This window comes from Myotis yumanensis, unplaced genomic scaffold (assembly GCF_028538775.1).
Source record: "Myotis yumanensis isolate MYYU_CA2020_CCGP unplaced genomic scaffold, mMyoYum1.0.hap1 SCAF_7, whole genome shotgun sequence".
NCBI classification, from domain to species: domain Eukaryota; kingdom Metazoa; phylum Chordata; class Mammalia; order Chiroptera; family Vespertilionidae; genus Myotis; species Myotis yumanensis.
In genome coordinates, this window is record NW_027223758.1 from 38,696,991 (window position 1) to 38,927,704 (window position 230,714).

Sequence of the window (230,714 nt, forward strand, 5' to 3'; positions counted from 1 at the left end):
CATGCCTATACAAGTCTTTGTGTGGACATGTTTTCATTACTCTAGGATAAACACATAAGATGGGGTTACTGGGCAGTATGTAAGTTTAACTTTATGGGAAACTTCCAAGTTGTTTGACAAAGGGTCGGTATCATTTTGCATTCCCGTCTGCAATAAGAGTTCTAGTTGAGGAGCAGGATTTTTAAAGCATAAACTCGGTGCCGCCTTGACCGGAGGTGACTGTAAAACACTTCAGAATGTGCACGGAGCTGTGCAACGTCAGGAACGGTAACGTGGCTCCGTGAGGTCACAGACTCTAAGTGTCCTGTTTACTCCTGCGTCCCCAATGCCTAGCACAGGCCTTGGCTCACTGCACACACTCAATAAATGAATCGATGAATAAAGATCTGTCTCTGACAAACAGGAACAGCTTATCAGGCTTGAGTCAAAGTTTGGACCTACTGCATTTTAGTTAACCAAAGGAAGTTTTTTTGAGCTCTGTTTTCTCCTTTCCTAAATGTCACAAGACTCTTGTTTGAAACGAGTTGGCATTTCTACCCCATTACTATGAGGTCAACTATCCCTTCAGCCTGGCTTCTCTCTCCAGCTCAAGATGGCCACTCTACCTCCCAGCACCGGATCTGCATTTCAGCGAGCAGAAAGGAGAAGAAGGGCGAGAAGGGCCACACCCTCTCTTTAAGGATCTGTGCTTGAAGTTGAAGATCATTTCTGCTTATCTATCATGGGCCAGAGCTTAGTCACTGTAGCTGCAAGGGAGACAGGAAAATGTGGCTTTTATTCTGACCGGCTGTATTACTAGATACGTATCGGGGTTCTTTTACTTAGTCTTAGATGAAGGGGAGGAGAGATATTGGATCACTTCTAATAGGCCGTACAGTTAGCCTGTTTTGTCTTAAACTCTAGGCACTTTGAGCTCAATATACTATATTGTTTGGAAAACATGGTTATTCCTCAACTCCAGGGAGAACCTTTCAATTCACTACCCGGCCAAAAGCCATTGTCTCCCTCAGCGCCACCCATCAGCCACCCTACCCAGCCCCTCCCTCAGGGCTGTCTGCTCCAGCTACTGGCGTGGGGAGCAGCTGAAGGACGATGCATGCACAGAAGAGGGAGTTTATGTTGGGCTCTGCAGACCAGCCCACACTGCTGACCTCCCTGGGATCGAGTGGCTGCCTTCTGGGTCATCTACTGAGGAAGATCTGGTGGGCCCTGTGGCTGAGCTGGTGCAAAGAGCTGGGTTCACTCAGCTGCCCTTCCCACCATCCATCAGGCTTGGGCTCCAGGAAACTTAGCAGGGGATGGGCATGTCCGAGAGCTGTGTGTCCAATATAGTAGCCACTAGCCACATGTGTGTATTTAAATTTAAATTAATAACATAAATAAATATTTACTTCCCCATCTGTATTAGCCACATTTCAAGTGCTCAGTAGACACCTGTGGCTGGTGGCTACTATATGAATGGTGCCGATACAGAACATGTCCATCACTGAAGGAAGTTGTATTGGACAGCACTGCCCCAGAGGAAAGACATCTCAGTCGTATTAATGGAGGCAGAGGCAGAGTACAAGAAAGAGGCTGTGCCAGGCAGAGCCTGGCTGGGCTACCAGAGTCCACGGGCTCCAGGGGGAAACTAATGAGAGGGGAAGAGGTTCAGACAAGGGCAACCGGGGTGGAGAGGGGGCTGGAAACACATCTGTGTCTTGTGTAAAGGATGTTGACCATGGGTTCCTCCAGATGCAATGCTGGGACAAAGATGTAAGGGCAAGCAGATTACTTGAGAGGGAATTGGGGAAGTGAGACAGGGAAAGTGTTCGTGGTCAGGCAAGTGAGCACTGTGAACCCTGGGCTCCAGCCTACCATGGATCTCTGGGAGCCAGTGTAGAGCAGCAGCTCAGTCATTCAGCCAGAGGGTGGGGGGAGCTGGGGTTTTTATACACCGGCATTCATCAGTCATTGGCTGAGGGCTGCTTCCAGGGTACTAGTTTTGCCAGGACGTCTGGCCTGCCAAATATGGAGACAGAGGCCTTCTGTACTTGTAAAAAGTCCTCAGGCCAAGAGATGCAAACATGAGGCAGCTGGAAGTTGGCTGGAGCACATTGAGGTGGTAAGACCTGAAGGATATGGGCTGGGCACCCACCACTGTCTGCTACAAAAGAGTAAGCCCAACATTCTTCCCGTCCACCTGCACCCCCCCCCCCCCCACCGCCGGCCTCATCTCTCACATACACACACACCACACACACACACACCACACACCACACACACACACCACACACAACACACACACACACACACACACACACACACACACCCCTTACATACCTCTTACACTGGCTTCTTCCTTCTCCTTAGACCCACCCTGCCCCCTCCCATCACAGGACCTTTGCATATACTGTTCTGTGTGTCTGGAATACTCATACTCTTTCCCGTCCATTTTTAACTAGTTAAGTCCTACTTATTCTTTAAATCTTGGCTCAAACATTCCTTCCTGTAGGTACTCTTCTCTGAGGGACACCATAGCCCCACCCAAGGACAAGATCAAGTCCTGTTGCATGAAGTCCCAGCTTCCTGTCCTATAAGTGTGTCATTATATGTTTGTGAGGTTAGTTAATTAACACTGTCTTCCCCATGAGACTGAGGAAGTGACCTTGCTTGTCTTGTTCACAGCGACACATAGTAGGTCTATAAGAAATGCATGTTTAAGTGAATGAATGAATAAATGAATGAATTTCAGTCAGATTGTCTAAGACTCCCAGTAGCCAGAGAGGGAATTTACCAGCAAAAGACCCCAGGAGGAGGAGGCTAATTAGCAATTCATTAGGATCTATTTTCACGTCTGTAGTCAATGCTAATCACTTGTTTGTTTAAAACAGGAAGTTCTGCTCTCATTAAATTCATTAGTAAATGAAAATGTTTCTCAGGAAAGTCTGGCCTCCCACACTGGAGTGTAAATTCAAGGGCTCCACCCCCTCTTTTGTAGAGACTTGCCAGAAGTCAGCAAGTACTCACAAGCTGAGAATAGCCTGGCCTAGGACCCAGACCTCCCTCAAAGCAGGATCTTAGGAACCTGCCTCTTCAGCTCTCTGAGCTCCGTTTCTGTCCCTGTGAAATGGGCACAATCTTCCATTTCATGGCTAGTTGTGAAGGTGGCCGCCTGCACAGCACACACCTTTGGGACATTGAATAGACCAGCCTCCCTCCCTGAAGCTTCACCTTTTCTTCAGTCGCCTTGCCGACTGTCCCCACCTCCCACTGATGTGAGAAACACCCTGAACCTACTGTATGAGCCTCTGCACGGGCTGTTCCCTCTGCCCAGAGGAACCCTTCCCTCCCTGTGTAATGAGCAGACATTGCAAAGCTAGCTTGGATGGGTTCTCCTGCATGAAGCCTTAGTGTCCTCTCATTTCAGCCCCATCATTTTCATGGTGATCACCAACCCTGCATCTAGCACTTTACTAGTCTAATTCGCACCCTGCTCTCAGGGAGATACTATTTCTATTCCCATTTCACCACATCTCAGAGCGATGAAGAGACTTGCCTATAGCAGCAGGGGTAGGGTTCACACCCTGGCTGTCGTCTCCAAAGGCTGTGCTCCTAACTGCTGATCCAGACCTCCTTCTGATACAGTCTTTATCGCGGCCTTTCTCAGGATGACTTGCCTTGGCTAGCTCTCCTCTGAGCTGGGCTCCTAGGAGGCAGCATTTACGTCTTTTTGTCTCTGGGCCTGGCACATGGAAAGCCAGGTTGAAGTTTCCAACCTGCATATTTTAGATTCTGTGGTCCAAGCTCTAATGTAACTGGTCATGTGACTCATCATATGCTGATGAGCAGCCTCAGGTTCGAATTCTAACTTTGCCTCTTTACCTGATGCCTCAGGGCCCATCAATGGATAGCTCAGCCATCCTAATGAGAGGAAAGTGCAAACCATAGCTCTGTCCAAGGTGCTGAAGATGCAAATATGCATTTGACCCCTCCGTGGGGGGAAAAAGCTGTAAGGCCCAGACAGCTGTGGTGGGGGCTGAACAGAGGGCACTTAGTAGGATCCCTGAATTCTGCCTTTGAGGCTCAGATGAGCTAGGGCATGAGTGGCAAATCACCTGCCTGCATGCGTACTGAGGCCATGGGGTGGCCGCCTGCATAGCACACAACCCAACCCATGAAGGGCATCCTCTTTGCTTATCTGGATTAAGTAATTAGGGCTCCCCTCCCCCCATCCCTAGTTCTCTAGAGAAATGCAAAGCACAGGTGAGAGGACCAGATGATGTTAGGCTCCTAACATCAAAATGTGTTTACCATAGAATTTTAGACTCACAAGTGCTTTTATTTAACAATAAACAATTTTGTAAGTTACACAAGTATATGGCTAAAAATAAGTATAATGGGTATTATGTGAAAAGACTTCTCATCACTGGTCCCGTTACTCTTCCTAGAGGCTGCCACTTGGTCGTTCTTTAAGAGACATTCCACACACAATGTGCCCCTGCTCCCCATAAATAGTAGCATTGTTCTGCTTGCTACCATTTCTTTAATAATATATATGCACAGAGAGCTAGCTCTTTCTTTTTAAAGGTTACATGGCACACTACACGTTAGTAAGGCACTTAATTAGCCAGGCCTGTCTGGATGGACCTTTCGGCTGTTTTCAATCTTTTATTAATGCAAACAATGCTTCAATGAACATTTTGTTCATCGTCTTTGCACATGGACAAGGGAATTCCTAAAAGCAGGATTCCTAAAAGCAGGTGTGTGCACTGTAAATTCTGAGAGCCATTGCTGTTTTATTCATTTTGTTATATGGACGTAACATACAGAGTGGGGCAAAAGTAGGTTTATAGTTGTAAGTACTCGAAACATAGTTTATTCTTGTATTATTTATTTTTGTACTAGAGGCCCGGCGCACAAAATTTGTGTGTGGGTACGGTCAGTAGGCCTGGCCTGCAATCAGGGCCATTTTCCCCAGCTGCCCGCAGCCAGCCCCATCCCCCGCCCCCAACCCCCTCACCCCCCGGTTCCCCGTTTGCCATCAGGTTATCGGTGCCTGACGGCCGGGGGAAGGGACCGAGAGGTCAGCTGTTCCCACCCGCTTGCCAGCTCTGCCCCCGCCGCGGATGGCCATCAGGCGATCGGACCCTGCCAGCCGGAGAAAGGGACCAAGAGGTGGTCAGTGCGCCTCATAGTGACTGGTCCAGCGGTCGTTCTGCTGTCAGGGTCAATTTGCATATTACCCTTTTATTATATAGAATAGAGGCCTGGTGAATGGGTGGGGGGTCCCCGCTGGGGGTGGGGCCAGCCTGGGTGAGGGACCGCTGGCAGTTTGCAGGCTGGGCTACGCCCCTGGCTTTGTCAGAAGGACCTCTGGTCTGTCTGGTCTAATTAGCATATTATCCTTTTATTAGTATAGATTATTTTCCAAACAAACAACTGTAAACCTACTTTTGCCCCACCCTGTAGCTCATTTAACCAGACCATCCTTCCTCACTCCCAACACCTTCTGCAGCTTTCTTTTAAATTCCATATTTACTTTTAGGAAATAGTCAACAGTAACATTTATGACTGCTGATGTCCATTCTTCAGCAGAGAATTTCTGAGTTGGGAGGTGGGACGGTGTGGGGAGGGCTTCAGTCTCATCTGGGTGCGTGTCTAAGTCCTATGATGAGGTTATTTCCTACCGTTTGCTTCCAGTCTCTCGAGGTATTAATGCACAGACTGGGCACTCAATATTTGTGAGTTTCTGTATAAAACAATGTTGCGGTGAACTGCCCATGCGTGTGATCTTAGCGCATGCGCGAGTATTAAATTCTTAGAGGCAGACTTGCTGGTGGGAAGGCTTGCACATTTAAATTTGATAGTTACTGCCAACTGACCTCTAAGGACCTTGTACCGACTTACACACCCATTTCCCCACATATTTGCCAACACTATAATTCAATCAGATGTTTAAGGGGGTGGAACGTGCTGGGAGACTATTTGTTCAAACCCGTCCCCTAGCAGACAGGGAAACGGGCTGAGGAGGGGGAGGAAGTGCCCAAGGTCATGTGTGAGCCGAGGGGCAGTTTGATTGCCACACCTGGCTTCCCCGGCCTCTTCCAGGGAACTGAGCAGTGTCCTGAGTGAGATGTGTGAGCGCTGGGCGGGTCCATAAGGGGAGACAGGATGCGAAGGTGGGATGAAGGGGAGGTGGGGTACCCTGAGGTCTGTCTACTCTGCACCTCTGCCTTGGGGAATGCAACCTGTTTCATTTCTTTTTTTAAAAAAATATATTTGTATTGATTTCAGAGAAAAAGGGAGAGGGAGAGATAGAAACATCAATGATGACAGAGAATCACTGATCGCCTGCCTCCTGCATGCACCCTACTGGGGATCGAGCCCACAACCCAGGCATGTGCCCTTGACCAGAATCGAACCTGGGACCCTTCAGTCCACAGGCCCATGCTCTATCCACTGAGCCAAACTGGCTAGGGCAACATGTTTCATTTCAAGAAGAAAAACTTCTGACTCTTCTCCATTACTGGCCCCCTCCCCCACCCCCTCCAACATCCTTTCCCTTGGAAACGGCCTCAGAGATTCTGAAAGGTCCTTCCTTTCCTTCCGTCTGAGCCTGCCTGTGTGGGAGGAGGCTGAGGACGTGAGGGTACTGATTGAGAGAGCAGGTTGAGACCCAGGAGCTGTTGTGCAAGAAGAATGGCAAATTATATAAGGAAGGAAACAGGAATGGGGCGGCGGAGGCAGCCATTCATCAGTGCTTTTTAACCCTTTCCGGCTGCGAAAGCAGATGGCCCCCGAGGCTGCCCTGAGAGACATTTTCATAAATGGTTTATGCTGAAGGCTTTGAAGGGAGGACACACTGCTCCCTCCTGCCCTTTGCAGACAGGCTTTGTACTCTGGGTAAAACTGTCGGAAAAGGTAGAACAGCTCCTAATCTAGGAGATGATTCCTGTGGGAAATCAGGCTGCTTCTCAGGCGTAATTTGAAAAGCTGCTGCCTCCAAACTTCAGTGGTGGCGGGGAGCGGGGGGCGCAGAGAGAAGAATGCCATTTATAAAGCAATCAACGCTTCGACAGAGTCAGCCATCACTCAGAATTATTTTCTGAAATTTGGCCTCTATTCCTCGCTCAGGAGGAGAGGCAGTATGGGCACTTTGCTTCCAATCAAGTCCGTCCCAGGCTGGGGTACGTCACACAAAGGCAGAGGCCCCCCGCGCTGCGCACCGCCTGCTGGAGCTGCGAAAAATTATTTCCAGGGCCTCTCCACTCTCCGCCTCGAGCCGGAGGAAGCCTCATCAGAGGTTCCATTCATCTCACTTCTTACTTTTAAACTTTAAAGAACATATTTATGTGCCTCAAGTTGCCCATGAACCACGGCATGTCAAACAGTTTGGGGTTGATGGAAGAGGTACATTTTCTCGTCCTGGGACTTTCGGAAACACATTTCCATCGCCAGTCTCTCTCCCTTCCAATTTCTCCGGTATGCAGTCACAAGATGAATATTCTTAAAACACGGCTTTCAGTACTTGACTCATCTGCTCAAGAACCTTCCAAGGCCACGCCCTGGTCTCTTCAGGCCGGGACCCCCAGACGGGCAGTTGAGGCCCCCTGTGAATGTGGCCTCTAACCTCTAACACACACCCTCCCAGTCTGCCAGGCCACCTCCCCTGTCTTACCCCATAAATTTCGGGGGGTGGGTGGATGCCTGTCATGTTTGCCCCTCCCTACCCTGCATCTCTGTTCCCGGTAACCAAACGCAGCGCTACCTCTTGGGGGAAGCCACTCCCCCCCAGCTCTTTCTCCGTATGGTTTGGGTGAGCTGACCTGCCCACCTGCCCCCAGGCCAGCCTATGAGAATGCTCTAGATCAGGGGTCCCCCAAAACTAAGGCCAAAAATGCCATCCTGCCCTTAGGCTAGAAAGAATTTTTCTTTTTTAAAATGTTGGAAAAAAATCAAAGAACATGCCAGACAGACCCTCTGGCCTGCAAAGCCTAAAATATTCACCAGCTGGCCGTCTCCAGAGAAAGTGTGCCGGCAGCGCACAAGGCTTGGTGCAGGGCGGGCAGAGAACCAGCCGAGCTGCGGAGAGCGGGTCCTGGGACCTGAGCTGGAGCTGTCCGAGGGACGTGCACACCCTCCTCGGTTGTTAACAGAAAGAATAGAAGCCTGGAACCAGGGTGGCCATCTCTGACACTCACGGAGGCAGGCTGGGAGAGGAGACAGCCAATTCTGGGGAAAGCAGAATCAAAAGACGGAGACGGCTGTGGGACCTGGAGGCTGTGGGGCCTTTTGGTTATGAGGCCAAGACATTTCTTTTTGCTCAAGCCAGTTTGAGTTGGGTCTCCAGTCAGTTGCAACTGAAGCAGTTATGATGAGCACAGGTACTGGCAGGTATGCCCGGGGGGCCTCTGGGCATGCTATTTTCCGCGTCTAGAATACCCTATGGCCTATACCTTCTCTGCCTACCGAAGTCTGTTTGTGCTACCACGATCTCACCTCCTCCTCTGCTGTGCTCCCCCCGCCCCCTTAGTTTCTGGGTAGTTTTGAGACTTAACCATCCACTTCCACAGCTGTAACTGTCTGGAGGCGTGTGCATTGCATCCCCAACAAAGCCATGAGCAGTGGGATCGGAGGGAGGAAGAAATACACGTGATCAGAGCCCCAGGCCCTTTGCTAGAGACTCTATAGACACCACCACGGGATTCTTCCTGAGGCAGCCACCCCAAGGGGCAGAGGCAGCAACTCCTCTTAAGAGATGGAAAGTGAAGTAAAGGGAGTCAGTCGCCCAAGGTCACACCATCAGAAGTCAACTCCAGTTGGATGAATTCTAGCTCACCTTCCACCACAGGGGCCTCCTGAGGACCACACCCAGCCCTTCACAGGACGCCTGTACCAGCTCCACTTCCCTGGATCCTCCAGATTCACTGCCTGCGGGTCAGACCTCAAACACCCCAACCCGAAATTCAAGGCCCTTCAGTACCTCTCAATCCCTCACCTATTAACCCTCCTCCAGCCAAACCAAGGCTCGAAAACCTGAGTGAAGGAGAACCCCTCACCGCACCAGCAGGCTTTAACAGGGGGAAGCGACCACTTTGCGAGGCCTCCGTTAATGAGGACGGCGCTGCATCAGCTGGACAGGTTTGAAATTAAAGTTGCCTGAATATAATAACCGGAGAGGCACTCTAATTAGGTTTTTTTAATCAAGTGCAACAATCTGCCTGCAGGAGTCCAAATGTGACTCAGGATGTCTTAACTCTGAGGAAGAGATGGGTTTCTGGAACGGCACGCAAACCCTCCCACGCGGATTCTCTCCTGGAGAGCTTCCTGGCCCAGTGCCACCGAGGCACAGGACGCGTGTGCACGTCCCCTGCCTCTCGGTGCACGCCCGCCGCCACACCCAGGCGCCTGGGATGGCAGCTGCTTTAATCCCACGGGAGCGAAGGCGCCCCCTCTGACCCATCTGCGCATCTGTGAGGATCTAGCGACTGAATTAGCGATCACTGTGGCCCGGGGGAACGAGGAACAATGCTGAGGATCTCTTTACAGTCTCCTCAATTAGAGGGCATTTTTCCCTCTTCCAAAGGAAAACACATCCCAGGATTTTGAAACTGGAAGAATGGTTCTCTCTCTTTCAGGGGTTCTTAACTCGGGGTCCCTGCGGGGTCATTCATGAAGTCTCTGGAATTGTGCATAGGGTTTTGTGAGGTCAGCTAAGCGGACCCAGGAGATGAGGAGATGGTGTGTGACTGCAGCCTCGGGGGATGCGGTGCCCTTCTGGGAGTGACACAAGATGAGGAGGAACGTTTCTGTGGAGTGGGTCCTCACATTTCACCAGCTTCCTGGAGGGGCCCAGAATCCCAAAAGATTAATCGCTCTCCCTCGGGCTCAGTTCCTCTTTGCAGGAGGGAGAAGTGAGATGCAAAGAGAGGGAGGGTCCCCCAGACCAGAAGCCTGGCTGCTGCCCCCTGGACCCAAGCTGGACATCCCACTGCCCTAGAAGGAAATGAGGCGGTCTCTCTGGGACTGGCTGGGGATCCTTGCTCCAGTATGTCCCTATGCCAACCCCTTTCTGGGTGTTTAGGGCTTGGGGATGACCCAAGTTACTGGGGAGGTCAGTTAGGCGGTTCCCCACATGCATCTGGTGAGGAAGCATTTATCACCCTGGGACCCTTCGGCACATGTGTGTGCGTGACCTATGTGTTTCAAGTCACCCAGGGTTTTTTACACAAACTCCCTCAAGGTTACGGCTGGTGGATGAAGGGAAGGTTCCCTTACAGAAGCACTCCCTAAAAGCAAGCTGTGGTGGGCGGACTGTGCAATCCCTAAAGAATTCGGGGACCCAGGCGAGGATCACCACGGGCTGCTAATGTCACAGGAAGAGGTCAGACATCATACGCCACCTGATGGAAGTGAATCACACCACCTATGAGGGAGAGGTGCCAAAAAGCAAAAGCAAAAAGCCCAAACCTGATCCGCCCGCTGCTGTGCTTCCCTCGCAGGAAATACAGGTGCAGGGGGAGCCTGTGCCGTGCCCCCTACAGGATGCAACAGTAAACCCAGACTGTGGGGATGCTGGGGCTGGAGGACCCCGTTTCCTCACCATCAAACCTCCAAGGAAAGGAAGAGGTGGAGGGGAATCTATGAATGAAGAGCAGTGCATTAAGGGACATTTTAATAACAGCAACGTACATACCTTATGTGGATCCTGATTCCCTCACACTGGGGAATGGAACACTGGATACAATATTAAAGGACCACTGTTAACTTTGGTAGGTGTGATAATGCTATGTGATTACATGTTTAAGAAAAGGCTTGGATACGACATCTGGGATTGGCTTGAAAATAATCCAGGGGCCGGTGGGGTGGGAGGTAAATGGGCAGGGAGCGATGAAGCGAGGCTGGCCACAGGGGCAGCTGCGTTATGGGTACCTGGGGCATCAGTATACTAGTATCCACAATCGAAGGTTAAAATAATTAACCTCCTACTTAAAATAAAATAAAAAAGTCACCCTAACCAGTTTGGCTCAGTGGATAGAGTGTCTGCCTGGGGACTCAAGGGTCCCAGGTTCGATTCTGGTCAAGGGCATGTACCTTGGTTGCGGGCATATCCCCAGTAGGGGGTGTGCGGGAGGCAGCTGATCGATGTTTCTCTCTCATCGATGTTTCTAACTCTCTATCCCTCTCCCTTCCTCTCTGTAAAAAAAAAAAAAAAAATCAATAAAATATATTTAAAAAAAAAGTCATGAGCGTTTGCTTTTGGGGAGGAAAACCAGACGACTGGGGAATGGGAGATGACTTTTCACTGTCCCATTCTGTGCTGCTTGGATTTTTATGCCATGGCTCTGGATTATCCAGTCAACATTCACCCATTTTTTAAAAAGCACCCAATTTAAATAGAAAACTTCAAAGTGAGCTCTTGATCATACTTTTCATCCAACAAGTGTCTTTACTTCATTTTCTTCCAAAGAACAGGTGAGGTGCAGTGAGTTAGTTCCATCTCATTATTCGAGGTGAGGATGTGTGTCTGTGACACGGGGCTGTGTTCTGAAGACCCCTGGTGAGTGATCCCTCCTCGTGGTCCTCAGACACTCAGAGGACACACAACTCGGGATGCAGTGCAGGCCTCTGCCCACGTGTCTGTCAGCTTCCCGATGTGTGTCTGTGTGTGTGGAGGGGAGGAGGGCGGTCTGTGAGGCAGCTGGGGTCTTGGACAGAGTAAGCTAAGGAGTTAAGCCCTTACAAGCTGCCAGACAATGTCATCTGAAAACAGCAGGTATGAAATATAAATAACAGTCAGCTACTTTCGTTCAATCCAATTTCTAAGCAGTTGTGTGATCGATCAATTTATAAATCGATCGGCTGTCTAATCCACCTTGCTGACTTCTCTGCGGCTGCCATGGCCTCCGGCCAGGGTGGGGTCACCCCATCGCAGGCAGGGGGCGCTCACTGCAGCTCCCGCAGCAGGAGGAGCACGTTGGCCGTGTAAGGGTTCTGCTGCCCCGTGGCCCCCCGAAGCTGCACAGGGTGGAGGGCAGGATGGGGGGGTATGAGCTGCTCAGGGCAGTAAAGTTCGTTCAGGAGGAACCAGGTGCAGTCCGGGTCGACCTTCATCAAGTGGAAGAAAACCCTGTGGAGAGAGGGACAGCAGTGAGGGGGATGGTGGCTGGGGCACAGGGAGGGAACCTGCTGGTGTTCCACCAAGAGGTGACTTCCTGGCTATTTGAGAAAAAACTGATAAAGCAGCAAATCACCTGAATAGCAGGACAAACCACCTCATTCATAAGACAGGGCCACATGGATGGTCTCAAAGTCTAACAGAAACAGAGGTAAAGAGTTTCCTATCCCTTGACATACAGAAGAAAAGTAATTAGTCTGAGCAGAACAATATTGACATCAAACAAGATCTTGGCAAAGAAATTGGTTAAGTTCTGACACGCAAAGCAAGACTTCTCAGAAGGAAGAAAATGGACAGGTCCACTCTCACGCCAGGCTCTGCTCGCTCACAGGACCAGCCCCAGGGCGGGGCTCCCAGTCCTGCCTGGGGAGCCTGGGCAAGCCCTCAGCTTCCGAGTCTGCAGGCCCTCACTCCGGCCCCCAGCTCACTGCTGAGCACTGTAGCTGGCCCTTTCTGACCTCGGAGAGCCATGGATTCTTGGTGGGCTGGACATGCCTGTAGGGATCAGATCTTCTCCTAGGACAGGACCGCTGAGCCCTGTCCCATGACCTCTGGCAGAGGCAGGGCACTGGTGTCCCACGAACACACAGAGAGAGCTGAAAAGCCTGGACCAGGTTACACCAGAGGCCCACCAGGTCTGAAAAGGTGTCACAACTCCTTTCTCCTACCTGTTCATATCCCATTCAGTCATGTGCCCAGGGCCACTGCACTGGGCAGTCCAATGTAGACCTCACCCACTTCAGTGATCCAGGGTCTGGCTTTTCCACCCCAGGAAGGATGTGCCCTTCCCTAGCTGGGCAGCTCTCTCGGCCACCTGCCCCTCAGCTCACACTTCACCTGCTCAGAGAGGTCGGCTTCCCGGACCATTGTGTCTGGGTGGTCACCCCTTATCTGTTTACTGTTTTACAGGACACCCTCCCAGCACTTATCAAGTGCTCGTCTATGGGCCATCTCCCTTCTTCACAATGGGGGCAGGGAGCATGTCTGCTTGGCTCACTCTGCGCCCCAGACACCTGGTGAACGCCACCAGCACTGCCTGAACAGGTCCTCACGGTGACTGAGGACTTCCTGGCTTGCACCCCAATGACTGAAGGTGCCGTCTGTCTCTGGAACGTTTCCGCTCTATACGAGGACGTAAAGGAGAGGCCACTGCGCAGCACCAAGGAAGGACGAGAGAGCTTTAGCAGCCGTAGACACCACTAGCCAAGTGGCTGTGGAAGATTATTCACCTTGTCTCGGTCTCAGTTTCCTCATGTCTAAGAATGGGGCTGCATTTCCCTCAGGGCTCTGCAGAGGCCCAGGCCACAGAGCACAGCTCCAGCCCACACAGGGCCTCAAGGTGGCCCTTCTCTACCGAGGGATGGAGTGGATGGGGTCTATCTGATGGATCCTTTTCATTCTTAGCCACCATTCCTAGGAACCTCTCCCTTACAGCTGGGCATCAAATAGGAGTTTAAATGCGTGCTAAATGGAGCTAAATTCTGGTTTTTAATTAGGTTAATCTGAAAAGCCTGTGCACTTTTGCTTTCTTCCTAGGGTTTAATATTCATATGCTAAGGAGGCAAAGGAGACAGGTGGAGGGGGGACTCTGAAAATGTTCTGGCCTGTTTTGTGCCTAAACAATCTAAGTTTTCTTTACTTAGGATAATCTTGCGTTTGTAACCTCAGCAGTAGAAGCTGGAGAAGTGATTAGAATATTCCAATTCATCGTTTCCACTTCACTGCAGAAAGGAGATGGGGCCTGTGCGGAAGACAATTTTTGTTTAAAAACAAGTATCTCTGATAATTCGAGTGGCAAGGGAAATTATGAAAAAACGCACCAAAAATGGGAAGCAGATTTCTATTTACACGTGACACAGTTGACAGTTTTCCCTGGTGCCAAAGACTGTTAGAATGCAAATGGTTTCACTTGATTTTTTTCCCCTTCCAAGGACTGGAACAATCTCTCACGCTGCAGCACAGCACGCTCGCAGCTCCAAGGAATATTTTGATCTGGGCAACACCCAGCAAAGTGTCACCACAGCTCAGTTCAGTCACAGCTCTGCTCCGACTTACACGGCACGGAAACGCTGCAATGTTCATTTTCCGAGTCCTTTTAAACGTGCTAAATGCGAATGTCGTCTTCACTGGCAGGAAAGGAAAAGCCACTCTCTTTGCCCGGTGAGATCTCTAAATAAAATGTTAACTGGGAGGCAAAGCAAAAATGTGTACAAAGTTCACCTTTTTATTAAGCAAGAGCCAAACTCTTGGAAGAATGATTTTGGGTCTCATTTCTTAGAGCTTAAAGGCGTAGAGTCTGCAGAGTGACAGGCAGCAACGAGGTTCCTTCTCCCACCTCTGGGGCTCAGAGCAAATTATTTTGCCTCCATAAACCTGTTTCTTCCTCTTTCTCTGACGGAAGACGATCGCACCCGCCCCACCCTTCTCACGGGTTTGTTCAAAGGCTCTAAGGAGATGAGGTGCAGGAAAACACTTTGAAGTGTATAATGAAAACACTGTTCCTTCCAGCGAAAGGGTGCGTGTGCCTCAGGAATAATTATCACTACCAACCCCAGCTCACTGCCATGCCATGGAAACTTTCTCAGACACTCGGAAAAGGGCAAAACATCTGTCTTTTGTTTCACTCATAACATTCTTCACACTGACTTGGTGGGGGTCCTAATTCTCAGCCAAGTGGGTTATAATTTTGCCTTCAATTTTAAGGAAGAAATGAATGCAATATTCTCTGTCGTCTGCAGGCCTGAGGTCAGGAGCAAAGGCCATGCTATGTAACCAGGCCTGGTTGCATAGCTGTGCTCTTGCTTGGCAAAAGGTATGCAACCCGCTGAACTCTAAACACTGACAAATTCTGAACCTGGATTCTCGTTCATTTTAAGCTCCTGGGAGCTGAGCCTGGGACCCAGGAGATCTTGTCTGAGTGCTCATGGCCCAGCCTTGCTCCAAACTCTGCTACCACTTGGTCCTGGGCCCAGTCCCTGCCCATCCTGGGCCCCCTGGAGAGTGGAGAGCAGAAAGCTGAAGACCTCAAAAGCCCTTTTTGCATAATCAACAGCCAGAAGACAAAGACAGGACCTCTGCTTTGAACTGATTGCAGCAACTGCCAGGAAAATGTTCCCCATCCATCTTGAGATACGGCGGAGATGGCTGCTGAACATGCCAAATGGCCAGCTCCATCTTTGTTTCAATCCCAAAGAGAAACACTTTTAAAAAATATATATGTATACGATCTAACTTCTGAACAAAAATTCCTTTCTCTTTCCCCCGGGCCCAAATCAGTGGCTCCGGGGAGCACAGTTATCAAGAGATTATCTGGTCCCCAGAGTTTGGGGAGGCGCTCAGCTGTGCCTCGTGCCCCCCAGTGTCCTGAGGCGAGTGATTATCTCTCAATAACCTGTAGGGCCGTGTAGCTTAAATGATAACTTGACTTTAAAAAATTTAGAACTCGCTGTTAGGCAGTTTCTAAGCAACCTCTGTTTCCATGGCAAAGAAGCCTGGTGTTTATACTGATTTTTCACTTAAAATGCGGTTTTATTGAATTTCACTTCATGCAGGCAGCCATTTCCCTGCATTTCAGCCCTATCTGCAGCTGACGGCTCTCCGTAAGTACCTAATAAACTCTAGACGCCAAACCAACAGAAGCAGCTCATTCCCGTATGATCAATATCAGGGTGCTCGGGATGTCAAAGCTAGGGGTGAGGTGGCCTGGGGCGGTAGGAAATGTGCTACCCGGATCTGGTCGGCTGAGTTTGGGTCCCATCTCCTCATGGTTTACCAAGTGTGTCCTGGCACCGGTGTCCGGCCCAGGCACTGTGCCAGGCATGTGTGATACGAAGATGGGTGGATGGACAAAAAGACTCTGGCCTCAGGCTTCCTGACTGCGAGGGAGGGCAGGCTAATCACAGAGGCCCCGGTGCGATGTGGAGAGGGCCATGCTGGCAGTCACACGTGGGCTGCAGCCAGGATGGAGGGGAACGGGCAAGTTTCTTTCTTCTCTGTAAAGAGCGGGGAGCATCAGATGAGTTCTAAGGCCGCCCGAGCTCCAACAGTCCACAGCATGGGCGCTGGATCACAGGCCCTTCCCCCCAAATGTGGCCAAACCAAAAAAGAAACTCCTCTGTTGCAGATGCAAATAGCACAGAGCGTGTCCTCACCATCTCAGTCTAGACAACATCTGCTCACAGGGAGCTCTAGAAAGCCACCAGCCAATCAAGGCCCCATAAGCTACATAAACTGTAACCGAAATTCAGAGCTTCCAGCTCTCCTGGGTGACAGGCTATTCTTTCTCTGTCAATTACTTGCTTGAGGGATCTGCTGCTTCTTGTCTCTCTCTGGATGTATAAAATGCTCCCATGAGCAGCCTGTGTAAATGCCAGTGGTAAAGAACCTGGGGCTTTGTGATCTGTTTGTTTATTTATTTATTAATTTAGGGCTTCTAAAGCAGTTCTTCGGGGGCGTCTCCTTAGGAACATGATACAGGCTGTCTCTACATGGGTGTGACTAAATGCAATCGGAAAATCAACTCACTTGTTGGAAAGCAAGCAGATTCACAAAGTTTCAGCTTTGGTGTTATTCCCTCTCTGGCAGAACGGCCTCCACCTCTGGCCATTTCTTGTCCTGTGACTCCATACATGATGCTACACATGAGGCTGCGTGCTTCCTTTTAAACAAACGGATGCTCAGGGTGTCGACATGTCCTAGCCAGCGAGCAGTGGGCCAATATTTCCATACTCAGTAATTTACTCTAGTGGGTCTTGGTTCATTGGTTAACCAGTATTTCAAGCCTGTCCTTTCTTGCTATCCAATTTAGCTATCTTCCCCTGAATGGAGGTCTTTTTTTGTTTCTAAATGCTGAAAATAGAGGATTATGACTTGAAGCAACAATTTACTCTCTAAATAAATATGTACTGCCAGTTACCTTTCCAGCTATATATTCTCGTTAGATTTAACTATATCCTGTTTGAGACCATTCATCTATCAATCAAATTCTAACACACATACTCATAGAGAGACTGATATTAAAAATATTTAAGTGCAAGGGGGACAGGATTTAAAAGCATAAACACCAGTAGAAGCTTATGATGCTAATCGTGCCCCTAAAGAACCACAAGACAAAGTATCATAAATGCAGTGGAATGACTCCTCTGCTCTGTGCATATTTAAAAAGATACGGCACTGAGAGGACCAATCTGTCACAGGCAACTCAAAAATAAAAAGAACCTAGAAGGGTTTTAAATCCCACTGGGGCAGGATTTAAAAGCAGACCCTTCCATCTGGCCAGCTCTCCTGCCCCCAGGCCTCCCGCAGGCCTAGATCCCACAACGACCACAATGCTGCTAGGCATAGATTTCTCAAAGTGGCCCTGTGCCAAGCACAGAGGCCGCTGGCTTGGGTCTTGGCCCCGGCTGGCTGCACTCTCAGGCCACATGCAGAGTTTCCTGCTCCTCCCTGGAAGATTCGTACCCTTGAAGATAAAGACATCTCCGTAGCAGCCTACCTACTTGCCCCCCTTCCCCCTGAACTGCTTCCCTGGAACCCACGCTCTGGCACTAAGCCAGCGGCCTCCGCTGATGGCTGTCGTAAGAAACAGCTCTAGGAAATGTATTGTATTTACTGCAAGGGTGTTAGGGATATTAGTCACAACAACACTCAGTGCTGCTCTAAGACGACCTAGGGAGAAATTTTCTTAGGGTTCAGTACCAAGGAGAGCTATGCTTCTTTCTGAAAAGCTTTCTCTTCTTATTCCAGTAATGACCAGAACTGCACAACAGACGCAGTTCCCTCTTTGCTCTGTCTGGTAGGAAGCTCAGAGCCACACTGAAGGCTCATGTCTACTAAGGGGCACAGAGCTCCAAGCCTGCATTTTCTATATGAACCTCAACCCTGATTCCACCCTCTTTTCCTTTTAAGAAATTTGTTCACTTCCTATTTTTCTTGTTGCATACACTTAATTTGTAAGATGTCGTAGGTTTCTTTGGGAATAAGGAGGAAGTTTAAGTAATGATAACTACTACTTATTGACTTTTCACTCTGTGCTGATGTTTTGCTAAAGAATAATCTATATGCCTTTACCGAATCCTTGTAGTAACTGTATGAGGTGGATAATAATGTGCTTATTCTAGTTTTGTCGATGAGGAAACTGACTTTGAGAAGTAAATTAACTTGCCCAAGGTTACACTGGGCAATTGGGCAGCAAGGTGAGATCAACTCCAACTTGGTATTCATCTTTGAAATCTTTCCACTCTCAACACAGTACCTGGTTCACCTCCCAAAAGCTTTTAAATAAACACACATGTCATGAGACAATCGAGGCCATTTTCCTGACTGCTTTACTAGATCCTGAGATCATCACATTCACTCTCAGGTGTTCAGGACAGACTGCAGGCCCTGCAGTGATGACATGGCTACCCGTGGTCTGCCACACCATGTGCTACCCGAAGTCCACCTTGTGCAGGTGGTCCAGCTACCAGGAGCACCAAGAACACCCTTGTTCTTGACCCAGCACGGTACGCACATGCATATGCACATGCACACGCACATGCACAGCCCAGGTCTGCCTTTCCCACTGGGTGGTGAAACGGTCAGCCCTGGCAGACTATCAATCACATGGCAACGCCGAGGAAGCAGGGAAAGGGTGGGTAGCATCCGATTTAAGTAGCACAGAGGTCCCTGCCTTCAGATCTGAAACCCAGCAACCCGCTTTGTTTGTCATCTGCATGGCAGATGTCTCTTATCTCTGACACCAGGAAATCATGCCTATATATGCAGAGCGAACAGCTTCAGATCTGAGTGTATTTTTAGAACAATGAGCCTGGAAAAGAAAAGCAGCAATGCCTGTCAAAAGATGGATAATGGGAAAGCTAACTACTTGGGTCTGGATTTTTCAACTATTAATCAAATGTCGAAAGGAAAAATATTAGGAGAGCCCGCATTTCCATGTTGGGTGCAATCCAAGGAGAAGCGGCCCTGCAGTCCAAGCTCAGACACACTGCCCACACCATTGACGGGGATGAGCTGCTAATTTCAAGCTCAGCTGAACTAACGGATCACCTCTGTGGCTCCTGATCCGTTCAAATATAATAGGCCCAGGTGTGCGTAGAGAGAGGCACTGGGGCTCTGACAGGGATGAAATGAACGAGCCTGTGCCAGTCTGTTCGTCCCGAGTTTGAAGGCACCGGCTGGTTCTTTGATGGGCTGAATCCTACTGCTAGAAAGAAAGTGGGGAAGTCAGTCAGTAAATGAACCTTCAAATCTGGTCCAGATTTCTCAAAAAATGGGCGGTAGGGAGAGGCGGCACAATTAACATGAAAAAGATCATTCCGAGTCGAAAACTGGTTCCGATTTCAGTCAAGATGAAGCAACAAAAAATAGCATGACCAAGTGTATGTGCCTGTGTGTATATACATCATCCATCTTATATTTGGAAAATTTATAGATATATTTCCCACATAGGTGTGTATACACACATAAATATATGCCTGAAACATAAGCACCGTAGGGCAGGGCCGCCTCTCTCTTGCTCCCTGCCATTTTCAGTGCCTAGAACAGTGCCTGACACAGCAACAACTCAGCTAATCAGGAGAATGAATGAATGCTGGGTGGACTCCCTCCCATATTCATGCAATTCATCTCCACAGTGACTCTAGGAGAAAGGTTACCACCACCCCAAGTTTACAGAGGAAGGAAATGAGGGGAAAGGCAACTAAGTCATTTGCTCAAGGTCACAGAGCCAGTAAGATTTGGACTGAGGTTTCTCCACCTCCAAGCCTGGTGCCCTTTGCCCTCATATACAATGGCCAGGCAGAGGATGCTCGGAGGGCACCCCTACTACCCTGCACAACCAGGTGATCAGCTGGTCACTACTTGCTAGCACCTTGCATCCCCACTGGTAGAGATGGGATTGGGGTGAAGACTAAGTGGCATAAAAGCATTGTTCCTTCATCATGAGTCTTGTTGGGCACGAACTTTATCTTTTAAAAATAGGTACTGCCCTGTTTATTCCTTATAGCCCTGAGGTGGACGACTCATTCAGTGGTTCTCAACCTTCTGGCCCTTTAAATACAGTTCCTCATGTTGTGACCCAACCATAAAATTATTTTCGTTGCTACTTCATAACTGTAATGTTGCTACTGTTATGAATCGTAATGTAAATATCTGATATGCAGGATGGTCTTAGGCAACCCCTGTGAAAGGGTCGTTCGACCGCCAAAGGGGTCTCGACCCACAAGTTGAGAACCGCTGCATTAGATGATTTAAGACCCCACTGCAGAAGACAGGGAGCCTCAGAGGCTGCTCAGAGAAGCCCAGGGAGTATGGTTTTAACGGAGCTGAATTGAACCAGGCTGAGAGCATGTACTGGCTTGAAGGAAAAACACAGAAATCTGGGGTATGTGCTCGCATCTCAAATTCCTTTCATGTTTGGGAAGGAAACGCTCTATGGCCAGAAAGGCACTGCACTGTGGAGGCCCACTGCATGCTGGGAGATAACTCAGAGGCTTCCGGGGCCACTTGGGAATTTAAATCAGCTAAGTTAGCCTATGCCCAGGTTGAGAAGGTGGCGTGACTGATATGACCTGTTATTCTGCAATCCAATGCTTACCCTCAGGGACGCTGCCTTATTTACAGCTTGTGGTATGCTGACCCCTCCTCCCCACCCCAAGCATGATTTCCTCATTTGTCATCCATTGAAGTTATTTAACTAGATGTACTTTGGGGGAGCTGGTATTTTTCTTGCACAGCCAGTTAACAGTGACACCTGGTGGTAACAGACAGCAAGGCTATACCCTGCCCTCTATCCCCTTCCCTCTCCCAAGTTGCAAGATTTATGTCCCTCCTCACAAGGCACATTCGCTAGATAAAAGCATTAAACTGGAATGGCATCTCCGTTCTTAGCATTTACAGCCTTGGTTATATCAACCACCCCCTGATCAATTTCCATTTCTAGAATTTACAGCCTGGTGTAAAAGCCTGCCACAAAGGCTATATTTAATATGACAAATTAAAAAAGCAAACACAGGCTTGGTCATTCTTTGGAGCCCGGAAAAGCAAACAGAAGGAAGGAAAAACCCAAGTGTAATGCACACAAAGAGGAATTTTTATGGAGCTGCCGAGTTTGCCGCCATTCCCACTCCAAGGAGGCTGCTCCTCAGAGGTCCCGACAGTCCCACGCAGACCCACCTCCTTTCAGAGCAGCCGCCCCTCACAGGTTCTTCACCAGCCCTGCCAGACAGACACAGCGGCTACTTCCAAAGCAAGCAGGTCATCTGCCCGGTGCAGAAACTCACTGCCCCTGAGGGAGCGGGCTTCTGACAGCTCTGGCTACACTGGTTCTGAGCACTGAGCGGAGATTGGTTTGCACCCTCTGGCTACAGGGCTCCCCACTGGGCCCTGGCACCCAGCACAACAGCCTTCTCTTCTCCCATGAGTGGGCGGGGGCGTCACTGACGGCTGTGTGGGGAGGCGAGGGGGAAGCAGGGGGCCGGGAAGGCGTCTGCAGTCATTCAGGTAAGAGATGAGGGTGGCCTGGCCTGACCTGGAGGCTGGGAGGTAAAGAGAAGCCGACAGTTTGAAAGGAGATTCTGTAAGTTCGGTAGACAGGCTTCCACTTCTGAACGGATGTGGGGTGTGAAGGAAAGAAGAATAAGGACAAAGAATGGATGATGGTGTGGCCATTTGCCGACCTTGTTCATCAATCCCTGTAGCTAGGGCTGTTTCAGTGCTAATCGGCCCGCCCACCTCCCTCACCACATGGTAATGAGCTCACAAAGCAACCAGGCTTCCCATTGTCTCAGGCTTCCTCTCCCTTTAGAGAGCTTATTAATTTTTGAATCAGGATGCCAAATCAGCTCCGGATCGAGGCCACACTGATGTTTTCTCCCGACTTCAAAATAAGGGTGCAGATGATGTATTTGTGAAGCAATCAACCCTGCACTTCCTCCCTGCCCAGCACGGCCAGAGGGAGGTCATCTGACTCAACCCCGAAAAGAATGAGCGCCAAGGAGCAAACAAAGGCTCTGCACTGAAGTGGTCTGGCTGCATTCCCCTCCTCCCAGGCACCTTGAACACCAGCTCCAGATGCAGCCAAGGCCCAATTCTGGGTTGAACTGGTTTTCATGGCAAAAAGGAAAACGGAAAGATAATGAATTGCGAATATTAGTTTGTTTGATGGGTCTAGCATGGATGGGTGTAGAAAAAGGAGAATGGGACAGGGGCTGTGAAAATCAGATCTTTGTAACTCTTGGTTGTAACAGGCACACAAAAGCATTTACTCCGTTATCTTCTTGAACTGTACTCTAAATCATAGCACGTCAGCGTCAGGGACACTGCCCAGGGGAGGACCATTTTCACCCTAAGTCGGTTCTTTAAGGAATAGAATGACTGGGGATGAGAAGCTGGCTAGGATGCACCCCGTGCTGGAGAAAGCATGACTGATGCTGGCCCTAGGGGATGTGATGGGAAAGAGACAGAAAGAAAAAAGGGAACTGGAGAAATCATGAGCAAAAAATTGCAAAGGACAATAAATCAATTCAAAAAGGTATTTCCATCACTCCCAGGGAGTGCAAGGTTTGTAAGGGAGCAAATAGGCTTTCCTATTTCACAGTCAGAGCAGCCTTCAGCCCCTCGGGGACCAAGACTACTCCTACCCCACCCAGGAAGACCAGGGACAGGATTCCAGAAGCTCTGGGAGTGGGAGGGGCAGTTTCTTTGCCCCAGCATATGGAGCTGCAGGGGCAGTGTGCCAGGCCACACAGCCAGCTTTTGCCCCAGCAGCTGGCATCCCGGGGATGGCAGTCCCAGGGCGCAGGCTGCTCCCAGCTGAGAGGAAAGCTGGAAAAAGGGGGCCAGAGTGCATTTTGGATCCCAAGTCTGGGGAACGCTGCTGTGCTCAGAGTTTTAGCTTTTGAGAAAAACCCTTTAGGACTCCAGGAACCAGATATAGCTTCCTCCATCAGAGGTGGCACAGCTATTCTCAAGGAAGCAAAACATTTGGAAATGAGAATCACGCAATTTCAGAGTTGGGAAAGGCCCTTTAAGCCATTAACCCAGCGGCTCTTAACATGTCTTGGTTCACAGACTCCAACGGTATGGACACCATCTAGAGCAGTGGTTCTCAACCTTGGCTGCACATTAGAATCACCTGGGAATCTTTTTAAAATCCTGGTTTCTGGGCCTCATCCTCCGGAAATTCTGTTTCTTTGTTACTAATGTTGTGGCCCCACCCCATAACAAAGAAATAGAATTTCCGGAGGATGCGGCTCAGAAATCAGGATTTTAAAAAGATTCCCAGTGATTCTAATGTGCAGCCAAAGTTGAGAACCACTGATCTAGAGAAAGACTGGTACGTGTCCGCTTGCACACACCCAATTTTGCATATAATTTGTGAGGATTTATATGACACCTGATGCCCATTAAGATGCGCCCTGGAGTCAAATTATGCCAGATCAGTAACCCATCCTTTCACTTTGTAGATGAGGGAGCTGAGGCCCAGAGAGGTGCCAGGGTCACCTGATCACAGACAAGCAGGCCTAGAAGCAGAGCTCCCTCCAGCCAGGAGAGCTCTGCCCCTCCAGCTCACCATCTTTCTGCTCTCCACCCTGCGGGATTGGTGCTGACGATGCAGCAGAGGTAAAGGTTACTTGCAGAGAGGAATGCGTCTAGTAAAAATACCATCTCTAGAGGTGGCACAGCTGAAGAAATCACCTTCACCTACAAGCAGACAGAAGAGGAAAGCGCAGAGATGCCTCCACTCTGCTTGCCATTAGCAAATCATATATAATTTAGGACAAACGTAAAGAGATGCGGATGATCAAGCAGACGTACCTCCTGGCAGCCTCTTGTAATTTCACGGGCTGTTTGGCGCTGAGGTAAATCAGGCAGGCATCAGCCACTTTATTCAGGTCACCCTCACCTGCAGAGAGGAAAAACAAAACAAGTGCTGGCCCTCGGACTTCATTTGGGACAAGCAGTAACCAACTGCTGTCTGGGGAAACTGGGAAAGCGGGGCAAGAGGACATGGGCTCTTTACCTCACAAACGAAAAACAACATCAGAGTAAGTGGATAAATGAGGTCAAAATGAGATCGAAGCATGTACACATGAAGGGAGAGGAGGGGAGCATGGCCAAGTGGACAGTGCAAGGGTAGGTGTGGGACAGAATGCAGTGTGTCCAGGTGAGACTGGCTGGTACCTACCTAGGTCTAGTCTCTCGCAGAGTGGGCCCAGGCCTTGCAAAACGGCCAGCTGCAACTTGAAGGCCAGTGTGTGGGCGTAAACTGGTCCAGCCCTGGCACTGACAGGAGCCTGGACGACTAAGGAGCCAGCCAGCTTTGGTAGGACATCTTTGCAGAACCGGCTTCGGAGAAAATCACCACACTTGCCTCCCAGGGTACGCAAAACCTGCAGAAACAGCCCCCAAGCTGGTGTCTGAACATCGCCAGGGCAGCAAGAGAGCTAAAGAGTGCTCTCTCAATTTCATCTAGGTCTATGCTTGGGGGGAAGGAATTACTGCTGTTAATTCCTTGCCCATGGTTTGTGATTCTGACAGTTACGAATTCAGAGGTCTCTGCTCCCAAGGTATGGCTGCTTCTATTCATAAATACAGATTACACAGAGAGTATTTTATAGGAATCTTGGGTTGGATGAATATGATTAATCCCTTGATTTTCCTCCCTCTTTTGTTAAAAAAAGAAAAAGAAAAAAGAAAAAAGAAGGCAGTTACCATACATCATCCCTTGAATCTTCCTAACATCCTTGGAGAAAAGACTTGTGTCTTTAACTGTAACTGGCTGAACAAACACAAACATCGAGGCTGGCTGCTGCCATGTGTGGGCATCAGGAGGGCAGTGGCTGGCTGAGGGTCCTCTGGCGAGTAAGGTCAGAGTCCCAGAGGTCAGAGCTGAGCTGGAGTTCCTTCTGTTCCACAGCACAATCTCTTATGTACATCACCCTCATTCCATCTTTCACAACAGGCAGTTTCTCTGCATGTCTCATTTTAAACTTTCCCTAGCAGAACATATTGAAACGTTTTGCCCTGCTGCACAAGACTGAGTATACAGGATAACGGGAATTTCTTTAAAAATTGGTAAGCAAGGCATAACCAGCACAGAGAGTGTTTGTCGACTTTGCAGAGAATAAGGCGCTATTTCAGGTCCCTCGGCTGGGCTGCACAAGGCCTGACAGACCTCGGGTGTCATCGGCATTTCTGGCAGTGGAAAAGCAGCCGCTGTTACAGCTCACAGGTCTTTATGTTTTTTCATTTTTCTACCCTTGCTGTCATTTCAGATAACCTATTAATTTTCATAAGGAAAGCAGCACACCTGAATCAGATTTAGCAAGCTCTCCCCGCCCCTTGCTTTCTCTTGCTCTCTCTCTCTCTACACACACACACACATACACGTCATTTTGTGTTTTATTTTTGAAAAAAATATTAGCAATTTTATATGTTTTAAATGTAGGCTTGTGTTTTGATCTGGCATATGCTAAAGCATCTTACAGAAAACCAAATTACCTTTGCCAAGTATCTTAGTTGTGCTCCTGGCTTCATTTTTATATCCCTCGTCTTGCTCACCAACCTCTAATTTATATTACCTTGCCATGGTAAATGTATCTCTGTAGGTTGCCGTAAGTGCTTTTTAGAACAAGAAAGAATATACATAAATCAGCTAAAATACGTGAGCTAATACAAGTCAAACTAAGTCAGGGAGAACAATACCTTACATATATGTAGGGCTTTAAATTTTTCAAAGCATTTCACCCAGCAGCCCCATTTTATCCTTGACAATAGCACTATGAGGAAGACGGGACAGGTGTTCCTAAGCCCAACCTGAAAATGGGTGGTCACTGGCTTTGCCAAAGTCACTCGGCTGGCAGAGGATGCCCATTACTAGAACTAGATCCCTTCACCTTGACTCTTGTGCAGTGCAAAGAACATGGGCGTGAACTCAAAGGTTTGGGTTCTAGCACTTACTAGCTGTGTGATCTTGAGAAAATGTCTTAGCTTCTCTGAGCTTGTTTCCTCCTCTGTCAAACATGGGGATGATAATATCTACATTACAAGGTTGTTATAAGGAGATGAGCTCATGTATGGGGAAGTACCAAGCACACTCTATGACACACAGTAGGTGCTCAATAAATATTGGTGGCCCTATCATCCACTAGTTCCTCCTGCTTCAAATTCAGAAGGAAACTGACTTTTATTTTCTCCTTTGTGCTTTTCTGGTTTCTTTATGCTTTCTTCCAGGGATATTACACTGCAATCAGATACAAAGAGAACAAATCCCAAAAGACACTAGTGAGCTCTGTGCTTACTCCCCTCTGTCCCCACGGCAATAGGGGGCCACCAGGGTAGTACCTTGAAGGCTCTGAGCACTGCCAGCGGGTCATCGTTTGTGAGTCGGCGTACGAGCGGGGGCCAGGCCCGGTGAGCCAAAGGGAGGAGCTGGTTCCGGTGGGACTGCAGAATGACCACACACAGATCCAGCACATCCAGGACCTGGAAGGAAAGAGGGCATGGCTTCAGGAGGGAGCACAGGCTTGAAACCAGGGCGATCAAGTCCCCATTTTAAAAGAAAAACATTTAGAACTCATTAATTGGATAAATATTTACTGCGTCCTAATAATATGCCAAGCATGGCTAGGTACTGGGTGGGGACACTCAGGGACAAAATACGTATGCCTTCGTGGGGCCTTGGTCCACTGCAGAAAGATAACGCCCAAGTAAAGGGTGATCACCAACTGCGACAAGTGTGAGGAACAAACTCGTAAAAGGAGACACACAGGATGAGTAGCAGTTAGTCATGTGCACAGAGTGCACCAGTGTTCCTAGAACCGGAAATAGTGACGAGGGAGACCCTGAGGTGGGGGAGCTTGCGGTGCGTAGGAGCTGAGGCAGCGCAGGGTGGAGCACAAGAGGACGGGTAAGATGGGGATGGATAACCTATTAATGACAAAGGTGTCATGTTAAGAATTTTTCATTTTGTACTAAGGGCAGTGGGGAGCCATCAGAATGCCTTAAGCAGGAAAGTGGCATGATACAATTCATGTTTTAAAAAGGTCATTCTGGCTGCTGGGTTGAGAAGGGACTTGAAGTGGGAGAGAGAAGTAAGGAGGCCCGTGAGGAACCATGGCACATGTCACAAGGGGTGGAAAGTGAGGTGGCCATGTAATTGTGGCTGCAAACTTATCTGTTTTGGAGATGAATGGTTTAAACTGCTGGAAGAGCTGATACTGGGGAGATGAAGAGAGGGATCGAAGAGCTGTTTGGGTTCAGACTTAGCAACTGAAGAGATGCAAGTGCTGCTTAATGAGACAGGAACAGTGGAGGAGTGAAATCGAGAGGTGAGGTGCGATCAAGGTCTGTTATTCCTAATGGAGAGGTCAAGCAGGCAGCGGAGATACAGTCAATCTTAGAAGAAAGGTTTGGGGGAGCCTGGATGTAAATCGCATTTTTCACCTTCCTGATCTCTCCTCTCTCCCAGCTCACTGAAAGCAGGTGGTTGGCTTCAGTCCCATGGGAGTGGTCAGCCCACAGGGCGGGGCTGCCTCCACAGAGCGGGTGAGGGCGCATGTCTGAGTCAGAAAGACAGAGGGAAGCCTGTCAACTTAATGTTAAGCAGTAAACCTTGTATTAAATGCCTACTGTGTGCTGGTTACACTGAGACTGGAACAGAAACAAAGAACAAAAGAGGCTCTGGAATAGGAGAAACCTCAGTCCACAGCGGAGAGCAGAGCACACAGTGGAAAAGGCGTTGGTATCACTGACTGGCTTTGAACTTGAGTTCTGTTATTAACTGGGCAAGTTATGTCATATACTTCATTGATTCAAAGACACATTTTCCTCCTCTGCCTGGAATGTTCTTCTCTCTGCCTTTGCCCCTTTACATGGTTGGCTCCTTTTCAAACTTTTAAGTCTCAGTTTAAATATTACCACCTTCCTGACAACCTGGCCTAAATCCGAATATACGGTCTGCCTTACTCAACAGGGTTTGGTAGAGCAGGTTCCCAATACATGTTTACTAGACGGGCGAATTACTGTTTTCTATCATAGAACCTGCTTATTACCTTCACAGCATTTCCTCAACCTCTAAGTGTGTGTCTGTGTATCGCCTCTTTCCCCACAAGAGGCAGGAAATTCCATGAAGACAGGGACCATATGTGCTTCACTTCCTTCTATACATCCCCTGCCTGACCTGTCGCAGTCCTCAATAAGCACTCAGTGAATAAATGAGTGAATGAGTGTGTATGTCATAGAGGATGCTGTTTTGTATTTATAATCAATAACCTAGTGAGGTAGGCACCACCACCTCCATTTTACAGATGAAGAAGTTGAAAAAGGTGAATTAATTATTCAAGGTCACATGGCTAGTAAGAGGCAGAGGCAGGATTTGAACTCAGGTCTGTAGTCCTGACTCCAGTGTTGATGCTCTGAGTAACTATGGTGTGTACACAACTGCTACAATGTCTCCCGGAAGGGGAAGATGGCTGGATCAAGCAGCGGACACTGGAAAAGCGCCTCCTGAACAGAACAACAGATGCATGCTAGGTAGTGCCTCTGGGAAGACTCCACAAATTCCACAAAACGCGGAGGCCGAGGTTTGAGAGAATCTGTGGAGCAGGGTTTCCCAGCCCACACCCCTGCGCAGGGCAATGTGCTCTCATCACTCCCAGTAATTCATCGAGGCAGCTGCTTCTCACTCCTGCTGTGGGTGGGGAGGAGTGGGCCAGGCTGTGTTGTTTTCCTTTAGATATTGAGATCTTCCCTCAAATGACTCTGAAAGCTCTGTCCCCAGTGCCCACCCCTCTGCACCCCACTGTGCTGTTGTTGGAGTCACAACCGCACAGTTTAAGTCCTTGCTGACGCGATGCTGCTTTGGAAGCTGCCAGCAAAGGAAGATGTAAGATTAAGAACAGCGCTGGTGTTTTTCCTGGGATGAAAATAGAAACAGAATAGAGATAAGGGCTAGTGTCAGGCTTGGAAGAATGACCATTACTTTAAAGTTCTGAAACCTACATCTTTCATGAAGTCAGCTCAGAAAATGACATCTTTTCCAAAGCATATGCCTTTCTTCCCCTTGGAAATTCAACAACTCTCCAAAACTTTGTGGTTTTTAATTCCACAAAGGGGACTCAGCTCCTTTTGGCATCTGAGCCAATACAGAAAGCTAAGAATGTCATCCCACAGATACATTCCTCTTGATGGCTTCTCTTGGCCACCACACATGGACCAGGAGATAAGGGCAGCTACTTGCTCATCCCTATAGTCGCTGCCAACCACACCATGCTTTAGTGAATGCAGGAAAGGGCTGCACACTGACCTTCAAGCGGATTTTCAGGTTTTTATTTGACAACAAGTGGATGCAGCGCTCCATCACGTCTGTGGCTATTTGGATCTGCAATGGCAGCGGGGGCTCCACGTGGGGACCGGTGTCATTCTCGTCCACTTTGGGAGGGTCTGACTGCTCCTCTGGAAAAAGACAGTATTTTTATGAGCAATGCCCAACTTAACTTGATCTCCCAACCTCAGATCAGGAACAGGACTTAGGAGGGAAAATGTCTAGAAACTGATCCTAATTTAAATCCCAAATTTAAACCATGTTAAATTTGGGTCAAGATATGAGTTAAGATATTCACCAAAGCATTAACTGTAACAGCTAAAAACGGGGGGAATACTCCATGTCCACGGAGGGAGGATGGCTTTATAAATCCTGGGACAGCCAGAGAATAACATGTTATGAAGGCCCTAAAATTTGTGTTTACCAAGGGCTTTAAAGACAAGGGAAAGTGCTTATAAAATAACATTGTGTTAAAAAGAGAAAAGCAGGATACAAAATTGCACACATTGTGAGCACTGTTATAGAAATTTTTATATAAAGTTGGAAGTACAACAAAATATGAACAGAGATGGGTCATGAGATAATAGATGAGCTTTTTCCCCCCCTATACCTCTGGTCTTCTCTAAATTTCCATGAGTAAATATTTACAGTAAAAACCTAAGAGAGCAAGGCTCTGATATGGAGCCCCTAGGCTGCACCATTCCCTGGGTGGCCTTTGGTCCTTTCCTCTTGGCTCATCCTTTGACCAAAGTGGGTATATGTCTGTCTTCGCCACCAGCCTTTAATATCCTTTGATCTTCTCAACAAAAAGACTCAAGAGCTTCCTGAAAACCAGGTCAAAATCCCTACCCTGAAAAAGTTTCCTGTTTACTTACAGCCTCCAGCCAACCCCCCTCTGCCCCCCACCCCATGACCAGCTGTGCTCATCTCCATTAAGCTGAGCATGGCTCCCTTAACTTTTCCCCATTTCAGTTTCCTCTACTGGAAAACAGAATCGTACAGTAGAGGCCACACCTGTCTCTAACAGATGCTGAAGAGATCAATGAAAATGCATCTGTACAATGCATGGAGTTCTTGGAGAAAGGGACCTCAGAAACACACGGTGCTTTTATTGTGGTTAAAACAAAAAACACATGTCAAACAGCACTAAGCCAAACATTCTTCACAATGCCAAGTGTGTGGTGTGTCCTTGATGAATGATAATTATAAGGACGATAAGGCTGTGCTTTTCTTCCCAGAGTAGGCTTTGTTGTTTGAAATTCACCGATTGCAGAATGTTACTGGAGGGATGCGAATGTTTCTGTTACTGGAAGGAAGGTTTGATTCATTCAGTGTATTCCTAGTGAACATCAACTAGACCCAGAAGATCCTAATCGTAAAAGAATGGATTCACTGACACTGCTAGGATTTAAAAGAAGAACGGCAAATCCAAATTACGAGGGATCAAGCTGCCTCCCCTTCTTCAGGTTTGAGCGAGGGGTGCAGTTCAGGAAAAGAAGGATTGGGTTGGCTCAAGAAACAAAACTGAGAAGAAAAACTGATAGATTTCTGATTAGAAAACTCTGTCCTTGGGGAAGCCAATGACTCAGCTCTGCATAAATCATTACTTGGGCCCTGTGATGCTGTCCTGTTATTTAGTAGGAATTTGTTGCTGGCTTCAGTTCATCAGAGCCTCAGAGTAGAAATCGCAAAAAAAAGAAAGAAATCTGCTTGATTCCACCCTAACAAACTATTTGGGACTCAGTTCGATTTAGGATAGTTCTGAGACCACCAAGCTCATTATAACTTGGCATTTTATAGTTGCAGAGGAGATTCTAATAATTTATTAATCCTTTTGTGACCTGAAGCTCCAGATTGGGCTTGTGAATAAAACAACAGGCCAGAGCTTCAGCTAGCCTAAACTCCCTTCTTTATCATATAAATTGGTAAGAAAAACATTGAACCTTCCTCCCACCAATAAATAAACGGACAAGCATATAAATAGACAATTTATAAGTAAAAAAAAAGAAATTGTCAGGAAAGAAGTACAGAGAAAGATGTTCAACCTTTCCACTAATCAGAGAATGCAAAGTAAAATAACAAGAACCATTTTAATTTAGCAAGAAGTAAAACTGGTGCTAGCCAATGTTGGCAAGGTTGTGGTGAAACCGGTATTAATACTGCAACTGCTGAAGGGAAGGTGTAAATTGATACAACCTTTCTGGAAGGCAATTTGGCAAGCATAAAATAATGTTCATATCCTTGACCCAGAAATCCAACTTCTGGGATTTACCAAGAAATTTGCAAAAAGAAGGAAAAGGTCACATGCACAGAATCATCCGCTGTAGCTCTATTTATTAGAGTGAAAAGCTAGAAGCAACCTAAACTTCCCACAGGGAAATGGATACTTAGTAGCAGCTATTAAAACATTAATTATTAAGACTCTACAGCAACATGGAGAGTTCCTTATTATAAAACTAAATGCAAAAAGGGCATACTGCATTTAAACAGGCTGCAACCACATAAAAATAGGTTTGCAACAAAAAAGAATGGAAAAAGATTACACAAAAAGTGAGAAAGCCTACGTTAGCATGGTGGCGTTAGGAGTGATATTTTTTTCTTCCAAACCTTCTATAATGACCTTTCATTGTTTTCACAATAATCTGCTTCAAACAGAAAAATAACGGCTGAGCCCAAATAAATTATACTTACCTTCCTCATCAAACTCTGAGACATTTCCATCTGCCACATCCTTTTCCTTGAGGTAGTTCAGCAAAAACTGTTCAATATCTTCGGCTGTGGTGATGTTCTCAAGTCTGTCCTGAAGAGCTGTTGATCTTTGGCTCAAATGACTTCCCTCCTCCCCTATACTTTGCTCTTGGAGTTGCCCAAGATCACTTGTGTCTGGGAACCACTGGGCTGTAAATAAAGTGTTAGAATGATCACCTTGGTCATTGACAATAGTCATTAATACTTATAAGGAGAATTAGAGGCCCGGTGCATGAATTCGTGCATGGGTGGGGTCCAGCCGGCCCATCCTGATTGGGGCCGATGGGGCTGGAGGGAGGGGATGCAGGAGGTTGGCCAGTCGGCCCTGCCCCCAGGTCGAACTCTCAGTTGAGGGGACAATTTGCATATTAGCCTTTTATTATATAGGATAAGCTTTTTGCCATGGTCTGCATGATTCAGGCCCTACCTGTCTCTCTAACCTCATCTTCTAACCACTCCCAGTTGCTGTACCATCTTCCAGTTCTCCAATGTGCCAGGTGTTTTCCTGTCTTAGGACTTTTGAATATACTGTTCTTGCTGTCTGGAATATTTCGCTCCCATGCCAACTCACTTTTCATGTTTCGATACAAATATAACTTGGCCACAAACGCCATCCCTTGACCCCCACAATCTAACTTAGGTCCCTTCTATGTTGTCTTATGTAGCACCATGTTCTTTGCTTTCATATCAATTCATCATGATTTATAATTATATTTATTTGTGTGTACTGTTTAGTATCTGAATCTCCCATTAGACTCTATGACCCATTGATCACCACTGGAAATCCAACGTGCCCAGCATAGAATGGGTACTCGAAAATATATGCTGAATGAATAAATACACTAGATTGGTGAACATGTACAAGTGACACAATTCTGAGTACAGGAGACACCACTCATTAGCAAAAGACAGGCTCTATGGAGCCTTGAGAATGAATACAGGCTCACATCTGTATTTCTGACATAAAATGCTTCCAAAGGCTGCCATTTCTTTCTACAGCTTTTCCTTCTTCAGTGATGCTTCCATACTTCTGATGTGTCATCAGAGAATAAGCGTTAAACATCACTGAAGCAGTGATTTTCAAACTGTGCTCTGTATACATATCTCTGGGTCACAACAGGGAGGTCAAGAGATAGCAGGCTAGCCAGGGTGGGCCCAGGGTTTCTAGCCCTTCTTTAACCAGAGCAACTCAAATTTCAACCCTGGGGCTTCATTTCAAAAAGGCTCTTAATACTTACTAGTAAAGAGTGAAAGAACAACTAAGAAAAGCCTTTAGCCTGAATTTTCACTCTCCTTGTGCAGGCAGCAGGGAAGAAGTCTCCGATAACCTTTAGCACTTGCTAATCTCCTCTCCATCAAGGAGCATCTGCACAGAGCAGAGCAACAGCAGGTGGAGGTGCCAGTTCAGGCAACTGGGAGGAGCAGAGAGCAAATGCTGGAGATGAGAGCCTTCGATCTGGAGGTTCCTATATGCAGGGGCCAATCACGACATTTCTTCAGTGCCTCATCCCCAGACACAAATCAGGCCCATGATGTACCCTAAGGGACTGCATTCCCAACGAGTTAGGCCCCAGCATTCACAATGCGAAAAGCAGACCGGTTATGAAGATTATTTCCTCGATTTAAGTCTAGTGCCGACATTAAAAAGTCTTTGCTCACAAATGGCTTTTCAACACATGAAATGAAACTCAACCTCACTCTTAATGCAAATTGAACTATAATAAGGTGCTATTTTTCTCCTATTAGATTAGCAAAGATCAAAAAGCTGGGTAATACATAGTGTGGGTGAGGGCGTGGCAAAATTGGCACTCATACATCGCTGATGGGAGTTTAAATTGGCAGGAACTCTTTGGAGAGCAATTTGATACTCTATTCAAAATTTAAATGTAATACTCTAAGCCAGCATTTGTCTTAGGAAGCTTACCCTACTGATATACTTAGCCGTGTTCAAAAATGACCTATGAAGATATTCATTGCAGCATTTTTTTGTGGTGGCAAAAGATTGGAAACAACCAAAATGTACAACAAAAAAGAATGCTTAAATAATGGTGCAGCCATACAGCAGAATATTATGCAACCGTCAAAACAATGTGGCAGCTCTGCACGTACAGATGTGGCAAATCTCCAAGTGCTGAGGCATGTGACGTGGATGCTTTCACAGCCTTGTTTTGTTATGAATAAATAATCAGCCAACCACCAGTTGGTGCTTAGGAGTAGTTTAACTGATGACGGCTCTTGCCCTCCCTGTGGTACCTAATGCTTTTTAGTTGATGCTTATAAAACACTGTGTTTATGGTAACTCAGTTTCCTAAAAAATGTCCTTGTTTCTTTTAGGACCTTTTGGAAGTTCCTTGAGACCACACTTCCTCTCCCATATTAAAAGTTCCTTGCGACCACACTTCCACTCCCATCTGTTAGACAACTGGATGACAACACAGAAATGCCAGCATCTAGTGCTACTCTGATGTGTGTGTGACTGATCAATTCCACCTCAGTACTGCTTACTGTTCAGAATGCAAGTGTACTCTGGGTTATCTCAAAAGTTTCAGAAAAGCTAGCCCCAATTGTGCTTCTTTTCCTAAGATGCTCTCAAGTCAACCTTACCTACACTGATTTTCCTCTCTGCAATGGAGACCCCCTCCTCCTCTAGTTCCATTAAAAAAAAGAAATTGCTATACAGAATTCCTCCCGGAGATGACCAAAGACATTAGTACTCCAAGGCAATTCCATTTTCAAGGTCCAAATTGAGATAGCTCCTGAGAGGATAGATTTAATAAGTCTTTTCTTAATATATTTTTTAAATCTCAAATTAATATGTAGTAGAGTTCCCCAAAGTACTAACGGGTGAAGTCTGAAGTGTATTTGGACCATGGAAGTCAGCCACAGTCTACAATGTACAAGCAGTTGGCTAGTCTTTGTAGTTTCCAGGAGGGCAGGGACTAGGTTCTTCTTGGTCACTACTGATAGCCCAGGGACTAGTCCAGTACACAGGCTTTCTTGTGGATGCAAAATAAAATCTCAACTCCTTCCCTTGGTCTACAAGGCCCTACAGGATTTGTCCTTGCCCACCTTTCTAATTTCACCTTGTCTCAGTCTCTCCACCATGACCTCTTTTAGTCTCCAAAGATTCCAAACCCTTTCTTCTTTCCAGGCCTTTCCACCTGCTGTTCCCTTTGCCTGAATATTCTTAAAAACCATAAAAAACATGTACTGGTGGGTCCTTCTCAGTCTTCAGGTCTCAGCTTTAGTGTCACTTCCTCAGAGAGGCCCTCTTTGAACACTTACTTTTATCCAAAGAGCATATATCTACGTAAAGTAGCCCGTCCCTGTTTCTCTCTTGTATTAAGTTGTCTGTTTCTTCACAGGGCTTATAAGATTTTTAAACGAGTTTAGTGATTTGTTTACTTGTTTATCATCTCTCCTGAAGTAGGAGGAAAGCTCCACGAGTTTATTCATCTTGTTCACTGCTGTATCCTGATTACTTAGCACAGTGCCTGACATATGGCAGGCATTCCTCATTGAATGAATGAATAAAAGAACATTTACACTACATATGAATGTTCATGAATGAATGAATGAACATTGGAAATGGTATTAGCTGTAGGCCAGAGGGCTGTCCTTATTTCCCTCACCTTCTGGGAGAAACTTTCTTACATGGTCTTGGCTTTCTCAGCTGATGAGGTCAGTGACCTTTCCATCTACTTTGGAGGCTATTAGCAGTACTGAATTAAGCACTGGAGCCATGCTCTTTGGATAAAAGGGACTCAGGTATATAGCTCATTTTTTAAAAAATTTGTTTCTCATTCAAAGATGGACTATTCAGTTGAGGGATTCTTTTTTTCATATAATCCAAACACTTTACCATTTTAATGATGGCTAACACCTCTGGTAGACAATCAACAGGATCAAAGGGAAGGAGAGAATCTCAAACCACCTCGTACAATTAAAATGTCAAAAGAAAGTTTCTAGACCTCCTCTGTCCAATATGGCAGTCACTAGCTACATGTGGCTATTGCATAGATACTGCTCATTCTTAAGTATTGCTAGGAGCAGCTTGGTATATTGAAAAGAAAAAAAAATCGCAAATCCTGACTTTTCTCATTATTAACTGTGTGACCCTGGCTAAGTAGGATCTCACTGAGCTTTGCTCTTATCTGCAAAACAAAAATAATATTTACATTTAGTCTGCAGGGTTCATGTCCCTGGCACAGAGCAGGAGCTCAATAGAAGGTAGAGATTATTAAAAGTATGTGACCCTAACATGTGAAACTGGGCAAATTCAAATAATACTCAAATAATGTCCTCCACAGCATAACCACAAAGAAAACAATAAGGTTAAGCAAATAAGGATTCCAGTCCCCCCCTCCCCCTCACCAAAAAAACAGCATTAAAAAGGGCTCTCGCCCTGACCAGTTTGGCTCAGTAGATAGAGCGTCAGCCTGCGGACTGAAGGGTCCCAGGTTCGATTCTGGTTAAGGGCACCAAAAAAAAGGGGGGGGGGGCTCTCAATGTACCTAATGCTGCCAGCAAGGCGTGCAGAACACTGACAAAGGACGTAGCCCTCTTATCATAAAATTGGTCCAGGGTAGCCAAGACATCTTGAACCACATCTGCCACCAAAGGAAGCAGGCTAGCATCAGAGTTCCTCAGCATGACTTCCAAGACCTTTGGGGTATGGGGGTGCAGAGACAGATGGCGCAGATTCAAAGAGATCCCATTCACCAAATAGTCTGAATTTTGGTTGATCAGTTGCTGGAGGGAGTCGTAGCCACAAGCATGGCAAATGTCCATCATGGCACTGGTAGCGGCCTGGCTAATGAGCAGGGTTTGGTCTCCAGCCTTCTCCAGGACTGGATAGAGGGCTGACATCAAGAGCAAACGGAAGTCTGTTCCTAGTGCATATGCAAAGTGGCCGATCCCTTCCAACTGGATGCATATTTGCCAGATGTTGCTGTTCATGGAGCAGATAGTGGGACTTGGCTTTGAGAAGGCTGGAAAAGATGTAACTTGGCAGGTGTGTGCACCAGATGTGATGGCCTGGAGGCCTGACTGCTTCATAGTTAGCTCCTCTCCCATTTCTTCAGCTTCAATACAAGTGGCCAAATACCAGTTTTCTTGGCTCGTGTATTCTTCAAGGAGAGATGTCACGATCTCGCTCAGTTCCTCTGGGCTTGTTTTAATATGTTTTTCATGAAGATTTTCCACTTCCAACCCAGCAGCCCCTGCAACCAGTTCATTAAGGATCATGGCAGCTTGCTTTCGGTAAACCACGGACTCATGGTACAGGTCCATAAAGTGATCCACAAGCAAATGGAGGTTCCCATAAAAACCAAGAAGCTGACAGACCTGCTGCAAGAGCAGGAAAATCCTCTCATCAGTAAAGAAGCGGAAGTATCTCCTCTGAATCTGACTCCACGGCCGTGTGGCTGTCTTTGGAGAAGCACTCAGGTGGTCAGAATTCAAACGCCTCTCTTCAACAATTTTGATGTCAGCCACGTCTAATTCTAGAACTTGGATAAGCGCTTTGGAAAGGCGCTGGAGGTGGGCCACAGAGTTGAGGACAAAGTTCACTTTGGGGCCCAAGAGTTTCAGATAACCGAGTAGTAAGGAGAGAGTAGAGAATTTGCCCTGATCATCTTGGGAGTTCATTAGGCGGGGAAGAGAGGTGGCAAGGGAATGTAGGTTTTCTGACAAGATGTCAGCAAAGGCTCTGCTGCCCACCACTACTTTCTGATCTGCAAAATGTCTCAGAACTTTATTGCACTGGGCTTGGACTTCAGGACTCTCATCATTTAATAGACCCACCAAAGCCTTCAGAAGGGGTCCAGCCGATTCGACCAGTGACTGACTACACTTCCGAAGAAGGCCCTCAACAAGCTCTATCAGCTCCAGCCTCACCTTCCAGTGTGGGTGAACTGAAGCACACTCAATTATCTTCTTAATAAGGATGGTCAACTTGTCGCCAGTATTTTTTATCCAATCGGCTTCCCTGTGAACCATCAGCTTGGCTACTCTGTGCTCCACCATAGGCTTTGCTTGGACCTCTGAGGTTCTTCTGAGCTGTTCGTCAGCCATGATAAAGCCCACTGTCTTGTAAAAGATCTTTAGGGAAGATACGACAATGCTGTGCCCTTGTTTAAAGTCTCCTGTGATAACCCTGGTCAGTGCCGTTGAGATTCCAGGTAAAAAGGAAGCAAACAGGTCTCCCAGCTGCTTTTGCTCAAGCTCATCCAAGGACCTCGGATGGTCATCACAATCACACTGCAAGAGTAGAACCTGCAAACATTTTAAGGCAGCGATTTTAATTTGCTTTGACTTCTCCTGTTCTGCTAGGCCTAAGAGCAAAGATACAGCAAATCCTAAACGAGGCAGAATGGAGGGCTCATAAAAAGTCAGAATGATGTCCCCATAGGCCGAGTGCATTAATGTGCTGAGGCCCTGGATCACAGCCAATTTCAACTCCTCTGACACAGCGGCGGGTTTTTGGGAGCTGGGGGAATATAGACAAGTGGAGAGCTCTGAAAAGAGTTCCTGGAGAAGGTCCTGTTCCTTCACACATGTTGAGGAGAGGACAAATGTGAGGCACTCCACCACACTTTGGATCAAGCGCTCCCTTTTGGGACCTGGGGTCTTCAGGGTAAACCGCAAAGGGAAGAGGATGTACTGCTGAAGCTCCTGGAGGGCCGAGTCACTCACAGTCCGTAACTGTGCCTGCAGCTGCTCCACGTGCTCCACTGTCTGGGTCTTTGTCAGCTGAACACAGATGGGACGTAAGATGCCAAAGGCCTCCTCAGGAGTATCAAAAACTGCCATTGTGCACTTTCTCTCACAGAGGAAGCATCCTGCAGGCTGGAGGAAGGAAGCAAATACAAAGTAAGCTTGCATTCATTCACTCAGCAGACATGTAGGGGAGTCTACTAGTATGTGCCAATTGCTACACAAGGCACTAGGGGAACAATGGAACTGAAGAGACGATTCCTATTTTTAGGGATCCCCCAGTCTAGTGAGGGAAGTAGATGGACAGTTATAACACAGTCTGTTAAAAATTAGGATAGGCCTATGCTTACAGCCCTAAGTGAATGTGGAAGACCCATGTGTGATAACCCTGGGGAAGTCAGGATGGGATTCACAGGAAGATGCTTGAGCCAAGAGTTGAGGAAGGAATGAAAAAAAAAAAATCTGTGGGCTAGTCTAAGGAGTTTGGATTTTAACCTGTCATCATAATGGAGAACCACTGAAAGTTTGTGTGTGTGTCTAACTTGAGGCATAACATACACAGAGTACAATACTCTAGTCTTAATGTACAGCTCAGTGAATGTTTATGTATGTAGAGACCCATGTAACCACTACCCAAAACAAGATATAGACTATTTCCAGCACCCTGGAAAGTTCCCATTTCCCATTTCCCCTGCCCAGAGTTACCACTATTCACTATGGATTAGTTTTGCCTATTCTTGTCACAGCGAGGTTTTAAGGAGGGGGTGATATGATCAACATCATGCAGTGAAAAGATGCCCTGGCAGCCAGCAGTAATATGGGAGAAGAATCAGAATTAGGTGAGACTGAACGCAAAAGCAAAACGAAAGAGTGGCCAGAGAAAAGGAAAAACCGGGAGAAAGAGATTCAAGCAGGACGGAAAGATGGACGGCAGGCAGGCAGGCAATGAAAGGAGACAGGTTTAAGAGTAAGCGGAGGGAGCTGAGCAACTTAATATGAGAGTCTCTTTTCTCTGTGAGGAGAAATTCAAAGTCATGGGCTGACAGTGAACGAGAAGGAGGGTAAGCAGAGGGCTTGAGGAGAGAAATAAAAGTCTCAAATATTCCCTTTGGGGAAGCAGAGCATGCTGGGAAGACATAAAAGTGTGGCCTAAGGGTACTGAGGACTGAGCTGAAACTGGAGACCATAAATGCGTAGAACTGTAAAATGCTGGCATTGGACGAAAGCTTAGAGACCATCTAGTCTGGTGGTGTCTCTCTCACTCTTTCTTTACTTACATATTTTTTGGCTCTATTTGCTGGGAGGTTCTGAACAGATGATGACAAGAAAGTGTCTCTGCTGCCTCTCCCCATCTCCAATCCTGTGAACTCTATTGAGCCCCAGTGACTAGGACTGACAGGAAAGTGATGCTTAGTGGCTGTGGGCAAGACCTGCTCAGCCCAGAGAGCTGGTGCTGAACTGTCCCCCTGGGTCAGGAGAGGGCTCCAAGGCAACAATCAGGCTTCAATACCCTGGAGAGAGCATGGTCCACAGAGCTCCATGGACCACTGCGGGGAAGGGTGATGCTGGTCTCTGTGAGGCTTCTTGGGAGTATATCTTCTGGTCTCTGTGGCCCCCCAAGAAGCCAGTGGAGGGAAGAAGCTGATATATTCCCTATCCCAGGCTAGGAAAATGCCAGATGTGGATGCCAGAAAGCTTGGCCAGGGACTACAGACATCTCATTGGCACCGGCTCACAGACTGATGACCCAGAGGCTGCTCTGCCATTCCCTGCCTGAAACATGGGTAGATGAAGAAAAGGAAGATAACCACTTAATGGGACCTAGCTGTCAGAAGTAGGAAAAGGAAATAATAGCACCCTGAGGTGGTGAATCTCAGATTAACTGAACCACTAAAGGAGACAGACAAAAATTTGAAAAATAATAAGACCAAAAAGGAAGTTCAATTACAAGACAAAAGATATTTCTTAGAGTTTCCAAAACATGATTTTACACACACACACACACACACACACACACACCGCAATTGATGTGGGAGATAAAAAAGATGGCTAATTGCTGAGACCCAATTAGTGGCCAGGAAGATCAAGCAGTTATCTTAAAACTCTGAGCAGAAATACATAGAGATGAAAATTGTGAACTCTAGAGAACAGGTCTGGGAGAACTAACATGTAAATAGCTGGGAATTCTGGAAGGAAACAAAGGAACAGATGGAGGAGCTAAAACAAATAAATAATAAAAACATTTCTCTGAGCTACAAAAAAAAAAAAAAAAAAAAAGATTTATATGGAGACAGAAAAGACAGAAGGATACATACCTAGTCACATTCTGGTAAAATTCCTGTACACTAAAAAATAAAGAGAAAATAATATATGCTTTCAGGAGGAAACAACAAATAGCCCGGGCTTTGAATTTCTCATTTACATCAACAGATACTAGAAGACAGTAGAACTGCAAATGAAGGATTGTGCCCCTCCCTCACCCCCATAAACAGGCAAGATATTCACCAGGGAAGGTGAAAGAACAATATGTAAGGCTTGAGAGAGGATTATCACCTGTATACCTGACAGAGGAAGAGACCTAAAATGAGAAGATGAATGAGAAAGGGAATACTGCTCAAAACTTTTTTTCTTTTGGCATGGGAAACTTTCTTCAAATAAAATGTTTCAATGAAAGCTCAGCATGTAAAACAGATAAAATCAGAGGGTCTAGTGAAAGCAGGGTGAAGGCAATGGCCTGGGCTCTGCATCGCTCCTATTCATCTCAGGAGTTTCAAGAAGATAACGTTGGGTGCCCTGAATTATGTTCTTGGATTATATGACAAAAACTGTAAAAGAGCTACTGGAATGAGAACACACAATATGTTTAAAACTACTTATCTGCTCTTTCTCCTGTATTCTCTTTATGATTGATGGTCCTCACCTGAGCTAAAAACCTTAGGCTTTCTGCTTTCTTAATTCCACTATTCCCTTAAGTTTCATCAATTCTACCCCTTCAACATCCTTCAAATCTGTTGATGATCATCATTTATTTAATGTTGGACTGACCATAGTGGTTTCCTCTCTGGCTCCCTGCTTTGTGTGCCTCTCCTTCTTGAGCCCACATTTCATGATGACATGTAAGTAATCATTCTAAACAAAAATCACCTTTCTCCATGCTTAAAATTCTTCAACTGCTCTCCGTAGCCTGCCAAAAGTAAAAACACTTATTTACCATGGCACACAGGTCCCTACCTATCTCACTGACTCCATCTCTATTGTTTCACCCATTAAACTTGAAACTGTAACCATGTAAAATTATAAAACTTGCAATTTCCCACATATCTGCCTCCTTTGTTCTAACACTGTAAGCACCGTTATTATAGTATAGCATGCTGTATTATTCTCTATATGTCTGTCTTAGCTACTTTAGACTGGACAAACTTATACCTACAGCCTAGAAGGAAATCTGGCACCTGACAAGCACTCAAGAACAACTGTACATATTCTGTGCTCAAACAGGAGATATTAGGGTGTAGCAGGCCAATATTCCTGCTGACAACTAGAAAAAATGCCAGATAAATTCCAAAAATCATTTCTTAAAGCATCAAATAGTTGTAGAAGCAACATGATGGACTAATACTCTAGTTGAGGAAAATGTTCAGAGTGAGTCAATAATCAGGAGCTACTTCCCCCCGCCCCCCATCCCCCATGGTGCATTTGCTGATCCTGGACATGAGCTCAGGATTATGGCGTGGCTCAGTGGAGGGACAAAACTGCAGTCTTCAGGGATCTCAAAATATATGACTTCTGGGGGAAGGCTGGGGGAGAAATGACTGAGAAACGTTAAAACAAATGAAAGAGATCAACCCACAGATTCAAGAAGCTCAGCAAACCTCAAGTTGATAATACAATGAGAAAGAAATACACATAGCTACCTCACAGTCAAAATGCTGAAAACCAAAATAAAGAGAAAACTCTTAAAAGTAATGGAGCAATAAATCAACAGACAACTTCTCAACAGAAATAATAAAATCCAAAAGACAATAGAATGACATCTTTAAAGTGCTGAAATAACTACAAACCTTAAGTTTTATATCCTATAAAACATTGTTCAAAACTGAAAAAGATGTTTTAGACAAAAACATAGTGAATTCTTGTTATCAGGTCCACACTAAAGGAAAAGTTAAGGGAGAAAATGAGCCTAAAGAGAAATATGGATATGTAGGAGGGAATGAAGAACAATATAATAGATCAATATAAAAGAATATTTACTGTATGAAACAGTAATTATTATGTCTTTTGTAAAATATCTATATATATAAAAGCCTAAGTGACCTACCAACCGTCTGGTAGCTATGATGTGCACTGACCACCATGGGGCAGACGCTCAACGCAGGAGCTGCCGAGTGACAGCAACTTTGCAGAGCGCCCTCTCACATTCCAGGACTCCTTGGGGGATGTCAGACTGCCGGTTTTGGCCCAATCCCCACAGGCCAGGCCAAGGGACCCCACTGGTGCATGAATCTGTGCACTGGGACACTAGTGTGTGTGTATCTATCTATACATATATATATCTATCTATCTCCCAAATGCAAGACAATAATGCACAAAAGGGGTATGGGGAGTATATAAGAAATTAAGCCTATTAAGAATCTAGCAGTATCAAGAAGTGGTAAAATAATTTGTATTAGACTATAACGTGTCAGAAATGCATGATAAAATCTGTAGAATAAGCTCCAAAAAAAAAAACCCCTGTAAAATATATGCCTAGCAACTTCAGAGATTAGTAAAAATGAGTTAAACAAATATTATTAATTTATCCCCACCAAAAAGGATAAAAAAAAAAAAAACCCCACCAAAAAACCAAACAGAAGCAAAACTAGTGGGTCAAACAGAAAACAAGTAGTAAGATGGTAGGCAGGAACTCTAACGAAACAGTGATATTAATTCAATTTCTCCACAGAGGCACTACTGACATTTGGGGATGGATAATTATTTGTTGGTGGAGGGTTGTCCTGTCCATTGGCCTCTGTCCCTCCAGGGGCGACATCCAAAAATGTCTCCAGACACTGCCAAATGTCCTATGGAGGGCAAAAGTCACCCCTGGATGAGAATCGTTGGTGTAGAGCAAGCATGTCAAACTCGAAGGCTAACACAGGCCAAATAAACAAGGTTTAAGTTTATGTGGGCGGCAAAAAAAAAAAAAAGCTTCAATTTTCATAGAAATGTAGATTTCGATAGAGACATGCTGAATACAAAGGGCTGAAATAAATGAGTAATTGTTAACATAAAATAATAGAACATTTTAATAAAAATTAATATTTTTTCTTGAACATTAACTTACCAGATACTGAATAACTGCACAAATTAATAAGCGTAAAGCAAATAAACCTATTTTTCTTGTTCTCCAGGAAGAGAAATATTTCCTGTTGTGCACACCAAACAAGTCAGTATAAGACTAATGACGTGGCAATAGGCTGCTAAAATATTTGCTGCTAGTATTAGTGGAGAGAAATTAGTGATGCGCCTGCACGTAAGGGAAATGAATGCAACAGGATTATAGTAATCAGTCATCAGCGAACGTTGTAGTTCATTATTAACAATTATGCATAACAGGATATTGTAAAAATTAAGCTACGAAATTTTTATTAAAACGTTTCTTACATACTGTTATATTGCCTAGGCCGCAAAAATATTCATTGTGGGCCACATGTGACCCGTGGGCTGCGAGTTAGACATGCTTGGTGTAGAGTCAACATAACTCCAATCAAAACCCCAGCAAGATTTTTGTACAAAACAACCAGATGATTCTCAAATTTATATGGGAATGCAAAGCATCTAAAATAGCAATGGCAATCTTGAAAAAAAAAAAGAAATTGGCAAGCTGTGGTAGTGTAAGTTCTGATACCATCTGATTTCAAGATTTACTGTAAAGGTATACAATAATTGAAGACAGTATAGTGTGTTATTGGCATAAAGAAAGACAAACAGATTTGTTGAACAGAAAAGGGTCCAGAAATAGCCCCCAAATATAAACTAGAGTCCATATATTCACATAACTGATGCAGGTGATACTAAAATGAACTGGGGGAAAAGAATGGTCTTTTAAATTAAAGGTGCTGTGTCACTTGGCTGTCCACATGAAAAAATATATTATGTCTTGATTTCATCTCACACCAAATTTAAATGTAAAATATAAAACAATAAAGCTTTCCAAAGAAAACAGAAAAAATATCTTTGTGATCTTGGAGTAGGCAAAGATTTTTTAAACAGGATACAGAAAAGTGCTGACCCTTAAAAAAAAAAGGATAAATTTGACTACATTAAAATTAAGAACTTGTGTTCATCAAAAGACACCAAGAGAGGGAAAAGACCCATACAGAGAGGCAAGATATTTCCTAGATTTCTGACAAAATATTCATATTTATAATATAAAATATTTTTTCTAAATATATATTATTTAGAAAATAAATCATTAAGAAAAAGGGCATCCAGTGCTTTCTTCCCCTTCTCTTAAAAACCTCCCCACCACCCCCAACACACACACATACACCAAAAACCAAACAAAAAAAGAAAGAAGAAAAAGACAGTCCAACATGGAAAAGGACTTGAACCAACATATCACAAAAGAAGATATTCAAAATGGCAAATAAACATATGAAAAGACATTCAACATCATTAGTTGGGAAAACACAATTTAAAACCATAATAAAATACCATTATATACCTGCCAGAAGGGCTAAGCAAAAAAAAAAAAAAAAAAAAAAGGGGGGGGGGGGCGGATAAAAGAAAAAGAAAATATACCCAGAACTCTCATTCAGTACTGGTAGGAGTGTATCTGTTCTTCTAAAGGAACATATGCATGCTCTATGATCTAGTAATTCCAGTTATTCACATATACCCAACCGAAATGCATGCATACATGTATCAAAAGATATGTTCTGGAATACACTACCCACAACTACCCAAATGCTAATCTATGATGGATAAATTGCGGATGTAGTAGATAAATGGATAAATTGTGGTATATTTTCTCAATGGAACACTATACAGATGAAGATTTACCACAACTGAAAATCTTCAAAAGAACGGATTGCAGGCTCAGAAATATATAAAAGAGATTTCTGTGAGGAAGACAGTATAACAAATTGCTACTTTGACATGACTATAAAAGGCAATCATATACCTTTATGGGATGGCCATGAAATCACACTTGTGTGACAATATGTCAATTACAGAAGGTATTGTTTAGAGATTTAAAGCCTTAGGAGTCCTAGACTCTATTCCTATAAAATACAGCTCTGATTATTCAAAGTGGTACTGCAAAGTTTGATGCTGATATAACTGACAGCAACAGGGGCATTCTGGCCCAGAAAGTGATCGTGAGATGCGGCATTCAGAATAAGCTGATTCTCCAGGAGAGCAGAGAAAACAAACCAGAATTCAACTGTGACAGAAGAAACAAAGCCTGAATACACAGTTCTCAATTGCTGGTGGCCATCAAAACCTTTCCTAGTTTAGTGTTCTACTGTGGTCGTGGAAAGTAGTCCCAGGAGAGGTGAGGGAGTCATAGAGCATGAGTGAAACCATTCCCCCTGGCGGCCTTATCCCCTCCTCCCCTCTTTCTGTTTCTTCACAGGGATTAAGGTCCCTGAGCCATGGTGCTGGTGGGGAAGACAAATGGGGCAATCTGTACAGATTGCTATCTTTTCAGGCACTTAGAGGATAGGATGGTAGATCACAAGATACTTATTATATCATACAATCAAGACGTGAAAAAGGGTGGGGGAAAAAAGAATTTGGACAAGAGAATCTGTGTTGGGGTTGGGAGACTAAACACTCAGGGCTGTATGGGAAGACTGCTCAAGGTAAAATACCTGTCAGAAGCAAAGGCCAGAAGGAAGAAAAGTCCTAGCACCTAATAAGCCAAAGAGACAAACAGAGGTGCCATCATGGCGAGTGAGCCACAACTCACCCGGGAGTGACGGCTGATCACTTGCGAATTGTGAATTCTGAGCAAAACCTTCTCTGATCACCCTTATTTAAAACGGCAACCTATCCTCACTCCTCCCCACCCTGACACTTCCTATCTCCTTTCCCTGCCTTTAAAATTTTCTCCATAGCACTTAATACCATCCGTCAAAACAGTTGATCTACCAATTTATTTATTGTCTCTCATCCCTCACTAGAATACAAGGCTCTATGAAAGCAGTGATGTCTGACAGGTCTGTTTATTGCTTCTGGCACATAGCAGGTATTCAGTAAATGCTTGTTGAACCAATAGCCATAGTTTAAGGTCTGGTTCTCTCATTGGTAGAGCTTTAATATCAGCTATGTCTGAACCAGATTCTGGGTAAAAATATTCTGCACTCTTTTTCTGCTGGATTGAGTTATTCCCATAGGTAGTTGATCTGATTCGCTATGGGAAGATCTTATTAGATGCATTCTCAGAGGGGCAATAGCTCTAGATTTTGGCTATACCCAGCCCACTTCTAGGCTGTCTCCACGACAGGGAGGGAATGAGTATAAGAAAACGAATCTGATGATCTGGGTTCTAGTCCTCACTCTTTTAGTGCCTGGCTGTGTGATTTTTATCAATTTCAGTTTCTCCATCTTAAAATAAACTTGGTGGAGAAGTTGATCTCCAAAACTTCTAGCTTTGATTAACTAGCACAGTGATTCCCAAAGTGGGCGCTACCGCCCCCCGGTGGGTGCTGCAGCGATCTAGGGGGGCGGTGATGGCCACAGGTGCATTTGGGGGCGATGAGTAACTGCTATTAAAATAAAAAAAAATTAATTTCCAGGGGCTGAGTAATATTTTTTCTGGAAAGGGGGCGGTAGGCCAAATAAGTTTGGGAACCACTGAACTAGCATATGGATGGGAAGGCTGGGTTTAGATCCCAGAGACAGGAGTTCAGATATGAGAATCTCCAATATAAGTTCTTGAGTAGAAGGAAGAAAATTAATACTTGTTGAAAACACCCACCATATGCCTTGCAATGTACATAAAATCTTATGTATTTTTTACACACGTAATTTTTTTGTATGTAAATTCCTCATCCACAAGTTGAGTAACACAAAACTCAGGGAGGCTAAGTGATGCCCATAAGCACACAGTAAGCAGTGTCAGACCTGGAATTCAATTCAAGCCTGTGTGATGCCAAAGGCTGTGTGCACTCTTTCCACAATACCAGAAGTTCCCACTCCAACTGCTTATCAGAATCAAAGGGGAACAACATACAGATTCCCGGGCCTTACACCAGATCTCCTGAATCAGAATCTATACTGGGGCTGAGGGTGAGGGTGGTGGTGGTGGCTGGCAAGTATGTTTGGAAATCTATTTTAAAAGTTCAGGTCAATCTGATGATCAATCAGGTGTGTGAAGTCTGCACTGTATACATTCTACACATACTGGGTGTCTTCAAAGAACAGGAGTCAAGTGATGAAAGAGGTACTCGTGCAATAATCCATCTGGCAATAGTGCTCATTGTACACTGGAGGACTACTGCCTTGGGTTAAAATGATTGGCTTATTTGTGTGCCTCTCCAACAGGATGGTCTGCTTTTTTAGTGTTGCAGCTTTACTGTGGTTTCCCCAGCATCTGGTGTAATGCCTGCCAAGCAGTTCCGACTCACTGTTTGTTTAATAAATGAGCAAAAGCTAGATAAACATTAAATCTCCAGCATACCCTGAAGTTTTGTAGCTTCCTACCCATCCTTCCTTCTACCTAGAAATATTTCCTTAGCATACACTACATGCTATACACTGTGCTAAGCTCTTGAAGAGGGAACGAAGACACAAAGTTAACTGGAGGGTCTAGCCCTGCCATGGGGGAGGGGATGTACTGCAGAACATTAAGTACATGCCTGGCTGATGCGGCTCATTGGTTGAGCATAGACCTATGAATCAGGAGGTCATGGTTTGATTCCCAGCCAGGGCACAGGCCCAGGTTGTGGGCTCAATCCCCAGTGAAGGGTGTGCAGGAGGCAGCTGATTGATGATGTTTCTCTTTCATCGATGTTTCTGTCTCTCTCTCCCATCCTTTCTCTCTAAAAACCAATAAAAACATATTTAAAAAATAACAACCATAAGTACACAAAACAGAAGGTGAAAGAGGGGAATCAAGGAGCCTTCCTATAAATACTTCCACAAATTACTCCAGACTCACTTAGTACTTTGTTTATAGATGTTCTCTACAGAACACCTGTGAAACAGTGCCCTGTGTTAGACTAATAATATGTGTGAAGCAAAAATGGGTAAGACTGAAAGTATAGGTGATCACAAGTATAGGTGATGACTTCAACTTTCTTCTCTCAACAACGAGACAGAAAATCAGCAAGGATAACAACTCAATACTATCAACATTTACGGGATACTTCAACCCACAACAACAGAATATTATTTTCAAGTGCCCACAGAACATATATCAAGAGAGATCATATTCTGGACCATAAAACATACCTCAACAAATTTAAAAGAATTAAAATCATACCGAGTATGTTCTCTAACCATGATGGAATCAAATGAGAAATCACTTCCAGGGACATAACAGGAAAATGTCCAAACACTTGGAAACAATCAATACATGTCTAAATAATCCATGAATCAAAAAGGAAATCTCAAGGAAATAAAAACAATATAGAAACCAATGACAATGAAAATACAACATATCAAAATTTGTGGGGCACAACTATACCCAGGTGGAGAGGGAAATTTATAGTACTAAATACATATATTATAAAAGGGGAGGGGCCTCAAATCAATAATCTAAACTTTCACCTCAAGAACCTGGAAGAAAACAAGCAAGATAAAACCAAAGCAAGCAAAAGAAAGTGATAAAAATCAAAACAGAAATCAATGAAATTGAAAACAGAAAACAATAGATGAAAACTCAATGATATGAGGAACAGCATCGCCACAAGCAGCCCACTCCCATTCAAGGAGCAGTAGCCGCCCGAGCAGCCTCCCCCAGCCTGAGGAGCAGCCACCACACGAGCAGACTACCCACGTCTGAGGAGCAGCAGCCCTGTGCAGTCCACAGTGGTCCGAGGAGAAACAGACACACGCAGCCTGCACCTGTCCGACGAGCAGCAGCTGGGTGAGCGGCCTGCCCCCATCTGAGGAGCAGCAGACACACGTGCAGCTCGCTCCCACCCGAAGAGAAGCAGCCATGCAAGCAGCCCATCCCCCATCTGAGGAGCAGCAGCCATGCGAGCAGACAGCTCCTGTATGAGGAGCAGCAGCCGCACGAACAGATAGACTGACCACATCTGAGGAGCAGCAGCCCTGTGCAGCCTACACTGGTCCAAGGAGCAGCAGTCTCACGCAGCCTGCACCTGTCCGATGAGCAACAGCTGGGTGAGCATCCTGTCCCCATCTGAGGAGCAGTAGCCACACATGCAGCTCACTCCTGCCCGAGGAGCAACAGCCACGCAAGCAGCCCGTTCCCCATCTGAGGAGCAGCAGCTGCACGAGCAGCCCGCACCCGTATGAGGAGCAGTAGCCCGGTAAGCAACCTGCCCCTGTCCAAAAAGCGGCAGCCTCACGAGCAGCCTGCCCCATCTGAGGAACAGCAGCAGTGTGCATCCAGCCCGATCCAAGGAGCAGCAGCCACGCTCAGCCCGCCCCCACCTGAAGAGCAGCAGCCTCATGATCAGCCCACCCCTGCCCAAGGAACAGCAGTGGGGCGAGCAGCCTCACTTACCAGCCAGAGGAGACAACAATGCTGCGAACAGCACCCACCAGAGGAGCCAATGCCAACTGAGGAGCAGCCACTACTGTGACCACTTGAGGGGAAACTGCAGCCTGAGGAATGACTACCACCCAAGGAGCAGCCACTGCACAACTCGATATCTAGATCAGTTGGTGAGACCAAAAATGGGTAGACAAAAAAACCCTCAAAGGAAAGAAAAGGATGAATTGCCAGAAAAGCGGCTAAGTGAAACAGAGGCATGCATTATGTCAGAAAAAGAATTCAGAATAAGGGTCCTAGAGTGCATAAACTGGATGGAGGAAAAAATCAACAACTTGTGCAAGAATCAAGAAAAAATGGATGAAAAAACAACAACTTATGTAAGAATCAAGAAAAAATGAAGAGTGATATAGCTGCAATAAAAAACACCATGGAAAGTTTCAAAAGTAGACTAGGAGAAGCGGAGGACCGAATTAGCGAATTAGAAGACAGGGAAGCAAAACACATCCAAACTGAACTGCAATTGGAGAAAAAATTAAAAGACAGGAGGAGAGCCTAAGGGAGCTATGGGACAACATGAAACGAAGCAATATACGAATAATAGGGGTGCCAGAACAACAGGAAGAGGAACAAGGATTAGAAAACCTATTTGAAGAAATATTGCCCGAAAACTTCCCTGCTGTGGGGAAGAAAAAGGTCACACAAGCAAAGAGAGTCCCAAACAAGATGAACCCGAAAAGACCCACACCAAGACACATCATAATTACCATGGCAAATGTTCAGGACAAAGAGAGAATCTTAAAGGCTGCAAGAGAGAAACGGAAAGTTACATACAAGGGATCTCCCATTAGATTATCAAATGATTTCTCAACAGAAACACACCAGGTCAGAAAAGAATGGACGGAAATTTACAAAGTGATGCAAAGCAAGGGACTGAATCCAAGAATACTCTATCCAGCAAGGCTATCATTCAAAATTGAAGGGGAAATAAGCAGCTTCACAGACAAAAAAAGGCTAAGGGAGTTTATCACCACCAAGCCAGCAATGCAAGAAATGCTAAAGGGACTGGTGTAAAAAGAAGAAATAAAAAGCTAAGAAAGAACACAGGCACAAAAAATAAAAATGGCTACAAACAAGTACTTTTCAATAATAACTTTAAATGTAAATGGACTAAATGCTCCAATCAAAAGACATCAAGTGGCTGAATGGATAAAAAAACATGACCCATACATTTGCTGTCTACAAGAGACCCACCTCAGCAGAAGGGACTCACACAGACTGAAAGTGAAGGGATGGAAAAATATCTTTCAGGCAAATGAAAATGAAAAAAAAAGCTGAGGTAGCAATACTTATATCTGAGAAAATAGACCTCAAAGTGAAGGCCATAACAAGGGATAAGGAAGGCCACTTCATAATACTAAAGGGATCAATACAACAAGAGGATATAACCCTGATAAACATATATGCACCCAATGTAGGAGCACCCAAATACATAAAAAAACTCCTGGAAGATATCAAGGAGAGATCGACAACAATACATTCATAGTAGGGGATTTTAATACACCACTGACATCACTGGATAAGTCCGCTAGACAAACAATAAGCAAAGAAACAGCAATCTAAATGACTCACTAGATCAGATGGACTTAATTGACATCTTCAGAACATTTCACCCCAAAGCCGCAGAATATACGTTCTTCTCAAGTGCACATGGGACATTTTAAAAAATAGACCACATATTGGGTCACAAGCAAAGTCTCCCCAAATTCAAGAAGACTGAAATCATACCAAGCATCTTCTCAGACCACAATGGCATAATATTAGAAATAAACTACAATAAAAACAATCCAAAACACTCAAACACTTGGAAGCTGACTAGCATGTTATTAAATATTGATTTGGTTACCAATGAGATCAAAGAAGAAATTAAAAACATCCTGGAAACTAATGACAATGAAAACACAACAATCCAAAACCTATGGGACACAATGAAAGCAGTCCTGAGAGGGAAGTTTATAGCTCTACAGGCCTACCTCAAAAAGCAAGAAAAAATGGTAGTAAATCATCTAACTCTACAACTCAAAGAATTAGAAAGAGAATAACAAGAAAAGCCCAGAGTGAGCAGAAGGAAGGAGATAATAAAGATCAGAGCAGAAATAAATGACATAGAGACCAAAAAAAAAAAAAAAATACATAAGATCAATGAAACCAAGAGCTGGTTCTTTGAAAGGATAAACAAGATTGATGAACCTCTAGCTAGGCTCACCAAGAAGCAAAGAGAGAGGACCCAAATAAACAAAATCAGAAATGATAGAGGTGAAATAACAACAGACCCCACAGAAATACAAAGGATTGTTAAAAAATACTATGAACAACTCTACTCCAACAAACTAGACAACCTGGAGGAAATGGACATATTCCTAGAAAAATACAACCTTCCAAAACTCAATCAGGAAGAATCTAAAAATCTCAATAGGCGCCGAAACCGGTTTGGCTCAGTGGATAGAGTGTCGGCCTGCGGACTGAAAGGTCCCGGGTTCGATTCCGGTCAAGGGTATGTACCTGGGTTGCGGGCACATCCCCGGTGGGAGATGTGCAGGAGGCAGCTGATCGGTGTTTCTCTCTCATCGATGTTTCTAACTCTCTATCTCTCTCCCTTCCTCTCTGTAAAAAATCAATAAAATATAAAAAAAATAAAAAAAATAAAAATCTCAATAGGCCAATAACTATGGAAGAAATTGAAGCAGTCATCAAAAAGCTTCCAGCAAACAAAAACCCAGGGCCAGACGGCTTCACAGGGGAGTTTTACCAAACATTCAAGGAAGAACTAAAACCTATCCTCCTCAGACTTTTCAAAAAAATTCAAGAGGAAGGAACACTTCCAAGCTCATTCTATGAAGCCAGCATCACCCTAATACCAAAACCAGGTAAAGACAACACAAGGAAAGAGAATTACAAGGAAAGAGAATATCCCTCATGAACATAGATGCCAAAATCTTCAACAAAATCTTAGCAAATCGGATCCAGCAGTACATCAGAAGGATCATACACCATGACCAAGTAGGATTTATCCCAGGGATGCAAGGATGGTACAATATCCGCAAATCAATAAACGTGATACATCACATAAACAAATTGAGAGAAAAAAACCACATAGTCATATCAATTGATGCAGAAAAAGCATTTGACAAAATCCAACACCCATTTTTGATAAAAACTCTCAGCAAGGTGGGAATAGAAGGATCATACCTCAACATAATAAAAGCCATATATGACAAACCCACAGCCAACATCATACTCAATGGGCAAAAACTAAAACCATTTCCCTTAAGAACGGGAACAAGACAGGGATGTCCACTCTCACCACTCCTGTTCAACATAGTACTAGAAGTATTAGCCATTGTAATTAGGCAAGAAGAAGAAATAAAAGGCATCCAAATTAGAAAAGAAGAAGTAAAACTGTTCTTATTCGCAGATGATATGATATTGTACATAAAAAACCCTAAAGACTCCATCAAAAAACTATTAGACTTGATAAATGAATTTGGCAATGTAGCAGGATACAAAATTAACGCCAAGAAATCTATGGCATTTCTATACACCAAGAGTGAACTTACAGAAAGAGAGTCTAAAAAAGCAATCCCATTTACCATCACACCAAAAAAATTAAGCTACCTAGGAATAAACTTAACTAAAGCGGCAAAAGACCTCTACTCAGAAAAGTACAGGACGTTGAAAAAAGAGATAGAGGAAGACATAAAGAGATGGAAGAACATACCATGTTCTTGGATTGGTAGAATCAACATCATTAAAATGTCCATACTACCCAAAGCAATCTATAAATTCAACGCACTTTCCATTAAAATACCAACGGCATATTTCACAGACCTAGAAAAATTCATCTGGAATAAAAAAAGACCCGGAATAGCTGCAGCAATCTTGAGAAAGAAGAACAAAGTAGGTGGGATCTCAATACCAGATATCAAGCTGTATTACAAAGCCACTGCTCTCAAAACTGCCTGGTACTGGCACAAGAACAGACATATCGATCAATGGAATAGAATAGAGAGCCCAGAAATCGACCCGAACCAATATGCTCAATTAATATTTGACAAGGGAGGCAAGAACATACAATGGAGTCAAGACAGTCTCTTCAATAAATGGTGTTGGGAAAATTGGACAGATACATGCAAAAAAATGAAAGTAGATCACCAACTTATACCATACACAAAAATAAACTCAAAATGGATAAAGGACTTAAATGTAAGACGGGAAACCATAAAAATACTAGAGGAATCCAAAGGCAACAAAATCTCAGACATATGCTGAAGCAATTTCTTCTCTGATACAGCTCCTAGGGCATTGGAAACTAAAGAGAAAATAAAGAAGTGGGACTACATCAAAACAAAAAGCTTCTGCACAGCAAAAGAAACCATTAACAAAACAACAAGAAAGCCCACTGCATGGGAGAACATATTTGCCAATGTTATCACCGATAAGGGTTTAATCTCCAACATTTATAGGGAACTCATACAACTTAACAAAAGGAAGATAAACAATCCAATCAATAAATGGGCAAAGGACCTAAATAGACACTTTTCAAAAGAGGACATTCAGAAAGCCAAGAGACATATGAAAACATGCTCAAAGTCACTAATCATCCGAGAAATGCAAATCAAAACAACAATGAGGTACCATCTCACACCTGTCAGAATGGCTATCATCAACTAATCAACAAACGACAAGTGCTAGAGAGGATGTGGAGAAAAGCGAACACTCGTGCACTGCTGGTGAGAATGCAGACTGGTGCAGCCACTATGGAAGACAGTATGGAGTTTCCTCAAAAAGTTAAAAATGGAACTCCCATTTGACTCATTGATCCCACTTCTAGGAATATATCCCAAGAAACCAGAAACACCAATCAGAAAGGATATATGCACCCCCATGTTCATAACAGCACAATTTACCATAGCTAAGATCTGGAAACAGCCTAAGTGCCCATCAGCAGATGAATGGATTAGAAAACTGTGGTACATTTACACAATGGAATACTATGCTGCTGTAAAAAAGAAGGAACTCTTACCATTTGCAACAGCATGGATGGAACTGGAGAGCATTATGCTAAGTGAAATAAGCCAGTCAATGAAAGAAACATACCACATGATCTCACTCATTTATGGATAATAAAGACCATTATAAACTGATGAACAAAAATAGATACAGAGGTAGAGCAGCATCGAACAGACTATCAAACTACAGCGGGAAGGCTGGGCAGGGTTGAGGGGGCAGGAGGAGGGGGTAAAAAATCAACTGAAGGACTTGTATGCATACATATAAGCATAACCAATGGACATAAGACACTGGGGGGCAGGGGAGGCCAGGGGATTGTCAGGCATTTCCTCTTCAAGAGTTCAAGCACTGACTTATTCCAAAACTTGACTCCCTCCCTTTGAGCTCCGGTGCTGGGCAGCAGCTTGTAAGGAACCAGGGACATATGGGGAAAACAGAATTGTCTGGAATTAGCATGAGAGCTGGGGGAGAGAAGGGAGGTGGGCAGCTTCCTCCCAGACAGCCGTGGTGGCAGAAGCCATTGTTCCTTTCCTGAGACCACCTTGCCCCACACACACTACGGGATGTTGGGGAGGTGGTGGTGGTGGTGGGGTGCACCATATCTGAGTCTAAATCAACAAATTCTGTTACCTCCTCTAAAATAGCCCCAGAATCGAACCCTTTATACTACCTCCACCCTAGTCTGAGTCATCCTTTCACCTGGGTTATTACAACAGCTGCCAAACTGGTCTTCCTGCATCTACCCTGGCCCCCTTACTACTTTCTATTTAACAGCCACAATGCTTCTCTTTTTACTCGAAACCACCCAGTGGACTCTCATTTCACTCAGAGTAATACCCAAAGTCATTAATTTGCTTCAAGTCCCCATGCAATGGGGTCCCAGGCTAATTTTCTGAGCTTGCTTCCAGCCTTCTGCTTCAGATCACTTCAGCCACTCTGTCCTCCTTGCTGTCTCTGACAAATGCCCAAAGTGGTGTAACCTCAGGACTTGGTACTTGGTTTTCTCTCTGGAGCAACATTCCACTACATAGTATATGGCTTGTTTTCCCTTTTTTTTTTTTTCAGGGCTCTGATCAAATGTTACTGTCTCAGTGAGGCCTTCTCTGACCAGCATATATAATAGCCTCCTATCCACCCACACATACACTCCTCATCCCCCTTACCCTCCTTGATTTTTATTTAAAGCACTCATCACTTCCTGACTCATTTTATACTTGCATGTTTATTTGCCTTTCCCTATATTAGTTAAGCTTCCAAGATAATGGATTCTCACTGTTTCCCTAGAATAGTGCTTCAGACATAGATACTCAAAATTATTCACTGAATGAATGAGAACCACTGGCTCAGGAGTGAAGAATTTGGGATTTGACATCAGATAACCTTGATTTGACTCCTGGCTCTGTTATTTCCTATGTCTAAGTGACATTGGGTACTCACCCATATTTTATGTTTTCTAATTTATCCAATAGTGATAATAATGTCCACTCCATAGGACTATTGTAATGATTAAATAAAAGAATGTATGTAATGTGCTTAATAAAAGTGGTTTGGGCCCTAGATGGTTTGGCTCAGAGGACAGAGCATCAGCCTGCAGACTAAAAGGTACCAGGTTCGATTCCAGTCAAGGGCACATACCTGGGTTTCGGGCTAGATCCCCACTGGGGGTGTGTGCAGGAGGCAGCCGATCAATGATTCTCTCTCATCATTGATGTTTCTATCTCTCTCTCCCTTTCCCTTCCTCTCTGAAATCAATAAAAATATATTTAAAAAAAAAGTGGTTCGGTATAAAAGTGCTCAGTATATGAGTGTTACTTAATACACAAAGATAGATACACTAGATTTGGACTCAAAGACCCTAGGTTGTAATTATAATTAGAATAGAGGCCCGGTGCATGAAATTCATGCACAGGTAGGGTCCCTAGGCCTGGCCAGTGATCAGGGCAGGCCGGGGCCTTCCTTCATTCTGCGCCGCCCCCTGGTGGTCAGTGCATGTCATAGCAAGCGAGCGAACTCCTGGTCTCCTGGTAGAACTCCCGAGGAGCCAACTTGCATATTAGGCATATATATATATATATATATATATATATATGTTGACTGTGTGATTTTAGGCTATTCATCTCTTTTATAGTAATTTACTCAATCAGCTATGAATCAGCTGTTGGGGTAAAAAAGATAAGATGCAGTTCCTTCCCTCAAATTCAGTTATGTGGTCTTGGGTAAGGTTACCTAATCTCTCTCAGCCTGTTTCCTCATTTGCCAAACGGGAATTACACAATGCGTACCTCACAATTTGTCTTATGGACTGAATGAGTATCTAAATGAAAATATTGTTAACTGGTTCATAGCAACTGCTCACTATGTTGGCCATGATTATGATTCTAGTCTGGAGGAGAAGCACCTAAGCAAATAACTACAATACAGTGAGTTAAAAGCAAAAACAGGCATCAACTAGAAGACTGTCTCCTAGCTGGAGTCCACCCACAACTGATAAGTTCCATGATGATCAGGAAATCCTAAAATTCCATATGTCTGCAAAAACCAACTTCCTACCACTATTCCCAGAGCAGAAAGACAAATTTCTCTGCTGATTTGATAACTGGAATTTAAAACTTTTTGAAAACAGTAAAAGGTTTCAGTGTCTGAAACAGCGTTTCTTAAAGGAGGTCAATGGACCCATTCACTTCTCGGCCTCCAACTCCAAAGTTAACGTTACTTAAATTTGAGGAACAGTAAAACGGACCTCCAGAGACAGCATGTACTTTCCCAAATAAAGCCGCCAATTAAGAGCCAAGAGCAGCCTAGTGTGTTTTATGACATAAGGACTGGACATTAAAGGGTGGACCTGAAGCCGAATGGGAGTCCATCAGGTGAGACGGAGGGGCGTCACCTTTGGAGAAAGAACAGTAAGAGCTACCGTATGGAGGCGGGAAAGGGCACGTGGGTGGCTTGGCAGAGCAAAAAGCTTTGGGGGGTGGGCAGCCAAGGAGCAGTGTTTATGGAGAAAGAATGCGGCTCAGATTTTGTCAGGTGAGAAAGCCTCCCTACATTCCCAGGTCACGGTCTCAGCCTCAGTGTCCCCTCGGGATCCCCCGCTAAGGGCCACCAGTTGTTGATCTCCCTCCTGCTCCCGCCACTCTTCCCTTACCTCGTCTTCCAGCCTTTCCCTCACTGTCCCGCCTCCTCCGCCCCGCCGGAAGTGACGCATAACCAGAGCGCCGCGCCGCGCCGCGCCAGAAAAGTTCCGCGGGAGCCGGAGAAAGGGTTCCGGAGAGACACACTGCGCCGGCGTGCGGGCGCGAGCGGCGAAAGCATCTTCCGGAGGCCGCCGCCGAACTGCGTTCCTTTCCCCTCCGAAGTGCCCTGAACGAGGTTCAGAGAGGCCGCCGCCGCCACTGGAGGAGTGGATCTACAGCCCTGAGACCTCCCGGCGTCCAGCTCCTCCGGCCCTTGCCCTTTGACCCTGCTCTCCCGGCGGGGTGAGAGGTCGGTGGCCATCTTGTGGCGGCGGCGCCGGCGGCTGTTACTGCGGAGACCCATCCCCCTCCCCCTTGCCCGCCTGGCTGCCTGTCAGTGAGTAAAGAGTCTCGCGGGCGGTCTGGTGAGGCCCCGGCCTCCTGCCGTCGCTCTTCCCGCCGCACTGGGCGGCCCAGGCCGCTCCCCGCCGGGCCTCGCCGCCGCCACCATGTCCTCCTTCTCGGAATCCGCGCTGGAGAAGAAGCTCTCGGAGCTGAGCAACTCGCAGCAGAGCGTGCAGACCCTGTCTCTGTGGCTCATCCACCACCGCAAGCACGCGGGACCCATCGTCTCGGTGTGGCACCGCGAGCTGCGCAAAGGTAAACACCCTCCCCCCGCCCTCCCGAGCCCTCCCCGGGCCGTCCTCTCCTCCACCCGCTGCAGGGGCCCCTCGAGCTTCTTCCATGAGTGTTGCTTTCCAGGCCCGGGCTCTGATCGCGCTTCTGAGGCTGGAGACAGTGTTACCCCATTTCTCGGAAAAGGGAAACGAGGAAGGTTTCAGGTACTTGTCGGGGGTTCCACCACCCAGGGCGCCAGTGCTCGGACTCCCAGTTCAGCCGGCCGCTTTCCCTCCGGGTTCCTCCTGACACTTGTCGCTATTATTATCTGGGCCGTGCTCAGCGCCCTGTGGAGGTTACTGGCCGAGCCTGTCGTGTGCCAGGCGCTTGACTGGGCATTTGGAGCGAGAGCCAGCAGACTGTGGAGTAAGACTGCCTCGATGAGTCCTGGCTCAGCCACGCAGCTATCTGGGCGATATTGGGCGAGTTTCTCCATCCGTGTGCCGCTTGTTTGCTCATCTGCAAAATGAGGACGAGGATAGCTGCCGCTTGCAGAGCCCTTATTCGGTGCCAGTCATTATGCCAGGACGGGTGCATGTATGCTCGCACTCAGTCCCCAGCACAGCCCGGGGAAGTGAGTTCCGTGACTCCCAGTGTAGAGAGGTTAAAGGCCCACACCACATAGGCTCCTCTTCCCACGCGACTTTCATTGATTCCAGACCCCGCTCACCATCGAACAGACACTCCTGGATCTCAGCCGATTATGTGCCAGGCACTAGGTTGGGTGCTTGAAAGCGTGTTGGCTCCAGAGGCCAACTCTCTGGAATTGCAGCCTGACTTTGACATTTACTGACTCCAGCAGCTTAGCCTCTTTGGTCCTCTGTTTCCTTACCTATAAAGTGGAGATGATGATATTTACTGTGCCGTTATCATGTGCCAGGCCCAGGACTGATATCTTTACATGCATTGTCATTTTTTAAGTTTTCAGAGTCCTGTGAAGTAGAGACTTTGCAGATGAGAAAAATCTGAGGCTGTAGTAAAGAGAATAATCTAAATGGTGTCAGACACAGTGCTGGCATTCGATAAAAAATAGCGAGATGGGGTTACTGATTGCTCAGGGTGAGGTGGGGTCTTCACCTTTATGTTGCTTACAGTCTGGTGGGGAAAGATGGTCACCTACGCAGCCATCTGCTATCCTGATGAGTCCCCAGCACAGTGGTTCTCAACCTTCTGGCCCTTTAAATACAGTTCCTCATGTTGTGACCCAACCATAAAATTATTTTCGTTGCTACTTCATAACTGTAATGTTGCTACTGTTATGAATCGTAATGTAAATATATGATATGCAGGATGGTCTTAGGCGACCCCTGTGAAAGAGTCGTTCGACTGCCAAAGGGGTCGCGACCCACAGGTTGAGAACCACTGCAAAGCAGAGGACACGAAGCCTATATGTGATAGGCCCTTTAAGAAACAACTTACCTGTGTTCTCTATGATTAGTGAGGTGGGGATTCTACCCTGTTTTACGGATGAGGAAACTGAAGTGGCTAAGTGGTATTTTTAAGGCCTTGCAACCTGTGAATGAAGCTCAGACTACAGCAGGTGGCAGACACCAAAATTCAGGATTCTTTCAGGAGAGTCAGTTCTAGTCCTCTAGCAGAGACCCACCTCCAAATATGTACTATGCTAAGATAGAGGTCCCTTCAGCCTTCTGGGAAGTTGGGGGATAGAGCCTACAGGTCCCAGAACCTCCTTCATGTACCTCACTGTGCCATTCAAATACAGTATTTCTAACATCTGAGATGTGGGAAAATGTGAATTGCCTCTATAGGATCCTATCTGGTAGGCTCTGAGTCAGGTTAGAGAGTCCATCTCAAATATCACATCTTTTCGGAAGCCTTCTTGATTCCCCACCTCACCCTACTTGAGTTATTGGGGTGATGATGGGGGAACCATTTAGAAAGTCCATTAATTTATGAAGCTCCTTTAACCCTAATCTCACATGATGGAAAGTTATGGCCAGCATTGTTATCCCTATTTTATGGATAAGAAGATAAAGGTATGGGAAGATTAAGTGCTTTGTTCAGGGTCACACAGCTGGGACCTGAGCCCAGAGCTCTCTGACACCAAAACTTGTGCTTTCAAGTACCCAGTGCCTCAGTGCACTTACGTGCAATAAGTGAGCGTGATCATAACCTTCCAACCAAACCTGTAGCGCTTTTATTAGAATTAATCACAACCTGCCATCCCACACCAATTTAACATTTACAGTTGGCCTCTGTATCCATAGGTTCTGCATCCAACCATGGATTGAACATATTCTAAAGAAAAAGTTATGGTGTTGCTGATGTGTACTGTGTAGTTAGGTCTAGGATGGTGGCATCTGTACTGAGCATGTCATTATTTTCTCTTGTCATTATTCCCTAAACAATACAATGTAGCAACTACTTACATAGTATTTATATTTTATTAGGTATTATAAGTAATCTAGAGATGATTGAAAATATATAGGAGGATTTGCTTAGGATATGCAAATGCTGTATATCATCTATAATAATAAAAGCATAATGTGCAAATTGACCCAACAGCTGAACGGAACGACCACCACGCTATGACACACTGGTGCCAGGCCAGCCAAGGCGGGTGCGATGCGATTGGTCTGGGGAGGGCTCTGTGATCACCCCGCAGAGGGAGGCCCAGGACACCCTCTGCGGGGCGGTTGATCGGGGGCTCTGCAGAACCGGGGAACTGGTGGGGTATGTGGCGGTGGATGAGGATGCAAAGCTGGCAGCCGGGGGAAGGAAGGCCTACCCTTGCAAAAATTTTGTGCATCGGGCCTCTAGTTTTATATAAGGGACTTGAGCGTCTGTAGATATTGGTATTGGCACAGGGGTTAGGAGGATGAGGAGGTCTTGGAACCATCCCCCCTCGTAGATAATACTGACAGACTGCTGTATTTCATTCTTTCTAGTTACCTCTTTTTCACTAGGTTGTGTTTTGAGGAAGAAACTAGACCTCTTGTTTCTTTGTAACACCTACAGTATTTAGCATGGTACCTGTTACCCAGTTAAAAAGTTGCTTAGTAGGAGTTAAATTGTGGTCTCTGACATTTTGAATAAACAGCACTAATACAACTTTCTGTGATGATAGAAATGTTTTATATCTGTGCTGTCCAACAAGGTAGCCACTTGCCACAGGTGCCTACTGAGCACTTGAAATGTGTGATTAAGCAATGAAAATTTTAAATAAATACAATAAAAAATTTAGTTCCTGAGTTTTGCTAGTCATAATTCAAGTGTTCATTCATGTGGCTAGTGGCTACCATATTGGACAGTGCAAAGCTAGAGGATACGCTTCCAAGTATCAGGATACAGCTTCCTAATATCCAGGCTTCATGAATTGAAAATGCCCCTACACTAAAGTGGAAAATAGTTTGTGCCCTAATGTTCAAATTGACCACCCCTTAGGTTCTAGCCAACCCTGAGTCTTTTAAGTGGACAGTTCTATCTATGGTCAAGCCATTTTCCCTAAGATGTTCACAAACTATCTCTGAGTTGCCTTCAAAAAATATTTACCACATTTAAAAAAATTACTTTTTCTTAATGTAAGTACTACGTCTATTGCTGATGTATTATTTTCTTCTATTGCTGATGTATTGTTTTCTTTTCTAAGACTGATTCTTAATTTATCTCTTTGAGCTCTATTCTCCCTATCTTTATGAAACTGTTTGGTGTAAAATACTCTTAGATGAATATTTTTTACAAATGTGTTTGTTTTATCTTGGCCTGAATGCAAATAAGCCTTTTTTACAAACTTTCTTTTCTAGTTGTCAAAACCAGCCAAACAGTGAACATTTTTGGTCAACTAGTTATTTAAACTTTGCTCAATAACTATTTCAACCACTTTGGAATGTGCATCAGTAGAGTGTGAAAAGATCTATTTTGTCATATTGGAAAGATATCTGAACAAGTGAGCTGTCACCTGGAGCTGGAGTGGAGGGTGTGTGTGTTGTGTGCATTATGACTGTGTGTTAAAGTGCTCTAGGACTTTGTCATATCACCTTTACACACATGGTGCTTATATTGACTGTTCAGGATGCTGGATGTGGAGGGATAAAGTTTTATCCTAATTAAGTACTCATTGCTAAATTTAAGGATGATGAAAAGTAATTGGTATTGTAGATAGTGAAAACCTTGACTCTCTGGCCTCTTAGCTATCATATTTGTAATACTGAAAAATATATCAAGTCTTTCTTGAATGTCCATAGCATTTTATAATATGAATTCTGAGTTTTTTAACATTAAGCATATGGAATTTGTAAAGCTTTGCTTTTGTGAAGTCAAATTTGCTTTGTTGAAGTTCTGTTTTACTTTAGAATCTGTTAACTTTCATGGCATTATAGACTTGGTAGTTTTACTTGTTGCAACATCCCAGAACAAGGTTTGCTTTTTCCCCTTAAAAACAAAAACAAAAACAACAAAAAAACATTTTGCCATAATCATACCTTTGTAGCAGCATAGCTCCAGGTTTTCAATATTTCTCACCAGTTGGCCATCAAAATTAGGTTGTTACCAGAAGGTTTATACAATTCAGTATATTCATACTTAATTTTTTGAGCACTTCAAGTCATCAGTTTAAACTATAATATGTTCTAAAAATCTCGTTTTTAACTTGGGTTATTCTTCTGTGGCTACACTTAAAAGTGTCAATGTCTGCTATGTCAGAATTTATACATGCTGTGTGCATTTCAAAAGAAACGTTTCTGAGAGAAGCGGAGTAAGGACTTGGTGTGTGTAAAGGTTAACATAGGGCTTGCTTGAATTTTTCAGGTACTTTGGCATTGTGGTTTAAGAAAATTTAGTGTTTTGAACTGTCTGATTGTGTTCTTATTTATTTCTTTTAAAAGAAAACTGGGATCAAAAATTGTAATTATGTAACTTTACGGTTGAGAAGTTATGTGCATAATAGCCAGGAAATTCAGTAATGTTTCCCCAAGCAACTGTAACTCAGACATATTGCCTGAAGTTTTTATGGTTTAATATATGATACCTAGTATAGAGTAATAGAAAATACTACATAGAGTATGTATAAGAGAAAAATTATGGTTTTTGTGGAACCCATAACTTTGCATATCCAGATTTCAGACATGTTTAAATTTTCATTAAAAATATAGCAGTGTATATTTGTATTTGAGATATAATATCCATTGGTGCATCTAGAGATTGCTCTGGATTTTAGAATTGATGTAATTGACTAATGATGGGTATTAGAATGTTCAAAGAAAAATTCTCAGTCTAGGAGCATAAATTATAGGAACCCACCTCAGTCTTTCATTCTGCAGTATTTGACAATTAATAATAGTGAGTTAGAAAAGCTCATTTTTACAATAGAGTAAATGAAAACCTTGGCTTTAACATGTCTTCTGGAGAATATTGACTGCTTATCCTTTAGGAATTTTCTTCAGATTATCTTCATTTTTACTGCTCATTAATTACCCTGGTTAAAATAACACAGAAGTGAAGACGGTCCATTTTTGTTTTGTTTTTACAAAAATTGTATTCTCAAACCTCTTTTGTTAGAGTTTTGTTAGGAGTTCCTTAGTTGGTTTTTCAAATACGTAGCAGTCTTGACCTCAAGTAGATAATGCTTGTCTTACTATATAACTTAGGAGTGGCTTAGGGCAAAGAATTGTGAATTGAGAATTTCCTTAATGTAAGTTAAATTATCTTTTCTTTTTTCCAGCCAAATCAAATAGAAAGCTTACTTTTCTATATTTAGCAAATGATGTCATCCAAAACAGTAAAAGGAAAGGACCTGAATTCACTAGAGAATTTGAATCTGTCCTTGTGGATGCTTTTTCTCATGTTGCCAGGTATGTTGTCTCTTTTTTTTTGTTTTACTTTAAAATATATTACCTTTCCTCCTTTTTGTTCTTTCCTTTTTCAAGGTAACTTTTGTAAATTGATAACTTGTACTTTACATAGATGTGCTTCACAGAGTGATGCAAAGGCTAAGTTATGGTTTTATATTTTGCTGGGCCTTTAAAAACTACCTCAGCCATATAAACATTTTGATGCATTAAGGAATTCAGTCTAGCACTTGAATCATCCTTTTCCCTAGATGTAGTCATTTATTGAATTCATTTCTTGAGTATGGTATTTTTCTTTCTTTGGCTGAATTGTCTCTAGCTTATGGTCTAAAACATAAAGCCAAATAGTACAAGGGAACCTTCCAGTAACAAAACATTAGCAAGAAATTAGTTACTTATGCCTTTATTTTTACTTCCTTCCTTCTGGATGTCTGGTTTACTAGAAATAGTGATCATTACTGTCGCTGCAAAGGTAATTACTAGTGTGGAAAGTAGATATTTGCTCTGGCTATATCATATGAAGTCTTTGCACTGTTGTGTTTTATAACAGAGAGGACTGGAGCATAAAGCACACATATACCTAGTATCACAGAAAACATCCATTTGATTAAAAGTTTTATAAATCGTTCTTATTCATTTAAAAACAAGTTGTTTTTCTATACACACAAGTTAGTTGCCTAGGAAGAGCAGAGAAAAACAATTTTGCACTAACTTATTATTCAGTAAACATAAAAAAATGAATGTCTTTGCAAAAGGAAATTGGGACGTACACAAAGGAGACTACTGGGTTAAATAAAAATTGTTCTAGGGTCTAAAGTGTAAGTGAAAAGTCTTAAATGTGAAAATAAGTCTGCACTCCATGAAAGATTTAAAACATTTAAAGGAATAAAATGAGAAATCCAAAAGAAAGAAATTACGTCTAGATTTCTAGAGGTGGAAAAAAAAGACTTGTTTGTCCACTACATAGCTGGTTCGCTCTTTTGTTGAACATGGGCACTGAAGAAAATGTGTTATGAAATTGAATAAATTGATGAACAAAGACAATGTGTTATGAACTTGTCTCCTTATAACAGAGAGTAAACTTAGAACAAACTACTAGAGTAGCTGTTTGAAACTGGAGATAGGTTTTTTTCTTGTTTTGAGGAGATTTAGTTCTGTTTCTTAGACATTGGCTGTAGCTCTGCCTTCAACACTGAGTGACTTTATATGTGATACTTAGCTTTTTGAGCCCAAGTTTCCTAATTAGAGTTGTGAGGCTAAAGTAAAACAGTATGGTCACCCTGGCTGGGCAGTTCAGTTGGTTAGAGCCTCGTCCCAACATGCCAAGGTTGTGGGTTCCATCCTGTATAGGGCACATAAGAAATGATGAATGCATAAGTAAGTGAAACAACAAATCCAGTCTAGCACTTGAAACATCCTTTCTCTCTCCCCTACCCCCTCTTACTCTCTCAAATCAATAGGGAAAAAAATGCTCTGGCAGGGCAGCTCACTTGCTTAGAGCCTTGTCCTGATACACCAAGGTTGCAGGCTCAATCCCCAGTCAGGGCACATGCAAGAAAAAAAAAAGCAAAGCAGTATGTTTGAAAGTACATAGTACAATGACTCATCCAAGGTCTTTGTTACTTCATAGGAATACGCTTAGTGAAGTGTCTGGCACAGAGCTGCTGGGTTATGTAGCTTTAAGGGGATACCATTTATGTAGCCTTGCTGTGAATGCTGGTGTCCCAGGAGCTGGGCCACATTGTGGTCTGCCCTGGCACAGAGAGAGATTCAGTAAATATTTAATGAATTAATTAATTTAGGGTGTAGGAAATTGGCTAAAATAGTTTTCTGTAGCATTATTAAATATAACATTTTTATTCAAAAATTGAACAGTAATCGTTAGCTGCCCCAAATTCAGAAAAGGGTAAATAGAAGGGGATGGCAGAAGGAGAATGAACAATAAATATCAGGATAGAAAATCCCTTTTCTATTTGGTAATATCTTAAGACCTATCTAGGAGAAACTGTGAGGAAGGAAACATGGTCCTTTTTAATAAAAAAAAATCTCCAAGTTATTTATTTTATTATTAGTAGTAGTATTATTTGCATTCTTCTAGTTCTTTTAGTGTCATATTTGAGTATTATATTTGGGACCCCCATGTTTCCAAGCCCCTCCCCCTACCATTGTTAGAACAGAAAGGCCAGCCATTCCACTTCAATAGTAATGTACCTTATCTATAGTTAGAAGTGCTCTCTGTATGGTTTTCCTTTGGCCAATTGATGAACAAAGATAATTGATCTATTACTATTGGCCAAAATTGATGAAGAATCCTATATAATAAAAGGGTATCTACACTAATAAAAGAGAAACATGGTAATTAGCGTACAACCGCTACCCTTTTCATTGGCTAATCAGTGAGTATATGCAAATTAACTGTCAGCCAAGATGGCGGCCGGCAGCCAGGCACTGAAGCGAGCAGGGAAGCTTGCTTGCTGCAGTGAAGGAGTACTCCAACATTCCCCGCCTGCACTGCCGGCCTCTCAGTAAGAAGGTAAACAAAACACCAGAAAACAGCAGACTGAAACCCAGCCGGACTGAAACTTTGTATCAGTGTTTTCAGCAGCGAGGCCTCAGAGCTAAAGCTGGCCCAGAATAAAAAAAAAAAAAAAAAAAAGAAAAGGAGCGGTTGGGAGCTCCAGTCACTCACCACCCAGAAAACAGCCCTCAGCTGGCCAGGCACCCCAGTGGGGACCCCCACCCTGATCCAGGACACCCTTCAGGGCAAACCAGCTGGCCCCCACCCGTGCACCAGGCCTCTATTCTATATAGTAAAAGGGTAATATGCCTCCCGGCACCGGGATCAGTGTGACAGGGGGCAGCGCCCAAACCCCCTGATTGCCCTGCGGCTCTGTGTGTAACAGGGGGCGGGGCCACAACCTCCCTATCTGCCCTGCTCTGTTCCTGATAGGGGAAGGTGCCCCAACCCCCTGATCAGCCCTGCTCTGTGTGTGACAGGGGGCGGGGCCACAACTCCCCCCGCCCCCCTCCGCTGCTGCCACGGGCCCTGCTCTGTGTGTGACATGGTAGAGCCATAACCACTCCATCGGCCCTGCCCCAAGTGTGACAGTGGTGGCGCCCCATCCTCCTGATCGGCCCTGCTCTGTGGGTGATAGAGGATGGTGCCCCAACCCCCCCACTGCCCCCACGGGCCTTGCTCTATGTGTGACAGGGTAGAGCCATAACCTCCCCATTGGCCCTGCCCTGAGTGTGACAGGGTGCAGCGCCCCAACCCGCTGATCCGCCCTGCTCTGTGCATGACAGGGGGCGGCACCCCAACTCCCCAATCGGCCCTGGTCTGAGCCTGACCAGGGGCTGCACTTAGGGATTGGGCCTGCCCTCTGCCACCCGGGAGCAGGCCTAAGCCAGCAGGTCGTTATCTCCCGAGGGGTCCCAGACTGCGAGAGGGCACAGGCCGGGCTGGGGGACCCCCCTCCCCCCGCCCCTGAGTGCACAAATTTTTGTGCACCGGGCCTCTAGTCCTATATAATAAAAGGGTAATATGCAAATCGACCAAATGGCAGAATGACCAGTTGCTATACGTGCACTGACCACCAGGGGGCAGACCCTCAACGCAGGAGTTTCCCCCTGGTGGTCAGTGTGCTCCCACAGGGGGAGCGCTGCTCAGCCAAAAGCCGGGCTCCCAGACTGCTAGAAGGTGCAGGCCCGGCTGAGGGACCACCCCCCCCCCCCTCCCCAGTGCACGAATTTCATGCACCGGGCCTCTAGTTTATGATACTTTTCTACCTCTTCCCTCACCCCCCAAACTTACTAAATGAACCCTTTCAAGTCAGAAAGCTGCGAAACTCATGGGGTAGATTTAATTTGAATAGCAGTTTGATTAACCAGACTTTGAACTTTTTCCCCACACAGATGACTTCTTGTTTTCTTCTCAGTTTGCAGATGGTTGTGCACCTTAGTTTTCTTTCATTCAACATGTATTTGAGTGCCTTCTGTGCACAAAAAACTGATCCAGACAATGGAGAGCAGCCATGAATAAGGACAAATAAATGAACAAGATACTTTCAGAGAGTGATAATGTGGGCATAATAGAATAAATGGCATTCTAGAGGGGGATCTTTTCTAGTGTGAAGGAAAGCCTCTCTCAGGAAATGACATTTGAGGTAATCATGTGAAGTAGGAACTTGAGGTAGAAATAATTTTGGCATGTCAAGAGGATCAGAAAGAAGGCCAGTGTGGTTAGAACATAGTGAGCAAAGGAAATAGTGGCATCCAATGATAACAGAGAGGTAGGCAGGTGCCGGTCACATATGCCTTGAAAGTGTTGGGAGATCACTGAAAGGTTTTATACAGGGGAAGGATATATTCCATTACATTGTTAAAGATCCCTTTGGCCTAGCTTTGGAGAATGGGTTATAAGGGCCAAGTGAGGGGCAGGGACATTAGTTTGGAGAGGGTATTGTTCTAGTAAGGACTAGAGGCAACATCAGCTAGGACTTGGGAACAGTGAGAAGATTAATAATAGCTTCTGCTTATTGATTGTTTACTTTGTGGATGGATTTGCTCTCCTCACCCCCCCAAATGTAAACTGGTAGGATTGTGGGAGTGGAGTATGAGTTGGTAGTGAGGGAAAAGAGAAATCAAAGATTATTTTGGGGTTTTGATGTAAGTGGCACCCTTACGGAGATGAGGTTTGGGAAAACAATATGGTAGAGGAAATCAAGAGTTTTGTTTTGGCCATGTTACGTTTTATGGTAGATATTCCAAGGGGCAGTGCCAGGTAGGCAGATGGACAAAATACAGGTACACCTTGTTTTATTGTGCTTTGCGTTATTGCGCTTCACAGATGTTTTTTTTACAAATTGAAGGCAAGGCCCTCCACCAGCAAAAAGAATACAACTTGCTTTATGGAGACGGTTCCTTTATTGTAATGGTCTGGAACCAAAAAACAATATTTCAGAGGTATGCCTGTCATCTAAATCTCAGTAGGAAATTAATTTTTGGAGACAAATTTGGAGTTAGCACTGTATACATATTGATTTACCACTGTGTCACAAGTCCCAAAGACCACTCCTAAGTTTGGTGATTTCAGGTAGAAACTAAAATGAGTAAAGGGAAAAGGTGCATGGGATGAAGTCCAGAGGAGACTAAGTGTAAGCTTCCAAGAGTCCTTTCACGTCAGAGCAGTGATTTCTAGCCCGTGTGCCACAAGATTTTTAAAACATGCAATATCTGACTAGACAAGGACACTGACCTCTTTTCCTTTAGATTGTCGGATTAAAAAGTGACAATAGCCAACACAACGATAGTCGCTGGTGTGAATGAATCAAAATTATACCTTTTTTTTTTTTAAGTCCTCACCCGAGGTTATGTTTTTATTGATTTAGGGGGAAGAGAGAGAAACATCACATCAGCTGCCTCCCATAGATACCTCAGCCAGGGATCACATTCAAAACCTAGGTGTGTGCCCTGACCAGGAATCGAACATGCAACCTTTTGGTGTATGGGACAACACTCCAACCAGCTGTGCCACCTGGCCAGAGCTATGCCTATGTTTTTTTCAGATCGGCAAAAATATAATTTTTGGTGTGCCACAGAAGTTTAGTAATTAGTTTATGTGTGCTATGAGATGAAAAATGTTGAAAATCACTGCAGTGGAGTCATAGGACACATACTTAACTCCTCCTGCATTGAATTATGGCAACATATGTGAAATGTGTACCTGGGAAGCTCATTTGAGACTCAGTGCCCAGGATTTTTATTGTGGTTGGCCACAGGCATCCTCTGCCAATATTTCAGAAAGAAAGCAGGTGTTCAGCATAAACCATATTGTTTGCACAAATAATTTAGGCACAGTAAACCACCCTTATTAGTTAGGAAATGGCAGGAACACTTCTGAAACCCAAGTTCCCAGATGCCTGTTAGGGGCCAACCTTGTAAGCAGGCCTTTCTGAGGGTAGCAGTCTCAGGCTTGCTGTGTTAACTCTTTTCTGTACAGTTGCAGAGGAACATTTCTGCTCCAACTATACATGAGGTGCTATTGGAAGTGTTGGGATACTTTGAAAAAATTCTTACCCTTCGTAGGCTACCATAGGCCTACTATACATGGGGTAAGACAGAAATACAGAAATTAGATTAGTTGTACCAAGGAAGTGCCGTTAAAACTGCAAAGGAAGAAAAGGCCCCCAAGCTGGTTTGATATTTCAAGCAGCAATCCTATGTGTGTATAATACACACTTTTTAATTTTTAGATCAATTCAGTTTATAATTAAAATTAAAACATACACTAAGTTGTGTTCAAGGTACTAAGTTTTGTATATAATTATCACTTTCCAGTTTATTCATTGATTAGTGGCAATTATTTTTTGGTGTTTCTTTACTTAAAGATTTATCAATTTAGAACCGAGTTAGTGCAACATGAAAAGATAACTTCTCCCATTATAAAAACTACTTTATTGCTTTAGTTGTATTCAATTCTAGGTGCTAAAGTGCGGGCACGCATGTACAGTGTGATTGAAACTTCGTGGCCCATGCACAGAAGTCGGTATTTTGTGGAAGAGCCACACTCAAGGGGCCAAAGAGCCGCATGTGGCTCGAGAGCCACAGTTTGCTGATCATTGGGCTATACTAATTGTAATGACTATTTTTCTAAACCATGCATTTGATCAAATCAGGGACTTCCCTTTGCCTTCAGGATAAAGGCCACAATATGGCATTCGGGACCCTATATAATCTAATTCTATTCTAATTCTCTAGATTATTCTGCTATTTCTTCATACTTCACATATACTTAAGCCACCTGAATCACTTACAACTTCTCCCTCATCTTGTTTAATACTTTAAGGGTTACATTCAAAGGAGAGGAGATAGCATGAGCAAAGGCATATGTACAAGAGAGAGCAAATTCTGAGTAGAAAATACATATGGTCCAGTGTTGCTAGAATGTGAAGCCCCAGGTAAGGTATGGAAAGGTGAAAGGCTATTGGGTCGAGCCCTAGAGGTCAGGACCTAGGCCTAATTCTTTGTATTCCAAACACAGTATTTCATAAACCTCAATGAATGAGCAAGTGAGTGCTTAGTTGATACCTGATGTTGGCATGAATGACCTTGAAGTAGTAGGATGGTTGCTTTAAGTTAACTAATTGTATGGCTTACTGAAACCCATCTAAATTTTTTTAAAAAGATTGCAATTAGACAAATATTTGTTGAGCTTGTTCTAGGATAGAGATAGCAAAGGGGTGGGGTGGACAGATCCCTGCTCTTACATTCAAATGGAAAGAGTGCAAACAACAAGTAAACCATATAGCATATCAGAAGATAAGTAACAAGAAGAAGAATTAAGTAGGGGTAGGGAGTGTAATTTTAAATAGGGGCATTAGGGAAGGACTCACTATAAAGTTGCTATGTGAGTAAATCCACACCTAGAGAGGGGGAGCAAATGAGCCATGCCACCCTGGGGGAATGTGGTTCCAGGCAAAATGAACTTTAAGTGCAAAGGCCCTGAGGCAGGAGAGGAGGACAGAGGTGAGGCCAGATAAATAACGGGCTTTGTAGTTTTTATAAGGATTTTCACTTTTATTCTGAGGGAGAACAAACAGGAAGTTTTGAGCTAGAGTGACCTCATCTGCCTTATCACAGCAGCTAGAATTCTATTTTTTAAGCTTGATAATAGATTGTAGGAGGAGAAGGATGGAATCTGGAATACCAGTAATGGGGTTATATTGTAGTAATCAGGCAAGAGATGATAGTGGCCTCCACCAAGTTGATAGCTGAGGAAGAGGTGAGAGGTAATTTGTTTCTAGATATATTTTGAAGATGGAGTAAAAGTGTTTTATACAAATATCAAGTAATTAGTTCATGTCTTTAAGTTTTATGAACTACTAGAGGCCTGGTGCATGAAATTTGTGCACTGATGTGGTCCCTAGGCCTGGCTGGCGATCAGGGCCGATCAGGTTCCCTGTATTCCTGCCTCCCCCGCTCCTTCCCTCACTGCCTACATCCGGTGCCACCCATCCATCCCCAGTTTCCCGGCCCAGCCTGGGGCCTGGCCGGGGGGGGGGGGGGGGGGGGGGGCAGGGACTGGGAGGTTGGCCAGCAGGCCCCGATCGGGCTATTGGGGCCTGCCGACCAGGGGGAGAGGGAGAGGGGTAGGGACCCAGGGGGTTGGCCGCTGGCCCCAAGGAGGGAGCTGGTCCTCGGCCCTCCTAGGAAAGGGACCACCTCCGCTGCCACCCTCCCCTGGTTCCCCATCCCAGCCTGGGGACCCGGCCCCAATCAGGTGATCAGTGCCTGCGGCCTGAGGGCAGCTCCTGTGTTGAGCGTCTGCCCCCTGGTGGTCAGTGCACATCTTAGCGACCAGTTGTTGCATTGTAAAGGTCATGTAGGTTTTTATATATATAGATTAGTGGAATTTTTTTCTCACACTCACCTCTGACTAAAAGAAAAAGGTTTGCCCTAGCTGAATTGGCTCAGTGGATAGAGCGTTGGCCCTCAGACTGAGGGTCCCAGGTTTGATTCCAGTGAAGGGGCATGTACCTCGGTTGCAGGCTCTATCCCCAGCCCTGTGAAGTTGCGTGTGGGAGGCAACCAATTGATGTGTCTTTCTCACATCGATGTTTCTCTCTGTCTCTCCCCTTCCACTCTCTCTAAATCAATGGGAAAATATCATCGGGTAAGGATTAACAAAAAAGAAAAGAAAAAGGTTTAACAACAACAACAAACTAACTTGTGTGTACCCTGATTTAGTATTTTAACCCCAATTCAGTGAAATTTGACACTAATAACTCATAACTACTATAGTCTGACCAGATAAGGCTGAAAGCTTACTTCACCATGAGTATTAACATAAGTTTGAGAAAAGTGCTGTCAGGGCTCAGGGTGGATGAAATTCTCATCTTGATTTGGGATGAAGTTCCTATTAAAATAAAGATACTGATTTATGAAGATGTCAGGGTCTCCCTTCTTGTTTGAAGTCATTCAGTGTAAGATCATTAACATCCAGACAGCTCTGCAGACCAGAAAAATTCATAGTTACAGGTGGATGATGAGGGAATTTGTTTCCTTTCAGAAAGTCTTCCCCCACTCTTCCACTTGCTGTCTCACATTTTAGGTAAGCCACTGTTTCACATTGAATGCTAGTTACAGTCACCTCATTGAAAAACCGTCTGTTTCAAGAGTGTAATATGTCAGGAAAAAGTGTCTAAATTACTAAGGATTGTATTATGCTCAGTGTGTTTTAAGATTATCTTTGTGTGAACATGGAATACAGACCTAGCCCAGAATTAAGATAATTAGGAAGCAGTTAATTTAAAGTTGAGACCAGTGTATATGATTGTATTTATACATGTAGAGGTGTGTTAGCATTGATGAGTAGTAGTGAATTTATTCCCCATTTTAAACATTTTTAATTTTTTAATCTTTTATTTTCTTTCCTTAAAAGTTTTGGTCCCCTTTAATTTCCAGTAGAATGTCTGGCACTAGATTTCAGTTAATGTCTTCTTAAAAAGCGAGCTGTCATGATTGATAGGGAGACCAGTAATGAGGCTATAGGCACTTAGGCAGCAGTCGGACAAATCTGATCGATAGTATCAAATTTTGATAATTCTGTCTGTAAAAATCAGCCATTGACTTTTTGTCCTAGTTGCCCATCTTTCAAAGGGGATAAAAGACACAGATTACTTTTACCATATAATCTCTCTCATTCTGCCACAGGAAGAATGTAGTTTTCTGGTCAAGTTTTGGGTATCCACTTATCACAATATATAACTTACTCTTCCTTCTGTTTTAAAATGTGTGAATATTTTAGTCAGTTGTTGATTTTTTTAAAAGTACATCTATCTTAATTTAAAAAAAAATCATAAGCTTATATATATCTTTTCATCTTTTCTGGGCAGAGAGGCAGATGAAGGCTGTAAAAAACCTTTAGAAAGATTGCTGAACATCTGGCAAGAAAGAAGTGTGTATGGCGGCGAGTTCATACAGCAGCTGAAGCTGTCTATGGAGGACTCCAAGAGCCCTCCCCCCAAAGGTAGAAACATCACCACATGTTTACAGCTCTTGGTCTTTGCCTACTTTCGAATCAGATATGAAAAGCTGCAGTGGGGGTTGCTGTGAACCACCAGCGATTATATGATTCTTCAAAGAGATGATCATAAATGATGGTGAGAATTTATGTAGTGCTCGCAGCGTGTAAGCCTGGTTCTAGTATTCATGCTATTCATCTCACACCCTAACTTTTGCTCTGTGTCCTCCTTGGCTCTCCTGCCTTTCAGAGACTTTCTGTGCACCAGGGAAAGGAACAACAAAGCTTTTTAGAGTTGTGGGGAACTAGGAAGTACCCTGGATGAAGGTTCCGTCCTAGCTCTGGCACTAAATACTATAGGATCATGGATAAGTCCCTTAGCCCTTTTAGAACTTGGTTTAATTAAATATGTGGATTTGGACCATACTTTTGGTGATTGTCAGCTTTCTGTCTAAAATTGATTTTGGTCTCTACTGAACTCAGGATATCCTTGGGAAGTGTGTACATGTATGTGAATTTTGCCAAGTCCTTAAGAGCATATGTTTATTTTCTTTAAAGATAAGTAAGAACAAACATTTGGTTCTTTGACTTCTATTTAGTTGTTTAACTCTAGTTGGCATGACATGTTTCTAAGCTACGACCTGATCTGTACACATACCCATTGCCTGGAGGATCAAGTCCAAGTACTAATACATTATTTAAGACCCTTTAGAATCTGACTTAGTTTACTTTTCCAGATTCTTCTGTCATTCCCTTATATATACCATATTCTTTTGGCCACACCAAACAATTTTCCCTCTGGGTGCTCTCCTGGTGCCTCTTCCTTTGTATTTGTTGTTACCTCTGCCTGAAATGTCCTTCTACCCCTTTCTCTGTGTGATGAACTCATTCTTCAAGAATTGCCACCCTCATCCTGACATCTTCCCCAGCTCTTCTGGCACTTAGAGTCATTCCTCCTGTGTTCCTCTGGTACTTTTTACATGCCTCTGCTGTAGAATACAACCATGGTAATAGCATTCATTCGGCAACCCGTTATTATGTACCTTTTGTGATCTCTTCCAGGTCTGAGTTTATATGTATTTTAAGGGAGGGGAGGATAGCTTTCCTGTGAAACCAGAGGTTAGAGCAGGGGTGGGCAAACTTTTTGACTTGAGGGCCACAATGGGTTCTTAAACTGGACCGGAGGGCCGGAACAAAAGCATGGATGGAGTGTTTGTGTGAACTAATATAAATTCAAAGTAAACATCATTACATAAAAGGGTACGGTCTCTTTTTTTTTTTTTTTAGTTTTATTCATTTCAAACTGGCTGGATCCGGCCCGCGGGCCGTAGTTTGCCCACGGCTGGGTTAGAGGCTCCCTAAAAATGATATAAATCTTTTCAGACTGAAAGTCGTTGTTTTACTTGAAGTTGATAAAAATAAAACAAAAACAATTTTGGGGTCACTCTGCGGAATAGGTTCTAAAAAGATGCTTCCTACCTCAGAATCTGGTGATGTTTGTTTTGCGTCCTTTGGTGGTATTCTGCACAGTGTTGAGGAATTATTTAGCAATCTTTACTCTGCCTCAGAGTTCATTGGCAAACAGTGCAAATTTTTTAAAATACCTTTGGGCAAGTAGGAGAGCTCTGAAATACAATGTTTGAAGCTAAGTGTTGAATTTCAAGTCAACAAGCACTTGCCAGACATGTGCTTTGAGTAAACAACTATGCTATAGGAAGGAGAGAAGAGTGAGAAATAGTTCTGCACTTAGAGAGCAGCCAGACAAATGGGGGAATTTGTGGCCCTGGTAGGTTTGAAAATAGCTTCATTGGGTTTCTCAGTTTTTTGAACATCTGGATATTAACAACAAGGGAGGCAGTATTCCTCTGTGTGGAGGATAATGCTAATCTAAAGATAATTTCTCTATTCTGTAAAGACGAAGGTTCCAACATGTGTATTAGTCCCAGTCAACCACTCTGTCTTCTCACTGTCTTCTTTGGACCTGAGTTATCAGAATATTTTACCACAATCCTTTCAAAATATGGATGCTTTTTCTTCAGTAGTTTGTTTTTAAATTTAAATAGTCTTTTTATATTTCAGCTTTAATTCATGGGCAATTCTTTATTTTTAGACAACTTTAGAATTTATCTTTGAAATAAAATTTTTTCTGTGGAACATTGACAGTTCTAACATTGGGGAATGCATGAGATTAGGAATTTTGTTTTAGAGCTAGAGATTTCTTGAGTTACATACCAGTCTCCCCATGGGCAAGACCCAGGTGTTCTAAGGTTGCCTCTCTTTTTGGGAATACTCACGCCTTTACTTGATTGAATGGGTCATACATGAACCACACAGTATTGTATAGTTATAGAAGGATTTAGAAAGGAAAAGCAGATTCTTCACTGTACTTTAATGGCTGTTAATAGTAATACCTTACAGGGTTATTGTGCACATTAATTGAGATAATGTAGATAAGATGTTATTAATCAAGTGATGATAATAGCTTTTATTTGTCCCCCCATCCTAATCCTATATAATAAAAGCGTAATGTGCAAATTGTCCCCTCAACTTGGAGTTGTCTGGGAGTTCGACCAGGGGGTGGGGCTGGGGCCGGCCGGGGATGGGGGTGGGGGATGGGGGGGAGGGAGGGAGAGCCCCTGCTGGCAGCGGCAGGTGGCCAGGGGAAGGGAGGGAGGCCCTGGCCAGCAGCCAGCAGCCGCTAGGGACCCTACCAGCGCAAGAATTTTGTGCACTTGGCCTCTAGTAATCTAATATTCTGAGTTTCTAAATACTGTATGAACTGTAGCAAAAATAGGAGACTTAATTAGTATTTTTAGTTTCTCAGATTTTGTGCAGAACTATCTGAAAGCATAGTGGTTAAGAGCACAAGTCGTAGGCCCAGCTTTCCCGTGTTTAAATCTGGACCTGGCTGCTCAGTTCAGTGAGACGATCTGGGTAAAGTGCTTTCAGAACTGCTTGAAATGTTAGCTCTTTGTTTGTTGGAGATTTTTTTCCTGTATTTTGCAAGGAGGGAACAAAGAATGAGGAAGCTGTTGTAAACAGTATTTCCTGGTTCTTTTCTCATTATAAAAGAAATACAAAATTTGTGGGCTTTTCTTTGCCCCAGAAAATTTCAAGTGCATTCTTTAGGAGATCCAGGTTTTTAGGCAGATGACTACATATTGTGATGTGATTTGAGAATCTTTTTTTTTTTTTTTTTTTAAATATATTTTATTGATTTTTTACAGAGAGGAAGGGAGAGAGATAGAGAGCCAGAAACATCGATGAGAGAGAAACACCGACCAGCTGCCTCCTGCACATCTCCCACTGGAGATGTGCCCGCAACCCAGGTACATGCCCTTGACCGGAATCGAACCTGGGACCTTTCAGTCCGCAGGCCAACGCTCTATCCACTGAGCCAAACCGGTTTCGGCAATCTTCATGCTAACTTTTTGACTTAAAATTAGTGTCATGGTCTGCCATAATGTCTAAAAATCTACCAAAATGCAGGTCTCCAAGAGGCATATCATAAACATTTAGGTAACCAGGATTACTTGAAAGTTAGCTGAGTACAAGTTCCCCTGGAGACAGAGGGACAGGTTGGAGGATAGAAGAGAAGGAGTGCAGTATGAAGGCAGAAGGATTTGGGTCACTTGTAGTGTCTATTTGCCTTGCCTGTAACAGTGTTTGAGTGAATAAAAAGGGAGTATAAAAACTGATCAGAAGCCAAATTGATAGGGGAACGTTGCCTTATCCTAGATTTATTTATTTATTTAAAATTTTTTTAAAAAAAATATATTTTATTGATTTTTTACAGAGAGGAAGAGAGAGAGAGATAGAGAGTTAGAAACATCGATGAGAGAGAAACATCGATCAGCTGCCTCCTGCACATCTCCCACTGGGGATGTACCCGCAACCCAGGTACATGCCCTTGACCGGAATCGAACCTGGGACCTTTCAGTCCGCAGGCCGACGCTCTATCCACTGAGCCAAACCGGTTTCGGCCCTTATCCTAGATTTAGATGTAGGAAGGGGACTGACAGATTTCCTAGGTTATTTTTAATGGTTGTCTGGCTAGATTGAGAATACTGGGCATTATGACTGCTAACTTTCTATAGATGAGTCAGGGTAGTTACCAAAGCAGGCTGTCCTGTTTGTGTAGAGGAACACAGTGATAGTAATTTCTGGCACTCCACTAGTGTTTTCCGAGCTCTGTGTGTCCTCTGCCTTCAGCAAGCTTCAAGCTCAGTGTGTTGACACTTGCCTAGGTATTATAGGTATGGAAAATAATAAGACACTTAATGTTTCTATCAGAGGTAAGGTCAGTGTCTGCCAGTGGCCATGCAAAGTAGCAGTGGCCAAGTGCTGTGGGAGTTAGAGGGAGATGATGCCTGAGAGAGAGAGAGAGAGAGAGAGAGAGGGAGTACTTAAGGTGATATTACCGTTACCATAAGTAAGGAAGCTTTGCACTTAGGTAGCCAGCCATTTCAGGTTTTTCAATAGAGGCATGATGGGGTGAAAGCTCAGCTTTAGGAATGTTAATCTATAATAATAAAAGTGTAATATGCAAATTGACTGAATGGCTGAACAGTGGGATGACCATCTGGACGACCACGCTATGACACCCACTGGCGCCAGGCCAGCCAAGGTGGGTGCCATGTGATTGGTCAGGGGCCTGGCCATTGCCCCATGATCGCCTACAGAGGGAGGCCCAGGCCACCAGCCGGCGGGGTGATCAATCGGGGGCAACTCCACGATCACCCCAAAGAGGGAGGCCCAGGCCACGGACCGGCTGGGCTGCAGCGGGTGGGCAGGGCCTCCCTCTGCGGGGGCGATTGATCGCGGAGCTCCCGGACTGTGAGAGGGCACAGACTGGGCTGAGGGACCCCCTCCCCTCCAGTGCATGAATTTCGTGCACTGGGCCTCTAGTTTAACATAAGAGTATAATCTAAGTTGGACAAAGAGCTGCTAGAGTTAGGGAGACCAGTTGGGATAGCTGTCTGGACAAGACCTGGTATGAGGCAGATTGCTGGTAAGAAGCTATGGGAAGGAGCAGAGGAGATACGTAAGATACCCCTCAGAGCTGTGGAATCTGCTAAAAGTTGGGACTTTGGCAGAGATTCTGGTGGTTCCAAGGTGTTGTACTTGGAAGATGAGGCCAGTGGAAGTGTTCATAATAGAAATAAGTAACTCAGGAAAAGAGGAATCCTATGGGGGAAATGATGAATGATTCATTTCCAGTAGGTCCTCCAAGTGGAGATAGGTGAGAACTGGAAAAGTAGGATGATAATTGTTAACTCCTATTACTGCACCCTCTTCCATCAGAATGGCAAAGGACAGAAATGGTCCTAAAATTATTTGCATTAGTTTGATTTCAGTCTGTGAGTGAGTGGTTGCATAAAGTGGTAAAAGGAGCTCTAGCCTAGCAAGAATGGCTCAGTTGGTAGAGTATCATCCTGTGAACTGAAAGTTTGCCAATTCGATTCCTGGTTAGGGCACATACTTGGGCTGCAGGTTCAATAACAGGTTGGGGCACGGGCAGAAGGCAACCAGTCGATGTTTCTCTGTCACATTGATGTTTCTCTCTCCCTTCCTTCCTCTCTCTAAGCATGTCCTCAAGTGAGAATTAGATTAATTAATTTTTCTTTTAAAGGAGCTCCAAATTAGGAGGCAAATGACTTGGCTGTAGGACCCAGACCAATGAGCTCTCTGACTTTGGACATTTGGACAAACCACGGCCTGTGGGCCTTGATAGTCTCATGAAAAATAAGATGGGGAAAGTAAAGACATGGGTTTATCTAAGGCAGGGGTAGGGAATGTCTGACCCTAGGGCTCTATAAGGCCTGAGAAATCATTTGGTCTGGTCCTGTCAAGGCAGTAAGGGTGAGTTAATTAAATGTTTTTATTGCTTTCAGCGAGGAAGGGAAAAGGAGAGAGAATCATTGATCAACTGCTGCCTCCTGCACACCCCAAACTGGGGATCGAGCCCGCAACCCAGACATGTACCCTCACCAGGAATCAAACCATGATCTCCTGGTTCATAGGTCGATGCTCAACCACTGAGCCATGCCAGCTGGGCAGGCAGGCTAATTTTTAAGTTGATAATTTTGTATGGCCCTCGAATCCTATATAATAAAAGCCTAATATGCTAAGTGTCTGGCCAACTGTTCAACCAATCAAAGTGTAATATGCTAATGATATGCTAAGGCCGTTCAACTGCTCGCTATGACGTGCACTGACCACTGGGGGCAGACAGTTGACCAGTCAACCAGTCGCTGTGACGTACACTGACCACCAGGGGGCAGACACTCTGACTGGTAGGTTACCTTGCTGCTGGGGTCCAGCCGATTGGGAATGAGCAAGATGGGCCGGACACACCCTGGAGCCCTCTTGCGGTCCTTCCCCAGCCTCGATTGTGCACCGGTGGGGTCCCTCAGTCTGGCCTGCACCCTCTTGCAATCTGGGACACTTTACAGAATGTTGGAGAGCCAGTTTCGGTCCAATCCCACAGGCCACTCCCCTCAGGAGGGCGCCAGACGCAGGGCTCACTGCTGGTGAGCGCTGCCGCGGTGGTGCGAGCCTCTCCTGATAGGGACTGATTGGGCGCGAGCCCGCACCACGCACAGTGGGGCCAAGATGAGTGGGAGCAGCAGGTAGGAGCTGCAGGTGGTGTTGGACTGTGGGTTTCTGCCCAATCCCCGTAGGCTACCCAGAGGGACCCCACCTATGCGTGAATTTGTGCACTGGGCCTCTAGTAATCTTTTAAATATCCAAATGGCCCCTGGCAGAAAAAAGCTTCCCCAACCCTGATCGAAGGCCTGCCAATGCTCAATTCAGTGATTCTGAGTGTCCTGAAGTATTTAGTGATGTGTGGTTTTTATATATAAACTAGAGGCCCTATGCACAAAATTCATGCAAGAGTAGGCCGGCCTTCCTGCGGCTGCTGGCACCAGCTTCCCTCTGGCACCCGAGACCCAGGCTTCCCTCTGGCTGCCAGCAGACACCCGGGACCTGGGCTTCCCTTGCAGCCCTGGCTTCATCTGGAAGGATGTCCAGTCTAATTAGCATATTATGCTTTTATTATTATAGAAATTTTTGTATGAGAGTTTGAAAACTGAAGGATTCAAGTTTTATAATCATTTTTACTTTAGTTACTATACTTAACAATTATTTATTGAGCACTCTTCTAGGTATTTGGAAGTGAACAAAATAATACAAGTTTTCCCCTTTTTTGCTGTTATGCTTAAATTCTAAGTGTAGTGGTTAAATCTCTATGTGGGTCATACCACACACTATCCATTAATTAGATAGCTACTATGTGCAAATTACTGCTAGATATTTCAGTGCAAAGTATATCCTAAAAGATTTTCAGTTTTAAAAATACAGCAGTCCTTGCATTGCATAGTAGTGCAGCAGTTTAAAAGTGACCATGTAAGCTGAAACCATGCAAAGTGATTTTAATAATCAATAAAGTTATGATTGTTCTGTAACTTTTAAGATTTTTTTAAAATTTTGTTTTATTGCTTAAAGTATTACAAGAGTATTACATATGTAAGATTTTTTTGTTAAAGAATTAAAATCTCACTGTTGATTAAAATTGTATATGGAAGCAATAGATAGTAAAATTAATATTTAGTATGCTATAACAAAAAATTGGAAGCATTGAGAATTAAAGTGTTTTATTTCTTTGTAACAAGCTTGTAACAAGTGATTCAAATAGAGGTTGCTTACTTGTACAGTTTATGATACAGAACAAGTATCTTTTCTGTCTTAATGAATTGTCATACTCCTAAGTTTGATTCAGCTTCCAACATTTTATTCTTTGTTTTCAATGTCATGAAAATATCTCTGAGAGTTCTTTAATATGAAGTTCTTTGTCAGCATCACTTCCCCTGGGACATTGTCATTTTCATCACAACCACTTTCTTCATTGATTTGATAAGTTGGCTCACTAAGTTCCTCTGGCTTTGAATCCAGAGTCTCTAGATGCCTGTGGCAGTGCCAACATTCCTACAGCTAGCTGTTTCTGCTATAGCTCCATTGACGGTCCCTTCAGATTGCACTTATATAGTATTAGTTTTAGTTTTAATTTCTTTGCTGCTCTTTCATCATTGTCAGTCAGTTCTCTGTTTTGATTATTCATTTTTATGAAATGTCTTATGGATTTTATCATTGGAGGATCACATAACAATCTATTGTCTGTGTCTGAACTGAATAACAGATGTGCAGTGACCTGTCACTGACCTTGAAGAAGGGATATGGTCACTGATCATGATGCACTTCTGTTATTTACTTAGTGATTTGTGGACTGCAGTTAGTAGTGAAGCTTGCTCTTTATGCAGTTACTCATAGTTAATAGGCCATGGTAGATGAAATTTGGACCATGTTGTTGAGGAACTTGCGTTGTTTAAACCATGATAACAAATCTGTGCATACTAGAATTGTGCAAAGTGAGGACTGCCTGTATTGCAGATGTTTCTTTTTTTAGTACAACAGACAAAAACATTAAGAAAAATAAAGTTCATGTTATTAACTTGGCTTTCGTATCAAACATAGCTTGGCCAATTAATATGTAAGGTAGAAAACAGGAACTACATCCTTGATTCTAGAAGAAAATGTTCAATTAAGCAAGAAGAATATATTCTGTTTGTAACTTACAGAGTTCTGAGGCAGGTGCTTGGTGACCCCTCATTTAATAGATGAGAGGATAATTGTGTGACTGCCTTGAAAAGAGCACAGATTTTGTACTCATACCTTTAAATGTGTTACTTAATCTCTCTGAGTCTTCATTTTCTCACCTGTAAAATGGAAATATTACATCTTAGAATTGTTGGAAAGATTAAATGTAAAATAACTATTACAATGCCTGGCACATATTAGGAGTTCAATAGTTTTATTTTATTTTATTTTATTGATTTCAGAGAGGAAAGGAAAGGGAGAGAGATAGAAACATCAATGATGAGAGAGAATCATTGATTGGCTGCCTCCTGCACACCCCTTCCTGAGGATCGAGCCCGAAGCCCGGGTACGTTCCCTGACCGGGAATCAAACTGTGACCTCCTGGTTCATAGGTTGATGCTCAACCACTGAGCCACACTGGCAGGGCATCCAATAGTTTCTTTACTTTCCAAACCTAAATTTATCATTTAGATTTATGTCCCATAATTGTCTGGCATTTATTTTGTATTGTACAATTCGGTGCAAAATGAATGATCTTGGAATTAATACATATATCATAACAAGATAAAAGCACACAGTACAGATAATTAAAAATGTAAACTGTTAGCTTCAAAAGTGGTTAATTTTAATATGGAAACTTAAGTAATTTTTCCCAGTAATGTCAATCATATTTCTCATAGTTATTTTTAAGATAGGATTGTTTTGTTTTTAAAAGGATTAAGGATATTTGTGTTTAGAAGTTTTGACACAATTTTGATGGGTTTCTCTCTACTATTTATTTTCTGAACTTATCCCAGAAAGCATAACAAATCTTATTTTATATGCAGCATATTCTCTATAAACTCCTGTACACATTGGCTTGCTTCATTATATTGTTTGATAGATTTCTTACCATTTTACTTCTGTTAACTTTGTTTTTTAAGATAATGAGTTTTTTAAATGAAATGTGTTAGTTTAGTAAGTTTCACATGATTTTAGATGTTTGTTTTGAGTAGTATTTTTCCAGTGAGTCAATCTGAGATGATAGACTAAGTCCATTTTGACTCTATTCAGTAAAGTAGAACTACCACCAATTTAAAATAACTCACAAGAGGTTAATGCTAAGCTGTCTCTGAAAATGACCCCTCCTGCCCCTTTTACATGTGACCCATTGTGCATAACATTTAACTCTTACCTTTGCAGGCTTTGGTGACTCAAATTTGTCACTTCTTTCTTTCCTGTAGCAACAGAGGAGAAGAAATCTCTGAAGCGAACTTTTCAACAGATACAAGAGGAGGAGGATGATGACTACCCTGGAAGCTACTCTCCCCAAGATCCTTCTGCAGGACCCCTCTTGGTATGTCTTCATCCCCAGAGGATAGGGCAGAGTGACTTGGTGAAGTGACCTCTAGTTGGAGATTATGACCACAAGGTGGCGCAGGTGACCAATACTATGGAATCACCAAAGGGTAGTTCTCAGGGCACTGGGTACAAAATCTACCCAGTGAAGCTTGCAAGACAGCCGGCTTGACTTTGTCTTTGCGTGGCAGGACTTTGGTATGGATTTATGTTTTAAAGTGTATTTGGATTTGGCATTTTTTTCACTCCTAGAAATTGAGAATATTCTTTAAAAATAGATTTTTGTGAAAGGATATAGAATTATCTAGAATTTTACTCATATTCTGCCATGGGCAGACATGATCATTTTTAGAATTTGCTTCCACCTCATTTAACTCCAACTAATTATTTTTATACCCCATGTGTTAACGGATAGTGTTGTTTGTGTTTTATTGTATAGACTGAGGAACTAATCAAAGCTTTGCAGGACCTGGAAAATGCTGCATCAGGGGATGCTACTGTCCGACAGAAAATTGCTTCTTTGCCCCAGGAAGTGCAAGATGTTTCTCTGTTGGAAAAAATAACAGGTGAGAAGGAAGAATTTGGTTGAAAGATGAGGGAAGAAGGACATATCTCTAATTCATCAAACTCAATGGCATATTTATGTCTGCAGGTGTAGACTCTCCATTTGGTATTAGGTGCTCTGCCATCCTGGGATGTAGAAACATAACTGACATGCCAAACAATGAAGCTGCTGGAATAGTCCAAGCTTGAATAGAGATTCTAGGAATTATTGCAAATATGCTGGCATGCCATACATCTTGTGGCATTGTAAGTAAGATCTGTTGAAAACACAGTGAAAATTGTGTGGGCTGGGGACTGAGGGGGGAAGGCATTAAATTCATGACTCTCTTATTTAAAAAATATATATATATTTCAGTGCTGTGTGATTTATACATTGCACACTGACACTCCCCATAGATGATAGTGCCTTCAATGCCAAGAGCTCTAGATGTGTATTGTTAGTTGTGTCAGTTTGCCCTATTGATGATCACCCCCAATTAAACAGGGAGGGACAGTTGACATTAATCTCCCTTTGTGCATGAGAAATTGAAGGGAAGGAATGAAGCATGAACTAATATTTATAGAACATGCTCTGTGCCATATACTTCTTACTCTTCGTGTTATTAATCTTTTGAAACAACTGAATATAAATCCTCATATTACATAGGAGGAAATTCAGGCTTTGAGATGTTAGGGGTCTTGCCCAAGATCTTGGGTTTTCAAGCTGGGCTGTAAAGCCTATTTTCTTTCCATTAGAAAAGCTCAGACCTTTCATTCCGCTCTCTTCTGAGGGCCACTGTTTTTTCCATTCCAGTTCCTTGACTTGGCTGCTTCATTAACTTCCTCCATATCCATTTAAAGGAAATCAAGGTGGCTCATGAAACATTTCCTTCATTCAACAAATATTTGAGGCACAGTGTGTAGCAGATGCTCTTGGTGTACTACCATATCTCCTCATGGCTTAAGTGCCAAAAAGAAAAATAAAGCAGGGGTGTGATGGTGGAGATAATTGAAGGAGGTACTACTATTTTTAAAGTGATCAGGGAAGGCCTTTCTGGTGAGATGATTTTCAATCAGAGGTCCCCCAAGTTAGGAAGCAGGCCATGAAGTTATCTGAGGGGAAGACATGCTGCCAGGCAGAGGGAACAGTACATGGAAAGACCTTCAGGAAGGAACGTACTTAGCTGAGAACACAACAAGGAGGCCTTCTAAATCATACAAAAATTATTTCAGCTCACTCCCTGCTAGATTTCACAGTCTATTGATCCTTCCATCTTTTCCCAATCTCACTCTCCTTATGTCCTCATTTTTTCCTTTACTTAGTTTAGGATCTTTATAATCTTAAGAGTACAGTTCAGAAGTATTAAGTACATTTACATTGTTGCATAACCAAATATCAGAACTCTTTTTATCTTATAAAACTGAAACTCTATACCCATTAAATAACTGCTTACCATCCCATCCTTTCCTCACTCCTCCCACCCCCACTCCCACTTCCACCCCCACCCCCACCCCCCTGGCATCCACCATTCTTAAATCCAGCTTTTCACCTATTTTTATCTTGGATCTGCACAGCTGTATGAGTCTGAGGAAAACAAAACACACATTGGCTGACTTTTCTTCCTCTTTCTGTGGATGACATGCTGTTTTCCAAACCAGTCCCTCTACTTGTTTGTTAGAACTGTTCCTTCTCACCTACTCAAGGACATTGCTCCAACAGAACTCTACTTTTCTCTTGGATCTTCCAATTTTTTTCCTCTACTGGATCATTCTTCACAGCATAAAAACATGTTTTTTTCCATGTGGGAAAATTTTTCTTGACCCGTATCTTCTCCTAGCTACCACCTTATTTCTCTGTTCTTTATAGCAAAATAGCTTAGATTGCTTATGCTCATCTGGCTCTGTTTCTCCTTCTCTCATTCTTTTTTGATTCTACTTTACTGAAACTTCTCATCAATATTGCTGATGACCTCTCTCTTGCTAAATTCAGTGGTGAATATTTTTCCCAATCTTAACTTGAGATCATCTTAACCTCAGTAACATTTGGCCCAGTTGATTGAGTCTCTTTCCTGAAAATAATTTCTCACTTGGTGTGGTGTGATCCCCTTAAAATGTCTATGTCCTAAATCCTGGAACCTATGAACATATTATCTTACATGACAGGAGGGACTTTGAAACGTGATTAAATTAAGGATCTTGAGATGGGAACATTGTCCTGGACTATTCAGGTGAGTCTGATGTAATCACGTGGTCATAAGAAGGAGGTAGGAGGGCAAGATCAGAAGGAGATAGGATTGTAACAGCAGAATCAGGGTGATACACTTGAAGATGGAAGAAGGGTCCACAATAATAAATACTAAGATAATCTGTTTGTGTTGTTTTAAGCCACTAAGTTTGTGGTGATTTGTTACAGCAGTAGTAACAAACGAGGACCTGTATTTCCCTAGGTTTCCTCTTCTCTCTCTGGCTGTATCTTTTCCGTTTCCTTTGCTGGTTTCTTCACTTCTCTTTGACCTCTTAATATAAGTACTTAGCCCTCTTCTCTTGGGTTCACTGACAATTCAGCTCATCCAGTCTGGTTACTTTAACAGGTTTTTGTTTTGTTTTGTTTTGTTTGCTAGTGATCCCTAATTTATCTCTCTAGTGTTAACCTCTTGACCTTGAGACCTAGACATCCAACCTCCTATTCAGTCTTACTAGTTGGCTATCTCGATAGATATTTCAAACTTAACCTGCCCCAAACCAAACCTCTGATATTCCCTCCAAACCTTGTTTCTCTCACAGTCTTCCCCATCTTAGTAAATGGCTCCCTCATTATTCTGTTGATTGGGACCACAACCAGTATCTGACACCTTGTCACCACCTCCACTGCCACTACCTGGTGGGAGTCACCACCATCTTCATTTGAATTAGCAATCTCCTCCTATCTGTCTCTCTGCTTCCTCCTTGTCCCCCATCCGCAACCATCATTCTTTTCTCAACACAGTAATCGGAATGATCTGTTAAAATGGGAGTTAGATCAAGTCTCCCTGTGTTCCCCCAGCCCCCTAGAGTAAAAACCAGTCTTTCAGCGGCGTCCACAGTTTGGCCCCTATTACCACATAGACTTTCACTACTTTCTCCTTGCTCGTTGCTCCAGTCATATGGACTTCCTGCCAGTCACTCTCCCCTCCTAGGGCCTTTGTTCTTGCTGTTCCCTTTGTTTAGAATGGTCTTCCCCAGATAGTTCTGTAACTTCATTTAGGCCTTGGTTTACATATCATCTTGGTGAAGTCTACCCAGACCACCTATTTAAAATTACAATTCTCCCTTCCAATGCCTTGTTCTTTCTCTTCTGCCTAATTTTTCTCCAGAGTTCTTATCTTCAATTGATAAATAAGTAAAATATAGTGTATCCTTTCTCTTTCTACCTGAGAATGTGAACTTGGGATGCACAGAGGTTTTGTCTTTGCCCCCCAAGTTCAGTTTGTCTCAGAGCCTAGAACGGTGCTGGGCACGCAGTAGGAGCCCAAATATTTGCTAAGCTAATTGGAAGGTTTTAAACGGAGGATTGATAGGTATAAAAGTCTAATTGGAGTGGATTTTTTGACCGTGGGAGAAGAAAAGTTGGGTACCAGGAGTACAGACAGCTCCCTTGAGGAGTGCTGTAAAGGGTGCAGGGAAATGCGGGCCAAAGGTAGAGTAGCGTGTTTGTGTGCTGCTGGTGGTGCTTCAGGAGAGGAAGAGAGAAATCGGTGCGGCATGGGGAAATGGGACCTATGCAGAAACAGTCTTGGAGGAAGCAAGAGGGAATGTGATGCTCGTGCACAAGTGGAGGCTGGCTGAAAGCCACACAGCTTTCCATCTGTGTAACAGGGAGGGCAGAGCACCTGAGGACCACCACAGGTAGGTACTATGGAGTGACCATCTTGCTGCATTGTTTTCTATAGCGTATAAAACTATTACAAGTTATTTTTCTGGGTTGTAATTATTTGTGTGAATGAATTATCTCCCTTGTACCAAGTTCTTAGTGAGAATTGATATTTTAAAAATCTTAAATAGTTGTGTTTTTTGTGTCATATTTTGCCATAGAGTGCTTAAACATCTTAATGAATTAACCATTTTATAAAAACCATATAGTTAAACAAAGGCAAAAGCAGTCTAACTACCCCAGTAGCTTATTCTCAGACTCAGCCACGAATACAGAAGAATAAGTTTCACTGTCCTCTTTACCCTCTATGACTGAGATTGTCCCTCCTTTGTGTTCTGTCTGGCTCACTCCTCCTTCACCGAGAACATCTTTTTGTTTTCCTATCCCTGAGGGGATAGAAGTGCCTGATCATTGGCATCAGAATTAATTCAGAATCCCTCAACTGTTCATCTCCCAATATTCATATTAAGAAGGCACCTATGCCCTGGCTGGTGCATTCAGTGGTTAGTGCATTGACCTGCACACCCAAGGATCAAGGTTCGATTTCTGGTCAAGGGCATGTACCTGGGATGCAGGTTTGATCCCTGGCCCTGGTCAGGGTGCATGCTGGAGGCAACCAATCAATGTGTGTCTGTCTGTCTCTCTATTTCTCCCTCTCCCTTCCCCTTCCTCCCCCCCCACCCATCCCTCTCTCTTACTCTCCCTCCCTTCCACTCTCTCTCAAAATCAATGGAAAAAATATCCTCAGATGAGGATTAACAACAACAACAAAAAAGGAAGGCACCTAAAAGCCAAAGAGCAATTTGCCAGAAAAACTGTTGGGAATTTTTAATTCCCAATTACCTATGGGTATGCTGAGGTCTCTCACCTCTGATAACTTGTAATAAAGTCCAGCTCACTTTTAGTCTCATAGAACTTGAGTCCTTGGTGCTCTTTGTTTCAAAATACCCATCTACTCTTTTGATCTTCAAAGGCCTTTTAAAAATGAGATATACATATTTGAAGGTCTAATCTCACCACTACCCATGTGTAGTTAATTTTATTCTTTTAAATATAAATCATCCTTTGTCTCTTCCTCTCATTTCCTAATGTTGAAGCATTTTCATCATTTCTAAGAATAACCTTTCTTATACTTTGATACTTCATCACAGTTTTTTTCCAAACAATGAGTTGCAACCCATTAATTGGACATGAAATCAGTCTGGTAGGTAATGACTAGCATTTATTTTTTAATAGAATAGAAGATAGAGCACTTTGCACATAGTAAGGATAAGTATTGTTTTATGAAACTTTTGTTTCTTTTATTTTTATGTGTTTATATAAAGTATATTGCTTACTGTGGGTCATCCTCAAAAGCATTTGAAAGCCTGTTTTATCAGACCTGATATTTTGTTGAATGGAAGAAGAAAACTCAGACCCAGTTTCAAGGCTTGTATAGTTTAAGATGTAGAGTCCTGTAGGTCCGTTTGAGAGATCTGGTTTTGAGTCCCAATTCCTTAGCTGACTTGATATCACACCTGTTATGTAGTGTTTTATTTTTTCTTACAATTTCCACACCCAAGTAGTGAGTGCTAGCTTTTGTATTGCATACAGTGCCTTATAGTGCTTGTATTTTGTATTTCAGAGGACTGTTCAAAGCATACTTCACAAAATAATATGAAAGTCATTTTGAATTCTCAGAGACTTGGAAAAATTATTTCATGTATGACATTAAATATTTCTTTCTGTTTGTTTTATTTGTAGAGCTTTTGCAGGAGTAGACACTTAGAAATGTTTGTTTGCCAGATTCCCCTCCTTGTACAATTGCCTCACTTCAAGTAATTCAGAAGTGTCCTGTCTTGTTGACAGGAGTGAGTGCCTTTGGGTTTCTCCATCAGCCATTCCATTTTTTTATCCACAGATTCTGGCTTATGCTTGGACTCTGTACTTTTGGAGAGAAACTGTTAACCTCCCCTAGAAATGTTTGCAATGGTGCCTATGTGATTTGTATATTGTCTCTATTTTTTGGTCTTATTTGTACTTAGACAAAGAGGCAGCTGAACGTCTTTCAAAAACAGTAGATGAAGCATGTCTGTTACTAGCAGAATATAACGGGCGCCTGGCGGCGGAACTGGAAGACCGGCGCCAGCTGGCTCGGATGTTGGTGGAGTACACCCAGAACCAGAAAGATGTTTTGTCAGAAAAGGAGAAAAAACTAGAAGTGAGTACATTGCAAGGCAGACCTAGACTTCCCAAGTTTCCTTTCCTGTAGCCCACTTTAGGAGGTTTTCATGATGCCTTCATTAGCACTTTTGTTTTCATTTTGTCGTATAAAAATGCATGAGATGAGAACATCTTTCAGGTATTGCAATTATTTGAACCTAATTGAAAATTGAAATCACATTTTTATATATCCAAGAAAGAACAAATAGGAATGTAGCAAACACATGATGAATTCTTAAATCACAACATTTAGGATCTTAATGTTATTTTAGTTTGAACTCACATTTTTTAAAAATTGTAGGTTGAGGTACAAAAAGGAGTCAGCTACATCAAAGACTTTATTTGGTGGTATTTTGGAAATGCTTACAGTTTTTCTTTTGGGTTATATTGAGATTTATTTCTGACTTGTATCATGCTAAAGCCAATAAGTAGTCTGCCTCCAAGCTCTGTCTGCAGTCAGTTCTGAAGTTCCAGTCATGTTTATGGAGCCCAGTTCTCAAACTGTTAGAAGGAACTACTTTTTATCCCGAGTTGGCATTAGTTTGAATGCCTTTGGGGAGGGGCTTAAGAACTAGTTCTTCACCATGCATTTGTTTGGCTTCTTAATTACAAATGTGGTGCTTAGTCCCTTGGGATAACACAGCCACCAGTGTGGACATTTGGGAATGTTTGCTTGCCCCAGGCTTCCTTTTCAGTAGTCTCTGCCTCTCTTTTTTTTGAAGAGACATGGAGACATTGCAGCCAGTGGCTTGGGACAGGAGGACAGTTTTGAGTTGGAGCAGTGCTTCTCAACCTGTGGGTCGTGACCCCTTTGGCGGTGGAACGACCCTTTCACAGGGGTCGCCTAAGACCATCCTGCATATCAGATATTTACATTATGATTCATAACAGTAGCAACATTACAGTTATGAAGTAGCACCGAAAATAATTTTATGGTTGGGTCACAACATGAGGAACTGTATTTAAAGGGCCAGAAGGTTGAGAACCATTGAGTTGGAGAATCAATCCCATATTACAAGAAATGTGAGAGTAGATAAGGGAGGGAGGGGATAGTCCCCATGCCCCACCCTGCACTCGGCAAACACTATTCTCTGGTAGCAAGGGAGGGAAAATTGAGCTAGTCCTGTGGCTGAGATTGTATTTGCCTTTGAACACAGTCACCTGACTTGAGGGGGGAAATGAATGATGGGCACTTTTAATCAGATGCTTACCTGCAGTGATTATGGAGTGATGATGAGAGGTGGTACTGGGAACTTCATATTCCTAGCCAGCCTGAAAGTGGAAGATGGGAAACGGCTGTAAAAATAGTATGGCTTAGATTTAAAAATCAACACTGACCAAAAGTCCTAAAGGGAGCTTTGCAGGCAGTACCAGACGGTCATTTATCTGAAATGCTCGTCTTTCACTGAAAAAGCATTTCCAGCACTCTGCCCCTGGGACTAATAAGAGTGTGTAATTAATGATTCTGGTTGTAAGTCACCATGCCATCTGTTGAACTGCCCCTTGGCGACACATTAAGGGCTTTCTCTGATCTGTCAGACATTGATTATCATGAGCAGCTGTTGTTGGGTGGCAAGCAACCATAGAGGACAGTCTTTGAGAAAGAGATTGGGTTGGTAGAGTAGATTAACTCTGTTCATTTCCCTTCCTCACAATTGTACTTTTCTCCATATATGGGGCGGTGTGGGAATGATCACTGGAATCATTCCGGTGATTCCAGTGTCTATACAACCAGTGGTTTGCTAGATGCCGTGAGGGGTCATTAGGGAAGAGAGAGGATCAGAGATTTGGGTCTGTTCTGTAACTTTCCAGCCCAAATTTCTCCTCTTATCTGGGCATTGGAATTCTTTCTTAAGAATCAGAGCAAGAAAGACCCACCACTGGAAAGTACAGATTCTGTACTATCCCAAACCGCCTTTAAGCTTTTGGGCAAAATCATTTTTTGTAAAAATGGAGCTACATTTGCTGCATTTTAAGAAGCAAACAACTAGATACAGTGTAAGATGATGAGAAAGGTTTTAGTTCTTTCTTTATTCTTGCTAAAAATATGAACAGTCTGATCTCTAGAATCTCAGATTTTTCTCTCATATTCCATAATAGACTGGTCCTATTTCGTTATCCTCATGGTGGTAGTAAAACTTGCTAATATATGCCACTGGAAAGATGCAGTATTACTATGCATTCTTCCAAAAGTCTCTTATTGATGAGAATAGTACATAAAGCACATCTGTCTTTTTTAACATTCATTTTTTAACACTGCCCATCCTTGTTTTAAAACTACCATATCAAAATGCTAATGAAAGCTTTTATTTTTTAATTTTTTCATTGCCTTCAGTGTATAAATACATGGAATTCTTAGAACTTTGAGAATGTAATTATTTGTTTGAGAGTCTGTTTTCTTTCCAAAGTTCTAATTTCTTAACTAATATTTTCTTTTAAGTTTATAAATATTTGTTCTGTGAGTGGAATTCAGCACTTGATGTAATATTTTTCTGTGTAGAAGAGATTTTCTTTAAAGTTGCTTGAAAAGTGGTTTATCTGCAGATATTTTTTCATTGATAAATTTACAGAACATTAAAAGAACCATTTTATAGTCCATAACATTGCACATTTCATTACATCAAAAGAGAACCTCATACCTATTAACCAGTCATACCCTATACCCTCTCCTTCAAGCCCCTGGCAACCCCACCAACCTGCTTTCTGTCTGTATGGATTTGCCTATACTGGATAGCTCATATAGTTGTGTTTGGTTTTTTCACTTACCATAATGATTTTGAGATTCATCCACATTTTAGCATGTATCAATACTTCATTCTTTTTTATGGCTAAATTGTTCATTGTGTGGATATGCAACAGTTTGTCCATTCATCTGTTGTACATTTGGGTTGTTTCTTTCTTTTGGCCAATTCTATCTTTATGGCTATAAACACTAGTGTACAAGTTTTTATTTCTCTTGGGTATATGTATGCGTAGGAATAGAATTGGAGTCATTCGGTCTTAACTTTTTGGGGAACCACAAAACTGTTTCCCACAGCAGGTGCACTATTTACATTCCCACTAGCAATGCATGGGAGTTCCAGTTTCTCCATATCCTTGTTACTATCCTTTTTTTAAAAATTTTTTATCCTAGCCTATATGAAGTGGTAACTCATTGTGATTTTTATTTGCATTTTCCTAGTGACTAATGATTGAGCATCTTTGCCTGTGCTTGTTGGCAGTTTGTATGTCTCCCCCTTCCCTCCCCCCCCCCATGTCTATTTAAGTTCTTTGCCCATTTTTGAATTGGGTTTTTATTTTATTGTTGATGTATTGCAAGAGTTCTATATACATTTTAGGTAATAGACTCATCAGTTATATGATTTGCAAATATTTTCTCCCATTTTGTGTCTTAATCACTTTCTTGATAATGCCCTTTGAAACACATAAGTTTTTAATTTTGATGAGTTCCAATATCTGTTGTTGTTGTTGCTCGTGTTTTGGTGTCATGTTTAAGAATCTGCCCTAGCTGTTTTGGCTCAGTGGATAGAGCGCCGGCCTGTGGACTGAAAGGTCCTGGGTTCATTTCCAGTCAAGGGCACGTACCTTGGTTGCAGGCTCCTCCCTGACCCTGGCCCTCATCAGGGTGAGTGCAGGAGGCAACCAATCGATGTTTCTCTCTGTCTTTCCCTCTCTTCCACTCTCTCTAAAATTAATGGAGTAATATCCTTAGATGAGAATTTAAAAAAAAAAATTAAAAAGAATCCATTGCCAAATCCTAGGACATGAGAATTTACTCATAGATTTTTCTTTAGGAGTTTTACATTTAGGTCACTGGTACATTTTGAGTTAATTTTTTTATATATGGCATGATGTGTAGGGACCAACTTCATTCTTTGCATGTAGACATCTAATTGTCCCAGCATCATTTGTTGAAGAGACAATTCTTTCCCTTTATGAATGAATGCTTGGCACTTTTTTCAAAACTCAATTGGCCAGAGATAATATGGGTTTATTTCGGACTCTCTATCTTATTCCACTGATCTACATATGTATCCTATGCTAGTGTCACACTGTTTTGATCACTATAGTTTCATAGTAGGATCCAAAAATGTGAGTCCTCAAACTTTGTTCTTCTCTCTCAATATTATTTTGGCTATCAGGGGCCTCTTGCAATTCCATATGAATTTGAGGACGAGTTTTTCCGTTTTTCCGTTTCTGCAACAAAGTGTATTGGCATTTTAATAGGGATTGCATTGAATCTGTAGATGGCTTTGGGGACTCTCACCATCTTTACAATCTTAAGTCTTCCAATCCATGATCATGAGATTTCTTTCCAATTTTTTAGATCATCTTTAATTTCTGCTGCAGAATTTTTAAAAACATGGTAGGGTACCAGTTGCTGATGCATTTGATATTACAAAAGCCCTCTTTAGGTGCCATAGGTATTGGGGACCACCGTAGAAGTCAATAGTGTGTATTGCCTTCCAGTAGGCTGTGTTTACCCCCACCTTTAGAAGGTAATGAGTACACATGCATGTGTGCTCAACAAAGTTACTAGGGCAAGTCATGACAGCTAACTTTACTCTGCAAAGTAAAGTGGCACATGTTGGCCTGCATGTCTGTTTGAAGTCTTTAACAGGATTATTGAACTGGATGGGACTAGAGATCATATACCAGGTGTACCAGTTAATAATGCGGATTTTGTAATAAACACATGGTAATTTCAAGAGAAACATCAAAAATGCTTTATTCAAAGTAATGTCAATCGCTAGCTACACATTTCCCCCATCTTTCAGGTAATTTGTGGATATCATCCCAATAGAACTTTTCTTGTTTTGAGGCAAACCATTCAGAGACCCAATTTTCTACTTCTTCGTACCTTTTGAAGTGCTGCTCAGAAAGTACGTGTGCCATTGATTGGAACAAGTGGTAATATGAAGGAGCAAGGTCTGGTGAATACGGCTGGTGGGTTAATACTTCCCAGGCAAGATCTTTTAAAGTGTCTTTAACTGGTTTTGAAGTGTGTAATGGTGCGTCATCATGAAGCAAAATTACTTTGTCGTGTCTTCTGGCACAGTCTGGTTGTTTTATGATCAAAGCGTGGTTCAAATTGATTATTTGTTGTTGGTAGCGATCGGTATTAACGGTTTCACCTGGTTTTAGAAGCTCATAATAAAACACCATACCTTCCTGATCCCACCAAACGCAGAGCATTATCTTCTTTCTGAAGCAGTTTGGCCTTGCAGTCGATATTGATGGTTGACCTGGATCAACCCATGATTTTGTGCATTTGGGATTCTCAAAATAAATCCATTTTTCATCACCAGTCATAATTCGATGCAAAAAAAACTTTCATGCCGTTGAAGCAACATTTTACTGATGACTTTTCGGTCTTCCATTTGTCTTCTGTTCAGTTGATGTGGCACCCATTTTCCTTCCTTTAAAATCTTTCCCATTGCTTGTAAACGATCGGAAATTGTTTGCTGAGCAATGTTTAATTTTTCTGCAAGTTGTTTTTGAGTTTGACACACATCTTCATCCAATAATGCTTGTAATTGTTGGTCTTTAAACTTTTTCGGTTGACCTGGGCATTATTTGTCTTTCACATCGAAATCTCACTTTTAAAGTGTTTAAACCAGCGTTCACAAGTACTTTGAGATGGAGCATATTCACTGTAAGCTTCCCGAAGTATATGATAACTTTTTCTTCAAAATAAAGTGAGGAATTAAAACTTCCCGCAAATACTCTTTTTTTGGGCACGAAATTGGACTTTTTTAAGTGTAAAAATATCTATGATGTTAACACCTTCAGCAAATTTGACATGAAGTTTTGAAGCTTGCTGTCAATACAACAAAATAGCATACATATCAAATCGCATATATATCAACATATATGTAACACCATCTATTGAAAAAAAATTCCACATTATTAACCAGTACACCTGGTAGTCTGACTTCCGAATTGGTGAAGAAATTCAAGGCCCAGAGAAGGGAATTAGCCACAGACCAGGTATAGAATCCAAGGCAAACATCTTGGTAATAACATTCCATCAGGTTTGTGCTATTTGGGTTTTTTTGTTTCTTTCTTCTGAATTTGATTCCATAAGGTCAACAGCCGGAAGATATCCTACACCAGTGGTTCTCAACCTTCCTAATGCCGCGACCCTTTAATACAGTTCCTCATGTTGTGGTGACCCCCAATTTCATTGTTACAAATTGAACATAATTAAAGCATACTGATTGATCACAAAAACAATATGTAATTATATATGTGTTTTCCGATGGTCTTAGGCGACCCCTGTGAAAGGGTCGTTCGACCCCCAAAGGGGTCGCGACCCCACAGGTTGAGAACCGCTGTGACCTACACAGAAGAATAGCTAATGTTGAATCATTTCAACAATTCCCAAGAACCTTGTTTTAGAGAAATGTCATCTTATGTAGAGGGATTAAAATGGTTGTGTCATGCATTCCAAAGTAGCCTCCAATATATATATATATATATACCTTTCTAAAGCTTGAGGGTACCCACTCTGCTACCAGGGTTCTAAATACCCAGTCCTCCCTTTGCATGTTCTTGCTCTGAGGGAGGTGGAAGGAAGGATTGGCTCATTGAACTTGAAACCACTGCTGTTTTCCCCAGCTTGGTGCCTCCCCCTTGGCTGTAATGAATACTCAGGAGTAGAGCCTTCTACTCCAGACAACACTGTTGGGAAAGGGGAAATGGCCCAAATGCCTTGTGATTCTTCATATTTCTGTTTGTAATTTGCTTATAACAACTTGAGAAATTCTTTGGCTATAGCTGCGGGAGTACTAAACCAAACTGATGGCCATCTGTTGTTTTTGGCAGCATCCCTCACCTTCCTACAGGGTACAGATGGTTAGAAGCATTCATTGCAATAATGGGTTAGGCAATAGGTGGAGACAGAGAGTCAACTTTGGAGTAAATTCTCCCCATTTCCCATGATGATCAAAGCCACTATCTCATTGTCCATTAAGAACAGATGGGACCTGGTGATCTAACCCTCATTTTAAACGAAGAAACAAAGCTCAGGGCTTCTATGAGCAGTTTAAGGTCACAGAAAATCACAAGGACCAGAACCCCGATCTCCTGACTCCTGACTCTAGGAAGGAACTGAGAGGCTTTGCCTACAGCTGCCTCTCACAGCTCTGTGTAGCCTAGCCCCACCTGTCCACCAGTCCTTTGCACTCACTGCCCTCCTTCGCATATAATTCTTTCCTCCCAACACTAGCAGTGCTATCAGCGCCATGTGCTGTTGGAACAGTTGTTGAAAAGGTCAGTCTGCTTATACTGGTCAAGTGGTCATGGGGTCTTATAGTCATTCTTCCCTACATAGCAGGCCATGATTTGCTCACTGCTTATTCGTCCCTGCTATGATATGGGAGGCCCCCCCCCCCCCCCCCACCGCCCCCAGATTTTCCTCCAGTAGGTGGAGACTTTTCTTGAGTTGTGTGCTTCTGTGAGTAATACGGAGTTCAGAGGCTGTACTAGTATGCTAGGTCCTTGGATTCCTTTCATTTATGTCAGTCATCACTGACCCTTATAGCTCAGGCCAGACTTGCAGCTAGAACATCAAGGTGCATGTGCGTGTGCATTCTTTCTATATCACAATGTTTAGTTATCTCTTTTCACTCCAGGGGAAAAAACACCTCATTATAATAATTAGAATGTACTTTGCATATTGGGCAACCTAAGGGAATGAGACTTCGCATAGAAAAAGTGACATGATTTCAAAGCTCTCACCTAGTATTCCGTACTTTTAGCTGTAACATTGTTTTCATACGTATAGTCCAACTTTTGGTGATTTCTCCTACTTTGTGGAACAGCTCCACTGAGTTTTACCTGGTATATGTAGTACTAGTTTTTTATATTTATAAAGTACATATATACACGTTAAGTCAAAGCATCATCTTGGCCCCTTGTCACCGGGCTCATCTGCCAAAGCAGTAATTCCTAATCAGCTAATTCTGTCGGTTTTTTCTTTATTTCTTTTCTGCTGATCTTAAAAGAAACACATCATAGGAAACTTGACGTGAAAATCATACCTCACTATCCATAGATAACTACTTTTAATTTTGCTATAGTTCCTTTATTATTATTATTTTTTTAGTTTTAAAATTTAAATGATCATAATGTGTGGACAGTTTTCTGTCATGCCTCGTTTTACCATCATTTTCCCTTAAGAATAAAAACTTTGAAAGCATTTTAAGTGACTGCTTGAATACCTATGGTTGGGCATTCAGTAATTATTTTTATTGAGCATTTATGTTTCTTTTTTAAATTAACTTTGGGCTACCTTTCGTTATTTGTATTTTTTCCCCTGTAAATTTCTAAATATGAATTCTAGATGTATTGCACCTATCTGCCTGTCTTATAGTATGCTGAAAGTCACATACATTTCACGGTCTTTGCCACCAGTATGCATTCCTGCCTTAGTTGTTCTTGGTTGGTGTTTTTTTCAAAGCATCTTAAGCACTCTAGAATTTCATTGAGTCTTATAAACAGACAAGATGTATGTGTGTGTACATACATATGTATGTATATATCCACAAGTTAAAGACTAATCTTTGTTTTATGAAGGAAAGAACATTGAATAGTTTAATTAGACAAATGGGCCTCTCTTCTGAGTTTTAAACTATCTGGCTACATTTGAACAGCTGTGGGGAAATAGCAGATACTTATTATAACATTGACTTCAGTTAGCATGACTTTGAGAACAGAGTTCAAATTACAGAAATTTGAGCTTGTGTCTTAGTGTCATTTTACCCAATGAGTACGTGTTATTTTGAGCACATCTAATTTTAGTCTTTATGAGTATCCCTACTACAGGCATACCTTGTTTTATTGTGCTTCACTTTATTACACTTCACAGATGTGATTTTTACAAACTGAAAGCAAGACCTTCCACCAGCAAAAAGATTACAACTCACTTTATTGTGATCTGCAACTGAACTCACAATATCTACAAGGTATGCCTGTGCTGTTAAGGTGGTCCTTCTATTCCCACTTCAAGTTGTGATCTTTGAAGAAAGTCAATTTGGATTGTAGTGTACTTTGCAAACTTGAAAATTATATCTCTGACTTCATTTTTCTTTCTATGACATGTGGGACTTGAAATAAAGTCAGAAAGTGTCTTTCTCCGTGATTAGGGCAAAAATGTTCATTATTATAACCAGGAGTCAACACAAAACCTTTGCAAATGAAGTCCATGCGCTCCTAAGGTGTGGCACGCTTCCTGTGAAGAAGTAATGGTACCAGTTGGCTGTCATTAGGACTTTACAGATCTCTTTATTTGTTTTCCATATTCAGATCCTGTAAGCATCTTTAGGAAAAAGTATGGACAGTTCTCTTGCCATTAGATACTTTGAGAATTTTAAGCAGAATAACTGCAAATTTAAACTCAACAAAAATTTACCAGCAGCTTTCTAAGCATTCTTAGAATTTGGATAGTGATTTTGAATGGACATATCCCACTTTTTCTTCATGATGTCCGGTATGATGTATTTGGTGCTTTTTCAAGTTCTATTTTGTCTACAGTGTTTTTATTCTGGGGCATAGACTTACTAGGAATTATTTCCATAAAGCTACTGTCTATCCCAGTTATGATTCAGTGATAAGGATCTGCAATTCCCATTCCAGGCTCGTTTTGCTTTCTCTGTGAGGCCAGTGATCCTCGCAGCCTTTATCTTTGGTGTGTTTTTTTATTTATAAAGTAACAATTTTACCCTCACTTGAGACAAACAGGTTCCAACACTTGTTTGACTTGAAGTTGTTAGTATGTGCTGTTCCTTATCATGCAGAGTCTTTAAGGCCAGTTTATTTTCCTTTCTGCAGAAGTCTCCAATAGATTGGCTGAAGGTGTCCTTCTCAGCAGGCAGCATGCTTTGCCTCACTAATGTATACATATATTTTAAAATCTCATTCACATAAGCACACCCCGCACCATTACCACTATCCCTTTTTTTAACTATGACAATATCTTGTTTTCCTTTGCTACCTCTACTTTTGAACCCATTGTGTCTTGGCATGCATATCTACATTCCTCTGAAGGGGCTGTCTTCAAAATCCCCTCACCTGTGGTAATCTCAGAAACCAAAAGATAATTTTCAGTCTGTCTCTGCTCGCTTTCTCCTCTTGGCCCATTCTATAGCATTTAGTACTATTACATTTATTGTTTTTCCTTCTCCAGTTTCTTATACCCACTCTCTGCTAGTTCTAATTTTGTTTTTCCTTTAATAAGATTTTCTTCATCCTTGGTCTGTAAATTCCTTTAGACTTTTTCTCATTCTGGACCTTTTTCTTGAGTAGCATGCTTAAAGTATGCTGGTGGCTTAAATATAGATCTCTAATATAGACGCTTCCTTGTAGTTTAGACCAATATATCGTACTTCCCCAGACAACTCAAACTTGATATGGCCAAAACGGACCATCTCCTTCCTTGTAAACTTGCTTTTTCTTCTCTTTCCCTACCTCAGAGAATGGTATCGCTGTTCATCAAAATCAGACACTAGGCCTCATCCGGTATTTCTTCCCGTTTTTCTCACCTCCCAAATTGGTCAGTTCAGCCTTCTCTTGTCCCAGGTTCTCTCTCAGTTCCTCTGCTGCACCTCTGCCATATGACCTCTCGTTGTGGGTTTTCCATATTGGAGTAATCACCAAGCCATTGTGGTTTTTATCTCCTCAGTTTTTCTTGAATCTGTCACCCTCGTCTTCCTCTCTGTCTCTACTTCTACCACCTTGGTCCAAACTGTCATTGTCTCATCTGGTCCCCTGCAGTAGCCTCTTTACTGCTCTGCATTTGTTCTTATGTCCTACAATCCATTCTTCATATGGCAACCTTGTGATGTTTTTCAAAATGCAGCTCTGGCCTTTTTTTGGCTCTGGCTTTACATGTGCTAATCCCTCTTTCTAGAACACTCTGTCCCTTTACTTCCCACCAGTTACCTTTATCTAGTTGATTCCCGTTAATCTTTTATATCCCAAGTCCAACAGTATTTCCCTGACACCCCTCTCCCATTTCTCCCTCATAAAGCCATGTCTTCCCTGCCCCCTCCCTTTCCCCATATATATTGTCATAGCTCTCTATCTTTTTCCTTCAGAGCACCATGTAGTTGTCATTCTGTTTATGGGTTATTTGGTTATTTTCTGACTAGATCATAAAATCCTCTCTGTATTGTCAATCTTTCATCATCAATCCTACCCCAGTAGCGGTGTCATGATCTCAGGTGGCAGGTCAGTTCATCTCTAGGCTAGGTCAGAGTACAGTTGACCAATGAACAACACAGAGTTGGACTGTGCAGGTCTGTCTCAGTAAGTATGCGGTTGACCCTTCATATGCTAGGATTTTGCATTCACAAATTCAGCCAAATGTAGGATCAGCTAACAATATTGTTGATCCATCGTTGGGAATCCATGGATGTGGGGGACTCACTTTATGCATTGTTCTATGCCATCTATAATAATAAAAGGGTAATATGCTAATTAGACCAGACATCCTTTCGGACGACCTTCCAGATGAAGCTACAGATGCGGAGGCAGAGGCAGCCGCTGCTGCGGTGGGGGCCGAGCCCCTTGCATGAATTTTGTGCATCAGGCCTCTAGTTTTATATAAGGGACTTGAACAATTTGGGGGGGAATAAAAAGCTATATGCAGGTTTTAGCTGTTCAGGGAGTTGGCACACCTAACCCGATGTTGTTCAATAGTCACCTGTATACCTTTAAAAAAAAATCTTTATTGTTAAGAATATTATAGATGTCACACTCTTCTTCCACCATTGCTCCCCTCCACCCAGATCTCACCCCAGGCCTTTACCACTCTATTGTCTGTGTCCATGGGTTATGCATATATGCATATTAAATTCTTTGGTTAATCTTTTCCCTTCCCCTCTCCCCCCTTCCTTCTAAGATTCTTTAGTCTGTTCCATGTTTCCATGTCTCTGGTTCTATTTTATTCATCAGTTTATTTTGTTCATTAGATTCCTTGTTCATTTATTTTGATTTTTAGATTCAATTGTTGATAGATAGGTATTTATTACCATTTTATTGTTCATATTTTTAATCTTCCCTCCTCCTCTACTTCTTCTTTTCCTCCTCCTCCTCCTTTTCTCCATCCTCCTCCTCTTCCTCTTCTTCTTCTTCTTAAAGAATACCCTTCAACATTTCATGTAATACTGGTTTGGTGATCATGAACTCCTTTAGCTTTTTCTTGTCTGTGAAGCTCTTTATCTGACCTTCAATTCTAAATGATAGATTTGTTGGGTAGAGTAATCTTGGTTGTAGGTCCTTTTTATCACTTTGAATATTTCTTGCTTCTCCCTTCTGGCCTGTAAAGTTTCTGTTGAGAAATCAGTTGGTAGTCACATGAGTGCTAGGTAACTAACTGCTTTTCTCTTGCTGCTTTTAGGATTTCTTTTTATCTTTAACCTTTGGCATTTTAATTATGATGTGTCTTGGTGTGGGCTTCTTTGGGTTCCTCTTGTTTGGGGATTGTCTGTACTTCTGGACTTGTATGTCTATTTCTTTCACCAGGTAGGGGAAGTTTTCTGTCATTATTTTTTCAAATAGGTTTTCAATTTCTTGCTCCCTCTCTTCTCCTTCCAGCAGCCCTGTGATGCGAATGGTGGTACGCTTGAAGTTGTCCCAGAGGCTCCTTACACTATCTTCATATTTTTTGATTCGTTTTTCTTTTTGTTGTTCTGATTGGTTGTTTTGCTTCCTTATATTCCAAATCACTGATTTGATTCTCAGTGTCCTCTACTGTACTGTTGATTCTCTGTAAATTATTCTTTATTTCAGTTAATGTATGTATCATTTCTGATTGGTCCTTTTTTATGTCATTGGTGTTCTCTCTAAGTTCCTTGCCGTTGTCACAAAGTTTCTTGAAGTTATCACTAAGTTCCTTGGGCATCCTTATAACCATTATTTCGAACTGTGCATCTGTTAGTTTGCCTTCTTCCATTTCATTTAGTTCTTTTTTGTGTGTGTGTGTGTGGCAATTTCTTCTTTTCATTTGTGACATGTTTCTTTGTCTCCACATTTTGGCTTTTTCCCTGTGTTTGTTTCTACGTATTAGGTAGAGCTGCTATGTCTCCTGGAATTAGTAGAGTGGCCTTGTGTAGTAGGTGTCCATAGGGCCCAGTGGCTCAGCCTTCCTAGTTGCCTGAGCTGAGCATTCTAGATGTGCCCCTGTGTGGGCTGTGTGCACTGTCTTGTTGTAGTTGAGCCTGGATTGCTTTTGGCATCACTGGGAGGGATTGAGGCCCCCCCCACCCCCACCCCCACCCCTCAGCCAATTGGCTGTTCGGACCAGCTGTGTCTACAGCAGGGGTCCTCAAACTATGGCCCGCGGGCCACATGCAAATACAAATATTGTATTTGTTCCTGTTTTGTTTTTTTACTTCAAAATAAGATATGTGCAGTGTGCATAGGAATTTGTTCATAGTTTTTTTTTTAAACTATAGTCCGGCCCTCCAACGGCCTGAGGGACAGTGAACTGGCCCCCTGTTTAAAAAGTTTGAGGACCCCTGGTCTACAGCATAAAAACTGCTGTGCAGGAGGTGCCCCTATGGAGCAGGACTTGCTTCAGTGGGACTATGGTACTCTCTGAGTCTGCCCCTTGAATGTGTCACTCATGGATGTGGTAGGGTTGTAATCTGGCGTGATCTGAAGCTGACCACTGGATGTGTGGAGCCTCCCAGGAGGTGCAAAGTCAGCTGCTGTCTATGCCCTCCTGGGGCCACCAGGCACACACTACAGAGCAATCTGTAGGTGGCTGCTACTTGAATTGGGGTTAGAGCTGCCCAGGAGAGGCCAAGCTGTGAACTAAGGCTGGCTGCTGCTAGTGCTGGGCCTGGGGCCTCTTATTGAGAGGTATGGGGCACACTGAGGCCAGCTGCTGCTTGTTTGAGAGATTTTAGAAAAGTTGAAGCCTGAGCCAGGACAGGCTATTGGTATGGAAAAGCCACTGCAAACAGTTTGCGTGGGGCTGCAAATTGGGTAGGGCAGGGTTTCAGGGAGTCCCCAGGGTCATATAAACAGTGCGATCCAGGTTGATAGAAACTCAGATATGGCACCTGCCAGTCATCATTGTGGCGGGGGTGGACTCAGCATAGGAACAATGACCTCTATCAACAATTTTGTCTGGGAGAAAGCTGTTCTTACCCTGATGTCAGACAATTTAGTTCCTCCCCGTATGTCCGTGGATCCTTTCAAGCTGCTGCCCCAGGGCTAGAGCTCAGAGGGAGTGAGTCCAAGTAAGTATATGCACCAACCCTTTTAGAGGAATGCCGGGGATGTGTCACTCAGCCATAATTCCCGCTGTTTTTACAGCCTGAAGTTACAGAGACTTCTCTTCCCAGCTCGGGGACTCCTTGCATCTCACAGAAGGCCTCTGCAGCCAAGATATCCCTCCCGATTAAAAAAAACAAGGCACACATGGGTATCAGATCATCTGGTTCCATGCCTCCACCCCTCCTACCAGTCTCAATGTGGCTTCTTTGTCTAGTTGTAGGACTTCCATTCAGCCAGGTTTCAGGCAGTTCTGAATGATGGTTCTGTGGTTTGGTTGTAATTTTTACGTGGTTGTGAGCGGATGTGAGTGCTGCATTTACCTACGCAGCCATCTTGACTGGAAGTCCACCTGTATACCTTGGATGGGGACTCCTTCCAAGTTGAGAATGTTCCCACGAGATCTAGGCTTTTTACTCCATAGACAAATTCCTTCCCCTCTCTTGGCCTTAGATTGATAGGATTGGACTATGGTGCCACCTAATTATAAAATTGCCTGACTTTTCCCCCCGTCTGGAGATCAAACCCTTTTATTTTCACAAGCCAGCTTCTAGTAAAGGTGCTAAAATTTCAGAACATACTCAAATGGTTGGAGAGAGGAAGGATTTTAGGCCTCATCAATAATTCTCTTTTTCTTCAATTCTAACATGTAAATCAAAAAATTTAAGTATTGCTCATAAAATAATAAACATAGGAGAGTGCTCTTTCCCCCTTCAGATCTGCTAATTCAAATTGAACAGTTTAGCAAGGGCCTGGTCTCGTTCAACCCACCCCATGGTGTAGACATTATTTCCATTCCTGTCTTATATATAAGGACACTTAAGTCCAGCACGGTGAAGTCATGTCACACTGCAGGCAAGTGGTAGCACAGGACTTAAACTTGGATTTTTCTGACTGGATTTTTTTTTTTCCTGTTTTATCCTAGCAACCTCCCTCCTTTTTTGGTTGCTTGTGGAAAGGAATTGAAGTATTAAAGAGAGACTGTATTCAAATGCAGTTCAGTAACCTACAGACTGCCTTGCCCCAGGCAGACCTTCTAGTACCTAAAATTGTAGTAAAAGTTGCTCAAAATCCTTTTGTGTGAAAAAGAGTCCCTTTCCTTTCTACCCTTTGCTTCTCAGCTGCCCTCCAGGAATGCTTGACTACCAGTATTTGGCTCAAAAGGAGAAACAGTTGAAAGATCTACACCCTTCATGAACAGCATCAATAACCTGATTTTCCATTGAAGTGGTCCCTAAGGAAATCTGTTTGTAGGGCTTTGTTACTTGCATAAAACATTTTTTGACAGTTAACTTTTAAAAAAAGAGAGAACTAATTATAAACAGTAAACAGTTTTTCTTACGCTTTTAGTATTTGGTCTTACATAATGAGGGACCCATTACATAAATAATGTAAACATTTTTTAAAGGCTCCCATGTCCTTTCTCTAATAAGTCGCTTTTAAAGCATAGTGGACATGTGTTTAAATTGTGTTTATCTTTATAATTTGTAAGTGTTTATCTTTATAATTACATTTGTCAAATCCTAAAATTGATTTTATTTTTATTATTTTAGTTATGTGTAAATACTAACTCTATTCTTCCCTTGCTTTTGCAAATCCCTGTCAGAGAGGGTTTTGTGGTGGCAGCAGAAGCTTCCTGTAAACCTTGTGTAAAAGGGTCCTCTGGAGAGGAAGAAGTGCCCTAAAAACCCTTGGTTTGTGGTATGACTGCAAGCCTAAGACGCCCATTTCCATTTGATTCCTCCAGTGGGTGGCTGGATTGCTCTGAGAACACTTCTCTCATTGTAGCCATTTTGTCACTTTCTTCTGGGAAAACTTCATGTGTACCTTTATTACTGGTTTTAGTAATGGAGCTGAAAGACCCCAAGCACTGGAATTGGAGCCACAACTTCCTCTTTCCTTGTATCTTCCCCAGCAACTTACTCAGCAGCTCCAGTCTTGCTGTGACACCCAGAATGTATCATTTTGAAATGTCCCAGCTGCCACTAAGTCACATGGAAGCATGGAGCTGGCTGGGAGAAAGGTGCAGGTCAGTGATGGTTTTTTATTCCCACATAGATCCTTGAAGAGAAATTAGAAGTGGCATTTTAATTTCAGTCCAAACATTTATATGTTGTATTTTCCTTTAAAACAAAAAACAAATGAAAGAGAAAGGAAGAAAGAAAAAATTAAGCTGTGGTTTAAGCAGAAGCTGTGATTTCTAAGTGTAGGTCCTTGTGAGTCTTAGTCCCCCCCTCCCCTGCTCCTGCAGGATGAGGGGGGCTGAGTGGGCATTTTAAATAATAGTAGGGTGAAGGCCAGCTTCCCCTTTCTGCTTGGCTCTCCCAACCTTCATGTGATGAAGCAGTCCTTTGACTTAAACTCAGTGTGGCAGGTCACCTTTAAAACAGGTCCTGTATAAACTGCTTCATGCATAATGACCCTTTATGACTCTTAATTGGGAGTAGTCATGCAGTAGGTAATTTTTATATGCCTGTGTCCTATAGCACAACAGGGCAAGATAAAAGAAAACATGAGTCTTATACTGGGAATCTTGTTTCATCAAGTCAAGCCCCTGCCTGTGGTGGTGTTGTTTCTAACACAATTTTTCTTACGTAAATACTTCCTAGCAAGAAAAATATAGGCTTGACAATGTTTACATTTTGCTCAGCATTTCTTACATGAGTTGCTAGAGGAAATGCTTATAATTTTGTTTGGGAAATGAAATTCCTGCAGAAAGGTCATTGCAATGTCAGCCCTTGTCATTTTTAACCCTCTTATCCCAGAGCTGATCTGCAGCATGTCAGGTCTGGCTTACTGCTCTAACCAAAAAAGGCAAAGAATGTGTGAGCGTTGCTCCTTTCAGCCAATTGTCTTGGTGCTCCATAATGGGCTGTGTTCACGCAGTGTCAGCTGGACCCACTGGAAACAGGGGGATGTTGGAGACACATTTTCCTGCAACTTTGGAGAGTCTGTGAGCCGAGATTCCAGAGTTTTGCCAAGAGCATAAATCCTAGGCATTATCTCAAAACTACACATTGGACCGTTACCCTCTTCATTTTAAACATTTCTTGGCAGTCAGATAAACCCAGGCAGTTTATCACAGATGCCCACTTTCCCCGCCACCTCCTCTTCAAAGATCCCGAAACAAGGGTAGCAACAGAAGTCTGATAGAACTCTTACCTGTTTCACAGTTCCTCTCGGCCTCTCTGGGGTGAGGTAGAATTTGTTGCCGTAGGTCCATGTAGCCAGATGGAGGATTCAGCTCAACCGCTCACCTCTACCACCAACCAAGTATAAATTATGCATGAACAGGAAAGAAAAAGCAACAGGACTGCTTGTGTTTACCTTGTCTTCTCTTGCTTAAGATTGGTAATGTAGGAAAGGCAAGTGTCTGAAGTCAGGAATACAAAAAAGAGATGTGAGCTGTGGTTGAGATGAATCAGCGGGTAGGGAGAGAAGAGTGATGAGCAGGAGTGCTGCAGCAGTGTCATCCTGCTGATACAAATAGTGCAGGTCTTGATCTCTTGAATTCCTGTACCAGACAGGTAGCATGAGTGTTAGATTAAAGGCTTAGTGCTCTATCACACACAAACGTAAGGTAATTTACACAAGGTGCATGTAACCACCTTGCCACATCATTTCTCTACCCTGAGTGGTGCTTGTGTGCTAAAGAGATTGTGGGATGCAGCACACTTAAGGGAGTCAGAAAAATTCGAATGGGTCTCATCACTGAAGTTGGTTTTATTATCATGAGAAGCAGCCTGGATTCTTATGAGAGCAGGAGTTGCTGAGGGCACAGTTTGGAACCTTGTGGCAGCAGAGCTTGTGGATCACACTTTTGTCCAGAAGGTAGGCTGGTAGGTTGAGAAAAAAGATGCTCTGATTTTCCTGAGGTCTGTCTCCTTAACCTGTCCAGAACCAGAGAGAATAACTGGAAAGGCAGCTATTAAGAGAGTGCCCTGACCTGACCAAGGGGAAGAATTGGGAGGTGATTCACTCTTTTTAAAAAAACAATATATGTTTTTATTGACTTCAGAGAAAGGAAGAGAGATAAAAAACATCTGTGATGAGAGAGAATCTCGATGGGCTGCCTCCTGCACACCCCCTACTGGGGGATAAAGCCTGCAACCCAGGCATGTGCCCTGTCCGGGAATCGAACCGTAACCTCTTGGTTCATGGGTTGATGCTCAACCACTGAGCAACACCAGCCAGACTGGATTCACTCTTAATTTTTTTGTTGGTCTATGGCAACATTTATAGATGACTTTATTTGGAAAAAGACAATCTATTTTAAAAAATGGGAGAGGTGGGAGAGATCACAGTTACCACTGAATTTAGGGACTATAAACTTACTATAGCTTCACTTTGACCTAGTCAGAGCTGGCTGTGAATTCTAACCTGCTCATCTCTCCTCAAGGCATTAAGTTGGGTCATTCAACTGTCCCAGTTAAACAGGTAACATGTTTTAATAGTTTTAAAGGCAAACTTTACCTGTATTTGGATATTCAAGTATATACCTACACACCCTTGCTGTTGTATTTAAAACTTTTGGCCCAAGGGTGTTTGTTTTTTTTTAAGGCTATTTTTTTAGAGCAGTATTAGCTTCACAACAACATTAAGAGGAATGTACATAGATTTCCATACTCCCTACCCCCACACATTTATAGTCTCCCCCACTGTCAGCATCCCCCACCAGAGTGGCACATCTGTCACCCTTAATCTATATTGACACATTATAATGACCCAAAGTCCATAGTTTACATTGGTGTACATTCTACACATTTGGACCTATCCATCATTACAGTATATTCACTACCCTAAAAATTCTCTGTGCTCTGTCTATTCTTCCCTACCCATTCCAGCTCCTCTTGCCATAGTTTTGCCTTTTTCAGAATGTCATGTAGTTGGACTCTTAACCTTTTCAGGTTGGCTTCTTTTACTTAGTCGTGTTTTTAAGGTTCTTCCATGTCTCTTCATGGCTTGATAGCTCATTTCTTTTTAGTGTTGAATAATATTCTGTTGTTTGGATATACCAAAATTTGTTTATTCATTCACCTACTGGGAAACATCTTGTTTGCTTCTAACAGTTATGAGTAATGCTGCTATAAATACTCGTGCAGTTTTTTTTTTTGTGTGGACATAAGTTTTCAGGTCCTTTGCCTAAATACCAATGAGTGTAATGCTGGATCCTATGGTAAGTGTATGTTTAGTTTTGTGAGAGACTGCCAGACTGGTCTTCCACAGTAGCTGTACTATTTTGCATTCTCACCAGCAACATAACGGAGTTCCTGTCGCTCCACATCCTTATCAGCATTTGCTGTTATTAGTATTCTGGATTTTGGCAATTCTAATAGGTATGTGGTAATATCTCATTGTTGTTTTAATTTGCATTCCCCTAATGTCTTTTGCAAACATTTTCATTCTCTTGACAGTGTCTTTCATAGAGCAGGAATTTTTTTTCATTTTAATGAAGTCCAGTTTATTAGTTCTTTCATGGGTCTTGCCTGTGGTGTTGTATCTAAAAGTCATCACCAAATTAAAGATCATCTAGATTTTCTCCTGTGTTATCTTCTAGGAGTTTTATAGTTTTTTGCTTTTACATTTTAATCTGTGATCCATTTTGAATGAATATTTATAAAGGATATAAAACTCATGTCTAGATTTGTTTTGTTTTTTTTTTGCATTGTTCCAGCACCATTTCTTGAAAATACTGTCTTTTTTTCACTGTATTGTTTCTGTTTCTTTGTCAAAGATCAGTTGACTATATGGGCCTGTTTCTGGGCTCTCCATTCTGTTGCATTAATCTATTTGTTTTTTTGCCAGTACCACATTGTCTTGATTACTGTAGCTTTATAGTAAGTCTTGGAGTCAGGTAGGTCTGACTTTGTTCTTTTCAATATTGTTTTGGCTATTCTGAAACTTTCCCCTTTCCATATTAACTTTAGAATCAGTTTGTCTATCTCCACAAAAGAACTTGCTGTGATTTTGATTGGGATTGCATTGATTTGATTGGATCTATAAAGTTGGGAAGAACTCACATCATAACAGTATTGAGTCTTCCTGTTGTAGGCAGCAGGAATGGCACCAGGTTCACCACTGGACCTGGGTTCAGCAACCTCGGGACTTGAGTTCTGGCTAGGAAAGAATTCAGAGTCAAGACCCTGCAGCTTTTATTTGTCAAACTAATAGAGAACATGTATTTATAAAATCACAGAGGTAGAAAAAGTAATTCCTAGGAGAAATGGGCTTAGGAAACAAGTTATAGAGGTAAGAGAAGGGCCGTTGGAGCTTGGAGTGAGGGAAGTAATGCTAACGTGCCGAGGGTGGGTAAGGGAGAGTCCTAATGGTTTTAAGGGTGAAGATTTTAGGGGAGGTCCCAGGTGAAGATCTCATTATAATAATCAGCAGCTTTCCAGGTATGTTCTTTCAGGGTCTGGGTCTCCACTGATTGCTTGGTCAGTGCCAGGGCAGAAGGTCATTAGTCAGTGCAGCTGGTCTGAGGTCAGCCATAGTGTCGCTTGTTTGGTTTTGCTGCTCCTTTGGGCCTGCAGCTGAACTACAACTGAGGCTTAGATGTTATCTCTAGGGAGGAAAGGTCAGGGGTCTCAAATCACATGACCAGAGATATGCTAGGGGAGGAAAGGTCACCCTGGGGGGCAAGGTTCCACCATACAGTTGTCCCTAGCTAGGCATCAGGGACTTTCCATCTAATGACCTTCTGTACTGGCCCTTCGTCGTTGCTCTGCTCATGTCTGTCTGTCTACCACATTTCTAGCCATAAACATAGAATTTCTCTTCAATTATTTAGTTCTTTGTTTGTTCATGAGAGTTTTGTATTTTTCTCAGACAATCTTGTACATATTTTATTAGATTTATAACTAAGTTTTTCATTGTTTTGGGTGCTAATAAATACTGTGTTTTAATTTCAAATTTCACTTGTTTATTGCTGGTATATACCTTGTTTCTTGCAGCTCTGTATTTTTCAATCCCATTCTTTTCTAGTAATGCCCTATTCCTAGGCTCATGCATCTGCTCTAAGGTAGAAATCACTAGGGGAAGAATAACTGCTAGCATGAGGAGGTATGGGCAGGATTCATCAGCTTTCAGAGTGGCCTAACGAGAGGACTTTAATGTGGAACATGTTTCTTTTTATTAAGATGAAGGTTTTTTTTATGATATCTAGGATATAGTAGCATCTAATTATGATGACACCCCACCCCAAAAAGGAGCAAATGATATTTTTGTTTGTTTTAAAGATTACCTGGGAGAGAGTTATTTGAACTTAAGGTGATACCTGATCAGATCAACTGTCTTTCCTTTTAACCTCAGATGGATTTGCTAAGTCAGTCTGAGGATCACCCAAGAGTGAGGAGTCTTGGATTCTAGTCCCAGCTTAGCTCACTAGAGACTCAGTGACATTCAACTGTTCTTGAGGAATTCCTTCAAATGAAGTGCTCTATAGCTGCCAGGAGTTCATGGCTTCAAATCGAAGCGGCTTTTATTTGTCAGCTTTGGTCAGAGGATTTGAGCAGGGAGTAAGTATTTTACCCTTTTTCTACCTAGAATTCAGGAGAAGTTAATTAAATGAATCCATGTCCAGTAATAGAGTGGATCTTCTATTGATTTTCTTTGAAGTATGTAAAACCAATGAAGAAAAATGTTTGTAGAGGGAAGGACAGGGAACTTGACATTTTAGATCCTCACATTTGAAATTAGTCTTTAGTTTCAAGACTTAAAGCTGATTAATATTGTGTACTTGCTCATAATATTATGTTTTATATACTATTATTTCTTTGGGCAATGGTGTCGGACACCTACTGTTCAGAGTCCTGCTGGGCATGGTGGATGCTGGGAGAAAGCAGATGGATCTGGTTCTTGCCTCCTGAAGCTTACAAGTTTGATGACGGGCTCATTATTAAGTATTTATGTGTCGTGGTTATAGTTGTATTAATTCTACAAGGAAAAAAAAATGTGCCAAGAGCGCTTACGTTCTTTCCCAGTCTCTCCATTTGATGGCCTGTGTGAGCAGCCGTTATTTCAGGGGAAGGCTGACTGCCTATGGGAATGTGGGGGCAGACCCTCCCTGCCTGCATCCCTGATTCCCCTCTTCCACTCCTTGCTTGGACTTCATTTTTACAACTTGAACTAAGTGTTCTTCTTTCAACTTACTTCCTGTCTTACTCTTCCCAGGCATGCTTATGCCCTCAAACCCTCTGCCTCTCCAAGTGTTCATGAGGTGTTGGCATGAAGGGATCTAGAACTTGAAGAAAGATCTATGGGTGGCCCAGTTCTTTCATTTTCAGATAAGAAAGGTGAGGATGAAGGAAGAGAGGAAATTTGTCCCCAGTCACATAGGAAGTTAGAGTCAGAGCCAAAACTAAACCCAGGTCTCTGAGTCTTAGCCCAGTGCTTTCTCTTATGTTCCTGCAGGAGAGGCATTAGTCAGCAAAGACCCAGTCTCAGAAACATCCTTGTCCTTGCAGAAACACTAAGGAGGCTGGCACAACTAGAGGAAAAAAGACAAGCCCTAAGGGGGCTGTAAACCACAGACCTCACACGACCTGGTGGGTTATTCCATACAGATTTACCAAGAGAACCTTTAACTGGGAGCTGAGGAGGGAAAGTGGTATACTCAGTTCCCATCATCAAGGGAGTCATCATTTAGAGCAGTGGTCGCCAACTTTTCAGACCTCATGGACCACCAGTGGTCCGCGGGCCACCAATTGGCGACTGCTGGTTTAGAGGAACATGGAAGCCAGACCTCTCATTGCTGCCCAACGTCACAGGGGGCTTGGCCCCCCTGCCCTCTGGTTTAGAGGAACATGAATGGAGAGAGTGCCTAAGAGCAGGCTGTTAAGGGGCCCAGATGCATGCTCTGTGCAAGGAGGGTTCCAGAGCAGGCAGAGGTGCAGACCAGTCTCCTGGACGAGAAGGAAAGATTTCCCTAGAGAGGTAGAACTCAGCAGGTAGGCAGAGGAGTGGAGGCTGGGCTTTGCTGGGACCAGGAGAAGAAAGATCCATGTCTAGATTGTGTTCCCCTCTGGGCTTGAGTAGAGTCCTGAACAAATGGCCATACAGGCAGTGGCGTGTGCCTAGGGCAGTGGTCGGCAAACTGCAGCTCGCAAGCCACATGTGGCTCTTTGGCCCCTTGAGTGTGGCCACGAAGTTTCAATCGCACTGTACGTGCTCGCCCGCACGTGGCATTTTGTAGAAGAGCCACACTCAAGGGGCCGCAGTTTGCCGACCACTGGCCTAGGGGGTTGGGAAGTTGTAAGAAATACAGTTGGCAGGAGCTCATTTTAGAAGACCTTGAGCTCTGAGAGGCGTGGAAACAGTGTGGTGCTGTGCTTCACTTTCTCAGAGGGGTGACTTGATGAAAGCTAGGCTTTTGGAGGATAAGTCTGGCCTGTTTAGACTAGAAACCTCGTCAGGGACTTGTTCGGTTACTTGGGAATGGAATAAGCACAGGTAGTGGCATTGGGTATTTTGAGCTCGTGTAGTCATTGTCTGCAAAAATGATAAATCTGGTTTAATGTCCAAGTTTAACACACAAAGTATAGTTTTATAGTGATTTTTCTAGCCATGTCTAGGTATAGCCTTCAAAATAATTGTAAATCCTAAGCATCTGTATTTTATAAGGCATTTTAAAATAGCTAAGAACCAAATAAAGGACACTGTAAATACAAAAATGTCACTTCTTTTTACTTCCAAATCTCAAGTGTTAAGTGAGACCATTTTATGTTGTTGCCAGTATTGAATTCTGCTTTCCTTTTTTACATAAAGTTTTACAGAGTTTGAAAACCTAGCATTGTCCTTTAGCTGAATAGGGCAGGGGCGATCTGGTGGGGAGAACATAGGAAAAGAGGGTCAGAGTATCTGTATTGGGTCCTTAAACTTGGCCACCAGCACGCAAAGACTTACTGCGTTGTCTTCTCTTTGTTTCCTTAGGAATATAAACAGAAGCTTGCTCGGGTAACCCAGGTCCGCAAGGAACTGAAGTCCCATATTCAGAGTTTGCCAGACCTCTCATTGCTGCCCAACGTCACAGGGGGCTTGGCCCCCCTGCCCTCTGCTGGTGACCTCTTTTCTACTGACTAGGGCAGGTGCCATGCCCCAGATTCCCATCTCTACCAGCAGAAAAAAGAGGGCAAGTCATGGTTGGAAATAACCTTGTAGCCCCTGGTTCTATCCCTCCTTCCGCCTGGCCCCCAGCCTCCAGAAAGAACCACAAACTGGTTCTCCTCTCCAGCTCTCCTGTTGAGCACAATTCAGAACAGTGGTGAGTGGAATCCAGTTTAGATTGATATTTGGAAAAAATACAAACTCTCCCACTTTGTGTTTTTATGCCCCATGTTGGTTTTCCATTCTTAGCTCTCACTTTATACTGAAGAAGTTATGAAAATCATGTGTACTTCTGGAAGCTTTCAGAAGAATCTTGTCCTTGATGATAGCATTGTGTCATGAAAGCAGCTTCCGTCTGAGCTGGGCTCATTCAAGTTCAGTACAGGCTTCCACTGAGGAATTCAACCTGGAGTCATTGGCTTTCCTGACTCCATCAACCCCAAAGGGAGGCACAACTGTTGAGCAGCTTTGCCATAAGGAGTTTGCTGAATCTCTGATTCTCCCCTACTATTACTTCTGGCGATGTATAGTCAATGGTTGGGTGCATTTGTTTTGTAAGCAGACTAGAGAATCTAGCAAGAAGATTAGGAGCTGATCTGGGACATAAAATCATAGTTCAGAGACAGAGTAACAGAAATTACAAGGATGAGTTTAAAATAAGTACTTTGCTTCAGGTTCCTACAAACAGGCTGCCCTTTTCAAGGGTCTACCCAGTGTCATAGAACACCTTCCTAAAAACAGCCTTCTGACCCCAGTTGGCTATGAAGGTGCTTGTTAGCAATGGCAATGGTGGGCCAAAAAGCTAAAGGCATGCTGAGAGCCTGGGTTCTGTGTGGGTGCTGCTTTGACCCTTTCTTTTGGGGAGTAGGGCACACACTAACAATTCACTGTGTGGACATATGTCCTCAGGATGGTGACTGCACTTGCTTAACTCCCTTGCAAATATGACACCGTGCATGCTCATCTGTCCGTCAGCCACATCATTGCACGTGTCCCTGTGCCCAGGAGTACTTTGTGTCAGATGTTACTGAATAGCTCATCTTGGGCAGGGGAAGGGGGAAAGTTTGGGATATTAATTTTGGGTTTTAATTCTATTATCATGCCATCTGACATTACTTGCTTTTTAGTAAAGGTTAGGCCTGTTAACTATAAATCATTCTGTTTTGGCAGGCTTATTTTAGACATTGGAAAGGGCAGAAAACAATTTGCCCCAATAGTGTAATAGGAATTATAGCCCAGAGGTTGAAATCCTAAAGCTATAAAATGGGATCCAGTGGAGGGGGTTTCAGATTCTCCATTATTCTGAGGATTACCAAAAAGCCAATTACATGTAATTTTACATGTTAAAATATAACCTATGTTTTTAAAAGTATAGCAGGTTTTTCTTTAAAGGAGCCCTCCTGCCTGCCAAAAGTGGAAACAGTGAAAAGTCATAGCAGGTATTCAGTTTAACTCTGTGTAGAACCTAGTAGCATTTAAGCTATTTTCAGATTAGAATGTGGACTGTGTTGAACACTGCCTGTTGTCCTGTCATGATTAAATAATGAGTCTATATATAAAATTTTCTCCCAGAGGCCAAAGGGCAGTGGGTGACTTTACTAAAATTGCAAGATGAATTCGAGTCTTTGCTCTTTCTGCACATATGCCTCTCCCCATGTGGTGTGCTGCTTTAGTTCTACCTAAGAGCATGTTTCTGAACAGATCCTTGGACATTCTGTATGTTTTCATCAAGGAAGGAAAATTTTACTAGCCACAAATCAACCCAAAAAAAGGGTATGGTAGATATTTGCTCTGATCAGCTAGATGAAACGTTATAACAGAATGAATCTTGCCCACTGTGATGTTTTATCTGATTGCATCTAACCAGCCATTGGTGCATAATTATTGCAGCAAGAGCAAGAAATGAAACTAGCAATTATGTAAATGAATATGATGGCCTCTTAACACCTGTTACTACTAGTGGACTTCCTGTGAGGAAGTTAGTTTTGGTATTTTTTGTTGTTGTTTTAATGAAATGCTTTTGTTTTTTTAAAATCTAATTCTCCCATATCCTCCCCAGGTGTGCTTTACTTCATTTGTTTAATTTAAGGATCTGGCAGGGTGGGGTGGGTGGTTTGTGTTTTGTGTTTTTTCTTCTTTACTTAGGGCATCCATAGACCTTAAAGGACCTTTCCTTTAGGTCATATTCCTCAGAAAGTCTTCGTTCTTTCCCCCCCTTTTTTCTTAAAGAATATTTTTAAAGCTTAAATTTGTATATTAATTTAGGACTTTATTTAGAAGTATAGGCTGTCTTTGGTGGCAGCAGTATATTCTGAAATGTCTCATAGATATATATTTTTGAATAAAGATGGTGTTGTTGAATGACATTGTGTGCTGTTTCCTTTCCCTACCCTTTTGCAGAACACAGTGCTCTCTTTGTAAGCAGTGGGTAATTAGTAATCACTAATAGAGATTGTGCTGTCTGCACAGAATCTTGTCCCTGTGGAGTTTTTGTGGGTCTTAGTGACACATAAATACCCAGCACTTACATAGTATTTTCCAGGGGCTTAATTAGCTTTAATTAGCCAACCCACACAGTACCCAGGAGAGGTACCTCCACAGTTTTATCCTCATTGCACAGAAGTGGGAACTGATGGAGAGAAGTTAAGTGACTTTCTCCCCAGTACCATAGTTTCTGACAGATTAAAACTTGCAAGTTCTTTGATTTCAGCGCTTTTGTTTGCACCACTAGGCCTCCTGAGAGATATATTTGATTTTGGCAATACAGTGAAAGCCATTCTGAACAACGAGAGGAAAAAGTCGAGATAATTCAAACCTGAGTGGTATGCCTTTAAAAACATTTTTGTGGGTTTCCTTTCTCCTTTTCACTTTTAAATTCAATGAAGCGTGTTGACTAAGTATTATTGTTAAAACTCAAAATAATAGAAAAATATTTTGAAATCGTTCCTTTTGAAGTGATTGGTGTTTGGAAAGATGGTTTTAACCTTTCCACTGGGTGAGGGCAGCATTTGCCTGAAGGAGTAGGGTTACTCATTTATCTCATGATACAGAAAACTGCAATAGCTGGTCCTTCAAGACTAAATGCAACTCAAGGAGAGTTGAGACTGCATTACCCACCTTCTGTCTTAAAATACAAAGGTTCAATGTAATATGTGGATCTCAGGAGACAAGAGCTCCTTCTGTGTCCCAGGTTTCATGGCCTAGGACCTAGGTAATGTCTTCACTCCTTCCAATAAATAGTAAGTCCATAATGCCTCTGGTTTAATTAGCACTTCACGCTACAAAATGTGACTCTGAAGTCCGCAGAGCTGAAGGTGGGACTACCCAAGAGTTCATGTATCTGTCAAAATGCTTAACTTTTGTGATTAGACCCATTAACTGTGTGACCTTCCCGGGACAGGTGTTTCTTCCTCTGGGCCTCAGTTTTCTTATCTTTGAATGTGGTATTAGACTCAGTTATTTCTAGGCTCCCTGCCAACCCTAAAAGCTTATGATTGTTGGGTTGCATGAGAAGAATGCAATGCTGAATGGCATGTGCTAGGTTCCCATATTTGTTAAAAGAATACTGTCACCATAGTGCTAATGTATGGAAAGAGGATTTATGAAACCCTGGAGATCATCAGCTAAAAGGATCCGAACACAAAAGTCTGCCAAGACTAGGAGGATGGCGTAAAGATAGTTTGTCTGAGTACAATCAATCTGCATTTGGTTTCCCTCAGATCTTTAAGAAAAAGCTATTTTCCAGCCTGGTTTGCTATCTTACTTTCTCTTGGACTCAACTCATTTGCATCACCACCTTCACAGGGTTTTCTATTTAAAAATTACTCTCCCACTCTAAGGCACAGATTCAATTAAGAATCCATTCTCCCGTATAGTAAATTGGGATTCATACAGCTCTATGAGGTGTTGGAAGCCCAGTTTGTTCAATTTTTTAGACTCTGAAATAGTTTGCATTAAAAATTCATTTCTACCACTGGTTTGAAAAATATTAAAATTAGCAGTATAGATCAGAATTTAATATGTTTTTATGAATAAGAGGCAGCTGTGGCAAGTGATAACCCACTCTCATGTCACTGTGATGACCGTGGGCAAGTCCCTCAACTCAAACCTTTTGGGACCTCTGCAGCTTCTTAAGGAAATGAATGAGGTTGACAGAACAACCTCGGGAGTGCTTTCCAGATCTGAAGTTCTATGACTGGGCTTTCAGAATAATTTTTCCTACTGAAAATCTTATTAACATGCACTCCACAGATTTTTAAATGCCAGTTATCAATCCTCAGTTATGAAAATGATAAAATAGTTAATAAACAATATACCTATAAACTTTAAATGAGATGTTTGTAAAAAGGGCCTAGTGCCATGGCCAGGGACAAATTAGGGACTCAGTGGTAGCTGTTAGACATTCAACAATGAATGTAGGTATTTTTTAAAATATATTTTTATTTCAGAGAGGGGGAGAGAGAGAAACATCAGTGATGACAGGGAATTGTTGATCGGCTGCCTCCAGTACGCCATCTCCACTGGGGATCGAGCCCACAACCCAGACATGTGCCCTGATCAGGAATTGAACTGAGACCTCCTGGCTCATAGGTCGACGCTCAACTTTTGAGCCATGCTGGCCGGGCTTGGTAATAAAGTTAAAATCTATGTTTTTTGGAAGATACCACAATACCTATACCATATGCTATTTTTATAATGGAGATGGTAAAAAACCTGTAACCACCCTAAACTTTTCGTCCACATTAAGGGTATAAAAGAGGAGTTAGAGTTGAAAGAAGAGGGTTTTGGGTGGGGGATTTCTTTAAAGTGATCCATTTGTGTGTTTTGAGTCTCTTAAGGGAGAGCAGTAGATGCCCCTGCCTCTTACCTCAAGGCTAGGGAAGGGGCCTCCATGGAGGTTACTATGTGTCCCTTGTAGGGTGGTGATCAGGTGAACTAGACCCCCTGCCGGGGAAATCTAAAGAATGAAATGCCAGTGGCTGGCTAGGTGCTTTGATGATGGAGCCATGGAAAGGTGGCTGAGTTGGCTGCAGCCTCTATTCCTAGAGTTTGTCAGGGCAGGGGATGTATGCTTGCCTCCCATGGACCAGTTGTGAGCTGCATGCAGGAGAACCATCATGGGTCATCTCAGAGTGACCAAGAGACGGGTCTGGCTCCTCAAGGAGGTGGACTTCTGACTTGCAGTGCTGAGAAAGAAGCAGGAAATAAAGAGCCGGGGGTAAGTACCACCCCTGAGAGATGCCTGGGAGAGAATGAGCCACTCAAGATGCTGGAGAAGCCTACACGAGAAAGTAATGAAACTCTTGCCCAGCCAGTGCCCAGTCACCACAACACCTCAAGGATTTTCTCTTGCTTCTCCTTCCTTTCCTCATTCCCACTGCCCTAAACCTTAAACAATGCTGGCTTCCTGCCTGCAGCAGCCCCCAGAAAAGCCTTAACTTCAAATGATAAATTCTTTTGATTATAACATGGGATTGGACATTTAAATTTCTGAATTGAAACTGTTTTGCACCTTTAGGGTGACTGTGGGACTTTATTAGTGGTGTTACTATTACTATTATCTATGCTAATAAAAGGGTAATATGCTAATTAGACTGGGAGACCTTCCGGACAAAGCCATGGTAGCGGGGCTGAGGCAGTGGCGGTTAGGGGCGATCAGGCCGGCGGGGCGGGGGGGAGGGGGGGGCAGTTAGAGGCAATCAGGCTTGCAGTGGGGGATAGTTGGGGGCGATCAGGCCGGCGGGGCGAGCAGGCCAGCAAGGGTGGGGGGCAGCTGGGGGCAAGCAGGCTGGCTGGGGGGCAGTTGGGAGTGAGCAGGCTGGCGAAGCGGGGGGATGTTTGGGGCGATCAGGTCGGCAGACGGGGCAGTTGGGGGCAAGAAGGCCAGCCAGGGCGGGGGCCGGGGGGAGGCATTTGTGGGTGAGCAGGCTGGCAGGCAGAGTGGTTAGGGGCGATCAAGCCAGCAGGCAGGTGAGCAGTTAGGAGCCAGTGGTCCCAGATTGTGAGAGGGATGTCCTAAATTGGAGAGAGTGCAGGCTGGGCTGAGGGACACTCCCCCCTGCCCCCCTGAATTTGTGCACTGGGCCACTAGTCCTATATTATAAAAGCCTCATATGCTGCTATGATGTGCACTGACTACAAGGGGGCAGTTGACCCATCCACCAGTCGCTATGATGTGCACTGACCACCAGGGGGCAGATGCTTCGACCCATAGGTTAGCTTGCTGCTGGGGTCTGGCCAGTCGGGACTGAGCAAGATAGGTCGGACACACCCTAGAGCAGCAGTTCTCAACCTGTGGGTCACAACTCCTTTGGGGGTTGAATGACCCTTTCACAGGGGTCGCCTAAGACCATCAGAAAACACACATATGCCGAAACCGGTTTGGCTCAGTGGATAGAGCGTCGGCCTGCGGACTGAAGGGTCCCAGGTTCGATTCCGGTTGAGGGCATGTACCTGGGTTGCGGGCACATCCCCAGTAGATGTGCAGGAGGCAGCTGATCGATGTTTCTCTCTCATTGATGTTTCTAACTTTCTATCCCTCTCCCTTCCTCTCTGTAAAAAATCAATAAAATATATTAAAAAAAAAAAAAAGAAAACACATATAATTACATATTGTTTTTGTGATTAATCACTATGCTTTAATTATGTTCAATTTGTAACCATGAAATTGGGGGTCACCACAACATGAGGAACTGTATTAAAAGGTCACAGCGTTAGGAAGGTTGAGAACCAGTGCCCTAGAGCCTTCCCACGGTCCCTCCAGCTGGCCAACCTCCTGCATCCCTCCCAGGCCCTGATCATGCACCGGTGGGGTCCCTCGGCCTGGCCTGCGCCCTCTCACAATCCAGGACCCCTCGGGGGATGTTGGAGAGCCAGTTTTGGCCCAACAGCGGAATGACTGGTTGCTATGATGTGCACTGACCACCAGGGGGAAGGCGCTCAATGCAGGAGCTGCCCCCTGGTGGTTGGTGCGCTCCCACAAGGGGAGCCCTGCTCAGCCAGAAGCCAGGCTCACGGCTGGTGGCGGTGGTGGCAGGAGCCTCTCCTGCCTCCGTGGCAGCGCTAAAGATGTCCAACTGCTGGCTTAGACCCACTCCCCATGCCCCCAGGGCTCCCGGACTGCGGACTGCGAGAGTCCTCCCCGAGTGCAGGAACGTCGTGCACTGGGCTTCTAGTTATTAAATAAGATTGACTAGAGAAGTTGTGGAGACCCGAGTTTTCTTCTAGAGTTAGCAAATGCACTAGTCCCACAAAGTGGATTTCAAGGGACAGTTGGGGACAAAAATAAAATTGCTTTGTGAGTTGAGTTCTATAATCCTGCTTACTTATTGCAATGGTTACACACATGACTCATTTTAGGACCTTTAATTCTCACTTCACTGTTCTATTTTTGTTAACGGGAAGTTCCTTTTTTGTTTGTTAATTAGTGAACTCATGAATTAGTCTTTTGTGTGTACTTGGAACACGTGTTTTTTTGTGTGTGGTAAAATACACATAACATAAATTTACCATTTTAGCCATTTAAAAGTGTGCAATTCAGTGGCATTTAGTGCATTTGTGATATGCAACCATCACCACAATCTAGTTCCAGAACATTTCCATTCTCTCAAAAGGAAATCTCACACCCATTAAGCAGTCACTCTAGTTGTACCCCTTTACCCCCTCACCCCAGGCACCCACTAATCTGCTTTTTGTCTTTATGAAGTTGCCTGTGCTGAATATTTAATATAAATGAAATCTATAATATGTGACCTTTTGAATCTGGCTTCTTTCATTCAGCATAGTGTTTTCAAGGTTCATTTTGTAGTATTTGTCAGAATTGTATTCCTTTTATGGTTGAACTAGAGGCCCGGTGCACGAAATTTGTGCAGGGGGAAGGGGGTGTCCCTCAATCCAGCCTGCACCCTCTCCAAGCTGGGACCCCTTGAAGGATGTCCAACTGCCTGCTCAGGCCCGATCCCAGTGGGATTGGCCTAAATGGGCAGTGGGACATCCCTCTTACAATCCAGGTCTACTGGCTCCCACCTGCTCACCTGCCTGCCTGCCTGATTGCCCCTAACCGCTTCTGCCTGCCAGCCTGATCACTCCCTAACCACTCACCTGCCAGCCTGATCGACACCTAACTGCTCCCATGCCAGCCCGATTGCCCCTAACTGCCCTCCCCTGCTGGCCTGGTCACCCCTAACTGCCCTCTCCTGCAGGCCTGGTCCCCCCCCAACTCCCCTCTTCTGCTGGCCTAGTCACCCCTAACTGCCCTCCCCTGCTGGCCTGGTCACCCCTAACTGCCCTCCCCTGCTGGCCTGGTCACCCCTAACTTCCCTCCCCTGCTGGCCTGGTCGCCCCCAACTGCCCTCCCCTGCTGACCTGACTGCCCACATCTGCCCTCCCCTGCCAGCCACCTTGTGTGTTGGAGTGATAGTCAATTTGCATATTACCTCTTTATTATATGGGATATTTCATTATATGGATATGCCACATTTATTTATCCATCAGTTGATGGATATTTGGATTGTTTCTACCTTTTGGGTATTGTCAGTAGTGCTGCTATGAACATTCTTGTACACCTGTTTTCAGTTCTTGTAGAGATATGCCTAGTACATCATAATGGTAACTCTGTTTAACTCATTAAGGAATCACCAAATGATTTTCCACAGTGGCTGCACCATTTTTGTTTCTACCAGCAATGTATGAAGGTTCCAATTTCTCCATGTCCTTGCTGTATTAGAGTGCTTCAGAGAATTAGAACCAACAGGGTGTGCATATAAAGAGACAGATTTATTTTAAGGAATTGGCTTACACAACTACAGAAGCTTGGTAAGTCCAAAGCCTGCAGGGGAGGGCCAGCAGCTAGAGGCCTAGGGAAGAGTTGCAGTTCAAGTCCAAAGGCAGTCTGCTGGCAGCAATTCCTTGTTGCTCAAGGGAATGTCAGTCTTTGTATTAAGATCTTTGACTGACTAGATGAGAAACACCCACAGTAATGTCACCCAAAAAACATCTTCACAGAAACATCCAGAATGTTTGACCAAATATCTGGGCACCATGGCCCTACCAAGTTGACACATAAAGTTAACCACCCCATTTGCCAACATTTGTTATTTCCATTTAAAAAATTATACCTGTATCAGTGCTCTAGGGCTCTGTAATAAAGTACCACAAACTGGGTGGCTTAAAACAACAAATTTCTTACCTCAGTTCTGGAGGCTAGAAATCTAAAATCAAGGCATTTGCAGAACCCTGCTCCCTCCAAAGCCTAGGGGAGGGTCCTTTGTGCCTCTTCCAACTTCTTTGGAGCCCAGGCATTCCCTGGCCTGTGGCAACGTAACTAACTTCTGCCTCCGTCTTCACATGGTCATCTTCCTTCTGTGTTTTTATCCACATTTCCCTCCTTTTTGTAAGTACACCAGTCATATTGGATTAAGATCCACCTTAATAACCTCATCTTAACTTGGTTAAATCTGCAAAGGCCTAATTTCCACATAAGGTCACAGTTACAGATACTGGTTCAACATATCTTTTGGTGAGGGAACTCGATTCAATCCATAACAATAACCATCTTAGTGGAGATGATGTGATCCCTCCTTGTGGTTTTGATTTGCATATCCCTCGTGACTAAGGACATTGGGCATCTTATGTGCTTGTTGACCGTTTGTATATCTTCTTTGAAGAGATGTCTATTCAAATTCTTTGCCCATTTTTTAAGTGGGTTGAGTTGTAAGGGTTCTATATGTGCCCTGGATAACAGGCCCTTATCACATACATGATTCGCAAATATTTTCACTCACCCTGTGGGTGTCTTTTCACTCTGTGATAGTATCCTTTGATGAATTCAAAATTAATTTTTAATTAATTAAATTTTCTTTTGTTGCTTATGCTTTTGGCCTCCCATCTAAGTAAACACTGACAAATCCAAGGTCATGAAGATTTACTCCTGTATTTTCTTTTAGGATTTTATACTTTTAGCTCTTACATTTAGGTGTTTGATCCATTTTGAGTTAACCTTTGTATATGGTATGAGATTAGAGTTCGACTTTATTCTTGCATGTGGATATTTAGTTGTCTCAGCACAATTTGTTGAAGATATTATTATTTCCCTTGAAATGGTCTTGCCACTTCTGTAAAAATTTTGAACACTTTTAAAAGTGAAATTAAGAAATTAACTTAAGTACAGGTGTGCTAGGGAGATATTGTGGATTTGGTTCCAGACTACCACAATAAAATGAATATGGCAATATTTGAGTCACAAAGTTTTTGGTTTCTGGTGCATATAAAAGTTATATTTACACTATACTGTAGTCTATTAAAGTGTGCAATAGCATTATGTCTAAAAAAAAAAAAAAAGCAATGTACATACCTGATTAAAAAATACTCAATTGCTAAAAACTGCTAAGCATCATCTGAGCCTGTTGGAAAAATGGTGCCACTAGACTTGCTCAACCCAGGATTGCCACATACCTTCAGCTTGTAAAAATTGCAATATCTGTGAAGTACAATAAAGTGAAATGCAATAAACCAAGGTATGCCTATAATAAATTAATTTTTGATTAATAGGGTTAGCCTTGAAGATCATTTCCTAGCTCAACATTTTATAACAATCTTGACAGAGCCTGGATTTCTGGTAGAGTTGTAAAACAGAAATATTAATGAACTAACTCCAAACACAATTTTCTTAAAGGTCTCTAACAATCTTTAATGAATCACTATCTATTAGTTAAATGATATTTTAAAACATAAACCAATAACGAAAAGAACTAGTATAAAGTTCAACCCATGAAGGATTGAGTGCTATGGGAATTTCCGTCCTCCATAAACAACTAAAAATGCAGATAAGATCTATAAAACAAATGTTTTCAGACACTGGACATCAGGAAGCAGAGAACTGTGAGCCCTGACAGAAGAGGGGATTACCCATCTTCCTCACTGAAGGTGCCTCCAACCTGCAGCACAGAGATGGGAGCCTGAGGCCCACTGTGTCACTGAATTGAGGAGACAGAGATCAGAGTTCAGGAAGGCTGATGTGGTTAGAATTTGCAGGGAGAAGTAACAAAGAAGAGGTAGCTGCACAGAGACAAGAGCTCTGAAAATCTTGATCCTTAAGTGAGTTCTGATTAGGACATGTGTGGGATGAAACTCCATCAGACCAGGGAAAGAACAAACGAGAGCAGTAAGCCAAATAATTCCCAGAGCTCACTACCTCTGGGAATAGAGTTTCTGTTAGCTAGAGTGGAGAGGCATGAAGTAGAATTTTTGGGGAGCACATGAGACTTGGAAAATTGTAAGGAGGACATTCTGAGAAAAGGGAAGTGTGTGGAAGACTGCCTGCCCTGTTTATCAGAAACCAGACTTAGAGGGGATTTAGGGGAGTGTCGAAGGCGGCACCCCTAATTATTCCTTGACCTTTCCAAACAAGCCTGTGCATATGCAGACCCCCTCCCCCGGGTGTTTACTGGAATCCTTATGCTTAATCCCTGGATGCCCTTGCCTAGAGGACAATGTAAACACATGTGTCCTCCAAAGATAACTCACTCTACTGATTGTATCTAAAGATAAAAGTTTGAATAAAAGCCTAACGAGACAGGCAATCAAGGCTGCCTGTTTGCTATCAGCCAGGCAGCCCCTTAGCCCTCTCTTTCACAGTGAAACTGTGTGGGAGTAATCTGTTCATCTGTCGTTCAGGGGCGGCTGGTCAGCCCCAGCATAGAATCCTCAAAAAAAGGTCATGTCTTTGTAGTGGGGCTACATTACCACTACAGGAAAGGCTGCTCTCAATCTGCCAGTAAAAAATAATTAGCCTCAATCTGATCTGAAAATAATTTTTTGGTGGAATAAAGTCCAAAACTGTTCAAAGAAACACAGCAAAACCCAGGATTCAACAATGTAAAATTTACTATGTTCAACATTCAACAAATAATCGGCAGGCATGCAAATAAAAGAATGACTAGAGCCAGGAGAAAAAATAAATCAATAGGTCCTAAATGATACACTATAAAATTAATCAACAAAGACATTAAACAGCTATTATTCATATAAGAAATAATAAAGGATATAAAGGAAAACAAACATAATAAGGAAAGACATAGGAGATATATATATATATATTTTTAAATCCAAATTAAATTTTTAGAAATGAAAATACAATATCTGAAATTAAAATAAACAGTGGGATTAACAGCATATTGGATGCTGCAGAAGAAAAGATCAGTGAAATTAAAGGAGTAAATAGCAACCTGAGGGGATAATACTGAGTGTCAAAAATATATGCTATGAGAGGAAAGAGGGAAAGAGATAGAAAACATATTTGAAGAGCCCGGCTTATTGGCTCAGTGGTTGAGCATCATGGTTCCATTATTAGTCAGGGCACATACGTGGGTTGCAGGCTTGATCCCCAGTAGGGGGCGTGCAGGAGGCAGTTACTCAATGATTCTCTCCAGTGATGTTTCTATCTATCTCCCCTTCTCCCTTCCTCTCTGAAATCAATAAAAATGTAATTTTAAAAATATGTATTTGAAGAAATAATGTTAATTTCCAAAATATGATGAAAACTATAAAGTCATAGATCCAAGAAACTCAGTAAACCCCAGGAAGAATACATTTAAAAAAACCTACACATGCTAAGACACATCATAGTCAAATTGCTGAACCAGTGATAAAGACTAAAAAGAAACATATACAGAAGAACAAAGATCAGAATGGCAGCAGACTTCTCGTCAGAAATTATGCAAGCCAAAAAAGAATGGCATGATATCTTTAAACCCTGTCAATATAGGGTTTTGTATTTAGCAAACAAAAAACAAAAACAAAAATTTCTTTCAAAAATGAAAGCAAAATAAACTTTTTCAAAGCAACAAAAGCTGAAAGAATTCGTCACCATTAGACTTGAACAATAAGAAATGTTAAAGGGCCCTAACCGGTTTGGCTCAGTGGATAGAGCGTCAGCCTGTGGACTCAAGGGTCCCAGGTTCGATTCCGGTCAAGTGCATGTACCTTGGTTGTGGGCACATCCCCAGTAGGGAGTGTGCAGGAGGCAGCTGATTGATGTTTCTAACTCTCTATCCCTCTCCCTTCCTCTCTGTAAAAAATCAATAAAATATATATATTTTTAAAAAGAAATGTTAAAGGGCCCTGGCTGGTGTGGCTCAGTTGGTTGGAGCATTGTCCTTTACACCAAAAAGTGGCGGGTTCAATCCCAGTCAGGAAATATACCCAGTTTATAGGTTCAATCCTCGGTCAGGGCGTGTGTGGGAGGCAACTGATTGATGTTTCTCTCACAAATTGATATTTCTCTCTCTTTCCCTCTTTCTGCTGGGAACAGATGCAGCAGTAGGGTTGGCCTGGTGCCATCTGATGCACATGCTTATGCAGAGCAAAGCAGTACCCATCCAGCCTGCTAGTGGGCGAAAAATACTTCTAAATAAGGTGATATACCAGCACAGGCAGTGAGAGCTCCTCACTTGTAAGGAAATGTTTCAGGTCCCAGGTACACTCTTATGCAATTCTTCAAGGGTCACCAGGCGTGTATGGCTGCCTTTCCCAACATATTTACTACCTGGCCCTTTATAAGAAAGAGTTTGCCCACATTTGGATTAATGATGACTTCTAGATTACTGGGCTATGAATTAATGAGGTGTCCATGTATTTCCTAACATGTTCCTAAAATAAACTTTTGTTTATTTTATTTTGGGGGCCTCAATCAGAAGGACTTGGGTCCCCCATGAGTAGTGCTGGGGAATGGGTCTTCTGACATGTGCACTTTTAAAATGTCAGATACCTACAGAAAGAATGTGTGCACCCCTATGTGCATAGCGGCACAATTTACAATAGCTAGGATCTGGAAACAGCCCAGGTGCCCATCAGAAGATGAGTGGATAAACATGCTGTGGTACATTTACACCATGGAATACTATGCAGCAGTGAAAAAGAAGAATATCTTACCCTCTGAGACAGCATGGAGGGACCTGGAGAGTATCATGCTAAGTGAAATAAGTCAGTTAGAGAAAGACAAGTATCACAAGATCTCACTCATATGTGGGATCTAATCAATAAACTGATGAATGGAGTGGCTTGATCCCCAATAGGAAATGTTTCAGGTCCCAGGTTCCAAGAGACATGGAAGCATGGAACAGAGTGTGGAATCTCAGAGGGAAGGCGGGGAGGGTGGCTGGGTGGGAGGTAATCAACCAAAGACCTTGTATGCATAACCCATGGCCACAGACAATAGGGTGGTGAAGGCCTGGGGCGGGGAGAGGAGGGGATGGGGGCGGGCTGGGGGGGGTGTCAATAGGGCAAAAAGGGGGATGCATGTAATACTTTCAACAGTAAAGATTTATAAAAAATAAAAAAAAAATAAATATCAGATGCCTAGGTTGGGTAGTTCTCTCCCTGGCCCAGGAACCCGCTGGGTAATTGTGTCCTGTCAGATATGCATGTGGAATCCAAGCCAGCCACTCCTCTGAATAGGATCTGGTGATACTGCTACCCTGGGGAATTCCACTTCAGTTAAATCAGATTAGTCCACTCAGCATGCTCAAGGCCAGAGCAAAGAGCCCTGAATTTGGAACTCAAGTGAAGTCCCAACTCCATCACGGCAGAGGTCAGGGTGGGGCTGACTTATCAGGAAGACTGGGTGTTCCCTGGTCTCCTTGGAGGCCTTCATCCCCATGTCCAACACCGACCATGACAAGGACAGGTATCGAGCACCAGCTCCAGACTCCAATGATCTGTGTCCGAGTCCACATGTCCTCACTTAACTGGCACTTTGGCCGAGTGGCTTCACCTCCCTTGTCTTGGTTTCAGCATCTGTACACTGGGGATGAGAATAATGGACTCTCTCTTAGAAGGTCATGGGGATTTAATGAATCATATCGCTAAAGTAAGCTAAGCCAACTAAGTATTTGTTAAATAAATAAAATCTGTTTGCTGATATGAGACAATCTGTGAAACACTGGGCATGTGAGCCTAGGATGTGGCTCAGCTGGGCTCAGCCTTACTTCCCTGTAGGTCCTGGAGCAAGAACTATGTCCTCTTAAGTTACCACTGTTGTGCAGGTGCTGAAGAGGGACACTGGCTAATTGCAGGAGGGTGGCCAGGCTCAAATTTAAATTCAAGCCCCTCCCAGGAAGGAATAGATGTCCTGGAGTGGATTGTCTGCAGACAAGGGGAGGGCAAGTCTGGTGGTGCTCATGGGCTGTAGGTGAAGGTGAGCATGGCTTTTGCTCTGAGGGCAGGAGATGGAAGTGTTAGTAGGGAGGGCTTCTGACTCATCAGGAAGACTTGTTGCTCTGCAGGGCTGGCCCACCCTTCTTGTCTAGGGTGCTATAGGGAGCTTCTCGACGAAGGTAGAGAGTTGGACAAGATAAAACACATGGGTTCCTCCCAGAGCTAATAGTCCTGGCCTCTGATGATTCTGTTGGCATGGAGATATGGTTACTGATAAGTGTGGTGGGAACAAAGCCATCGCTATTTTAAAGTTCCAGTGTGATGCTTGCCAAGAACTCGATTAAGAGTATCTGCCCTGATTCTGCCTCTTGATGAAGTGCTCAGCGGCCTCACATTGCTAGAAGGCCCCCCCGCCCCACTCCTCCCATAGATTATGAAACATGGGTGGTGGTGACAGCTCCTGGCAAGGTCACAAAGGCAATTTGAGAGCTGTCATTGCTCAAGAATCCAAAGGTGGACCTGCAACCCCTTTTTTGATATCAGCGGCAGCTGGCCTTGCAACTTCAAAAGGGCTATCCAGACCTAGCCCCTGGTTTGCCCAGAATGCAATGGCATCTGGACTTCATTTCAACGGACTAGAAGTCTGTGAAGTCATTCCCAAGAGTGGCTTTAGTACCTGCCTCAGCCAAAACAAGCATGGAGAGACCTGGTTATGAGGCAATTAACGTTTATTAGGCTCTGGAATTACATTCTGGCATGACCTGTTATTCATGGATTCAGATACACCGTGATTCAAATCCAGCTCTCCCTCCCCACCACCATCTCCTTGACCAGCCTTGGAGCAGACTGGCATTGAGTTCCCTGTCCCTGGAGACATCAAACAGAACCTATGGGACCACTTCTCCAGGGAGCCTCAAATCCAGTAGAATAGATGTCACAAACTCTAATGCCTCGTGGCCTGGGAAGGCAACGGAAAGGAGGGAGTTTGGGCAGCCGTGGGCAGGTGAGTGTGTGACAACCGCTATGCAGTTCAGCCAAGTGTCCGCATGACAGGAGGCAGAGCAAGCGTTGCCAGATTGTCTGATTTGTCTTTGAGAAGGCGGAAACCTGGATTTGTATGTAAAAATCTCTCATTTTTTTCAATACTGGCACGTCATTTGAATACCAGGTGGGCATTTTTTCAATACCACTTTGTTTTTGCAATACCAGTTTGTTCGCAGTATCAGTGCATTTGCTTGTTTGCTTTGAATCGCCAGGTTGCCACTTTTGCAAGTCTAGTTACTTTCTGCAGAGGATCTAAGACTCTGCAAAGCTGACCATAGTCTGAGGAAGGACCGGTTTCCGAGGAGGGTCTGCTAGTCTCGGATCAGAGTTTGCAGGTGCCTTCAAGTTAATCCGGTCCCCTACTTGCCGCCGGCTGTAGAGACAGGAGCGCTGGCATGAGAAGAGGAGGCCCCGGTTCTAGTCCCTGCCCTGCCACTGATTTTGTGTGTGACCTTGGGAAAGTCTCTGGCCTTCTCTGGCCTCAGTTTCTTCTGCAATTGGCCAGATTACCTCATGTCCTGGCCCGCTCAAATGGTTAGGGCTCCATGTGGGAGGAACCCAAAATGTTGACTTTTCAAAAGCTGGGCTGGTTCTTGATTTGGGGTGAAAAGACTGTTTTTCAGGACCAGTCATGCATTTTTAAGGAGTTACAAAACTAAGAAAAGAATTTACCAGAAAGGAGGTTTTGCCGAAGGTTTCCAGGGTCTCTGTGCCAAGGCCTTAAGGCTAATGGAGGTGATCGCTGGCATCTGCCAAGTGCCAGTGGGAAGTTCAGGTGGTGATAGGCAAATGGGGCTTATGGCAGGTGAGGGGTCATCTGAGGACTGGCTTCTCCTCTCTGTTCTCACTCACCCTACAGCCTGGGAAATCCTTCCCTGTCCCTGGGCCTCAGTTTCCTCTTCCAAAAACAAGGAAAGGTTTCTGAGCCTCCTTTGAGCCCTGGAGATCTGTGATTGTAATGAAATCATGTTTTTAAAGTTGTGATTTTATCACAAGAATTTTAATTTTTAAAAAAATTCAACAGATGTGCCCTGGCGGGTGGCTCAGCTGGTTGGAGCGTTGACCCATACACCAAAAGGTTGCGGGTTCGATTCCTGATCAGGACACATAAGGAGGTGGTGAGTTTGATCCCTGCTTGGGGCGTGTATGAGAGGCAACTGATCAATGTAACTCTCACATCGATATTTCTCTCCCATCCTCTCTCTCTAAAATCAATTTTTAAAAAACATATCCTTGGGTGAGGACTTTTTTTTAATGTTCAATGGGTGTTTCTTAAGCACCCACTGGTGATAGGCACTAGGGATGCAGCTGGCAAAACCATATACAGTACCTGCCCTTGTGGCACTTACAGTGTTGGTGAGGGGACACAGACAGGGACCAGTCAGATAGAGAACAGTGTGCCTAGCAAAGTGCTATGACATGAGGTCAAGTTTTCAACAGGAGACTGAGCCAAGTCAGGGCTGGATGGGGACAGCTTGTGCAAGGAAGCAACTCTTGAGCCAAGATCCAGAGGGTGATGAGGGGTCACCTAAGTGAACGGGACAAGAAAAGCATTCCTGGGAGAGGAACAGCATGCGCCAAGTCTGTGCCAGGAGGGCACCAAGCACATTCAAGGCACTGAAAGAAGACAGTGTTTCGAGGTGAGGCTGTCGAGGTTCCGGTGAGCCAGACCTCGCAGAGTCTTGTTGTCTATGGAGAGAACGTGGGTGTTCGTGCTGAGAATGTGGGAAGCCTCAGAAGGGTTTTCAGCAAGGAAAGACATGGTCCAATCGGAAAAGACTCCGCTGACTATTATTAGGAAGACTCAGATGACGGTGGAAGGGATGGGTGGTGATCGAAGGGAGCAGAATACATGCAGGGGGACAAGTGCAGAAGTGGTGACATGGTGGCCACACCCAGGTGCAATACAATGGGGGCCTGGCTGGAGCTGTGACAGTCAAGAGAGCAAGTGGTCAGACTTGAGAGCTATTTAGGCTATTGAACCAAGGCTTGGCAATAGGTGGGATGAGGAGTTGAGACCAATTCCTGGCTCTCTGGGCAGGAGCACCTGGAGGTGAGCCGGACTTAGGTCTGTGTGTGTCCCAGGAGCAGCCCCCGAGGCAGCAGCCTCTGAGATGGCCCAGTGGTCCCCTACTCCTGTTTTTCACACCCTGTGTCATTCCCTCCTGAGTGTGGACTGGACTCAGTGACTTGCAGTGAACAAACACAGGATGTCAGTGGTGATGGATGAAGAGGCTGGGTTATAAAGGGACTGCGCCTTCCATGGTGGGTGCCCCTCTTGCTCTCTCTTCATTGCTGGCGTGGGGGGAGGCCAGCTTTCTTGACAAGAAGAGGTGGCCCTGTGGGGAGGCCCGTGTGAGCGCTCTTGGGAATGGCTTTTGGGGAGGGAGGCCTGCCAACAGCTACGTGAGTTTGGAATCAGATCTGTGCCCCCCCCCCCCCCCCTCAAGCCTTGAGAGATGACTGCCACTAAGGCCAACACCTTGATTGCAACCTCGTGAAAAACCTTGAGTCAGAACCACCCAGGGAAGCCACTTTCAGATTCCCACTACACAGAAGCTGCGAGCTAATGTTCGTTACTTCCAGCTGCTAGGTTTGGGGGTAATCTCTTAGGTGGCAATAGATAATCAATACAGCCCTCCTTCACACAAGCTGTGCTCGCAGCTCCCCTGGGGCTGGGAAGAAAGGGGTTAACCCCAGAGCCTAGGCCTGGAGGGCAGGGGTTGGGGGGAGCAAGGTTAATGCCTCCAGCTCCAGAGACAGCCCATTAGAGATTATCTAGCGGCTCAGCCAACACTTGGGTTTGCTGCCAGCTACCCTCCCCCATCCCCCCATCCTGTGGTGCCTGTCAGAGCAGGGGCCCGGAGCGGAGCATCCTGGAAACTGACAGATTTATTAACAGCCTCGCCTCTCTGCATCTGTCCACAGTGCGCCAGCTGCAAGTAGTGCCGGTTTGGCCATGGCTGTTCCCCTGGCAGGATCAGGCTGCCTCAGCTCCGGGGTTGCAGCATCTTCCCAAGCTCATGGCTCCAGCTCCACTGTGGTGAGAGTCCAGACCCCAGAAACTGCCAATAACCACAACCACCATGTCTGGAGCACCCTGTGTGATGAGCCCTTACATTCGCCATCTCATTCACTGATAACCCTTCTCAATGACCCTGAGAAGCCGAACTGCCTCTGAGCCCCATTCTGCACATGAGAAAACCGAGGTCCAAGGTCATGTGGCTGGAAAGTGCAAGGCTGCCTGACTCCAAAGAAAGCAGCTCTACTGCTGCGTGTGGCTCAAACCAGGTAGCGTGGGGTTTCAGAATGTGTGGTCTGAACTGACAGTGTTCCAGTCCCAAGTCCCACTTACTGTGGGACCCAGGGAGCTCGTAATAGACCCACCTCCTGGGATGGATGGGTGACTTGGAGAAGTCAAACGCAGACAGCCCTTAGCACAACGCTGGGCACCTAGGAAGTGCTCCATGTGTGCAAGAATTTGCCTTTGTGAACGGGGTCTGTGGGGTTGAAGACCCAGGACTCTTAGCAGTAGGGAGCCTATGAACAGAGTGACCTTTACCCTTTGTGCTTATGGAGAAGCCCCCAGCCCAACACCCACCACCCTCGGGGAGCTGTGCGCCCCCCAGAGAACTTGTACTAGGAAGTAAGTCTGCTGGGGCAGGGGAAAGGGGAAGAGAAACCGTTGTGGGTTTTCTCTGAAAGCAGAGCCTGGGAGAGGGGAGTCGACCCCGATAAGATTAAGACTTGTTACAAACATTTCCTGGAGTTATAAATCCTGGCGCGTTTTACGGGTTTACCAGAAGGATTAAGTTGACTTTGAGAGGAGCCAAAAGAGAGGAGAAAGGCCACTCCGGGGGCTGAGTGTAAGAAGAGCTGAGGTCCAGCCTGGGGAGGGCCAGCCTCTCCCTCGAGCCCAGGTTCTTTCCCAGCACCCCTGGACGCAGCCCATCCTGTCCCCGCTTGAACCCTTCCGGTGACGGGGAGCTCACTCACACAGGAAGGGCCTGTTTCCACAGGTTCCTCTCTGAATGTTAAGAACAGCTTCTCATCCCCAAGTGCAAAACTTGCCCTCAGCGGCTTCATCCAGTAACTCAGTGGGTTGTTGTATGGAAACATATTTTTAATATATTTATTTTGTCTCTAATACAAACACTAAATCTTTTGTTCATTTGGATAACATTGTGGTCGACTATTTTGAGGTTTCTCTATACATAATTATATCACCTTTGTTGTCATAAGGAACTTATAGATAATTTTTATGAGTTTATTTGAGCCCAAACTTACAATTGCCAGGAAGCCAGATCTCAAATGCTCAGGAGAGTGACAGTTTTGCAGCTGCTTCTTAAAAAAAAAAAAAAAAAAAAAAAGTTTGTTGATTTTTAGAGAGAAAGGAAGGAAGAAGATAGAAACATCATGTGAGAACACAACATTGATCAGCTGCCTCCTGCACAGCCCCCCAACAGGGATGGAGCCTGAAACCCGGCCATGTGCCCAGACCTTTCGGTGTGACGCCCAGCCAACTGAGCCACACCGGCCAGGGCTCCACAGCTTCTTTTATGCATTGGGAGTTAAGGAGGGAATGAAAGGAAGATTCCACGAAGGTAGGGGAAAACCAGGCAGGGATTGGATTATGGGATAGTTAGCAAAATTATGTGCTTCCTTGAGGGTGGTTGCTTCCCAGGGGTCTGGAAAGACAATTACTCTGGCATGTTAAAGGTGTGTTAACCTCCATGCACAAGAACGATGGACAGGGCTTGCTGAAAGCAAAGATAAACCTTTTACTAAAGAAATTTTGGGCCTGGGGCAAGACTGCTCACCAGACCTGCCTACTTAGGAATTTATGATCAGATCACCCGGTGAGGTTACTTTCTGTAGAACCCCCTGTTGTCCACACTTTTGAAAGATGACTTTTATTTCTTCTCCAAATCTTACCCCTTTTATTTCTTTTTCTCACCTTACTGCACTAGTGAGAACTCCAATAAAATGTTGAAAAAAATGGGTGCTGTGAACATCCTTGACTTGTCTCTGGTCTCAAAAAGAGAAGCTTGCAATATTTTACCATTAATTGTTAGCTGCAGACATAATCTTTATTAGAGTAAAGAAATTGTCTTCTATTAATAATTTCCCACATTATTTTTTAATTTTAAAATCATGAATAGATATCAGTATTTTATCAAATGGTCTTTTGCATGTTGTTTTTTGTCCTTTAATCAGTTTACATGCTGAATTACATGAATGGAGCCTCAGCAATCCTGAGAAAGAATGTAATTGAAGGGATCACAATACTGGATATCAAAGCCATTGTAATCAAAACAGCCGGGTACTGGCACAAGAACAGGCATATAGATCAATGGAATAGAACAGAGACCCCAGAAATTGACCCAAGCCATTATGCTCAATTAATATTTGATGAAGGAGGTAAGAGCACACAATGGAGCAAAGACAGTCTCTTCAATAAATGGTGTTGCGAAAATTGGACAGATACATGCAAAAAGATGAAACTAGAACACCAACTTACACTATACACAAGAATAAACTCAAAATGGATAAAAGACTTAAATTTAAGTCACAAAACCATAAGAATCCTAGAATATACAGGTAGTAAAATCTCAGACATCTCTCATAGCAGTATTTTTGCCAATACGTCTCCTAGGCAGGGAAATAAAGGAAAAAATAAACAAACGGGACTACATCAAACTAAAAAGCTTTTACACTGCAAAAGAAACCACTAACAAAAGAAAAAGAGAACGCATTGTATGAGAGAACACTTTTGCCAATGATACATCTGATAAGAGGTTAATTTCCAAAGCAGTATATAAAGAACTTACACAACTCAACACCAAAAAGACAAACAATCCAACTAAAAAATGAGCAAAGGACCTGAATAGACACTTCTCCAAAGAGGACATACATAGGGCCAATAGATATATGAAAAAATGCTCAACATCACTAATCATCAGAGAGATGCAAATTAAAACTACAAAGAGGTATCACCTCACACCTGCCAAAATGACTACCATCAATAAATCAACAAACAACAAGTGCTAGAGAGGGTGTGGAGAAAAGGGAACCCCAGTGCACTGTTGGTGAGAATGCAGACTGGTGCAGCCACTGTGGAGAACAGTAGGGAGTTTTCTCAAAAAATTAAAAATAGAACTGCCTTTTGACCCAGTGATCCCATTTCTGGGACTGTATCCTAAGAATCCCAAAACACCAATCAGAAAAAATATATGCACCCCTATGTTTATATGCACCACCAACATCTGGACAGAGCCCAAATGCCCATCAGTAGATGACTGGATACTAGTAAAAAAGCTGTGGTACATTTACACAATGGAATACTATGCAGCTGTAAAAAGGAAGGAATTCTTACCTTTTGTGACAGCATGGATGGACCTGGAGATTATTATGCTAAGTGAAATAAGCCAGTCAGACAAAGGCAAATACCATATGATCTCACTTATATGTGGAATCTAATGAACAAAATAAATGGATGAATGAAACAGAACACGAAGAATGGATACATGGAACAGACTGACAAATGTCAGAAGGGAGGTGCGTGGAGTGGATGGAATGGAAGAAGATGAAGAGAACAGCCAAAGAACATACATGCACAGCCCATGGACTCAGATAACAATGTGATGAGGGCCAGAGGGAGGGGAGGGTGGGGTTTGGATGGAGGTGGGCAAAGGAGGGAAAAGGGGGGGGTGTAATAATGTCTGCCATAAATATAAAATATAATTTTAAAAAATCAACCTTGGGTTCCTGTGATTAGCCCATTTTGGTTGTGGTACTTTTTTATAGATTGATGGATTTTTGTGGTTAACACTTTATTAAGGATATTTCATTCAAGTTTCCGAGCAAAATTGGCCTGTAATTTTTTTCTTTTCTTCCCCCCGCCCCCATATCTTTGTCCTATTCTGGTGTGCAGGTGATGTTAGCCTTATAAAATGAATTGGAGGCTGTCCCCTCTTTCTCTTTTCTTTGGAAGAGATTGTCAAAGACTAAAATTGTGTCATCTTTGGATGTTGGAACTTGTCAGTGAAGCGATCTAGAGTTGAAGTTTCCTTTTTGGAAAGGGTATTTCAGAATCCTTCACTGATAGAGGATTTCTTAGTTTTTCTGTTTTGTCTTGAGTCAAAATTAATATTTTATGCCTTTCTAGGATGTTCATTCATTTAAATTTTCAAATGTATTGACTCAAAGTTGTTCAAAACATCCTCTTTTTTTCTGTAATGTTGGTAGCATCTATAGTGACATCCACTTTTAATTCCTAATATTGTGTGGGTTTTGTATGTGTGTGTGTGTGTGTGCACCATTTCTGTTTTTCTCTAGAGAAATTTTATTCAGGAGGTTGTCAATTTTGCTGTCTTTTCAAAGATCCGACTTTTGGCTTTTTGGATTAACTGTTTTAATTTTTGCTTTCTTATTTTATTCATTTCTGTTCTTGCCTTTATTACTTACTTTTTCTTACTTTCCTTATATTTGTTTTAATATTATTTTTCGAACTTCTTTTTTTTAAAATATATTTTATTGATTTTTTACAGAGAGGAAGGGAGAGAGATAGAGAGCCAGAAACATCGATGAGAGAGAAACATCGATCAGCTGCCTCCTGCACATCTCCCACTGGGGATGTGCCCGCAACCCAGGTACATGCCCTTGACCGGAATCGAACCCGGGACCCCTCAGTCCGCAGGCCGACGCTCTATCCACTGAGCCAAACCGGTTTCGGCTATTTTTCGAACTTCTTGAGGTAAAGGTTTATTTTATCAATTTTCAGCTCTTCTCTGACATATGCATTTAAAACTACAAAATTTCCTTCTATGTACTGATTTACCTGCACCTACAAATTTTGATACGGATTTTCTTTGTTATCAATTGATTCAAATCTTTTCTGGTTTCCTTTATGAGTTCTTCTTTAATTCATGGGTTATTTAGAAGTATATTTTTAAATTCCTTAGCATATGGAAAATTTTGAATCATCTCATTATTGACTTATACTTCAGTTATAATGAATAGCTGTTTAGATAACATGCTCCATGTGATTTGGATTCTTTAAAATTTCGTAAGACCGGCTTTATAGCCAAGTTATAGTCAAATTTGGCAAATTGTCATATGTGCTTGAAAATAAGGCATTGGATGCAGAGTTATCTATATATGTCCATTAGGTCAAGCTTTTTCATTGTTTTGTTGAAATCCAGTGAATAGAGTCTGCAAATGCTCACCCCTACCTGGTTCTCTCTCTTTTCTAGGGACATCAGCAAACTACGTTTCTCTGTACCCTTGGAGCTAGGAGAGACCACATGACCAGTTCTAGCTTAAGAGATGTAAATGGGCCCTGGCTGAATAGCTTAGTTGGTTAGAGCATCATCCTGATATGCCAAGGTTGTGGGTTCAATTCTCAGTTGGGGCACGTACAAGAATCAACCAATGTATGCAATCTCTCTCCTTTCCTCTTTCTCTAAAATCAACGAAGTATATACATATGTAAAAAGAGATGTGAATGGAAGTGAGACATGGAGCTTCTGGGCCAAGGCATTTAAAGCTCGTGCTATCTTCCCACGTTCTCTTCTTGAGAAGCATCTGTGGAAACCACAGGATAAATTGGCAGAAACATGTGGTGGGAGAGCCTGGGTCCCTGGGTCCCTGCATGGAGGAGAATAGCCCTGGCAATTGCCTGATTCCACTGGACTCCGTGTGAAACATGAACCTGTGCGGTATTAAGCCACCAAGACTTTGGATCTTTATGTTACTGCAGTATAACTTATCCAGTAAATACATCTTCTATATCCATACTGACTTTCTGTCTTCATGTTCTGTCAAATACTGAGAGAGATGTAGTGAACCTTCCACAATGATTTGAATTTGTGTATCTCTCCTTAAAGCTCTATCAATTTCTTGTTTTGCACATTTTGAACCTATGTCATTAGGTTACAGAAAATTAAAATAGTTATATGTTCTGGCAAATGAAAACATTTACTCTATACAGTGCCCTTCTCATTTCTAGCAATATTTTTAATGGTGTTCTTTGAAATACAAAAGTTTTAAATGTTTATGAAGTCCACTTTATCCGTCTTCTCTTTTATCCCTTGTGCTTTGGGTGCTGTATCAATTGCTCTATTTTTTTTTCCCACATGGGTGGGTTCAGTTTGTGGAAACTCTCCAGGTTGTTAGAATCTGTACACTTTTATGCATATGTATGTAAGACTTCAATACAAAGTTTTTTTAAGGGGCTGATAAGAATTGCAACTTTTCCCACTGGGTCGTTGTGAGGACTGAATGGGTGGCAGGATGGATGCACAGTGCTTAGCTCCGCACCCGGCACCACTTGTTGCTCAATCATGTCTGCCGCTGTTGTTACCATTGTTAACATCTAGCTCTGCCTCTCATTGGGTGGGTAGCCTTGGCCCCAAGTCACTTCACTGGGTCAGGCCTCACTCTCCTCATTTGTACAACGGGCTAGTACACCCCCTTCACTAAGGCTACCGGGCTCTCAATGACACAAGATACAACATCGTCAAGCTTGAAGTCCGCTGCAAAGGCTTGGGTCAATAAAACAGGGAAGGAGAAAGAGAAAAACCAGGTTCATGACCGAGAGAGACAAAATGCCAGGGCTGTAAAGATCCGGGTGGCTGCCAAGCTCTGGCTGGGAGCCCCTTAGCGTTTCCATGAGAGGCCGGCCAGCCCTGAGAAGGAATGAAGGGGGAGCTGGCCAACGGAGCGTTGGCTTCCAGGTGGAGCCGGGCCTGGTGGTGCCAGGGTGACCGACTGGTTGTAGAATCATCAGAGACCACACCTCCCTCTACCCTCTAGGCCCCCACACGAGTTGCCCTTATCTTATTCCAGTTCCCCATCGTTGCCCAAACAACCCTCTCCACCCACCCCTACCTCCTCTATGCCTGCCTTGCCCTTGAGATCCCACCCAGGAAATCTTCTCTGCCCTTCCGCTCACTGGGGCTCTCCATAGCCACGCCCAAGTCCCCACTTTCACCCCGCTACTCCCTCATATCACCTTTCACTCACTTCCCTCCAGCGGAAACTTCACAAGAATAAACCCAAATCCCGCTCTGATCCCAAGGACAGGTCGGAGAGCATGTGAGATCTTGCTCCTCGGTGTGTGTCATCAGTTAGGCTCTTATAAACGTCTTTAAAGGGTGGGGGTGGGGAACGTCAAGGTTTTCAGGGGCTTGAAGCTTATAACATCGAGGAAATTCGCATTAAGGTATAACATGCATATAGAAAAGGCTCACACCGTAAGCGTACACCTCTATGAATTCCCCAAACTGAACACGCCGTGCGAACCAGCACCCCAGCTCAAGAATCAGACCATTACCAGCCCCCAGCTGCTCCCCTGGCTCCCCTTCTGGCTGCTACCCGACCCCTGACGGTAACCCCTGACTTCTCACATCATAGAGGAGTTTTTCCTGGTGGTGAACTTCATAGGAACAAAACCATTCAGTGTGCTCCCCTGTCTGGCATCTTCTCTGGAACGTGTCTGTGAGATTCCAGTAATCGTGCACATAGCTGCAGCTTGACCTTTCTCCTCCTTATACTGTTATGTTGAATGACTGTACCACAATGTACATACCATCCTGCCAGCGCTGGATGTTCAGGTTGTTTTCAACTCTGGGATATTGTAAGAAAAAGCTGCTACGGACATTCTTGCACATATTTTCGGAGGACACACAGACTCCGCATTTCTGTTGGGTAAACATCACGGGAGGAATTGCAGCCTCGTAGGAAATGAACGTTCGTCTGCTTGAGAAGATACTGCAGATAGCTTTCCAAGGTGGTCTTTCCATCTCTCCTCTTCTCCTGACAGTCCCTGGTTCCATGTCTCCACTGAAACTGTGTGTGGGCTGTTTATTTTACCCACTCTGGTGGGAGGACGCTTGGCACCCTGGCTCATGATTGCCGTTAAAACACCATGGTTTTCATTTTAATTTGGGAGCACCATCTTTAAGAAAAAGGATATAAATGATGAATATAAAATTGGGTACAAAAGTGAATATTTAGCCCTGACCGGTTTGGCTCTGTGGATAGAGCGTCGGCCTACGGACTGAAGGGTCCCGGGTTCAATTCCAGTCAAGGGCATGTACCTTGGTTGCAGGCACATCCCCAGTGGGGGGTGTGCAGGAGGCAGCTGATGGATGTTTCTCTCTCATCGATGTTTCTAACTCTCTATCCCTCTCCCTTCCTCTCTGTAAAAAATCAATAAAATATATATTTTTTAAAAAAGTGAATATTTATTAAGAATGTGAAAAGAAATCACAGCAAATTGCCGGGGATTTTCAAGCTTCAGATTCCTTTCTTCTGAGATCTCCCAGAAGCGCTTACATGGAAATGCTTCCTGATAGCGACCTGGCTCCGGTCCTGCCTGGAGCCGCAGCAGCTGCCTCAGACCCTCCTGTGTGGCCGGCTGTGCAAGTGAGGGTCCCAGAGCTCCGCATCATCGGCTTCCTGGGAAATGGCCTCTGCCTGGCCCTCGCCACCTCTGCTCCCCGCCCACCCCACTTTCCTGGCCTAACTCCTCTTCCTTAAGGGATCAGCTTTCTCATTAGCTCCTCAAAGAGGCCATCTCTGACTTCCTTGTCAAAGACCCTCTAATTTTATAAACCCACGTCACGTGACAGAGGACGACAGAACAGGAGGTGAGGAGCAAACGCTGTGGAGCCAGCCTGCCTGGTTGGTGTCCTGGCTCCACTATTTTCTGGCTGTGTGACCTTGGATATGTCATGTAACCTCTCTGGGCCTCAGCTTCCTCCCTGCGGGGTGGAGGAGGCAATGCCAGCTCCTGCTCACAGTATGTTGTGAGGGCCCAGCAAGTTAGTGCAGGTGATGCCTGGCACCCTGTTCCTGACTGCCGTGCTGGTCCCATTATCCCGAGCCCTGGTCTCTCCTGGCACATCTCACCTCACACTGGCCATCTGCTCTAATGCTATTACCCACCCCCTCCCCCCCAAAAAAACAAAAAACCCATACCCTAAGCCATTACCCACTCCCAGACCCTCAATCCCTCTAGCCCCACCAATCTACGCCCTTCTCTATATACTAGAGGCCCAGTGCACGAAATTCATGCACGGGCAGGGTCCCTAGGCCTGGCTGGTGATCAGGGCCGATCGGGGCCTTCCAGCTGCCTCCTGGGACCTTCCTTCATTCCCAGCCCCTGGTGGTCAGCGCACATCATAGCGAGTGAGCGAACTCCCGGTCTCCCAGTTGAACTCCCGAGGGGACACTTTGCATATTAGCCTTTTATATATATAGATTTGCCTCTTTGGGACATTTCATATAAATGAAATTATGCAACATGGCGTCTTTTGTGACTGGCTTCTTTCATTGAGTATAATGTTTTCAAGGTTCACCCATGTTGTAGCGTGTACTGGTACTTCACTCATTGTTATTGCTGAATATTTTGTTTTATGGGATATACCACATTTTATTTATACATTCATCAGTTGATGGACTTTTTGGCTACTATGAATAATGCTGCTATGAACATTCCTGTACACATTTTTGTGTGGTCACATGGTTTCATTCCTGCTGGGTGTATACCTGGAGTGGAATTGCTGGGTCATGGGATAACTGTTCATGAGCTTAGCCTCTAGCTTGGCTTTCTCAGACCCTGGGGTGCTGATGGGGAAAGACTTGCCATGTCCATTGCCCGGGGTCTGGGGATCAAGTCCTCCCTTCCACTTTCCAGGTCTTTCTGTGAGATGCTGTGGTTGAGAGGGTCAACGGATTCTAATTCCTGCTCCACCATCGGCTTGCTGGGTGATGTCGAATGAGCTGTCTGACATCTCTGCACCTTCGTTTCCCCAGTGGGGAAATGGGATGATCCTCTCTATGGCCTGTTCTGAAGATTGGCTGAGATGACAAAAGCCCAGCTTTATGTTCACTCATTCAACGTGTTCATTGCTGACAGACGTGCCTCATGCTGTTCACAGCAAATGAGACGCACAAGCCCTAGCCCTGCAGTCTCGTGTTTACATGCGTAACATCTTGTTTAAGCCTCACAGTATCCCTGGAGGTGTACCTACTGGGATTCCTCTCCCAGAAGAAGAATGGAGAGAACTCTGGAGCTGAGCCCCTCTCCTCCATCCCCCATCTGGACATAAGTTTAGAACCTCTGAAAACCAAATGTTTTGAAATTTTATGGAAGTAGACCAGACATAGAAAGAGAGGACCATTATATAACAATACAGTTGGCACATTTTCACAGGCTGAGTGCCTGTTTACCTAGCACCCAGATGAAGAAAATCAAACCATCCCATTCCCGCCTCCCCGCCGCCAGGGAAAACACGGCCCGACTTCTCACACACAGATGAGTTCCGCCTGCTCATGGACTGCATGTGAGCGGAACTCTGTTGAGAATAGTCTTTTGTGTCTGTTGCCTCTGCTCCACTTGAGGTCTGTGAGCGGCACGGTGCTGCGTGTCATTACAGATCCTGTGTGCTCAAGGCTGATATGCCATCATTTTTTGTTGTTGTTAATCCTCACCCCAGGATATTTTTTCATTGATTTTTAGAGAGAGTGGGAAGGAGGGGGAGAGACAGAGAAAGAAACATCGATGTGAGAGAGACACATCAATTGGTTGCCTCCTGCTTGCGCGCCCCGACCAGGGCTGGGGATCGAGCCTGAGACCAAAGTGCATGCCCTTGACCGGAATCAAACCTGGGACCCTTCAGTCTGCGGGTGGACGCTCTATCCACTGAGCCAAGGCTGGGGATGATGCATCATCATTTTTTTTTTCATCTTTTCTGCTTTTAATGGGTCCCTTTGGATTTCGGCTCTTAAAACAGAACGCAGGGCTTCACAGTTGCCCAGTTGTGTGTTTCTGGGTCTCTGCCCGGGCCTGTGGGGCAGGGAAGCAGGGAGGCCAGGAGAGTGCGCTGACCCAGTCCCGGCCTCACGGCGCACATGCCTCCAGGGGGCTGCAGCCTGGCCCTCTACCCTCAGCTGCTCCTTCTTAGATTCTATCAACATTCTGTTATTCTGGACTTGGCTTGAGGCCAAGGGGTGAGCTGGCAGGCATCCTAGGCAAACAAGAGCAGCTGGAGAGGAGAGGAACTCTGGGGGTGGGAAGAAGGCCCCAATCAGACACCACGATGGCCACCAGGGCTGTGTGGAGGCCTCTGCCCCACGTGTTCTGGAACCATTTGGGAAGGAGAATTCAGTGGACATTGGGCCTCCTCTGGGCTCGGCTGTGTTCTGGGGACGGGAGGCAGCCTGGGTTCAAGTCCAGCTCTGCAGTGAGAGCTATAAACTGGGGGGAAAAATGACTCGGCTGTTTGAGGAGTCAGTGACTCAGTGCACATGATGGTTCCTGACCCTGAGGAGTCAGTGCACATGATGGTTCCTGACCCTGAGAAAAGGCGGGTATTAAGGCTGCCGTGTGCCGGGGGCAGCTCTGTTTCCCGTGCACCACTTTCCTGGGCCCGCACGTTGGCCATGAAAGCAGACACCATCTCATCCTCACTCAACAGAGGAGGACCAGGAGGCACAGAGAGACCAAGAACCTGCCTGAAGCCGTGCTGGGAATCCGGGGCAGAGCCAGGCTTTGATCCTGCATCTGACTCCAGAGCCCAGGCCCCTGGTGCCAGGGCTGTGAGCCGAGCTTGGAGGGGGCCCAGCAGCACTGAGCTGCCCTGTGGCAGTGCACGTACGGACTGTACTGCAGGGCCCAGACTCGGCCCTCACATCTGGCTTGGCGAGCAGGATCTCAGGTTCATTTTCTCTGTCGACCAGCAGGGCCTTTCTCCTTCCTGGGCTCCTGGCTAGTGGGCTCCCCGGGGCGGAGCAGGCTTAGGGGCTGTTCAGGAGAGGCCTCTGAATCTGTCTAGCATTGGCACACCTGCCCTGTGCGGGGTGGGCAGTCAGAGCTGGGAGCCAGAGTTGGCAGTCCTGAGTCCACTTGGTGGCCCCCTTTCAGGGGTGTGAGCCCTATCCTGCCTTCAGGGCGCTCCAGAACATAGGGCGCACACACACAGCTGTTCTAACAGGCTGCGGAGTGTGGCAATGGGCTTTTACAATGTGCTGAGGGGAGCCAGAGGTTGAAGCACTGGCTGCAGTCCAGGAAGGCTTCACAGAGGAGGAGGGTTTTGAAGGCTGAGTAAGAGTTCCAAGGTGGAGATCACGGGAAGGGTGTTCTTCTCAGAGGAAGCAGCGATAAGTATCAGCTACTCAACTCCATCCCCTCCTCCATCCCCAGTTGCCTAGTCATCTCTGTTTTCAGGGGGCTGGAGCCTGGAAATAATACTTTCCAGAGTCCCTGGCCAACTAGTTTCTGCATAGGTTCTGCCAGTGGGGAGAAGGCAGGAGGACTTGGGCAGGCTTTGTAGACCCCAGCAGTTCTGTCGGTACCAGGGCCGCAGTGACAACCCCTCCAGCAGCGAGGTGGTGGGGACTGACTCCTGGGCTCCTGGGCTCCGTCCAGGTGGCAGCTCCTTCCCGATTTCTGGGTGACACTCCTCTCTGTGCTCTTCCGCCTTTCAGATGCCTCTGCCATCAGTTTCCCCAAAGAACTCGCTCTCTGCCTGAAGTGGCTAGTGGTTTCTGTTTCCAGTAAGTTAGTAACTGGTAAAATGCTCAGCAGTCCAGGCCAGAGCCAGGGTGTAGTGTGCAAGGAACAGAAGGATTCAACACCTGGATAACTGGATTCATTTATCTGGATTTATTGTTAGGAGCACGTCATGTCTTTCAACAGGGGTTCCCTGAGGACCAGAGACTGTCTTCTATCATCTATTCAGTCAACAAACATTAGTGGGGAATGAGGGGAATGACCAAGTCCCCACACTCCTGGAGTCACAGTCTGACATGGCACCATCCACCCATCCACTGTGGTAGCCAGTAGCCTCCTGTGGCCCTGGAGACTTGAAATGCAGCCAGTCTGAACGGAGACAGCTGTCAGTGTGAACTCTACACCACATTTCAAAGACAGTGTGTGAAAATAAGAATGTAAAGTGTCTCACTAATGAATTTCATATTGGTTATGTGATGAAGTAACAATATTTTGGACATATTAGATAAAGTGTATTTCACCTGTGTCTATTTTTTAAGTATATTTTTATTGATTTCAGAGAGGAAGGGAGAGGGAGAGATAGAAACATCAATGATGAGAGAGAATCACTGATGCCTATCCCATACTGGGGATTGAGCCCACAACTTGGGCACGTGCCCAGACCGGGGATCAAACCATGACCTCCTGGTTCATAGGCCGATGCTCAACCATTGGGCCATGCTGGCAGGGCTCTTTACTCTTTTTAATGTGGCTTATGTTACATTTCTTTTGGACGGCACTGGTTTTATGAGAGCTGAGTTCAAATACTTAGATTTACCAATTCAGTATTTATTAATGTCTATTTAAGACAGCGGTTCTCAACCTGTGGGTCGTGACCCCTTTGGGGGTCGAACGACCCTTTCACACTGGTCGCCTAAGACCATCGGAAAACACATATATAATTACATATTGTTTTTGTGATCAATCACTATGCTTTAATTATGTTCAATTTGTAACAATGAAATTGGGGGTCACCACAACATGAGGAACTGTATTAAAGGGCCGCGGCATTAGGAAGGTTGAGGACCACTGATTTAAGAGAAACGTGGTCTCTGCCCCTAAGAACGTCATATAGAATGGCAAGGGGGACAGATATACCAACTTGGAACTAAAACTCACTGATAAATGTTTGAGTTGGTCCACGTTTCAGGGCTCTGGGGGCCTGAGGAGAAATCTGTGAAGGCCTCACAGAGTTAAGCATTAGGGGATGAGAAGGAGTTCATAAGACGGGCAAGGAAGGGGAAGGACACAAGGTTCAGGGAACTAGACATGCAAAAGCTAAGAAGTTGGCAAGTACCCAGGGTTGGGGAGATACAGGAAGTTCATTGTGGCCCAAACATGTTTTGTTTGAGAAAGAGGCTGGAGAGCCTTGAATGCCAGTCAAGTTTGGACCTGGCTGGTCCCAGTGTGAATGAGCTCATCCACTCACCCTCCTCAAAAGCATGAAAAGAACCAGACGGACCTTATTTGAATGTGCAAAATAAACTCTTTTATTTCAGTGCTCGCTCCCTGTGGCTCAAAAGCATATCTACTGCCTGATTGGAACCCCAAAGCGTGTATAAAACCATAGAGAAACAGATCAGTATATAAAACAGATGTGTCGGCTCATTTTGTGACTCTTCCCCTGTGCAAAGCAGCCAGTTCTAAGTGCATCAGCGTGACTCTCCCCGAGGCCCTCGCTGGGCTTTTGGGGACCCTGTTTGGCTGGGACCCCACTCCAGATGGAGAATGCTCCCTTTTCCCTCCTCCAGCCCTAGGGAGACCTTAGTCACATAGGGAGTGTGGGGGATTAAGCCAGAGATGACAGCTCATGGCTCTCTGAGCTGTGTTCCAGGGCCCCGGTCCTGCAAAGAGGGGGCCGCTGAGTGCGGACCCTCTCGGTTAGTGAGCAGCACAGGCAGCTAAGGCTCTTGTGAAGTCTAGACATTGCGGTGGGGAGGCTCATAGGTAGGACAGGGGCCTCTGGGGCTCTTTTCCCTTGGGACTGGGGTCTGATGGAAGGTGCCTGGGCACAGGTGTGGGGCCTGGATAGGCTGGGGCAGAGCGGTGGTCCTATTAATGGTTTCACTCTTAGAAACACCCGGGCATGTGGCCTAAGCTCTGTGCAGCCAGGGAGTAGGACTTGCTGGGTCATACACGGCATCAGGAGAGCTGAGAGGGCCTCGGAGGTGAGGACAGCAAGGCCCAGAGAGGGGAAGGCAGCGGCTGGCCGCACCTGGGGCTCCGACCGCTCCCAAGTCTTTCCCACTTCCTCATCCGACCTGGGTCCTTTTGGATCAGGTCCCAGATGGCCTCTCTGACACTCTCAGGTGAGGGCTGGTGGCAAGAACAGGGCGCTGGACTCGGAGTCAGAGGCCTGTGCTCCATCCCCAGGCCTTCATATTACCCAGCCTTTGGAATACCCACAAGCCCGCCTGGGTACACGGGCCACCTCCCTTCTCCGAGGCCCGGTCTCCTCCTTGAGAAATCAGCTCCCATTCTGCAGTTTCCCGTGGTGATTAAACGGGTTGGCAGCCACGAGAGTACCAGCTAGTACAGGAGGCACCTGCACGTAGGGGCTTCACAATCGTGAGGAGGGTGGGGGAGCTGCGGGCCAGAGCTTCTGGGATGTGGGAGGAGCTCAAGCCTGTCCTGCACCTGGGACCCTCCCCATCCCCACCTGAGCTGGCTCTCCCAAGGACCTCTGGGGCCTGGGCACAGTCTGGGGAAGGGGCACAGGACACACTAGGGTGTGGAGTTCCTTGATTCAGCCAACTCTGGAGACTATCTCATAGTCTCATTTTTGCTCCAAGGGACTGCAGTATAGATCAGACAGTGTGGTGGGTGGTCAGTTGCTTTCCAAATGGCATCTGGGCTGGAGGGGGAGGTGTGGGTCTCTTTTTCTCCATCCCAAGCCTAGTCAACCCCACTATGGAGGCACAGAACATTGCTCATGGGTAAGGGGGTGGGAACCAGGCTCAGGGGACAAGATGGGTCTGGGGCCCATTTTCCTCATTAGTTTGGGATAGAGATTGGGGGTCAAGTTGGGGGCTTTGGGCTGGCTGAGATGAAGCTGGGCACGGGAGCCCCTTAGGGGGGGCCAATGATGACGTTCCGGTAGCCCTTCACGGCCTTCAGCTTGTTGCTGTCGAAGTTGACCACCAGCTTGTGGAGGCCCACTTGGACAGGCAGCAGGTCCACTCTGACCTTGACTTCCTGCCCTGCCTCCACGGGGTCTGGGCTGTGGAGAGAGAGGAGGAGGCTGAGGAGATGCCAAGCCTCTTGTCCACGGAGGGGTCAGGCCAGAATGACGTGTGGATACAGAGAACTTAGCACAGAGCCTCTGTACAGCTTAATGCTGACAATAATGATAGTAATAAATGGATCCACTGCTCTCCAGGGCCTGGGCAGCCTGCTTTGTATAGAGAGGTGTGCGTGTGTGTGCGCGCGCGCTCATGCACACATGGAAGTGGATGGTGTGCTTGCGGTAAGAGGGGGTGTGCTTAGGTGACCACATGCGTGAAAATGCATTGAGCTGTACATGTGTGATTTGGGTTCTTTACTGTATGTAAGTTACATTAGAATAATAAAGTGAAAAATAAGTGTATGTGCTCATATGTGCATCTAGGACACACGTGTAGACACTCAGGGTGCAGATGCCTGTGTTTATGTGAGGGCCTGTGCGTTGGGGGCAGGTGTTTAGTGACGGGATGTGTCATTGTTCCGGTTTGTGAGACACATGCATGGAACACAGGGGTGTGGGTGTTGAGAGAGTGAGAGGGGGGGACTCTGCCCCAAGGGTACTCAGGCAGGGGTGGGTGGGTGTGTGGATGAGAGGAGGGGTTATGGGCCGGAGTGTGGTACCCCCATCAGCATCTGCCCTCGGCTCCCAGTCCCCAGGCTGGAGCGACTGACACTTACATGTCCACGGTCTTCTGTGTCTCGGTCAGGCCAGCCCCCTCCACAGTGACAGTGCAGCCCTCCAGGGGCTCGGTGAGCGGGTTCTGCAGGGACACCTCGGCCACCAGCTTGCGGTTCTTCTTGGGCTCCCCCAGGATCTGGGGCAGGGCACAGGGCAGAGGTAAGGGACAGCATTGAGGGAGGGGCCCAGAACCCCTCCAGGGCAGGCAGGGTCCCAGTTGGGCCATCCCAGTCTTTGCTGCAATTTGGCCCAATGTTTGCTGGACACAGCCATGCCCATCCTGCCACTCTCACTCCTGACCTCCGTGCCTCAGTTTCCCCATCTGGAAAACACAGGTGATGATCCTGGCCCGGCCTCCTTCATGGAGCTGCAGGGAGGCGCCACACAACCCAGAGGGGCTCTACTCTCCCTTGTTCCAGGGCCTAGAGTGAGACGATCACAGGCTTTGGAGCCAGCCGATCTCTGCCCCTTCCTCTCTGTGTGACCCCGAAAGTCACTACTCTCTCTGAGCCTTGGTTTCTTCATGGGAGAGAAATGCCTGGCTGCAGGTTCTCATAAGGATAACGTGCAAATAATGAGCAAATAACGTGCAAGCTCCTAGCAGAGTATCTGGCACACAGTGCTCACTCCCTCACGCTCTGCTCTTCACCATTTATTCGTAACTGCTGCATTTGGGGTCCTGAGTGGCTCCTTGAAGTCAATCACTACGATGACAATGATGATGGTGACAATTTTTATTGGGCACTTACAATGCACTGGATAGGTTCTATGTGCTTCTTGTGGATGCACATTTAATCCTTATAACGCCCACCTTAAGATGAATAAACTGAGGCAGGGAGGGGCAGAGAAGTATGCCCAGGGCCACCCAGCCACAAAGCCAGGCAGCCAGACTTCAGAGTCTATGCCCTTGACTTCCCCACGCTCCCTGTCCCACCAGGGTCCCAGGCTCTGGGGATCTAGCTTTAGGAGGCTAGCTTTTAAGGGTCCATGACTCTGAGATCCCTAAATGCCATGACTCTACCATGCTGAGATTCTAAGATTCACTCCTAGAGGCTACATGAGGCCCAAATTCTTTTGGTTTCGTGATGCTTTTCATGAAGATCCCTGAATTGTCAACGAGCTTGAGGGTGCAGGGATGCAGGTGCACCAGGCCTTCCCTCTCCCAGCTCTGGGCTTGCCCTGGGGCCCTGCCCAGCCAGCCCCTTACCCGGATCTTGATTTCTGGATTCTCCAGATAGATGTCCCTCTCGGCCAGCAGGTAGGTGTCGGCAGCTGGCTCGATGAGGAGGCCCCGCACCTTGATGAGGTTCGACTCCGTCAGGTAGCCACAGTACTCCTCGTAGAGGATTGGAAGGGAGATGCTTTTCTCTGCAGGGGGGAGGCGAGAGCACACTTAATGACCAAGACCCCTCTCCTCTTCCATTTCCACCGGCACAGAGAGGGCAAGGAATGTGCTCGAGCTCACACAGCGGGAGGATGGCTGGGCAGGTCCCAGGCCTTTCCCCTGCCTGCCCTGGCTCCAGGGTGCCCAGGGAGGAGGTGGGCAGGGGAAGTAAAACAGCTGGTAGGGGAAGGCCTGGAGCTCTGACAGGCCTGGGTGCTGATCCTGCCTCCCCCCCTTTGCTCACAGGGATGCTGGGCAAGTCACTTGGCCAGTCAGGACCTCACTCTCCCCCATGAGGTCGGTAAGACTGTGCCATTCGATAGACGAAGAAACACTCCTGCCAGTAGGGCTCAGATCAGGAGACCTGGCCCTGGTTGGCCAATGACGGGCTGTGTGAGCCCGGGAAGATGACCTCCCCTCTCTGTTTTTTCTGTTGCCTCTTGTTTCCCCAGACAATCGGCACCTTTAACGCTGGCAGCACTAAGATGAGAGGTCCTTTTAGAGCAAAAGCCACACAGCAATGCGGGAGTAAGAGAGAAGGAACCAGGGCCACCCCTCCCACTGCAGAGAAACCAAGTGTGATTGTCAGCCCATTATTCTGACAAGAACACTGAGGCCTGTAGCGGGCAGGAAAGAGCAGGGAAAAGGACACAGGACTGAGAATACGCAAGCCTGAGCCGGGTCCTGCTTGTCCCATTGGTCACAGGGAGCCTTGGACAGATCCCTGTTTCTTGGGCCTCCCCTGCCACACAGGATCACTGGAGGGAGGGTCCCTGGGCTCCATCATCACCCCAGTGCCTCTCTCCATCGTCCCAGTGCCCTGACAGGAGATGCTGGTGCCTCTTTTTCTGCCATCTGGCCCCTTCCTCCCCCCACTAGACCAGCATTTCCCAAACTCCAGCCATTCACGATTTTTCACACATCGGAGAGTATCCTAATTCTTTGCTCATTATTTTTCTTTCAGTCCACTCATTTATATTTTCTAGCCTATTCTAACCAGGGAAATTTTTCATCATCATTTGCAGCAAACCAGTCTCATTTACCATAAATAGAAGGTAACTGGTAAAAATAAATACCAGCTAAGTCATGCTTATTCAATTCCGGTGAGTTATCTTGTTGGCTAAGGGCTCTCAGTCTGAGACCTGAGCTTACTGTTCAAAAGGGCAATTAGCAAGGGTTGGGATGCTAAGACCCGTTAGCACCCACTGCGACGTCCCCCATGAGGTCATCTGAAGGAGCGTGGAGAGCTGAGAGAGTCACTTTCTCACACTGATGGCCCACATCCCACCCTTTGGAAAATGCTGCCTCCGTGTGCCCAGCCCTCCAGCCATTCATTCCCAGGGTGGATCTGCCCCAACCTCTGATCAGATGACATTAGGGGAAGAAAAGCAAATCCTCCGCCAAAAGGGACCAAAAGGAGTGAAAATTCCTGGTGGGGCAGAGTGGAAAGTCTGACCAACTCCACAGGAAAGAAAGGGAACATTGTTGTCCAGGGGCTTCGAGGACACGGCCCAACTGTTGACTTTTCCAGGAGGCTGAACCGGGTGGGGTTGGACCTTCGAGAACTGCCTTCTGCCGCAGGGACCACGGCAGGGACCACGGCCTTGGCCTTGGACCAGGTGCTGGCCGAGAGTAGGAAACTTGTCCGGTGGTTTCAGTCATTCCTTAATGATTTGCCTGTTCTGGAGGGTGCTGTGGGCAGGCGTGATCACCAATTGGCTGCATTCCCGGTGACCACCGGGAGGGGTGAGGGAGGAGAGAGAAAGACAAGGAGGGGCAGGAAGGGGAGGGAGAGAAGCAGCAGGGCAAGGAGGCAGGGGTGGGGGCGACTGGATTCTGTTCTGCTGTCCTAGGCCCAGCTTCCTGTCCATTAGCACATGGAAACCCCCAGATCTTATCTTCCGAGAATCATGTGCAACTCAGCCAAAGTGTGGGGTTTTTAAGAGTCACAGAATCTGCCTCAGGTTGAGCTTGGCACTGGAGGCCCCAGGGGCACCTAGACTAGCTCCGCCTCGCAGCCTGAGGATACCGCCCTCTGCCCGCTCCCTGAAGGCTGTGCCCTTGTGGGTCCATGACCCCCTGTTGTGAACACATCCCCAGGATGAGGAGAAACAGCGACAGGCTTGGTGGGAGGCTCTCCGGAACAGTGCTCCGTGGGCCCGATGGCATCTGGGCGGCAAAGAGGCCCCGGAGGAAATCATTATCCCTGGTCCAGGCTGAAGTTCACATCTTGCCACACAGTCCAGGAAGGACACTTCCTCCCTTTGAAGTGGTCCCGAGCCCAAGAAGGAAATGACATGAATGCATCCTAACAAGTGGGCCGAAGGGCTCTACAAAGATGAGTCAGACTTTGTCCAAACGAGGAGCCTGAGGCCTGGGATGGAGAAGAGAAACACCCCGGCACCCACAGCCCGTCAGCAGAATTGGGTGTTCTGACACCCCACACACCTGACACGTAGGGCCCGGATGCTTAGGGCCAAGCTGGGTCCTTGCCGTGCCATCCAGGGCAGCAGGGCTCAGGCCCCACTGCGCCCAGCACGGAGACCACTACCTGGCACAGCAGGTGATCAGGAAAGGCCCGGGGGCTTCTCGCCACCCACGCCTGTTTGCACTTCTGCTCAGCGAGGAGTGAAGGCCCCCGACACCCAGCACCACTTTACACTTTCCAGCGGGCTCCTGAGCACCTGAGCACACGTCCTCACAGGGCCCGTTAGGTGGGCATGTTGTTGCTCCAATTAATGGGTGAGTATGGGTTGCGGCGCAGGCAGTGTGGCCACCTGCCCACGGTCATATATTTAGGAGGTGGTAGTGGCCACATGCAAAGCCAGTCTGACTGGCCTCAGAATGCATCTTTCAACAGTGTAAGTGTTGGGACCCCAGCCCTAGTGCCAAGTGACTCTGTCCGGAGGGCTTGGCCCTGCTCAGGGACCCTGACCGAGTGTCTGCTCTGGACATGCGGCTCCGGGAGTGCCCATGTGGCTCCCAAGACAAAACCAGGAGGTGGCACTGTCAGTCCCATAGACCCCCGGCCTGAAACACAGACAGGCCTCCCTAGCACCTGGATGGCTGTGCCCCACACGCCAGCCCATGGGGCCAAGGGCCGAAGGAGAGGAAACGTGCGGGCTGACAGGCAAGAGGAGAGGGAGGGCCCACCTGCATCAACACAGAGCACTCCTGCCCTGGGCCTCGCGCAGCTCTGCGTACTAGCATAGTCCCAGGTATGAAGTGGCTACAGTGTGCCCGCCTCTTGCTGGCCAGACAGTCCCACACTATCAGGTCATGACTCTCCTGTCTCTGAGGGGGACACGGAGGTTCAGCCAGAAGGACCCTCAGAGGACCGTCAGTGTCTCACTCCACTGCCCCCAGGTCCTCTCCCAGCTCCATGACCCCTCTGCCCTTCTCATGCCTCTGGCTCCTAATGCAAAAGGCAGGACTGGGCTGCTGGGCTGGGGGAGGAGGGCTCTGTGCCGCCTTACCAAGTGACCTCAGCAGCGGCCACAACCCCTCTCAGGGTCTCAGGCTTATTTGCCCATTTTCCAAAGTGAACTCCTATGCATCCCTCAAGGCCCAGCCCCAGATGACCCCTTCTTAAGGAAGACAACCCGGCATGGCGACAAAGCTGGGCAACAAAAGGGACCAAGGGAATGACCCTGCAGGCAGAGGCTCTGCCCAGGGCTGAGGGCTGGGTCATCTACTGACATTATTTTACCCCAAAACAGGGGAGACATGGAACTAAGGAGGGAAGGGAAGGGGGTCTGCCTTACAGGGTGGACGGGACAGGCGCTAGGGCTAAACATTTATGAGGAGACAATCAGGGCCAGGAGGAAAACCTTCTCTCCGCAGTGGACTGGACCGTTTCTCCTGTCACCACGACAGCTACACTGTCCAATGTGGCAGCTTCCGGCCACACGCGGCTGTTTCCAAAGTGAAATGGAAACTTCAGTTCCGCAGTTGCGCCAGCGGCATGTCAAGTGCTCAGCAGCCACATGGCCTTAGCGTTGGTCTAGAGCAGTGGTTCTCAGCCTTCTGGCCCTTTAAATATAGTTCCTCATGTTGTGACCCAACCATAAAATTATTTTCGTTGCTACTTCATAACTGTAATGTTGCTACTGTTATGAATCGTCATGTAAATATCTGATATGCAGGATGGTCTTAGGTGACTCCTGTGAAAGGGTCGTTCGACCCCCAAAGGGGTCGCGACCCACAGGTTGAGAACCGCTGGTCTAGAACCTCTTCTCTCAGGGGTTGGGAACCTCCAGAGGAGAGAGGCTCCTGGGTGTGGGAGTTGCTGGAGACGGAGGAAAGGAATTAGCGGGGAGAGAGCAGTTGAGAGTCTGGGAAAGCAGTCGGAGCCCGAGAACATGAGATGGAACAAAGCAGTGTAGCTGCTGACAGCACAGGTTCGAGTCTCAGTCCTGCCACATCCCGACTGTGTGGTCTTGAGAAAGTGACTTAACCACTCTGTGCTCAGTCTTCTCCCCTGGAAAATGGGGAGGTAAACGGCACACGCTCAGGGCGCAGGGCCCTTCCTGGCACGTCAGTCTGTGGTCAATAACTGATCCAGGAACAAAGGGCCTTACCGGAATCGGGCTCCAGGGAAAGGTCGAGCAGGGTCTTGGAGCTGCACACCGGCCCCAGCGTCCCGTTGGAGCTAACAGTGCGAGCGCAGAGCAGGAGGCGGCAGGCGTGGCTCTCCGCAGTGTTGTTGGTGATGTGGGCAAAGACGTCGAAGTCGCTGCCCATTTTCATGCTTCGGGCCACGCGGATCCGCATGGCCACCCCCGTCTCCTCTTTAGCTGCCAGCTTGTTCAGGTTGTTGGCCTTCCTGAAGGCCTCCCTCTCCTCTGGGGACCCTGTGGGGATAGGCAAGACATCCTGTCAAACCATCCTCTCTAGACCTTTCAGAGGCCCGGGAACACCTCTTCCTTCTGTGTTATCCTTTCCACCCAGAGCACGGCCACGGGACCCCCAACCCCCGGCCAGCCCTGGAAAGTCAGTGCGGGCCAGATGTGGGCCGGGGTCTGGCTTCCTCGTCATCCCTGTGAGCCCCACTGTGCTGGGCAGATGCTTAGAAACATCAATCGTATTGGATTGGCTGTCAGATGCGCCCGATCCAATTTTAAAAATAATCCACATCCTTCCCCCCACCTCCTCCTACTGATTTAACATTAGCAACAGAAAGAAGTCTTATTTTTGTGCCTGATTGAACCCATCTTATCTTTAAATCTCTCTTGGTCCATTTCTCTTTCATCTCACCCCTCCCCATCCACCATCCTGCGCACTTCCCCAGCTGTATGAGAACTACTGCAAAAATAAACACGACTGAGTTTCAGAAACCTCCTCCAGGGCCCCCTGGATTTCCAAGCCTCTCGAGTTGAAAAAGTGTGGAACTGCCCATCTACAGCTGTAGGGCCCACTGCTGGTCAGCGCTGTTAACACACAACATGGACATCATCCATTTTTGTTACGATGCATGCCTCTCCTATACAACAGACACCCCCTTCAGTTTTATTGAGTCAAGCCAACTCCCCAAAAAGTGAGGCTTCAAGACCAAATGGAATCCTTTTGTGGAATATAGAATTATTTTCCTAAACAAATTATCCTCTACCACCGTCTTCCAGTGTGTTTGGTAAGTATAACCTGTTCCTAAGGAATTCTTTGGAACGGAGAGTGTAACCCACAGGTCATTGTATGCAGACTGCCAAATCACACACACACACACACACACACACACACACACACACACACGCCGGGCTGGTAAAACCGGCAGCTTATCTGCAAGGCAGTGTCGAAGGCCCTGGGCACCTACCCTCTGGGTACTTATAGTTGTGGGTGATGTCCTCGCGCTGGTCACGGCCCACACTCTTCGTGCTGATGTTCAGCCCCACCATCATGGAGTTGTTGATGGACTTGTGCATGGACCCGTCCGCCTGCCGGATCCATTCCACCACATCGGCATTGACCTCGGCAAAGACAAAAGGGGCGTCGTACTTGGGGCTCAGGTCGCCTTCCTTGATGGCTCGAACTGGAACCGGGCCACAGCAGTATGTCCCTGGTCGGGGGGAAGAGGAGGCAGACATGCACCTGGGATGAGGGTAGGATGGCACCCTCCAAAACCTTCCACACGTCACCCACAAGCGGAAAAACGTCTCGAGGCTGTAAAGCCCTTTGGCTCAGGGACTCCACTGCTAGGAAAGCATCATAGGTAAGAATTAAGGATCGAGACTCTGGAGCCCAGCTTTTAGGGTTCAAATCATAGCTCTTTCTAGCTGTGTGACGTTGAAGTAGTTACTTAACTTCTCAGAGCCTCGGTTTCCTGTTGGGGATGCTATTTATACCTCCCCAATGAGGATTTGCATACATGAGGTGCTATGTAAGTAATGGATAAATAGAAGGATACCCCAAAGCACCCTAAGGAACCGAGGGAGCCACGCAGCTGGCCGTATTTGAGAAGGCAGGGCCTCTGCCTGGTACAACACCCGCGCCAATGTTTATCTCAGCGTGGTTCACAGCTGCCTCAGACTGGTCACACATCTGAAAGCTGAGGACTGGAGGCTGGGTCACTGTATTATGGTGAGTCCATTTGATGGAACACAGTAACACAAAATTCAAATTCAAATCACTGAAACTGCCCGGTAGAGAAATGCTAATGACAGACGGAAAGGGGACAAATTAGCATGAAAGGCCACATATAGCCAGAGCTCTTAACCCGGAGTCCACGGACCCCCAAGGTGCAACGAATAGAATTCAGGGGTCTGTGAACTTGGATGGGGGAAGATGAGGTCTTTCTCTTCACTGTACTCTGACAGCATTTCCTTCGACTGTGGAAGCAGCAAACCATACTCTTAGCTGCACTTATGACTCATCACCCATAAAACCACAGACACTTTCATAGCACTTCATAGTGGTCACAGATAATCGGAGATAACGTTCATGCTCATCCTTGCTACCAAGTTACCTAACGTATTAATTCTACCATTAGATCTTGTTATAGGAAACCTATACGATTACATTACAAATTTATTTTTAATATTTTTTGATAACTCTATTTCAGTGTAATTGGTTGACTTTGAAAACCCTAGGTATTATGTCCTATGAATTGGCTTCACCGATTTTGCCGTGGTTCTCTCTTCCTCGCCTGCACACACCTATGCAAACAAGCATATCATTGGAGGTGACTGTGTGAGAATGCTAACGATGCTTTGTGTGGAGGGAGAGGACAAGTTGCTATTTGATATTTTCTTTATGCTTCTCCCTACTTTCTGTTTTCCACAGCAGGCAGGGGTGACGTTTCATATTACATCAGTGAGGTCCCCACATTAGATGGGCCAGTCAGTGACCTCGGGGTCAGCCAGACTTGGGTTAGAATGCCAGCCCTGTGCTCTCCAGCGGAGGGACTCTGAGTAGTGCTCTCTGAGCCTCAGTTTCCTCATCTAGGAAATGGGGACACACCTACCCACCTTCACTCTTCTCCTGGGGTGTGGGGTCGAGGGCCTGCCACCCCTCATAGCCCGGCTGCAGGTCGGGCCTGGTCATCCACGACTCCACCCAGCAGTGGAAGTTCCTGTTGGGAAACGAAGCGGAACGTTGGCCAGGACTCACACTCAGGCTTTCATCCCCTCCCCACCGTCCACACTCGCCTCGTCCTCAGCTGGGCCCACCTGGCCCCCTGACACTCCTCTTTGCTCTTCTCTCTGTGGGCCCTGGCCAGGTGCTCACTCCTGCACTGAGTGTCATTCTCAATGCCTCTCCCACCGCCCTACCCTTTCAGTGGCTCCTGATGTTCAGTGAGGTTTCCTCCTAATTTCTCGGCCCCGTCCCTTCTTTTCCAGCCTCTGGAAACAGGCTGTGCCTTGGTTCAGGCCTCATCCCCAGCCGCCTGGACCACACCCCACCTCCGGTCTCTCCCTCCAGACCTGCTCCAAGGTGGTCAGCCTGTCCCGCTCCCAGTTGGAAGCCTTGGGTGAGGTGACAGCCGCTGCCTCTGGAGGCCCAGGCTCCCTGTCCTGGCTTCCAGAATCCCGACAACGCTACTCCCTGAGGCCATCCAGGCGTCGCGCTGACTTTTCTCCTCTTGGCCTTTGCTCATGCTGACCCCTTGCCTGGAGAGCCCTCCCCACACCCCGTTTCCCCCTCGTGCAAACTCTGTTCAGATTTGAAACCCAATTCAAATGTGACCTCCTCTGAGAAGCCTTCCCAGATCTCCTCTCCTAGAGACCACAGGGCCCTCCCCCCAACCTGGGCCCCGCCTCACCAGATCATCTCGCTCTTGTTACCCTCGAACTCCCCAAACTCGTTGCGGAAGTACTCGATGAGCAGGTTGCTGTTCGAGTCATGGGCCGAGTTGTAGTTGGTCACGACTCGGGTGGGGATCCCCAGGCACCGCAGCACTGGGAGGGGGGACACGGCAGAGAGAGGGGTTAGGGATCGGGCTGAGGACCTGAAGACGTGCCCCTCTGTACCCCAGGGAATACTGCACCCACCGTCCAAGTGGTGAGGGTGTGTCATCCCCTTACCCAGACAATGGCGTCCACCTTGCTAGTCGCCCCATGTCCACTCTGTACCCCCAGCTAACAGAAGAAACCTCTAAAATGCAAATCTGACACCAACATGCCTCTGCTAAACCTGCAATGGCTCCCCATGGTCCTTGAGGTCAAGGCCAGACCTCCGGCTGTGGCCCCCTGGCCTTGTAGGGGCTGGCCCCTGACTGCCTCCTGCACACTTTGCTCCAGCCACATTGGCCTCCTCACTGCTCCCCCAGCATCCACACTCCCACCAGCCGCAGGGCATTGGCATGTGCTGTCCTCCAGGAAAGCCACCTCGCTGGGTTTAAATTGCCCCATTGTTTGCATTCATACCAAGACTAGGGATTCATCATCATTCCTCAATGGCGGGCACGTGAGGGGTCTTTAATTGGTCCTCCGAGGCAGGGAGGGATCTGTCTTATTTCATATCCCCAGGGCCCAGCGTAGGCCTGGCACAGACTATCTTGTCCAATGAGATGAAAGTGTGGGTGAAGTAGAGAGAGGAGGAGGAAGGGAGGAAGGGAGGAATGAAGGAATGATAGAGATTCAGAGTGGGGGGCAAGCAGTGAAACAGGCAGAAGAGGAAGCAGAGGTCAGAAAACCTTCCATTCAAGCTGTCGCTGCTTCCAGCTGTGTGACCTGGGGCCAGTCCCTCCACCTCTCTGGGCCTTGTCTCCTCTTCTATGAAATAAGGTCAGGGTGCAGGTGCAGTGTCATCAGATGTGTTGGGACACAGTCATGGGTGAGGAGGGCCCTGTATTTACTCCAAAGCACATGGAGAGGAGAGAACCCCAGGCATGAATCTTGCCCGAATGGCGGTCCTGGGTGCTCCTGACAGATGGAATTATGGGGCTTTTACTTCCCCATCTTTCAGGTGCTTTTTAATGTACATTGTAAAAGCAACACACTCTCAGGGTAGGATAAAGAAAGTAAATAGTTAAAAAAAAATAAGTGAAGCAGAAAAGCCCTGCCAACATGACCTCCAGGACTCTTGTTTCGCTTTTCGTTCTGACCGAGGTTGAATTGCTAAATCAGGGGAGGGGCAGGGATGTGAACTTTGCCTGCCATCAGCTAGGGCCCAGGGTCCTGGCCAGATGTGTGGGCGTTGGGAGGCGGGAAAGGAGCAGCATGAATCCCTACCTCTTGCCTGGTTCCTGTGCCCTGAGGCCTGGGCCGAGGCCAGACTGGCTGCTGCCTCAGCGAAGGCTGGTGGCCCAAACCTAGGCCTTGCCCCGCCATGCCACCAGAATCCTGTCCTCACTGCCCAAGGAGCAAGGTATCATCCCTGTCCCCACGGATGGTGTCTGGGAAGCCTCCATCACAGTCTACAGCCAGGAGGCTTCCCCCAAGTCAAGCACACGTGGTTCCAAGCCCAGCCGTGCCACTCACCACCAGCTGTGTGACCTCGGACAAGACACTTGCCCTCTCTGAGCCTTCATTTCCTCCTCTGAGAGGAGCTAATAATAGTTGCTTGTCTGGATGTTGTGATGACTCAGAGAGGTGCTGGGTATGGGCAGTCCAGTCTGCCAGTGCCCAGGGTGGACCAGCAAAGTGTGTCACGGTGCCCTGCAAATGTCTGTCTGCCAATGTTGGCCAACTCAAAGACACGGAGAAAATGCCCCAGGATCCAGATGAGGAATCACAGCTTCCCCTGACAACCCCCAACCCAAACCTAACCTGAGCCCGAGACAGTGCTAAGGATCCTACAAGCTTCCTGTGAATTGGGTTGGTCACCACTGTCTCCATTCTACAGGTGAGGAAACTGAGGCTTAGAGATACGAATTCTCGTGCCCAAGTCCACCCAGGGGCTGGAGGTGGAGCTGGGATCAAACTAGGCAGTAAGACTCCAGCGCCCATGGACCAACCCACCATTTGGCTTCCTGAAGAAATGCTGGGACCAAGGGAGTCAGACAGCCCCTGGTTTGCCTAAGTTTTCCTGGTTCCATTCCACTCCAGGCCTGGGAGGAGGCTGCAAGGACCCTGACTCAGCCTTGGCCCAGGGGAGAGGACAGTCACGGGCAAGATCTGCAGCTAAACCTGCAGGCGGTCACAGCCCCGGGGGAAGCAGGCATCTGTAGGGAAGCGCGGGGACTCAGACCGCCAATGGTGGGGGTTCTCCAGGAAACCCATGGGGTTCTCTGAGCAGGTGTGCTGTAGGCCCCTCAGAGGAAAGGGGGCAGGAGGGGGAGGTTTCCCTTGAAAGAGGAATTCAGAGGTCACGGGGGGGGGGGGGGGGGGGGGGGCAGACAGTCATGGAGGAGGGGAAATGGGGAAGGAAAAGCAGAGGCAGCCTCGCTAGGAACAGGCACCCAGCCTGCTAGAGGGGAGGAAAGTGCAGGGGCTGCTGGGGACCCTTTTCTGGACCTGCGCACTGGTCTTAGAGTCAGAGAAGCTAGGAACCCAAGATCAGCCTCTTAGATTTCCTGAGCCCAATAATAATAATAATAATAATAATAATAATAATAATGGTAGTAATGGCAGCAGCACTATGTAAGTATTTGCTGTTATGCATATGAAGTAATTTTAAACATTTTGCATATGCTAATTCACTTAATCTTTACAACACCCCAGAATAAAGGCACTATTATTATGCCCATTTGAGTTAAGTGATTTACTCTTAAGGACACACATGGTCAGAAGCCCAGCTGGGGTTTGAATTCCACCCTTGACTCCATGTTCCCAACTGGGATGTGATGCTAACCCATTCTCAAAGCACCATCATCAGCTCGGGTTTGCCTGGCTCCAAAGTCTATATTCTCAACCCTGAGCCCGTGCTGCCTCCCAAATAACATCCCTCATTGTGGGAAAAAGGAACAGAGAGGGGCAGCCACTGGCTCCAGGCCACACAGTACATTGATGGCACTGGTGGCAGAGGTAGGACGAGACCTTGGGTCTGTTGATTCCCACCCCAGGGCTCTCTGCACCCCACTTCGAGGGCTCACGGAGCTGAGAAAAGGTTCCAGGCCCTCCCACACCCCAGTGTGCAGCTCACCCGTGCAGGCCACAGCAGCGAAGACCCAGCACTGGCCGTACTTGACCTTCTGGAAGCCGTAGTTCTTCCAGCGCCGCAGGATGTCCACACTGCCGATCCAGAACATGGGGCTGACGCCGTCCGCGTAGTTGTTGTCCCAGCGTCCCAGCAACACACCCTGGTCGTCATTGCAGTTGACCTGCAACCAGCCGGGCATCGGGGGGATCAAGTCTGGGGAGAGGGTGGTGGCCGTGCCAGGATGAGCACAAGTTCAGCACACAGTAAAAGGCAGGGAAGGGAGTTTCAGGATGAGGGAACAGCAGGTGCGAAGGTACCAAGGTGTGACAGGCTGTGTGGTACAGCAGAGATGGTTGGGGCTGGCAGCCAGGGTGCAGGAAAGAGAAAGGGAAGGCAGGAGGTGGAGAGGGGACAAGGCCATGAGGGCGATGCTGGAGATGTGAATGTGTCTACGGGGTGGCACCCTGTGATCTGAGTACAAAGACCAGTTCTGGCTCCTGCCCAGATTGTGTCATTCCCCAACTCCCTTCCCTTGGGGATAAAATCCAGGCTTCTGCGTGGTCTGGCCCTGGCCTCCCTCTGCAGCCCCGCCTGCACCCTGCTCCCCCTTGCTCACTCTGCTCCAACACGCTGGCCCCCCTTCTGCTCTTCAAACCTGCCCAAGTCGGCACCTACTCAGGGTCTTTGCACAAGCTGAACTCTCTGTCTGAAAGGCTCTTCTCCTCCCAGTTCGTATATCAGCTCAGGGATCGTCACTTACGGAGGCTCCCCCCTCCCTCGCTGAGGTTAGGCCCTGCGGTCAGACACGCTCACACATCTGGGTTCCTTCAGCGCCTGCATCATTATTTATGACTATGCAACTCATTCACATGACATTTTGGTTAATGTCTGTCTTTGCTCACTCTCCCACTGGAACATAAACTCTATGAAGTTAGAGACCACACATGTCTTAAACCCAGCTGTTCCTCCAGTGCCTGGGACATAGCGGCACTTGATAAATATTTGCTGAACGAATGAATTGCTTTGAGGGATCACATGACATTATCCTCATTTGAGTAAATTTTGTCTTTCTAAATACAAGCTCTCTTAGCTGAGACTCACCCATCCCCTGGAAGCCCCCACTGTGCTCTGTCATGGACCCTCACTCACCATGGCGCTCACCACCCGGCCCACATAGACGGGGCTGCTGCGGCGGGAGCAGTCACGGCCACCGTTCTTCAGGTACTTGGGGTTGACGTCCAGGAGCTTCAAGCAGGTGTCCAGGATCTCGTCTTCAAACTGTGTCAGAGGAAACAAGAGGAAGATGAGGGGGGTGAGGAGTCACCTCCTCCAGGAAGTCTGCCTTGAAGCCCAGCGGCTATAGGACCCCTCAGCCTGCCTTACACAGACTGTGATGCCAGCTTCTCCTGGCTGAGGAGGGACTGGGGTGGGACAAAGACTGAGTGTATGAGAAAGGGAAAGGGGGTGTGCCTGCATCCAGGGTCTGGCTGGGGGGTCCTGGGGATTTGGAGTAGAGACCACTGAGTGGGGAGCCCAGTGTCCCTGGGGCTTCTCTACCCTCAGAGTCACCTCAGGCCCTGCCAGTGTCCCTTTACCCTCTCTGCTCAGCCAAATCTCCTACTTCCCCCAAAACCTGACTCACCCTGCAGAGCGGATGAGGGCCCCCTCCTCTCTCACCCCGCCCACCCACACTGCTCTGATTGGAACTGACGTAGATTTGAAAGGTATAAATCTACTGGTAATCTCGTCACGCCTCTGTTTCTACCGTACTCATTAAAATCTAGATTTCCCTTGTAGCCTGCAGGGCCCTGCATGATCTGTGGCTGGGGTTCCCCTCTTACTGCAGGGCCTTTGGACTGGCCCTTTCCTTTGCTTGGATGGAACGCTCTTCCTGCTGCTCTCGGTATGGCTCACACCTTCTCATCCTTGCAACTCAAATGTAATCTTTATCCAAAGTAGGACTCCCTCCTTGTCACATCCATTGGACCACGGATCTGTCATGTTCGAAGCCTCTTCCGTCTGCCCCCTGCTCCCCATCTCTATGGCCTTGTCCCAAACCAGGCCTCATCACAGGTCTCCCTCCATGGCTCGAATCCTTTTGTGGCTCCCTATTGCCATCAGCCTGACATTAAGGCCAGTTTCCAACCTGAACACTGCTGACTTCTCCACTTCACCTCCTGGGGCTCCTTCGTAAGTATGATGCTCCTCAGGCTACAAGATACTTCTTAGGCATAAACGTTCCCATCTCCAAGCTCTTGCTCATGCAGTTCCCTTTGCCTAGTAGACATGCACCCACCTCCTTCAAAGCCCAGATCACATGGTGCCTATTTCAGGAACTGCCCTGTCCCCTGTGGGCAATTATTCCCTTCCTTTACATCAGGAGGTTGAGGGGTCAGGGGTGAGATAGTTTTTGCTTCATGAATTTTCTCAGCAATGTCTCAAGAATTTTTATGGGAGGCTGAATGGTAGAGGAAAACAGCAATGGTTTGGAGAACCAGCCCAGGCTGGCCTGGGAGAATGAGAAACCACATGGAACAGAGATGAGCCATCCAGCTGAGGTCAGACAAGTTCAGCCTAGACAGCCATGCCCTGGCTGATCCAGAGATTTAAGCCTCTCGGGTTTAGGCTTGTTTGTTATTCGGCAGTAGCTAGCTGATATATCCAGACCAACAGTTCCCAAAGTATAGACATTAGATCAGAAGCATCAGCATCACCTGAGAACTTGTTAATCATGCAGAATCTCAGGCCACACCCAAACCTACTGAATCTGAAACTAGGGGTGGGCCCAGTGACGTGTATTTTACACACTTTCCCAGTGATTCTGATGTATATTGACGCTTGAGGTCCACTGATGTAGATAAAGGTTTAAAGCCTGCTCTCAGCACATGCTGAGCATACAGTAAGTACTCACCAAGTGCTGCCTATTAATTTGATATATGGCCTTGAATGTCCCCCTTCTCTCTCCTGGAATGACTGCCTGCCCACAACTCCTAAAGGCTCCCCTCATTCTTTCCCACCTTGAATATCTGGGGCTGCTGCTCCCATGGCAGGTAGGGAAACCCTTCGCTGTGTGACTTCAGGCCTGGCCTGGACTGTCTCTGAGCCTCCATTTCAGGGACCTTGAATGCTGACAACATGGGGTGGGTGGCTCTGAGGCCAGATCACATTTTTGCAACTTGACTGTCTCAGACCCAGAGCCCAGCACACAGTGGGTCTGAGATGGTTGGGAGGGGCAGGGTGAGACCATACCTGCCCAAAGTTCCAAGGGACACCATGGATGTACTTGGCCGAACCCTGGTAGATGAAGCCCTGCTGGGCGAGGACGTATTCCTGCCGCTCTTCCTCGGAGTCCAGGTACACAGCATCCGCTGTGGGTGGGAAGGAAGAGCCTCAGCTCTGGGTCTGGTGAGGCCCAGGGTTCCCGCAGACTTGGCATCGGGAATGCCAACTCCCCGGGGCCAGGTCGGCGTCTCAGAAGCCTTTCTAGCATTTAATCTGAAAAACTAATCATTAATACATAATCCCATGCCAATGACAGAGATTGTGTTATCAGTTAGTGACAACAACGGCGGGCTGCCTTTCATCCAACTGTTTGTCAAGTGCCCGGATTGGTGATAAGCATGTGGTATATAGTAACTTGCTTATTCTCCACAAGAGCCCTATGGAGAAGGGATCCATGAAAGCCCCATTTTACAGGTGGAAAAACTGAGCCTCAAAAATACTTTACGATCGGGAAAACTGATGCTAAAACAAAGGGCAAAGGAGCCTGGGCAGGAGTTGGGAGCCCCTAGCTCTGGTCCTCACTTGCTGTGTGGCCCTAGCAGGTCACCTCCCCTGCTCTGCCCACCTCTCTGTGTTCCCTGTGCGTACAATGGGTGGCAGATCTGAAAGGTGCTTCGTCAGCTAAAGCCCGAGCCGGCGTGAGGAAGGAGCACTATTCAGGGTGGAGAGAAAGCCAAGGAAGTGTGTCTGCGGCGCTGGGGCGGTGGGGCCCCGTCCAGCTCGGGGGTTAGGCACAGCCACCTGGAGCAGGTGGCATCTGAGGCCTTGACGACATGCTAAGCAGGGGACCAGAGACAGCCAAGTTGCAGCGGCTGAAAAATGCAGGGCACTTAGTTCCCTGTGACCAGTGAGGGCAGACAAGGGGGCGGAGGTAGCCGGGGCCAGAGGGCAGGAGGTCAGATGTCAGGCTGGCCTTTACCGTCTCCATGTCACAGGGGAAGAAACGGAGGAAGGGGAACTCCAGAGCCACGTTATGCCTTTGGTGGGCCCTGGGCATTTTTGCTTCCATTAAAAAAATGTATATATTAAAAATGTTTTTCATGCCTGCATTGGTATAATGACGGATCTAGTAATATTAAGACATATTCTCTGGCCTAAACACTTACTGTTTTCTTCTGATTTTAAAACAATTCACATGTTTTTGTGGGCCCCTGAAGAAATGGTGGCCCCAGGCTCTGCCTGAGAAAGCACAGTCGGCGCTCCTGGCAAAGCTGGGCCAGAATGCAGCGGCCAGGACCCCTCGGGCCCCGGGCTCCACCGGCCCCTCTGCAGTGACCAGCACCCCCGCTCGTACTGCATGGAGGAAGGCAGATGTGGCAATGGCTGAGTGTCTATGTATCCTGCTCTTTGGCTCCGGAAATTGTGCAATCCAAATTAGCCTTACGATAAGTGAACCATGTGGTTATAAATCAGTTGGCAGTGTGGGAAAAAGGGTGAAAGAGAAAGAAATGCCCACAGTGTTTTCCCATCGGAGTGAGCTGGAGTGAGCGTGTCAGCACGCTGCATGTCCCCAGCTCAGGTTCCCAGCTCAGGTAAGGGTGGGGCACTGGGGACAGAAGCCTTGCTTGTAAGGGGCACTTGATCCTGTCCATGCTGGAGCTCAGGGACAGGGGGTCCCCTGTCACGGTCGAATCCTGCCCTCTGCCCCAGAGGGAGAACAGTGTCCTCGTCCAGCCCCACCCCACACAGAGCCCAACTTCCTGCTTTCCAGTCACCAGGCCCACTGCTTCCTCGAGGCTCTCACCCTGGGATGTGGGTCACTTTAGTCACTGTGCTGCTTGGCTGACCGCCACGCCAACCCGTGGGCAGGGAGGGGACAGTTCCAGAGGAAGGAGGACATCCCCAGAACCTTGCTCCCTGTTCGCTGGACTCTGAAATCGCACAGTGCTGGCTGGAGGAGGACACTGCATGTTCCTGCTCCACGGGCTGGGCTGCCAACGGGCTGTAAGCTCTGCAGGTTGTCAGAAATCAAAACAAGCACACATGTGCCCGCTTCGGCAGCACATATACTAAAACAAGCACACAGCGGGCTCCAGCAAGGCCGATTCTGTCCTGAGAAACCATCCCATGTGGCCACGAAAGCAAGGGTGCAACACCCTCCCCATGATGAAACCCTGACGTAGGGGACCAGATGAACGAAAGAGCCACACGGACAGGATATGGTCACTCAGGTGCTCAAAAAGAATGAGCTGATGGCCCACCTGGTGTGGCTCAGTGGTTGAGCATCGACCTATGAACCAGAAGGTCACGGTTCGATTCCCGGTCAGGGCACATGCCCGGGTTGCAGGCTCAATCCCCAGGAGGGGCCGTACAGGAGGCAGAAGATTGATGATTGTCTCTCATCATTGATGTTTCTCTCTCTCTCCCCTTCTCCCTTCCTCTCTCTGAAGTCAATAAAAACACATTTAAAAAATGAGTCTATGTGTGCAGATGAATGTGGAAAGATACTCAAGACATATTGTAGAAGAAAAACAACTCAGTAGGTTGATGTATTTATGGGATCCTTTTACATTAAAGGAGACAGAGGAGCTCAACGCAGTGATATCTCCAGGCACATGTGCCCAAATCTAAGGAGATGAGCCCCCCATGGTGGCTATGATGGTGTTCCCCAAGGAGGGGTGACAAGGAGTGGCTGTCTCTGCAGTGCTTGAGGTTTTTTAAAGAGGACCGTCTCCTGTCTTACTGTTATAATGAGAAATAAAAGCCAAAGTATGTAAAAGAGAAAATAAAACATCTTTCTGTTCAAATATGTTATCAAATACCCCCAAATGGAGAAGAAAAAAAAATAAAGCAATGGCCTGTAAGAAGCTGGTTATCTGATGCTGGAGAGACCAGGATTTCTGCCCTGGGCCAAGACTTTAAGGGGAGACACCAGTTCCTAGGCTGAGACCCACCCACAAGGCCTCCCTCTCTGCCTTGCTGTGTAGGAGCAGGAAGGAAACCCAGCCGACTGCCTTGTTAGTCAGATGGGAAAACCGAGGCCCAAGAGGCATTGTGGCAGCCCCTGCCTCCTCCCACCTGCTCAAGGGGGCCTCGGTCCTCCTGAGTGTCCCCTCCGACTCCCCAGCTTCGTCCAGCCTGGTCCACTTACTACTGAAGGAGCTGCCAAAAGCCCCCTCACTTCTCTGAGCCTCAGTTTCCTGCCTGTGACATGAGGTTGCTGACCTCTCCCCCCGCACTGGTTGAGAGGAATAATTGAGAGCGTGTATGCGGAGACACTTAGATAAAACTGCTCCTGCCCCCTCTCCTGGCTACCCCACCCCACCACCTCCCTCGGTTTCCCCTCCTCTTGCCGGTCTGGTGAGGTTTAAAACAGAGCCCCATAGGTGGGAGCCATGGACACCCCATTCCTGAGTGGAGCTTCAGAACCTGGCCACCTCCATGCTCAGCTCACAGTGCCATGGGACATGCGGACAAGACATGGGCTAAGACCGCTTGGTGGCTCTGAGGCTTTGGCAAGTCATTGTGCTTCTGTGAGCCTGTCTCCTCCTCTATACATGGGAATAAGAGGAGTCCTCATATTGCAGGGTTCGGGGGAGCTGAGCACGGAGCTGCACAGGGTGGGCCTCACTCAGTCCACCTTGATGTCTCTTCTTCCCCGTCTCCCACCCTCAGTAGCTCCCATGGGTGGGTCTGGCCCTGCCCACCTCCCACCTGCCCATGGATGGAGTGCACCTCACCTGGGCACCAGGGGTTGAAGAGCAGGGTGAAGCTGCCCAGCATGAAGCTGGAGCCCTGGTAGCCGGTGGAGGCCTCCATGCTGAGGCGGTATAGGCCGATGGGGGCGTGAGCTGGGGCAATGAGCTGCAGCGAGAGTTCACTGTCCTGCTGGTCTAACACTGAGGCCGTCCAGGCAGCCTCCTCCACGGCATCGGACAGCGGGAAGCGGGCCTTGGTCCCAGCCTCCTGGCTGGGGGCTGGGCCTGTGGAAGGAGAAAGCAGGGGCCATGAGCCAGGGGTGGGCAGGGAGGGAGGGAGTCAGGACTGGCAGGGGCCTGGCACATGCCAGGGGTCCTTGGGCCTGGATTCAAGGCCTAGTAATGCCATTAGCCATGGAGAGAACTTTGGCAGGAGATTTCATCTCCCCGAACCTTGGTTTTCCCATCTGTAAAATGGGGATCAAACCCCACCCTTGGAGGGTGGTTTTGTAGGAATGTGCGACAAGCTATAGACAGATTCCTCCTGGGAGAGGGGTCAGTGCAGCCTGGGGCAGGGTCCGTCACGCTGCTCTGGGTTGCCATGGCTTTGGACAAGCCCAGCCCCCTCTCCGTTTGCCCGCCTGCAGCAGGGACAGGAATTGGGTAGATGCTCCCGGGGGCCCGCCTTTCCTGCCGAGTTCCTTTACCCACTGACGTCCTTCTTCCCTTTCAGGAAAAGAAACCCAGGCTCCGAAGAGGATGGGATGGGGTCCCTGGTGGCCCCTCCAGCCTTTGGCCTCTGGATCTCCATGACAGCTCCCAGGAGAGCTCACAGCCGTCTCTCACCTGCCCATCGCCCTTTGCACTTTATGAAATGCCTGGGCGCTCCCAGCTTCCCCCAGGCCCCCTTGAGGGGGGAAACTGAGGCTACCCCAGGGTCAGAAATCAAAGCAAGTATGCATGTGCCCGCTGTGTGCTTGATTCAGTATCCCTGGGCGGGGTAGGCATCTGAGCCCATGTCCCTGGGCTCTGGCTGTCCCCTCAGCACCTCTCATTCCCAGAGGATGCTCCCTGGGGTGTGTGTGTGTGGGGTCTCAAGGCTCAGGGAGGTAGAGGAGCTGCCCCAAATAGCTGCTTTTTCAGGTGGAGGGGCGGGCCTGGCCCATGCAGGCAGGACTGAGTCATGGGGAGGGTGAGGGCGGCTGGTCTCCCTTTCTGGACTTGGGTGGCGGAAAAGAGAAACAGAACCTTCTCTGCTGGACTGGGCAGCTGCCCAGGAAGGTTTATTTTTAATCGTCCACCCTCTCACTACAGCCCAGCCCACTGCTGCTAACAATACGGGGCCTGCTCACTGAAGGGTTCCCTCCCGACACCCAGCCACCATCCACACCCAGGCCCAAATATAATCATGAACTAACAGGCCTGACACTGGCCTCCCGGACCCTGTCTGGGTGCCAGGAGTCAACTGTGAGCCTTTACATGCTCCCAGGCTTCCACAGTAGGCATTTGAGGGAAGAGTCCAGCAGTACTGGGGCCCGAGAACCTATCTGGTTCTGGCTCCCCCACTCAGGCCCTGAGCGCTGTGTGACCTGAGCTAAGTCACCAGGCTGCTCTAATCTGCAATTTTCTCATCAAAGAAGAAAATAGGTTTAGACCACATGCCTGGGAGGGTCTGATTCCAGGTCTGAAACTGGCTCTGTAACCTTGGACAGCTATGTAGCTTCTCTGTGACTCGGTTTCTTCATCTGTAAAATGGAGCCAATTGCACTACCTCTTCACAAAGTCAGTCTGAAGCTTAAAGAAGATGAGGCATGTGAAGAGTCTCAGAAGGTGCCTGGCACATAGTAAGTGCACAATAAATAAAAGTTACTGTGTATTGTCACCTCCACCTCCTAACACTCTTTAGAGGATTCAGTGAGAGTTTATAGAAGGCATTTAAAACAGTGACTAGGAAGTAGTAATTACACAGAAATGTGAGCTATCTTCAGTATCATCAAAAGGGACCATTAAAGCCCAGCTGGCATGGCTCAGGGTTGACCGTCGACCTGTGAACCAGAAGGTCACAGTTTGATTCCCGATCAGGACACATGCCCAGGTTTCGGGCTCAATCCCCAGTGTGGGGCATGCAGGAGGCAGCCCATCAATGATTCTCTCTCATCATTGATGTTTCTCTTTCTCCCTCTCTCCCTTCCTCCCTGAAATCAATTATATATATATATATATATATATATATATATATATATATATCTCCTAGAGTGCCGGGGAGTGCGATCGCGCTCCTCCTGTCTTTCGCCAAAAGTGCCGGGAGCGCTATCAAAGCTTCGAAATGGCTTCCAGTTCTAAGTCTGCTTTTATTAGTGATGATGATATTGCTAAATATGTCAATGTAGTAAAGGTTTCCTTAAGTTTTTGAATATGTAACTTCATTTACTTGAGATTCATAATTTTTTTCCTAAACTGCTGTAAAATCAGCAAAAATGCCTTGGCAATTTTAGCATAGTTCCTAGGATATTGGTTGGCACTCAAAGGGTTAAGGGGGACCATTAAAAATCTGCATTCTCAGGCCATATAACATTTTGAAGACTGGAGTAAAATGAAAACTGAGGCAAGAGGGGTGAAGTTGGGGTGACCCCATGTTCCAGTTTGCCGGGACAGTCCCAGTCTATGCCTGTAGTCCTAGTATAATTATTAATGGCATCCCTTTCACTCTCAGAATTGTCCCTGTTTGGAAGATCAATGATCTGGTCACCACGGTTACAACCTGGCCCAGGTCCTATAGCCACAGTCACTATTGACATAACAGCCCCAGGGAAAGGTCAGGAAACACACTTCCCTTTCTCTCTGTCCCAGGACAACGGAGCACCTAGGTGTGCCCCCCCCCTGCCCTCCCCCCCCCCCCCCCCACACACACACACGGCCCTTTCTTCCAAGGGGCCTGGCGGGGGCGGGGGCAATGAAGAGAGGCTGTCCCCCAGGCCTCACCGCGGCTCACGTAAACTGGCTTTGAAAGTTCCTGGGTTGCGGTTCCACACCGCACTCTTGTGGGGCCAAAGACACTGCAGGGACCCCCCTGGGCCTAAATGACCCTGGGGACCTGAGGGTTCTGGGCACTATCCCAGACCAGGGTGGCAGGAGGCCAGGGGTGGTGGCTGAGGGGAACCGTCCAGAGCAAAGCCTTCTATTAGCCTCATAAGAGCTTTTTTCACTCCTTCTGGCTGGGCTCACTCCCACCCCACTCACCCTCACGCCCTGGCCCTCCCTTAGAGGGAGCGTAGCTTTAATCTGGTAACAAAGGTGGTGTTTGTCTCCTGTGGTCTGTACCCCATAACAGAGCCTGTCAGGTCTCGGACTGTCGGGGTGGAACACGCAGCCCTCGGGGATGTGTGGGGTCAGGCCACACACTTCATTCCATGGGTGACTTGGCCAGCGATCTGCCCTCTCTGGGCTTTAGTTTCCCTGAGGATGTAGGACAGGAAGATCCCAAGCGAGAATGTTCCAACATTCTAGGGTGCCCAGAGGCTGGGCGCTGATGCTAGCCAGGCCTGGAGGTGGGAGGCCTGGCTTCCTTCTATTGTCCTTCAGGGTTCTCCGGCCCCGGGGAGGGTCTCAGTTGCTCAGACAGGGGAAGCTGTGTGCATCCAGAGAGACTGACCTCTGTCCGTGGCTGCCCGCAGGGGCTGTGGAAGTGGCCAGGGCAGGTTGGCTATGGTTTGAGATAATTTGGCAAAGACTGGAGAACAGAGATTAGTTGTTGGGGTGGGAAGGCTGGTTACCTTCAGAACCCTGAACTTGGAACCCTAACTACCTAACACTTAGATAATTGAGGAGAAAGAAAGGGGACACCTTGAAAAAGAAAGAAGAAAAAAGGAAGGGGGGGAATCACAGGCTGCCAGGCTGGTAGTTGTCTACCGTTCCATTTCACAGAGGAATACACTGAGGCCTGGCAGGCACTTGAAGGTGCCTGCTGTGGGGTCACAGTGATGAGAAACTTCAACTCTAGGGTCGGGTTTGAGTTTTCTTTTCTCAAAGACACCGTGTGACCCGTGCAAGTAACGTGACTTTTCGGAGCCTCAATGTTCCCATTTGTAAAATGGGGCTCCTTATGCTTCCGAGATGGGGGGATTTAGAATGGGCATGCAAACAGTAGGTGCTCCATAAATGTGATTTTCATCATCTTACGCTTGACTCTTCTCAGAGCACCACTGTCACGTACTCCAAACTGCTACTTTACAGAAGGGGAACTGGAGCTAGAAAGATCAGAGACTAGCTGGAGGCCCCTTTGTTAGAAAGAGCCCCATAGGTGCTGGGTGTGTGGGGGTGACTTTGGGTAGTGGGTGTGCCCCTGCCCAAAGCGGAAGGGGAGGGAGGAAAGGGATGAAGGGGATATCCGTGGCCAGTCTGCAGGCGCTGTGATAAGCCTTATCAAACGGCCTCCCAGGTAAATAAATACAGGCCTCAGCCAGGTGGGTGCAGCTAGTTCCTGCTCGCTGCTCTGCCTGCCCTCAGTGACCTCAGGAAGAGCTGCCCTTTCCCAGCCTTGGGCCAGAGTCCCAGCCAGGTGGCCCCTCGATGACCTCAAAGGAGTGGTTCCCACTGGTAACCAAAGCAGCGGATTCGGCATTCAAAGCCACTTTCCCAGGCGCCGGCATGGGCATGGGCATCTGGGGATGGGGTGGCTGGGGTCTCAATGCCCCTTTACCCATCACTGGAGACCCTGGAGCAAGATCAGCAACAGCCACTAATGTCAACAGGGCACTCCCCCAAGTAAGGCCCTTCTCACTTAACCACCCTTCACCATGACTGCTCTTCACACGGTAACTCAGGCTCAGAGAGGCTAAGCAACTCACCCCAGGTCACACAGCAGGTAGGCAGCCCCGTCTGCACCAGAACCCAGGTCTGTCTGTGCAGCCCTGAGCCTGGGGCAGCCTCCCTAGGGCTGGAGCCAGCTGGGTTCTTTCCAGCACCCAGACCTCATTTGGGCCTCATTTGGGCCTGATCCCAAAGGCCTGGCCGGGTTGCGTGGATTTTGGGAAGCAGCTATTGACAAGAGCTGGAAAGTTGTTTTGATGTGGGAACAAGCACGAAAGATCTTGACCCCAACCCTGATAACAGGTGTTTGGAACCAAGGTGTCCAGAAGCACAGACTTGTTTACAAACTGCGTGTCCTTGGGTGACGTCTCTACTTTCTGCACCTCAGTTCCCTCATCTGGGAAACGGGGCTAGTGACCGCTGGGGATTTTCCAGGGGGGCAAAGAGGAATGGAGTCGCCTGCTCCATTGTCTGTCAGGGGACAATCAAATCACAGAACAGGGCAAGTTCAGGCTGTAGGGGTGTGAAGGCACTTACCAGTTGAGACACTGAAGGTGAGGCGGTCCACACTGGCCTCATAGCTTCTGCCCTGAAAATGCAGCGTCAGCCGAAAGTACTGGCCCCTCCGTACCACCAGCCTCTCCCGGCACAGGTCTGCCGTGTGGTGGTCACGGCCATTGGCCTCCAGCTCCAGGTCCCATCTCTCCACATTCAGATCTACGGAGACAATGAGGGGCATGAGTCCGGGGGGCATCCCTCGGCCAGCTACGACCCCCTACCACACTCCTTCGCTTAGTACAGTGTCTGGTGCATAATAAATGATTAGTAAACTCCAGCTATTCTATCATTATTGGGTGTGTTTTTTTTGGTGTGTGTGTGTGTGTGTGTTTTGTTGTTAAAGCAAGGGCAGTATTTGGGATAGGTTAATTACACAGGCTTGCCTTTTAGTTTCAATTTTCAATTTATAGGAAATACAGAGGACTGAGGAACATTTTGAACAAAGAACCAGGACACAACAAAATTCACACTGAGGGAAACAAAAGGCAAGGCCCTTGGTTTCTTTAACAAATAAAAATGGGGGTGAGTTAAAGGGAGAACCTATAGATTATGAGGAATTTAAGAGACATTCCAACCGTTGTGCTATCAGATTAAAAAAACACACAACTACTTAAAACACATAGTACATGTATGAGACAACTGGAAATTTGAATACTAATGGAATAATGGTGATGTTAAGGAATTTTTGTTCATTTGTTTACATCTAAAAAAGAGGCCTTATCCTTTGGAGACATATATTGAAATATTTACAAATGAAACGATGCTTCCAAATAACGGGGAGGCGGTCAGACGAGGGTGCAGGAGGCAGGAGCAATTATAGGCTAGTGGCGGTTGAGACTGATGAGAACAAGCACATTTATTATGCCATTCTCTCCACTTAAAAAAAATGTTTTTATTGATTTCAGAGAGAGGAAGGGAGAAGGAGAGAGAGAGATAGAAACGTCAGTGATGAGAGAGAATCACCAATCCATCAGCTGCCTCCTGCATGCCCCCTACTGGGAATTGAGTCCGCAACCTCAGCACGTGCCCTGACCTGGACTCGAATTGTGACCTTCTGGTTCATAGGTCGACGCTCAACCACTGAGCCACACCAGCAGGGCGCTCTATACTTTTATGTTTGTTCAATATTCTCCATAATACAAGGTTTTTAAAATGATGGGGATTTTGGAGTCTTCTGGGTCTAGGTTTCAGTTCTGTTGTGCAGCTGTGTGACCCTGGACAGGTGTCTCTCCCTCTCTGTGCCCCCTTCGCTGAAGCCTCAAAGGGCTGCAGTGAGTTCTAGCAGAGGATGTTGGGGATGTTGGGACACCCTTTCCCCAGGGCTTAACTCAGGATAGGAGCTGACGACCAGGCAGGGGTAGGGGTGCTGGGATGGGTGGGGGTCTGAGGAAAGCACAAACTTCATAAACCTTGGCAAGCTCAAGGTCAAGATTGGGAAGCCCACAGGATGGGGGAAGAGGGCAAGACAGACTCTCAGAGTTGTGGGGCCCTTGGGAAGTATGTGGCCAACTGAGGCCCAAGGGTGGGGATTTGCCTAAAGTCACCCTGCGAGTCCGTCCTTCCACGGGGACATCAATTCAGGCCTCCTGCCTCCTGCCTCCTGCCTCCTGCCTCCTGCCATGGAATATCCCAAAAGTGAGGTGCGAAGTGCCCAGCGACGGCAGAGGTAGGCATTGTGTGGCCCCAGGTCCCACGGCAAATGGCAGGGTTGGGATTTGAGTCCAGGGCTGTAGATTCCGGAGCCTGCACTAGTAGCCACCTGGCTCACAGCTCAGGGTTTGTTCTCCATCTTCCCGCCTCTCCTCCCTTCCCCTCTTCCACTGTGTTCTGTGTTATTCTCCCGCCAGGGAGGGGACACCGGGAAGCCGAGCCCCTGCAATCACTGCGGGAGAGACCTCCACAAGGAGCAGAACTTCCACTGGCCTGCTGAGCAGGAGAGAGAGCTCTGCTGTCCCCCTCCGGGAGGTGGCCAGTCCCTGCTCTGAGGCTATTGTCTGGAGAAGGATTTCCAAAAGTCATGCCCAGCTTAAAGGCGCAGAAACCCCAGGGTCTGAAATCACAGGATGTCTGCAGGGAGGAAGGGCCCGAGGCCTTCCAACCTGGGGGGCTCCTGTAGGAAGTGGCCCCTCGGGCACCGGGGTGGGAGGCTCATCATAACTGTCATCTTCAAGGCCACCGAGCCCCACTCTTGGGGATGGGGATCCGGAGCTGCACTGGGGACAAGGGCCACCTTAGTGACATGCCACAGCCGGTCCTGAGTTGGTTTTCCATCCCACACCCTGGGAGCTGCGTCCCAGAGAAGGACCTGAGATCTCACAGCAGGTCAGGCAGGTTCATGGTTCCTCCCACTCATCTCTGCCCCAAATGGCCCCTGGCCCTGTCCACATTCCCTCTCCCCCAGCTCCTTCCCGGACTGCAGTGTGCAGGGGTCATTTCAAATGGAGACCCGACCCAAGGGCCCGTAGGGATGCTGGGTCCACCAGCATTACTGCAGGGACCTCCTTCACTGTAGAAATCCCCTCCCCTGGCATGTGGCATGGTAGCACTGCGTGTGCGTGTGCGTGTGCGTGTGTGTGTGTGTGTGTGTGTGTATGTGTAGGCAGGTGGGAAATTAATTGAGCCCCTTTTCCACTCCTCTCAGCCCTCACAGATGTACCAAGGGCTGGCATTACACCCATAGTTTACAGAAGGGAGCCCTGACCAGGTAGCTCAGTTGGTTAGAGCAGTGGTTGGCAAACTGTGGCTCGTGAGCCACATGTGGTTCTTTGGCCCCTTGAGTGTGGCTCTTCCACAAAATACCACGTGCGGGCGCGCATGTACAGTGCGATTGTAACTTCGTGGCCCATGTGCAGAAGTCGGTATTTTGTGGAAGAGCCACACTCAAAGGGCCAAAGAGCCGCATGTGGCTCACGAGCCGCAGCTTGCCGACTACTGGGTTAGAGCATTGTCCCAATATGCCAAGGTTGCGTGTTTAATTACTGGTCAGGGCACATATAAGAATCAACCAATGAATGTATCAATAAGTGGAGCAACAAATCCAGGCTCCTCTCTCTCTCTGTCTCTCTCTCATCAATTTTTTTTAAAAGAACAGTTTACAGAAGGGGAAACTGAGACTCAACAAGTGGCCGAAGACTAGGGTTGCAGAACTTGAGAGCCAGCGGGACCTAAGGACATCCTGCTCTCAGCCCACTCCCCACAGGATGCTGGAACCTCCTCTCTGGCCCCGGCCAGGGTCGGCTTGCACACCGCCTGGGCCAGCAGGCACGCCTCCTCGCAGCTGGCAGGGACTCCCCAAAGCTAAGTGTTCTGAGGCCAGGCCAACAGCCCCTGCACAGCCTTATGCCACTTGACACACAGCAGGACCCAGCCCGACTAACTGACTGAGGACAGGAACAATGTCCACTACACAGCCCTTTACAGGTCACACACGCCTTCATGTTCCATTGCCTCATCTGACCCAGGCAGCCAGGGGTCAATGACTATCTGGGGATGGGGAAACTGAGGCCCCAAGCCCAGCCAGGACTGGGAACCAGGCAGCCCTCACCCAGCCCAGACCTCATGTTGCTCTCCAAGATTTGAGCCCCAGCCTGTCCTGACCCCTGCTGCACTGGCTTAGCACCGAGACCAGGGAGGGACAGCCAGGCACAGGGCTCCTGAGGAGCGGCAGCCCTGACCCTAATACTCACCCTCGGCCATGGTCAGGGTGGCAGTGTCTCCTGGGACTGGTGGCAGGACCCTCCGGGTGTGGACCACTGGCAGCAGCTGTGGAGAAGGCTGAGCGCAGGGAACTTATAGCCCGCTTGGGGCCGGGCCGGGGGCGGGGCCGAGGGGAAGGCGGGGACCTGGTGAGGCTGCTATTGCCCAGTCTGGGCCCACGCTCTGGGCTGGCCGCTCTGGGCTGGCCGGCCTGTGCAGGAGCCCCAGAGGGAGGAGGGAACGGTGGCCAGGCAAGGGCTCCCCCTGGGGGAGCAGACAGTACAGGGCTGGGACAGCAAAGACACACAATTACATCAGAACACAGACACATCTGGACCCACAGTGTCAGACCTTGGGTAGCAGACACCTGGACAGAAAAATATGGACATACAGATACAGACCCATGTGGAGCCCACACAGTCACAGACACACTCCTACACATACAACAGACAAACCTGGACATGCAGTGACATGGACACAAAATCAGGTTAAAAGCATGGAGACATGCCAGGACATAGACACGAGCAGACACACAGGCACCCACCAGGAGCCACATACAAATACACAGGTGTCCAGATGCACCCAGCTCACAGACACACACAGACACCAACATGCCATCAGATATGGACACAAAAGCAGATTGGGGCATCCACAGGCATGCAGATGCTCAGAGACGGTCACACATGCAGACACAGCCTCGTGTACAGATGCAGACATACCCACAGAGACAGGCACGCCTCTTCCTGGAGCCAAACCCAGGTAATCTGCCCATCTCACTCATCCCTCAGATGATAGATCTAATCTATCCACCCATCCATTGCCCATCCACTCACCCAGCCATCCACTCACCCCAACCTGCTGCCCATCCTCCCTCCATTCCCATTCACTATCTTCCCTGCAGGCCCACCGTGTGCCAGAAGGAAACAAAGAAAACTTTCCAGGAACAACCTCGGACCCTTCCCACTAGCATCCAGGGCAGGGGGGTGGGGCATCGCTCCTCCTGGGCCCTCTAGTCCCCCAGACTCCTATGCTTCTTACCCACCGTGAGGTCTGAGCAAGGCGGGTCCCTGGAGATGCAGGGGCCTGGGGCCTCCCCCAGCCCTTTTTCTAGAATAACTTCCATATCTTTTGAGGGATTTCAGCTTCCATTCCTGTGGGACAAAGCGCAGGGAACAAGCCTGTGTTGTTTTAGTGGATGTTTGTCCCTGGGTCGAATGGGCCCTGCCTGGGTCTCGGTGAACAGACTCATGACATAGCGTTGAGTCCTGCTGACCGGCAAAAGGAGTGAACCTCGCTCGTAACTGCCCGGTTTTACAGACACTGTTACAGAAACTGTCCCCTGCAACTGGCGAGAGCTCAGAGGAAGGAGCAGGATGAGTGAACATCAATCAAGAAGCCAGTGCCCACTCTGCCCTGACCAGCTATGTGGCCACGGGCAGGTATTTCAACTCTCCAGACCTCAGTTTCCCCCTCTGCAAAATGGGGGCAAGAATTCGTCCCTCTCAGGCCTGGAGTAAGGCTCAATCAAAATGACGGAGGCCGGGACCTAGTACATAGTGCGCACTTGATAACTGGGTCCCTGATTTTTGGAGCAAAAATGCCAAGTGGCCCTGAGGGACAGCAAAGGCTCTGGTGGCCAGGGGGCCCTTGCCCTGCTCTGGGCCTCAGTTTTTCTGTCTGTTCAGGGGGACTGGGAAACCCTGCCTTGTCTTACGTAATTGCACAAGTAATGATTCAAAACTCCAGCTTACTGAGGCCCAGGGAGGGTGGTCATGGGCTCAAGGTTCCCCTTCAGAACAGACAGGGGCCTTCATCATTTTGTGCAAGGGAAGTGCTGTACAATGGTTAGAGCGGGCTGTGTTACTCTGGGCAAATTACTAGACATGTCTGAACCTCAGTTTCCTTCTCTATCAAATGGGTGTAATAAGAGTCCCCACCTCTGGGGTTTAGAGACAATGTCTGTTCAGTGCTGAGCATATGGTAGATGCTCAATAAATGGTACCCAAAACATTTTATGTGCAAGTTAAGATCAGGAGTCCCCTTCCTCCACAAAAGTGAGGTTCTGATGTGTGGGTGGAGCAGGTGGCAAGCAATGTAGACTGTGGGGTGCTCAGAAGAACGCCCTGTCTCCCAAATAAGTCTTATACCCAGGGTCACGAATGCAGGGGCCCCACTGTTAGAGTCACCCCTTCACTTCCTTAAGGGTTTCCAGGCCTTGACGTAGAGATAAAGGTGGCATTTTAGAACTTTTGAATAACCCATTACCAGCCAGATGCCCCACTTAAATCTCACAACACGATTTTTGTCATTTGTTAAATGAGGAGACTGGGGCTCAGGGAGGTGAAGTGACTTGCCCAAGGTCACAGAGTGAGGAAGTGGAGGATAGAGTCTGGCCTTGGTTCAGACGCCGACACTGACTCTTCCATGGTTCAGGGATCGGCCCTATATCCTGCCACGCCCACCCTGCTTCTGATCCGTGCTGTCTGGTGGGCAGTGGACATTAAATACATGTTTTTGGCATGAGAAAGAAAGATGAGTCAGAGAGAACTGAAGGGAAACTAGAAGGAAGGAAAGGAAGAAAAACTAAAAGATTCAGATTCAGATACAGACAGGTTGGGGAAACTGCCCGAGGTCACGCCGCACAACTGGGCTCCCAGGCCCTGGCTCAGCTGAGCCGTTCCCCAAGGACGAGGGGTCCCTACGCAAGAGATGGCCCTGGACGGCTGAGCTGAGGGGAGAGGGAGACAGGATAGTGTAGGTGGGACTGTGATAGGCAATTGAGGCCTCAGTTTTTCTACCAACTGGTGACTAATGGCAGATGAGCAGCGTCTGGCATGAACCAGTCCAGGGAGGGAAGGACCAGACTCCCTGAGGAGGGATGGGCTGAGGTAGGGGTGAGAACAGGAGACTTGGAGAAAAGGTCAAGAGGTAGGTGTGACCTTTCATGCCCTCTAAAAGGGAGCATGGCTGGTGGCCTATGGAGGCAGGATCTCTGTGCCCCCGGTGGTGAGGAGCAGAGAACAGTGCCCTTGATCCGGGTGGCCCTCCCAGTGTGTCCATTTTTAAAATGGAAAAACTGACTTGTTCATGGTGTCCTCGGCTCCACTGTCATATCACATCCTTCTCCCGCTGCCCCTGTCCCCTGTGTAGGGTCTCAGGCCCAACTATGCCACTTAAGCTCTGTGGGCTATGAGCCCATTGAGGCTTCAGTTTCCATTTCTGTAAAAGCAGAATCAACCCAGCCAGTGTGGCTCAGTGGTTGAGCATCAACCCATGGACCAGGAAGTCATGATTCGATTCCCAGCCAGAGCACATGCCCAGTTTCAGGCTTGATCCCCAGTAGGGGGCGTATAGGAGGCAGCCATTGATGATTCTCTCTCATCATTGATGTTTCTATCTCTCCCTCTCCCTTCCTCTCTCTGAAAATCAACAAAGACATATTTAAAAAATAAGTAAATAAAAGCAGAACCCCAGCCCAGCCCCAGCACCACAGGACGGTCACAGTCCTCCTTGTCTAAGGACCAGTGTGTGGGCGCCTCTGTCTCCCTCCACCCCCCTGGCTTTAGTGGCTGCTCAACAAATGTTTGTTGAATAAATAAGTGACCTGTGGCAGAGAGAGAGAGAGAGAGAGAGAGAGAGAGAGAGAGAGAGAGAGACTTGTCCAGCCTGGGGCCAAGCTCTGGGGGTTAGCCAAGCTCAGAGCCTTGGTTGGCGAGATCTGTGGTGCCAGCTGTCCATGGCAGAAGCAGGCGCCAGGGTGTGGTGCTGGGGCCTCTCACAAGCCTTGGTGCCTCGGTCAGAGATAAGCGGTCTGAGTCCAACGTACTCTCCAGTCACATCTGTCACAACCCTGGGGTAGAAGGCCCTCTGCTGAGCCTCAGAGGCCTCGGGCCGACCATCTTCCCGGTCCCACAGCAAGTCAGGACAGAGTCAGGTGCTCCAGACCCTGCAGAAAAGCCAGAACTGGCCCTGCACCTCTGCCCTCCCTTTTGAACGTTTAGAAAGCTGCTTGCACTCCATTTGCCAATGGGAACTGCATTGTAAGGGGAGTGGGATGGAACACGAGGCTCGCCTGGTGCCATCAATGCTGAATTGGCGTGATAAGGACTGACATGGAGTTCGAAAGCTCCACGCTTAACCCCAGGGCCCCCTCTCATTGGCCTCAAATATCAGTCTCCAAAGAAAAGAACTCAAAAGTCTTGGCCCACTGGGCTCAGAGAAGGAGATGCTAAGAAGTGAAAGCCCCTTCCAAGGAGAACAAGTTGAGTCTAGTATTGTTGTCACCATTAAGTGCTTCCATTTCTTAACTGTCCAGACACCCCAGGGAATGGGGAGTGTTAGGATTTTTTTGGAGAGCGGAGTCCTGCCCATTACAGGCAGTAAAATGTGCTTTACTCATAGGAAAACCCGCTTCAGACCCTTACTCACAACCAATTATCACTTACTTGGCGTACAATTTTAATCAAAATGCAACATCCTAACCTGATCTAGCAGTCCCCAAAGATGAGACGTTAAGACATTAGGATTGGAGAGAAGAAATATCGGACGTGGGAGGTACCCAGGGAGGGAGATGTCGGAAAAGACTCACAAGAGGAACCAGGACCTCTGACGTTGGTAACATCTGGGGCGCTGGGAGTTGGGCAAACTGTCCTTCTCACTATGCCCAGCCTCACAGGACAATCAGCAGCAGTCAAGACAGTGACCTAGAGCAGTGGTCGGCAAACTCATTAGTCAACAGAGCCAAATATCAACAGTACAACGATTGAAATTTCTTTTGAGAGCCAAATTTTTTAAACTTAAACTATATAGGTAGGTACATTGTTATTAACTTAATTAGGGTACTCCTAAAGCTTAGGAAGAGCCATACTCAAGGGGCCAAAGAGCCGCATGTGGTTCGCGAGCTGCAGTTTGCCAACCATGGACCTAGAGGCATCCTATGAATAGAGACTTTGTGATGAGCACGTCGGGCCTATGAAACACGTTTCACTCCCTTCCTGCTTCTAGCAGAAGCATGGCTCAGCTACAGGGACACAGGCTTGGGGGTCAACAGACCTGGGTTCAAGTTCAGCTCTGCCACTCCCTTTCCTGTGCGACCATGGATAAGTTACAGCACTCTCTGAGCCCAGTTTCCTCATCTGTATGATGGGGACAAAGTAGTGCCTATTTCATAGGTTTTCTGTGAGGATTAACACCGTGCCTGGTAGAGAGTTGGCACTCAAAAAGAATGGTTGATTATCCTAGCTAATAAAAGAGTAATATGTAAATTAACTGTCACTCTGCAACAAAGATGGCGGTGCCCAAAGTGGCCGGGGCGGGACGCTGGCAGCGCCGCCCCGGCAATGCGAGCACAGCGTCCGCGTCCTGGCCATGTGGAGGGAGGGAAGGGGCCTTGGATCGGAGGCCAGGGCAAGGGACACTGGCATTGTTGCAGGCCGGGCTGAGGGACACCCCTCCCCCATGCACGAATTTTGTGCACCGGGCCTCTAGTTTAATAATAATAATAATAATAATAATAATAGTACTGATCCATGCTACAACATGTGGAAACTTCAAAACTATTATGCTCAGTGAAGGCAGCCAGTCACAGAAGACCACATATTATGTGATTCCATTTATATAAAATGCCCAGAATAGGCAAATCCACAGAGACAGCAAGCAGCTGAATGGATGTCAGGAACTACAGGGATGGGACATGAGGATTGAGTGCTCATGGGAACAGGGTTTCTTTTTGGGGGGGGGGGGTGAAAAAAATGTTCTAAAATTAGATTGTGGGAATGGTTGCACAAATCTGTGAATATACTAAAAACCATTGAGTTGCACAATGTAAACAAATGCATTTTATGAGATATGAGTTACATCTTAATAATATGGGTGTTTTTTTATGGTGGTTGGGGAAAAAAGCCAATAACAAAGCTCTAGAAGCCTTTGCAAATATTGTCCGATTCTCCAATTAAAAACCCAAAGGGAGCACTTGCGCATGTGCCCCAGGGGTGTGTACGGGGGCGGGGGGCGGGAGTGGGGAGAGTCTCTACAGCTTTACATGTTATGGCAAAAACTGGCTGCAACCTAAGTGCCCAGCGAAGGGGGAAGATAAATAAATTATGCCTTGGAATATTTCACAGCAGTTAAAGAACAGAAGAGGTAGTCCTCTGTGTATGGACATGGAAGCAATTGCAAGTCATAATTCTTAGGAGGGGGAAAAAGCAAATGGGGGAACATTATGGGGCGGGGGGTGATTCCACAAGACGGTCTATTTTTCTATGAGAAAAAAGCACAAGTACATATTAGATATGTAAATGTAAATATATAGAAGAAAGTTTGGAAAAACACTCCAAATTGCTGACAGGGGTGGGAGGGGTATTGGGCGCCCTGCCTGGGAGCTAGTGGTGGTGATTAAAGCTGGTTTCAGATCCCCTGGGCGGTGAGAAACATATAAGTGGGGGACTATTTGTATGTACCACTTGGGTAGTTAAAGGTTAGCTTTCAAAAGAAAAGAATAACCTGTTTTACATTTAGAATCGAGCTTTCATAAAAATGGAAAGACTCCAAAATAAAGAAATGCTGGCAAAGTACTAGTAGGTAGAAAAAATATAGACAGAGATATAAAAGAAAATTAATGTGCCCCCCCACCCCCGCCAAAATTCCACCACCAGCTCATTTAAAAAACTTTGTCAATATTGGCACAATCTTACGAAACCAAAACCCACAAGTACAGCTCATGAATAAAGAGGAAATTCATCATCCCCCTATGCTGGTGAGAGTTCCCACATCTAAAGTTCAGAATTTCGAAGACAGTACACCGAGTTTTGGTTTACGTAGCAACCCTATTTATGTCTTACTATGCTTTTGGAGCACCTTTACACACACACACACACACACACACACACACACACACACACACTTAAAATCAAAGAAAGTGCTTGAAAAATCTTTTACTTTGTTGAAAGGAGAGTCAGAGAGGTGAAATGACCTGCCCAAGGTCACACCGTTTGGAAGGGGCCAAGTGAGTGCTCCGAAGTCCCTGCTTGTAACCGATTCTGCTAAGATGTCATGCAAGGGTAGTTAAGCCTTGGGGCTAGTTTCTGGCCAAGATCCCATGGCCATCTGGGGCGGCCAGAGGGAGACAGGGAATGAACCACTGATTGTGCGGCCTCTCCCCACCTTAGGCTGAGTCACTGGTTGTGTCTGCCTGACACACCCATTTCAGTCAATAAGAGTCTAACACACGTTCTTTCATGGAAATAAATGACGCTCTAGGCTGAACACTTGTTTAGATGAACTGACCACTTGTGTCTCCTGCCTGTTTGATGAGCCACTTGAGTGAATCTGCCTGAACTGAATGCTGGTAGGACTGAAGCCACACTCAGCTTGACTCAGTTCATCTGAAACCCAACTCTCACATCCAAGGGGGACCTGCCGTCCCCCAGGTCCCAATGTCTCAGAGATGGGGAGCTTGGTCTTATTCTTGGAAGGGCAGGCATCAGTGTCCAGGACAATAAACCCCAAGGCCTACAGGCCTCTGCACAAAGTACATTTTTGCTTCTGAGTAAGGACCCTTCTCTACAGGCTTGGTGGGGTTGTCAATCCAGCGGCCCTGCTCAACTCTAGTTAGAGGCGAGCCTGGGACCCAAACTCAGCCAATCTGATTCTCTCCTGGGACTTTAGATCTTACAGCTCTGACACAAGCTCTAAATAGAGGCATACTTCATCTTACTGTGCTTCGCTTATGCTGGGCACATATCGCATTCTTTACAAATAGGTTTGTAGACGTGCATCTAGCAAGTCTGCAGTGCTATTTTTCAAACAGGCTCAGGTGATGGTTGGCATTTCTTAGCAATAAAGTATTTTTAATTAAGATACATACATTTTTTAGACACAATACTATTGCACACTTAATTGACTACAGGATAGTGTAAACATAACTATTATATGCACTGGGAAACCCAAAACCTGGGTGGCTCACTTTACTGTGATGTTCACTCTATTGCAGTGGTCTGGAACCAAACCTCCAAGCAATATCTCTGAGGTCTGCCCGCAATGGTTCAAGTTCACGGCTTCATTCCTAGGACCATTTCATTTCTTGTCTTTTCTGAAGCTAGGTTTGTTAGCTTGTTTTATTTTTTTCATGTTGGATTTATTGAGTTAAAATTTACATACAATTCATCCTTTTCAGGTGTATATGACAAACATGTCCAGTCGTGTTACTCCATCAAAATGGTGATAGAGAACATTTTCATCAACAACCCCTCCCCCCGCAATTTTCCTCCTGCTCTTTTGCAGGTGATTCTCTCCCTCCCTCCCTCCCTCTGTCTCTGGCAACCATTGATCTGGTTACTGTTCTTATTATTTTGTCTTTTGCAGAATGTCATAAAAATGATATTCTACCGTACATAGGATAGCCTTGAGTGTGGCTTCCTTTACTTAGCACAATGCATTTGATATTCATTCATGTTGTTGTATGTCCGCAGTTTGGTCCTTTTTATAGCTGAGAAGCATTCCTTTGAATGGATGTACCACCGTTTATTTATGCATCAACCAGTCGGAGAACATTTGGGTTGTTTCGGGCAATTGTGAATAGAGCTGCTGTAAAAGTACAGGCACAGCTCTTCGCGTGTAGTATGGTTTTGTTTTTGGATAAACACATGTGAGTCATCCCCATGTCCTTCCAATTGATTTTTTGGATGTTGTTAAGCTGCCTTGAATCTGTGCCTGTTCGTGCAAACAAAGAGCTTAATAGAGACCCTTACAGTTCCCTGATTTGACTTTTCCAACAACTGTGGAGTTTAAGGTTATTCTCCTCATTTTATAGAGAAAACCGAGGCTCGGAGAACCTAAATAACCTTCCCTAGACCACGCAGCGGGAACGTAAATCCAAACTGAAGTCATAAAGGTTGCCCGGCTGCCTTTCTATATCCCTGGTCACCTTGGCAGGAGGTGACCAGCTTCATCACGTGGGTTCTAATCAATGTTTATTGACTGACAGTTGATCAAATGAGGGCTTCACTCCGTTTCCCTGGGCCTCAGTTTGCCCATTTGAGAAATGAGAAGGTGAAACCATGTAATGAATTTCTGATGTGCTAAGGTCTCTGATTTCAACTTGCTGTGACTATGAGAGGGGAGTAAGCAAGGCCTTATCTTCTGATAAACAATCACAGGAAATTGAGCAAGTGGGGGATGGGAGCCCATCCCTCATCCCACTGCTCCTCCGCAGAAGGCCTCCTGAGCTTGCACCCCATCTGGTTGACCCCCAGAAGAGCAATTCTCAGTCTCTGCCTTTCTGGCCAAGAAAAAGAATCCCCTGGTCACATTGGATTAGCATCATTCCCATGACGCAGCCCCCTTTCTTCATCAATATTTTCAGAATGTTCAGGTTTCTAAATGAGACCTGACAGGTGAGGGTGTTCTGCTTCTTCTTCTTCTTCTTTTTTAAGCTTTTAAAAAATAAAATGAATCACCCTATACATGTCCTGGAGGTTCAAATTAGATTAACCCTGTCCTTTCCTAAGCAACAGTGGGCTGTTGGCTTGCTGCGGGGTGGAGAGGTGGGAAGAGGGAAGTGACTGATTCCTCATCTCGGATCAAGACAAGTCCTACATCAGGACTCACCTTCTTCTCAGGTCACCATCCTCTCTGGGTGCTCAGGGTGGTCTCCACACGTATCAGGAGGCCTGGAGGCAGAGCTGATGAAGGCCTCCCAGCTGTGTGGCCTGATACAACCACCTTACCATCCCTGCATCTCCATTTTCTCACCCCAATAATGGGGATAAGAAGAGTACTGACCTCCCAAATTCAAGAAGAAACGAGTAATTGTGAGCCAGAGCATTGGGCACAGGAAAAAGCTGCACAAATGTTGGCTATTTTCATGACTCTTATTATTTCCCAGGGCTTTGAGGCCCTCGTTTTCATTTGCTCCCTCACGTCAGCTCTGAGGCCTGGGTGAGAGGGGATGCTAGTGTTGTCGTGCACCTACTGTGTGCCAGCTCTGTGTGAAAAAGATTTATGCAGGGTATGGCCTTTTCTTGGTTTGTTTTCCTCCTCATCTGGCCCCACAAGACCCTAAGCTGTCATTCTCTTGAGTAGTTCTCCGTCTGCAGGATGAATGGCTCCGTCACCCAATTTCCAGATGAGAAGAGTGAGGTTGAGAAAGAGCAGGAGCTTGTCGGAGGTCACTGGGTGACACCTCTGGAGCTGGGACAAGCCCTGGGGTCTGTCGAGATGGGTTCATGCTCTGTCTGTCCCTTCCCTGAGCGTCCCAGTCCCAGGTTCTGACACATCCCACCAGCTGAACCCAACAGGCCCCCTCCACTCCCCAACCCCCACTGCTACCCCGTAGCCATCAAGTAGCCCTGGGAAAAGTGCATCTCTCTAGACCGGCAGCTCCAAGACACCCACAGGATGGCCTTGCTGGAGCTCAGATAGGACATCCACTGTGATACCCCAGGGCAGAGGCGGCCTGGACTCCGGCCTTCATTAATCCCCCGTCCCAGGTTCACAGGGAGCAGCAAACCCCAGCTCAGCCACCTCCAATGGCTTTTGTGAAAGCCTTTTGTACGTGGGGAAACTGATACACCTGCGAAGGACTGGGTGTGCCCAGCTCCAAAACCATGCTTTTTGCAAAATGCCTTTCTCCTGTACGGGGCCAGTTGTTACGGAGGTGAGAGAAGGGACACTGGAGAGCAGAGAGGAGGCTGGTGTCAGTGTCCCAACAGGAGAGGATGGAGGCCGGGGCTGGGGACGCGGGTTCACACCTCGGTGCTTCTGCCTGCACTGCTCCTTGTGCTTGTCTATCCTTCACAGCTTAACCCCAGAGTCACCGGTCCCAATGACAGCTGCCACATCGACAGCTGCGTGGCCGCCGTTCGCTAAGCGCTTACTGTGTGCAGGGACCTGTGTTTTCCACCCATCATCTCCTTCAGTCCCCACACCAACCCCAGGAAGAGTCAGCAAGCCTGTGACCTTTGTGCCGCATACCAAAGCTGACAAGCTCAGGGAGGCCTGCAAGGCGACCTTACACACTCAGAGACCTACCGTCACCACATGGGTCCGTCTGAAATTTGAAAGTGAGTCACGATGAGTAGTCACGTCCTAGGCCGGAATCTCCCTCGATAAAGATCAGTCTTTACCTTAGTCTTTTTGTGTAGGTAGCATAGCTTTGAAATGTAATCCCTTTCTCCAGCTCCCTCAGGGCTCAATCTCTGCAAGACCACAGAACCTTCTATTGTTTTCTTGTTCCCCTGATAGAACATACCACCTCTATGTGCTGTCAATGGTCCTTGTTAACTATCCTATACCCACCAATGTAAACGAAGTATGTGTCTATTCATTTTACTCTTTATCCAATCCCAGAGGTCCCCCCAGCCCCCGGCCCCTGGCTTTGCTTTCTCCCGCCTCCCTAATCTACCACCAATGAATTTCATATCATCCTACTTATGCCTACCCCTTCAATTGAAATGTAGAAAATAAGGTGCAAAACTGTCATTCTCTGGAGCATTTTCTCAATCTCAATGTTGAGACACTGCCTCCTGGAAAAGTTTGGCTCAAATAAACTCACAAAAATTCATACAGGTTTGGGATGTTTCTTACGTTGATACCTTAGACACTATCTGTATAGGGGTGACTCACATGTTCGCATCTTCAGCCCTGTCCTCACTCCTAAATTCCAGACGCAGCTTTACCATCACCTCCTCCATTCTCCTGGTCTCCACCCCCAACCTGGTCCTCCCAGTCAGCCCCTCTCCGTGGATGGCAACGCTACCATTCCTTCTGCCCAGGCCCCAGACCTTGGAGTCAACATTGACTCTCTCTCCAGACCGCCCCCCCCTCATTTCAGGCCCCATCCCCAATATGTCCTGATGGCTCTGCCTTTAAAATATTTCCAGAACTTAACCCTTTCTCACAACCTTTACTGCCACCTCGCTAGTCCAAGCCCCTGCTGTCTTTCATCTGGAGAACGTCTCCCTGCTTCTCCCCTTGTCCCTCCGCTTCATCCCCATCCACACAGCAGCCAGAGGGATCCCTTGAATGTAAGTTGGGTCATGCCACTATTTTGCTCAAGAGCTTTCAATGGCTCCCATTTCACTCCAATTAAAGCCCAAGTTCTCATCAGGCCGCCAATACTATGGTCTGACCCTGCTGCTCTTTGACCTCCTTCCCTGCTCGCTCAGCTCCCACAATTCTGGCCTCCTTGCCATCCCCTGGCATGCCAGCTGCGCTCCCAGCTCAGAGCTTTGGCACGGCTGTTCCCTCTGCCTGAGAGGCTCTGTCCTGGTGAGGGGACCTGGGCACGGGTGCCCGAGAAGTGTTTGCCACATCTGCGGAAGTATGTGACCTTAAAGGAAACTCAATCGTGGGTGAAGATGTGGCCCACACATATTAGGTGCTGTCTGACCTTGGAGGTGGCTTAACTTTTCTGTGTCTCAACTTCCTCTTTCGCTGAACTGGCTTTAGAGTAACCTGTTAGCATCATTGGGGTCTGTTTTGTCACGGCTGTGGGGAGAGAGAGGTCATGCCCTCAGAGGCCAGCTGGTTCAGCCTTTCCATGTTATATCTAGAGACACTAAGGCTCAGACAGGGCTCACATTGTCTAGAGACCCCGAAAGAGCTAGAGACAGAGCTGTGAGAGTGCTTTTTAAAGAGATGACTTTACTTATTGGATAACTTAATTATTAAACATTTATGGAACACCTACTGTGGACTGAGTCATGAATGATACACAGTTTCTACTGTCAAGGAACTCTCAGCTCAGTGGAGGAAATAGGTTACAAGGTGCTCGCTATAAGTATGTGTATGTGAAAGTGGTGAAACCACCCATGGAAGGGCTCCTCGCAATAACAAGGGACAGCCCTAATTCCCATAAACGGTGTTCAGGGTTGTGTTGATGGAAAGCTTGGGGCCTGAGGAAGCCCAAATGGGAGAGAAACTCTGTGGGGGCAGATCAGGGCTGGCTTCACGGAGGAGGCAACACTGAGTCTGGGTTTTACAATATGAATATGAGTTAGTCAGGCAGATCAGGCAAAGGGGAGCATTTGATACAATGGACCCTATCTGTGCATATAGGGGCAAAGTGTCAAAGGTGAGGAAGAGTGTGGAGAATTTATAGGAAGGGGTATCAAATAGTGTGGCTGGAGTTTAGGGGTACTTGCAAGGAAGTAAGCCTGGGAATCTTAGTGGGGCCCAGATCACAAAGAGCCTTGTATGCCAGGTTCAGGTTAGGCCATAGGGAGCCATGAGAAAGCTTTTCTGTGGGGGAGTGACATGCTTTGGAATGAGTTTGGGGACAATAATGATGTCATCATTAACCATGACATTTTAGAGCCTGAATTTAGTGATTATCATAATTGCAGGGCCCTATTTAAAAGACAAGCAAATTAAGGCCAAAAAGGGAAATGGTGCCCAGCTGGTCAGGGGCGGAAGCATTTTCTCCCACATAGTCTCTTGAGGTTGGACTGAGCCTGAGGCTGGGGTTGTTTGCAGGTCCTGTGAGGAAAGCTGTTCCCAAAAGACCAGTTCCCATCCTTCTGTGACGTCCCTCTCTCTGTTTCTCTCTCTGGGCCTGCCCTGGAGTCTCTGAAGTGCGTGGTTGATCTCGGAGACCTCTCAGTACACGTTCCTTTTCTGGTTGTGTGAACTTGGCCATGTCCCTTCCCCTCTAGAGCCTCAGTTTTCCCATCTGACTAATGGGTGTGATAAATGAAGTGGTGGCTGGTGCTGACTATCAAACATGCTGGGGCCTCGCTAAGGCCCCAAGGAGGGTGAAGGCCAGCTATTACCAGGTCTCTGAAAGCGTGAGTTAAAAGCTGGCTCTTGGTGAGCTGGGGAAACCAAGGCCAATACTCTACCTCAGAGATTTTCAACCTTTTTCACCTCGTGGCACACATATACTGTTTACTAAAATTCTGCAGCACACCAAAAAATGTATTTTTTCCAATATGACAAAAAATAGGTATAATTTTCATTCATTCACATCGGATGGCTGTTGTTATGTTGACTGTTGTCATTTTTTTTTCAGAGAGGAAGGGTGAGAGAGAGATAGAAACATTAATGATGAGAAAGAGTCATTGATCAACTGTCTCCTGGATGCCTCACATTGGGGATCCAACCCACAACCTGGACATGTTCCCTGGCCGGGAATAGAACCGTGACCTCCTGGTTCATAGGTTGATGCTCAACCACCGAGCCACGCCGGCCAGGGGACAGTTGTCATTATTTAACTTGACAATCTAAGGGAAAAGTGGTCAGTGGCCCTGACTAAATACTCAGGTAATGCATGTTTTAAAACATGCTAGTGGCACAGCCGGTGAAAATCACTCTCTACTATCCCAAGTGGGACTCTGGGTGGCAATTGGAATTCTCACTTTTCTCATCCTGGTCTCTACACTCTTCTCAATGTGACCTACAACCTCAATAGCTGTGTATGTGAAAGTGGTGAAACCACCCACGGAAGGACTCCTCACAGTAACAAGGGACAGCCCTAGAGGAGGACAGACACCCCCCCCCCCCCCAACGCCCCCACTGTGCCTTTGCCTGGCTGAGCCCAGCTGGGAGCAGTGAGGTCAGGCCTGCTTGCTGCCTTGGGAGCAATGTCCCCAGGGCCTGACGGGGGTACAGGAGGCGCTGAATCATCGATCTCCTCTTAAAGAATCTTGAGCATGACCTCACCTGGCACAGCCTGTGCAGGCACTGGAGACTGGAACTTGGAAAAGGTCGCATGGCTTTGGCACTTGGCCAGTTTTCTCTGGAGGAAGCACCAATGCATTCGAGTCAGGACGACTTTAGAAGCTTAATTCCACCCTCAGGCTCCTTGAGAGTGACCCCGAAATCCCTCAGGTAGCAAGTGGAGATACACGCACTTGGTCGCCAAGCATGAATTGGGGCGCCCTCTGGGCTCAGCCCTGTGTCAGGACCGGTGGGAGACCGAGAAATGAGGCAGGCATGTTTTCTTTCTGTGGCTTTAACAGAACATCTGTGGGTTTTTCCTAATTGACTTTAATGAATGTTCACTGTTCAGAATTTGTAAAATACAGAAGAGCCAAAAGAAGGAAGTAAAAGTCACTCCAAATATCACCACCAAAGAGAACAACTGTTAACATTTTGTTGTATTTCTTTCAGTGTTGCTATATCATATTTAAATTACGTGTACATATAAATGGTTTTTAATTGAATTTATCGGGGCGGCATTGGTTAATAAACTCAGGAAGGTTTCAGGTGTACAATTCTATAAAACATCATTTGTATATTGCATTGTGTGTTCGCCACCCCAAGTCAAGTCTCCTTCTATCACCATGTACTCCCTTTTACTCTCTTTTACCTCCCCCTACTGACTTTCTCTTTGGTTGTAAAGGATTTTAATTTCTGAAAATGAAATAACTTTCAATCATCCAACAAATGTTTATTGAACATCTACTCTGTGCCAAGCATGTGCCAGGCACTGGGATACCAGGATAAGACAGAGGTGGTTCCTGCTCTCATGAAAGTTGCCTGTAAGTATTATTTGATCACCTGCCCTTTTTCAGTGTGTGTCTAACATTTTTCAAGTCACAGCATGTATTTCTACAACACAAATTTATTCATTGTCTAGGATTTCATCAAATAGATGAAGCCTAATTTATCAAACACCTTCTGTTGCACAGTTAGGTTGTTTTCTGTGGTTTCATTATTGCAAGCAGTGGTCATCCTTGCAGCCATTGGTGATGGTGGGTTGGCTTATTCAACATTCATTTCAACCTCTTTCTATGTACCTTCCTGTACTGCAGGGCCTGGAAGGGTGAAGATTGCATTTCCCAGACTCCCTTGCAGCTAGGGTTTAGAGACCAATTAGATCATGCCCATTAAGTGCACATGTGTGAAATGTGCAGCTTGGCTGTTCCTGCTGGTTATGAAGGTATTGAGATTTCTGCAGCTGTGGTCTCAGTGTTCAGTCACCAACTCATGGATGTCCAGAGATGGTCAGGGTATATTTGTGAGGAAGCGTGTGTGTGTGTGTGGGTGGGGGGTTGGGGGGGGGCGTGGTGGTGGAGATCAGTAGCATCTGATCCCTAAAAGCTAAAATGACGAATTCTTGAACGCAACAGTTCCCAAGCTTTTAGGCTGTGGCACAGGCAGCAGCTCGCATGAGTAAGCAGTATAGTGATGATGTTCTGAGTCATTCCTAGAGGCCCAGCCCACTCTCAAGGTTTTTCAATAATTTTGAAATAACTCAACTTCCTGTATTGAATTTCTTTTTGCTTAAAGTATTACTAGTAAATGTGGTAAATTTCTGATAATGAAATCAAGGATTTACCCTTTGTTGGTTTAAATAGTTTTATTGAGATATAATTAATGTACCATAAAATTTATCCATTTAAAGTGTACAATTTAATGGTTTTTAATATATTCAGAGTTGTGGGTCCATCACTACAATATAATATTAGGACTTTTTTTCCACTTCAAAGAGAAACAATAACCATGAACAATCACTCTATACCCTCTTCTTCCAACCACTAATCTATTTTACTAGAGGCCCTGTGCATGAAATTCTTTCGCTGGTCGGGGGGTTTGGGGGGGATCCCTCAGCCCAGCCTGTGCCCTCTCACAGTCCGGGACCTCTCAGGGGATGTCCGCTTTAGGATCGGGCCTAAGCAGGCAGGTGGATATCCCTCTCACAGTCGGGGACCCCTCGCTCCTTACCGCCTGCCTGCTCCTGACCTCTGGGATCACTGCTCCTTAGCGCTGCCACGGAGGCAGGAGAGGCTCCCACTGTGCTTGCCAGCCATGAGCCCGGCTTCTGGCTGAGCGGTGCTCCCTATGGGAGCGCACTGACAACCAGGGGGCAGCTCCTGCATTGAGTATCTGCCCCCTGGTGGTCAGTATGCATCATAGCAACCGGTCGTTCTGGTCGGTCTGCTATAATGGTCGCTTAGGCTTTTATTATATAGATGTCTCTATGGATTTGCCCATTCTGGACATTTCATAAAAATAGAATCATATAATATGTGTTTTTTTGAGACTGTCTTCTTTCACTGGGCATAATGATTTCAAGGTTTGTCCATGTTGTAGCATATATCAGAATTTCATTCCTTTTTATTGCCAGATAAAATTCCATTAGATAGATACACCACATTTTATTCATTCATTCCTCAGTTAATGCACATTTAGGTTGTATCTATTTTTAAACTGTTGTGAATAATGCAACTCTGAATATTTGTGTAGATGTTTTTGTGTGAATATATATTTTAGTTTCTCTTGAGCCCTAGCCAGTTTTCTCAGTGGTTAGAGCATCAGCCCACAGATTGAAGGGTCATAGGTTTGATTCTAGCCTAGGGCACATACCTCTATTGCAGGCTTGATCCCCGCCCCTGTCGGGGTGCATGGGAGAGGCAACCAATCTATGTCTCTCTCACATTGATGTCTCTCTCTCTCTCTCTGTCTCTCCCCCTCCCTTCCACTCTCTCTCTAAAAAAAAAAAGAAAGAAAAAATATCTTCAGATGAAGATTAACAAAAAAATTTTCTCTTGGGTATATACCTAGAAATGGAATTGCTGGATTGTATGGTAACTCTATGTTATTCTTGAGACACTGCCAAACTGTTTTCCAAAGTTGTTATACTATTTTACATTCCCATTAGCAATGTACACATTTATATTTTCTCCACATCCTCTACAACATTTAATTTTAAAAGTCTCTCTTTTTTATTATAGCCATTCTAGTGGGTGTGAAGTGGTATCCTATTATGGATTTAATTTACACTTCCCTAATGACTAACAATGCTGAACATCTTTTCATGTGCTTATTGGCTACCTGTGTATCTTCTTTCGAGAAATGTCTCTTCTGATCCTTAGCCCATTTTAAAATTGAGCTGTCTTTTTATTATTTATATGAGTTGTTAGGGTTCATTATGTATTCTGGGCACAAATCTTTTATTAGATAGGCAATTTGCAAATATTTTCTCCCATTCAGTGGGTTTTCTTAATGGCACAAAAGTTTTTAATTGTGATGAAAACCAATTTATTTATTTTTCTTTTGCCTCTTGTGTTTTTGACGTTATATCTAAGAAGGCTTTGTGTAACCCAAGGTCACAAAGGTTTACTCCTATGTTTTCTCCCAAGAGTTTTATAATTTTAACTCTTACATTTAGGTTTTTTTGAGTTGGTTTTTGTGTATGGTGTGCATGTGGCTATTCAGCTGTTGTTGCATCATTTGTTGGAAGACTTCTTTCCTGGCCTGGCCAGTGTAGCTCAGTTGGTTGGGCGTTGTCCTGTGCACCAAAAGGTTGCTGGTTCCATTCCCAGTATGGGGCATACAGGAGGTAGCTGATCGATGTTTCATTTTCACATCGATGTTTCTCTCTCTCTCCCTCTCCCTTTGTCTTTCTCTAAAGAAAAGAAAGACTTCTTTCCTCAATTGAATGGCCTTGGCATCCTTGTTGAAAATCAATTGACTATAAATTCTCAATTCTATTCCCTTAATTTCTATGCCTATCCTTAATGCCAGCCCACATTGTCTTGATGACTATAGCTCTGTAATTAATTTTGAAATTGAAAAGTGTGAATCCTCCAACTTAGTTCTTCTTTTTCAAGATTCTCACTATTACAATTCCATATATTTTTAAAATATATTTTTTATTGATTTCAGAGAGAAAGGGAGAGGGAGAGAGAGATAGAAACATCAATGATGAGAGAGAATCATTGATTGGCTGCCTCCTGCACACCCCCTATTGGGGATTGAGTCCGCAACCCAGTTATGTGCCCTTGACCGGAATTGAACCCGGGACCCTTCAGTCCCCAGCCTGACGCTCTATCCATTGAGCCAAACCGGCTAAGGCTGCAATTCCATATTAATTTTAGGGTCATCTTATCAATTTCTGCAAAAAAAAAAAAAGTTAGCTGAAATTTTGATAGAAATTGCATCATTTTTTTAATCCTCACCCAAGGATATGTTTTTCATTTATGAGAGAAAGAGAGGAAGGGAGAGAGAAACATCAATCCGTTGCCTCATACACTTGCCCTGACTAGAGATTGAACCCACAACCTGGTTCTGTGCCCTGACCAGGAATCCAATCCAAGACCCTTCGGTGCATAGGACGATGCTCCAACCACCGAGCCACACCAGCCAGGGCAATGCATTGAATCTCTAGATCAGGAGATTTAGAGCCAACTTAAAAATAGTAGGTCTTCTGATCCATAAACATGGAATGTCTGTTCATTTATTTAGATCTTCTTTTATTGCTTTCAATAATGTATTGTAGTTTTCAATAGACAAGTTTTGCACACTTTTGTTAAATTCACTCTTAAGTATTTTAACTTTTTCAATATTATTGTGAATGAAGCTTTTCTTAATATTATTTCAGATTGTTCATTAATAATATATGAAAATACAATTGATTCGTGTATATTGATTTTATACCATGCAGCCTTGCTGAACTTTATTAGTTCTAATAATTATCTAGTTGGTTCCGTAAGATTTTCTATATACAAGATCGTGTTCATCTACAAATAGAGGTAGTTTTGCTTCTTTCTAATGTGGATACCTTTTCTTTTGTTTTCTTAACCAATTGCTCCGGTTTGAACCTCCAGTCCATTGTTGAGTAGAAGTGGCAAGAGCATGTCTTGTCCCTGCTCTTAGGGGAAAACATCTTGTCTTTTGCCAGTAAGTATGATGTTAGCTGTGGATTTTTCAGAGATGCCATTTATCAGGTAGATGACTCACCCATTTTTTAAGGCTTTCGCTTTGCTGTGTGAATCATTCCCTTTTTACATGCCAATCATCCTTTGGGAATTCTCTTGAAAACATCTCCCAGTGACAACTTGGGTCATTATGAAAGTGTAGCCTCCAGAAATAAACCTCTCCAGGTGAGTATTGCTCAGCTGGCGGAGGAGTAGCGAGGTGAGATATCTAGTTACAATATTGCTACTCATGCAACTTAACCTGGCTCTATGATGACTGTAATCATACTGTACATTCCTAAATTACTGGTTTTTAACCTTGTCAGTCCAAAGACTCCCACCTCCCAACAATTTTTTATTGAGGTAAAGCATTGTGTCAACTTGGCTGGGCCACACAGAGGGATGTTTTTTAGGTGGGATTAACATTTAACTTCCCACTGAAGGCTTTGAGAAGAGCAGATTACTCTCCAAGATATGCGTGGGTCTTTAACCAGTGGAAGGCCTAACAGACAACTTACGTTTCCTAAGGGAGAACGCCACCAGCAAATGGCCTCAGATATTTTATTGTAAATTTTATTGTAATTTATTGCAGATTCCAACTGCAGCATCAGCTCATCTCTGGGTCTCTAGCCTGCTGGTCTACCTGGCAGATCTGGGGACTTGCCAGCCTCCATAATTGTATGAGCCAATTCCTTAAAACACCTCTCCCCCGCTCCCCCCCCCCCACACACACCTCCACTGCCCTGGCTGGTGTGGCTTAGTTGGTTGGCGTGCCATTCCGTGCACCAAAAGGTGGCGGGTTTGATTCCACTTCAGGACATGTACCCATGTACCCAGGTTTCAGGTTTAATCCCTAGTCTTGGAGTGTGCAAGAGGCAACCGAACAATGTTTCTCTCTCACATCGATATTTTTTTCTCTCTCTCCCCACCCCCCTCCTCTTCTTCTCTAAAATCAATGTTTAAAATTATTTTTAAAAAATACCACCCATGTACATAGATATCTAGATATCTCTCTGTGAATATATATGTATATCCTATCAGTTCTGTTTCTCTGAAGAACTCTAATACAAGCATATACTCAGAAAGGTGCAATAAGTGTACAGCTTGATGAGTTTTCACAAGCTAAACATGACAGATCAAGAAAAAGGACATGACCATCGCCCCAGAAGTCCTCCCTCTGCCTCCATCCAATCACCAACCCCTGAGAGGTAACTGCTAGCCTGACTTCCAACAGCATGGTTTTAAAACCCTATAAAAACGGCATCATTCAACACGTACTCTTTTGTGTCTGGCTTCTTTCACTCACCTGCACATCGGGTAAGATTCCTCTGCATTGGTGCTTGTCGTAAAGAGCTCGTTCTTCTTGCTGTGGAGTATTCCGTTGTGTGGCTCACCTCACTTCACGGCCCATTCAGTGTTTTTTAAAAAATATATTTTATTGATCTTTTACAGAGAGGAAGGGAGAGGGATAGAGAGTTAGAAACATCGATGAGAGAGATACATCGATCAGCTGCCTCCTGCACACTCCCCACTGGGGTTGTGCCAGCAACCAAGGTACATGCCCTTGACCGGAATCGAACCTGGGACCCTTCAGCCCGCAGGCCGACACTCTATCCACTCAGCCAAACCGGTCAGGGCGGTCCATTCAGTTTTGATGGATATCCCACTGTCCCCAGTGTGGGACTGTCGCAAATGTGCTGCTGTCAGCATCCGTGCACATGTCTCTTAGTGAACATGTGAAACATCCTATTTGGGGATGAACCCCAAAATGTAATGGTCAGAGCAGCCTTTTAATAGCAAATATTTTATGCTTCCTTTTATTTTAATTTTCTGAAATGAAATTTATGGATGATAATCTACCCACACATACACATGTATGTCATTATGTTGCCCAGTCTGCAATATAAAGGAGATATAAATAAGATTTAATTTATAATAAAATCCTGTGTGTTTTGATTCGTGTGTGTTCAATCCTGTGTGTGTTCTCAGGCACAACTGCTCAAATTATAGTGACCAGTATCTAATCATAATGAATAAGTTTGAATTCCAGAGACATAAACAGATCAGACCTTCTAATACACAAGTAGTGCAGGAAAATGACGGGGAGAAGGTGCAGGTGGAGAGCAAATTCAAAACAGGCCCGAGTTATTTGTGTGTGAAAAGGGAAAGAGAGCAGGAAGCTTTCCTGGAGCAGGGAGCATACAACACCCTTGCAGCCTGTCGAGGGCGAGAATAAGGAAACGGACCCTCCACGGGTAATGAGAATTCCCACTTTATGACGCTGAGCAGGGCAATGATGTGGTCACAGAGGAAACTCATCTTCCTTAGAATCTGTCTGCTCAACAGAGCGGCACATTGTGCCTTCAGAGGTGAAGGCGGCTGCATCCCTCATTACACAGAGGTGAAGGTGACGGAGATGAATCACAGAGGAAGCTTTCCATCCACGCCAGGAAGAAACCACGTGTGCATCTATGAGGACAGTTACTGAGTAAAGTTGAGAAACAGCAGGCAACCCGCAAATAAATCATCTCAACATGTAATTTCCCAACATGGATTCAAAACAGTCATCCCTAAGGAAATTCGGTGAGATTTCCAGCATCTCTAATTTACTAATATTTGACTCTAAACCTATACAAATGGAGTTCCATATCTCTTCTATTAAATATTTACAGGTGGTTTCTCTGTTTTTCATTAACTGCATTCACCCTCTGAAACCCTTTCCTTCAAAATATGTAGTTGGTGATGGCCCAGTACATTGACTAGATAGGCAGGGTAGAGAGAAACGTAATTCAGTAACTGAGTTACTATCCTTATTGCATTTTTGCTTCCCTGTCAATTACAACCTTTGTCTAAGTTATGTTTTTTATAGAACTTCTTCTAACAAAAACCTTTGAGTTTTGTGATGCACTACAGCCCAACCTATTCATATTTGTTGTGAGTTTTCACCAAGTGGACACTTGAAAGTTGTGAGGGTTGTAGGGTAACTTTCAACAGTGCGAGACTGTCTGTGCATTGTGGGATGCCCAGCGCGCTTGGTCCTTGACCTCTAAATGTCGCGAGAGCCCCCCAGTTGTAGTGAGAGCCAATGGGGACCCCATGAGTTTGCGAAATGACCCCTAGGGAACTCCTGACTTAAACCTGCTTCATCTCAACCCGGTCTTCCTCATCCCAAACTCAGTTGGTGGCATTTGGGTTCAAGTACAGGCGTTGACATTCACTTTTAATATATTCCATCTTCTTATATTAGGCCCATTGGCCCTGCCTCTCCAGGTCTTTGGACATCCTGGTTCTGATATCCAATGTCTTATTGCCCTCCTAGCCACACTGTAAAAGGCCATCTATCCCCCTTACAGTGATCAATAGATGTGTTGAACAGAATGGGGCTGGGGACAGAATCCCATGACATTCCCACCTAGACCTTTGCTCGGCCAGCAGTGAGCTGATATCTGGCATCTTCTGCTTCTGGTTATTATTATTATTTTTTTGACATCATAGGATGCAGCTCTAGTTTCATTGACTTGTTCTTGGAATGCTTAAATGTTAGAACTCCATTGGAGTGGAATGAGTGAAACTCTGAACAGAGAAGTGACTTGTCCAAGGAAACTTGGCAAATGAGAGTGAGAGCAGGCTGCCCTGGGGCTGACCCACCCCAAGCCCCAGGAGATTTAAATTCCTCTGATGGCTACTCAGAAGCCCAGAGTGGACTGTGCACTGCTCTGATCTGGCCTAAAAAGGGGTGGAATCCAAGGGCCATTCCCAGCCAAGCCCACAGTGTCCACAAGCCCATTTCAGCATCTGGCTTGTCTCTGGAGAGTGGGCAGGGATCCAGTGCTCTGTGGAGAGGGTGGGGTGAGCAGTCCCATCTGATTAGACACCAGCAGCTGCCTGCTCAGGCATCTGGGACAGAGTGGTGGACAGAGCCCTGGAATGGGTGCCCTGCACTCCATCCAACCCCATGCACAAACTCTCCATGCTCCAGTCCTCAGTTTCCCTAGCTGTAAAGTGACAGCAATGCTTCCTTTCTTGTTTACCTCTCAGAGGAATGGTAAGGAGCCAAAAGAAGAACCACGCTGCTTTCTAGAATATTCCAAAGACATTGTCTTTTACCCTAAGATGAGAGTCATGGAAGGTGTTTGACCAGAGGAGACAAGCCATCTCACTTAGGTTGTAATAGAATGTTCTGGATTCTATCTAGGGTATAAGTTAGACCGATGGGGGAGGCTCAAAGCCGATGGACAAGTGAAGGGGTCACTGCAATAATCCAGGCAGGAGATGATGTATTTCAATGTGATGATGATGGTGATAGCAGGGGAGGTGGTGAGAAAGGGTCAGATTCTGGATCTAGCCTGTAGGTAGCACAGTCGGATATGCTAACTGATTGAATGTGAGTATGAGAGAGACACCCAAGATGACGGTGAGGGTTTTGACCTAAGAAAGGAGGAACTTGTCATTCTCTGGGCGGGATGGCTGTGGGAGGAGCTGGTTTGATGAGCGAGAACAGAAGTTTAGCTCAGGACCTACAAAGTTAGAGTTGCCTCAAACGTCCAACTGGGAATGTCAAGTGGAACATCATTAAATAAATAAATCCTGCTGCTTCTCTCCAAGGAGCACATGACTTCCACGGCACGCCCTGGACTTTCTGATGGTAGCCTGCTCAAAAATCGCTGTCTGCTCCGGGAGCGCCTAGCCCTCCACCACTCCTTCCTCTCCCACCAGCCTCTCCTTGTGCCTCAGTTTCCACCACACTAAATGGTAGGTGCTTTCTCCCTGAGATGCTCTGAGTAGACCTGGAAACCCCCAAATTCTGAGCACTCAAGGTGGCCTATATTTAAAGTGAGACCATCCCGGCATGTAAAAATCCATTCAGTTATTTTTGCATGATATGGTAACAAGCAGTCTATTTTATTTAAGTGGATTCTTACGCTTACAGAGGGCTCCAGAACCCATCCCTACGGCTAAAGGGAGGGGATTATTACTGAGCCACTTAGTCTCTGATCCTGTTTCTTCATCTGTGAAATGGGCATAAGGTCTTTGCCTGGGTCAAAGGGAAGAGATAGAGTGAGGTTCAGAGCTGTCTTCCTGCCACTGGCTCCAAGTTTGACAGGCTCCTGGGTCAGTTTTCTGGGGTCGGGCCCCAACCACTGATTGTGTTGGAAGCAACTCCTCAAAACCAGAAGGCTCTGGCTCCTGGCCTCCAAGAAACCAAGGGCTGGAAATGGGCCATGGCTTTCCTGGGTCACAGAGCAATGCAGGTCTGAGCTGGGGCTGGGACCCAGGCTTTCCTGACCCCAGTCCAGGGCGTTGTCTTCACCCCTTCCAACCCCAACCACATGTCACACTCTCTGGAGCTATTGACCTAAAGCAGTCCATCCTCCCAGTCAGAGAAATAACACATCTACCTGCCCCATGTTCTACCTGCCCAGGGCCTCCCTCTCTTCTCCTTCCTCCCTCCCTGGACACTCTCCCTCTCTGTCCTGCTGCCCATGTGTTTGGCATTACATCAGAGAAGGGTCTGGACCTCTAGTTTCCCGCAGGTCCATGGACCTAAGTGCAAACTTATTATAGAGCATTGGCTGTGTTCAAATAATCTCATATCCAATCCTCTTAGCAACCCCAAGAGGTAGACACTATTATCTGTCCCATTTTACAGATGAGTAAACTGAGGCCCCAAAAAGTTTAAAGGCAGAACTGGGATTAAAAAGTGACCATCGGGCACTTCACCACCATGCTATGCTGTCCAGAATTCTCACCCTGGTCAATTGCTGTGGTCACTGTTCCAGGCAGCCCCCTCAGCCCTAACCACTGCTAGTCCCTGGTCCAGGAGAGCCAGGCCCCTATAGATGGCTTGCAGGAAAAATATGTCCTTGCTTTTTAAAGCAGGGAATGCCAAAGCGGGGCCAGGTCAGCATCAGGGCAAGAGACTGGGGCCAGGCCAGTTGTCCCCTGGTACCTTCAACCCCAGGCTGAAGCCTGGCTGTGCCAGGGGCTGGGCTGAGCCCTACAAGCCAAGGAGGGGCAGCCCCCAGGGAAGGCCAGGCCCTGCAAAACAAGCCTCCTCCCTCTGCCAGCTCAGCCATCCCAGCCCTGCTGGGGGCCTCGGTGGCAAAGCCATCCTCCTGGGGCCCAGGCTGGGCTTCTCAGGACATTCAGCCCTAAGCATGTGAGGCCCCCAGCTCTGCCCCCCAGCTCCAGCCTTCTCTCCTGAAAGACACCCCTGTTCTCTCCTGACACATCTCTTGGCCCTTTATTTGTACCAGGAGCAAGAGATTGAGAGAGGAGCCCCAGAATGCCTGCTAGGACTTTAAATTGTTCCCTTAACAACTGGGGAAACTGAGGCAGCAAGCAGGGACGCGACTTTCCCAAGGTCAGTTAGCTAGTAAAGTGACAGGTCTAAGACTCCAACTCAGATCTGCCTGACTCCGTCCAGCTCTCCACACACCGCAGGGCCTCAGAGAGAAGGTGGGAGGAGGTGGCAGGGCACAGCGTGTGCTGGAGAAGGGGAGGGTGTCAGCAGCTCCCCAGCCCCTGCCAGATGTTCCGGTGATGTCAGGGCCCACACATTCCTGATAAGGACAGAGTTAGGAGAGGGCTCTTCAGGACTCAAATTATTTCCTTAGAGAATGGGGGGTGCGGGGGGTGCGGGGGGATGATGAAACATAACCAGACAAGCCAAGGTGAACAGTTGCACCCATTCCCACCTTACTCCCAACACACGAGCTAAAAACTTAGATGGGAAATCTGGAGTGTGTTCATTCATCCATCCATCCATCCATTCATTTACCAAACATGTATAGGACCACCTACTCTGTTCTAGGCCTAGTGCTGAGTGTTTCAGACTCAATTGTGAGCAAACCAGTCCCAGTTCTCCTGGAGACAGACAAGTCAAGAAAAAGTAACAAAAATGCAGAAACATGGCCAGGTCTGTGTTGGGGCAAGGACAGGAGACATGGGTGCCCAGAGAAGGCACTAAATCCAACCCGAGGAGGAGCCTGGTCTCAGAAGGCTTCCGGGAGGAGGTGTTATGTCGAAGCTGAGCTTTGAAGGATGTGTAGGAGGGAGCCAGGCAGGTGCAAAGGCCTAGAGGAGCTGGAGAGTAGAACTCCCAAAGCAAGGCTTAGGGGAAGACGAAGCATGGGCCAGCCCACGGAGATCCTCCAGGGCCACCACGCTCTGATGTCTGTGCTCCTGAGTTCCCCGGGACCTGCTCTGACCCAGACAAGTGTCAGGAAGATGCCAGGAGGTGCTGGGGACTGGGCCAAGGACACTCAGCAGGGATGGAATGCTGAAGGCCAGGCAGTTTCTTTGGAACTTTCTAGAATAGACCCCTGAGCTCTGGGTCAGGATTAATCAAAACAAAACAAAACAAAAAAATGCTGGTGACGGTGATGAATACTTAACCTCACGGAGGGGACTGGCCTGGATCAGTCCTTCACAGGTACCATTTCTAACTCTCATCGCACCCTCTCGCAGAGGTGGCTGGGGAGGTTGAAACTGCAGAGAGCCACACACCTGGTCAGAAGCAGAGTTGGTGTTAGACCCATGTATGTGTCTGACTCTAGCTTCAGCCAGGTGTGACAGGCCTGAGTGAGATGACTGGCTGAGGTGGGGCCTCAGAAGCAGACCCTGAGACAGGATTTGTGCAAAAGTGGCTTATTAGGGAGTGTCTCCAGAAAAGACCAGAAGACCAGGGGAGAAGTGAGACAGGGCAGGGCAGGAGGTCAAGCAAGGGCCTTATCAGCCAGGTGGGTCCCCTGCTGTGTGGAAGGTACAGAGACTGGGGTCTCCCTAGTAGCCTGTACCCAGCTGACCTTGGTGAGGGCTGGGGGTGCAACCCCCAGGAGTGGGCAGGGGCATCAGTTCCCAGGCACTTTTCGCTCCCCTGGGGCATAGGCTTAGGGGCTTCTGACGGCCTGAGCAGCCCACCACAGGTGTGCAGGTGCAGGCTGCTAGAAATGAGTGCATCTCAGGAGCTGGTGTGCAGGAAGCCGGCAAGAGACCCGCGGTAAGGACAGAGCACAGCCTGGGAGCTTCTGCTTCAGGCACAGGTTAGCCAAGCTGCCGTCCAGTCCCCAGGCCAGTCCCTGAGGCGCCTCATCCACCGCATCAGCCCACCTCCACACGTTTGTACATGTTCATTCAACCAATAGCCACCAAGGGCCGGCCATGACCCCCCCACGGGCTAGGCTCTGGGAACAGGGTGCTGAATGGAACAGCCTTGCGAGGTCCCTGGCCTCATGCAGCTAAGAGCCCGGCTGTGGACACAGATGCCAGATCATCACTATGAGGAGAGACGGGCTCTGAAGGGAAAGAATGATTCTCTGAGAAGAGAGGAACTTGACCTAAACCCAGAGTGTCAGGGCAGCTTCCCGGAGGCAGTGACGTCTGAGTGGGTGCAGAGAGGAAGAGGCTCATGCAGAGAGTGGGAACAGCCGCGGAGGCTTCCTGGACTAGACAGGTCTCAGCCCAGGAGCTACAGTGAGAGGCGGGCCCTGCTCAGGACATGCGGACAAGCCAACTCCCTGGGCTGAGCCTCAGTTTCCTCATCTGTACGATGGTGCAGAAGAGGCTTGGACTTCCAGCTCTGACCTTCGGCTCCAAACATCCTCTGAGAAGTGGGAACAGCAGCCATCTCAGAACTCTCAGTGCCCTCTGTCCCCATGACCCAGACCTTCCTCTTTGGGCCCTAAATAGCCAGCCGGTGACCTCAGGGCTTATCAGGGCCCTCGTATTTGACGAGCATGACGCGTATGATGTCTGTGTTGCAAAACAATTGCCTGTTCCCCAGAAGTCTGTCAGTTCAGTGCCCTCGGTCAGACAGCTCTTCTTACCTGCCCAGGAAATGTCAGCCCCCGGGGAAGCTGAGCTGGGCCTTTTCAGAAACAGCTCTATTTCTAGGAAAGCTTGACCTCACTTTGGTAGCAAACCTGCGTCCTGGGTTCAGAGCTGACAGTGCCTTGGAGTAAGTCCTTGGGCAGCCTGTGACCTTATGGCCATCCTATCTAATCCTTCTGGAGCCTTTGGTTCTTCAATGCAAGCAAGTTCATTAATTCGATAAATATTTACTGAGGACCTACTACGTGCCAGGCACTGTTCTAGGCACTAGGAGAGAGCAGTAGAAAAACACAAGCCAAAACCATCCTAACCTGTGGAGCTTACATTCTGCTAAGGGAGCTGACAACAGACAAATAGACGAACGCACTACAGTGTCAGGTAGTGAAAAGTGTTTGCAAAAAAAATGCAGAAGGATAGAAGCTCCTAAATAAGACAGGGAGGTCAAGGAAGTATTCTCTGAAGAGGTGATGCTTCAGTAAAGACCTGAAGGAAGGAAGAGAGGAAACTATGTGGTTGTCTGGAGCAAGGGTATACCAAGCAGAGGAACAGCAAGTGCAAAGGTCCTGAGGCAGGAATGTGCTTATTGTGTGAGAAATGTCAAGAAGGTCAATAGGGTCACAGATGGGAGATGGAGAGTGTGTTTGGCAGTGGAGTTGCATTCAGGAGTGCAGTGTGTGTGTGTGTGTGTGTGTGTGTGTGTGTGAGAGAGAGAGAGAGAGAGAGAGAGAGAAGAGAGAAAGAGAGAGAAGAGAGAAAGAGAGAGAGACCTGAAGATTCATAATCTTTCTTTTACTTCTCTCTCCCCATCTTGGCATCATCAAAATTAAGAGAGGAAAACTCACGGATGATTAAATGGTTTAAATGGACAAGTAAAATAATACCTCAGTGAGCACAGCATGTACAGCTATTCAATTAACATTGGAAATGAGGTGAAGCCCTAGGGCCTGGGAACTAATTTCTCTGGGGGCTCCAGCTCCATCCTTGCCCTCCCCGCAGGCCAGAGGCTTCTCTGGGTGGAAAGGAGAGGAAGACAGACACGCACAGGGGTGAGTCAGAGCCTGTGCAGAGGGGCTTTCTCTGTTTACATCCTCCGTCCTCCGGGCACCTGTCACAGGCAGGCACAGTTATTGTCCATTTTGCAGAAGAGAAAAGTGAGAACTGGAAAGGAGGAGATTTGAATTTGGGTCTAGTTGGGTCTCCTTACATCAAACTTAGAGTTTTTTGCTCAAAATGTCCCCATGTTCACTTTCTGTAAAAGGCCAGGTAGTCACAAAGCAGGCCTGACAAGCTCAGTGACCAAAAGCGATCACACAGGATGAACTGATCACAAATTCCTCACTGGGCAGGTGCCTGTGGGTGGTCACGTCCCAGGCCCACATCTGCCTTAGCAAAGGTCAGTCCTTACTGTAATGAGCTCTGCCTCAGGATAACATACCTTTGAAATGTCAGTCATTTTCTTTTCCTGCCCTTAAAAGGCATAGCCACCGGCACCAGAGCCCGAAACCACCAGAGCACGAAACCTTTAACCCCTCATTGTTATCTTATTCTCCCGCATACCATCTCTACGTGCTGTAACTGTTCATTGTAAACTCCCCTACGCTCACCAGTGTAAAAGAAGTATGTGTTTCAACGTTTTCTTTAAACCCAGTCCTAGAGATATCCCCACTTTGCTTTCTCCCACCTCCTTAATCTACCACCACGGAGTTCCATCTTCTCCTTTGATTCTTATCTTGTATAAGATAAGCTGCAGAACTGTCATTCTTTGGAGCATTTGAGATCTTGCTCTTCGGCATATCTTGTCGGTTTGGCTCAAATACACTCATAAAAATTCTCTACAAGTTTGGACATTTCTTTTGTTTGAGGTTTTATGGGCCATACTCAACTATGCCCTTGGAGTGGGAAAGCAGGTGACATGTAAATGATGGTGTGACTGTACTGTGACGGGGAAAGTTGGTGTCATCTTCCCCACTGAGCCCTGGGGGTGGAGTCCTTATGATATTTCCAGAAAAAGAATTTTCTTGAGACTCACTCGGGAGGATGAGTTATTTTTATTCGTGTGAAATTACACCCTGGGTTTCCAAAATCCCATTTCCCTTAGTCCAGTCATAGAAGAAGAAGTGTAGCGGGGGCTTTGGTAGAGCTAGAAGCAAAGCCAGTGTCCAGAGTTGCAGCCGGGTCCAGTCCAGCATCAGGCTGGTTACCGTCCGTTCGTCCATCGTGTGTGGGGTCCACTCGTGGGTGAATGCTGGGAAGCGGAAGCATGAGAGCCCACAAGCCAAGAGCCAAGCACAGCACGCGAAGAGGAACCAAGAGCACAGAGGAGCTAGTTCCTTTGTTTAGGGAACTAAGTCTCCCAATTTCCTGTGTGCTTGCTGTGGCCACATGCATTCTGGCCAATGACCTGTCCCCGGGTATGACCGACAGACAAGTACCTTCCCAATGTCATCCCAACTTTGCTGCACATGCGCCCACCCTCCTCCCTTCCCCGTTGCCCCTTTTCTGATTTTAGTAACTAGGTTAATTACAATGGTATCACAGAAGTAGGCAGCGGGCCCACCAGGCGGCTGTCTTGCTGATTGCTAGGGGATCTGGTTTCATCAGAGCTTCCCCTGAAACCTGGCAGCTAGTCACTAAAGGCCGTGGGACCCTGGGCACGTCCCTGGTCCCTCTGAACCTGTGTCCTCACCTGAACAATGAGGGGATGTTCTGGGTGAGGGTCAGTGATGAGAGGGCATGCAGTTGACAATGGTGAGGGAGGGTCAGAACTGCCGGTGGGGCAGCCCCCAGGAAGGCACACTGTTCTGGTTCCATCTCTGGGTCACAAACAGCCAAGAACTTTGTGGTGTACAACGACCCTTTTGTAATGGGCCCAGATCCTTCAGGTCAGAAATTCGGATCCAGAACAATTTGGGACAGTTTGTCCTGATCCATGATGTCAGTTGGGAATACTGGAAGGGTGACTCAGTGGCTGGAGGCTGCAAGCATCCTCACTTGCGGGTCTGGAGGCTGATGCTGGCTGTCTGAGGGGCTGTCACCAGAGCACCCCCATGTGATCCCAAGGGGTCCCTCTCCGTGTGGACTAGGTGGGCTTTCTTAAAGCACGGTGGCTGGGTTCTAAGAGAGCAAAGTGGAAGCGCATTTTTATGTCCTACCTTTGGAAGCCACACAACGTCACTTAAGCCAGGCTCTGTTGGTCAAAGCAGTCACAAAGGAGGAGGAACATAGACCCCACTGCTCAATAGATGGAGAGTTAGGGTCACATCATAAGAAAAGCAGGTGAGTTTATTCCTTAGGTATTTTATTCTTTTTGTTGCAATTGTGAGAGGAATTGCTTTTTTCTGAAATTTCATTGTTAGTATATAGGAATGCCTTGGGGTTTTGTACATTGATTTTTGTATCCTGCAACTTGACTGTATTTGTTTATTGTTTCTGATCATTTTTTGGTGGCGTTTTTAGGGTTTTCTATCTATAGAACCATGTCATCTGCAAAAAGTGACGCTTTTACTTCTTCATTCCCAATTTGGATTCTTTTTATTTTTCTCTCTTGCCTGACTGCTCCAGCTAAAATTTCCTGGACTATGTTGAATAAAAGTGGTAAGAGTGGACATCTTCTCTTATTCCCAATTTTATAGGAAACGCTTTCAGTTTTTCACCGGTGAATATGATGTTAGCTGAGGGTTTGGCATATATGGCCTTTATCATGTTGAGGTACTTTGCTTCTATACTGGTTTTATTGAGTGTTTAAATCATAAATGGATGTTGTATCTTATCAAATGCATTTTCTGCATCTGTTGATAAGAACATATGATTTGCATCCTTTGTTTTGTTAATGTGGTGTATTACATTGATCAATTTGCATATGTTGAACCATCCTTGTGCCCCTGGAATGAACACTTGATCCTGATGTATTATTTTTGAATTTATTGTTGTATCTGATTTTGTTGAAAATTTTTGCATCTGTATTCATCAGAGATATTGGTCTGTAGTGTTTTTTGTGTGTGTGTGTGTTATCCTTGCCAGATTTTGGTACCAGATTTCTGTTGGGCTCATAAAATATGTTAAGAAGTATTGCCTTTTCTTTAATTTTTCAGAAGAGTTGGAGAAGGATAGGTATCAAATTTTCTTTGACTGTTTGGTAGAATTCACTGGTGAAGCCATCAAGACTTGGACTTTTGTTTCAATTTCCTCACTGCTTATTGTTTTTTTTTTCAATTTTCCAATTCTTCAGTCTAAAAAGGTTACATGTCCAGGAACTTATCCATTTCTTCTAGGTTATTGAATGTGGTGGCATATAGTCTTTCATATATTTTAGTATGCTTTTTTTTTTTTTTTGTATTTCTGTGATGCCTGTGGTAACTTTTCCTCTTTCATTTCTGATTTTGTTTATATGAGTCCTTTTTCCTTAGTGAGTCTAGTGAGGGGTTTGTCAATTTTATTAATCTTCTCAAAGAACCAACTTTTTGTTGTATTAATTTTTGTGTAGTCTTTTTGTTTTCTATTCCATTCAATTCTGCTCTAATTTTTATTATTTCTTTTCTTCTACTTACTTTAGGTTGTTTTTGTTCTTCTTTTTCCAGTTCTTTAAGGTGTAATGTTATATTGTTTACTTGGGAATCCTCTTGTTTCTTGAGATAGGCCTGTAATGACATAAACTTCCCTTTTCGTATTGCTTTTGGTGCACTCCAGAAGTTTTAATGTCATATCGTCATTCTTATTTGTCTCTATATATCTTTTGATCTCACCTTTCATTTCTTCTTTGACCCAGTCATTTTTTAGTAGAAATAAACTTAACAAAGGATATGAAGGACCTATATACTGAAATCTACAAAGAATTATTAAAAGAGATTGAAAAAGACACAATGAAATGAAAAGATATCCCATGTTCATGAATGGGAAAAATCAACATAGTTAAAATGTCCATATTACCTACAGCAATATAAAGATTTAATGCAATCCCCATAAAAATCCCCAATGTCATTATTTATAGGAATAGAACAAAGATGATCAGATTTATATTGAACCACAAAAGACTACGAATACCCAAAGAAATCCTGAGAAAGAAGAACAAAGACGTAGGTATCACACTATCTGACTTCAAATTATACTCTCTAAGGAGCAAGCTCACCCCTTCCCCCATACTCTTCCCCCAGATAGTGTTCCTCGCCTCTCTTCTTTCCTGAGCTCCAAGGGCCCTTCCTTTGCCTCTGTAACTTGTTTCCTGAGCCCATTTCTTTTATGGCTCACTTATTCTATCTCTGTGACTTTCAATCTTTTTCTTCTGTGTCTTTCTAAATAAACGCTCTTTTATAGTTTGTGTCTTGGCTCTGAATTCTTTCTTAGCTAGAACTCAAGTACCGAGGTTGCTGAACTGAAGTCTGGTCTAACTTCACTCATTACGAATGCCTGTTTTTTCCACCGCGAACACAACTAAGATGGCCGAGATGATGATCCTGTGATACTTCTAAATTAATTTTTTGCGTGCACTGTTAGAAAAAGCTGGCTATGAAATTAGGCAAAATAAATGGAAAACACGTTTAATTGGCCTCTTGAAACTTCAAAAAGAAGATTTAGATAAACAGATCCTCCTATGATCCTATGATGTCATTTAGGTGTCAGTTCAATTCTTTGAAGCATTTAAAATAATGGCTGTCCTTATTTTACAAGGGCGAAGGTCATTTGGAGTTTGACTTGTCAAGGACAAATATAAACTGTAAATGCCTCAGGGCAAACATTGGGTCTAATTGTTCTTTATAAACCTGTGAGCTCTTCTCATGGCTACAAGGTTTCTGTGGCTGTCTGTATGTGTGTCTATATACCTGTATGCCGTAAATGTGAGATAGCTTTCTACCTCCTGATGGTTTTGTTAAAATTAATTTAAAGGCAAATGCCTGCTTGTAAGAATTTTATATTCTAAAATTCTCAGTAATTTTAGCAACCAACCTAAATGTTTTTTCAAGTTCATGTGATCTAAGATTAATCTTTCGTAATAAAAGCTAGCTTACATTTGTTGGTTCAAGTAAAACAGACATGTCTTTATTTTGTCTGGGTTTAAAAAAGTAAGTTTATGTTAACAATTGACTTTTATGTTTCTCGAGGTTATAAAATATCCACGCTAAAGTATACTACTTGACTTCTTAGCTTTCAATAGACTTTGAGATTTTAAGGGTTAAAATCTTAATATATGTAGGAATAACTGTGTAGTGTTTCAGAAGGGCCTCTGGAACACCTCAAAAGATTCAAAATTTCATGGGAAGCATTGTAAAATAAGTGATGCAAACTTCTAGGGCATATTGTGTGGATAAACAATGGTTGTAAATTAAAAGAAGAGTCAGGGCTACAGAAACCCAAGACAGCCACTTGGTTCTCCCCTGCTCCCTGCCTCCCTACTTTTCAGTTTTTGCATTCTTTCATGCATCACAGAGCATTTAAGCTGGACTTAGACGAAGAACCATATGAACCAACATTATTTTTGTTGTTGTTGTTAATCCTCACCTGAGGATATTTTTCCATTCATTTTTAGGGAAAGTAGGAGGGAGTGGGAGAGATAGAGAGAAAAACGTGGATGTGAGAGACACATTGATTGGTTGTCTCTCACACATGCCCTGACAGGGGCCAGGGATGGAGCCTGCAACTGAGGTAAGTGCTCTTGACCAGAATTGAACTTAGGACCCTTCAGTCCATGGGTGGGCACTCTATCCGCTAGGGCCGAACCAACATTATGGAAAGGAGACTTCTAACACTATTGCCAAGGTTTGACAGAGTCACTTCAAGAGAATGCCAAGTTGGAAACCACTTTCTTTCACAGTCAGCTTTCCAGAGACAAAGACATTAAAGTTCATTTGACTGTCACCTGTAGATTCTGTTACTGGAAAGGACATCAAATAAAAGACACTGTCATTGGAAGGGACCTTGTCAGGCACCTATCTGGGAATGGACATCTACCCCAGTTGACGGACATCAAAGATCGCTGGAGGATGAGAAGCCACTGACACTAGGGGTAGACAGTTACCCTTAGACATCGACAAGGCTCTTATGTCTGCTATTTGATATTGAACTCAGAATCTGTTTGATTATCTTTAACTGCCTGATAATGATATTAGTCATCATAACAGTGATACTTGTCCTTGGGTCTTTCTACACAGTCCAACTATTTATGATTACTGAACATGTATAATATAACTATTAATACTCTTTCCAGGGCTTATGTAAATATATTAGATGCCAAATTCAGAAAAATGAGACAGAAGACAAAAGTTGGGTCATGATAGCTCACAGAATAGAAATGATCCAGAGTTCTGTGTGTGTGGTTTTGTTTGTGTTTCTGAATGAAGGCCATAATACCCAACTCCCTTCCCCTTACCTCTCCTTCCTGTTTTGGAAAAAATTCAACCTCAGTTCAGATTCCATGGTTATAATATTGTCCCATGCCCAATGGTCAACAAGACAACATTGATGCTGAGATTTCCTAGCAATGAGCCTTTCCGGTGCTGTGAGACCACACTATCCAATCGAAAGGTTGTTCATTGGATCCTTTGGATTGATTTATGACCAAAGGTGGGAACTGTGGGTGAAAAAATGTTCTGTGGAAAGTAATTTCACAGGGTGATCTGTTCATAAGTTTCTAAGTGGGAAGGTCATAGCGGGTAGCCATGCTCCATTCCTATAGCTTCTTCAGTGAAAGGATTTAAGCAGTTATCAAGCATCTTCTCAGATCACAATGGCCTAAAATTAGAAATCAACTACAATAAAAACAATGAAAAAATCAAACACTTGGAGAAATACCAGAAGTAATAATCCTCAAAGTGGGTATTAACTCTCAAGACAGCACATAATCTTGTTAACTCTCCTATAAGGCAATCCCTGCCTTGTTTCTCCCACCTCCTTCCATTCCCTTCTTAATTTAAAATGCACAAAAGAAGCTGCAAACCTCTTATTCTCCAGTGCATTTGAGATCTTGCTCTCTGACATATGTCATCAATTTGGCTGAAATAAACTTATAAAAAAATTAAAATTATACTACAGAGCAACAATAGTCAAAACAGCATGATATTGGCAAGAAAAAAAAAAAGACATACAGACCAATGGAACAGAATTGAGAGCCCAGAAATAAATGTATATGGGCAAATAAGCTTTGACAAAGGAACCAAAAAACACACAGCAAAGAAGAGAAAGCCTCTTCAATAAATGGTGCTGGGAAAATTGGAACACTACATGCAAAAGAATGAAACTAGACTATAGTTTGTCCTCATGTACAAAAATTAATTCAAAATAGATCAATGACTTAAATATAAGATCTGAAACAATAAATTACATAGAAGAAAATATAGATACTAAGCTAATAGACCTTGGTCTTCGAGAAGATTATATGAATTTGACCCCAAAGGCAAGTGAAGTAAAGGCAACAATAAATGAATGAGACTATATCAAGTTAAAAAGCTGCTGTACAGCAAAAGAAACCACCAAAAAACAAAAAGGCAACAATCGAACAGGAGATGATATCTGCAAACAACAGCTCCAACAAGGAGTTAATATCCAAAATATATAAAGACCAAACAAACTCAAGACCAAACAATCCAATCAATTAAAAAATGGGCAGAAGACTTGATCAGGCACTCCTCCAAAGACATACAAATGGCTAACAGACATATGGAGAGATGCTCAGCTTCACTGGCTATTAGGGAAATGCACATCAAAACTACAATGAGATACCACCTCACACCTGCTAGAATGGCTATTATTAATAAGACAAGTAATAACACGTGCTGGAGAGGTTGTGGAGAAAAAGGAAAACTTTTCACTGCTGGTGGGAATGTAAACTGGTACAATCAATGTGGAAACAGTATGGCAGTTCCTCAAAACATTAAGAATAGAGTTACTGTATGCCAGTAATCCCTCTTCTGGTTATATACCCAAAAAACTTGAAAACATTTATTCACAAAGATATATGCACCCCTATGTTCATTGCAGTACTACTCATGATGGCCAAGGCATAGAACAACCAAAGGGTTTTTAACAGATGATTGGATAAAGAAGATGTGGTACATATATATTATGGAATACTACTCAACTATAAGAAAAGATGAAGTACTACCATTTGTGACAGCATGGATAAAGCTTGAGAATATTAAGTGAAATAAGTCAGTCAGAAAAAGATAAGAACCATATTATTTCACTCATATGTGGGATATAAAATAGAATTCATACTCACAGACAACAGTATGGTGGTTACCAGAAAGGAGGGGTTAGGGGTAGAAAAGGGCAAAAGGAGCCAAATATATGGTGATGGAAGGTGATTTGACATTGGATGGTGGGCACACAATGTAATATACAGGTCATGTGTTATAGAAATCTACACTTTAAATCTGTGTAATGTTATGAACCAATGTCACCCCAACAAATTTATTTTTTTAAATGCCCATGGTTCTCTCAAAAAATAAAATAAAATAAAAGCATTGAGGAAAGGAAGAAAGGAAGGAAGGAAGGAAGGAAGGAAGGAAGGAAGGAAGGAAGGAAGGAAGAAAGAAAATAAGAAAGAAAGAAAGAAAGAAAGAAAGAAAGAAAGAAAGAAAGAAAGAAAGAAAGAAAGAAAGAAAGGAAGGAAGGAAGGAAGGAAGGAAGGAAGGAAGGAAGGAAGAAAGAAAGGAAGAAAGAAAGAAAGAGAAAGAAAGACAAAGCATGTAAGGACCCCATAGTGGGTCTGGGCCCAGGGTCCTTGTTGGTTCAAGGCAGCATCAGCGATGCCCTGGGAGCCCATACTGCCCAGACTCCTCCCTCAGACTCAGTCAAGCCCTTTTTGGTCAAACCCAGCCCATGTTCAGTCCTGCAGTGGAAACATTCACAGTCAGTGTGGTTAAGCCTTTTTCTTACAAACAATGAAGGAAACAAAAGCAAATACCCCACCCATTCAGCTGCCCTGGTGACCCCAGGAAGATTGGCCAAGCAGATGGGGAAATGTTGAGACAAAACCTGCTGGGAATTGGCTTCCCAAGCCAGAGGATGTGATTATGTGTTGAGGGCTGGAGGGTGGCATGGGGGTCCTGGCCTGGACCCACATAGTGGAGAACCTCAGAGTAGATGGTCGAAATTGGGCCCCTGAAAGAGACAGGGGCACACTAGCATCACATGACCATGAGCAGACTTCAGCGTGGAAGGACTCATTGAGATTGGGTTGCTGAGATCCTGAGGCAGGGGTGGGGTGGTGTGTGTGTGTGTGTGTGTGTGTGTGTGTGTGTGTGTGAGCCAGGCCAGCCCCAGTTAGATTAACAACAGCTTCCTGATCCAGCTTTTTCCAGACTTCCACCTCCTCCTCTGTCTAATACTCACCCCAGCAATGGGAGGAGAAACCAGGCTCAGAGAAGGGGAGGGGCTTGCCTGGGGTCTCCCAGTAAACCAGGGGCTGAGCTGGGACTGGAACCCCAGGCCCTGCCTTCTTCCACCAAGACGATCAGGCAAGGGCCTCTTCTGGCTTAGGATCCCTTGTTTAAACTGGTCTAATCTATATCCTATCTAATAATAGACAAACATGGTAATTAACCATAACTTCGCTACCCTTCCCATTGGCTAATCAGCGAGATATGCAAATTAACTGCCAACCAAGATGGTGGCCGGCAGCCAGGCAGCTGAAGTGAACAGGAGGCTTGCTTGCTCCAGTGATGGAGGAAGCCAAGGTTCCCCGCTTGCCGCCGCCGGCCTCTGAGCTGCAGTCTAAGAAACAATGTTGCAAATATAGAAGCTAAACAAACCCCCAAAACCTGCTTTCAGCCAGCCATGCCTCAGAGCTGGAGTTGCAACAGTGTTACAATTATAAAAGTCAAACAAACCCAGATCAGCAGCCGAGGCCTCAAGCTGGAGCTGGCCTCAGAGCTAAAGCCGGCTCTCAGCTCCAGTGACAGCTATAGAAGGTAAATTAATCCCAGAATAAAAGAAAAAAAGAAAAAAAGGAGAGGTTGGGAGCTTCAGTTGCCCGCCAGCCTGAAAACAGCCCTCAGCCCCTCACCCAGGCTGGCCAGGCACCCCAGTGGGGACCCCCACCCTGAAGGGGGTGTGACCAGCTGCAAACAGCCATCATCCCCTCATCCAGGCTGGCCAGGCACCCAAGCGGGACCCCCACCCTGATCTGGGACACCTTTCAGGGCAAACCAGCTGGCCCCCACCAGTGCACCAGGCCTCTATCCTATATAGTAAAAGGGTAATATGCCTTCCAGCACCGGGATCAGCGGAGCCGCAAGGCCTCCCGAACCAGGGATCAGCGGAGCCACGAGGCCTTACGCCCCGGGATCAACGGAGCCGCGAGGCCTCCTGAACCCAGGATCAGCGGAGACACGAGGCCTCCAGGCACCGGGATCAGCAGAGCAGCAAGGCCTCACTGCCCTGGTGTCAAGCAGAGCCATGAGGCCTCTCAGCACTGGGATCAGCGGAGCCACGAGGCCTCCTGGCCCCTGGAGCAGTGTGACAGGGGGCAGAGCCCAAACCCCCTGATTGCCCTGTGGCTCTGTGTGTGACTAGGGTGGGGCCATAACCTCCCTATCCGCCCTGCTCTGTTCGTGACAGGGGAAGGGGCCCCAACTCCCTGATCGGCCCTGCTCTGTGCCTGATAGGGGGGAGCTCCCCAACCCCCTGACCGGAGCTGCTCTGTGTGTGACAGGGTGCAGTGCCCCAACACCCCCATGGGCACCGCTGTGTGTGTGTGACGGGGTGGAGCCACAACCTCCCCATCAGCCCTGCCCTGAGTGTGATAGGGAAAGGCGCCCCAACCCCCTGATCGGCCCTGCCCTTAGTGTGACAGGAGGGAGTGCCCCAACCCCCTGATGGGCCCTGCTCTGTGGGTAACAGGGGGAGCTAGCTAACCCCCTGATGGGCCCTGTTCTGTGTGTGACAGGGGGGAGCTTCCCAACCCCCTGATGGGCCCTGCTCTGTGCGTGACAGGGGGTGGCGCTGCAACCTCCCCATCGACCCTGCCTTGAGTGTGACAGGGGACGATTCCTCAACCCCCCAATCAGCCCTACCCTGAGCATGACTGGGGGTGGCATTGCAACCTCCCGATCCACCCTGCTCTGTGCATGACAGGGGGCGGCACCCCAACTCCCCAATCGGCCCTGCTCTGAGCCCGACCAGGGGCTGCACCTAGGGATTGGGCGTGCCCTCTGCCACCCGGGAGTGGGCCTAAGCCAGCAGGTCATTATCTCCCGAGGGGTCCCAGACTGTGAGAGGGAACAAGTGGGGCTGAGGGACACTCCCCCCCTCCCAGTGCACAAATTTTTGTGCACCGGGCCTCTAGTATATATATATATATAAAGCCCGTGGCCGTGATGACCAGGATGACCAAACAACTGATCCATTCCCCTGGCCCTCAGGCTCTGATTGATCAGGGGATGGCTAATGGGGGAATCGGGGTCTCTCAGGCTCCAATCAATAGGTGGCAGCAGTGACTGGCGAGCAGCTGGAAGGCAGACCTCTTGGTCCCTCCGCCTGGAGTCCCTCAGACTCCAATCAATTGGTGGCAGTGGTGGGAGCCTCTCCTGCCCCTGTGACAGCACTAAGGAGCAGCGAGCTCTGTGGTAAGGAGCAGTGAGCAGGTGGGCAGTAAGGAGCGAGGGGTCCCGGACTGCGAGAGGGATTTCCAACTGTCAGCCAGCAGGCAGACATCCCTTGAGGAATCCCGGACTGCGAGAGGTTGCAGGCCGGCTGAGGGACCCCTCCCCCAGTGCACGAATTTCATGTACCGGGCCTCTAGTTATTAATAAAATAGTGCCACCACCCACTCCTGGAACTTCGTGTTCTGAGCATCTCTCACCCAGCTAACAACAAAGGTGCTGGCACTCACATTTTCCAGAGGAAGACATGTGACTGTACAGGGATGAGACCCTAAGCCTGGCACTCACGCTTAGGTGCACATCTACTGGGAGGGAAGTGGCCCCCCTGAGGACACTGAGGATGCTGGGGATTCCCAGCCCTTGCTCAGGTGCATTGGAGCTTTCTGTCCAGGTCCTTGGCAACTAGAACTCCCAGGACCCCCAGCCAGCTGTGGCTATGTCAATAGGAGTTCCTTCGGGGTGTGGAAGTAGCTGGGCCCCATCTGAGAGAGGGATTGTTCCCCTGGCATCCTGGCAGTTAGAGCCAGGATAAATTCTCCTTGTTTTAATAGATGGGCAAACTGAGGCCGAGGGAGGAAACCAGGTCACCCCCACTTCTAGAGAACTTGAGGGTGAGGAGCAGAAACTGCATCTTGACCCTGGCTGACTCCCTGCCCACGGCTCCTTCTCCAGGGCGAGTGGGATGCATGGGGATGATGTAGAAACAGGAGTGAGCCAGCAGCTTTCTACTTGCAGAGCCCAGCTGGTCAGACAGTCCTCATGACTCACCCCCACATCCTGGTGGCTCTGAGGCTGCTCTGGCTCAACCCCCCTGGCCCAGCCTTGTTCCTCAGAAGTAAGGAGGGCACCAGACCTGTTAGTCCCACCCTCCCCCTCCCTCAACCCATTCCCAGGGAGACACTGTTCTTCAGAGAAAGGCAGGGTGGGCAGGGTGACCATGTCATTTATTGTCCAAACCAAAACACTTTGGGGAGCTATTAATAATTATTTGGGGATAGTAGGCATTCACTAAGACCTTCCTAGGCAAACGGATGTCTGGTCACCCTAGTGATGGGCTGTTGCTTAACTTAAGTTATTAGAAGCACAAATGTCAGACACTGAGGCACCAGCTACAGGCTAGGGCCAAAGAGTTCTGAGGCAGGTATATTTTTGAGAATTCCTCAAGTCATGGGGCAGCCCTCAGGGCATTCAAATCTATGTGTAGAGGTTTGCAACACACACACTCTGAAATGACACTCACTGGGTTCACAGCCTGGTTCCACCTCTTATGGCTGTGTGAGCTCAGGCCTGTTACCTAACTTCTCTGACCCTCAGTTTTCTCATTCATAAAACTAACCGACCCCTATAGGACAATTGTGAGGATGAAGTTAGATAACCCAGAAATCTTCACAACAATGCTGGCATGGAATAAATGCTCAGTAAACAAGAGGCCATTGTTATTTTGAGTTAGTTTTATTTGTTATTAATTAATTATTCTATGTACCAGGAGGGGCAGACCTGCAGACCTCACAAACAACCCTCCCCTCCGGTTGTACACAGTCCTATGGGAATGAGGGCCAGGTTAAGAGAGTGAGTGCTGAGCATGAAAGACAGACCAAGGGTTTTCTGACTTGGGTGGGGGCATCAAGGCAGGCTTCCTGGAAGAGGTGGCCACTGGGCAGAGTTGTATTGTAGTCCAGGCTCTTTGGAAGATTAAGATCATAGCTCCTGTTTCTAAAGAGCTTCTGATGCCCCCCTTTGCTCAGTATGAGTACCAGAAAAAGAGAGCTCATTGAAGTTTGGCTTTTTATCTTCATAACCAACTTCCATGCTCTCTTTGAGATGTCAAATATCAAATTCTTTGCCCTCCAACGTTCTTTTGGAGTCCTTCAGCTCACAATGCATCTGCCTAATGTTTTGTCCTGGTTGCAAGGAACATAAGGCCCTAGAGCTTGCGGAAGCATGAAAGGAGGAGGCAGGACAAGATGGGGCAGGGTGCAGTGGCGAATGGAACCAGTGGTGAGCAGGGCAGCTTGACCTAATGTGGGGGGGCGGAGTTGCTGCCTCTGGGCCTCCTGAGTCCGGCTCTGGGCCCATCAACTTTAGTCCTTCCTCACCGAGGACTATTTTTATGCTTTCTATGGATATGGCTGGACACAGTGGCCCTCTGCAGTGACTCTACACTTGCTCAGTCCAGAAGCTGCCTAGCAAGTCTGATTTTCAAATTCGAGTGAGTGCTGAGCATGAAGGACAGACCAAGGGTTTTCTGACTTGGGTGGGGGCATCAAGGCAGGCTTCCTGGAGGAGGTGGCCTATTGAAAAGAGTCCTATTGATGATCCTGGGTCACATGTCTATGGCCTCATTGAACCGGCATGTGGTCAACAGGCCTGTGATAAAACAGAAGCAGAGAAAGCAATGGACTTTTAGCAAAGGGCTGAGGCTTTCAGGAGGAGGCCACAGCATGGGCAAGGGCTGAGAGGTGGGGAATCGGAGGCTTTGTGTGGAGAACCTGAGTGGAGAACGTTTATGTCAGCCCTCTAGTGGCTGCTTTCAGGGTGGCTCCCCAAAAGGGAAGTCACGAGTGAATCAGTAGCAGAACCAGAGCTCAAACCCCTTTTCTCTCCCAGCCCACGGGTGAGTGTCTGAGGAATAGGAGGGAGTGGGGTAAGGGAGCAGGGAGAATGAAATCAAGAAATAACCGCCTTCACAGGGGCAATAATGACATTTTAATTTGAAAATTGCAAGGAGACAGGGCTGTGGAGACATATGCAAATTTGTATGCAGATGAGATGTAAATGGGCCTGCCTGCTCTTGCTTGACACACCTGCATGTGGCTCAGTGACAAATCCTAATGGGCACTGCAAGGCTGTGTGATTGATTATCAAAGCCAGCTGGGATGACAACTGCACTCCTCTCCTGGGAGCTGGGAGAGAGATAAGAGTGTTTCTAGAGCGCCCTCTGATGGGAGACCCTGAGGCGTGGCCCTATCTAGTTCAGGAATGGCAAGTTTGGGACACATTGATTACCTCTATCCCTGCTGGCATACATGGCAGACATGATCAATCAATCATAGAATTTTTTCTTACCAAGCCAACCAGGTGCTCTAGGCAGTCCCTACTTATTGATCAACGTTGGCATTCATTCATTCATTCATTCATCCATCCATTCATCTCATAAATTTTGCTGAGTTTTTCCCCTGTGCTAAGGACACATTGAACAGGCAGATTCAATTCCTACTCTCATGAAAATCACAGTGTAGTAGGCAATATAAGCATTAATAAAATACTACAAAATGGCAATTGAGATAAATACCATTGGAGTACATGGTTTTTATAAAAGTGCATGAAGAAGAAGAACATGTTTTTATAAGAGAGAGTTTTGACACATCCCGTGTGGCCCAGAAAGGTTGACCCTGTTGCTGATCTCAGAAGGCTAAGGAAGGCTTAACTAGTTGACCAGGGAGGAAGGGGGAGAAGGTTCCCGGCCTTGAGACCAGGGAGAGCTTGCAAGCAGACATTGCCTGTGCTACACCCGGATTCTCTATGATCACCTTTTGTTTCTTTGTATCTCTTCTCTGGCTTTAAGGAAAAAAACCCACAAAACACCTTTTTATAGTCCACATTACCACACAATTCACTCATTTAAAGTGTACAGTTCAATATTTTTAAGGTATTCAAAGATACATACAACCACCATAGTCACTTTTGAAACATTTTCATGACCTGCAAAAGAAATTCTTTACCCTTTAGATATTCATACCCTCCCACCCACACCTTGGCTCTGAGCCACTGCTAATCTGCTTTCTGTCTCTATAGATTTGCCTGTTCTGGACATTTTATATAAATGGACTCATACACTATGTAATCTTTTAAGACTGGCCTCTTTCACTTAGCCTAAAGGTTATATGACTCATCCATGTTGTGTATGTGTCAATACTTTTATTAAAAAAAATTATTATGGTAAAATATGTGTAATATAAAATTTGCCATTTTAACCATTCTTAAGTATATAATTCAGTGGCATTAAGTATATTCACAATGTGCAATGATCATATCTATTTCCCAAAATTTTTCATCACCCCAAAAAGAAACTCTGGTAATTATTGTTAATTATCATCCTATATAATAAAGAGCTAATATGCTAATTAGACCAAACAGCAGACCAACTGTCTGGACAACCTTCTGGTCGAAGCTGGGGCTGTGAGGGGCCGAGCCCCTTGCACGAATTTCATGCATCAGGCTTCTAGTTAAATGATAATTCCTCATTCTTCCCTCTTCCCAGACCCTGATAACCTCTAACCAATTAATGTCTCTGTGAATTTGCAGGCCTCACAAATCATAGATATTTCATATAACAGAATCATACAATATTGATCCATTTTGTCTTAATTCACTTAGCATAATGTTTTCAAGAATCATCCACATTGTAGCATGCATTGGAACTTCATCCCTTTTTATGGCTGGATAATATTCCCTTTTATGTAAATACCACATTTTGCTATCCATTCGTCTGCTGATGGACACTTGGGTTATTGCAACTTTTAGCTATCGTGAATAATGCTGCAATGAGCATTGGCATAGAAGTATCTGTTTGCATCTCTGTTTTCAATTCTTGGGGTATGTGCCCAGGAGTAGAATTGCTGGGCCATTCTCTGTTGACCTTTTAGAGGAACCGTCACACTTTTTCACAGCAGTTACACCATTTCACATTCCCACCAACATTGCACAAGGGTTCCAATTTCTCCACATCATCACCCACATTTGTTATTTTCCGCTGTTTTGATTATAGCCATCCTAGTGGGTGTGAGGTAGTATCTCACTGCGGTTTAATTTGCATTTCCCTAATGACTAATTGCAGTAAGCATCTTTTCTTTTTTAAAAAAAATATATTTTTTATTGATTTTTTAGAGAGGAAGGGAGAGGGATAGAGAGTTAGAAACATTGAGAGAGAAACATCCATCAGCTGCCTCCTGCACACTCCCCACTGGGGATGTGCCCCCAACCAAGGTACATGCCCTTGACCAGAATCGAACCCAGGACCCGTGATTCCGCAGGCCAACGCTCTATCCGCTGAGCCAAACGGGTCAGGGCAGTAAGCATCTTTCATGTGCTCGCTGGCCATTTGAATATTTTCTTTGAAGAAATGTCTATTCAAGTTCTTTACACACCTTTTAATTGGACGTTTATCTTTTAGTTGTTGAGTTGTAAGAGTTCCTCATATGTCCTAGATGTCAAACCCATATGATTTGCAAATATTTTCTCCCATTCCGTACATTGCCTTTTCTCTTTCCTGATAATGTCCTCTGATAGCCAAATGTTTCTCATTGTGATGAAGCCCAACTGATCAATTTTTACTTTTGTTGCTCATGCTTTGGTCACGTTATTTTACATGTATTTGCAAAAGTCCCTCCAATTCCTGTGTGGAGGACAGATGAGTGGGGCCTAGGTGGCTGCAGGAAGACCATGGAGGATACTGATATAGCCACCCACGGGAGAGGGGATGGAGGCTGGGATGAGGGAGGGGAAGGTGGATGGAGAGAGAAATGGAAGGTTAGAGAGCGATTGGGGGTCGATTTAGAGGCTCTGGGGCAATTCAGGGAAAACTTGCAGGTTTCCAGCCTGGGCGCTTGAATGGCTGGTCCGTGAACAGAGAGGGAGGCAGGACTAGGAGGGCAGATCAGGAGTTCCACATGCAAGATGACCAATTTGCCATCATCCTTGGTCTGCTCCCATCCCTCCCCGACCCCCATTTCACAGGTGGGGAAAGTGAGGCCTAAGGAAGTACAGTGGTCCCTCCAGGGGCCCCCATCACACCCTAGACAGCAGGGAGTGAAACTACAGGAGCCCTGCCACCAGCCGGAGCACGTCCTCTGCTTGGGGTCACAGGCTCTGGCCTCAGAGAGCTATTTTTCAGCTGGGAGAGGGTGGGGTTTCAGGCCAGATGAGCTTGTCCTGGGCTGGTAGCCAGTTCACAGCCCCCAGAGAACAGAACAGCTCTGTTCCATGAGGGCTGCCTGTACCCTGACCCCGGCCAGCTGTCCTGTCTGGGTCTGATGTGGGCAACTTGAGGGTACAAGGGTGTGGGGTGCCTACCTCAAGATGGAGGCTCCTGGATTTGGCATTAATTAGAGCCAGGTCCAGATTCCGAGACTTCCCCTTCTCCATCCCTTCCCTTGCCATGTGGCCTTGCGCAAGCCTCCTCCCCTCTTCAGGCTCCAGCCTTTTCAAATGTAAGATGGGGACATCCTAGGGTATGACTCTTGGGCGCTTCAAAGTTGCAGTAAATGTTGGAAGAGGAAATGGATGGAAGAAAAAGTACTTTGAAAACTGTAACGTGCCCACACTTCCATTTGGACCCAGTCCTACTTGTGCTCCCTGCCACTGCCCAGGGGACGGCTAAGGCTTTGCTCCTTCACAAGACGGCCACCCCTCTGGAGGAGAAAAAGGTCTGGTGTGGCGCTCAGGGATCCAGAGCTCTTACTATCCTGGCCCAGCAGGCTTGACCCACCCATTGGACAGATGGGGAAAACTGAGGGGCAGCCATCTGCTCACAGTCACCAGGCTGGTGAGCCTGGATTCAAAGGTAGGGCTCTTTGAGTCCAAAGATGAAAACTATCCTTATCCATTCAATGTCCCCATTGGACGGGTAGGGTAAACTGAGAGCCAGAGAGGGGAAGCAACAAGCCTGGGGTCACACAGGCAGCCGGAAACAGGGCAGACGTGGCACGTGAGGCCCTGAATCCCAGGCCATGCTCCTTCTACCACTCCTTGCCCAACCCCTAGAGCTTAAAAAGGGGCTATCACAATGGGATATTCATAGTTACTGGCAGAGTCAGGGTTCCTTGTCAGCCCCTATTCCTCCCACCAGAACAGGCTGCAAGCTTTCTCAAAAATTCCAGAGAGACACTCTACCCCCACATACTCTTTTTACAAACTTTTATTTATTGATTTGAGAGAGACATCAATTTGTGTTCCACTTATTTCAGCATTCATTGGTTGGTTCTTGTTTGTGCCCTGACCAGGGATTGAACCTTGGCATATTGGGACGGCGCTCTAACCACCTGAGCTACCCGTCCAGGCTCAGAGCAGCCTCTCAGGGGCTGAGGCTTTACTGATGCAGAGCATTGTTGTCACTAGTGGGGAATATCGGGGAAGGTCCCCTGGGCCCCCACCATGGGCAGGTTAGGGCAGAAGTCAATAAACCAGGTGTCTTTGGACTTCAAGAGACAACTGGGGATCCAGAAAACTAATTAGGAAATCTATAGGATTCCAAGAGTGAAAAGCTCTTTGGGAATTTACTGGTGGCCTCTGGAGAAATTTATTCCTTAATTTGTGGGTAATGGAAGCAGGGACTGGCTGGGCTGATACCTAATTATAATACTAGATACCATTTAATGAGCACTTAGTATGTTCCAGGCACCTTTCTAAGGGCTTTCCGCATATTAACTCGTTTAATACCTACAGCAAGCCTCTGAGGTCTGATTATTCTCGTTTTCCAGTGAGGGAAGCAAGGCTCCGAGAGGTAGCATAACTTGGCCACGATTCACAGCTTGTGAGTGGTTGAGCCTGGGCAGGAACCTGGTCCGTCCAACTCCAGAGCCGTGTGACTGACCACTGGACCACACTGCCATGTGTGCTACAGGAGACCGGATATGAGTGCTGCCCAAAGGACCACGCCCAGCCCAGCCAAGGCCCCTGGGGACAGGGCAGTGGCCAGGCACAGCAGGACTGCTGAGGGGACAAAGCCTATGGCCACTGCAGACCCAGCAACCGGCCTAGGCTTGTCCATGGGTGAGTTAGAAGTATCAGTTGTATCAAGTCTCAGCTCTGCCACTCGCTGGGTGTCACTGGGCAGGCCCCCCACATCTCTCTGAGTCTCCGTTTCCTCCTTATTAAAATGGGGTGAAGTTAGCATTGGCTTCTTAGGATTGTTGTGAAAAATTCAACAGCCCTGTAAAGCTTTTAAAGGGCTTAGCAGTGAAATAAGTCAGAGAAAGGCAAGTATCACATGATCTCACTCATATGTGGAATCTAAGTAACAAAATAAACTGATGAACAGAGTGGATCCAGAGACCTGGAAGCATGGAACAGAGTGCAGAATCTCAGAGGGGAGGCGGGGGAGGGTGGGTGGGTGGGTGGGAGGTAATCAACCAAAGACCTTGTATGCATATATGCATAACCCTAACCCATGGACACAGACAATAGGGTGCTGAAGGCCTGGGGCCGGGGGCAGGGAGGGCTGGAAGGGGCCAATGGAGGAAAAAAGGGGACATATGTAATACTTTCAACAATAAAGAATTATTTAAAAAATAAAATAAAGGGCTTAGCAGCATGCTAGGCACAGAGAAAATGCAGATAAATGTTAGCTATTAGTGTTATTATTCATTCTTTTTTGTTATTATTATTACATTTCATTTCTGGACCCCCTTTTCCCCAGGGGCTGATGTGAGTAAACAGGTTGTTCTTTTTGGAGACAGCAGATGCACAAGATGGCTTTGGGGACCCCCTCCCTCCCAAGGATTCTTGGATCACCCATCCCCCTCCTCAGCCCCCCTCATCCCTCGCAGTAGCTCTAGTCTCTCCTCCGAAGTCAGTTTCTATCCTTGCACCCCAGGTACCCTGGCTCCCTGCCTGTGGTCCCCACTTGCTGGATGCTGTTGCTATGGCAACAGCATTTAAGAGCCTTCGGCCCCCCTCTGAGGTGACAGGCCTAGATGGAG

General features: G+C 45.9%; 3 protein-coding genes across 9 annotated transcripts; 1 reads left to right on the forward strand and 2 right to left on the reverse strand.

The window, feature by feature from the left end:
* Positions 1-10,635: 10,635 nt before the first annotated feature.
* On the reverse strand, positions 10,636-58,861 carry TTI1 (TELO2 interacting protein 1). Of its 3 annotated transcripts, none has more exons than XM_070420301.1 (8): positions 58,838-58,861; positions 36,749-39,083; positions 32,178-32,384; positions 29,469-29,617; positions 26,507-26,647; positions 24,348-24,552; positions 23,978-24,065; positions 10,636-12,112 (listed from the first exon to the last, which is right to left on the reverse strand). In XM_070420301.1, the coding sequence occupies exons 2-8, from the start codon at positions 39,045-39,047 to the stop codon at positions 11,929-11,931; spliced, it is 3,273 nt and encodes a 1,090-aa protein (XP_070276402.1). In that variant the 5' UTR covers positions 39,048-39,083; positions 58,838-58,861; the 3' UTR covers positions 10,636-11,928. The 3 variants fall into 3 exon arrangements, 1 of the variants encoding a protein (XP_070276402.1); XR_011472150.1 differs by lacking the exons at positions 10,636-12,112; positions 23,978-24,065 and adding exons at positions 24,875-25,017; positions 25,664-25,783 and having other exon boundaries at positions 24,476-24,552; XR_011472151.1 differs by lacking the exons at positions 10,636-12,112; positions 23,978-24,065 and adding an exon at positions 25,664-25,783 and having other exon boundaries at positions 24,476-24,552.
* Positions 58,862-59,018: 157 nt separating this feature from the next.
* On the forward strand, positions 59,019-133,753 carry RPRD1B (regulation of nuclear pre-mRNA domain containing 1B). Of its 5 annotated transcripts, none has more exons than XR_011472152.1 (8): positions 59,019-59,525; positions 65,224-65,353; positions 75,244-75,377; positions 85,253-85,365; positions 85,807-85,933; positions 91,845-92,020; positions 108,224-108,337; positions 116,239-116,316. XR_011472152.1 is itself a non-coding variant. In XM_070420304.1 (7 exons), the coding sequence occupies exons 1-7, from the start codon at positions 59,375-59,377 to the stop codon at positions 133,670-133,672; spliced, it is 870 nt and encodes a 289-aa protein (XP_070276405.1). In that variant the 5' UTR covers positions 59,019-59,374; the 3' UTR covers positions 133,673-133,753. The 5 variants fall into 5 exon arrangements, 3 of the variants coding, with proteins under 3 accessions (XP_070276405.1, XP_070276406.1, XP_070276403.1); XR_011472153.1 differs by lacking the exon at positions 116,239-116,316 and adding an exon at positions 113,620-113,817; XM_070420304.1 differs by lacking the exons at positions 108,224-108,337; positions 116,239-116,316 and adding an exon at positions 133,634-133,753.
* A 15,878-nt stretch (positions 133,754-149,631) lies between these two features.
* Positions 149,632-181,041, reverse strand: TGM2 (transglutaminase 2). Its single transcript, XM_070420306.1, has 13 exons — positions 180,941-181,041; positions 177,234-177,413; positions 171,930-172,172; positions 168,217-168,335; positions 166,117-166,245; positions 164,971-165,148; positions 161,708-161,843; positions 160,914-161,017; positions 159,263-159,505; positions 158,034-158,306; positions 153,277-153,437; positions 152,069-152,205; positions 149,632-151,388 (listed from the first exon to the last, which is right to left on the reverse strand). Exons 1-13 carry the CDS (start codon positions 180,948-180,950, stop codon positions 151,238-151,240), a joined length of 2,064 nt encoding a protein of 687 aa, XP_070276407.1. The 5' UTR covers positions 180,951-181,041; the 3' UTR covers positions 149,632-151,237.
* Positions 181,042-230,714: the final 49,673 nt, after the last annotated feature.

Bases quoted from the DNA above. Each gene is read 5' to 3' on its own strand.
- TTI1 (XM_070420301.1), bottom strand. From the start codon at position 39,047: ATGGCAGTTTTTGATACTCCTGAGGAGGCCTTTGGCATCTTACGTCCC. The intron at 32,385-36,748 runs GTACATTGAGAG...CTTTATTTACAG, and splicing joins CGCCTTGCTGGCAGCATTAG to CCCAGTGGTTCCCAGACACA. The intron at 12,113-23,977 runs GTACGTCTGCTT...CTCTCTCCACAG, and splicing joins TTACAAGAGGCTGCCAGGAG to GGTTTTCTTCCACTTGATGA.
- RPRD1B (XM_070420302.1), top strand. From the start codon at position 59,375: ATGTCCTCCTTCTCGGAATCCGCGCTGGAGAAGAAGCTCTCGGAGCTG. The intron at 59,526-65,223 runs GTAAACACCCTC...TCTTTTTTCCAG, and splicing joins GCACCGCGAGCTGCGCAAAG to CCAAATCAAATAGAAAGCTT. The intron at 75,378-85,252 runs GTAGAAACATCA...TCTTTCCTGTAG, and splicing joins CAAGAGCCCTCCCCCCAAAG to CAACAGAGGAGAAGAAATCT.
- TGM2 (XM_070420306.1), bottom strand. The intron at 168,336-171,929 runs GTGAGGTGCACT...TCCCACCCACAG, and splicing joins CTTCAACCCCTGGTGCCCAG to CGGATGCTGTGTACCTGGAC. The intron at 151,389-152,068 runs GTAAGTGTCAGT...CTCTCTCCACAG, and splicing joins ACACAGAAGACCGTGGACAT to CCCAGACCCCGTGGAGGCAG.